Consider the following 216,148-nt stretch of genomic DNA (forward strand, 5'->3'; position numbering starts at 1 on the left):
AAATAATAAATAAAACTACATCTGCTTTAAAAAAAAAAAAAGCATGTTTTAGGAATTACCTGATGTCAGTGAAGTTTTGAATGACCTTTCTTGTGACGAGCACCTGTAAACAGGGAATTTAAATTTCATGGCTCTACTAATAATGCTTGGTGATGCAAATAGCTCATGGCTGCCACCTTCTTCACCATCACAAAAGTAGGATCTTGCTCCTCCTCATCTCACATAACCTGAGTCCCAAAAAAGAATTGGGCTCTAACTACAATAGGAGAGACTGCTGTTAAACAAGAGGAAGAACTTTTTGACAGTATCAATGAGTAACCATAAGGACAAGAGATCATGGAAGGCTGAGAATGTTTAAAAAGAGAAGCAAGCCCAGGTTTGGAGCCAAACAGACCCAGGTTTGAATCCTGGCTTTTCTACCAAACCAGCAGTGTGACAGTGGATGAATTACTTAACCCTCGAAGCTTCAACCTTCTCATGTTAAAAATGGGGATATCGACCTCGCACGAGTGTGTATGAAGTGCCAGGTAGTGTTCTAACTGCTTTGTGTGTAAGTCACTTCATTGTTAAATCCTTTTTCTTTAAACTGTTAAAAACCACACTCTTGATATTCACCTCTAAATGTGCTTCTCCCACAGCCTTCTCCATCTCAGGAAATGGCTACTCCATCCTTCCACTTGCTCAAACCAAAATCTTTGGAGTCATCCTTGACTCCTCTCTCTCATTCCTCACATTCGGTCCATCAACAAACCTTAATCAGTTCTGCCATCAAAATACGGCCAGGATCAGCCCCATCACGACACTTCCACCACAACCACTCTGAACCAAGCCACCATAATCTACTTGGATTATGGCATTAGATTCCCAACTGGCCCCCAACCCCCTACCCCGCCGCCCCTACTTTCACCATCATGCTTAAATTCCAAGTGTGTAGACAGATATTACTTCTCTGCTAAGAACCTTCCAAAGGCTTCCTTCACATGATCATGAGCTGGCCCCCAGTTCCTCTCTGCTCTTGTCTCCTTTCAATTTCTCTCTCCTTTGACTCCATTCTAGCTGCACCAGCCTTCTTGCTGTTATTTAGCCATGCTGAGCATGCTCTCTCTCCGCCTGGAACATTCTTCCCCCAGATATCTGCATGGCTCATTCTCACACTTCCTGTACTCACCAAAGTCGTATTCTTGGAGGACCTTCTCTGACTACCCTTTACAAAGTTGTAACCTCTAACCCACCTTCGTCCCCCTCTTATCCTGATTTTTCTTTTGCATTTTTTGTGTTCTCTCACCACCAGTCCAGAATGTAAGCTCCTTAATGCCAAGGACTTTGGTTTGGTGCTGTATCTCCAAACCCCAACCAACGCCCTCTTCCCAGAGCATATCTGCTGGTTGGATTCATCTAGATTTTCGATTCAGTCCTGCCAGCTCCCATACACCTCCCTATCTAATGGAGACGCCCAGGAGTCTGGAGGCTGAGGGACAGAAGACAAGCACTCACACAGAAGAGGAGGTAGGCAGCCAACAGGCTTCAGGGCTCTTCTCTCAAAGAGGCAGAGGACCCCATGAGCTGGCAATCATCGAAGCCCATAAGGATGTGTATGACAATGGAGCAATGTGCAAATGCAGAATGATTGCTGGTTTTTCCATGTGCAAATCCCCCAACTGCTATGATCTGCTAAACTGAGAAACGCCCATATGCAGAACTCTCCAATGCATCTCTGTGGGCAGGGCTGGCCTCCCTGTCAGTCTGCAGGGCTCACAGACCTACTGTCTGTACCATTTTGTCCCTGAGTGTCCCTTTTCTTCCCACCCCAGACATCTGGTTTCTGAGAGTCAAACTCTGAATTTAGTGTTTTACGTGAACTACTTAAGTTAATCTTCATGACTTTATGAAACAGACGCTTTTATGATTGCCATGTTACAGATGGGGAAACTAAGACAAAGACAAGTCTCCTAATTTCACACAGCTGGTCTGGAGAACTCCTAAATCCAGAACTCCTGCCCATAGTCCTGCTCCTCCTGCTCTGTGATGTCAGTAAACTCAGACAGAAGGACAGGAAAAGGGCCAGCTTCATTGGGAGGAGGCTTCCACAAGAGCAATAAGCAATTCCTGTCCATCTCCACCTTACGCAAAACAAGAAAAAGTCCTTAGCAGTAGCATGAGTGTGAAGTTATGATAGGAAGAAGGACTTCCTGACAGTATCTTTCCAGATAAAAACCTGCTCTCTGGAAAAGATATGAACACAGTTTCTAACCATTAAAATCACAGATGATCAGTGCTGTTAGTGCTTAAAGGCCACGAGTCCACTGCCTTCTTCCATGTGCCAAGCCTTCAATAAGGGAATGAGAGGGGAACAGCCCTCACCTGCAGCCAACCACTCTAGATACCAACTTTGTGGTGTCAGAAGGGACCTGAGGCCAAGAAGTCTAGAGCCAGGTAGAAACAGGCAGACCCCTAATTTAAGGTAACTTCAAAGAACGGAGGGCACAGTAAATTGAGTAGGAGGCACATATGAAAGCAGGAAGTGAGGACAAACTTCCCCAACTTCCTATGGCGAGAAAAACTTTGTTGTTCTCCTAAGGGACTAAGCAGATTATTCCTTTCAAATAAGGAAATATTGTTTCTCTTTTTGCCTTGGCCATCAGGGAACTCAAAGCCCGGTTTTATAATCATCAAGCTAATGCATATACAAACCCATATTGACTTCCTCCATTTTCTTCTTGGTCTTAATTATCTAATTTCTAATGAAATAACATGTTTGCCTTTTCACCCTGGATCTTAGGGAGCTTATTGCCAGATTTTAATATCAATTATCACCTAATTATAAGGTCAATTAGAGCTAATATTTATACATATCTATATTCGCTTCCCGTTTCTTCTTTTATCAGTTGCAATTTTTATTTTGAAATACTTTCATACTAAAATTGCAAGAATGGTGCAGCCACTATGGAAAACAATTTGGTGGTTCCTCAAAAAATTAAAAATGGAATTATCATATGATCCAGCAATTCCATTTCTGAGTATATACCAAAAGAATTGAAAGCAGGGTCTCGAAGATATTTGTACACCCATATTCATAGCAGCATTATTCACAATAGCCAAAAGGTGGAAGCAACCCAAGTGTCCATCAACAGATGAATGGATAAACAAAATGTAGTGTGTGTATATATATATACACAATGGAATATTGTGCAGCCTTAAAAAGGAAGGAAATTCTGATGCATGCTACAACATGGATGATGCTTGAGAACATTATGCTAAGTGAAATGAGACATTTACAAAGACAAATATTGTATAATTCCACTTATATAAGGTATCTAAAGCAGTCAAATTCATAGAGACAGAAAGCAAAATGGTGGTTGCCAGGGGCTGGGAGAGAGGGATATGGGGACTTATTGTTTAATGGGTACAGAGTTTCAGTTTGGCAAGATGCAAAGAGATCTGGAGACAGATGGTGGTGATGGTTGCACAACAATGTGAATGTACTTAATGCCACTGAGCTGTACACTTAAAAATAGTTAAGAGGGTAAATTTTATGTTAGGTGTATTATACAATTAAAAATATTTTTTTAGGGGGCTGGCCTGGTGGCGTAGTGGTTAAGTTCATGCGTTCTGCTTCGGTGGCCCAGGGTTCCCCGGTTTAGATCCTGGGCACAGGCCTACTCACCGCTCATCAAGCCATGCTGAGGTGGCATCTCATATAGAAGAGCTACAAATCTACAACTATGATACACAACTGTGTAGTGGGGCTTTGGGGAGAAAAAAGAGAAAGAGGAAGATTGACAACAGATGTTAGCGCAGGGCCAATCTCCCTGAAAATAAAACAAACTCAATTCTTAAAAAAAAAAAAAATTTTTTTTAAAAGATTGCAAGAATGGTTCAAAGTACTCCTAAGTACCCTTCACCCAGATTAATCAATTGTTACTTTGCTATATCTGTTTTGCCGTTCTAAATAAGAAATATATGCATAATAGGTTTCTAAATCATTTGAAAGTGAGTTGAAGAAATCATCTCCCTTAACCCCCGAGTGATGTGGGGCTGCTGAGTCACGAGTCGAAAAAGAATTTTCAGACACAAGCAACTCGTTCATTTGTACACCTTTATGTTCAGCATAGGGACAGGACCCACAGACAGTAAAGAGCTGCAGTGCAAGTGTCTGTGCGGGGCCATTATATAGGAGTTTAATAGCTATTTTTACTACTCTAAAGAAATGTCAAGGGGCTGGCCCGGTGGCAGGCGCTCTGCTTCAGTGGCCTGAGAGTTCGCAGGTTCGGATCACCAGCGCGCACCGATGCACCGCTTGTCAAGCCATGCTGTGACAGTGTCCCATATAAAGTAGAGGAAGATGGGCACAGATGTTAGCCCAGGGCCAATCTTCCTCAGCCAAAAAAAAAAAAAAAAGAGGAGGATTGGCATTGGATGTTAGCTCAGGGCTGATCTTCCTCTCACACACACACACACACACACACACACACACACACACACACACAAATCAAAAAAAAGAAACGTCAAAGGAAAACGTAATAGGTGATCTGGCTAGTCTCAAAGATTAGGGCATGGGGGTGGATGAATGAGATGTGTCTTTGCATTCCAAGGTACGGTATGCCTCAAGGAACACGTAGGCAGGAGATTAAAGTCATTGATCACCTCCTGAGGTCAATTCCTGCGCTTCCAGCCAGAGGCGATTGAGTAAGTAGGGGCAGGTGAGACTGAGTGGAGTTCTCGTGGAAATTGTAAAATGAGTCATAGCGGCCAGCCGGGTGGCACAAGCGGTTAAGTGAGCGCACTCTGCTGCAGCAGCCCGGGGTTGGCCGGTTCTGATCCCAGGCACGCACCGACACACTGCTTGTAGAGCCATGCTGTGGCGGCGTCCCATATAAAGTAGAGGAAGATGGGCACGGATGTTAGCTCAGGGCCAGTCTTCCTCAGCAAAAAAAAAAAAAAGAGGAGGATTGGCATCAGATCTTAGCTCAGTGCTGATCTTCCTCACAAAAATAAATAAATAAAAAATAAAATGAGTCATAAATAAGATTTCAACCATGTCACAAGTACTGCAGTGTGTATTTCCTAAGAACAAGGAGATTCTCTTACATAACCACAGTACGATTACCAACATCAGGACATTTAATGTGAATACAATACTATTATCTCATCCACAGTTCATTTTCACGCTTCACCAAGGGTCTCAATAATCCATTTTCTTCTTAATTCTAATTTTCTGTTGGGGGTAGGGAGGCTTTGGAAGTAGAAGAGGTGGGGGAAAAACTAAAGAGAGGGTCAGGGATCCTGCGCAACTTTGGGGGTGAGGAAAGGCTTGAAGGACACCTACTGGATCCCTCAAATTTTACAAACAATAGTAGTGAAGCTCCAGAAAGGGAAGGAGCTTGGCTGAAAGTCACGGAGCACTTGTCCCGACCAACCACCTTCCTACTGCCCCCAGCTCTGTCCCAGGGCTAAAGCCCGCAGCCTTCAGCAGCCCTGAAAACTCTTGTTCCAGCTTTGGTGCTGCTTCTCAGCTGCCCAGAAACTACTGCTCCTCGTGGGCTCTGAACCAGTGATTATAAATTCTGCAACTCAGCACCTTTGTGGTTAATTAAGTCCCTTAAATCCCCAAATAGCAGAAAGGCATCAAGGCCTCTGGTGGTACTAAGGGAATTGTGAAGTGACCATCTCACCTCTCAGACTTTCCATAACTGGAAGGTAAGATTTTTCCATGAGTTATATAAAAGGAATAGAGGATTTAAAGAATGCCTTGCTTCTAAACCCAAGAAGGGATCTTAAAACACTTCTATACAAACCTGGCAATATCTTCTGTGTTTATTTTTCAAATGGGTTTTTTCATTTCCCCAAACACTGGAAGCTATTAGTGCTGGGGGCTATATTTTTGGCTCCAGTGTGGCCTGGGTGTGCCTCTCCAAGTATGACTATGCTTATTTACATATGGAAAATCATTCCAGAGGGCGATTATATTCTCTCCAGCACAGTTCCAGGGTTGTGTGTACAGAATTTCTCATGAAAACAGGCGGCTCCTGTGGGATAGATGAGTAATGGTGGTGTAACAGTACACAAGGCTGACTGCCTAGGAGGGCGCTGGGCACAGCGAAAGCACACAGGTTTCCTGGAACCACCACCCGGTAGCTGAGTGAGCTAAGACAAGGCCTTTGCCTCTCTGGGCCTCAGGCTCCTCATCTGTCAAGTGGAGATAATGCCATCTAGTTAGCTGCCAGGAAATATTTTTGGGATAAGTGATAGCCTCTGTGGAGTGCCTCACACAATGCCTGGCACACACCGGACACTCAATACCTGAGCCCGGGGCCTTCTCCCTCGTGGCAGATCACTGTGGGCTTCCTGACCCTTGGATCTGTGCCCAGGCGGGCAGTGAGGACCTCTGTAGCACTGAAAACCGTTTGTTGCTAACACTTGTGCCAAAGGATGTCATATTTGCTCCTTCTGAATGAGTTTCTCTCTCACATAAATCCTAATTTGTCCTCCCCTGTCTGATTCTGACCCCTGCTCCACGTTGCAGAGTGTATGTGACGGTGGGGTGAGCCTTGAGAACCACTGCTCATTCTGAAGCTCACAGCCTGGAAGCTCAGAGGCTGTCTCACACTTCCAAGCAACCACAAGCAGTCCTCACACTGTCCCACTCATTCTGCTTTCAAACAGCGCCCTCACCCACAGTGAACATTAACGCTTTGGTGACCTGCCTCGCTCTCCCTCCAAGGCTGTCCCTTAATGTTGACCTTAACCGTTTCACTTAGTAAAGAGTATGGGGGTTGGGCGAGACTCAGCCAGGACCCTCCCACCCCCAATCTCTCGGGGGTGGCCTTCATCACTGATATTGAAGGCTCAGCCTTCTAAAGCCTCGGTTTCCTAGTCCGTTGAAGGGGAAGAGAGTCTCTGGCTGGCCAAATTGATCTTAGTCAAAAAGCTGTTGATAAATCTAAAACTCGCGCTGAGCACTTACCATGCACCAGGAACTTCACAGGTGTGACCCGAGTATAACTGGGCCTCATGCTGCCCACTCTCTGCTTGGTTACTGAATTCAAAGAAACAGCAGTCCTGCATAAAACTGTAATTAAGAGCTATTCAAATATTTACTTGGTTTCTCAAGAAAATGCCAAAGGAGGAATACATTCTCAATGCACAGAAAAGTTCTTTGAAGACCTCTTTAGACATTTCTCATTCTCAAGTTCTTCTGTCCGTTACATAGTGGCATCAAGAAAAGCTTTGCTCTGTCTCTGCTCCCAAGACTTCCCGAAGCCCAGCTCCCACATTCTCTCTCCCCACATAGCACCCTCACTCCCAGGTTCCTTTTCTAGTCTATTTTCTCACCCACCACTTTTCTAGAAAATATGTTCTGCCTCCTATCCTGGAAGCTTCTTCTCTCACTTCCCAGGAAGCGGAACCCAGGGGTCTTGGTGAATAAAATCTTCCACGTTGCTGTATGTCTACCGCCTCTTTTAATCCTCAACAGCCATTAAGTGGCAGAGCTGGGATCTGAGCCCAAAGGTCATCAGACTCCACAGTCAGATGCTTAGGAAGATGACTGCCATAGAATAAGTGCTCAATAATGAGCCTCTCTCCCTTCCTCTGGTCATGTCACGTCTGCTCAAGAATCTTCAAGGGCTCCCTATTGCCTAGAGCAGGGGTCAGCAAACTATGACCTGCAGGTCAAATCCGGCCTGCCACCTATTTTTGTAAATAAAGTTTTATTGGAACACTAATGCTGCTTTCACCATACAGAGTTGAGCAGTTACAACAGACCATATGGCCCACAAAACCTAAAATATTTATTACCTGGTCCTTTACTTCTAGAAGGAGTTTGCTGACCCCTGGCCTAGAGAATAAGAGGGAACAGAGACTGCCTCTTATCCTCCTTTGGATCTGCTACGGGGCAAGTGCTTAATACATAAATTTCAAATGAATGAACAAGATCCACACCATCTATACCATCATCTTGGAGCCACAGCCCTAAATGCAAAGAGATCCCTAAATACAGTCAGATACCCCAACTTACCTGGTCCCAAAACAGTGCCACCCAGTCCTTGTAGGTCACATACAGGCCTTCCAGGACTGCCACAGACATCTCAGACTCCTTGACCCTCTGCAGCTATCACGGAAGTAAAGATGCTTAAGTCCACGGCTTCCCTACCCTTTTACATCCATGCCTCCTTCTGATAGAAAAATTCCATACTCCTCCTCCTTTGCTGTGCAACATGAAAAGAGTTTTCTTTTAAATTCAACAAACAAAATTATAATGTTGAATATGGTTTTCAAACTGTACTCACCTCTCACTCGTGAAAACCATTGATCTTGTCCAACTTGCTCATTTTGCCACTGGGGAAACTGGGGTGCAGGTAAAGGACTTAGGGTGTTCAAGGGGCTCTGGTGAGACAGAAACAGAGCCAGGCTCTCCAGAGCTCCTGATGCCCAGCTCAGGGCTCAGGTGTTCCTCCGAGCCCACTCTTTGTCAGGGGTGGGGTAGGTGAGCCCCAGACTGGGCCCCTGTGCTGCCATGGCCTCTACCAGGCCCCTTGGCACTCTCAAAGCTAAACTATGGGATTTCTCAAGGGAGAGACGTGATTTGGTGCTGGGTCTGTAGTGCTGAGGCTGGAGGGAGACAGGAACCTGTGTTCTAGGCCCAGTGCTATCAAGGAGAGCTGGGCCAGGTCAATGACAGGCGGCCAGAGATTCAGGACTCCCCAGAGGGACTGAGGAGCCCTCTTTTAAGTCCGACCTACCGCCTCCTTGTCTCTGGCCTGCCTCCTCTCTCTAAGGCCACTCGCTTCTCATCCTTGACCCCGGATGCCTTCTCCTGTCATGCTGCCCATCTGGCTCCTTATACTTCCTGCCACAGTCACGCCTCACTCCAGTCTCTGGCAACGCCCCGTCAGTCTGACAGAGGTGCTTGATAAGCACTGGCAAACCAGCAGCCTGCAGGCCCAACACAGCCCACATATGTGTTTTGTTTGCCTAACACAGTATTTCAAAAACAATTTGGATTAGTTGCTCACATTTTAAAACCAGTAGGAATCATCTAAAATATTGGGTTTCTTGGTTCTCTTGAAAAATCTAAAGACTCCCAGTACTGGGCCTGCATTATTTCCTGACATGGCATCAACTGACTGGAACTAAGGAGCAGCAGCTCCATCTGGATGGAGAATGTGAGCACCAATCCCCACCATTCCCTGTTGCCTCCCCAGTCCTTTGCTATACTCCTTTAGATAACCCCGTCTAGCCTTGGAAGGCACTTGAGTTTGCAACCCCAGTCTTGCTCACTTTGATCTGAGCCCCTCTGTGCCTCCCCTCCATCTCGTCAGAGAAGACTCTCCCACCCTGAGACCATCCCCAGTGATTAACCTATCCACACCCAGCCTTCTGACCAGCCACTCACTCAGCCCTAGAAGTGTCAAGGGAGACAGTGACCCAGCTGTTGACCCCAAACAGCTCTCTGGACCCACAGCTCAACCCCCAGAAGTCCCCACTCCAAGCCTCACAACTCCCATGGCAGTCATTCAGGAAACATGGTGGCCAACCCAACATCCTTTATTGGTTCTAAACAAGGACCCCCGCATTCTTATACTGAGGCATGAGTTCTTGGATTTTGTATCGGGGTGCTGTGATGGCTTGGACAATCCTCAATGGGGGAAAGTATTTCTGGGGTGCCATAAAAATGGGATAATTAGGTTTAGTCTTTTTGTTGAAGCTACACAAATCCAACCTCAGAGACTTGGGGTTGAAGATCCCTTTCTTCTTGGGCCGGATTGGGGTGAATGGTGGATGTTGGCGCGACTCCACCAGCAGCCGCACCAGGTCCTTCCGAAAGATATTCCAGCTGTTCTCCTTGAGGAACTTCTGGCACATATCTTCATCGCTGAAGGTAAGGCACAGATGCTGTGGTTCCCACACCAGCTCCTCCCTGTCCCCCTGACCATCCAGTCTTGCTGTCTGCCACTGTTTCCAATCCCTAATGTGCTCCATCGCACCTCTGTGCCTTTTCCTAGACTCTTCTCTCTGCCTCCTTTACCTTTCCACACTTCCTTCCCCTCAACTTGCATGCTCCATGCAGTGGCCATGAGGCACGTGTGGCTACTGAGTACCTAAAGTGTGGCCAGTCTGAATTAGAGATGTGTTGTGAGTATAAAATACACACCAGATTTCAAAGACTTAGAACAAAAAAAGAATGTAGAGTATCTCATTAATACTTTTTATGTTGATTATATGTTGAAATGAAATATTTTAGATATACTGAATTCGATAAAATATATTATTAAAATTAATTTCACCCATTTCTTTTTACTTCTTATAACGTGGTTACCAAAAATTTTAAATTACATATGTGACCGTTAGCCATCAGGGAAATGTAAAGCAAAGCCACAAGGAGATACCACTGATGCTCACTAGGATGGCTGTAATTAAAAAGACAGATAATAATTAAATGTTGATGAGGATGTGGAGATATTGGAACAAGGGTTCCAATACACTGCTGGTGGGAATGTAAACTGGTGCAGCCACTTTGGGAAACAGTCTGGCAGTTCCTCAAAAGGTTCAACAGAGTTAACTTATGACCCGGCAATGTCACTCCTAGGAATACACCCAAGAGAAATAAAAACATATGTCCACACAAAAACTTGCACAGGAATGTTCACAGCAGCGTTATTCATAATAGCCAAAAAGTGGAAACAACCCAAATGTCCATCAACTGATGAATGGATAAAGTGTGGTATATACATGCAATGGAATGTTCTTTGACAATAAAAATGAATGAAGTGCTGATACATGCTACAACATGGATGAACCTTAAAAACATTATGCTAAGAAGCCAGTCACAAAAGACCACATATTGTATGATACCATTTATATGAAATGTCCAGAACAGGCAAATCTGCAGAGACAGAAAGCACATTGGTAGGTGCCTTGGAGTGGTCTTGGTGCCCTGGCTCTACTCTGCCCCCTTCTCTCATAGCACGTGAGGGTGGGGAATATGGGGGAGGGTGGAATGGGCTCAGTACTTATTGGCTTGTTTCCTCCTGAGACCACAGTAAGGAAAGGGCATGTTCAACTTCCATTAACTCACCTGTACTCTCACCTAAGGAGGCAAGCCTAATAAATCACCAATAAATTAGAACAGACTTCTAGCTAGATTATATTAACCAGGATAGAGTCAACTTTGATCCAGAGAGATCAACTTAATAAAAAACCCAGAGGTCAGAATGGGCCACAAGTTAGTCCTGTTGGTCTCAGTGGTGCGCCAAAACCAGCTCCTACCAGCTCACAAGAGCTAATTATGTACATCTCTTCTCAGTTCCATGTTCAGTGACATAAGGTTGGTAGCTTGAAATTGGCCATGGTGGGAGTATGTGCACCACAGAAATTGGCAAACACTTCAAATCAAGATTACCTCACACCTCCTGGAGAGTTGATTGTTAAACATTCACCAGCACACCACAGAATAGTCTCCATTTAAAAAGTTCCATTAACTTCCAATTTCTTACACAATAAATAACATCATCTAACTCTGACTTAGCACTTACCATGTGCCAAGCACTCAACATTTGTTAACTCATTTAATCCTCACAACCACCCCATTTAACGAACATGGAAATCAGGGCTCAAAATGGCTAAGAGACTCACCAACACCTATGAAAGGGCAAGCATGTGATTACAAATTCTTAAAGGATTTTTTTTCTTTTTTTGGACTCAAGAGTCTAAGCTAAGACAAACAAGATTCCATGTCACCTCCTGATGCTGATGGTCATATTGATTTCTAGTCTACTCTTTCACTAAACGGGGTAGCTCCTCTGAAGGCCTCAGCTTCCTACAGGGGCTCAGTTCTAGTCCCGGCCTCACTTGAACTGAAAATTTCCTCTGTCCCTGCAGGCTATAAAACTTCAGCCCCCGCTGCCCTTAACCCCCACCCCCACCCCACTCCCACCCCACTCCCACCCCACTCCCACCCCACTCCGCTGGGCAATCCCAGCACCAGATCACATTCTGTGCTTTGGTTTTTAGGCTCCTCTTCATTTTGGCCCCTGGAGATTTCCCTTCTTTCTTGTGAACTCAGTATTCATCACATTCTACATGGCACTCCTTGTGTTTGATAGGGAGAGAGGTTTCAGGTTTCTAGCCCATGGCATTCACAGGACACGTGTCTCAGGATGTCACATCCCCTTTCCTGGGCCTCACAGTCCTCAATTAAAACATGGAGGATTTGAGCTAGATAATGGATATGTTTTCTGCCTGTTTTAGCAGTCTAGAAAACCATGAGTTCAACAATTAATGAATAAGCCAGAATTCTATCTGTCAGCATTATAGATGATTGCAGCAAAGTGCTGACTGGGCAGCACAGAGGCTGAGTGCCCAAACAGCTGCCCCCCTCGGGTCTACCCAGACCTTTTCTGAATTTCAATTCAACAGACACTGACTGATACCCATCATGTGCCAGGCGTTATGCAAGGAGCTAAGGCTCCTTAAATCCTTTTTTGAGTAGGTGGTTCTAAATAGCCATTTTCTCTATTGGTAGCACACAGGATTCAGGGAATTGTGGCATCTTTGAACTGCATGGAACTACTAGTGTTTCCCAACTTGTTTTCTCACAAAACTGCCCCAATTTCGGCCATATCTACATATCATTTGTTCTTTAATTTACTAATGAATTTTCTTAAATCCACTTAGTTTCTTTTACTTAAGTATTTACTTTGGCTTTATTCTAAGCAAGAAGATCTGTCAGATCATGGGTTTAGTAAGCTTGTCATGTTGTTTTTTTAATTCACACTAGAATAAATACATAGCTGGTAAAACTAAAAATGTCTATCTATACACCACCTAAAATCACCTTGTAAACCTTCTGTGAATATGTCCCACACTTTGGGAAACACTGATCTAGTCTAAATTCCTTATTTTGCAGATTGGAGTCTGAAGCCTAGAGGAGGGAAAACGATTCGTCCAAGGTCGTACAGATCCACGTCAAATTCTTTCATGTGCTTATTGGTGATGGTAACTCCACAGATCTGCCTGCCTGCACACCCCCTCTTTCTCTACCACTGGAATCACTTGCCTCCTACACCTGCCAGCAAAACCATGTCTGAATCACAGAATCACCACAAGAAAAGAAAAACGGGGGAGGATGCAAAATTGTATAATCAGTATGATCTCCATTATGAAACTTTATGTGCCTGAATGATAAATGCATATTTGGCACATATCCATGCAGTAAAAAAATACTAAAGGGAAATACACAAAATGTTAATTTGGGATTGTTGGAGGAGTTGCAAACAGTTCCAGTTTTTGCCTTTTTAAATGTTTAGCATTTTCCGGTTTTCTGCAATGTGAATACTCCATTCATTCAATCATTCATCATTCATGGAGCACCTACTGTGTGCTGGGTATTGTACAGGTGCTAGAGATGAAAGGGGATAAAGCCCAATCCCTGCCTTCATGAAGCAATTAATCAAGGGGTGGGGAAGGAACTGTACAAACTACACAGCGCCAAACAGCTCTAATACCACGGAGTGTGGTCAATGATAGAGCCGTGCAGAGAGTATTGAGTGTACAGAAAAGTGTATTTATCCCAACCTGGGGTCAGTCAGGGAAGGTTTTCTGGAGACGATGAATCTTAAAGAATAAGCAGGAATTTATCAGAAAAAAAAAAAGAGGGCAGGATTGGGGGGCGGCACTTGAGGCAGAAGGGCCAGCACTGGCAAAGGCAAGTACACGCAGGGTCCAGGAGGCTATCTGCCGGGGTTGCTGGAGTGAGTCAGATGTGGCAGGAGGTGCTGCAGGGGAGTTGAGGAGTCAGACTATGAAGGGCCACTGGCGTGGCGTTCAGTCTGCACTTTATCCTACAGGCAGTGAGATACCACTGAAAGGCTTTAAACAGGAGTTTAACACTGCCAGATTTGGGTTTTAGCCAGAGCACAGTGTGCAGAAAGGATTTGGCAGGCAAGGAGGCTGAGGTTGGGGGACCAGTGGAAAAACTGTTGCAGGAATCTAGGCTAGGGGTCCCAAAGTGGGGGTGGGGGGGCATATCACCCAGGGAGGTGAATAAGATCCACCGAGTGTGTGAAGAAAACAGTAGGACTTCATTTATATTCATCTTTGTCTTATTCTTTCTAAAGATCTATTTTTGTATGTTTATAATGTAATATATCATATGATATATTAGTACAGTAATATATGGATATAACAAATAATATATTAATTAACATGTTATTTATATTACATATATATTCTAGGGGGTATACACTCAACACTTATTAGTAACAGGAGTGTGAGATCAAAACAATTTTGCGACCACTGGTCAAGGCAGTAAATTAATTTTTACATAAAAAATAAAGTTTTTTCTTCACATTATAAAAGTATTCACTCTGGAAAATTTGGAAACTACGGAAAAGTAAAAAGAAATCCTTTTATCGACTCTTTCAAGATAGATACTTATTTTTAAAAATTATAAAAGTAATATATCATCATTACCAAAAATTTGGAGAATAAAGGAAAAAAAACCTACTTGGAATGTCACTACCCTGACAACAACTTTTAAAAAGCATATCTTTTCTCTCTCATTATAAAAGCAATGCGTGCTCATTGCAAAAACAAACATGAGAGGAATATATAACTGGAAAATCCCTTTTAGTCCTACCTTTCAATGAGAATGACTATTACAAATTTGGTAATATCACAGCTATTATCATTTTTGCTTATTTCCGTCCAGATTTTTCTCATCTTTTACAAAGTTATAGTCATAGTATATATACAATTTTGTACCTTGTCCTTTTCATTATGATTATATCACCCATTTTACCCTCCTCCTATAAAGCCATTAAATTTAGGATTTTTTAATAAAACAGTTAAGTTCTATCAAGGGAATGTACCACAATTTTCTAAATCATCCCTTAGTGTGACACATGTGGGTGGCGGTGGTTGTCTTTCTCTCTATTATGGATATGGCTGCTATGAACATCTTAATGCATGTAGCTTTCCCTATAATTTAGTTATATAAAGATAAATTCACAGGTGGATCATTGCTTCAAAGGGTAGGAACACGTTTATGGCCCTTGAAACATAATGCTAAAGTTATTATCAAAAGGATTGAGCCAATTTAGAGTGTACCACCAACTGCCAGTTTCATTCCACCCTTGTCAGCCTTAGGTATTATCATTTTTTTTCTTTTACTAAAATAACAGGTGAAAAATTGTTCATTTGATCTGGTGGGATGTACACACATATCCAGAACTAACCTGGGGTACTTGATATTGAACTTGGACAACTTTTCTACTACCTCGCTGTCAATCAGCTCACAGAAACTTTCCTTCCTCATCCGTATCACCTCAGCTCCCAGGCTCGCGAGGATCAAGGGCCGCATGTCATGTTGCTTCTCAGGGAGGAGGATCTGGTGAAGGCCCTAGAGAAAATAAGTTCCAGAAAGTCCAACCTCAGAGACCATCCACTTTACTAGCAGATTTTCTAGATGGAAAAAAAAATGAGGTTCCAATCAGGAGGTGAATCTATCTGGGCTCATTCAGCAAGTGATGGGGAGAAGTCCAGGGCTCCTTTTGCTACATGACATGGAAGTCTTCCAATTCCTTGAGTTAGAAGAGCCCTTCAGGCACTTCTAACTCCCAGCTCCACGCACCTGGCTCTCCAAGACTCGCACTCACACAGTCGCTCTCCAGGGGACGGCATTTGACAAGTTTTCCCCAATGTCCAATCTCATCTCTTCTTTGTGCCAAGTAAACCATTTTTTCCCCTTACAACTAGGACAAAAATCAAACAGCTAGTCCTCCTCTTCTAGATCTTTTCTTTTGCGGCCACCCACCCTTCCCCATCCTTTTCTGTAGGTCTTTGCTCATAAATACATGTCCCCCCTGCGCCTGTTCTTTCTCCATCCCTCCCAGCCTTTGGGGACCACTGGCCTCCTCTCTGCAGCTCCTGTTGCTCCTCTGGCTCCCTGGCATGGATTCCTATTTGCTTATATCTGGAAGGGAGATGGAGATCAACAGGCATACCTGCTTGTTTTACAGACAGTGTAACCCACTTTTGTTTTTTTCCCCCCAAAGCCCCAGTAGATAGTTGTATGTCATAGTTGCACAGCCTTCTAGTTGCTGTATGTGGGACACGGCCTCAGCATGGCCGGAGAAGCGGTGCGTCCGTGCGCGCCTGGGATCCGAACCCGGGCCGCCAGTAGCGGAGCTCACGCACTTAACCACTAAGCCACAGGGCCAGCCCCGTAACCCGCTTTTTAAGGAGACATTCTGAGATGGGGCAAAGCTGGGACTAGAACTAATGTTGCCTAACTTCCAATCTAGTGCTCACTCTTCAGCCTCTCAGCCGTTAATTAAGACTCAGGCAAGGAGGGCAGGGGAGGTCAGTGGCCCCAGAGCCTACAATGCCCAGCTGTCTTGGGCTTAAGAAGAAAGGGGGCCACAAACCAAGAGGTCTGCTCCATGGAGGCCACGTGGGATGGGGAATAATCCTGGCTTCAGGAGGAAGATCCAAATGTTTACTTATATGACTTTGGCAAGTTGTACCTCTCTGGGCCATTGTTTGCTCACCTGTGAAACGGGGGTGAGAATACCTGCCCCACATGTCTCCAAAGGATTCTGAATTCAACAGGAGATGTGAAGTGGGATTTGGAACAGCGCCCCCCAACGCCATTTGGGTTCCAGACCTTGAAGTATGACCAACTGCAAACTCTTCGGTGCCCTGGGCCCTGGCCTTGTCTCTCCTTGTAAGACTGGAATGGAGATGTGTTATCTTTCTTATGATGCTGTTGAAGGTCCAAACAAGATGGTGTGTGAGAGGACCCTCTCGGAGACTTGAAGCATCTCACACATCAGTCATGCTCAGTGTAGTGGGCATGAAGGCCCTTCTAACCAGTGCCAGGTCTTGCAAAGAAACCAGAATGGCTGCCCTTTAGCCAGCTCCTACTGTATGGCAGAAATATGTATATATATAAATGTGTATATACAAATATGTATATACATATACATATATATATATATAAATTTAACCCCTCGCAATGACCCTAGGATTTAGGGATTATCATCCTCAGATGTGGAAAATGAGGTTTAGAAAAGGAAATTTACTTGTCAAAGGTCATGTATCTTATCATTAAAATAACAATGATAATACTAACAATGATGATGATATGATGATGGTGATGATGGTTCCAGCTAACGTTTACTGAGCATTCACTGAATTCCAGCGCCTCTTGTAGCTTTCGTATATATTAACTCCTGCAACCCTCACAATAACCCCATGAGGTGGGTCCTACTGTTATCCTCATTTTACAGAGGATACTGCTGAGGTTAAGAAACGTGTCCAATATCACACAGCATGGAAGCAATAACGCTGTAAAGGATTTGAACCCAGGGGTCTGTCTTCAGAGTCCATGCTTTTAACTACACAATGAGGAAACTGAGGCACAAAGAGGTTAAGTAACTTGCCCAAGGTAACCAGACAGACAGTGGTGGAGCCAGGATTTGAACCCAGTGATCTGTTCAGGACTTCACGGAGGGCATCGCTGTCAGCAGGCATTCTTATCCACCTCCAGTCCACTCCTCACACACCAGCTGGAGTCCTCTGCCTACACCCTTCAGAAGCTTCCCAAAGCACACAGGATAAAATAAAACTCCTCACTGTGGCCACAAGGCCTGGGCTATCTCCCACTGTCCGGCTCTCCAGCCTGGCCTCATGCCACCCTCTGCCTTGTTCACTCTGTTCCGGCTGTGCTGCCCTCCATTCCAGTCCCCTCAACATGCCAAGCTCCTTCTAGCCTCAGGCTTTGACATTACTGTTCCTCTGTGTGGCATACTCTTCCCCCCATGTTGTCCACAGCTTGTTCTTTTTGTCATTCAGGCCTCAGCTTAAACATCCCCTCCTCAGAGCAGTCCACCTCGACCACCCTGTTTAAGAAGCCTGCCCCCCAACCCAGCTTCCTATTCCATTCCTAAGAGCAATTTGCAACTTTCTAGGTGTTTGCAAATTTATCTGTTTATTGTCTGTCCCCAGACTAGATTGTAAGCCCCATGAGGGCATGAATAATGTCAGTTTACTCCCCTACACTGGCACCTTGTGCCATGCTTGGAACATGGTAGATGCTCAGAAAATATCTGCTGAATGAATGCTCAAATGGAGTCACAGAACATTAGGGTTGGCTGCTCACCCAGGTGAATTTTCTGATGAGAACACAGATTCAGAGAGGTAAAGTGATTTTCCCAAGGCCACACAGCTGGCTAATTAGAAGCAAAAAAATGAGTACAATACCCCTCACACCCCCCATCTGTCATCTTCCTTCTGCCCCGCCCATGGCTCTGGCCTGCCCAGTCTTGACCATCTCTGAGGCTTCAGCCTGCCTGTTCCCTGGAGAAGCTGATTTCCCTATACCTCCTGGCTCAAAACATGGGTCTCTACTCCAGGCCCCAACCTCTGCTGTTTCCAGGGCTGACCTAGCTTCACACTCCTGCTCCCAAGAAATGTGATCTCCTACCTACTGGTGGGTGAATACAGTCACAGCTGTTACCATTCATTCTCCTAATGAAGCCAGGGCCTTGAAAGCAGGGACGACAGAGGATTACCAAAGGCATCATGGAGACATCCACAGGCATTTTCTTCAAAGGGGTCACGTTAACAAATATTTGTGGGAGGCCTTCTATGCGTCGGGCCCTGTGTGGTGCAGGAGGCAGTCTGGTCCTTGCTCTGAGCCCCCACCCAAAGCCTTCCAGGACTTCCTGGAGAATCAAGTCCAAGGCCCCTCTTCCAGCATTGCAGGCCCTCTACAGCACAGACTGTTGTTCTCGTTCCATCTTACACAGCCTCCCACTCCTGTCACCATCTACCGAACTGGCCAATGCCTTTCTGCCCTCTGGTGCCTCCATTCCACCCAGTGTGCCAAGCGACCCCAGCTCTGCTGCCTTGTAATGAGTGAGGCTGCATTCATGGACGGTGCCTGGCCTCAGGCGCCCTGTGTTCAGTTCTGGGCACCTCACTCTGAAACACTGACAAACTGCAGTGAAGTGGACAGTGAGAAGGCTGGAAACCACGTCACATGAAGACTTTCTGAAGGAACAGAGGATGTTTTGCCTGACTAAGAAAATAACTCACGGGGCATTGGCACTGTGCCTGGCTCCATAAATGTTGAATGAAAAACAAAACAGGGCCAGCCGCAGTGTCCTAGTGGTTAAGTTTGGCGCACTCCACTTTGGTGGCCCGGCTTTGGTTCCCAGGCATGGAGCTACACCACTGTTTGTTAGCAGCTATGCTGTGGCAGTGGCTCACATAAAAAAAGGGAAAAAAGAGTAAGACTGGCAACAGATGTTAGCTCAGGGCGAATCTTCCTCAGCAAAACAAAATAAAACCCCAGCATTCTTTACATATCTAAGGGGACATCACCTGGCAAGGAAGCTGATTTCTTCTGTTTTGTTCTTGAGACGTGAGGTAGGGTGAGGGGAAGAGCTCACCCAACAAAGTTGCAGAAGGCAGAGTTTTACTGAACAAAAGGAAGAGCTTCCTACGAACTCAAAAATATTCAATCAGTCGTGACGGAGGGCAGTGCTAAGGGCTGGGGCTTCCAGACAGTACTGGGCTGACCTTCCTGACTCTGAAGACACATGATAAATAAATGAAAAACAATAGGATATAGTGGAGGATATGAGGAAGCATTTGGTTTAAAACTAATTCGGCCTGACCTGGTTTTTCCAAAAGGGCCTGATGTGGCCTGTTGAGCATGCATTGTATATCTGCTTTAGACATTTACAATGTCCCAAAGACAAGAATGATGCCCTTAAAGATAGTGATACCAGCTCAACACAAGGTTGACATAAGGGAAGCCATATTGTAGAAAAGAAACCCTATTGTAACTTTGAATGACCTCTGATTAACTAACCCAGACATGCTCTGTAGATTTTATGGCCCCCCTCAGCTGCTATAAGTTGATAACTTTGTTCTCTTGAGTTCCTTAGGAATGTGATGACTCCGGGTCAGAGAGTCTATGCTGACAGCCATCATCAATGACAACTGAAAGATCAGGGTATAGGGCGTTGCTCTGGTCTCTGAGGCATAGCCAGTAAAACAAAAGACTATCAGGAGCTAAGAACAGATGAATGCCTCCACCCTGAGACTAGATATTTGTCTCCACCCAGGGGTCAGATGGATGCCCCCACTCAGACCAGATGTCTCCGCCACCTGGAGACCGCCCCCTATATAACTGGCCTGTAGTCTTTGTTCTGTAAGATGGTTCTTTTGGACATTAGTCAGCCATATTCCCCCTTGCTAGCAAGCTGTAATAAACTGCCCTTTCTCTGCCACAATCTTGCCTCTTGATGATTGGCTTTTGTCTTACGGCAAGCAGATCATGCCCTGATACACTCCTGTATCAGCATTTCCTTAAGGATAAGCATCTCTTCCTGGAAACTAAGGATTAATTACCGACCTGCTGTGCTTACCTCGTGACCACTGACCTGCTGACCACTGACCTGCTGAGCCAGCTAAGCATCTCATAACAGTAGTAAAAGTGATATTCCTGTTATATGTGATGTATGCTCTTTGTTCCAAGAAGGTATATAACCACTCTGTACACCCCACTTCTTTGGTGCCTCTCCTTCCTTGGGGAAGAAAGGCCCTGGGCTATCGTCCTCAGACCTGGCACATAATGAACTCACTCCAATTTTGATTTGATTTATAGATTGATTATGGATTATTTGCGTCAACACATACAGTCCAGCGGAGCAAGAGCATTAACAGCCCACCACAACATGGGGTGAGAGCGGCATGAAGAGCACGCTGGAGATGCCATAACTGAGGAACAGTGGAAAGGGCATGGTGAGGGAGCAGCTTCCTGGACTATGATGACCACACATGGGACTAGGATGAGCACACACAGGACTAGGATGATCACACACAGGGCTTCAGAAGACAGCTCCTCCCCAGACAGACTGAGGCCCATTGCCACTCACCAGAAAGCCCTCATACCCTCACCCAGCTCCCACAATGATCAACTCATAGCCAAACTTGTTTCACTCATACATCCCCCTCCACTATTGGATAATTATATTTTTTAATAGACTTCATTTTTTAGAACAGTTTTAGACTTACAGAAAGATTGAGAAAATAGTACAGAGTTCCCTTATACCCCTCCATCCAGTTTCCCGTCATAAATATCTTATATTAGTATGATACTTTTGTTACAAATGCCCCACGCTCATCTTGTATATTTCCTGCCATAGTCCTAGAATCAATTATTTTCCAAGCAGCCCTTGTTCCTTTATTGGAGAATGGTATTAGAAACCAAGATCTAGGTGCTAGGTGTGCTAATTGCTACTGGGGTATCATTTCTTTTAGCACCTGTCAGCTGACAAAGCAAAAGATATATACGGGGGCCAGCCCAGTGGCGTAGTGGTTAAGCGCGCACTCTCCGTTTCGGCGGCCTGGGGTTCACCGGTTCAGATCCTGGGCACGCACCAATGCACCGCTTGTCAAGCCATGCTGTGGTGGCATCCCATATAAAGCAGAGGAAGATGGGCATAGATGTTAGCCCAGGTCCAATCTTCCTTAGCAAAAAGAGGAGGATTGGCATCGGATGTTAGCTCAGGGCTAATCTTCCTCACACACAAAAAAGATATATACATGTATATAAATATTTCTATATGTAACCATGTCTATCTATATTAAGCTAAACATAAGTTCGTACTGATGTCTTCAACTCTAATCCATTATCACATGAATCATTCTAGCCTTCTCCCCTTGCTTATCTATAAATTTCCACTCCAATAGTGAGAAATTTCGTTCCTACCATCTGCCATTCACTTAATTGATCCATTTCAGTATATATGTATAGCAGTATCAGAACTGTTAATCCATACACCCATGGGAAACAACTTTATCAACTAGAATACAATGCTCATGTGTAGTTCCTTTTGCTTTTAGTCTTATAGACTCCACTCATCTCCAAAGATACTTAGGTCAGAACCTTTTTCTCCCAACCTCTTCATTGAGGTTGTTTCATACATTGTAATATCATTAGATCCTCTTGTGATAGTCTGCATTCCTTCCTGGGATCCTCCAACTTCCTAAATAATTTTTTTCGTTTTTGCAAACTGCATACATTAAGGTTCACTCTTTGTGCTGTCAAGTTCTATGGGTTTTGACAAATGCTTAATGTTTTGTATCCACCATTACGGTATCATACAAAATAATTTTCCTGCCCTAAAAATCCTCTGTGATTTAGCTATTCAACCCTCTCCCTGAACTCCAAACCTCTGGTGATCACTGACCATTTTACTATCACCATATTTTTGCCTTTTCCTGAATGTCATACAATTGGAATCATACAATTCTTAACCTTTTCAGATTGGCTTCTTTCACTTATAAATATTCATTTAAGGTTCCTCCATGTCTTTTCATGGCTTGCTAACTCATTTCTTTTTATTGCTTAATAATATTTAATTATATGGATTTAACACTGTTTATATTCACCTTTCCGTATAAATTTTAGCATAAGTTTGTCAATAACTACAAAATAACTTGCTAGGATTTTGATTGAGATTGCACAGAATCTATACATCAAGTTGGGAAGAACTGACATGTTAACAATATTGAGTCTTCCAATTCATGAACATAGAATATTTCTCCATTTATTTAAATCTTCTTTGAATTCTTTCATTATGTTACATAGTTTTCTGCATATAGATCTGAACATATTTTGTTATATTTATCCTTCACGAATTTGCGTGTCATCCTTGCGCAGGGGCCATGCTAATCTTCTCTGTATCGTTGCAATTTTAGTATATGTGCTGCCGAAGCGAGCACTATATTTATCCTAAGTATTTCATTTTTTGCTGCCATTGTAAATGGCATCATGTTTTTAATTTCAAATTCCAATTGTTCATTGCCTTGTCCCTCTGACCCTGCTGTAATCATATATTAGATTCAGGAGTTTTTAATTTTATGTTTATTTTTTTAATGAAGGATTCCCCCCCCCCAAGCCCCAGTAGATAGTTGTATGTCATAGCTGCACACCCTTCTAGTTGCTGTATGTGGGACACGGCCTCAGCATGTCCGGAGAAGCAGTGCGTCAGTGCGCGCCCGGGATACGAACCCGGGCCACCAGCAGCGGAGCGTGCGCACTCAACTGCTAAGCCACGGGGCTGGCCCGTGGAGTTTTTATTTTTAAAGATGACAATCATGTCATCTTTAAAGACAGCTTTATTTCTTTCTTTGCAATCTGTATACATTTTATTTCCTTTGCTTGTCTTAGTGCACTAGCTAGGACTTCCAGTACAATGTTGAATAGGAGTGGTGAGAGAGGGCATTCTTGCCTTGTTCCTGAATTATTTTAAAGCAAGTCCCACATGTCATATCATTTATCTGTAAATATTTTGATATGTATCTCCTAAATATAAGGACTCCTAAAAAACATAACCACAATACCATTATCATATCTTAAGAAAACAAGAATATTCCTTACTATCACCAAATACAGAGCGGGATGTTTTTAAAGATTTACTCGCATTACTTAACACTCTCAGCCCACCATGTTACTTATACACTATATCGTGAACAAGGCTCTCTGCACACTTACCACAATTTCTCCTTGCTCCACTGTGTGGATCTTCATGTAGGCCCCCACTGCAGCCTCCTTGGGGAGATCACCATACTTGGTATTGATCATGGAACATTCGATCGAGTGAGGCCACCTGGATCTGAAATTTGACAACTTGTTAAAGAGAACTCATTTGTAACCCAGCCGGTCCATGAGGCCCCCGACAACCAGCCCCCACTCTACTGCATATTGAGATCTCCCCTCCCTCCTCCCAGAAGGTGAGAAAAATGCAAAATCAAGCACTGGGAGAAACTGACTGTTTCAGGAACTGGAGAAGTTTAATAGGGAGGAGACAGAAGAGAAGGAGCTAGGACCGCCTTAAACACCTGAGGCTGTTATGTGGAAGAAGGGGCTGATGATCTCCTGCTACTGAGCTAGGCCTGCGGGGCGAGAAGCCCTGGCTGGCTGACAACATGAGGAAGGAATTTCTAAGTCAGAGCTGTCCGAAAATGGGACAGACTCTCTGACCAAGAGTAAGCTCTGTGCCCCTGGGGACACAGCAGAGGCTGCAGCTCTTCTTGACAGGAGAGCAGAGAAGAGATGCCTTTGTTTGTTTGTTTACAAAGACAGGTTTCCCTGGGCATCCTGTAGACTACTTCGTTCATGCTGGAGTCACTTTTACACGGGCAATCCTGTTGTTCCTTCTTTGGTCTCGGGCTAGGTAGAAGGAAGACATAGGCTATGCTGTCTGGATTACAAGCAGGGAAAAGGTTATTTATCAGCTGAGAATATAGCTGGACTCACCCGACACATAAACCAGGCAGGCTTCCATTCTCACCCCCCGGACATGTACATGAGTGGAACATGCCCACGTGTCCTTTATTTTTCACTTATGAGTCCAACCTGTCCCTTCTCTGTTACTGATTTACAGCAGAGAAACTGTGTCTGTTCCATCTCCACCTTCAGAAAAACTGGAATTGGGATTTCAAGCACTGGATACCTTGGAAAGAATATCCATCAGAGGAAAAAACAACTCAGAAGTCACGGGATGCTCATTATGGAGCCAAGTAGGCTGGAAATGTTAATAGACAAAGGACTTGAGTGAAGTGGCACTTAAGGCAACATGGAGATTGTGACACTGATGCCATTATTAGTATCATTGTGATATTTTTATTTCATATTTAATGGGAGGACAGGGGGTGTTATGCTGCTCTGGGCCCAGCATTGAGCTGCCTCTAGGCTGGTGCCCACTGAGTGTCCTTTTCTCTCTGGGAAAAGCCAAAGTGCATGCATGCACCCTCGTGCATCCACCTTGTTCCTATCGTGAAAATCGTAGCAGATAACTAGACTGAGCACTAACAAGCTGCTCAGGTTTGAATCCTGACTCTGCCACTTCCCACCTGTGTGACCTCAAACAAGTAACTTAATCTCTCTCTGTACCTTGGTTTTCTCACCTGAAAAATGGGAGTGATAATAGTAGTACTTACCTCGTAGGGTTATCGTGAGGATTAAATTAGATAATGCAGTACCAGGCACAGAGTATTCCATAAGTGTGAGCTATAATTATCATTACCTCTCTTAATTACTGCCTGGCAACAACCCCAAGACTTAGATATTATTATCTACAGACAAGGAAAGGAAGTTTTAAAGAGGTCAAGTCCCTTGCCCAGGGAGCTAAAAGAAGTGGGCAAGCCAGGATTTGAACCTGGGTTGAACTGACTCCAAAGTCCAGGCTCTTATCTCCTGCCTCCCTTAAATGGGTAGAATTTTCTGAAGAGGCTCAGAGTCAGAAAGGCTCAATGACACAGAGACAGACTGTCAGAGCCAGAAGATCTGTACTGCCCCTTCTTCCTCAAATAGGTTCCCTGCGAAAGCAAGCAGCTGACCACCTAGAGTGGCCCTGTGAGTGAGGCAGAGAGTGCAGCTCCTGGATACCAAACCGAGGACCTCTTTAGGCTGCCTTCCACACACACCCAACTTTTGGGGTTGAGCTGTGCCTGTTACTGCCACCCCCTCCCTGGCATCCCTGACATTTCGCCCTGTAGGTTATATCCCCCTTTTCAACCAGAATCTGGACTCTTCTATCTGCCAAGAGCTAAGCTTACTTGATCTTTGGGCCCAAGGTCTTTGGGAGACTATTTCCTGAGGTTTTAATCTTCTTACTGAAGCTGGTCTCCTGTTGCTCCCAGGCTTTCTGGAGATGCAGAAGTTTCAGAGAGCTAAAGTCCTGTACAGGGTATGATTTGATCTGGAATTCCTTAAATCTCTCCATAGGAGAAGGTTCTATTAGAGAAAGCATAGGAAAACACATGAATGGGTCTTTGCATATGTGAGGGCTGTGGTGGTGGCGGCTGGAGGTATATCGCAGTCACCTGCCTGACTAGTCTGGTGCATGAGGGAATTAAGAAAAACAGAAAAAACACTGTGGCTTCCATGTATTGTCGCTCTGTGCCAGGCCCTGAGCTAGAGCCTTTAGCTCCATTACATCCAGACAAGTGTCATTGCCCTCATTTAAGAGATAAAATGAGCAGCAGAGAGTTTAAGTCACCCAGGAAAGGGCTGAAGCTTGGATTTGAACTCAAGTCTATCTGATTCAAGGCTCATGTCTTTCCATTAACAGAGCACATTTATCTGGGCTTTCAAATTGGGATTGGGGGCAGGGGCAGCAATAAAAGATAAATGGATGACCAGCCATAGAACCTTGGACGAGTCACATAATCTCTCAGAGCCCAAGTAGGACTAGAGTAAGAATTACAGATAAAGGATGTGCCTAGCACAGGGCCTGGCATATAATAGGCCCTCAATGGAGTTAATAACAAGATCTACAAGAGAATGCTACTCAGAAATAAAAGGAAGTAAACCAACTACTCAAAAACAGTATGCTGAGTGAAAGGAGCCAGACACGAAAGAGGACATACTATATGATTCCATTTATATGAAACCCTAGGAAAGACACATCTAACCAAAGTCCTAGAAAACAGATCAGTGGTTTCCTAGGTTTCCCTAGGTTTCCCAGAGCTACCTAGGGACAGGGGTGAAGGGTAGCTATTGACTGGGAAGAGGCACAGGGAACTTTTTGGGGTGATGGACATGTTCTATAACTTGATTATGGTGGTTATAAAAGATATAAGCTTGTAAAAATTCATTGAACTACACATTTAAAATGTGTGCATTTTATTGTATGAAAATTACACCCCAATAGATCTCCAGTGTTAGAATCAACTAATAAAATTGATGTTAACAGAAATAAATCCAAACTCTACAAGGAGTAGGCCTGGATTAACAGAACACATATAAAAAGCCCCGAGTAAACCTTTTTGGAAGGCTTTTTTGGCAATATCTATCAATATTTTAAAAGTGCATAGCCAGTATGCACCAGATCAACTGCTTGATCTAGTAATTCTAAGAATTTATCCAATATGTTTCCTTGTACAAGTATGCAAAGATATACCAGGAAATTCACCACAGTAAGAGTAATAGTGAAAAACTGGCAATAACCCAAAATATCCGTAAAAGGTCATTGTTTGAATTAATTATGGTATATCCATATAGTAGAATAAAACTCAGCTGTTAAGAAACATAGATCTAGACCATAGAGCTAGACGACTTTGGCTTCCAGCCAAATGGACTAACAGGGACTAGATTTACTCTATCATCTGAAACTACTAAAATACCGGGCTAAATGTACAAAAAAATGGCTTTCAAGATATTGGGCATCAGGCCACGAAGAACAATCATCCCTGCAAGATAGAAAACAAATGGGGTGAGCCCTACTATTGCCCCAGCTTAGTGCCTGGAGATTTTCTGGGCTGTGGTGCAGGAAGGGGGGAGGTGGGCCGTGGTGCTGGTGGAGCCCACCAAACTCCCGGAACTAATGAGACAGAATTGAGAGTCCAGGGAGGACAAGGCAGCTGGTGTGCCCAGAGCAGAGTACCAGAGAGTAGAGAGCTGCACAAAGAAAGGCCTCTGAAGATCAAGACATAATAAATGGAAACACATCCCATGTTCATGGATTGGAACACTTAATATTACTAACATGTCAATACTACCCAAAGCGAGCTACAGATTCAACATAGTTCCTATTAAAATCCCAATGGCTTTTTTGCAGAGATAGAAAACACATCCTAAAATTCATATGGAATCTCAAGGGGCCCCAAATAGCCAAAACAATCTTGAAAAAGAACAAAGCTGGAGGACTCACACTTTCTAATTTCAAAACTTCCTACAAAGCTACAGTAATCAAAGAGTGTAGTATTGGCATAAAGACAGACATATAGGCCAATGGAATAGAATAAACAGCCCAGCATATATGGTCATAGCATATATGGTCAAATGATTTTTCACAAGAGTGCCAAGACCATTCAATGGGGAAAGAACAGTCTTTTCAACAAATGGTGCTGGGAAAACTGGACATCCACAAGCAAAAGAATAAATTTGGACCCTTACCTAATACCATACGCAAAAATTAACTCAAAATCGATCAAAGACGTAAATGTAAGACCTAAAACTATAAAACTGTTAGAAGAAAACATAGGGCAAAAGCTTCACGACATTGGATTTGGCAATGATTTCTTGAATATATACCGAAGGCACAGGCAACAAGAGAAAAAATAGACAAATTGGACTTCATGAAAATTAAAAAAATTTGTGCATCAAAAGACAATATCAACAAAGTAAAAAGGCAACCCACAGACTAGGAAAAAATATTTGCAGATCATATATCTGATATGGGATTAACAACCAGAAAATATAGATAACTCCTAAAACTTAATAAAAAACCAAACAACTAGATTTAAAAATGGGCAAAGGACTTACATAGACTTTTCTCCAAAGATATACCAATGGCCAATAAGCACATAAAAAGATGCTTAACATCACTAATCATTAGGGAAATGCAAATCAAAACTACAATAAGATACCACCTCATATCCATTAGAATGGATACCATTTAAAAAAAAACAAAACAGAAAATAATAAATGTTGCTGAGGATGTGGAGAAATTGCAAGCCCTGTGCACTATTGGTGGGAATGTAAAATGGGATAGCAGCTGTGGAAAGCAGTATGGCAATTCCTCAAAAAATTAAAAATAGAATTACCATATAATCTAGCAATTCTACTTCTGTGTATATGTTCAAAAGAAAACAGGGTCTCAAAGAGATATTTGTACACCCATGTTCAAACCAGCATTATTCACCATAGCTAAAATGTGGAAATAACTCAAGTGTCCATAGGTGGATAAATGGATAAAGAAAATGTGGTATATACAAACAAGGAAATATTATCAGCCTTAAAAAGGAAAGAAATTCTGACATATGCTACAATATAGATGAACCTTGATGACATTATGCTAAGTGAAATAAACCAGACACAAAAAGACAAATACTATATGACTCCGTTTATATGAGGTACTTAGAGTACTTAGAGTACCTCATATAAATACTGTCTGTCATAAAGACAGACAGTAGAATGGTGGTTGCCAGGGGCTGCGGGGAGGGGGAAATGGGGTGTTATTGTTTAATCGATATGGAATTTCAGTTTTACAAGATGAAAAGAGTTACGGAAATGGATGGCTGTGACGGTTGCGCAACATTATGAAGGTATTTAATACCACTGAACTGTATGCTTAAAAATGGTTTAGGTAGCAAATTTTATGCTATGTGTTATTTTGCCACAATAAAAAAATTTGGGCAAAAAATTTGTGGGATGCAGCTTTTTCTCTGGTGGATTGGCAGCGGACAAGAGAGAACAAAGAATTGACCTGAGAAGAGAACTGACACCTACTCAGCACCTACCAGGCCCACTGCATACATGATCTCTTCAGCCTTCCTAGCAAACTGTGTGACAATGACAATGAACATCTACTATCTACTAATGCATCTAGGTAGTGTTCTCAGAGCTTCATATAGTCACTGCTTAATTTCATAACTAGCCTATGAGGTAGGGACCATGATTCACATTTCACAGACTCTGAGGGCGCTGATGTGCAGCGACACAGAATCACTTGCCCAGTATAACACAGCTAGCAAGAGAAGGACCCTGGATTCAGACACAAAGAGTTTGGCTCCCAGGCCTATGCTCTTAACCATGATACAAAGAAACCAGGCCCAGAGGCTTTAAGTAGTCACCAAAGTCACCCAGCTAATCAGTGGGATTCAAACTCAGCTCTGTCTAGCTCCAAGCTCTTTTTCCTGCCCCCTCCCAGAGCTGCAGAGGTGGGCTGGAGCTTAACCTGGCAGGGCCCTGTGGACCAGGTTTCCACACTTGGTAGAAGAAGGGATCAAACCAGACATCCTGCCAGGCCTTTCTAGCTCTAGATTTCTAAGATTCTATGGGCTAGGAACTGGAGACTGGAGGGACCGGGCGCCCCCTGCTGTGCTGCTGGCTGCCAGATGTGGACATCGCTTACTGTTGAGGTGGGTCTCCAGAGGTCTGTCGTCTATCAGCTCCAGATGCTGCCAGATCCACTTGTGGTAGAAAGGCGAGGTCCCGAGGTCTATCAGCCGCAGGACTTCACAGCTGCCCTGGACACGTCCAGGGACACAAACAAAAGGGTTAACCCCTGAGGCTCCAGGCAGGCCAGGCTTTGAAGACAAGCTCTCTGTATTACATCCCACCCCGTCTTGTTTCATTTGCTTAATGCAAGTGGTTTAAGGTCCTTTTTTTTTTTTTTATGAAAAAGTTATCTACTCATAAAAAATTCAAATAGCTAAAGAAGCATGAGAACTAAATACAATGTTGGCACTAGAAAAGGAAATCACCATAGAGGATGCTATCAGGACAAATGATGAAATTTATTATGGACTATAGATTGTATGTTATATCAATGTTCAATTCCCTGGTTTTGATAATTATTTTGTGGTTAATTTCTGATTTTAGAAAGTAATCACTTAAGTATATAGGGTTAAGTTAATATGATAAATGATGTTGAACTCTCAAATGATTCAGGCAGGAAAGAATATATATATGTGTGTGTATATATATATACACACACACACACAGTATATAGATAATATAGATTAAAGCAAATGTGGCAAAATGTTAACAATTGGTGAATCTGGGTTAAGATTATACAGGAGTTCTTTGTACTGTTCTTGCAACTTTCCTATAAATTGAAAATCATTCCAAAATTAAAAAAATATTCAAATCAAGTAGAAGAACATAGAAAAAGTTAAAGCCATGTTAATCTGAACACCCAGAAATAAGAAGTAGTAACATTTTGGTGAATATTATTTCCAACTTTTCTCTTTAAATATATAAGATGTATATATACAATTTTTCATAAATGAGTCCATTTATATAAAAGAGATTCTAGTAACCATTTTTAAAACTCAATAATATATCAAGGACATTGTTTCATGCCAAGCAATATGGTTCTACATTATTGTTTTTAATGATTGCATATTATTCTATGTATGCCATAATTTACGTAAAATTTAAAATAATAAATATTCAGTTGATCTGAAGCAGTCAGACACAAAGAGCACATATTGTATGATTCCATTTACATGAAGTTCAAGAACAGGCAAAAGTAATCTTGGTGACAGAAGTCAGAAGAGTGGTTACCTTTGCAGGGGATTTGTCTGGGAAAGGGCACAAGCAAGCCCTCTGAGGTGCTAGAAAAGTTCTCTGCCTTGATTTAGGTGATGCTTACACAGGGGTATACATACATAAAAATTCATCAAGCTGTAAAGTTTAGATTTGAGTTCTTTATTGCATACATATGGCTATTTATTGCATATATATGTTATGGTTATCCTTCCTCCTTCCCACTGCCTGAAACTCAGATGTGATGGCTGGAGGTAGAATAGCCATATTGTGACCATTAGGATGCTTTTAAAGCCATAAGCTATGGATGATGAGGGGAAAAGCTAGAAGGGGCCTGGGTTCTTGATGACTTCCTAGAACAGCTGTTCTAGCCCTGGACTACTTAATTCTAGACTCTCTACTGCATGAGAAAAATAAATTACTATTGATTAAGCCACTGCAATTGGGTTTCTGTGACCTGAAGTGGACAGCAACTTTAACTGAACATACATCTTAATGCCTATAGTGGTTACTAAGGCAGTTCACAAATACTTATGTTCTCCCCCCAGGCACATGACAGGATTATACTTTTCTACCTTTTGAATTAGGCATGGCCCTCTTACTTGCTTTGGCCAATTTCCTTAGCAAAGTGACTTGTGATACTCTGGGTGGAAACTTTAAAAGCCAGTGCTTGATTCTCAACATTTCCTTTCCTTGTCCTATTGATCATGGAAGCATGGGTCAAGAGAGAGTCTCCAGTGGCCTGGGTCCCTGAGTGACCATAAGGAGCAAGGCCCTGTGCTGACCTGCTATGATCAAGCAGTGGGACGAAGGAATAAATCTTTGTTAGTTAATCCACTGAGATCTGAGGATTGTTTATAACTGCAGTATAATCTAATTTATCCTAATATAATACCCATGTTTGATTATTTCCTTGTGATTAATTCCTAAAGGTATGTATGTTTTAAATTTTGAGACACGTTGCCAAACTGCCCTCCAGAAACGTTAGATCAGTTTACACTCTCTCCAACAGCGCATAACAGAGCCTGTTGTGATACATCTTTGTATCACATTGACAACTGGGTTTTCACAATCCTTTTAATCTTTCCTAATCTGATAGGCAAGAAAGATACGTCATTTTTCTTATTTCATCTTTATAAAATCTTACCCTTTTTTAGTAGGAACTCTAAGAGACACATTATAAGGGTTAAGGTTCAAGGCAGATTACTGTTGAAGAGGAAGGAGAAGAAGGGATCAAACATTTAATAAGCCCTTATTATATGCCAGGAATTGTGCTTGGAGCTTTATTCAACATTCACTCAGCAAACATTTATCAACCAGGAACTGCTAGAGAAACACACGCAAAGAGTTTCCTCTTGGAAAGTCTCTCATGGGTCTTTAATCTGTGTCTGTGGAGAAAAAAACTTCACCATCTGTCCCCAAATGATAAACTGTTCAAAATGAGGTGATTATGGGCGTTAACTATGTTTGCGAGGCCGGCAGGAAATCAGTTCAGCTTTCTTTCAGGTCCCAGGGACGCCCAGCCACCCGCTGCTGATTTCGCCCTCTAGTGGCAATATCAGTAAACTACAGGAGTCGGGATGGCCTGGTCTCCTTAGTAGATGAACGTTCAAGGAGCTGGCCAGACAGGAAATAAAAATGAGAACAAGAGAAGTCCTTTTACAGGGTACAGGTGCTCTTCAACACCAGCCAGAGGGGGCCACACCAGAATACAGCCTGATGTTGCCTGTCATAAGAAGCCAGATATCAGAATTTTTATGTACAATCTTCACATTAACCGTTAAATCAGCTTTTATATAAAACACTGTAAGGGACAAACCAAACTTGTCTGCTGGCCAGGAGGCCCCTACCTCCTCTCATTTTGTGACATCTGTATTATTTTTCTCAGAAAGAGGTCCAAGCTCCGCTGCCTTAGAATCACCTGTGACTGTGACGCTCATGCAAATACAGATTTCCAGAGTTAATGAATCAGAACCTCTGGGGTGAGGCAGCAATCTGCCTTTTTAAGAAGCACCTTACGTGTTCTTCATGCTTACCAAAACTTGAAAACTCTTCCCTTAAAGCAGGGGTCCTCCAACTTTAGTGAGCATTAGAATCACCTGGAAGGCTTGTTAAAACACAGATTACTGAACCCCCTCCTCCCCAGGGTTAGGATTAAAGAGCTCTTGGGTGGGCCCAAGAATTTGCATTTTTGATGAGTTCCCTATTTCCAGAAAGTTTTACAACATGGTCATATCACTTTTACAATTTAAAGATTATAATTTCAAAAAGTGATCTGGCATCATTAAGATTCAAGAGCCTAATGCATAATTTAAATATGTATCTGTATGTAAAGAAACATGTATATGAGCTTAAGGAGGGGGTACCTCCTTGGTCCTCTTTCTAATATAACAGCTGTGTATCTTAAAGTTCACAGCAACCTTCTGAGGGGGTCAGGCCTATTTATAGCTAAGATATGGAAGCTCAGAAAAGGAAGTGAATTGCGCATGTTGCAGAACAGGGCTCACACCCCATCTGTCTGGCCACAGGACATTGTATTAGACACACTCTTCTCAGCTTCACCACCCCTGCACCCAGACCTCTTACCTTGCAGACAAACATGATGGAGGATGATTCCACAAAGTCTTTGGAGATCACCTGACCATAGGAGAATTTCTCCACCTTCCCCAGGGCTACAAGCTTCCAGAGCTTCTCATCGGACCACGACTGAAACAGATCCATCTTCCTGAGGGGAAAAGCCTGTTAGAAGTCATCACCCTCCGTCACAGAGGTTACCCAGCTCTTAGCAATTTCTAGAAAGAGATGTTCTCCTGCTCTTGCAAATGCCTAAGGTGGAAGATTTCACACACCCTGCAATCATCTAGCCTGTAGCCAGTCTCCAATCACATGAGCACCTTTGCTCCCTCCGCCCTCTTCTCAAGGCCCTCCCCTCCAGCTGCTCCCCTCTGCTGCTCCTCAAATACACCTGGGGTAATCAGCCACTGTGCTTCTCTCACTTCTGCTCCTCCCTTTAGGAGCTTCTCTCTGACTCCATCCCTCCCAACCTTGTGGCTTACTAAACTGTTCCCACTCCAAGGAACATCCTGAGAGTTCCTCACTTCAGCTCGCCCGCTATTCTGTCCCCCAGCCCAGCAGTCCTGGCGCTACCTTTGGTCTGGGCGGCTCGTTCCAACCCGTCTCCCTCCAGCCTATTGGCTTCAAATACACAGCCCTGGGCCTGGGGAATGGAGGAAGTCTGGACTCTCCTCTTTTCTCCTGGTTCTCTCCTGTGGTTGAAGGGCCACCCCTTCCCCTGACCTCACACACCACCACCACGTACATGGGCTTGCCTTCCCTCATATGCAGCCCGACAGGGCTGCTACCAATCGTCTTAGATTTTCTCAGCTCCAGCAGATTTTGAGCTCAGAACTTGGGTGACCCAGGCCTCAAGAGGGGCACTGTTCTCCTTCACCAAAGGAGAACGGGGTCAGGGCCACGTGCAGAGGAGGAGCAGGGTCTGGCAACACAGGAAGGAAAGTGGGGCCACCACAGAATGGTTACCTACTATGTGCCAAGCACTGGGCCACACACTTCCATGATCATCTCATTTGATCCTTAGGGTGACCTTGGGAGACAGCAATTATTATCCCCATTTTACAGAGCAGGAGACCAAAGCTCAAAAAAGTGAAGTGACCTATCTAGGGTCACATGGCTGAAAAGGACTGAGATTGGAACCCAGCTCTATTTTTCCACTGTATGAAAAAATGAGCTCCTCTTCCCTTCGGGACTAAGCTCCTCCCTTTTCAGGATCCAGCCCCCACGTGAAGCTCTCTCTCAACTTTAGTCCACGTGGACCAAGCCCCTCTCCCCATCACACTTCTCTATAACCCTGCAATCCTACAACCTTTATTTTAAGAGCCAGTGCAGATACTTCATTTGATTTTCACTCTTTTCCTAAAGGCAAGTAACTAAAGATAACTAGATGAGATTTAGTCTCTATACCCTTATGTGGCCTTTTATGTAAGTGCTCAAACACCTTTTGTGATATATCCATGAGCTCTGCTTTTTGGTTTGTTACATATGGTCCCCATAGTTAAGGTGCTTGCTTTCTGAGCCCCGCGTGGCTGCGATTATTTATATCCTGTTGTCCATTTATTCGTTATTTGCTGAGTACCTGCATGTTGCCGGCACTGTGACAACACGGGGATTACAATGGTGAAAAAGGCAGATCTGGCCTTGCCACCACACTGCTTACTGTCTGATGGGGCAAATAAACTGTAGAGAAAGTATTACGTAATTACAGTTTGGATGGGGCTTCAAGGAAACACAGGGTGCGAGAGAAGCATTGGGGGGCACCCTCTCTATCCTGGGGTGAAGGCAGGTGGGGTTGGTTAGTGAGGTGGGGCAGCGAAGCCCAGGGATTTCTGAATCAGACATTCTGGGCACATCCCCATCTTGGCTTTATTATCCCGAGCCTTGGTTCCCTCCCCTGTAAACTGGGGAGAATAAGAGGAACATCCTCACAGGCCTGAATGTGAGGTGAGATAAGGCAGGTGGAACAAAGGGCTTGGCACCCTGCCTGCCCAGCAGGTGCTCAATATGTGTTAGCTGTTCTTAGTATTACTATCCCACAAGGAAGGATATTTGAGCTGAGACCTGAAGGTATAGGAGTGTGTTAGACAGAGAAGTTTGGTGGGAGGTGGGTACAGAAGACCATTTCAGGCAGAGAGAACAGGACAAAGTCAGGCATCTAATAAGCTCACAGGGGGAAGATGCTGGCTGATGATGGAGTTACCTAAAAAACTCAAACCGATACTGAGCATCCTTTTGCACTTCTCTGTCCAGTTTATAAGCAAAGAAATCCTCTTTGTCGACAACCAAGAACTCTGTTTCTTCCATGCAGACCACAGTGGCCCTCCTGACTGAAGAACTCAGAAGACTCATTTCCTGTTGGGCAAAGGCAAGTGTGAGGCCACCACTGGCTTTCTGCTCACGCCGTGCACACCTCTTTCCTGCTTCCATACCCCGCTGCAAATCTCTCCTCCCCAGACTGCCCACCCTGTGCGCCTGCTCATTCCTCTCTTTGTGGGCCCACTCCCCTCCTCTTAATGTGCCGCCTGTGGAAAAAGAGGCAACAGGCTTGAACAGGCCAGAGAGAGGAAGCTGGAGAGGACTCGCTGAGGAGTTACTGCATCTCTGAGGGGTTATATAGGGAACATACCCCTTAAACATCACAGACAAAGCGGTCGGCCTTGGACGTCACTTGGTCCAACTGAATGGGCGTTTGACAGGTAAGGGCGCTTGGCCCCACGACAGGGCACTGACTTGCACACAGTGTAAGGCAGGACTGGGCCTGGCTGAGAGGTTTGAGCAGGAGTCCTATGACATCCTTAACCCCACCCTAGGAAGGCGGATGCTTCTCCAGTGCTCACCCCAAAACAGCTGCCCTTGTGCAGCAACGTTGGGTGGGGGTCCAGGAAGGCACTGCTGCCATCCTCGTCCTCGGTCATTGCGACCGTGCCCAGGTAGACGAAATAAAAGCTGTTGCTCCTCTGCCCCTTCTTGATAATCACACGCCTGCGACCAAACCTGGAAAAAGACCACGGCCAGTTGATCAGTTGCATCACGGAGCCTGTCCATGCTGGCAGGAGATCTGGGCTGGTTGTGCTCTTAGCTCTGGAGTCTGAAAGCACAGACTGGGACTAGAAGGGACCACAGAACAGCCCAGCCACAGCCCCATCAAGCTTGACCTCCTCACTAAGGCTTATCTAGTTGCCCGCTTCCATTAGACTGAAGCTTCCTGAGAGCGGAGCCTTTGTCGGTCTGCTCAGGCACAGAGTAAATGCATGATGAACAGTCATTGAATAAATGAATGAACAAATGCTGAAAGCAATGGATGCGTAGCTAAATGATTAAGAGCGCTGGCTTTAGAGTCAGAGCAGGATCCAAATCCTGGTTCTACCCCTAGGTGTGTGACACTGGGCAACTCATATCGCCTCTCTGAGCCTGCTCTAGAAGGCAGACATATTCAGCCAGGAAATGCGACTTTGGAGACAAGAGAACACGGCCAGTGATCACTCAAGTGTAGACACCTAGAGCTGGAGCCGGGAGGACCCTCAGAGACCATCTAGCTCATCCTGCATTTTTGGGATGAGGAAAGTGGGGTCTGGGGAGCCCAAGGCTTGCTGAAGGTCACACAATGAGTCACACTTGAGTCAGCACCAGAGCCAGAATCTCCTATAACAGATATCTGTTGCTTTTGCTGCCAAGCACCTGGTTACCTTTTTCCACCAACTGCACCCTGATTTTACTTGGGGGGAAGCACCTTTTTTTGACTCTCAGACAATCAGAGCATCACTGACCCATTGATGATGCAAGCAAAGCCAATCTGGTTCAGAAAGAATGAATCCCAAGGCTGTGACTTGGACTGGGAAGAGAGACTCTCTTTCCCAATGGACTGAAACTGGAAAGATGGAAGTTGGAGCTGCGGCTGCAGCAGCCATCTCGCCACCAGGAGAGGAGAGTCTGGCTGAGAAGGTGGCTTATGCAAATGAAGTGCCAAGAGATGGAGACAGACAGATGCTGGGTCCTGGTGACACTGAGCCCCTGAATCCAGCTGAGCCTGAAGCTGGAGAACCACCCCCGAACTTTTCAGATACGTAAGCCAACAATGAGTGCATTCCCTTGGGCTGGGGTTTCTGTCACTTGCGACTGGAAGCATCCTTTCTCATCTGTTAATTCCCAGTCCCGGAAATAATCAACAACTGGCAGATGGCTTTAACAACCACCACTCCTTGATCTTCACAAAAACCTATAAAATCCATATTATTATCCTGTCTTCACTGATGAGGATACTGAGGCTCAGAAAGATTAAGTGGCTTGCCTGAGGTCACGCTGCAGCAGATGCAGCATTAAATTCCAGAGCTTCTACCTCCATGATTCTTTTTCTTTCTGTGACACCATCCTGCCTGCCTTAGAGTCTTGGAGACGGTAGGGACTCACTCTTCTTCACTGGGCTAGAACAAAGCAGATGCTTCCCTCTGCCTGGAATGTCCTTGTCTACACCTCCACCAGTCAAGTCTACCTGTTCAAATGCCACCCCTTCCGTGAAATTCCTTGGCCAAGCCAGCTGGAGGATTACTTCCTGCCCTTGGCTTATAACAGATCCCGCCCAGGTCACGATGGGCCTTAATCTGTAGCTAGTTGTGATTATGTCCTAGACTGCTACCTCCGAGAAGTAAGATATCAGGGCACAAACCTAGAGGGGCCGGCCCGGTGGCACAAGCAGTTAAGTGCGTGCGCTCTGCTGTGGCGGCCCGGGGTTCGCCAGTTCGGATCCTGGGCATGCACCAACGCACCGCTTGGCAAGCCATGCTGTGGCAGCGTCCCATATAAAGTGCAGGAAGATGGGCATGGATGTTAGCCCAGGCCAGTCTTCCTCAGCAAAAAGAGGAAGATTGGCAGATGTTAGCTCAGGGCTGATCTTCCTCATACACACACACACAAAAAAAGTAAAAACAAACAAACAAAAAACAAACCTAGAGTGACCTTACATCCTAGATTTTCAAGACAGGCCTTACCTCAAATATTCTGCTAGGCTGTCCCCTTAAGCCATCGAAATGTCATGGAAATAGCAATATTTCCACACACACCTCTTAGACTTCTCTAGTACAAGGGACTTACATGGCACTTTTTGTCCCACGGACCCTTGGACAATCTGGTGAAGCCTTCACAGAATAATGTTTTAAATGTATAAAATAAAATATAGCAGAATTACAGTTAATAAATGTTGTTTAAAACCCAAATTTGTGATATAGCAATACATGTGCATCTTTATTAAGGCACTGAATAATAAGAGCTAGCAGTGGATCTAATAACTACCATAATTTTGAAGATGTGATGAATATAAATGAGTTTTTGAGAAATTGGCAACAATATCAATATGTGAACAAATCTGTGATTTCTTTCAGTGAAAAAGTCACAGGAATGGCTAATACTATAATGGTTTGTTACCTATATCCATGACTGAAGGAAATGATAAATTTCAATTAGAGGTTAATAAAATACAGATATAATTTTTCCCTCATCCAACTTCACAGACCCTTGCCCTAGTTCCTATCTGGATGTGGGGCTTGGATTTGAGCCTCAGCTCTGCTGCCTATTATCTGGGTGACATAGGATGAGTCATTTTTCCCCTCTGAGCCTCAGTTTCCTCATCTGAAAAATGAGGGAATTGGACCAGATCCTTTCCGAGGGTCCTACCAGATCCTCTCCAGATTCAATGGCTCCTTAATTCTGAGTGGACTCTCAAAAAATGAATGAGATAAACTGTGCTGCAACCATAGCAGTAAGCACTAAGGTGAACTGACAGACGGCTTTTCACAGCGACACCCCACAGAGGGACCAGCAGACCTGCTGTGGCCTTCTCAGCCAGGCTCTTCCTGCCCAACCCAGGCCCAGCCCAGGGGCCAGGGGTGTGGCCCTCGCTGACCGTTCAAAGCGCATGACTTTGGCCAGAAGCAGCTGCAGAGTCTCTGAGTAGTTCCGGTAGCTATCCAGAAACTGCAGGAGGTTGCAGAGGGCCTGGATCTCGTGCTCCTCCCTCCAAGAAGGCTTCTTCTGTGCAATCTGAATGGCCCTGGGAGGGAAGTGACCCTGGGGAGAGAGGGCCAGAGTGACACAGAGAACCCAGCAGTTTCCCCCAGGAGCCAACAGGCCCATACTCCTGCTTTTACACTTTCCCACTCCCCATACAACAGTGGCTGACATGTAATGAGTGCTTACTGTGTGCCAGGCATTGGGATCAGCATCTTACATGCACCAGCTCACTGCATCACCACCCAGCCCAAGAAGCGAGGCATCGTTATTATTCCCATTTGACAGGTGAAGACACTCAGGCAGGATTATAACAGATCTGCTACATGCCAAGGCCCACATCCCCAACTACTGATCATCCTGCCTCTGCCATTCATTGACTGCTCCCCAGTCAATATGGGGCTCCCTGGGCTCCAGGGCCCCTCCAGGGGCCCCTCAGCACACACACACTGCAGTGAGGGGAGACCTCCCTTGCCTCAGCCTATATACCTGGCCTGCTACAGGAGACTAAGGAACAAAGAGAACCTAGAGTGACTGTTAGCTAACCCTGGTGAACCAGGACTCGTGGCCCTCTACCCATTCTCCCACCACTCCTACCTGCTGGGGAAATGGCACTGTGAGCTATTAACACCCCCACTGGCTGCCCATCGCATTTAACATAAAATCTTAACTCTGTACTGCCGCCTATAGCCCCACGTGGTCTGACTCCCCACCTCCCTACCCCCTCCAACCTCGCCACCTGCCTCTCCCTTTATTCTCTAGTCTCGAGCCTTCTACCCATCTCCTGCATGTGCCAAGCTCGCTTCTGTCTTGCAGTCTTTGCTTGGGTATTTCCTCTGCCTGGAATGTTCTTCCCCTGGATTTTCACATAGATAGGGCTGCCTCTTCCTCCTCATTCTGTTCTCAGCTCACATGCTGCCACATCCTCAGGGAATCCCTACTGGATCATCAGAGCTAAAATAGCAGTCCCCCTTCCCAGCATTCTGTAAGCTCTGAACCATTTTCTTCAAAGCATTTAATACTTTCTGAAGTGATCTTATTTCTTTTTGTTAAGGTGTATATTATCTGTCATTTCCCCACCCTACACACGCACACACACACATGCACACACACACACACACACACACACACACACACACTCTAGAACTGCACTGTCCAATGTGGCAGCCAAGAGCCACATGTGGCTATTTAAGTTTAAATTAAATTAGATAAAAAATAAGTTCCACAGTCACACTAGCCCCAGTGCTCAATAGCTACATGTGTCTGCTGGCTACGGTATTGGACAACGCAGACTATTGAACATTTCCATGATCACAGAAAGTCTACTGAGCAAAGGTGCTCTAGAACATAAGCCCCAATATAAACACGATAGTGGCCTTGTCTACCTTGTTTGCCACTCTAGAATAAAGCCTCACGTGTAGTGGGCACTCAACAAAATAAATATTTATGGAAAGAAGGCACGAATGCCGGTGGTATTACATAACAGCAATTGTCACAGAAGCAAAATGAAAGTGGGACATGGTGAATAATTCTGGACATCAGAACGACAGATCTGAAGCCTTGTACATTCACTCAGAAAGGCAGTGTAGCTCAAGGATTAAAAGCACACAGGCTCTGGTGCCAGGTGCCTGGGTTTGAACCTTGGCCTGCTACTTCCTAGCTGTGTGTCCTGGGACAAGTCGCCTCTCCCTGAGACTCAGTTTCCAGCAGAAACTGTATCTATAAATAGCAGAGTTAATACGAGTAAAGAACTTACTACGTGCCTGGCACACAGCAAGAGCTATGGAAGTGTTGGTCACTTTTATGGTCTGAATCCAATCTTTCTCCTTTCTAACTCTCTCTTGCTATCAATAACCCATTGGGATTTCTATCACAGGGTCTATTTATGACCAAACACAGATGCCCCTGGCTTCTATGAACCACACTGATTCTTTGGGCCCACATGGGGCCTTAATTCCTTCAGCAAATCTTTCTCACCACCCCTTAGAGACTCCCCTCTCTCGATTCCTACAGAACTGATCCTATTTGTTATTTAACTTCCCAGGTAAGTTTCATAACCTTAACTCCAAATTAGCTCCTTAAGGGCAGGTGGGAATGTTACACAACCTAGTATTCCCCACAACCAGACAGAGATCTAGGCCTACCACAGGAGCTCAAAAAAACATCTGGAATGGCAAAAAGGGAATATAATTCAAACAGGGCCTGGGAGACGTGGCCCCCGCCTGCTTTTCAAACACCACTTCTCAGCGTTCTCACCAGCACTCACTTCAGGCCGGTAACCCCCTCGTTGTGTTCCCCTCGCATCCAGGAAGGATAAAGGAAAAAACAGGGACTGCCCATAATCCCACCAGCCAGAATTAGCCATTAACATCTGGCAGACTTGTTTCTTGTCTTTTTCTTATGTATAAATAAAATTTTTGAAAATAACACAAATAATACATGATTATATTTTCCATTAAAAATCAGAACAATATAGATGATTAAAATCCCCTTGTACCATATCACCCCTAATCCAGATCTGCTCTCCACCACTAGAGTTTATCATTTTTATGCATTATTATATATTTATACATGTGACCGCAGAATATATATAGAATTGTTTTGTCTTTTATTTACATAAATGTCAGACTGCAGACATTGTTCACGCAACTTGCTTTTTTCCACTCAATTTTTTAACTATGTTTTTGAAACATTGTTTCCAATGTCTCGTAATTGCTATAATAGATGAGTCTATGATTCTAAGCCTCCATAATTCTAAGGGTTCTTTTTGAAAAGTTTAGTGTTAGTAGAGTCCCGATATGGACTCTACTGAGGTTTAGTTTAGTTTAGTTTTTTGTGTGTGTGTGTGTGTGTGTGTGTGTGAGAAAGATCAGCCCTGAGCTAACATCCATGCCAATCCTCCTCTTTTTGCTGAGGAAGACCGGCCCTAGGCTAACATCCGTGCCCATCTTCCTCCACTTTATGTGGAAAGCCACCACAGCATGGCCAGACAAGCGGTGTGTCTGTGTGCGCCCGGGATCCGAACCCGGGCCGCCAGCAGCAGAGCGCGTGCACTTAACCGCTACGCCATGGGGCCGGCCCCTGAGGTTTAGTTTTTAGTCACAATCTAAGTATTGTTCTAAGGGCAGGTTATATATGTGTAAATTTGTGTGTGTGTGCACGTGTATCAGCTTGATTGAGATATAATTCACATACATATGATTCACCATTTAAAGTGTACAATTCAATGACTTTCAGTATATTCACAGAGTTGTGCAACCATCACCACAATGGATTGTAGAACCTTTTCATCACCCTAAAAATAAACCTGGTACCCATTAGCAGTCACTCAAAGGGCAGGGGTTTTTTTGTGTTTGTGAGGAAGATTGGCTCTGAGCTAACATCCGTGCCCATCTTCCTCTATTTTGTATATGGGACGCTGCCACACACTGCTTGATGAGAGATGCATCGGTCTGCGCCTGGGATTCGAACCTGCAAACCCCGGGCCGCGAAAGCAGAATGTGCAAACTTAACTGCTACGCCATCGGGCTGGCCCCAAAGGGCAGGTTTTTAAATTGAGTCTCTACTCTTCATCTCTGTGATGAGCCAGAATCAGATACTACTCATTTAAGAGGCTGAGTGGGGCCGACCCCGTGGCTTAGCGGTTAAGTGCGTGCGCTCCGCTGCTGGCGGCCCAGGTTCGGATCCCAGGCGCGCACCGAGGCACCACTTCTCCAGCCATGCTGAGGCCGCATCCCACATACAGCAACTAGCAGGATGTGCAGCTATGACATACAACTATCTACTGGGGCTTTGGGGGGGAAAATAAATAAATAAATAAAATTATTTAAAAAATAAAATAAAATAAGAGGCTGAGAGACCTTGCCTATATGATGGATTTTTCCTTCATGCCCTCTTCTCTCCCTCTACTGCCATGCACAGAATTGTCTTCATCTCTAGAGTTCTGTGGCTCTCAGAGAGGTCCTTAGTTTCTCCCGTCTAAAGGGCAAAACTTGAGTAACCTTCAATGCCCAGTGTCAGATGCTGGCTGGTCAGGAAGGTGAATAAACCCAGAATTTGGATGACTTAACTGTGCTTCATACAAAATAGGGCATGAGAAATTAGATCATGCCCAGGAAAGGCAGGCACCAGAGGCCACACCTTGGCTCCGAGAAGGGAAAGGGGTGAAGCAGGGTCGCACAGGTGGTCCTAGTACTGGTTAGAAAGCTCTGTTCTCCCCCTTTCCCTGAGAGAAAAACCCTGGCTATTCCAGGCCAGGGTCAAGTCAGGCCTACACTGATGAGAACTTCAGATCTTCCCTATAAATAGGTAGGCCCCTTTAAATTTTAATTAATATCCAGGATTTGGTGGGGAGAAATCAGGAAGATAACAATGATTCTCAAAATTCAGAGAACAAGTCACACAGTCCAGATATAAAGGCACTCCCTCCTCAGAATGGCCATCAGATACCCAGGTGGGGGACAGGTATGCCCAGCTTCTCTTGGAGAGTTTGGGGCAGAGCCAGAATTCACACATAGGCCAGGGCTTTTCCCACCACCCTGACTATTTCTCCTCTGTCTAGGGCTCTCACATCCTCTGCTTTGCCTTCCGCTGTTTCCCCACGGGTCCAAGTGCAGGAGATCTCTTCCGCTGGTTCTGCTCAGCTATAAAGCAACAATGGGTTCAGGGGGGCTCACACTCGTGGAATGCCAGGACTGGAAGGGATCACTGAGATCAGCTATTTTATAGATAAGGAAACTAAGTGGCTAGCTCAGGGTGACACACTGGGTTGGTGGAAGAACCTGGACTAAATCCGGCTGTCCTGATGCCCAGTCAGGCCATGATGCAGAAACAAAATTCCCAGCAGCAAGATCAGAGCTATGCATACCGACTCTGCAATGAAGTCCATGGTATCAAATGTGACCCGGCCTTGCTTCTTTTTCTGAAAGAAAAGGAGGTGGGGAGAGGAAGGTGAATCAGCAGGACTGCTTCTAGAATTTTGCATTGAAACCCTTCTGTGTACCTGGACCACTGTGGTAGGCAGGAAGCCATGGGAAACCTCCTACCAGCGGGGCCTCTCATGTCCACCTCTACCCAAAAGCCCCAACTCAGCACGAGACTTGGGCCCAGCATTGTGAACGGAGAGAAAGGTGGGGGCGGGGAGAGAAAGGAGGATAAAGAGAGGAAGGATGAGAGAGAAAAGGAAGAGGGAAAAGAAGCAAACAAATGGGAAAGTATAGAGGAAAAAAAGAACAGAAAAGAGAGATAAAAAGGAAGGAACAAATGAAGCCAACCTTCCTTAAGTGCCTTTAAGGAGCCAGGCATGGCACATCTTCCTTATCTTACTTCATTTCGTCATCAGGAGAAACCAGGTATTATTAAGCCTCATTTAGGACTTGTAGAGGGTAAAGGAACTTGCCCAAGGATCACACAATAAGTAAACAAGTAAATGCTCCTGGTCTAGAGGATGACCAGGAGGTGGAGGTGTAAGAGGTCTTAGAGATGAACTAACCCAACCCTATCTCCTAGCAGATGCAGAGAGGATGTGGGAAGAGTAGAGAAAGGGGCTGAGAGAGAGGGAAAAGATATGTGGGAGGAGGTAAGGGAGAAGACAAGGGACAAACAAGGCCCCAACCACCATCCTGGGCCAAACCAGGACCCACATTCCTGTCTCAGAGCCCACTCAGACCCTTGTCCTCTCCACCATTTATAGTTTGTTTATCTGTGTGGTGCTTCTCAGGGAGACCAATGAAGGAAAGAGGTGGTGTTCAGAAAGATCCAGATTCACATACTCCACTGAAAACCAGTCCATGGTTGTCTCCACCCCAGACCCTCAGCTCTCCGCCCAGCAGCCATATGACCCCCATAGGCTGCCCCTGAGAGGCTTCTGCTTTGCTCAAGGCCACCCTGAATAGGCAATGCTGTTAGGTTTAGCCTCACACTCCCCTGATGACAAGCCTGACTCTGGTCTTCAGCTTCCAACTGCCCAGGCATCAGCCCAAGTCTTCTGGTAACCAGACTCCCGGTTTCCACAGCCCTTCGCTTCACCACTGCATGACACCCTGAGTCAGAATGTCCTTCCTGAGAGCTAACCTCAGTCTATCAGGTTACAATTCTTCTACTCCATCCCTTCCGATCTCATGGCCCAACAATAGGGCAGAATCTGGCTACAGACTTGTTTGGTTTGGCTAACACAGTGTCTTCAAAATATATGAATTTGAATGCCTTTAGATGGGCCACACCCATCCTCTCCAGCTGGACCACAGGCCCCTACTCCCTGCTATATCTTAAACTCAACCACACACACATAGTTATATTACCTGCTGGCCCCTTGGAAACCAATCTAAGACCACCTTCCTTTCCCCCATTACTACCCCCCATAACCCTCTCCTTGGCTACTATCCTTCAGAAACCATTTTGGGAAATTTCTTGGACTGAATTGCTAGATGCAGGGAGGAGGCGGGGGCTGGATCTTGACATAACGGGAAAATGGACAGGGTTGGTCCACGAATCGGCTGGGGAAACTTTGGAGCCCCGGATGGTGAAGATACCTTTGGGGAACCAGAACAAGTCAACAGAATGGTGATCAACTTTTCTGATCCAAAAAGGGGTTTATGATCTACAACCGGGATAAAATATTTGAAACTGGGACCTTCTAGAAAATCTAGAAAGCATGGTCACCAGAGTGAACAGGGCCCTGTGAATGTTCTCTTCTTGTTTAAGTGGGGTAACAGGAAAGAAGGCAGAAAAGATGAATAGTTGGTGGGCCTTCAGAAAGCCCCGACTTCATTGTGACTCCTGTATTTCTTCTGGCTCTTTTGATCACTGTTGGAATGGAGATGGCTTTTCTTCCCCACTCCCGATGTTTCTTTCCACACAGAGGGAGTTGTACGAGTAGAACACTACTAGCGCTTCTCCTTTCACATTGAGAAGGAGTGACTTAAACTCCTTGGTGACTTCGGAAGGTGAAACTGGGCATGACCATCCCCTTCTCCTTCCCTCTGAGCCCACACTCTGCCCTGCCTTTCTCTGCTGTGAGTTTAGAGCAGGAGGCCCTGGGACTGCAGTGGAGGCCTGCCTTGCTCCAGCACTGCCTGTGACGGGGTGTGTAAGGCTGTCTAATTCTGGGGTTCAGTACTAGGTAACCCTCTCGCTTGATGATACAAGTCACCTTCTCCAATGTAAGTCTCATCATTAATAAAACTGACAGTTGGGTCTCTCATCTGCTTTCCCTTTGTCTTCTCTCAGTTGGCTCAGTTGGGCTGGGAAGTGGGGTACTATTTATCGGACCCCCTTAAGCCCTCATAATCCTGCTAAGCCCAGCTGCTTACATCCCAGAAGGAGAAGATAGGGTGCCTTCTGTGAGTAGTCTCGATGATCTGATATTCCCGGAATCCCCTGAGGCCTTGGCGGAATATTTTACACACTCGGATCATCACAACAATATCCATGGTGAGCCGGTACAGCCCCTGTGGAAACAAAACACAAGATCAGCGGAAACCCTCTGTTTTCAGCAGTCAACAGCAGGCTGGATAGCGCTGAACAAGGTGAAATGTAACAGGACTAAATGCAGTGGTGTGCTGGGGCGATGGTTACATTTTAAAGAAGTTTTCAAGCCTGTGGAAATCATGTTGGTTGAAATTGGCCATGGGAGGAGTACTTATACCACAGAAACTGGCAACTACTACAAATAGGGGCATCTCCCTCCCCAGGAGCCAGGTGTTAAAGCATTCACCAGCATCACTCTAGTTAAATGTCAAGTCCTTCACTTCAGTCCAGAAAATAAAGGGTACAAGTAATGGCAGGCAGTGAGGGATGATGCATAGAGCCTGCATTTTGGAATCAGATGGATCTGAGGGAAGAATGAACGGTCAGAGAGATGTAACATTGCTGGCTTTAAATACAGAGGAAGGGGGCCATGAGCCAAGGAATGTGGGTGGTCTCTAAAAGCTAGAAAAGTCAAGGAAATAGATTCTTCCAAAGGAAAGCAGCCCAGCTGACACCTTGATTTTAGTCCAGGGAGAGCCGTGCCAGCCCTTGAGTCTACATAAGATAATAAATCTGTGTTGTTTTAAGCCACTAAATTGTGGTAATATGTTACAGAAGCAATAGAAAACTAATGTAACACCTAATCCAAGATGGGCCATCCTATCTTTTCCCTGGGAATTTGGAATTAGAACTGAGAACAAATCAGCTTCTCCATCCCAAAGTGAATTTGGGAGTAAGGGCAGTCACTCTCTACTTGCCAAGTAAATACAGGGGGTAGGGAAACAGTTCAACACCAAAGAGACAAATCCAGAATGTGAAACAATCTACAAGTCAACTAACTCTGTTTCTTCAAAAAGTTAATTTCATGAGAAAAAAAAAAAAGCAAGTGGTGAGGGCTGTTTTAGATTAAGACTCAAGATACATACAAATAAATGCAAAATATGAACCTTGATTGGATCCTGATTCATAATAACAAGCTGGAAAAGATGTTTCAGGGACAAATAAGGAAATTAAATATGACTGGCTATTTGATGATATCAGAGAATTAGTGTTAATTTTCTTAGCATTATAGTGATATTGTGGTTATGTCCTCATTTTTAAGAAAGAAGTGTCATAAAGTATGCAACTTACTTTCAAATGATTCAGCAAACACATGCCCATGCACGCGCACATGCACAAATACATAAAGGCAATATGGCAAAATGGTGATTGTTAGATCTAAGGGGTGATCCTTATATATATTTCAACTTTCGTGTTTGAAAATATCCATAATTAAAAAAACACAAAAACTAAAAACTTTTGTTTATTAACTTCTGTTTATAAGGACATCATAAACAAAATGAAAAGACCAACTACAGACTGGAAGAATATATTTGCCATGCACATCATCGACAAAGGATTACTATCCAGAATTACAAAAGATCACTATTACAAAGGATTACTATCCAGACTTTTTTTTAATTAAAAAATTTCTACAAACCAAAAGAAAAATACAAATAGGCCAATAGAAAAATGAGCAAAGGATATGAACAGGTATTTCAAAGGGAAAACTCAAATCACCACTAAATAATGAAAAGATCCTGAACATCACTAGAAATAATGGAAATGTACATTAAAGTAACAAGATACCATTTTACACTTATCAGAACAGAGAAATGGGAAACATGGCACAACTATGTTGGAGAGCAATTTGGCAACATTTAAAAAAGTTGAGGATGTGTGTACTTTACAATCAAGGAATTATATGCACTTATATATAGACTGTAGAGAAACTCACACATGTGCACAAGAAGAGAGCATGAGGATGACCGTGGTACATTTTTATCAGCGAAAGCTAAAAACAGCTGAAGTGTCTGCCCATCAGCAGAGGAAATGCATCAACACATTACAAATTGAACATAGCACCAGAACTGTGTGTGTCAATGTGGGTAAACCTCACACATAATTTTGAGTGGAAAAAAGATGAAATACGACGCCATTTTTTAAAATGTGCCACATAACTATAGTTGCTTATGGCTACATACATATGTAATAAAATTTAAAAATATAGATAGGAAGGGTACATAGCAACCTCAGAAAAGTGGTTACCAGTGAGGAGAAAGGGAGTGGGATGATGAGGAGCTTCACTGGTAACTGTAATATTTTCTTTAAAAATTATACATCTAGAAGAAATAGAGAATCTGAATAGATCAATCACAAGTAAAGAGATTGAAACAGTAATCAAAGACCTCCCAAAAAATAAAAGTCCACAACCAGATGGCTTCTCTGGAGAATTCTACCAAACATTCAAAGAAGATTTAGTACCTATCCTTCTCAAACTATTCCAAAAAATTGAATAAGATGGAACACTTCCTAACACATCTTACAAGGCCAACATCACTCTGATCCCAAAAGCAGACAAGGACAACACAAAGAAGGAAAATTACAGGCCAATATCACTGATGAACATAGATGCAAAAATCCTCAACAAAATATTGGCAAACCAAATACAGCAATACATCACAAGGATCATACACCATGATCAAGTGGGATTTATACCAGGGACACAGGGATGGTTCAACATCCACAAATCAATCAGTGTGATACACCACATTAACAAAATGAGGAATAAAAACCACATGATCATCTCAATAGATGCTGAGAAAGCATGTGACAAGATCCAACATCCATTTATGATAAAAACTCAACAAAATGGGTATAGAAGGAGAGTACCTCAACAAAATAAAGGCCATATTGACAAACCCACAGCCAACACAAGCTCAATGGAGAAAACTGAAAGCCATCTCTCTGAGAACAGGAACAATACAAGGGTGCCCATTCTTGCCACTCTTACTCAACATAGTACTGGAGGTTTTGGCCAGAGTAATTAGACAAGAAAAAGAAATAAAAGGTATCCAAATTGGCAAGGAAGAAGTGAAACTCTTGCTGTTTTCAGACAACATGATTTTATAAGAAAACTCTAAAGAATCCATCGGCAAACTATTAGAAACGATCAACAACTACAGCAAAGTTGCAGGGTACAAAATCAACTTACAAAAATTAGCTGCATTTCTATACTCTAATAACAAACTAACAGAAAGAGAACTCAAGAATACAATCCCATTTACAATCACAACAAAAAGAATAAAATATCTAGGAATAAATTTAACCAAGGAGGTGAAAAACCTATACAATGAAAACTATAAGACATTATTGAAAGAAATCGATGATGACATAAAGAAATGGAAAGATATTCCATGCACTTGGATTGAAAGAATCAACATAGTTAAAATGTCCATACCACCTAAAGCAATCTACAGATTCAGTGCAATCCCAATCAGAATCTCAATGACATTCTTCATGGAAATAGAACAAAGAATACTAACATTCATATGGGGCAAGAAAAGACTCTGAACAGCTAAAGTAATCCTGAGAAAAAAGAACAAAGCTGTAGGCATCACAATCCCTGACCTCAAAATACACTACAAAGCTATAGTAATCAAAACAGCACGGTACTGGTACAAAAACAGACATATAGATCAATGGAACAGAATTGAAAGGCCAGAAATAAAACCACACGTCTACGGACAGCTAATCTTAGACAAAGGAGCTAAGAACACAAAATGGAGAAAGGAAAGTGTCTTCAATAAATGGTGGTGGGAAAACTGGACAGCCACACGCAAAAGAATGAAAGTAGACCACTATCTTTTGCTATACACAAATATTAACTCAAAATGGATTAAAGCCTTGAAGGTAAGACATCAAACCATAAAACTCCTAGAAGAAAATATAGGCAGTACACTCTTTGACATTGGTCTTAGAAGAATCTTTTCAAATACCATGTCTACTCAGGGAAGGGAAACCAAAGGAAAAATAAACAAATGAGATTTCATCAGACTAAAGAGCTTCTGCAAGGCAAAGGAAACCATGAAAAAAACAACCCACTAACTGGGAGAAAATATTTGCAAATCACATATCTGACAAGGGGTTAATTTCCAAAATATATAAAGAACTCATACAACTCAACAACAAAAAAAACAAACAACCCAATCAAAAAATGGGCAGAGGATATCAACAGACATTTTTCCAAAGAAGATATACAGATGGCCAACAGGCACATGAAAATATGTTCAACATCACTAATCATCAGGGAAATCCAAATCAAAACTACAATGAGATATCACCTTACACCTATTAGAATGGCTATAATCACCAAGACAAAAAACAACAAATGTTGGAGAGGATGTGGAGAAAAGAGAACCCTCATACGCTGCTGGTGGGAATGCAAACTGGTGCAGCCACTATGAAAACAGCATGGAAATTTCTCAAAAAATTAAAAATAGAAATACCATACGACCCAGCTATCCTACTATTGGGTATTTATCCAGAGAACTTGAAATCAACAATTCAAAGAGACTTATGCACCCCTATGTTCATTGCAGCATTATTCACAATAGCCAAGACATGGAAGCAACTCAAGTGCCCATCGACTAATGAATGAATAAAGAAGATGTGGTATATATATACAATGGAATACTACTCAGTCATAAAAAAAGACAAAATCGTCCCATTTGCAACAACATGGATGGACCTTGAGGGTATTACGTTAAGCAAAATAAGCCAGACAGAGAAAGACAAACACTGTATGATTTCACTCATATGTGGAAGATAAACTAACACTGGGACAAAGAGAACAGATTAGTGGTTACCAGAGGGGAAGGGGGTGGGGGGTGGACATAAGGGGTAAAGGAGCACATATATATGGTGACTTACAAATAATAATGTACAACTGAAATTTCACAATGTTATAAACTATTATGACCTCAATTTAAAAAAAGAGCAAAATAAAACATCTATCCAGCCAAAAAAAAATTATATATCTAAAGGAAACATGGGTAAAGGCTTTATTAATAAAATTAATGTTTGTCAAATACAATTTGCCATTGTCAGGCACTATTTAAGCCCTTTATACAAACTGACTCATTTAATCCTCAACAATAAACCTGTGCAGTAGATACTAATATTATCGTCACTCTTTGCAGAGAAAACAGGCACAGCAAATCAAGTAACTTGCCTAATACTAATATAAGTCACATGACTAATAGGTGATAGGGGTTTGAACCCAGGTAGTCTGGCTCCAAAGTCCCTAAGTTTAACCTATTACTAGACCCTGCTGCTTGGCCTTATTCTCTCTGGATCTCCTAATAGCAGGAAGGGCAGGTACAGAGCAGGACTCAGGGGCTCAGAGTGTAGCCTGTGACTTGCCCAGTGTCGAGGGGGTAGTGGGCTACAGGGCAGGGGTCAGAAATCAGTCTTTCTGAAGCCTAATCTGAAACTCTATCCTTTGTGCCCATGCTGTGACTCCAAAAGCTACAGGGTGGCCACCCTCATCCAAGGCCCCCGCCTACACCTGCCTCTCCCTTGCTCAAATCATCTGTCTGTTCAGTCTTCCACTCTTCCCTCCCAGGGCCATTGACACTCCTCACCAGTTCCTTCTTCAGGACCTGCCACGAATGAGACACCAGATATCTCCTCATGGTGCCTGAGTTAGCAAATGGCACAACTAGCCCCTTTGCCTTTCAAGGGTAGGACCACAAATCTTTCCCCAAGAATACAGTTATACTAGAAACAAATAGCTTCCCTTAGTGGCAAGGTAAGAGCTCCTCTCCACTTCTTTACCCTACCAACAGCAGCTGGAAGCCTTGTCCCGAGAAAAATCTCATCCTCAGAATCTCCTTATGTCACAGTGGAGGATTCTGGAAGGAAGAGAGGGCAGTGGAAAGGAACTGGAATCTGGGAATCTAACATTTATGGAGTACTCACTCATAGGCACTATCTTAGTTAATCCTCACAACTACCACAAAGTGAGGGACCTCACACCCACTCCATATATGAGGCGACTGAGGCTCAAAGTGGCTAAATGACCACCAGAGTCATGGAGCCACCTTTAAGAAAGTAGGAGGCATCTGGGCTGGGGGCAAGGGCATCCAACACTCAGCCTGGGGACCACTCTGAGGCTTAGAACTTGGAGACCCTGGAGCATAGGTGCATGGTCCTGTCCTATAAATCTTAAATCAGTAAATCAGGAACATTCAGCAAACCGGAAGTCCTCAACCAAATGGGGTGCCAAGTGTTGAAAGGAACTTGGTGACTGGAACTCAATGACTCTGGGGTCCTTCAAAAGCAGAGAAGAATACAGAGTCTAAAGTACTTTTTTCTACTAAAGATGGCAGTTGATAATCCCAATTTGCTCTTGTACAAGAATCCTCAGTGAAAAACTATGACTTCAAGCATTGTCTGATTTGCCATTCCTATCCAGCTAGGCCTATCTGCCAACCCTCCCCCAAGTGACAGCCAAATGGAAGGTGCTGAAAATAGTGAAGACAGCTGGACAGCTGGGAAGAAAGACCCAGGCTCTGAATTACTAAATTCAAAGGCCGTCTCTCCTGGGGTGAGACACTAACCACTTACAGAGGTGAGCAGAGATAGAACTGTTTTTTTTCTCCCCTTACCAGGAGAAAAGATGCAAAGAACTCAGGGAGACACAGAGGAAGAGAAAATTTCAGAAAAAGAGAGAGAGAAGCACTGTGGAGTTTTTGCCTCCCCTACCACAGACCCGGTGTTGAAGGAAATACAAGGAGATCCCCTACAGAAGTTTAGGGGGGTTCTGAGAGAAACTCCTAGGCATGAGGAAGGCAAGAGAGATGGTGGGAAATGGCTGTGGACGGGGGGTGTCCCATCAGTCCTCTGAGTTGCCTGAGGATCCAGGTGACATGGAGAGGACCCAGACTAATGAGAGGAAGCACAGGATCCCAAGAAGTAGGACCAAGAACCTGATGAGACACCAAAGGTAGATACTCCCAACCTCACCTCTTGCCAGCTTCAGTTGTATAATTTCCCTGCGAACTAGATCAGTGTTGGGGAGGAAGAGGCAAGATGTTTGTAGAGCTCTGAACTGGCCTAAGATGAGTCAATAAGCCTGAAATTACATCCCCTCAAAATTACTGGATTGGATTTCAATCTACCTGAATACATCTAAATTAAGTTGTCTGCTAGAAGGCAGGCTAGGGACTCAGAGTCAGACATTAACATCAGTTCTATAAATTAAGAAAATGCTACTTCTGTCCCAGTTCCTAATCTTATAAGTGAACTGTTACAGAGTAGAACATCAGAAAGAGCACTGGTCCTATTCCTATGTGATTCTGGGTAAATCACTTAACCACGTTGGGCCTCATTTTCCTACTTATAAAATGGAGTTAGAGTCAATTTCACAAATAATTTCTTTTCAAGGTAAGATCCTTATTGTTTTGCTAACTATGAAAGTTATGCAACAAATGTTTATAGAGCTCCAACTACGTACAAAGCATGAAAAGGTGAATAAGACGCGGTCTCTGCTTACGAGGAGTTCACAATATGGTGGGGAGGGAGAACGCTTCTGCAGCCATAAGAGAAAATCTCAGTATAATAAAGCTATCAAGATACATGGAGAAAGCGCAGGGCCTGTTCAGGGAGCATGAGATGTGGCTGGCAGGTGAGATGCCCAGGAGGCATGGCAGGAAGTGAAGTTGAGCTGGCCGAGGCCACAAAGCAGCCACCCATGCACCAAACTGAGCTTGCAGATGGCTTTACTTGACCTGCATGGTGTTTTGGTTAGAATATCATCAAAACTTAACTTACTTATCTTTGTTGGGGGATGGGCCCTCCAATTCACCGAAGTCCTCGCTTCACACAGCTATTACTTGCCAGGCATGATACCTATTGGCAATCCCCAGTATAGGATCTATCTGACCTCCTTCAGCTGTAAAATCCTTTGACTATAATCAGAGGTTGCAAAATGGTGGTCCACAGGCCATGCCTACCCTGCTGGCATGTTTTGACAGAGTTTTTTAAAAATTTGAATTAGGTATCAACACTTAAATACAGGGATTTTATGGAAAACTTTCCAGGAAAACATAATTTATTAATGTGGTCCCAATAGAAACCATCGACATAGAATAATTTTCAGAGAAGAAAAAGAGAAAGTTGTAAAAGAGCTCTCTCACCACCACTACCAAAAAAGAAAAATGCATTAGGTCCTGAAGTTTTCATAGGCAACTTCAGATAATCTTGATGTTTCTCAAACTGTCCCAGAGCATAAAAAGAAGGAAAAATACCCAATTCTTTTTGTGAATTAAGGAGACTACTGATACTAAAACCTGATGAAGAGTGTATAAAAAAAGAAAGCTAGAGATTCATTTCCTTTTCCTTGAATATTGTTTTAAAACTCTTAAATAAAATACAAGAAAAAAGAATTTAATAGCACATTTAAAAATAACCTATCACTCCAGGAATGCAAATATGGTTAATAAAGAATCCATAAATATAATCAGTTATGTTAGCATGGCTAAGGAGAAAAATCACCTGATCTTCATACATTAAAAAAAATTTTTTTGACAGAGGCATGTTCATGAACATGTCACTCTTGTGGGCAACAGGGGTTCCAACGTGCTGGGCCTTAGTGAGACTGCCCAGAGCCTGCCTCAGAGCTGTCTCATTGGTTGACGGCTGCTCCCAGAGGCATTCATCGCCAGCATTTCTGGGCTGAGCAACCCAGAGGCCAGAGAAAGCCCTTGACAAGGGTGCTTAGAGCAGGAAGCCATCATGTCAGCCTATGCGGAAATGGCAAGAGCCAAGAAGACCCAGAGAGTTAAAGCCATAGAGAATTCCTGGGGCTGCAGATCTCAGCAAGAGTTGGCAAAGTTGGGAGTTCTCCAAAAAAGGTGGTGCACTTGAAGGCAGAACCAACAGCACTTTCTATACAACATTGGGATCATGAGGTAAGAGCTGACTCCGGGAGCTCCTCTGCTGCCACCAGCCCCAAGGAGCAGCAGGGCACGGGGGCTGACCAGGGAAACACACTTTTGCAACCTTGTTGCTACCAAGTTCCATCTGCCAGGAAGAGAAAGGGCTAAACCAATTCCCTCACACAAACCCCCTGTCTTAAGGAGCTTCTCTATGAACCCGAGAGACTTCCCGTCAGCCTTCTCCATCCACAGTCCCTTCTCCATCCACAACGCCAATAATAGCTGGTCCAGGAAGAACTCATTTCATATAAAGGGGAGTTATAGGAAAAAGTAAATAGCACCAGACCTATATAAATATATTAGCAAAAAAGTGGGAGAGGGAGGCAGGGAAAGAGAAAAACAAACAGCAGATGAAAGGCATTCACTACAAAAAAACTAACATGTAACAGACGATAATCACCAACAGCAAAGAACTCAAAGGGCTTAATGAATTTTAAAACAAGAGATCAAAGCAAAGATGCACTAGTTCAAAGAAGAGAAGATGAGAAAACCGGAAGAGAAGGCATTGGCAGAGCTCAGGAAAGAAGTGTTTTTTAAAAAAACCATCTCAGAAGTGAAGGTCATTTCAGAAGCATCAAAAAGGAAGCTAGCCTTGCTGAATACAGATAGGATTGCAAAAAGCAAGTAAAGGAGTTGGAAACGAACAATTAAAAAGGAACCAAGAAATAATATAGCTAACAAGCATGGAGATATAGAGGCATGGGAGGTAACATAAGTACATGAGTTTCTTCAACTTTTATAGCTGTAAATCTTTTTCTTCCTGGTTTTATTGCGATACAGTTCACATATAACATTGTATTAGTTTAAGGTGTGCAACATAATGACCTGATATATGTCTAGACTGTGAAATGATTGCCATAATAAGTTTAGTTAACATCCATCACCTCACATAATTACAATTTGTGTGTGTGTGTGATGAAAACTTTTAAGAGTTGTAAATCTTAAGACACCTTTTAAACCTGATAAACCAAGAAACAGATGTATAAGCATATGTATTTAAAGATATAAAGGGAACGAACAATAATAATCAATTAAGACTGGCCAGGAAAAGATGAAAAAAAGTATAACAATGACTCTTTTTTGACTTTTGAATTATAGGTAGAAATATACATATCTAGCACCCATTCAAAATGAATGAATCAGGGGCTGGCCCGGTGGCGTAGTGGTTAAGTTCCTGTGCTCTGCTTCGGTGGTCCTGGATTCATGGGGTTAGATCCTAGGACCTATGCACAGCTTATCAAGCCATGCTGTGGCAGGCATCCCACATATAAAGTGGAGGAAGATGGGCACGGATGTTAGCCCAGGGCCAATCTTCCTCAGCAAAAAGAGGAGGATTGGCAACAGATGGTAGCTCGGGCTAATCTTCCTCACAAAACAAAACAAAAAAACCCCAAAACTGGTGAAATCTGAATAAACTCTGTGGATTGTATTGACATCAGTTTCCTGGTTTTGAGATTGTACTATAGTTATGCAAGATGTTCCCATTGGGGAAAAGTGGGTGAAGTGTGCATGAGACCTCTCTGTACTATTTTGGCAACTTTCAATGAATTTATAATTATTTCCAAATAAAAAGCATTAAAAAAAAAAAAGATATCCAGGCTTCTGTTCCATAACCCCCAACCACATGCCATGAAAAGACACTAGAGTTTCTTTCCGAAAGAATCTCAGAATCATATTAGAGCTCTCCCTTCACAAGGATGGTCTGCAATCCACTGCTCATCCTCTTTCCTTTAAACAACATTTACGGAGGGTCGACTGGGAGTCAGGCCTTGTGCTGGAAGCTAAGTGATATGTGATGAATGATTTATGATCCCTTCACAAGTGAGCTCCCAACCTAGTCCTAATAAAATGGCTTAATATGACAAGAGCATTGGACTAGAGATCAAAAGAATTCTGTCCTCATGGAACAACTTACTAGTTTTTTGATTTTGGACCAATCCTTTATCTCTTGGTGTCTTGATTTCTTAACCTGCAAAATTCAGGAGAATGAAATACATATAAATATATATTTTAAACTTAATCTGGCCCCTCTGGGTGGGTTCAAGGATATCTGGAAATTACCTGAAATTGTATGCAGAAGTACGTAAGTGCATCTCTCTTCTAAGAAGAGGGATTATAACTTTTTTTTTTCAGATTCTGGGGGCTTACTGACCCATAAAGAGTTTAGAAGATCTGAATTGGATTTTTGGATTTAATCTCTAAGGCCCCTTCCATTCTAACATTCCACAATTCTAATATATCTCATAGATCTTTCCTTACATCTCTAACATGTATTCTATGATTCCAATAGGGGTAGAAGAAATGGACTAGAGATCTAACATTCTGTGATTCCAAGTACCACCAGAGTTCATTCTCTTTCCCGAGAGGACAGGATTCAATGTTTCAACATAGAATTCCGGGCTTTTTATGATTTAACCTCCAACTGACCTTCCAACATCAGCTCTCACCCCTTCCCCAGACCCTAACCACTTCTCTCTCTAGCCTGCAATTTCCACAAAGTTTTGCTCCCACTCACTTTGTGTCTTGGTACAGACAGTGCCTTTTACCTGGAATGCCCCTAACTTCACCTTGTTTCTTCTTGAGTCTGTCAACTTAGAAAAAAGAGGCAACTGCAAAAACAAAAACAAAAGGAGAACGTTTATTTGGGGTCTTAGAATTGCAATTTGGGGAGCACAGGTACTGGCAGCAGCCAGAAAAGTGTCCCCCTGAGGAGTAAAAGTCTGGAGTTTTTATTAGCAAAAAAGAGAGGCCAGAACAATTACCTGAGCTGTTTGTTAGGGAGGGTAAATTATGTTACCGTTCATTGGCTTACTCAAAGACGTATTGCTGCTACCAGAAAAAGTATAGTCTTTGGGCCAGCCCAGTGGCCTAGTGGCTAAGTGCGTGCGCTCCGCTTCGGCGGGTCGAGGGTTCGCACTTTCGGATGCTGGGCGCGCACCGATGCACCACTTGTCAACCCATGCTGTGGCGGCGTCCCATATAAAGTAGAGGAAGATGGGCACGGATGTTAGCCCAGGGCCAGTCTTCCTCAGCAAAAAGAGGAGGATTGGCATCAGATGTTAGCTCAGGGCTGATCTTCCTCACACACACAAAAAAAGTATAGTTTTGCATAGTCCTTCAGAAAGTCGTTTCTCAGCAAATAACTCCCTTTTGACAAGTCACAAGGTCAGCAGAGTTTCATATTTTTAACAAGATGGAGTCCAGGGTACAAAATGGAGTCACTGTTATCAACTCATTTCACAAGATTCAGTTTGAAGGTCCTCTCCCCCGTGAAGCCTTCCACCACCCCTCCTCCCTCAAGTAGGGTTGGGCGTGCTCCCTTAGCCCTGGATACTGACTGCCTGTTACACAGGGAATAGGACTGCTGGTTCATCAGGGCAGCAAGCCCAACTGCCAGAGGCCAGACAAAGGAAACAAAGGCTTGAACTAGTAGGTATAACAAACTCTAGGCCCCTTTTTTCCCACCTTCGAAAAGAAAATAGAGAAAAATACCAGCTCTGAGGAAAACAATAACCTGAGAGCATTAGCAAATGCAAACAACATTCTATTTCAGAGGACAATAGGGTGTGGTGGGGACTGAGGCCAAGTGGGACAGAGTATCTTGTCTAAAGGAAGGAGACTCAACTCAGCTCCAGCTAATTGTTGACTGGCAGGAATGTGGGTCGGTCCAGTGTGGCCAGCTCGTCCACTTTTCAAGTAAGGTTGGAAATCCAGATTTGCACGTGAAATTTCCCAATTTTTACATCAGTAACTAAAAAACATTAAAGACTCAGTGCAATGACTTTCAAGGTTTTCGGGTTCTGGAAAGTGTTCTGTGAGAATCCACTTCTATTCATCCAAAAGAGCACATCCTATGTGAGAGGCAAGTTTTTTTTATCAGGGCCACTGGTGTGTTGAGGGTCATTAAACAGGTCCATTCATTCTGCACAGAGCTCAAAGGGACTGCAAAGGCCAAAACCTTTCATATGGGGCCCCTGTCTCTCTCTGGGCCCTAGTTTCCCTATCCGTAAAATGGGGATACAAAATATATTTGAGTCACCTGTTAGAATACATTACTTACTGAAGGGCTATCAGAACCACATGCTCTACCTACATCATCTCACTGAAGTCTCATAACTTCTATGAGGTAAGTTCTATTACATCCATATTTTACAGATAAGAAAACTGCAGCTCATAGATAGCAAACAATTTACCTAATGAAGATAATAGCAAACATTTAAAAAGCCCTTTCTTTCCAAGGTCTTTACTAATTTAATCCTCTCAACAACTCTGGCCTAAGCCAACTAAACTCTGCAATGGGGATTTGGGGATTCAGCCTGACTCCAACACCCCAGCACAGTGCTGTTCAACAGAAATATAATGTAAACCACATATGTAATTAAAATTTTTCTAATAGCCACATTTAAAAAGTGAAATGACACAAGTGAAATTAACTTTAATAATATACTTTATTTGACCCAATATATGCAAAACATTATCATTCCAACATGTAATCAATATAAAAAATTGAGGTATTTTACATTATTTTTTTCATACTAAGTCCCACGTGTATTTTACATTGCAGCACATCTCAATTGCGACTAGTCACATTTCAAGGGCTCGGTAAGCACATGTGGCTAGTGGCCACCATACAGGGCAACAACGCATTTACAGTCTATTTACTAATCCTAAAGTTAAAAGCAGAACCCACAGAGCCACCTGTCCACTGGTTTCAGAGGACACACAAAAAAATAACAATAGCAAAGAGTTCTTGAGGATTTACTTTGTGCCACGGGAAGGGCAGGTTTTACCACGTGTGTGGAGGACCTAACACACGTTATGTTTTGTCATCCTGGAAATAAGGCGAGTGCTACCGCCCTCCTCTTTCGACTAAGGGAGAGACCTCTCCCGACTCGGGCCCTCCCCCAGTGCCCGACCGCCGTCCTGGGGTCCCGCTCCCGCCACCAGCCGGGCGCCAGCCCCCGCGAGCCCGTGGCTCGCCATCATCCTCATCAGGGTCGAGAGGCGCGCACCTCCAGGCCCATGCGATCGTAGTGGATAAGGACCCCTTTCGGCTCCTCCTCCTTCGGCGACGGCGACTCCGACTCCGACTCCGACTCCTCCCTCTCCTCCTCCAACTCCTCCTCCTCGAACTGGTGCACGGAGGCGCCACCATCCCGAGGAGTCCACCATACACTTGGATTGGCCTTCCGCTCCGCGGTCGCAGCCGCCGCCGGACGCGACTCGCGAACGCGAGGGGGCGCCACGTCCGGGAGCCGGGACGCAGCTCTCCGACGCTCGCGCGCCGAGCTCTGCATGGAGAAGCCCTCGGCGACTTCCGCTTCCGGCCGCCCCAGGCGCTGAGCTGGTGCTGGCAGCCTCGGCGCGCTCTCGGTGCGCCCGTGTCCGCCCCCCGCGGGGTTGCGCCTGCTCTGCCCTTTAGCAGGACGTCTCCCTCGTCACCCCGCCCCCGCGCAGACGCAGTGCTGACCCAACAGCTGCGGGACAAAGGGTGACGTCCGGAGCCGGAGTCATGGCAGCGACCGAGCCGAGCTTGGCAGCTTCTGGGAGCCCCGCGCCGCCGCCAGAGAAAGAGGAAGGAGCCAGCCCGAGCTCAGGCCCGGAGTGTAACTCTGCGGGCTCCTCGTCGACCCTTGAGGCCCCACCGCCTGCCCCCGAGCCCTCCTGCCCCAACGCCGCGATCCCCGAAGCGATTCCTACGCCTCCCGCGGCGGCCGCCGCGGCCCTGGAGCTGGCCCTCGGGCCCGCACTCCTGCGCCCCGCGCCGCTTGCCGAAGCCGCTCCGCGCTCCCCTCCAGGCCCCGGCGGCTCCCGGCCCGGCCCGGAGACGTTCCGCCAGCGTTTCCGGCAGTTCCGCTACCAGGACGCGGCAGGCCCGCGGGAGGCATTTCGGCAGCTGCGGGAGCTCTCCCGCCAGTGGCTGCGGCCCGACATTCGCACGAAGGAGCAAATCGTGGAGATGCTGGTGCAGGAGCAGCTGCTCGCCATCCTGCCCGAGGCGGCGCGGGCCCGCCGGCTTCGCCGCCGCACCGATGTGCGCATCACCGGCTGAGCGGCGGAGCTGCGGGCGGCCCGGGCGCTCTGTGGACTGGAGCCACGATCGGGTCCGGGGGCCTGAGCCTGGCTCCCTACTCCGCGTTAACGGAAAACGAGTTTTGGCAGTTCCTGTAGACTGGTGTGTCCCTTCCGTTCGTCCCTTACTGGGTTTATTTTCCCGAGAAAATCAACCTCCTTTCTGGCCGGTGGCGAAACCAAGTTGGGAGCCCATGAGAATAAAGCCTTTGTTTCCTATTCACTTGGCCTTCCTTGGCTTTTGTGGGATCACTACGTGTTGACTAGGCCAAGGCCTCCACATTTGGGAAATTTTTCTCCTGCGCGCTCCCCAGGACCTCACTTGGATTTCCTTTGTTTAGTTAGAGTCTGTGTAATGAGGGTTCCAGCAGCCTGGGTTATGTATTCGCCCCTACCTCTCATTGGCTACAATCTGAGTTTGTTTGCTACCTGAAAAGATAGTGGTACGCCTTATTGGTGCTTGTGGGTTTCGGAATCGTGCAAATAGCTGGGTCTATTAGTGCTTACTTAACTGGTTATCTCTGTACTAATTGTGCTACCAACTTGCTCCACCAGCCTGCCCTTTGGGCACAAGTTTCTCAAAAGGCTCAAGCTGTAGGGCTATTTATAAGTGTTTTAGTGACAGAGATAGGTTAGTTCTTGTGAGTTCTGGTTTAAGATTCCACACTCGCCTCTCCTGCCTAGCCCAATTTTAGACCTCTAGAAGGATTTAAGAAGCAGAACTGGTGTGAACTAATGGATAATTCACATTGCTGGAGTTAATCTCTCTCTAACTGCCTCCTTTCATTTTATTAATAAGCATAATTGTTTAGAAAGGGAAGAAGGAATGTGGGAATAATAGGGAAGCTCTGCTATGAAATCTGCAAGTCTCTTCCTTGAGTCGTCTGTTCACCCAGGAAGGAGCTAATTGGGGTCCATAGGCAGTTTGGGTTGGTCTCTGAAGGGTCCTAATTGCAGCAGGGGCCATCTCTTAATATAAGGAAAGCAAAATCTGTCTTCCCTGCAGTGCTTGCAACAATCACAATCTAACAAGCCTGCAGCTCACACCACAAAGTATGAGCAAGTATGGTGTGGGGGCATTTTACTTTTGAATATTAAAGACACTTAAATGAATTCAACAGTATTTTGCATACGTTCTTGGGATTTAGGATTTTGAGCTTGAATCTGCCTCCCTGCAGAAGATAAATCTTTAGAATGTAAAAGCATGCTTCCTTTAAAAGGTAATGTTTATAAAAAAAATTAATGCTTATTAAAAATAGACAACTTTATAATTCAATAACGTGACTGAAACATAGCAACAAAAATGTTTTATTTTTTCCAAATACAGATACAGAAGTTTGCATGTTTTGCAAATATTGCTTCAAAGCAATATTTCTATATACAGCGCCTTCTGTTCTAATAGCGCGTAAACATAGATATGTATCCACAGTGCAATGTTGGCTCATCAAGGGTCCACCTTGCATACACTCATCACTTAAACAAAATGATTAGTCAAACCAGAACTGTTTTTGTCAAGGCAATTTTTTATAGATGGGTAGTTTTTCTCAAAAGAAAACTTAGGTAGTGTATATATTTCTAAATGGTAACAGTAATATTTGCAAATAACAGTGTCCAGTGCTCCAACTTGGGGTTAATTCAACTTGACCCAGGAATTGGGGTGGAGCCCCTCAACATGGCTTTAAATTAGAGAAGCACACAGAGGTTATCAGAACTTGGAGTCATCTCCGCTTCCCTAAGGATAAAAGTCACAATGAGTGAAATGGGATTATTTCCTTTACAAAATTTAAACAATAAACCCAATAATGGCCACTTGGCAAAATTAGGGTAATTCAGTTTCTGCTTCCATCTTTTAAAAAGACATGAGATTGACTACATTAAAGTTACAGCTTCCCCAGATATGTTCGAATGTTCTTTTCAGAAAAGAAAAATTAGTAATCTAATACAACAGTCATACCACACAGTTGTGGCTATAGAAAATCATCCTGTTTCTTCCTTTTTCAGACAAGCATCAGACAATTCTTATAATGTGGCTGTCTGATAAATTATGCAAAACATAGATGCCATGCACACTCCTTGAGCATTTCTTCTCACACCAGAAACACCAATATTAGCAATGGGAAACAGCCTCTTGTAGAGGAATTGCGTCAGCTTTATTACAGATGTCATAGCCACATGTATTCCCTCTGATGGATAAGCGATAGCAGGTCAACTTGCCCTAAATTCATTTTATATCAAATGGTGAACAAATCACTAGACAGAGTATTCCCTGAAACAGATCTTGGTACAGAGGCCTTCATGACCACAATGACCTGTGCCTTAAAGCTTAACCATTCGAAAGGTTGCTGGAGATACTGTCTTTGCTATTGAGATAATGGCTACTTCACGTTTACATAGTAAATATTTGCAGCATATAACATTACAGATTCATAAACCCATAATTGTGAGTGTTAATGGACAACTGTGCTTTGATTTTTGCCTTTAGTGATAAGAAAACTAAATGGTGAAACGGGTCACTCCTCAAAGCATGGAACATTTTCTTTAACTCGGCCTAGTAAGGAAAAACAAAACAATAGAGCAATTACACGGGGAACCGTAACCTGCAAGAGTAACAAATATTGTCTCAAAAGATACAAACTGTACCTGGACCTTAAGCAGCACAATCACCTTGATCTCACAAAATAATACAAACAGAAAATTTAAAGTGTTAAAGTATATTAAAACAATTCTGAAAATGCCGACTACTGAACACACACCCTTCAGGGAAGCAGAAAGCGGCACATGTAGAATCTGAAGTTTCCTTACAACAATATAAAATAAAGTAATTGCCCAAACCACATTCTTTGTAACAAATCTTTACAGTGAAAGAGTTCAAAATTTTAGGAAACACTTTTTGGACACTGAACAGAACTGGGGGGCTGTCAATATTAAGAAGTGGGTAGAAAATGCTGTCCTTTGGGCTCTAGACCCTGCCTGCTTCAGTGCGGAACTCCTCCTCGGTTCTTGTTACAGTGAGATTCTAGTTCCTCCACAGGCTGTATGGGCTCTGCTACAAAAGACACAACCCGGCCAGCTCTGGGGTGAAAGCATACAAAACTTGTCCCCGGTACCATGAAGTCATGCAAGAGATGTGGTGAGAGAAGTGAAGAAGAGTCCTAATGAGAAGGCAGGGTAGCCAAGGGCTCTGCTCCATCCCAGCTTCCACAGATTGGTGAAGTCACAACATTCCCACAAAGCTGGAAAAATGAAAATGATGCTTGTTGCCTAAATCCATGCCACGCAGCAACCAGAAGGCTTGGCATGCGCCCCAACCTGACAGAAAAGTCAATTAAATAAGCTGCAAGTTGAATTTGCAACTGTTTCCAACTAAACTTTTTTGGCTCTCATTCCATTTATCATCAGTGGCACGATTTCAAGTGAAGTTTGTGCAAAAAGACTCACTCTCCATTCAACGATGTGCACAGAAGGAGGGAATCTCAAGAGTCTATTTGCTACCTTCTTGGTAGGCTCTGAGATCAGAGTGCCCTGCCCTCCAGCAGCCAAAATGGCCTCTTTGTCCAATGTCCATCACACCCCCTGCCCAGATCCCTGAAGTCAATCGGTGTCACGTGCATTCGGCATGCTAGGTTTATTTATTTAAATATGCGAAGCTCCTCCTGCAGGTGCCCCAGGATTGTGCCCCCATTAGTTTTGGGTGCCCAGTTTCATGTTGAGCAGCAGAGTGCAATCTGCTGCACCTTGCCCAGGTCCGTCAGCAGCTGCTTGATGCAATGCTTGAGCTGTGGAAGCCTGGCCAGCGGCTCCGGGGGCTCCAGTTCCCCAGTGTAGTCCAGCCAGCTCTCCAACACTGTAGGCAGAAGAGAGAGAAGACCCAGTGAGTTCTCAACACTTGATTTGCAAGAACATCAGCAAGAATTCCAGCACCCTATCCCATCTGAGCACTCGGGGGGCGGGGAGGGAGGGCCATTTCAGGCAACATTGACTCATCACCCTCTCTACAAAGTATTACTGCTAGGACAAAGCTCAAGTGCTTTACAGCAGTGCAGTTCAATAGAACTTTCTGCGACAATGGAAATGGTCTTCATCTGTGTTTTCTAAAACAGTAGCCACTAGCCATGTGTAGCTACTGAGTATTTAAAACGTGGCTAGTGCAACTGAGGAACTGAATTTAAATTTTATTCAATTTTAACTAAATAGTCATACATAGCTAGTGACTACTGCGTTAGTGCAGCTCTAGCATCGAGAAGGCTTTGAAGGATCCACCTTTCTCAGTGTTACTGCCCAATCTTTATAAGGCTTTCCAATGTTAGAAATCAGAGAGCCTGGTGTTTTAGCCTCCTTTTAAGAAAAATGAGAATCTTAAGGGACTTGAAAAAGTCTATTTTCATTTTTTTTGCTGATGAAGATTCGCCCTGAGCTAACATCTATTGCCAATCTTCCTCTTTTTTTGCTTGAAGAAGATTAGCCCTGAGCTAAGATCTGTGCCAGTCTTCCTCTATTTTGTATGTGGGTCGCTGCCATAGCATGGCTGATGAGTGGTGTAGGTCTGTACCTGGGATCCAAACCCACGAACCCGGCCACCTAAGCGGAGCGCACCAAACTCAACCCCTATGACAGAGGGCCAGACGCCACCCCCACCTTTTTTTTTTTTTTTTTTTTTTTTTTGCTGAGAAAGATTTACCCTGAGCTAACATCTGTTGCCAATCTTCCTCTATTTTTATATGTGGGTTGCCGCAACAGCATGGCTGATGAGCGGTGTAGGTCCATGCTCAGGATCCAAACCTGCAAACCTGGGCCGCTGAAGCGGCGCATGCCGAACTTAACCACTAGGCCTCAGGCCTGGCCCTGAAAAAGTCTCTTTTTATCACCACAAATTCTGATTTGCTTCACATTAATTCCTATCATCAGTAGCACAGAATACTCTGATTTTATTTTCTCTAAGTATTTAATGTAAGATGTCTAGGTACTAACACACTTGATTATAATTAGTTCAATATTTAAAAGGCTGTCTTGCTCCCAAGAACAGGGATTTCTCTATAAGAAAGATGCTTGTTCTTCCCCAAGCCACTCCCTGAAGCTTTGGCATTTGGGAAGAGGCCATCTTGGAACCTTGCATCTTTGACAAGAGCCAGCCCCTCCAGGTAGGCCCTGCGCTTACCCTAGCCTGCCTGTAGATTTTCTAGTTCACGCACCAACCTGCACAGAGCACCTTCTGGACCCTGGAGCCAGAGATGCAGAAAGAGAAAGACCCACCCAGTGCCTGTTCCTCAAGCAGTTTGACGCCTCATACACAATCCTGTCCCCTCCTCAGACCCAGCCCTCCACCTTAAATCTGGTCCCTGTGTTACGGGTGCCATGCTATCACATGCTGTCCTCCTTTGGAGTACCTACCCTGGTTTGTAATTATATATAATGGGATGATTTCATTAATATCTGTTTCTACCACAAGACCAAGCTCCATGAGGGCAGAGGCCGAGTCTGCCTTGCTAACCATTACATCCCTAATACTCAATTGTGCCTGGAACACAGTAGGCGCTCAACAAAGGCACTGAGAGAATGTGGAAATGGCCTAGCAAAATGCCCCACTGACGGCTTGGGCTCTGCAGAGCTTACCTTTCCCCCTCAATCAGATTTCTTGTTCGTATTTACAGGTTCCAAGGAGGAAGAACCTTCCCTCTTCCTGATCCCAACAAGTACAAGGGCTTGAAAACAAGAAAAATAAGACTGCCTTCTCAGACCTGAACTTGAAAACCAAGAGTAAAGGATCAAAGTCACATAGGAGTGACTAGTGACCTCCTGAGAAATAAAAACTCTATAGTGACCAGTTTCAATACATTAGTAAGTCTTAAAAACAAAACAAAAACTAGAAGGAGATAGGGGACTGCTCAGCAAAAGGGCACAAGAATAAATGGAGAAAAGACCTGAAGCCAATGCTGGACGAGCTCATCTGAGTGAGTCTGAAGAAGAGGCAGTCAGGGCTGGCTGGGTCAGTTCCAGCAGAAAGAGATGTCAGTGAGTCCATCCTTGGCAAGATGATCCTACAATTGCTGAAAGGTGCCCTCTTAAGGTCACTGTAACTACCTCAGATCTGGTTCTAGGCTCACAAAGACACCCCTCGACATTGTGGTGACCCAGGAGGCTTGCACAGGGAGAAAGAGCACCAGTGCGCAGACCAGAAGAGTCCAGGCCACTCAACAGTCTCTGAGCTCAGTTAAGAGGAATGTTTGGAGCCCCTAAAGTGGAAGCCTTCTCTCTAGATCTGCAGGGCTGAAGACCAGACCCAGAACTGTGGGAGCCAACAGCATCTTCTCTGGACCCCAGCATCTAGCAGGCCAGCCTTCTCTCCGTACCATGTGCTGGGCCATCACCCCAAGTTTCTCTTTTAAGGAAGCTCAACAGCTTCTCAGCAGTAAAATGATTGTAAGCAAGGCAGAAGGTTATAAAGGTAAAGTTCCATTTCAAATACACTCTCCCAGACCTTCTGGATAGAGGCCAGTGCTAAGGTAACTGTTTGTCTTTTTTTTTGTGAGGAAGATCAGCCCTGAGCTAATATCTGATGCCAATCCTCCTCTTTTTTGCTGAGGAAGATTGGCCCTGGGCCAATCGGATATTAATCCGTGCCCATCTTCCCCTACTTTATATGGGATGCCGCCACAGCATGGCTTGACAAGCAGTGCGTCGGTGCGCGCCCGGGATCCAAACCCGCGAACCCCGGACCACTGTAGCAGAGTGCGCACACTTAACCACTGCGCCACTGGGCCGACACCAATAACTTTTCTTGTTAAAATAATATTCCTATTGCTAAAAGATCCAATATTTTCGTGGTCATTAAACATCTTTTGTCTTTTATGATATTGTTCACACAGCTAAATAAATTCTTAAATAATGGTTAATATTAAAACGACATTTTAAAAAGTATATATATTTGTCAATATAATAGCTTACTAGCCTTTTTTAAAAAGGAATATTGTATTCAAATTCCTGTAAAAGCTGAGCTTAGCTTGATGGTATTCAGATGAAATGAAGAGACTTCACTCCCTACTATAGTAGAAATAAAATGGGATTCTGACTAATCTTAATTAAATACAATGCAAAAGTCTCTTTACCTGAATAAAATCTTTAAACTTTATAATTGATTTTCATGCTTCCTTGGTAACCTCTCAGGGCCTGGAGTATTAGAACACGAACAGAGTATGTGGTCCCAAATCAGTGGGACACATAAGAAGTCCTCTGGAAGGTCAGAGAAGGGAGCACAAGTTTATCATCCTCACCACACTGCCCACTCAGTGAGCCCAGGGCTGGAGCAGCCCAAGCTGGGTGATTGGCGGGGGCGGGGTGCCAGGGGCACAAAGCAGTGAGTTAGAAGTAGGTAGGCTCTGACTTCTGCCCTAAGGACAGGTTCTTTTGGCAACAACAGAACATTCACCCTGTTTCCATGGTGCTAAGCCTCAGGGACCCAGGGCCACTCCTACTGCCATTCTCTCAAAAATCTACAATTTTCAGTCTGGCATTGAACCTCTCTCAGCTCGATAATAGTAGAGTTTTCACAGACAGTGGCATCAGTTACAATTCTAAGGAGCCCAAGGAAACCTTTCAGGAGTAAAAGAGCGACAGAAACACTCCCCCTTCCAGAAATGCCCTCACAATGGACCCTGAATTAGCCTCCCATTCCCAGTTCCTCAGGTTTGCCTCAGGGGCAGGACGTAAACTTGAGGGCCTATAGGTCTCTCTTTCTCACTGTCCTCCAACAGGGCAATCCCTTTCCAGTGGAGCCAGTCATCTTATCATCTACCCCGAGTCACCCCCTCTCCAGCAGAAAATGTCACTCTCTTCAAGGCTCCACTTCAGTCCCAGGAGTCCCAGGAAGCCTTCATGTTATTGCTTCCCCTGGCATGGCCTCAGCCATACAAACTTCCTGACCACACCTCATGACCCTAGCTTGTGTAACACATGGCATTTTTCTGAATTATTTCATCTAAGTATGTTTTATAGCCCCAATTACAGTAATAATAGCCTGACTGTACTCACAATCCTCACACATCAAACAAAACATTTATTTCTTAATTGGGCTCCATGTTAAAGATGAAAACAGGGGCCGGCCCAGTGGTGTAGTGGTTAAGATCAGTGTGCTCCACTTTGGCGGCCCGGGGTTCACGGGTTCAGATCCCAGGTGTGGACCCACACCACTCATCAAGACGTGCTGTGGCGGGCCGGCCCCGTGGCTTGGCGGTTAAGTGCGCGCGCTCCGATGCTGGCGGCCCGGGTTCGGATCCCGGGCGCGCACCGACGCACCGCTTCTCCGGCCATGCTGAGGCCGCGTCCCATATACAGCAACTAGAAGGATGTGCAGCTGTGACATACAACTATCTACTGGGGCTTTGGGGGAGGGAAAAAAATAAATCTTAAAAAAAAAAAAAAGACGTGCTGTGGCGGAGACTCACCACGAAATAGAGGAAGATGGGCACAGATGTTAGCTCAGGGCCAACCTTCCTCACCAAAAAAAAAAAAAAAAAAAAAAGATGAAAACAAATAATTAGGAAATAAGTGAACAATCAAGAAGGAATTTTGTCTTCAAAAACCAAACTGGCAACTTCCTGGGGATCAAAAAACACTGAACTTTATCATGTTCATCATCACAAGTTCAGTCCTCCAGGCCCATGTGTTAGCACTAACATCTGGGAGAAATACTCAGGGGCTACACAAATGACTCAGTCAAGTTCTTAAATCTCTGCTGATAAAGAGGAGAAGCCTTCATTTTAGATTTTACCAAAGGCTAAGATAAAAGTTTTTTCAGATGAATCCTCAGACATCCTAAAAACTCAAGTAAGTCAAAGTTTCAATTCCCCACAGAACTTGGTTAGTTGAGATTTGCTCAGATCACACACTGCCTGCAAGCAGAGTCCAGTTGCTTTCCTGCACATTCTCCTTGCAGAAGGGACTGGGCAAGAGAGGCAGGACCCCTGACATCACACAGGCCTTAGAAGTGTCCGATAAATACTAAAAGTGAGGCTTGCCCATCTAGAGGGGAGAATGGAGGTGAGTAAGACTGAAAAGAAGAGGAGGCAAAAATATAGCTATCCCTGCAGAGCTAGATTGGGGGTTCAGAAAGCAGCTCATCCGGGCAGGCTCACAGTGCCTGCCAACAGGCAGGGAGCCAAGGAAGGAGCCCTACCATCAAGCTCCTTTTCAATGGAGTCCATCCTGTGGGTGACTTCATCCTGAAGAGATTCCACGTGGGTCAGCAGGTTGAACTGCCACTGATGCTGGGTGCTCAGCAGCCCCTCTCCGCCTCTGTCCAGCAGCTTCCGAGCAGGGGCTTCCTCTGGTAGGACCTTTTTGGAGACATATTCCCTCACCTGGAGGTGCAACAACATTTAAGTTACTGAGTGGAGACAGCTCCCAGCCCCTTCTCCAACCAGCCACCTGAAAAATCAGTTGCAGTTTGAACATTCCAAATCTCCATCTCCCTCTCCTCCTTCTCTCTTGGGCACTGAGCAGAAGAATGCCTGCTGTAGCCATCATGACCGCCTCAGGGCAGCACAGACCTCTGGCTCAGAGGGCCTCACAGCTGCCTCCCAGTGGAGTGACTCGCCCAATGCCCTAGGCCTGAAGTAGGCCTCAGAGAATGGCTTCCAGAGCCCTGAGATCAGAGTATAGCAGGGTGAGTGTAGACAATGGTTAGCATGTGGGAGTCAGACAAGCTAGTTTGAAGTCCTAGGTCCGTGTCTTGCTGAACATGTGAACTTGGATGAGTTACTTCACCTCTCTGAGCCTCTGTTCCCACATGGGAAAGATGGAAGTAGTAAAACCTACTTTAAAGGTTCATGAGGATGAAATAGGATACGGTCTATAAAACACAGTACCAGCCTACGGTCAGCCTGCCATCAATGAAAGAGATTTATAATCCTGGCTGCCTTGTTTAGGCCCAATATTTCCTGATTTTTTTATTATGTGACAGATGCCTCTAGGAAATCTGCCTAGTCTGCAGGATCACAAACCTTTTCTGGAGTTTGTGATCTCAACCTTTCATTCATTCATTTGAAATGAAATAGATCCTAGCTAGTATTTATTTAGAGGTTACTATGTGCAAAGCCATGTGCTGAGAGCTTTTCACAGATATGTTGCACAATAACTGAGAGGGCACTGTCACTCACCCATTCTACAGGTGGGGGAGGAGACACGTCTGAGGAAGTGAAGGGACCCACTCAGAATCGGATAACAAGTCGCTGAGCCTAGACTTGAAACTGGATCTGTCTCCAAAGACTGTGTCTTTACCAGCCTTGCCCAGCACTGTTTAGACACTGGGAAGGGCACAGATGAATGAGGTACAATGCCCACCTTGAGGGACTTATAATCTAGAACACTCCCTCTTGGCAATATGCAGCAACGTATTTAATGCTGGTGATCCCAACCTATAGGGTGAAGTCTGTGAAAGTAAGGATGACAAGAGTGGAGAAGCTCTCAAATCACACCAAGCCTCACTGACAACTGAGGACAGGGCAGAAGGAGACCAGGAACAGTTAAAGATGACAATATTGGCAAGAGGATGACACAAGGGGCTCCAGAAGAGAATGACTTGAATAACAAAAAATTGAGAGTAGCTCTTGTGAAAACTGATGAAACCAGCAAATATTTTGACAAAACGAACTGTTCTTATGTCAGGGCTGCGAAGTTAAAAGCCAAAGTAAAGCTATCATAGAATTGTGTTGAAAAACTTATGCCCAACAAAACACTTGACTCATTCTTTGCTCATGCTAAGAATTAGCACCTAAATGCAATTATAATGTAAATTGCATTAAAGAAAAAAACTCATTTTCCTAACTTAGTTTCATTTATTGTCAAGTTCCAATCAAACCTTTCCTCCTTGCTACTTCCCACCTCTCCACCCCCACACCCATTGACTATGCCACTTCATGGGCATTTCCCAGAACCGATGGTCTTTGGCTTAAGTGGGCTCTCCTGACTGCACCCATTTTAACAGATCAAAACACATCTATGATAAGCAAATTTAAATACAATTTTACAATAAATACAATTTTATAATAAACATATCCCACTGAACATTTAACCCGAGGAGGAGAACTTACAAGCACTCAAACAGTGAATTAAGAACAAGTACGAGCGAGCCACATACCTTTGGGGAGCTAGGTTTGGGGTCACCGTCCCCCCTGCTCCTGTCTTGGTCTAGAGGCCAGCCTAGGCGTGGAGAGAGGGAATCGTCACCATTCTCATGAATTGGGTTGACTGCTTCGTCGAGGGCAGAGCCCCGAGTCTCCACCACCAGCTTCTGCTCCACAGCAGGGTAATAGGCGCGGGGCTTCTGGTAGCAGTGCTCGCTGGTGATATACGACTCCTCCACAGACCGGGGCAAGGGCAGGGACGGGGGCTTCTCCACAAGCCCGTTCAAAGTTCTATAGCTTGGGGCTTCCTCCTTGCTCTTGGCTTCAGTGACATGGATGTGTTTGGAATGAGATCTCCCCTCCCCTGAGTGCTGTTTCCAAGGCTGACACCACAGCTGCAGATCAGGATGCTCCCTGCTTCTGTTGGGAGGGCAAACATGGAAAGGGCTTTGTAGTAACTGGGATCACTGCAGGGGCTTCTCAGTTCCCAAACACTCTCCCAAAAGGGAGAAGAGCTCCCACCTGGGCCATCTGGCTACAAACCACCATTTGCCAAGCAAGAGGGAATGTTAAATCCGCAGCCATCTCTGAGACCACTTCCAGGCAAGCTCCTACTGTGTATACCAGCAGTAAGTGGGACTGGACTTGCAGTCTTTCAACTCAGCTGCTGATCAGCAGTGCAACTGGGATGAGTCACCCAACCAGCCTCATTCCCACTTCCTCCTCTGCAAAACTGGGCTAATCATCTGTCTGCCACGACCACTGAGTGTGATAAAGATTTAGTGAATTTTTTTTTTTGAGGAAGATCAGCCCTGAGCTAACATCTGTGCTAATCCTCCTCTTTTTGCTGAGGAAGACCGGCTCTGAGCTAACGTCTATTGCCAATCCTGCTCTTTTTTTTTTCCCCAAAGCCCCAGTAGATAGTTGTATGTCACAGTTGCACATCCTACTAGTTGCTGTATGTGGGACGCGGCCTCAGCATGGCCGGACAAGTGGTGTGTCGGTGTGCGCCCGGGATCCAAGCCCGGGCCGCCAGTATTGGAGCACGCGCACTTAACTGCTAAGCCACAGGGCCGGCCCAAGATTTAGTGAATTAATCTGAATGGAAGTACTTTGTTGGTGGTAAAGTGGTCTTCAATCAAATGTGACTTAGTAAAAATAACCTTAACTTATTAATAAACAGTCATGATAATCCTGGCATGCAATGGCACTCAATTATAAAAACACAATGATGACCCAGGGGGGAAAAAATCAAAAGTCATCTATGTATAGGCCATTAATAATAAAATTTTTAAAAATTCTTCTAAAATCTATTCTCACCATTCAAAGAGAAATGTTTATTAAAGAACAAGGATTCTGATCCTTTTTTGGGCCACAGACTCCTCTGAAAATCTGCTGAAAGCTCTGCCTACATGTATGTGCACATAAAACTCTGCATATGACTTTAGAGTTTCCCAAAATCATTCACTGTTTGAGTTTTGACCCAATAGAGGGTCATTAACTTAACCTATTGGATCATATCCAATTGTAAAAAAGGAAAAATAGAATAAAAACTATCAGAGTGCACCATTCTAAGTAAGAGTAGGTGTTTTGTGAAATTTTAGTTTCAGTTTTATATGTGTGAGTGATATAAAATGTATTTATTACTGTGGGATATATATATTTTTAGGTTTGAAAGCCACTACTCTAGATAAATTTCATCTTTTATCTCTTCTTTACCACCTAGAACTTCCATTATAACCTCTGATCATTAAACGAAAGGAAGGAAGAAAGGAAAGAAGGGAGGGAGGGAGGAAGAAAAATAGTGGACTTCTGCAGTAAGGTCCGTGGGCTCCCAGCACTTCCTAGCTGGGAGGGCAGTGCCCTCCAGGGGGTGTTTGGAAACAAGTGGGAGGAGAGACAGGAGCTACTCACACGCGGTTCACAGATGTGTAGAAATGTGTGGGGGCCTTTCTGATTGTCACAATGATGAGGAGTACTACTGGCACTTAGTTCATAGAATCCAGGGATGCTAAACATCCTATAATGCTCAGGACAATCCCACACAAAGAAGAATTATCCCACAGTATAATTGTCAACAATAACTTCCCAGCCCCTAATTGAGAAACTCCAAAACCAGATCAGCAGGAAAGCACAAGCTTAACCTAACCAGTAACTCTCATGTATGGGTACCCTCCACACTCAACTGAAGCATTCTTGCAGAAATAGAATAGGCCATAAATATGAAGGCATGGAGTGATCTTACGGAACCTAAAATTCTGTTCCCAAGGAGCTGCAATTATCCCTTGTCAGCTCTCCCACTCCAACAATCCCCAAACCACTCCTATCCGCTGGAGGAGGAGAAGAAACAACCAGCATCAAGGCAGCCTGGGTCCTGGGCCATCTCCAGCAGGGTATCACAGCCTGTCCGGGAATCCAAGACCCCAGTCACACCTCTGAAATCATAATTGCATCGGGAAAATGGGAGTCACTGTTAACTTTCAAGTCTACTGTAGTCTGAAATCTCTTAACATAAGGCACAGTATGGATCTCCTCTTGCATGAAAATCACGAAAGGAGCCAGCCCAGTGGCGTAGTGGTTAAGTTCACGCACTCCGCTTCGGCGGCCCGGGGTTTGAGGGTTTGGATCCCGGGCGCGGACCAACGCACCGCTTGTCAAGCCATACTGTGGCAGCATCCCATATAAAATAGAGGAAAATGGGCACGGATGTTAGCCCAGGGCCAAGCGTCGAGGAGGGCGGGGAGAGGGGGAGAGGGAGAGAGGGGGAGAGGTGGAGAGAGGGAGAGGGAGGGAGAGAGAGAGAGAGAGAGAAAGAAAATCATGAAAGTCTTTACATTTTCCCTCTTATAATTTCTGCCCTCCCAGCTAGGATCTGAAACCCCAGCTACTACTCCACACAAAGATGACTCTGGCCTTTCCTTGTAAGCCCTGTCAATCATGAAAAAAGTATGTACAAGATATGTATGCTACTTTTTAAATGACAACAGATGCTCTGAAGTTATTTACTCCCAGTTTTATTGTTCAGTTTTGAAAAGAAATCCACCAGGCCACTTAGGAACAATATTTCTGAGAATGAAGACCCAGAGCCTGTGACAGCAGAGGCTACCCATGTGTACAGAGACATACTGGGACCACCTCCCCCCTCCCAGGATCTTTTCTCCATGGATAATGACTAACAAGATCTCTCTGTACCTTCTTCTGAATTGTTAGAAAGTCAGATTTAATTCCAGTACAAAGTCACTGCTATAAAGACAAAGGATCTAAAACAGAGATTCAGAAGGGACAGGGTTCCAGAATATGGGACAGGGCCAGGAGCACTGGCATTTCAGTAAGAAGAAAGAGAACACCATCTGATGGAATCCTCAAATGAAAGGAACCATAGCAAAGTTTACAATCAGGAGCACCACCTGAGGTTTCCAGGCCCTCACATGGACCATCTTCTACCCACTTCGATTTCTGGAATCTCGTTAAGAAGAAATTCATTTGGTATATATGGTGTAAAGCTTTCTGATTTTATGAAATGTGAGGGAATAGCTTGTCTCTGACATCCTATCCAGGGCTGTCACTTGATTCAGTTAACGTCAACAGATACTGTCACAGTGACAGCTGATGTCCCCCAGCAACTATCCTCCCTGTCTCCTGTACCCACCTCCATCCTCACTCCTGAGCTTGAGCAGGTCACACAGCTAGCCTCCCCTGAAGTTAGGTGTGTCCATGAAACTGCTTGTTCTTCCCTTTTTCTCTTTTTCCCCACCTGGGGGCTGGGACAGAGCTGAGCTACAGGTGAGACTGCTCTGACCATGCAGATGAGGGTACCTCAATGGAATGCCAGAGGAATAAGACAGAAGGAACCCAAGTCCCTAAGTCCACAAACGGAATCCCGCAGAAAGGCCACCTACCTGGCCTGGACCCCCGCCTAGCCCTGGACCATTCATTATGTGATAAAGAAAATTCTGTTTTGGTTTAGCCTCTATTTTTGGGGTCTTTGTTATAGCAGCTTAGGTTTTACTCAAACCAATATATACCCTTGCTGAATACGCCTTGCTCAGCCACTCCTTGTCATGCCAGTACTTGAAGCCAGGCCTCCGTGCACCAGAATGCAAGAGAAAGCAGACTCCAATTCTGCCATCCCAGGACTGACATTCTGCCCGATGCCAAGAGGCCTCCAGGACTAATCAGCACAAATGAAAGGAACTTTCTCGGGGAGTGGCCTGTCATGCCTAACTCACTTGTAGCACTGGCTTCTCATTGTTGATGACAACTAAAATGGCATCCTATGGGCAGGCTCATGGGAGAACTTAAGGAGAGATTTTTACAGAAGAGAAGCTGTCCCTGCCATAGACTGTGCTAACACCAAAAGAAAATTCAAGGAACCACCAAGGAGAGGCAGTTAGAAAGGTTACAAGAAGTACTTGATGGGAGCCAGGACTGGAGTTCTAGACCTGGCTCCACCCCTGGAAACCATGGGACAGTAGCTGCCCCACTCAAGGCCTCAGTTGCCCTACTTGGTAAAATGGGCATAGGTTATAAAAGCCACAGAACCCAGTAAGAGGCAAAGTCTTTCTAAGCTTACATGAACTTAGGTCATCTGACACACAGAATGCAACCACAGAAGGAAATTCACACTCAATCTCACTCCTCAAACTTCTGCCCATTAGAAGGCCAAAGTCCAGCTCCCAAAGGCCTAAAACTTTTCTGTATGAGAGCAAACCATCAAGAGACATACTTCATGAGCAACCACTATGCTGGACAGCAGGCCTGCCAACAGTATCTCTTCCAGCAGCTTTCAATTTTACTTTTTTTACCAATCAAGGATGTTTAGGATGAATGGATAAACAAAACGTGGTATTACATAAAACAAAATATTATTCAGCCTTAAAAAGGAAGAAATTCTGGGGCCGGCCCAGTGGCGCAAGCAGTTGAGTGCGCACGCTCCACCGTGGCGGCCCGGGGTTTGCCGGTTCAGATCCCGGGCGCACACCGACGCACTGCTTGGCAAGCCATGCTGTGGCGGCGTCCCATATAAAGTAGAGGAAGACAGGCACAGATGTTAGCCCAGGGCCTGTCTTCCTCAGCAAAAAAAGAGGAGGATTGGCAGATGTTAGCACAGGGCTGATCTCCTCAACCAAAAAAAAAAAAGGGAGAAATTCTGACACATTTAATACAGATGAACCTTGAGGACATTATGCTAAGAGAAATAAGCCAGTCACAAAAATACAAATACTGTAGGATCTCATTTATATGAGGTACCCAGAGTAGTCAAATTCATGGAGAAAAAGTAGAATGGTGGTTGCCAGGGACTGGGGGGAGGGGAAACGGAGAGGAGTTGTTTAATGGGTAGAGTTTCAGTTCTGCAAGATGAAAAGAGTTCTAGAGATTGGTTGCACAGCAAGGTGAATGTACTTAACATTACTGAACTGTACACCTAAAAATGGTTAAGATAGTAAATTTTATATTACGTATATTTTACCACAATTTTTTTAAAAACCTCAGAACTGTACACCATAACAAAAAACAAACTAAACTATGAATACATATACCATATCTTGATTATGGTGGTGGCTGCAAGGGTGTAGACATTTGTCAAAACTCAACAGACACTTGAAATGGGTGAACTTAATTATGTATAAATTATACCCAAATAAAGTTGATTTTTTAAAAAAGAATATTTATCATCTGAGAATTTTTAGTAAAGGTCTCAAACTCATCTGTTTTATCATTGATTTTATGGTTTTCTAATTTCTCAAATTTATCCTGCCCCCACACCATGCCAAATCAGACTTCTCCCCAAAGCTGCAGGTGCCACACTTACTGCAAGATGCTCATCTTGAGCTGCAGGCCATGTAGAACCTCGATCACTCTCTGTACATCACCGAGAAGCTGGTGGGTGGCTACAATCTTCTTGGCATTCTGGTGGGAGTAGTTCTCTTCTAAAAATGCCAGACCATGCATATGTCCCCTGCTCAACCACTCCTTGTCATACCAGTACTTGAAGCCAGGCCTCTGACCTAAAGCAATGACAATGAGAGAGTTAATACTTGGCCTGAAGGAAACCCAGACCATTTCATCTTTGCATAATTATCACACAAACTATTGGAAGGATGGATTGGTATGTTCAATGTGTTCATTTATTCATCCAATATACATTTACTTGGCACCTACTATATTCTGGACTCTTTATTAGGTGTTGGGGCATGTAAATTTCCTAATTTTCTGGAATGGCCAGAGGTGGAGTGGGAACCTGGATATCTCTTTTTTTTTTCTTTTGTGAGGAAGATCAGCCCTGAGCTAACATCCATGCTAATCGTCCTCTTTCTGCTGAGGAAGACCAGCTCTGAGCTAACATCTATCGCCAATCCTCCTCCTTTTTCTCCCCAAAGCCCCAGTAGATAGTTGTATGTCATAGCTGCGCATCCTTCTTAGTTGCTGTATGTGGGACGCGGCCTCAGCATGGCTGGAGAAGCGGTGCATAGGTGCGCGCCTGGGATCCGAACCCGGGCTGCCGGTAGCGGAGCGCGCGTACTTAACCACTAAGCCACGGGCCGGCCCCTGGATATCTCTTTAAATTTAAATCACACCATTCCCTCTCCTACTCACATCCTTCAATGACTTCCTATTGTGCACAGAAGAAAACCCAAAGCCCTAACTCTGGCCTAATGAGGCCTGTAGGACCTGGCTCCTTCCTGCCCTTCTCATCCCACTCTTACAGCGGCCTCCTTTCAGTTTCCGGAACACATCCACTTCTTTCTGGTCTCAAGATCTCTGCTTCAGCACTTTCTCTGTCTGGAGCACTATTCCCCAAGACCTCTGCAGGACTGGCTCCTTAAGATCTCCGCAGAGAAGCCTTTTGTTACCTCCCAAAGTAAGAGAGCCTCTTCAGGGCCTCCTAGTCATTTCCTATGCAGTTGCTTTTTCCCCTCAAAGCACTCATCCCTATCTAATGTGTTTATTTGACTTACTTTGACATCGGTTTCTGGCCCCAACCCCACTAAGAGCCAGAAGAATAGGAACCATCTTGTTCATGGCTATATCTCCAGTGTCTTGCAAAAGGCATCTTGAATGGATTTATCAAATGGAAAGAAGCCCCAAGTCCCCTTCCAACTGTCACCTATCACCTAACTAAATAGATGGTCAGGTCCTCTCCCTTCTCTAGACCTCCATTTCCTGTCTGTTATAATGACAGATGAACTGGATGGCTTCAGTGGTCTTGTTCATTACAGGGATCTTTAGGAAGGAGTGAAAAAACAACTCCATGTGACTTGGCAGCATTTCTTGCTCCAAAAGCCCAGGGGACAGCTTTCAATCAGACTGTTGTCCACCTCCCCATATCTATAACAACCCTGAAATAACCCACATAATCCCTATCAAGGTCCTTGGGCTCTTTCTGGCTTTACTAAGACACATGGTGGCAAATTTGTTAGGTTAAACTTCTGGCCCAAGACACTGCAGAGTCAAAACAGTCTATAAATGTGACAGACACAGAGTGCTCAATTCAAGGAGGAGGCTATTTACAGTCTTGGCAATTAAGAGTTGGAAAAGTTCAGACAGTGCACAGGAATTGATGAAGACGGTGTGTATGATTTGTGAAAAGTGAAGGGAAAGAGTGAGAGACAATAAAGTAGACAAAAGAGATTTTTAAACGCTGCCCTAAGGAGCCCTCAGGAGTATGTGTGGCATCTCAGAGGCAGCTGCTGCAGGAGTGGCCAGAGCAGCACCAACTTGTTTTAACACTTTTTTTTTTTTTAATTTTATTTATTTTTTCCCCCAAAGCCCCAGTAGATAGTTGTATGTCATAGCTGCACATCCTTCTAGTTGCTCTATGTGGGACTCGGCCTCAGCATGGTCGGAGAAGCGGTGCATCGGTGCGCACCCGGGATCCGAACCCAGGCCGCCAGCAGTGGAGCGCGTGCTAAGCCACGGGCCGGCCCAACACCAACTTGTTTTACAAGACAAAGGTCAGAGGCACTGGTTCTCATCTCCTGTCTGGCACTCACTGGCTAAGTGATCTTAGCCCAGTCATGTCCCTTCTGGGCCTGTATTTATTTGCTCACTTATCAAATGTCAGGGCTGAACCTAAGTGGTCTCTGAGATCCTGTCCATCAATAATATTCTAGAACTCATAGACTAATCTCCTGACCATATTCTTTCCTTGGGATAAAGGGACAAACCAAGGCAGATTCCTCTCCATCTGTGGACTAATCTAGCACAAGGAGACACAGTGTCACAACAGAGGTCATCAGGGCCCCAAGGGGATCTACCTGCAGGAAAACGAACTGTGGTGGCCAGCCTCTCCCTACACAAACAACAAAATCAACAGATTTGGCCGCACAAGCCAGTTCTAATTCCAATTTGCTTTATGAGATTAGGAAAGTCATTCTTATCTCTGGGGATCAATCTCCCCAGGAGATTGGGAATAGGAGCTCCTACCAGGCCCACCTCATAAGACTAAAATGAATAACAGAAACAAAGGCTCTCAAGCATTATCTATCTGTTAGAGGATCATGGGACTGGAACCAAGGGGAGAGACCGTAAATGTAGTGAAGGGAGATGTCACCATTCCACTGACAGCAAGATAAGAACCACAGATTTATAATCCACCCCTGAGACTTCTAGAAAGGGGCACCCAAGAGCCACAGGCCAACCCTGTGGCCATGGAACAATGAAACAAACTAAGAAATTAACTCGCTGCTCTGGGTGGCAGACAGGCTCTTCACAACCACACTTTCCCCTTCCCCTCAAGGGCGTATTTCCCTTCCAGGCAGCAACGGTGCAATGGAGGATGGATGCCACCAGAGGGAGCAGAGGCAGGTTTCTAACCCTCCAACAGCCCAGAGAAGCCAAGGACAGAGCCTACATCCTCATGAACTCTCGAGAAAAGAAAAAAGTGCTCACTCTGGCAGCACATATTCTAGAACTGGAACGATATTGAGAAGATTATCATGGCCCCTATGCAAGGATGACACACAAATTTGTAAAGTGTTGCACAGTTTTTATAGAGTTTCTGTCATGCAAGATGAAGAAGTTCTAGAGGTCTGCTGTACAACATTATGTTTATAGCTTATACACAATACTGTACTGTACACTTAAGAATTTAAGAGGGCAGATCTCACACTATATGATTTTTACCACAATAAAAAAAAATTCTAGCTCAAAGCCAGGCCTTCCACTAGGTGAACCTCTATGCTCTCTTACTGCTAAGTTCAGGATAGCTGGCCACCAAGTGAGCGAGCAACAAAGGCGAGGAGGAGTCAGAGTCTAGCTGATGCCGAAGAAATGAGTCTCAAGACCACTTAGGCTGTTTGACAGCCAGCTGTGCTAAGGAAAAAGCTACATACTGTTAATACCCCTGACTCCAGAATCTCTACCTGGAGGGTCTTGGCAAACATAACAGGTGTATTTCTCAGGCACATTTTCTTCCAGTAATCCCATGCAGACCCCATGCTGCCAGCACTGGCACTCTTCACACTGTTAGAATTAAAGAAGCAATAAAAATTAAACTCAGAAGGTATCCTCCATCCAAAAATAAGACCCACCTGTCTGGCGGGGAGGGGGGGACCGTGGGGGGAGGGGTGGAGGGAGGGGGCGGGAGAGCACTCCCAGCTCACTTACACAGAAGCTGAGCTGCAACCACTCACCTAGAACTGCACCAGCCAATATGGCCACCACTAGCTACCTGTGGCTCTTTACATTTAAATTAACAAATTCAGTTAAAAATTCAGTTCCTTAGTCCCACTAGCCACATCTTAAGCGCTCAATAGCCACATGAGGCTAGTGGCTACTGTACTGGACAGCACAGATGAAGAACATTTAGATCTATTAAACAGTGCTGATCTCAGAAAAATCACTCCCATTTTTAGAAGCTTTCACTTTTCTGACCACTTTATGAGGACAGAGGAAAGTTCTTAGAGGAAGGTTAACTTGGAATGACAAAAACCTGAGTTTGAATTCTGGCTCAGACGTTCATTAACTGTGTGACCTTGCACAGGTCACTTCTCCACCCTGGGCTTCAGTTTCCCCATCTGCAAAATGGGATACTATTCCTACCGACCACGTGGGTCTGTTTGTGAATCAATGGGTCATGTACAAAAGCTCCTAACACAGAGCCCAGCACATAGCTTTTATGTATTAAGAGCCTATTACTACTGGGCAAGCTAATTCACTTTGATACCGTTGGCAGTAACCAGGTGCTGGCACTTTGCATTTATTCTCTCTAAACCTTACCAAAGGTCACACAGCTGAAGAGGGGCAAAGGTGGATCAGAACACAAGCCTGGCTAATTGCATAGCTATAGTTCTTTTACCCCTTAGGCTCCACTCCCTTCCCTGGGTAAGGAAGAAGGGAGAAGGAGGGGCAGGAGACAGAGAGGGAAAGAAAAAAAGCAGATATCGAGGGCAGCACTGGGAGATACGTGGATGGCCTGAGGACAGTAAGCCTGAGGGCTAAGGGTCCAGAAGAGAGAATGGAGAGGAAAAGCATATGCCCAAGGAGATACTACTAGGAGTCTTCAAGCAATTCGGCCCTAACCTTTAACTACTCAACCAAATGGAGAGCTCTAGAAGATATGGGTAAGCTTCCTGACGTGGTCTTGAGGGTGGGCCACCAGCCTGGCCACAAGGGACTAAAAGTCCAAAGCTCAGACAGTCCTCAGCCACTTGGAGTCAGAGAGGCCCCAGCATCAAGAGGGCTTTCATGAGCAGATATAAATCCTCTAAGAAGTTAATCATATCGCAATCAATAGGGGCAGAGCTGGAAGACAGACTTCAGATAAGATCTGATCCAGATTCTTCAATTTCCAAAGAGGAAACTAAGGCTCAGAGGGAAAGTAAAGGGCACACAACAACAAAGGCACTGAGTAGCAGAAAACAGACTAATAATTAAGAATGAAAATCTCTCTCGCCAATGACTTTATGTATTGAGAACTAGGATTCACCAAAATTGAATCAAATACAGCTAAGTTGAAAATTTCAAAATAACTTTTTTTACATGGGTCTGCCTAAAATACATTATTCATTTTTAAAAAGTTTAAATTTAGTTTTTCGGTTTTTGTTTTTTTTTTTTTTATAGAAGACCCTCATCAGTGGAGAGGGCTTCTTTTTTTTGTGAGGAAGATCAGCCCTGAGCTAACATCCGTGCTAATCCTCCTCTTTTTGCTGAGGAAGACCGGCTCTGAGCTAACATCTATTGCCAATCCTCCTCCTTTTTTTTCCCCCAAAGCCCCAGTAGATAGTTGAATGTCATAGTTGCACATCCTTCTAGTTGCTGTATGTGGAACGAGGCCTCAGCATGGCCAGAGAAGCGGTGCGTCGGTGCGCGCCCGGGATCCGAACCCGGGCCGCCAGTAGCGGAGCACGCGCACTTAACCGCAAAGCCATGGGACCGGCCCCCGAAAAAAAGTTTAAATTTAGAAATGAACAAGAAAAGAAAAAAAAATAGAAATGAACAAGAATAGAAAAAATAAAATATCTAAGAATAAATCTAAAACTAAGAATAAAGTACCAGATAAAATATCTAGAATATCTTAGAATAAAACATGCAAGATCTCCATGAAGAAAATTTTAAAATACTATTTGAAGGACACAAAGACTTCAGTCAGTGGTAAGGTGTATCTTACTCCCGGAGAGCAAGAGTCACTATCATAAGGATGTCATGTCTGTTTGGGTTAACTTATAAAAATAAGGTACTGCCAATAAAATAATAAATAAATAGCTTTGGAACTAGATAGAAGCTGATTCTAAAATTAACAGCCAGGAAATTTGTAAAAAAAGAACAAAAGGGGGTACTAACCATATCAGATTTTTCTTTTTTTTTGTGTGAGGAAGATCAGCCCTGAGCTAACATCCGTGCTAATCCCCCCTTTTTGCTGAGGAAGACAGGCTCGGAGCTAACATCTATTGCCAATCCTCCTCCGTTTTTTTCCCCAAAGCCCCAGTAGATAGTTGTATGTCATAGTTGCACAGCCTTCTAGTTGCTGTATGTGGGACGCGGCCTCAGCATGGCCGGAGAAGCGGTGTGTCGGTGCGTGCCCGGGATCTGAACCCAGGCCGCCAGTAGTGCAGCGCGCGCACTTAACCGCTAAGCCACGGGGCCGGCCCTATCAGATATTTTAAAAATATTATAAAAGTACAATAATTGGGGCCGGCCCTGTGGCTTGGTGGTTAAGTGCGCGCGCTGCGATGCTGGTGGCCCGGGTTCAGATCCCGGGTGCGCATCGAGGCACCACTTCTCCGTCCATCCTGGGGCTGAGTCCCACATACAGCAACTAGAAGGATGTGCAGCTATGACATACAACTATCTAGTGGGGCTTTGGGGGGAAAAAATAAAATAAATAAAATCTTTAAAAAAAAAAAAAGTACAATAATTAAAATAGAATAGTACAAGCAACTATTTAGACAGATGGATCAATGGAAAAGAGAATCCAGAAAAAGATCCAAATACAAACAGAAATAGAGTAAATAAAGGTGGCATTTCAATAGATGGGGCATGGTGTTGGGACAACTGGGTAGCCAAAGCCCTCATCTTATACCAGGATACATTCCATGTGGATCAAATATTTATATGGTTTTTAAAAAATAAATGAAACTTCAAAAGTACCAGAAGAAACCATGAGAGAATTCTTTTATAAACTTGTATGAAATTCCAATGAGGAAGCAACTGTTACTCAAATCTGAGAAGCAATTAAAGACAAGTTTGATATATTTGACCTCATAAAAACAAAAAGTCTGTAAGAAAAGTCAAAAGACAGATGACAAAGTGGGTATAAATATATGAAACTGTTCTCATATCTGATACAAAAGCGTTATCTACGAAGTCTTGTTGGGGCCTAGAACAGGCCACTCCAAAATATCCCACAATAGCATATTGATTATTTTGAATTAAAGTTATTGGAAAAGCAGCCAATGCAAAAAAAGGCATTTTGACCCTCTTCTCTGTTCCACTTGAAAGCAGGAAATAACTCGCCTATGTGAAAGGTGCTCTCCCTGCACCCTTATCACCAGAGCTAAGGAATTCAGGGCTGAGAAGCCTGCATAAACAAACCTTGCTAATTTACTACCACAAGCCTAAACTCTGCTTAAATTCCTCACTGATTATGTACTCAAACCTAAATTTCTTTGTCCTGTCATTCTTCACAAATTTATTGGTTCTTTGTGTAAAAGATACATATATTGCCTGCTCTGATCACTCTCCAAGCATCATTTCTCTATGATCTCCAATACATACATATTAAACTGGGTTTTTCTCCTGTTAATCTGCTCTAGTGTCAGTTTTATTATTAGTCCAGCCATAAGAATACAAGAAGGGTAGAAGGGGGGAATGTCCCCCTCCCCGACAGCCTATACAAATGAGTAGCAAAATGACCAACATCCAACAGAAAAATAGATAAAGGACATGAACATACAGGTCAAAGGAAAAAGAACTAATTTTTTTGTGTGTGTGTGAGGAAGATCAACCCTGAGCTAACATCCATGCGAATCCTCCTCTTTTTCCTGAGGAAGACCGGCCCTGAGCTAACATCTATTGCCAGTCCTCCTCCTTTTTCTCCCCAAAGCCCCAGTAGATAGGTGTATGTCATAGTTGCACATCCTTCTAGTTGCCGTATGTGGGAGCCACCTCAGCATGGCCAGACGAGCGGTGCATCAGTGTGCGCCCGGGATCCGAACCTGGGCCGCCAGTAGCAGAGCGCGCGCACTTAACTGCTAAGCCATGGGGTCAGCCCAAAAAAAACTAATTCTTAAATAAAAAGATGTTCAAATCACCCATTAAAATAATAAATTAATGTAAAGTAACTTGAATTAATATAAATTAATGTGAAATAAAACCAGACTAATAATATGCATACACATTAGTATTTCTAGGTTTTGGGATTACACGTAAATCTCAATTCTTTATATCCTTACGTATTGCCTGAGGTTTTTATAATAAACATTTACTGCGTTCATCATAAAAGTGTTATTCTCATGAAAAAATCTTTATAGAGCATAATTTTCATTTATATATGCATGTGTGTGTATTTCAAAATATTGTTATCCCCAGGTAAAAATACTCTGAGTAATTCTTATTGTCTTCTTTGTGATTTTCTGCATTTTCCAAATGCTACAATTATGAAATTTTAAAGAAGTTTATTAAAAAATAAATTACAAAATGGCTATACTAATAGACTATTTTTTCATTTATCTGAAGAGCAAAGATAAAGAAGTTTGATAGTATCTGTCAAGGGTGCTGATGAGACTGTTCTTTGGTACAGCCTCCAGGGAGGGTTTATATAATATTGCTCTGATAAATAGCAGTACTTGTCAAAATTATAAATGCACATACCCTTTGACCCAAGAATTCTACTTCTAAAACTTGGTTCCAACAGGTATAGTTACACAAAAGTATTCATTATATCACTGTTAAGATTAGAAACAATCTAAATGTCCATCAACAGGGGAAGGGTTAAATAAATGACGATCCGTCCATTATGCAGCCATAAAAAAGAATGGGGAAGCCTTTTTATGTCTGAAAATGGAATAGTCTTCAACATATATACTGTTAAATGATAAAAAGATACTAAAAATACTACACATAGGGGCCGGCCCCAGGGCTTAGTGGTTAAGTGCGTGCGCTCGGCTGCTGGCGGCCCGGGTTCGGAGCCTGGGCACACAACGACGTACCGCTCATGAAGCCATGCTGTGGTGGCGTCCCACATAAAGTGGAGGAAGATGGGCACGGATGTTAGCCCAGGACCAGTCTTCCTCAGAGAAAGAGGAGGATTGGCAACAGATGTTAGCTCAGGGCTGATCTTCCTCACAAAAAAAAAAAAAAAAATACTACATATAAAATGATAACATTTGTGTTAAAAAAAAATATGGTTGCACAGCAATGTAAATGTACTCAATGCCAACTCACTCAACGCCACATACACTTAAATATGGTAAATTTTTAGTTATGTATATCTTTACACCAAAAAAAGGGTAAAAAAAAAGAATGAGGAGAATATATTTGTTATGGCTTGTTTAGCCACAGAATGTTTCTGGAATGATACACAAGAAGCTGATAAGGGTTGCCTCCAGGGAAGGGCAATTGAGGGATTGAGGTAGAGGTAAGATTCTTCTCCGTACACTTATGAATCTTTTGGACTCTGAACTATGTGAATGCATTAGCTAGCAACAAATAAACAATATAAATTTTAAAACAAAAGTTTTAAAATGGGCTTCTTGTTAAAACCGCTATACAGTTTTCACTGGGTTTGGCACCTGATATATATTTGCTGCTCTGGGGCAAAGGGCAGCAAACTGTAGCCCAAGGGCCAAATCCTGCTCGGATCCTGTTTTTCTAAGTAAAGTATTATATGAACACAGCTATGCTCATTCATTTTACAAATTGCCTATGGCTGCTTGGGGCAGAGTTGGGTAGGTGCAACAGAGACCATATGGTCCTCAAAGCCTAAAATATTTATTACCTGGTCCTTTAAGAAAAAGTTCACCCAAATCTGCCCTAGAGCAATTAAAATAATTTAAATATCAACTGGGTTTCCTAATGTTCATTTTTTACGTGGTACCCAGATTTCTCAAACACTTATGATTATTAAGTAGCATTTTAACCTCTCAGTGATTTAAATTAGCACTGGTAAATAAAATCAAATAATAATATACTTGAGTAATGTTGATACCAATCAAATAACAAAAATGATCAAATTATTTCTCTAAAGTAATATATGCATCTTTTAGAAAACAAACTCGAAATAGATTCCAGCGTTGTGCGAATTATCAAGTTAAAATTTTAAGAAAAAATTATTTGAAACTTCCTAGATGATAACTAGATGATAAATACATTTGAAAGTTTAAATTGTATTTGTTCCAGTTAGCTCTCTCTAAATTTATACCCTTTGTTAAAGTTACTGAGTGGAAAGGTGCATTGTTCATAATGACAGGGAAAGTCAGAAACTGTCCCTCTGTAACACAAAGCCAGCTGGACACTTTTATCTCAATTTACACTTTTTTACTTTTCTTACTTCTTTTTTTGTTTTTTTTGTGAGGAAGATCAGCCCTGAGCTAACATCCATGCCAATCCCCCTCCTTTTGCAGAGGAAGACTGACCCTGGGCTAACATCTGTGCCCATCTTCCTCCACTTTATATGGGATGCCGCCACAGCATGGCCTGACAAGCGGTGCATCGGCGTGCGCCCGGGATCCGAACTCGGGCTGCCAACAGCGGAGCGCGCGCACTTAACCACTACGCCACAGGGTTGGCCCCGTAGACATTTTTATCTCAAGAAAAAAGTATCTACAACAAAACCCATGGTGTTCTGAAGCGAGCTCATCATCACCACAGAGCCAGGCAGGAAGGCACAAGTTGAGCTGCGCTGAGCTGGGTGGAAGGCCAAGTGCAGCCTGGGAAGCAGGAGATGGAAGTCGGCTCCTGACTCTGCCATGTAACAGCTGGTGTGGCCCCAGCAGCTCTAAACCTAGTTTCTTCATAATGGCACCTCAAGCTCTACCCCCCGAACACCCCATAATCCTTGCTACTTACAGAAAAGCCAATGGAGAGAGTACAAAGGTGGATCAGAACTGGGTCTTTTATACTGATTAGCCAGAATAGCCTTGCCAGGAGAGGCCTTCATTACTCACCCATTGAGGATTTCTATGAAAAAGTGAGGATCAAATCAGGCTTCCAAGGCCCAGAACTGAGCACATGCCCAGAGAGACAGGATAAAAACTAACGATCTTCAACATCTTTTTAAAAGCCAAACCTAAGAAAAAATTCAGGCCGGCCCCATGGCTTGGCAGTTACGTGCACGCGCTCCGCTGGCGCCCGGGTTCGGATCCCGGTCGCGCACCAACGCACCGCTTCTCGGGCCATGCTGAGGCCGCGTCCCACATACAGCAACTAGAAGGACGTGCAACTATGACGTACAACTATCTACTGGGGCTTTGGGGAAAAAAAAGAAAGAAAAATTTTTTTTAAAAAAAGAAAAAACTCAAAAAAAAAAAAACTCTACTGAAAAATAATAGTTTACATGTTATATAACAGTTTTCCAATTGTATTCCACAGAACTTAAGAGGTTCTACAAATGGGTATGTTTTTTAATTGGCACTATTTTTAAAAATCAAACAAAACAAAAAATGCACACTCAAACATGTTCCAAACTTAATGTTAAGACAACAGAGCCCACCAGTACACACAATTCTATACTGCTAGGCCAGCTCACGTTTATGTTGCCCTTGGAACAAAGCTCTTCTTCCCAGCTCTGATTAATCAAAGTGACTACATAGCAGCCTATTTAGAAGAAGTCACCCCTACAACGAACGGCCATGCGCATTAGGCTTGTCTCACAAAAAGAAAAACGACTGAGCCACTGAAGTAGTCCAAGTTGGCAACTGTCACTCACAACCTGACAGCATATCAGACTTCATGGGAATGGGCCCGCGATTTACATCTTTGAACTTAAAAGTGAAAATTATCCGGCCGGCCCTGTGGCTTAGTGGTTAAGCGCGTGCGCTCCGCTGCTGGCGGCCCGGGTTCGGACCCCGGGCGCGCACGGACGCACCGTTTCTCCGGCCATGCTGAGGCCGCGTCACACATACAGCAACTAGGAGGATGTACAACTATCTACTGGGGCTTTGGGGGAAAAAATTAATTAATTAATTTTTAAAAAAAGTGAAAATTATCCATTTTGACCTTTCAAAATTACCGCTTTTACATGTTATACATTTTGGGGTTCTGTGAAAGAGTCCAGAACCCCAAACCCTTAGGAAAAGTGGTTCTGAAAAAGTTTGCTGGAAAAGTTTGAAAACCACTGACCTAGGCAAATTAAAGTTCATAAATATCTGGTACTATCTGAGTACCACTCATGTACCTTGAATTTCTGGAAGTTACGACGAAGGCCTATTCAAAAAGAAAAAAAACTCCCTCAACCTAATGTGTGTGCACGCACGCATGATGCATACTGGTAAAGGTGGGGAGTGGTTGGTCAGCCAGCCTAGATAATACCATTATGTTTCAAAAACCAATTTTTTGGTTTCACTTCTCAGTTGTAAATGTGAATCCCCATAGTGAAGGCAGTATAGGAAAAGGGTACTTGACTGGGTGCTCTAGGTTCAAATCATAACTTGATAACTTATTTAATAGCTCTGCAAACACGAGTAAATCATTAATAGCTCTGTAATTTTGTTTTATCATCTATAAAGTGGGAGAAATAAATGACTTGAGACAGCCTTGTTGGAGGTGAAATGGTATTTATGAAAATACTCCAGAAACTTGAAATCACTACTCAACTGTACACAGTTGCTATTATTAATAAAAAGAGCACTACTGTAGTACCACCCATACTATAGGACACTACTCAGCAATAAAAAGGAATGAACCATCGAAACACAGAACAACTTGGATGAATCTCAAGGAAATTACACCGAGTGAAAAACTACTCTCAAAAAGATACATAGCACGTAATTCCATTAACCAATAATCATGAAATTATATAATTATAGAGATAGAAAATACATTAGTGGTTTCCAGGGTTTAGGGATGGGGAGGAAGAGATAGGTGTGTGTCTTGACATGAGTACAGCCATGTTTGGCCGCTCCATTGACCTACAGCCACCAACACAAAAAAAAATATAAAAGCTGCTTTCTGCGTGGTGGGAACTGGCCCTTCTCCCACGGAGGGAGTTACAAGTTGTAACATTTCAAGGCTCTTGGAGCGTCATAGCACGGGATGGACTGGCCATCTGTGCTGGGCTAAGACAATAACCAAAGAAAACAACGCACGTACACAACTGCTGGGCTGGGACGTTAACCAAGGGGCTCAATGCACGTACGCCACTGATAACCATTTGTGCATGGGAACACTAATGCTTGCTCTGCAAACTCTGTAATTGCTTACTCTGAAAATTACTGATGATATAAAAACTGCTGAAAACTGAGCCCTAGTGAGAGTTCCACCTGTGGAAGGGACTCCTTGCCCAGGACGTATGATCCTTGCCCAGCCACGTCGATTGACAGGGCTCCCCCGGCAGTGGGGCATGAATGTTATGAATAATTGATTTGATATAAAGTAACTGATTTGATGTAAAGTAATTAATTTGATGTGTTCTCTTTTCGGTCAACCTGGTGTTTCTCTTTCCGGATTGATTTGTGTCATTTCTCTTCAGCCGATGTGGGTGTTTTCCCTTTCCAGTCGGGCTGATGTTTTTTCCCTTTTAATACTTGACCTATTTGGATCTGTTTGCAGACTATCGCCTTTACTATCCTCTATATAATAAAATATACCTTCAGTCCATTTGTTTGGAGTGGAAAGTGTCTTTTACGTCTCCGATCGAATCCCCAAACCTCTCATAACATAATTGGCGCTGTGAGCAGGATTCAATTAAGGAGATGCCTTTTCTATTCAAACGAAAGGTAACTGAAGCCAAGATGGAAGAAATTCCAGGATGGGAGGACCCTCCCTTTTGCACTCTGGCTGGGGAGTGAACTCGCAGGTCAAAGTTATATGAAGCTTGGGATGCTCGTCTGCGACGATTTGAACCATTGGATGTGACCAAAGCTTTACAGACGGTGAAAAGGAAAGCAAAAGATGATGTTTCTTTTTTGGCACGGCGAGGTTGATGTTTGTTGACTGCTTATCGTCGGGCTATAGAAGATAGGGATAAGATACAAAAAGAGAAGGCACTCTCGGAAAAAAAAAATTTTAATTTACAGTCTTGCTTGGCTATGATTCAATGTCAATATCTTGCACTGGGAGATCAGGCTCATAACTACCAAGCTATAGCAGAAAAGGCTGCTATAAAAATTGCCAAATATAAATATAGAAAGAGGAGAGGAAAAATAAATGAATGAAAAGTTCATATGGCCATAACATCGGCCGGTCCTAAATGGGACCCGGACACATGGGATGATAATATCTGGGATGATGATTCTAAAACTGATTATGAGGAAGAGGAAAAACCACCCAAACACACAGAGGCACGTCCTCTTCGCCGTCGGCGGATAGAAATGAATGGTAATCATTCTGTAAGGAAAGATGTAATTGAGAATTTTAACCAACAAGAAATTTCTGATATTTTAGCCCGGGCTACACGAAAGCCTGAAGAAGCCATTATAACCTGGCTTGTTCGCCTATATGATATGGGCGCTACAGGAATTAATCTGGATGCAGGAGATGCTTTTAAATTTGTAATTTTGTCCAATGATCCAGTAATACGGGGAGCTTTCAAAGATTGGAACATGAAGGCTCACCCCCCAAATGATCGTGGACAAGACACTAATGGTACAACTTTATTGGCTCTTGCAGTAAAAGGAGCTCAAGATAAATACCCCACGGATGATATGTGGCCAAACACTAATAGACCATGGTATACTTTAAAAGATTGTGTCCAAAAGATGAAAAAAGAAACCATGAAACGGGCTGTGTTTCTGGGGTATGATAAAGCTTTAAATGAAATGACTTTAAGTGTCCAGGTGCGAAACAAGTTGATAAAAACTGCACCTCCGACATACAAATAATTACAACCCTTCTCATGAATGAAACTAAAAGCCCTATATCAACACTTGCAGATAAGATTATACAGCTAGCACACTTGGGAGACTGACAGACAACTGAAAACTCTCCAAGAAGGGAAAAAAGAAAAACATTCTTTAAAAAGGATAAAATGACTCGAGATGATATGTTTTTGGCCCTACTCCAGGCAGGAGTACCTAAAGACCAAACTGATGGAGTTGACACTAGAGAATTATGGAAACTATATAAAGAAAAAGGGCTGAATATAAAACAAATGAATAGAAGGGACAATATAGAGAATGCTTCCAACCCAGTGCCTACTGCACCTAGTGCACCACCTCCTCCCTCGGATCCTCTTCTTGCTGACTTATGTGATTGAGGGGAAGGCCAAACCTCTGTATCGATTAGTGCCACTATAAAAAAAGATATTAGACCACATGTACCAATAAAAATATTTTGGAAGAATGGATCTACAACTAGTGTGCAGGCACTTATAGATACAGGGGCGGAGGCCACCCTTATCTATGGGAATCCAACTAAGTTTCAAGGTACATCAATTTTGATAACTGGATTGGGAGGAAAAGAAATCCAGGCAGTTACCACTAATCTTTCTATGCAAATTGGGCAACTACCCCGATGCACATATCTAGTTATGATTGTGCCAATACCAGAATATATAATTGAGATTGATATTCTAAAAGGATTGACATTAAATTTGGCTGATGGACAATACCAATTTGCTATTAGAGCTTTGTCTTTTCATATTAATGCTGTAATTGTGGGATGTTTACATCATAAAGTAGAAATTCCACCTACCACACAAGTGGTCAATCAAAGACAATATCGCATCCCTGGAGGACAACAAGAAATATCTGAGACCATAGAAGATTATTTGGCTATAAAAGTCCTTCGCAGAGTAACTACAGCCTGGAATAATCCTATCTGGCCTGTTAAAAAAGGTGATGGGACATAAAAAATGACTGTAGATTACAGAGAGTTAAACAAAGTGACTCTGGCTATTCAAGCAGCCATCCCTGATTTGATTACTCTTATAGAAAAAGTGCAATGTTATCCAGGCACTTGGTATGCAGTCATAGACTTGGCTAATGCCTTTTTCACCATACCTATACCTAAAAGTGTCCAAAAACAGTTTGCTTTCACGTGGCTGGGACAACAATATACCTTTACTAGACTTCCTCAGGGATATATGCATAATCCCACTATCTGCCATCGACAGGTTGCTGAAACCTTGGCAAAGGTACCTACTTCTGATGATGTCCAAATAGTACATTATATAGATGATATTATAATCCAAGGAAATAAAAAAGAAAGAATACAACAACAGTTAAAAAAAGTAATGGACACACTTGAGGAGGATGAATGAAAAACTAATCCAGCTAAAATTCAGGGCCCACGTTCAAGCGTTAAATTTTTGGGAATACTTTGGAATAATAGAAAACAAGAAATTTTACCTAAAGCTAGACAAAAGATATTAAATTTTACAGCACCCTGCAACAAAAAAGAAGCACAAAAATTTATTGGATTATTTGGATTTTGGAGGGCACATATTCCACATTTAAGTCGGTTCCTTGCACCTTTCTATAAAGTTACCAGAAAAAATATAAATTTAAATGGGAAATAAAACAAAAAGAAGCTTTTGAAGCAACCAAGCATGCTATTCAGACTGCTTTAGATCTATGGCCAATTAAACCGGGACCCATTGAGTTACAGATAGATATCATTGATCAATATGCCAGCTGGAGTCTATGGCAAAAACAAGGTGCCCGACGTTATCCTCTGGGATTTTGGAGTCACAAGCTTCCCTGTTCCAGTGAAAGATACAGTCCTTTTGAAAAACAGTTGTTAGCCTGCTATTGGGCTCTAATAGACTCAGAAGGCCTTACCTTGGGACATGAGGTAATTATGCGACCCCAAATACCCATCATGCAATGGATTCATAGCACGCCTGTTACTCATAAAATTGGACATGCACAAGAATTTAATATCATCAAATGGAAATCATATATTCAAGACCGGGCCAAACCTGGCCCAAAGCGGTTGTCTCTATTGCATGAACAAGTGTCTCAATATAGCAGTGAGCCAACTGTGTCACCTAAGACTGATATAACAGAATCTCCTATTAAATGGGGTGTCTCATATGATCAGTTGACTAAAAAACAACAAAAACATACCTGGTTTACGGATGATTCTGCCAAAATGATATCGGGCTCACAAAAATGGAAAGCAGTTGCCTATAACCCATCCACCCAACAAACAATTGTCACCACCAGAGATAATATAAATAGCCAATATGCTAAACTTTATGCGGTGTATCAAGCACTTCAACAAGAACAGGGGCAACAATATCATATATATACTGATTCGTGGACAGTGGCACAAGGTTTGACAATGTGGATGCCACAATGGAAAAAACATGATTGGAAAATTAATGATAAAAAAATATGGGAAAAAAAATTATGGAACGACATATGATTATGATGTCAAAACACGATTGTTACTGTATTTCATGTTGATACTCACAGTTCTTTAACTTCTGCAGAACGAAAACATAATTCTCATGCTAATCAGCTGATGCAGATTCATGCAATGCACAACCCAAGCGTAGCACAATGGGTCCACGAAAAGAGTGGACACTTGGGAAAACAAGCTTCATACAGGTGGGCACAACAAAGGGGAATCCTTGTCACCCATGATGATATTGCCACTACAGTACAACAATGTCAGTTATGCCAACAATTAAATAAACGGGGAGTTCCACACCCCTACCAAGGTCATACCCAAAAGGGATTATTTCCCACCCATACCTGGCAAATAGATTTTATTGGACCATTGCCAAATTCTTGTGGCTATACTTATGCCTGCACTGCTGTTGATACATATTCTGGTTATTTATTGGCTATGCCAACTAAAGTGGCCACCCAACAGAGTGCCATAAAATTATTAGATATAATCAAGTTATATTATGAAACACCAAGGCAAATTCAGAGTGACAACGGTTCCCACTTTACAAGTAAGTTGATTCAAACCTATACCAAGGAAAATTATATAAAATGGATTTATCATATACCTTATTACCCCCAAGCTGCAGGCCTCATAGAACGAATGAATGGATTGCTTAAACAACAATTGAGGAAACTTGATCATGGCTCATTAAAGGGGTGACACAACCATCTAAGTACTGCTCTAAATGTGTTAAATAACAGGCCACTAGGCCCTAATGAGACTCCTCTGTCAAGGTTGTTACCAACAAAGATTACAGAAGTGGCAGTCGCCACTCATGAGCTTATGACCTTAACCTATTGGCCCCTGACTCAGTCTGCTAAACCGCCTTTTCGTGCCTCGGCCGAAGCGGCTGCATTGGATTTATCTACTGTTCATTCTATTCAATTGCCCCCTAAGAAGCAGTCTATAGTCCCTACTGGGATAGGGGTACAATTTCCCAAAAATACCTTTGGTTTGTTAAAAGGACGCTCTGGACTGGCAGCAAAAGGTATTGATATACTGGGAGGAGTCATTGATCCAGATTACCAAGGAGAAATAAAATTTATATTATATAATGGTAGTGACACAGTACTAACTGCAGAGTCTGGGGAACAAATGGGACAATTATTGGTGCTTCCCCTCTTGACTCAAATGTGTCACAAGGACAACCTCCAAGTAAATTAACTAAAAGAGGAATACAAGGATTTGGGTCTACAGATGGATGAAAACCTGGAACAAAAATGTGGATGACACATCCACCCAATGCGGCCCCCCATGCCACAGAAATAATAGCCCAAGGGCCCACTGCAACACTCATAGTTATGTTCCAGGAAATAAACAATTATATCATGTTCCTAAAAATTCTGTTTCTTTGCGTGAATAGATATTCCTGCTATGTTCGCTATACCGTGCTACACCTCCATGTCTGCTGCAGACCTATACACCAACTAATGCCTCTGTAGGACAACCTTTGACCCTGCACTGTTAGACCAACTGCTCTACACCAGTGGGACCTATAACCTGGACTATAAATGGCCGAAAAATTTGGTCTCAGAAACAACAAACACCTTCGCAATATCAGATAATTTCTCTATTACCCTGCCTTCTGCTACCCTCCGTGATGGGGCCTGATCTGGACTTCTACAAGCTAGTTTGTTAGGCCTAAATGTTACCTTATCTAATGTTATCTTTGATCCTGTACATGATTTACAAGATCAAGTTAATAACATTTCATATTCTAAGGGGTTATTTGATTGGTTACCTTGGGGTTTGGGTCCTTTATTGTGAGACAGTTTTATAATTATTGTAGTCATTGGATTTTGGATTCTTGGATGTGCCTTATGTACTTGTGTACAAAGTTCATTGTCTATGCATATGGTGTCTTATGGTTAATGGAGACGGCCACGGCCAAATATGTCTTGACATGAGTACAGCCATGTTTGGCCGCTCCATTGACCTACAGCCACCAACACAAAAAAAAATATAAAAGCTGCTTTCTGCGTGGTGGGAACTGGCCCTTCTCCCACGGAGGGAGTTACAAGTTGTAACATTTCAAGGCTCTTGGAGCGTCATAGCACGGGATGGACTGACCATCTGTGCCGGGCTAAGACAATAACCAAAGAAAACAATGCACGTACACAACTGCTGGGCTGGGACGTTAACCAAGGGGCTCAATGCACGTACGCCACTGATAACCATTTGTGCATGGAAACACTGAATGCTTGCTCTGCAAACTCTGTAATTGCTTACTCTGAAAATTACTGATGATATAAAAACTGCCGAAACTGAGCCCTAGTGAGAGTTCCACCTGTGGAAGGGACTCCTTGCCCAGGACATATGATCCTTGCCCAGCCACGTCGATTGACAGGGCTCCCCCGGCAGTGGGGCATGAATGTTATGAATAATTGATTTGATATAAAGTAACTGATTTGATGTAAAGTAATTAATTTGATGTGTTCTCTTTTCGGTCAACCTGGTGTTTCTCTTTCCGGATTGATTTGTGTCATTTCTCTTCAGCCGATGTGGGTGTTTTCCCTTTCCAGTCGGGCTGATGTTTTTTCCCTTTTAATACTTGACCTATTTGGATCTGTTTGCAGACTATCGCCTTTACTATCCTCTATATAATAAAATATACCTTCAGTCCATTTGTTTGGAGTGGAAAGTGTCTTTTACGTCTCTGATCGAATCCCCAAACCTCTCATAACAGTGTGGTATAAAGGGGGTAAGATGATTGGAGTCTTGTGACGATAGTACACTTGAGTATCTGGATTGTGGTGGTGGTTACATAAGGCTATATTTGTGACAAAACTGCACAGAGCTACATGTATACACAGACGAATGCATGTATAACTGGTGAAATCTAAATAAACTCTATGGACTGTGCCAATATCAATTTCTTGGTTTTGATATTGTGTTGTGGTTGTGTGGGCTGTTGGCATCGGGAGAGGGGTTCACGGGACTTCCCTGTACATTTCTTTGCAACCACCTGTGAATCTATAATTATTTCAAAGTAAAAGGTTTTTCCCCCCCAAAAAGAAAGCACTGGGAAATAAAAAATGAAAGCAAGCAGGCCTACTCACTCTCTGGTCCTTCTGAAAGTTTAAACTATGGCAAAGCCCCAATGTTTCCAGAAATCAAAGGAAAAGAGATTGTAGAGTACAAAGAAGACAAATTCAAAGAAAAGAGGCAGAAATCCAACTGTATATTAAGTCAAGATCCAAAAGTGAATTTCAAAAATCGAGGCCATGCTGACCTATAGCACTTATAAAGACAGACAAACAAAATTCTAACACGGAAAGCAGGCTAAGAGGTCTGGGCCTTTTTCACAGAATCTCAACAGACTCCGAGGACTTGTACCGGGTGGTAGACAGCCACCCCCTTTTCTGGGGCAACTCCTACTCCCACCCCATCCACATGATAATTGAGGGAGGTCCCAGGCAGCCTTTTTTTTTTTTTTTTGGTGAGGAAGATCAGCCCTGAGCTAACATCCATGCTAATCCTCCTCTTTTATTTGCTGAGGAAGACCGGCTCTGAGCTAATATCTATTGCCAATCCTCCTCCTTTTTTTTCCCCAGAGCCCCAGTAGATAGTTGTATGTCATAGTTGCACATCCTTCTAGTTGCTGTATGTGGGACGCGGCCTCAGCATGGCCGGAGAAGCGGTGCGTCGGTGTGCGCCCGGGATCCGAACCCGGGCCGCCAGCAGCGGAGCGCGCGCACTTAACCGCTAAGCCACGGGGCCAGCCCCCAGGCAGCCATTTTGTACAACGTGTCCTTGTCCACAACTCCCAACCTCCACCACCACCAGACCAGATGACTAGATCAAGGGTGGGCATTTGACCATGAACCTTGTCTCCTCCTGGCCACAACTGACTGTTCCAAAGGCTAATATCTGATCTAAACCAGACTGGAATTCCTTGCCTAGGAACTTAGAATTGAGACTGAGATTCTAACCTCAGCCTAGCTAGTCTCTTGAATACAAAAACATAAAATTAGGGGGATGGGGAGCGGCTGTGGGTGACCACTTTGCATTTTCCAAGAAAACAAGCCAGTAACAAAAAGAAAAAGAACCAAGTGGACTCCGGGGAGAAGCAGGAAAAGGGGTAGACCAAGCCCCTGAAGATGGAATTCTGGGCTCCAGAGCCTGGCTGCATCCCTGCCCCTGGATTCCAGGACCCATCCTGTTTTGCCAACAATATTTATATTTACCCCCAAAAGAACCCTAACCAGTATAACCATGACTTACTTAAACAACTCAGGTTCCCTGGCCAGCCAAGACACACAGGGTATTTATGACAAACTGTGGAGTCAGCCAGACAGCAGTCACCTCCACCAGAACTGTGATTAAGAGTAAGAGAAGGGCCAGAGGCAAGCAGGTGCTGGCCAGTGATATCTCCCCAAGCAGGTAGGGAGACCCACCCACAGGCACATCCCAGAGATGGAGATGACAGATACAAATGCCAGAAAATGAAGAACAAGAAACAGACAAGTTATAAAACTGGCCTCCATTTCTTCGGGCCATAAAGAAAATTTACCTCAAAGAGAAGGTATGGGTCCACATGATGATTAAACTGCCATCCAGAGATTTGGGTCCCTGCTGTTCAACTCCTCACTGTGTGACCACAGGCAAGGCGCTTCCCATTTGTGGGTCCCAGCTGCCCCAAGCAGAGCATGAGAGGTTTAGACTCAATGATCCTTCAAGTCCTCTCTTATTTTGTTAATAGGCTACTTACACCAGCCTGAGATTCAGAGCTGAACCAAAAAGCAAAGCTCAATCTGCTGCTGCTAATACTGCCTATCTGGGACTTGTGATGTGACTCCTTGTTTTTACTGGCCTCAAACTACTGTCCCTCAAAATCCCCTCCAAGGACCAGTTTGTGCTTCTCTAGACCTGTCTCCTGGAAGCTCTACCTACCTGAATCATGAAGTCATTTTCCTCCTGGACCTCACAGATGCAGCGGACCACTTCAAAATCATAGCGTTCATCCCCATCGAGTTCCTCATCTGGGTTGGTGGTCACATCGATGTCTTGGCCATACTCTTCATCACTCCAAAGAAAGCTCTCAGAAGAGGACTCACTCAGATTATCCTCCTCTGAGAGAAAAGAAAAAACAACAGTTACTATTTTAAATTACAGTTATAAAATTTTAAAAACCCTAGATTGTCAAGAGTGGAAATGACCTTACAGACCCACTCTACAAACTTTCACAGAGCTGGTAAATGGGGACTCCAATTTCCTGGGGCCTGTCATCTAGTAACAGCCCAAATGATATATGCTGCCTGGCAGTGACCTGAACTCCATTTCCTCATTTTACTGAGCGTAAAGCCCAAGGTAAGCGGCTGCTCAGGGTCGCAGAGGAGCTACATTGGCAGAGGAGCTACAGTTCCCCATGAACCATACAGATCATCATCCCCAATGACTCAAATATGTTCCTCAATCTCATCCCATCCAGCCAGAACCTGGCTTACAGTCAAGTCTGTATCCACAGCCACCTTTAAAACTCTGTAGACAGTGGGGAATGAGGAAGAGGCAGATTCTAGGAATAATCAGAACTAGAATTACTAGGTCTTGGTGCCTGATTAGTTATAACTGCAGCTAATCTTTACTGATCACTTATTCTGTACCAGACACTGTTCTAAGTACTTTCCATATACTCATTAACTCCTTTTAAATTCACAACCACCCTATAAGTTGCTGGAAAAGGGGAAGCTTCAAGGTTGACTCAGATTTCCCCCTGAGCAACCAGGTTAGATGCAGAGGCCATCAACAAGGAATGGGAGGGGCAGGTGTGCAGGGAGATGGAGGATAATGGATCTGGTTATAGACATAGTGGCTTGGAGGTACCTAAGAGACATTCAACCAAGATCAAAGTTGGAAAGAAGGGGAGTTCAGGGAAGACACAGCTAATGGCCTTTGTTTTATTTGATGTACTTCTTATTTTTAAAATACAATAGATTATACTTGCAGACAGCCTGGGGAGTAGATTACAATATCAACATAAGTCCAGCCTTCTCAGACCATAGTGCTGCACAAACCATCAAGCGAGCAGAGAGCCTCCTTACCGGATACTTTCATTTTCCCTTTGTGGTTTCCAGATTCTGGGCCATGGAGCTGCGGGCTCATATGGACCCCAGGCTTCTGTGAGGACCCACACCTGGTGACAGCAAATGCCTTGGGTGGGGAAGGTTCCTGGGAGGTGTCACTGATCTCCTCACTGCAGGGACATTCTGGAAGAACAGGATCAGGAAGGAATTAGCAACCCCAGACACCATCAGGGCATTCAATAACCAATCCCATCCAACCAACAGCTCTGCTGTTCAAACAGCCCAAAGGCTCAGGTGCAGTTCAACTATAAAGGGGTGTGGAGGACAAATGTAGGAATTAATACTTCAGCTACCTCAGAGAACCTCAAAACCAAAAGCTTCCTCCTCACCATTACCCCTCTCCCCTTTTTCTGACAAGACTGTTTTTCTAAGCCAGAATATACATTGAGAGTAAAACATGGCATCCCTTTAGCTCCCAAGGTTGGAACACCAATTTTCTTAAAAACCAACATTTTTGTGGGGGCTAGACACACACTTTTCAAGAATTGAATCCTTTCTTGAAAGGGTTCAGAGACGTGTGTTTACAAGTTGTGTATGCAAACAAATACAGGCGTTCATCGGCATATCCTCTCCTATCATGATGCTTTCATATGCTCTGCCCTGTGACAGGGGACACTGGCCAAAGCAGCAAGAGGGGGAGTTTTATAAATGCCAAACAGGCCTTGTAACACCCGGGCTGAGTGGGCTCCTCCCCTGCCAGGGCCCATACTAGGCTGAAGCCACAAGTTTCAGTAAAGGCCTGCTGGCCCTTCCAGGCTCAGAGGCCAGGGCTGGGGAGAAAGCAACCCCTCCCCACCGATGGTAAGGAAACCCAAGTGTAACAACTCAGGGGAAAAATTACCAAGTTTGGTTTTCTTTTTCTTTTTCTTTTTCTTCTTTGGCTTCACTCTCACAAACTCTTTGAATTTCTTTTCTTTATTCTTTTCCTTATCTTTTGCAGCTAGAATTAAACACAAGTTTAAGTCTTGGCATTTTAACATTTTGTGTTCAACACTGAGATGTTTATTCTTAAGTAATTAAGCATGTCCAATGAGAAGAACTAAAATGGGCAATAGAACAGAGTTTCAGGTCTGGTTCTGCCTGGGAGGTCAATTTCCATGCCCTTTAGGGGTCTGGAACCATTCCTCCATCACCTAGCCTTTAGACCAGGAGCAGGCAAACTCTGGCCCACTGCCTATTATTGTAAATAAGTTTTACTGAAACACACCATGCTCATTTGTTACATGTTGACTATGGCGGCCTTCACCTTTCAATGGTAAAGTTGAGTAGTGAAGACAGAACCCTACGGCCCTCAAAGCTTAAAGTATTTATTGTCTGGCTCTTCACAGAAAAAGTCTGCCAACCCTACTTAGATCACTGCTTCTCAGTACTGGCTACATACTGCAATCACCAGAGGAGATTTTTAAAAAGTGAATGCCGAGGTCCCACCCACAGACATTCTGATTTAATTGGCTTGAGGTGTGACCTGGGTGACAGGATTTTGTTTGATACTTCTCTTTTTTTTTTTGTAACTGAGGTACAACTCACATAACATAAAATCAACCATTTAAAAATGAGCAGTGGGCCGGCCTGGTAGCCTGGTGGCTAAGTTCGAATCCTGGGCACAGACCTACACACTGCTCATCAAGCCATGTTGTGGTGGCATCACATGTACAAAATGGAGGAAGATGGGCACAGATGTTAGCTCACGGCTAACCTTCCTCAGCAAAAAGAAGAAGATTGGCAAAGGATATTAGCTCAGGGCCAATCTTCCTCACCAAAAAAAAAAAAAAAAGGAGCAATTCACACTTTCCAAATACCACAACTTTACTGTCTGCTTCTTTTCACAGCAAAACTCCTTAAGTTATCAATACTCCTCATCCAAAATTCTCACTTCAGGGGCCGGCCCCGTGGCTTAGCGGTTAAGCGCGCACACTCCGCTACTGGTGGCCCAGATTCGGATGCCAGGCACGCACCGACGCACGGCTTGTCGGGCCATGCTGAGGTGGCATCCCACATACAGCAACTAGAAGGATGTGCAACTATGACATACAGCTATCTACTGGGGCTTTGGGGAGAAAAAGGGAAAAAAAAAAAAAAAGGAGGAGGATTGGCAGTAGACACTAGCTCAGGGCCGGTCTTCCTCAGCAAAAAGAGGAGGATTGGCACGGATGTTAGCTCAGGGCTGACCTTCCTCAAAAAAAAAAAAAAAAAAAGAAAAAGAAAAAAAGAACAAAATTCTCACTTCACAGATTTTCCTAATTCCATTCTTAAAAGCTTCCCACCTACCACTTTATTGAGATCACAGTCTTCACAGTTAACTGTAGCCTCACCATTGCAAAAATCCAGTTGTTTTTTCTATCTTATCAAATATATTTGTAGCATTTCAAATAACTGATCAGGCCTTTTTAGATGTTAAGAAGTGCTTAAGCATACATGTTTCCTGTGACCTAGCCATTCCACTCCTGGATATTCACTCAAGGAGAACATATGTCCACATGGAGACTCACACATGAGCGCCCACAGCAGTTTTTGTTGTGATCACCCAAACTGAAAAGTGCCCAAACGTCCATCAACGGGTGAAAGAACAAATAATTTGTGGTGTATCTATATAATGGAATATTTTTCAGCAATAAAAGTATGCACTATTAATATATGCAGCAACATAAGTGAATCTCAAAATAAGTATGCCTAAAAGAGCTAGATAAAAACTCGTGCAGGGGGCCGGCCCGGTGGCGCAAGCGGTTAAGTGCGCGCGCTCCGCTGCGGCGGCCCGGGGTTCGCTGGTTCGGATCCCGGGCGCACACCGAAGTACTGCTTGGTAAGCCATGCTGTGGCGGCGTCCCATATAAAGTGGAGGAAGATGGCCACCGATGTTAGCCCAGGGCCGTCTTCCTCAGCAAAAAAAAAAAAAAGAGGAGGATTGGCGGATGTTAGCTCAGGGCTGATCTCCTCACAAAAAAAAAAAAAAAAAAAAAAAAACTCGTGCATACAGCATGATTCCATTTATATAAAATTCTAGAAAATGAAAACTAATCTATAGTAACATAAAGCAGAATAGTAGTTGCCTGGGGTTGAGGGATAGGGGAGGGGTGGGAAGGAGGAATTAAAAAGGGGCATGAGGTGGGCCAGCCCTGTGGCTTAGTGGTTAAGTGCACGCACTCCGCTAGTGGCAGCCTGGGTTCAGATCCCGGGCGCACACCAACACACCACTTCTCCGGCCATGCTGAGGCCGCGTCCCACATACAGCAACTAGAAGGATGTGCAACCATGACATAAAAACTATCTACTGGGGCTTTGGGGCGGGGGGGGGGGGGGGGGGGGGGAGGAGGAGGATTGGCAATATATGTTAGCTCAGAGCCGGTCTTCCTCAGCAAAAAGAGGAGGATTAGCACGGATGTTAGCCCAGGGCTGATCTTCCTCACAAAAAAAAAAAAAACGGGGCATGAGGGAAGTTTGGGAGGTAACAGATATGTTTATTATCTTGATTGTGGTAATAGTGGGTACATACATACGTCAAATCTCATCCAATTATACAATTTAAATATGTGCAGTTTACTGCACAACAATTAAGCTTCAATAAAGCTGTAAAAAAAGAATAATCCAGTGGCATGTAGTACATTCACAAGGTTGTGCAACCAGCTCTACCTAGTTCCAAAGCACTCCCATCATTCCAAAGTAAAACCCCTTACCATTAAGCAGTTTCTCCCCAGTCCCAGCCCCCTGCCCTTCAACGCCTGGCAACCACCAATCTGCATCTGTCTCTACGGATTTATCTACTCTGGACATTTCATATACATGTAATCATACAATATGTGACTTTTTGTGTCTGGCTTCTTTCACTTAGCATAATGTTTTTGAGGGCATCAGGATTTTTTAAAAACATTCTCCAAGTGATTCTGATGTGGAATCCAGATTATTACAGAGCAGGTGTGGGTGGGGTAAGCATTCAGAGTCAACTGATTTTAAGTAACCACTTGTGTGCAAAGAAACCACAACATCTCATTTAATCCTAACAACGACCGGTGTGTCTCATTCCCATTTTACAGATGCAGAAACTGAAGCTCGGTGAGGTAAAGGCACCTCCTTGACATCACACAGATATTTAAAAGTAGGTTCATCTGGCTCTCCAGCACCATGTCAGAACTGCCAGCCAAGCCCCTCTCCTGAATGGGCATCAGGGTGGATACAGTTAGAGAGGACAGTGGGCTGCACCTATCAGCTGGCAAGCATGGGCTCTTTATAGACAGAAGTTAATCTACTGGTGAAAGAACATAGGACTTAAGGGTCTCTAAGCTCCCTTCCTGTTAAAAATACCCTGCACTGGGAAACAAAGTTCAATGAACAAGAACTCTAGAAAAGACCTTAGTCTAATTTACAAAAATACTCATTTTACGATTAAGAAACCAAGGCCCAAAGAAATGAGTTGACTTAGCCAAGGTCATACAGCTGATTAGCAAAATATGGTCAAATGCCTCCTGAATTTTATAAAAGCCACCAATAATATTTACTTTCCTCTGATCCTGGGAACAGAGTCTTCCTCAAATATAAAAATAGAACTCATTTTTGCACATTCTCTTGGCTACAACCATGTTATTAGTCACGGTTTAACTTCATTTATCAACAAATATTTGAGCATCTACTATGTTTCAGGCACCATTCTGGGGAGAATGGATACGGCAACAAACAAACAAAAAAGACAAAAAACCCCACCCTCACAGAGTAACATTCTAGTAGGTGGGGTGGAAAACAGGTTAAGTTATATAGTATTTAGGAGGTGATTAGTGCTGTGGAAAAAATAAAGCAGGAAAGGGGGACAGTAAGGATGAGAGGAGATTTGCAATTTTAATAATCTGTGGTCAGAGAATGCCTCACTGAGAAAAGGACATTTGAACAAAGACCTGAAAGAAGTGAGAGCACGAAACCTGCAAAGATCTGGAAGAGTGTCCCAGGCAGGGGTCAGCAAGTGCAAAGACTCAAAGAGCAGGCCTTCAGTGGTTGAGAAATAGGCACAGAGAACACTTCCTAACTCATCCTACAAGACCAGCACTACTCTAATACCAAAATTAGATAAAGACATTACAAGAAAGGAAAACTGCAGACCAATATCTCTCATGAACACAAATGCAAAAATATTAGCAAACTGAAATCCAACAATATATAACAAGAATTATTATACCATGACCAAGTGGGATTTATTCCAGGTATACAAGGCTGGTTCAATATTCAAAAAATCAATTAATGTGATATACCATATGAACAGGCTAAAGAAGAAAAATCATATATCAACTGAAGCAGAAAAAGCATTTGACAAAATCCAACACTCATTCATGATAAAAATTCTCAGAAAATTAGGAATAGAGGGGAACTGCCTCAACTTGATACAAGACATCTACAAAAAACCTACAACTAACTTCACAGTTAATGGTGAGAATTGGATGCTTTCTCCTTAAGTTCAGGAACAAGGCAAGGATGCCCCCTCTCAACACTCGTATTCTACATCATACTAGACATCCTAGCTAGTACAATAAGACAAAAAAATGAAATAAAATACAGATTGGAAAGGAAGAAATAAAACTGTCTTTGTTTGCAAAGACATGATTGTCTATGTAGAAAATCCCAAAGAACTGACAAAAAACCAAAAACTGGAACTAACAGTGATTATAGCAAGCTTGCAAGATATGAAGTTAATATACAAAAGTCCATTGCTTTCCCATATATTACCAATGAACAATTGGAATTTGAAATCAATAAATAGCAAGGAGGCCTATATGCCTCCATTGAAATTCAAATTAGAATTAGATTGAGGGAGAGAAGACGATGTGCGCTAGAAGCAGATCATGTAGGGCCTTGTAAGGAAGCTGGCCTTTACTATGAGTGACTTAGGGAGCCACTACAAGGATTTGAGCAAAGGAGTGATACGATTTGATGTGCTTTCACTCACACACCTACAGAAACTGCTGCCCAATCCAGCTTTTGATTTGTAAACTCAGGTTTTAATGACCTCCAAACTAAAGTAACTGTGCCCATTAGTTTAGTGAAATGCTGACAGCAGTAACCCAATTGGTAACAGAACCAGCTGAAGAAGAGATATCACGTAGGTCCTAGATCCTCGAGACAGAGAGGTCAAGATGTAAGGTATAAACTGCCAAATGCCAGGGCATACTCAGTCATTACCTAAGTATGGGAGTTCCTTCGGGCTTCTCTAAGAACAATCTTTTCTGCATTTCACATTTTATAAAACACATCATATCCTTTACAGAACCTGATAGGCAGTAAGAGAAGGATGGGGCAATTCATTCCATACAAGGGATTCCTGAAGACTCCACATTATTCAAATTCACAAAATTCATGATTAATATTCCCATAAAATGAAGGCATAATGAACACAATCTTATCGGCCTACCACCTTTGAAATCATGTGATTGATGAATTTTCTCAATTTCTTGGGATTTGCACTAATTCAAATTTTGTACATAAAATAAGACTTGTTATATCACACAACTTGAAACTGGCGAACTTCAATTCTGCATAAAATACAGCTATACCTTAACATTATTCCCACTTTACAGAGGAGGAAGTGAAATTCAGAGAAGCTGCAGGATCACATAAATTGGTGTAGCAAAGGTGAACTCAGACCTATTAGAGGTCTTGGGCCTCCAAGTCTTAGGCCCTGTGCACTGTCCCTGAAATAGGAAACAAATACAGGACATGGATCTGCTGTATAGTTCAACACCATCACCACCTCTTCCCTGGCTATGCAGGTTTCTCCTTTCACTTTGTGCTTGCTGGGTGTGGTAGACATCGTGGGTATCTCCTAGAATCTCTTCAACCCCTCCTTCATTGTGCAGCATCTAAGGGGTTTGGACAGGACTGACTCCACATTCAGGTAAACCAGTAAGAGTAAACCCCATGCCCCTTGTTAAAAGTGACAGGCTTAGACAATCTGAGCCTGGGCCAATTGGTTCATAAGGCAGGGACAGGAATGGACTAATCCAACCCCAACTTAAAACCCTGGTCCAATGTTTATAATAAGGGTATGCTCTTACTCTCTTGTTAGACATGAATGAAGCAGCACGGAGCCTTAAATGATAGCCTGGCTACCATCCTATGACCACAAGGGTATCCAACCTGAAAACAATACTGAGAAGTGAGACGGTAAGACACTGGGTCCTCAACCAACAGTCCTGGAGCAGTACCTCCCCTGGACTTCCCTATTAAACGAGCCAACACATCCCTTTCCTTGTGGAGTCAATTTGAACTGGGTTTCCTGTTACTCGTAACTAAAAGCATCCTAAGTGTTGCAGCTGGTCAGAAATGTGGTCACATCAGGCTTTAAAGAGTCCTATCCTGAGGCTTCAATTAGAGGAGTAGAGAATGAAGATAAAAAGGAGATATTCTAGGAAGTTGTTCTATAGAAGCCTGTGTTCTCTGAACACAGAGGGAAGAGAGAAAGCCTTCAGAGGCTCCCCCTAGCTTCTGGCTACAGAACATGAAGTCGTACGTGGGCTTAGGTGGCAGAGCTCACAGGGAGAACTGCCCAGCAGGGACTGAGCTAACCCAGGTGAGTCCCTGAGGAACAGCAGCAGACGAGGTATCAACAGGCAGAGTTTAGTCAGACTACCCAACAGCACAGGAAGTCTCCTGCAGGGAGGCACTCCTATTCCCCACTGCGGGGTCCAGGGGCAGGGCTTCCTTCCTGGAATCCTAAGACAGCAGAGCCTAGAGGTGCGCGTATGGGCTCTGCAACTAGATTCAAATCATGACGCCACCACCTGCTAGATGTGTAGATAGTGATTCAAGTTAATTCATCACATCTGCACCTCGGTTTCTAACCTATAAAGTGGACACAATAGTACCCGCTTCATCGGGTTTGTTTTGAGAGTTAAAAGAAACAATACAAGTATAGAACTTGGAACAGTGCCCAGCACATGGCAAGTACTCAAATGTGAGCTGTTATTATCTTGCTTGCAATACTCTGTCTCTGGAAAGTAGTGCTGGTCTGCTGTCAGCTCTCTCTTTGAACAGCTTGACCAACTGTTCCATGACCCACAAAACATGTACCTGGCTGCAGAGCTTCTTCCCAAACGCCCAGGCTTGGCTGGACAAAGAGCAACTTCCTGCCAGGGCTCTAGATCAGAGAGCAGCTTGTCACCTGAGGAGGGCGAGGCTTTTCCAGGATGGGCACTTGTTCTCTCCTCAGGCTGCAGGTAGCCATCAGGAGAAACACCAGAACCCTTCTTGCTCCCTCTGTACAGCCTACTCCCTATTTCTCCATCAGATCATCACCGAGTTATGAGAGCAGAAGGACAACTATCATCAGACTGCTGCTTCCAGAAGGGAAGAAGAAAGAATATCACCCTCACCTATGGCAGAACTGCTTGTACACCACAGAGTACGGCCACACAGCCGGGACGAGCAGTGACCACAGTATGTTCTGACTTGCACGAGGGGATGGCAGCTGACGGAGAGAGCAGAAGTGGCTATGATCTTAGAGGGATACTCACTGCCTATCAGAGGAAGTGGTGCTCCCAGCCTAACACCATCATTTCACCATGTCTACCTTCCCAGCTTCATCACCCATCAGTCCCCCACCACGGATCCCACCCAGACATCAGCGTAAAAGGGCCTTCCAACAAACCCCCCTGCCAAGCACTACATTTTTCTGCCTTGCTCATATGGCAGAGACCGCTATGTGTTCTCCAATACCCATTTCTCCACTTCCTCCATAGAAAAGAGTACATTTTCCACCTTCCCCTGAGTGAGATGTGGCCAGATACATCTGTCTGGCCTATGAGGTATGAACAGAAGTGATGTGTGGCACTTCTTGGTTGTGCCCTTAAAAGAAAGAGGCATGCCCTACCCTTCCCTACTCAGCAGTTGAAAGATAGGCTAAGTGGTGAGCTATTTTGGACCATGAAGAGGAGAGTAACACCTTAGGACCAGTAGAACAGTGAGGAGAAGGCTGGCCCTGGACAACTTCATAAAGCCACAGCAGAGCCACTGGAGGAAGCTTGCAGTTTTACCTGAGAGGGAAATAAACCTCTGTCTTGTTTAAGCCAGCTTCTTTGGTTCTCTCTTTAAGGCACCATAATCTATATAGTAATTAAGCTCAGATAGCTCTTTTCCCTTTAAGGGGAGAAAGGGCACATCTCTGTGAGAAGGCCAGTCTACTACCACAAGAAAAGGTACAACAGCAACAAAGGTGCCCCAAGGCTCATTCTGGCCTAAAGCCAAGGTTTACCCACAGCAAGAATATGAAACAAACAGATGTGACAATACGTAATAAGCACAGGTGAGCTTCCCTTTGATCCTGGAATATTCTTTCTGGGCCAAACCTCTACTCAAGGCTAAACTCACCTATGCAGAAATAAACCCAAATACCAAGGAAGCCTGAACTTGCTCCTGGAAGAGAATTTATTAAATGGATTCTGGTACTCTGAGAAACCTCATCTGGAAAAGGAAATCTAAATCGACCTTCCAGGGCCGGTGCCGTGGCTTAGCGGTTAAGTGTGCGCGCTCCACTGCTGGCGGCCCGGGTTCGGATCCCGGTCGCGCACCGAGGCACCACTTCTCCGGCCATGCTGAGGCCACATCCCATATACAGCAACTAGAAGGATGTGCACCTATGACGTTCAACTATCTACTGGGGCTTTGGGGGAAAAAATAAATAAATAAAATTTTAAAAAATAAAAATAAATAAATCGACCTTCCAAATTCACTTACGTGACTAAAGGCCTGGCTGACAGAGGAGGAAGCATCTGAAGGCCAGAGTTAAAAGGGGCACCTTAGGGACAGATGATCATGACAGTCTGTTCCTGGCATGGGGATGCCTTTCCTATTTCCCTGCCTTCTGGTCCCAGCCTCACCCTTTATAGCCTAACTCAAACGTCACCTTCTCCCCTCCACATTCCAGCCCCTGCTGTACAGGTAAAACCCGAACCTGTGCTCCCACAGCACTTTCTACATTCCTAACATAGGACTTAGCCCTTTCACTGGATCTCTTTATGTGCTTTCCTCCCCACTTGAAGGGGGCTTCTCTCATTCACACCCAGCCCTACAACATCACTTTAGAAATGAGGAAAGCAGATCAGTGAAGAGATCAGATCACAAGAGAATAGTGGAGGATTACTACTGAGATTCAGTCTATGGACTCACAGACCAGAACTGCTTCTCCTGCTCAACCTTACTGGCAGGAAAATTAAGGGGACATAAAAAAAAAAATCTCTGCAGAGCGTTTTCTGGTCCAAGTGGACCAGAAGCCCCAGGTAGCTCCATCAGAGAAATCCATTAGAACCCAAGTTCCCATTTGCCATAATCAGAGTACTCAGCATAAACGGGATACATTTTACATTAATTACCCAAGCAGCACAAATAGCACAATACTCTGTTTTTCACTTAAGCATAATGTCAAGTTCACACTGCCTGTGAACCAGGACACAGGCTGCCTGGTGTCAGAGTCTCACCTTGAAACATCTCCCCAACTGAACTCTCCCCATCTGTCTGAAATTCCACACTCAAAGATAAGGGCTTTCTTAGAAGTCTGAGGTGAAACCCAGATATGCTGAGAGAACCAGTGAGCTTTAAGCTGGTTCTATTCTTTCAAATCTTAAGAATGTCTGGAACAGGAGCTGCCTTCTGGAGGGTTAGGGTCTGTGGAATCTTCCAAATACCTGCTATGTTCACTTGCATTGATAGCCAGTGGTGTGATGAAGGCTGAACATGTCTACTGACTCCAGTTCACAGATGATGATACTGAGGTTTCTCCTGGTTAGTGACAGAGGCAGGACTAGTGGTCAAGGTTTTATTTTCCCATCTAGAACACAGCAAGATGAACAGTCTGGTTTCTTCCTTCCTGGTAACTGCTGGCCATCTCGGCAATCAGGCATGGGACAGTAGGGAAATCATCTGTGAGGTCTGTGTCCACCTGATATGAGGGCAGAGGTGTGTTCTTTCTGGCTGCACAAACCTGCCTTCCACCTGAGCGGATACAGGAAAGACCAGGCTGTACTCCAGACATGGGTGAGTGACCTGCGTGGCACTCACAGGCTCACATTCTGTCACCAAACTGACCAGTTTTACAAAGGACCAGCAGGAGGGTAACAAGTTAAAACATACGGATTCAAAAGACCCTTCTGTTCCCTCTAAAGTATTTTGTGGCCATCCATCCCCGCCAGCCTGGTGAGTATATGCACAGCAGATCTTGTTATTAAAGAAAATGACAGGCAAAAATCCCCAATTCGCCAAGAGGTTACAAAACCCCAGTGAAAGGGATCCTTCTGTATTAAGAGACAGAATAAAATCCCAGGTCAGTATATCGGTATCAGACCCAAGGCTGGTATACAAAAGCAGAAAACAAATCGCTCAGGTTTCTTGATTATACCAAAATGGCAACTCCTTGTCTATTGGTTTTGCAGCTCATCAGCAGTCAGCTGAGTGTAGAACTCAGATCTCTGACTGCCTGGGTTAATGTTTTCACTGAGATAAAGAGCTAGTAGTTACTAAGAGTTTACTATAGGCCAGATATCACACTAAGTAGTTTACATTAGGTCATTTAATGCAAGAAAGCTCTGAGGTAGGTAGTACTATTATCTCTATTCCATAGATGGGGAAAATGAAACAGCAAGGTTCTTTGTCCAAGGTCATGGAGCAAGCAAGTGGTAGAGGCTGGATCAAACTCACGTGGGCTGACTCCGAGCCTCTACATATTACTCCACACAAATCTGAGAAATGCATTGTTAGGTGATTTCAACATTGTGCAAACATCAGAGTGTACCTACACAAACCTAGACAGTATAGCCTACTGCACACTTAAGCTATATGGTACTGATTTTACGGGACCACCATCATATGTGTGGTCCGCTGTTGACCAAAACATCGTTAAGCAGTGTATGACTGTATCTATCGTTAAAATATTTACATCTGCAACAGGGTGGGAGTGCCAAAGAAAACACAATGCAATACTATCCACCAGCTAAAGAATCAATGAGATCTACCTATAGGTTTCAACCTGGATGAAGCTCAAAGATAATGCTGAACAAAAGCAGCAACTTCCAAAAGAGTATGTATGATATATTATTCATGCCTATTTTATTTTATTTTATTTTGTGAGGAAGATGAGCCCTGAGCTAACATCCATGCCAATCCTCCTCTTTTTGATGAGGAAGACTGGCCCTGAGCTAACATCTGTGCCCATCTTCCCCCACTTTATGTGGGATGCCACCACAGCACAGCCTGACAAGCGGTGCATCGGTGCGCACCCGGGATCCAAACCCGGGCCGCCAGCCCCGGAGTGCGTGCACTTAACCACTACGCCACGGGGCCAGCCCCCACGCATATTTTAAAAACACACAAAATGCTCTATTATTTATCAATATAAATGCTAATATAACACTCAAAATACTACATATTATTTCTCAACATATATGCACATATTTGGGAAAGTATAAGGGACAAGAAAGGAAAGACAATTTAGGGGGTTTCTACTTCATCCTAATGTTTTGTTTTCCTTAAAAAAAATCTGAAGAAAATATGGCAAAATGTTAACATTTGTTAAGTCTGGGGGGATGGATTCATGCATGTTTACTACATAATATTGTATACTTTTCTGTATGTTTAAAATATTCCAGAATTTTTTAAATAAAATACTAAAATCACTGAAATATGTTTTGCCTATGAGACCGGCAATCATTTAAAACGCGATAATATTGACAAGAATGTAAAGAAACTGATACGCATAACCAGTTGGAAGGAGATCACAAACTGGGACAAACTTTTTGATGGGTGATTTGGCATCATCCATCAGAAGTTTAAATCTGCATTTCCTTTGCCCAAGCAAATCCAGCCTCCAGGAGTTTATCCCATGAATTCACGTACAGGGCAAATTAATCTTTGGGGAGGTTTACTTTGCTTTAGCACTTGATAAGAGTGAAAAAAAATCAGTAAAATATAAGTTTTTTGTAGGAAGAATGTTTAAAGCACAGTACAGGGGCCGGCCGGGTGGCGCAAGCAGTTAAATGCGCGCGCTCCGCTTTGGTTGCCCGAGGTTCACAGGTTCGGATCCCGGGAGCACACTGACGCACCACTTGTCAAGCCATGCTGTGGCGGCGTCTCATACAAAGTAGAGGAAGATGGGCACAGATATTAGCTCAGGGCCAACCTTCCTCAGCAAAAAAAGAGGATTGGGGGCCGGCCTGTGGCTTAGCAGTTAAGTGCGCGCATTCCGCTACTGGCGGCCCAGGTTCGGATCCCAGGCGCCTACCGACACACCGCTTCTCCGGCCATGCTGAGGCCGCGTCCCACATACAGCAACTAGAAGGATGTGCAGCTATGACATACAACTATCTACTGGGGCTTTGGGGGAAAAATAAAGAAAAAAATTATTTAAAAAATAATAATAATAATAAAGTACAGTATACCCTACAATAAGATAATGACAACTGTCAGAATGAGGCAGAGCCATATATCTATACTGACATGGAAAGATATCTTTAATGAAAAAAGCAAGTTGCATATGATAACAACTGTGTAAAATATATTTTCTATTTAGACATATATGTGTTTGGATATGCACAGAAAATATCTGAAAAGTTATAAAAGCATTTGTTAAAAAATAGCTACATCTACAAGGGGGGTGGAGGTGCCAAGCGGAGGGAGACCTTTTCCCCTTAGTATTCTTTTGTATTGATTTTACAGCAATCATATGTCACTTTTATATATGCGGAAGTGGGGAGTACAAAAATTACAGATTCTAAACTCAGAGGCACTGAATTGGAATGTCTGGAAAGCAGGGCCCAGTATATCTGGATTTTTAACAAGTCACCCAGTGACACCCAGGCAGCTGGGTTAGTCTAGGTGAGATCTAGCTGCTCCGGGTGAGATCTAGGCCAGGTCATGGGGGAAGGGGAGGATCTCAGTGACAGGTCCCTCAAGTTTTAGGAAATAAGCTTGCTCCCAGAATTAACCATGTATTCAACGGCAGAGAGATATAAACTCACCTAAAACACAGGATGGCCACCAAAGCCAGTAGGACTGGCCAGTAATAGACATTGACATCCCTAAGGATCAGCACTTGGCCCTAAATGAAACAAGCATTGCCCAGGTGAGAGAATGCTCTCATCTGAGAACTGGGCCAGTCCTTTCTTCTCTGTGCCAGGAATATCCACAACCAAGAGCATCAGGCAGAAGGGGACTTGGGGCTCTTTTATAGTGCCCGGAACAGAACCTGGCACATAACAGGTGTTCAATAAATAGCTGTTAAATGAACAAGTCAATCTATTTTAGCTTGAGGCATTTCTAACTCCAGAGCTCTGAGATTCAGTGCTCAATAAGCAACTTTCTCTTCCCACACAAGGTCTGACCTAGACAGAGGAAAGGAAGAGTTTTGATAGCTGTGGACTTCATTTTAAATACGTAATTGGCAACTGGCCTTGAGCCATCAGTCTACTACTATCCAGTCCATATCAGCCTGCTCTGAGAGACATACATCCACTGGTGGGTACCTGAGCAGGACTCTGGTGAAGTCATTAAGGTGGTAAGCGCTGCCATGCCCTGCAGCCCACAGGGAGTCTTCTCCTTGGTGATTACTGGCCAGCTGCCCTTCCTTGGGCAGCAATTTTTAGCTCAATGCTTGGGCTCACCAAGTGCACAGCTAGACTGCCTACAGCTGAGGGTAACAGAGCTGCGGGGTCCAATACAGTGACCCTAGCCATATGCAGCTACTGAACATCTCAAATGTGGCTGGTCTAAATTGAAATGTTCAGTAAGTGTAAAATACATACTGGATTTTAAAGGCTTAGTACAAGACAAAGAATATAAAATAGCTCACTAGAAATTTTTATACTGATTACATGCTGAAATGCTAGTATTTTTGGATATATTGAGTTAATAAAATATATTATTTAAAGTAATTTCACCTGTTTCTTTTTACATTTTAAAATGTGGCTACTAGAAAAAGTTACATGTGGCTCACGTTGTATTTCTAAAGGATAATGCAGCACATATGACTATGACAAACTCCACGTGGACATTGACACATTACGTCTTCACAGCACAGCTGAGGACTGATCTCTCATAGGGTCAGAGATCACCTTAGTCTGCATAGTCCTGCCCCAATGTCCTGAAACCTGACTTTATATTTCCTTAGGAATACTGTCAGATGCCTCATAAGTTCCATATACCATCTAATACCAATTTATTTTAAGGGAAAAGCTATAAGCCAAAAAATACATAGTGATGTTACTATTTCAGGTAAAGAAAAAAAAAAAGCTGGGAAGCTTGTAGAATTTATCAAAAACTCATTAATTCTTCTGAAATTCTCCAGAAACAAGTAATTTTTCAGCTTCTGTAAGTTTTAGAAGAAATCTCCAAAAAGGTTCTCTGTCTATACTAGAACATGAACGTGAGATTTTATGATAATCCTTACTACCGCCATTGTAGTTTCTATGCAAAATAAACAGTGCTGTTAGGAATATCTTCAGTGGTAATTATGATGAAATCAGCCTCAAATTTGAACCTCACAGGAAAATCACATCTTACCTTTTAGTTGTTTTGTTCTTTTGTCCTGCTAGCGGGGATGGGGCATAGGTTTGGAGGATGGGATGACTTCACCATGCTGTTCTGAGCATGTGTTCTGCTGGCTTCTGAAGGAGCTCCCTTTTCCTTGACTGTCCTCACTTCATACTAGGAGCACCAAGGCCCTCAAAGGCTAAGTAACTTTCTCAAGGTAACTTGAGCAGCAAGAGGCCGAGGTAAGAATGATAGGTATTTCTACTTCCTCTAGGAGGGCCATAGCTCCATGATGCAACTCCTGAGGATCACTTATCATTTTCAATCTTTTAGGATTCAACTGGACGAGACCAACCTAACAGCTGTTCTCTGTGTCAGAAACGTAAGCACTGTGACCTGAGCAGTAGAGACCTCCAGGATACAGATACAACACAGAACTAAAATACTTACTTGGGGAACTGGCAGAGACTCGCTTCCTGGTCAGGCTCTCCTGGCTGGCCTTGTCTGAAGCTGAAGAGCCCCTCGTCTGGACATGTCTCTTTCCTGGGCTCTCCTCTGGCTCTGGTGACTTCTCCATTCCGTGGAAATACTTCATGTGATAGTGCAACAGTTTGGCTTTGCGGAAAAATTTTAAACAATCCAGAACCTTGCACCTAAATTTGTGGTCTAGGTCGACAGTTGGTGCTTTAGATGTCACAAAGTCATCTGTTTTCTTAAAAGTATTTGTTACTGAAAAAACAAAAACAAAGATCCCTTGTGACTATCCTAGTTATTATAGTACATGCATTAATACAAGTCAATAGAAAGTGAAAGAGTAGCACGCATATGCAGCTGCAGACATCAATCAGACTGCCATTACCTCCCAAGATTACTATCTGGAGAGAATGATACAACTTCAGGGTAAATAACAGAGACTCAACTATCATTCATCTTTTGAAAGACTAGATCAGCATGTTTTTTTGTTGTTGCTGTTGCTGCTGTTGTTTTTAAAAGCAGCCATATCATATAAGTTCTCAGGGTTTCAGACTTTGGGGGAAGAACAGGGGAAAATCCTTAAAAAGTCAGGGATTCCAACCCAGCACTTATCATTCATGAGTTGGACCAGATTCAGACTTACCACCATCCTTATACCTGTCTGTGAGGATAAGTAGGGAGTATCCTGGTGGGATCTCTTTATGAAACCTAAGGGATCTTACAACAGCTTTTGCACAAGCAGAGGGTAACTGTTACAAAGGTTTTAGCATTGAGTTTTTGAGATTTCACACCATGTACTTTCATCAAAAGAACTCAGAGACTGTAAGGAAAAAAAAACTGAATGGAGCTGGAAGGCATGAGAACTCAGAAGACTGATCAAATTCAAAGGAACAAAAAAAGTTTGAGCCCAAAACCAAATAAACAGAAGGCAATGGTCTGTCATGCATTAATGACAAAAAGGAAAGCTGTCACAAGGACTTCACCTATGTTAGAAACTGAGTTTATTGAAGACTCCCTTCACAATGCCCTCACCCCAGTGAGAGTAATCACCTTAAACTCAAGTCACTCCTACTCTACACATTAGGTCACCCAAGATTATCCTTTCTTTACTGAACCAAATTTTTCCTAAATGAGATGATACAATTCTGATGCAATTTCCATCAGAAGCAGATAGCATGCTGAACTTTTGGTAAATATTATGGATACTTTTTCAAGTACCATTCCATAATCAAAAGGAATAAAAAAAATTCTTAAACTCAACCTAAATCATACTCTACATTTCAAAATCAGCACCAGGGTATGATTGTGAAACTGGTAGGCTTGATGATCTGATGGATGCTGTTATACAGGCAATGTAAACAAGTAAAAAATTACACATATACACACTCCAAAGCAGAACGCCTTAAAATCACTTTCTAGGGGCCGGCCCAGTGGTGCAAGCGGTTAAATGCACGCGCTCCGCTGCGGCGGCCCGGGGTTTCCCGGTTCGGATCCCGGGCCCGCACCGATGCACCACTTGTCAAGCCATGCTGTGGCAGCATCCCATATAAAGTAGAGGAAGGTGGGCACTGATGTTAGCCCAGGGCCAATCTTCCTCAGCAAAAAAAAGAGGAGGATTGGCATCAGATGTTAGCTCAGGGCTGATCTTCCTCACCAAAAAAAAACAAAAAAATAAAATCACTTTCTATCCATGACAAGAGATATAAGAAAGAGGCTCAAATCAGTTAAGAGAGCAGTTAAGAGAAAAAAAGTAACATGAAGTAAAATGGAATACATACTTCTTAGATAAGGAGTTGTACAAGAAAAGCATGTCAGTGGAGAAATTCAAAACTCAAACTTTCAATATATCCCACAATTCTTTCTTAAAACAAAATACAAATGGTTTCCCTGGAATTTTTGAACCATATAAATTGGCCATTTTTGTAGGTTAAGAAAGGTTAAATACTGGTCATTTCATATGGTTCGATCTAATAATTCCTTTTCCATATGACAGACAGTCTTTCAAAAGTCATTGCAGACAACTCCACCTACCACTGTGTGAACAAAGCTAAGTTGCGAGGTCAGGGAACATCAACACTGACTGCCACCACTTAAGGACTGCAGCAGTCAAGTTCAGCTACAGTAAACTCCGTCATCCTTTGGTTGGTGTTTAAAGCCCTGGTTTGTGATAAACTTATTTATAAGGGAAAAGAAGAATCTAAAATACAAGCATCCTTGAATAAAAAGAAAAAATTTAAGAGTTGAAAATAATGAGAACTTTGAACCAATTCCATGAAGAATTACCATTCTCTCTATTCAAAAACTTTGCACTCTTGTGTACACACACACAAGGCATAAGCAAAGACAGGGTAGTGGTTAAAAATGTGGGCTCTTCAGGGCCGGCCCCGTGGCTTAGCGGTTAAGTGCACACGCTCCGCTGCTGGCGGCCCGGGTTTGGATCCCTGGTGCGCACCGACGCACCGATTGTCCGGCCATGCTGAGGCCGCGTCCCACGTGCAGCAACTAGAGGGATGTGCAGCTATGATATACAACTACATACTGGGACTTTGGTGGAAAAATAAATAAATAAATAAAATTATTAAAAAAAAAAAATTGTGAGCTCTTCAGCTGAACAGCCTGATTCAAATCCTGGCTCCTCTACTTATTCCTCCCGTCTCAGATTCCTTATGCGCAGGGTAGAGATAATAATGGCAACAACTTCATTGAGTTGCGAGAATTATATAAATTATATGCAAAGAGCCTAGAAAGTGTCTCTGGCATGTAACAAGCGCTCAATAAATACTGGCTCTTACTACAGTATCATTTTGGACTTATGAACAAATGAGACTTATGAACAGCCTTTCAGGCATTAACCTGCTTATAAGCAGAAGAGCAGAAGTCCCCACCACCCCCAGCCTCACTGCACGCTCATGCCAGAGGCAGTATGGCATAATGGCAACAGCCCAACTTTATTTTATTTTACTTTATTTTGTGAGGAAGATCAGCCCTGAGCTAACATCCATGCCAATCCTCCTCCCTTTTTGCTGAGGAAGACCGGCTCTGAGCTAACATCTATTGCCAATCCTCCTCCTTTTTTTTCCCCTAAAGCCCCAGTAGATAGTTGTATGTCATAGCTGCACATCTTTCTAGTTGCTGTTTGTGGGACGCGGCCTCAGAATGGCCGGAGAAGCAGTGTGTCGGTGCGTGCCTGGGATCCGAACCCTGGCCACCAGTAGTGGAGCGGCTGCACTTAACCGCTAAGCCATGGGGCCGGCCCCAAGAAACAGCCCAACTTTAAATCCCAGCTGTACCCTTCATTACCTGTATAAATAAGCTATGCATGTCTTTTAACTATTCTGATTATCCAGTTTCTCATCTATAAAAGGGAATAATATCACCTATTTCAAAGAGTTGGAGAGAGGGCTATAGCTAATATATGTGTCTGGCAAAAAGCAGGCCATTTCAGATACAAAATACATCTTGGTAAACAGGCTTATTCATTTATGGCACATGCCTGGGAACAGCTATTATAATTATCAACCAAGGTGAACCACTCTTCGGACCAGCCCTCATCAGCTCTGGCTGGGAGAAACATCACTCTATATAAGCACTTAGTTTTGTCTACATCCTTCCAAAAATGTGAAATCCAAAACCAACCACAAGATTGTTAGTATGGCTATTCAGTGGGGATTTTACCCCCACCTTTCAGGATATTTTACTTTTACTAATGTAGCCAAAGATTTTTTTTTTTTAATAATCACATTATATGGTGCTGGATAGCACCAATCTTCGTCCACCCAAATTCTAAACTTGGCGTTGTCCATCTTTTTAAAATATGAATTAAAGTACGTTTTTGTTTTCCCCAAATAGTTTTGTCAAACTATATGTTAGAAGTTACATTTATACCTAATAAACTCCATCTATTTTAGTCCAAGAATTTCATAATTCTTGATTCTGTAATCCTATACATTCTTAGGTTTTTATCCAAGTTATTGAAAAGATATCCGGTAGGACAGCCTTTGGAATAGCCTTCAGGCTGACACCAATCAATTAGTCTACACTTTCTGGGTAGAGTTGCCTTAGCCAATTCAATTTCATCTATGCAGACTACCAAGGAGCTCATACATCTATCTCCTTGTTGTCCATAGATAGATTTCAGGAGAGATATGGTCAAACTATCTATTGAAATAAAGAAATGTCTGGTCTCATGGTGCTATAGACTGAATGTCTGTGCCCCCCAAAATTCATATGTTGAAATCTAATCCCCAATGTAATGGTATTTGGAGGTAAGTCTTTTGGGAAGTGATTGGGTCATGAAGGCAGAGCCCTCATGAATGGGACTAGTGCCCTTACAAAAGAGACCTCAGAGGGGCCGGCCCGGTGGCGCAAGCGGTTGGGTGCGCGCGCTCCGCTGCGGCGGCCCGGGGTTCGCTGGTTCGGATCCCGGGCGCGCACCGACGCACTGCTTGGTAAGCCATGCTGTGGCGGCGTCCCATATAAAGTGGAGGAAGATGGGCACTGATGTTAGCCCAGGGCCGTCTTCCTCAGCAAAAAAAAGAGGAGGATTGGCGGATGTTAGCTCAGGGCTGATCTCCTCACAAAAAAAAAATAAATAAAAAAAAAATAAAAAAAAAAAAGAGACCTCAGAGAGCTCCCTTGCCCCTTCCACTCTGTGAGGTTACAGTGAGAAGATGGTCATCTATAAACTAGAAGGTGGGTCCTCACCAACACTGAATCTGTTGGAGCCTTGATCTTGGACTTCTCAGCCTCCAGAATTGTGAGAAATAAACTTCTGTTGTTTATAAGCTACCCAGTCTATGGTATCCTGTTATAGCAGCCCGAACAGACTAAGACAGTCTACCAATGCAGTAAGCCTCTCAAAAGGATATAAGTGTAGTTTGGCAGGATTAAATCTCCTCTTGCCAAAAACAAAATCCTTGATTCCTCACAGCTAAGCAGAAGGTGGGAGCAGCTGGACCTCCAAAGGTGAGCAAGTTTGGCACTCAGGTGGGCCACCTGCCTCTGAGAGGCAGTACTAGGATCACAGAGGCTCAGGTGAGCAGAGGAACTCCTGAGGAGAGAAGACACTGCCAGGGGTCACTGTCACAAAGCCTCTGGCCAAACCAAGAGCTTTTTTCCAGTTGGCAATATTAATAAGACAAAATAAGTTGCTGGATTTTGTCTGAAAAAGTAAACATCAAAAGAAGAAGAGATTTGTGCATTATGAATCTTCAACCATGGAAGTTCCTGAAGTAAGATTCCCCCATAAACTCAACTCAGTGAAGTATAAATCACTGATATACAAACAAAGCCCTTCTGATCAGAAGCCTGTCGGTAATCTACCTCACACTGTCTGGAAAAAACAATCAACACAAGTATCAGGGTGAGGGAAGCAGCAAATAGGGTATAAATCAGTTATGGATAATAGCCTGTGACAAAATCTGATAAATTACACAATTAACTATAATTTGAGACACACAAAACAAAAAGTAGATTAAAAATATTACATAGTAATAAAGTAATGTTTGTGCTTTTTAATGATGAGAAAATATTTAGGGTATGTTAAATTAAAATAAAACAACAGCAAAAAAGATATTTAAACACCCAAAATGTAAGTAACTCTTCCTTTTCTTACAAACTGCACTACTTTATTTTTGAACCCAACAAATTTTTAAAGATATGAAAAATTTTCCAGACTTCACAATTTTATCCTAATCTTCCCATATGAAAGCGAAAACAAGGCCTCTGTGTGCACAATGAAGGCTACAGCTCAGCCAGTGTAGGCCATGTGGTTCCCTCCGCTTGGCACACCTCTCCTACATGCAAACCAAACCCTACTCATCCTTCAAATGCCACCTCCTTGCACAATGCTTTCTTCTTGGTCTCTCAGTAGAAAAGATTCTGTCCTGTCTTCTCTGAATTCCCATAAGTACGTCACGGAAAATAAATCTTGTATTATCTGTCCCTTTCTAATGTATTTTATATATACGTATATAAAATATACGTATTATAATGGTTCTGTTCATTCCTTATTCTAAAATACCGAAATAAGGAATGTGCTCCATTCTCTACTTCTCTTACATTACCTATCTTAGTGTGCTACTACATCAAACACAAGAATGAGCCTCTCCAAGACTGTCTCCTAATCATCAATGTGAATAAAATACCTATTTCACAAGGCTCCTACATGTTTCCATGAGGTAATAGAAGAGAAAACCCATTATTAACTGCAACCGGTTACTTGAACATTAGTTGTCTTCACGGTTCTCAATGACCTGATAGTTATTTGCTTAAAACAAAGTAATGCATAATCCCAACCAGGGGTCCATGTATCAGTGGCACAACCTGCAAAATTTTAACATCTAATTGCCCCACTTTATTAATCAAACACTAAAGTATTAATAGTAGTTAATAAAAGCACAATAGGAAAAATAAAATGATGCAACCAGCAAAAATGTTTTACATTTTAAAAGGAAAATTAAAAACCGATAAGCACAGCATAACTATACTCAAGAGAACCCACAGAAGAAATCTTATGAGCAAAACATAAAATTATCTATAAGAATAATATATCAAATATATTATTTTTCAAAATTCTAAGAATGTAAACAATGGCAATCTTTTGGTTATGAGATTTCAAGTAAAAAGTCAGTTTTTCCTACTTTTCCATATTTTCTAATATGTTATAATAGCCATATTATTTTCACAGTAGAAAGAACAACACAACTCTTTAATATTTTTACATTATACTCCTCCCCAGAACAGAAACATGGTGATGGAAGCACGGTCAAGAAACTAGGAGAGCCGCTGGTTGCCAAAAGGGCCTGCTGGGCCACAGTCTACGTAAATCTCAAGTCTCACACACAGGTATGTATTTGCCAATGAAAGGACAGTCCATTTGGAACATATAAGATTGATGGTACCAGCTTAGTGACATCATCCACTCTTGGTCCTTGACAACATGGGAGCAATTACTAGGAGACAGAGGGCAGAAAATACGTAAATTAAATCCTTGAGGGAACCTGGTTCAAAAGCTAAGGGTAACTGAATTACCCTAGGGGCAGACGGTAAACTACTGATACCAATTTATTCCCATTTTAGAAAGTAGTATGGAAATCAATATTTGCAAGTACAGTCATGCATCACTTAACAATGGGGTTACATTTAGAGAAATGAGACATTAGGTGATTTCATTGTATGAACACCATAGAGTGTACTTACACAAACCTAGATGGTATAGCCTACTACACACCTAGGCTATATGGTACTAATCTTATGGGACCACCGTTGTATATGTGGTCCATCAATGACAGAAACATCATTATGCAGCGCATGACTGTAGTCACTAGAATTACAATTTAAGTGCCCTGTGCTCTTTCTCATGTTTAACAGATTTTTGTTTGTAGGAATCAAGACAAAGCATAGCACTCTTTCCTGGGCTCCCAAGCCCAAAATCCCAAGAGTCACCCTTTGCTATTGTCTCTCCCAAATTACTACTACGCATTGGTATATGCAGAGAAAAATAGTCCACAGAATTTGAATTTGCTTCTAATAACCATAACTCTACTAAAGAATATTTTCTTTACTTTTTTGGGGGGCCAGGGGGATAGACTATCAGATTCTGCTAATAATCCCTGCCTCCTGGTCTTCACACCCATGTGTAATCTCCTCCCCTCCAGTGTGGTCAGGACCTGTAACTTGCTTCTAACAGAATATGGCAAAAGTGACAATAAGTCACTTTCATGATTATGTTACATAAGATTGTAATGTCCGTCTTACTAGTAGTCGCTCTCCCTTGCTGGCTTAATGAAAGAAGCTGCTATGCTGTGAGCTACTCTATGGAAAGGCCCATGTGGCAAGGAACTGAGAATGCCAGCAAAACACTGTGGCCCTCAGTCTGATAGGCTGGAAGCAGATCCTTCCCCAGTAGAGTTTTCAGATGAGAATGCAGCCCTGGCCAACCCCTTGATTGCAGCCTTGCAGAGGACCCAGTTAAGTTGTGCCTGGACTCCTCACCCACAGAAACTGTGAGAAAATAAATGTGTTGTTTTAAGCCACTATGCTCGTGGCAATATTGTTACACAGCAATAGATAATGTAGAGTAGGATCAGCAGTGCCCTCATCTCCTGTATACTTGGGTAAGGCTTTACACTCTCCCTTTCACAATAAGCATACGTTACTTTTATACTAAAAAAAGTTTTTAAACTATGTTTTCTGAAATGTGGCTTAGAAATAAATGCCCTGTTTAACCCATTTTTTGTATACCCATTGCCAGTATCTCAAACCTCACACGACTCTGATAGTTGTATTCAGTCTGGTTGGCAATATGCAGTCCGGCATTCTAAGCCCATTCAATCTAAGTACCATCTTGCTTTCCAAACTCATCTCCTAGTAATCCACAATGACGTCTCAGCAGCTGCCCCAGCCAAATGCTGGCCCCAGCAACTGCTTCACACTCTCATAGCTCACACCTCTGCTCATGCTGTGCTCTCTCCCTGCCATCACTCCCTGGCTCAGCCAAGTCTTCACTTCCGTCCAGACCCAGCTCACTCCATGTGCAGGAAGGCATCCAGATGGCCCTGACTCTCAGGGACCACATGCTATCAATTCCTGGCACAAATGACTATCTGCTGCACCTCATCTTTAGCACCTCGGATCTGCTCCTGGACCCTGTTATTTGTCACTTCTCCAGCCAGAATATAAGGGCCACTTCTCACTGTCTTGCGTTCGCTCAGCAGCAACCCCAATACAGCCGGAATTCTTGTCAGCAATGACACCACATGACTCCAATAGTTTAATACTTTTTTGACATGTACTTCAAATACTATAATATATAAAACATTTTTCACATCTGTGAAGGAATAATTTTCTCAGCTTTGAAGCAACAAAAACCAATCAAAGAGAGACATGAAGAGATTTAAATATTCATAACAAGTCCAGTCAAATGCTTAGAATAAAAAAATAAATAACCAAATGTCCATAAATAGAGGAACAGTTAAATAAATTATGGGAAGTCTGTTTTATGTAATTCTAATCAGCCATTTAAAAGAATGAAGTAGCTCTGTATTTACTCATATGGATAATCTCCAGATATACTGTTAAGTGAAAACAGTTAGTTGTCCAGTACACACTGTATGACCCATGCATGGTTATAGCTGGGAAAAAAGACATTTATTACAAAAATGCATAGAAAGGAAACTAGAAGATAGAAATCAAACTTTTTTTGAAGAAGATTGTCCCGGAGCTAACATTTGTTGCCAATCTTCCTCCTTTTCTTTTTTTTTTCTTTTTTTCTCCCCAAAGCCCCAGTACATAGTTGTATATCCTAGTTGTAGGTCCTTCTGGTTCTTCTATGGGGGATGCTGCCTCATCATGGCTTGATGAGCAGTGAGTAGGTCTGCGCCCAGGATCCAAACTGGCTGGGCCACCGATGTGGAATGTGTAAACTTAACCACCACACCACCGGGCCAACCCTAAAATCAAACTATTGATAGTGGTTACCTCCGCAGAGGGGCTTGGGCTAGGAAGGCAGGTGGTAAAGAAGAACTTCCAAATTTTCTCTGTATACCCGAGGACCAAAGAGCACATCCAGCACTCAGGTCTTAGTTTCTAAATATAATTCTCCACTTAAAAGAAATCAGGGCCTTTTGGAGAAATAGCTGAATCCAGAGTTGGGTAAGTACAAGATGAGCTTGGAATATCTTGTTATGCCAGAAAGTAAAGAAGTGCTCAAAGAATGATGAAGACACAGAAACCAGTTTGAAGGGCTCCCACTGGCCAAATCTGGGACAATATGGGTATTAAAATAAATAGTGATAGAAACAGATTATAACCCATAGAACAAAATAAGAATCCATGAGTCCATGTGGATATAAATAAATAAAATAACAAAGAAGGGAAAGCTCTTTCTTACAACAGAATACAAACTAATAGATGTAGGAGGAATGATGAAAGTTAGAAATCATTTGGCAGTCATCAGAGTAAAAATTGTTTCAGGCAAGAAATAACAATGACAGGAAGATGGGAGCAGATGTTAGCCCAGGGCCAATCTTCCTCAGCGGGGAAAAAAAAAAAAAAAAGAGGAAGATTGGCAACATATGTTAGCTCAGGGCTAATCTTTCTTACCAAAAAAAAAAAAGAAAGAAATATCAATGGATGTTAAAATAGTAAATGAATGTTTAATGAAGAAAGAAGATATTTACATAGTTTCAAAGTATCCTCACAAGAAACTTATTAATTATAAAGAGAAAAACAATAGCTATACAGTGGAGAAAGCTGGCAGATAACACCTTAGCCAAGTGATCAAAGTTAACATCACCAACAAATGGGACAAACAGATATCATGTGCCTCCTAATAGAATGCACTTGAAAAGGACACATCACTTACGTGGTATTTCTGCTAAAAGTGAGTAACCTAAATCTAATCATGGGGATACATCGGAAAACCCCAACTGAGGGACACTATATTCTTCAGAAATGTCAAGGTCATGAAAGACAAAAGACTGAAGAATTGTTTCAGATGAAACAGACTAAAGAAACATGACAATTAAATCCAATGTGTCATCCTGGATTTGATCGTGACCAGAAAAAAAGTGTTTTTCCCACTTTTGCTATAAAGGACATTATTAAAGGAACTGATGAAGTATGAATAAGGTCCTGATTTTGATAATTATATTGTGGTAATGTAGGAGAACATCCTTGTTTTAAAGAAATATGCACTGAAGTATCTATGGGTAAAAGTCCGCAACTTATTTTCAAACAATTCAGAAAAAATACTTTAAAAAAATAGAGTAAAGTCAACATGGTGAACTGCTAACAACTGGGGAATCTGGTTGAAGGTATAAAGAAATTCTCTGTACTATTTCTGCAACTTTTTTATAAGTCTGAAATTATTTCAAAATAAAAACTTCTTAAAAATATACACAGGGAGGGGCTGGCCCAGTGGTGCAAGCGGTTAAATGCGCTCGCTCCGCTTTGGTGGCCCAGGGTTCACAGGTTCGGTTCCCAGGTGCGCACCAATGCACTGCTTGTCAAGCCATGCTATGGTGGCATCCCATATAAAGTAAAGGAAGATGGGCACGGATGTTAGCTCAGGGCCAATCTTCCTCAGCAAAAAAAGAGGAGGACTGGCATCGGATGTTAGCTCAGGGCTGATCTTCCTCACAAAAAAAATATATATATATGCAGGGAAAAATATATATATATATGCAGGGAAAAAAAATATATATGCAGGAAAAATACTTTGAGGCCACAGAATAGCCAAGTGGAAGGAGAGCAATTCTGCCAAGGCTATCCCCTAGTGTGCATCTCCACGCTTAGTCCTCACAGAAATCACTGAGCATTTATTCCACAAGATGGCAGAGCTGCCCCAAATGCCAGAGCTGTGTTTTGAGCAGCAAAGCCTGTCTTCTGCGCTGGAATGGATATGTTGCCTTCCCCAGCTCCTCCTCCTGCTGCCCAAGAGCCTCCTTCAAACTGATGTCTCAGATAGTGATTCCATCCCAGGTTAGAAATTTCAGGACTGGCACCAGCTCAGGACAGTAATCACTAAACAGTGACTAATGCAGCAGCATCCTGGCCTCCACGGGCTTTGCTGGATGTTTCTGATGATACTGTCCTCCTTTCTGCTTACTCACATAACACATTCCCGGTGAATAAGTTCTCAACAACTCTCCTGTCTCCCAGCAATCTTTCTGAATCGTCCTGTACTCACCACTAAGCCCATGTTCCAAAAGAAACACCAGGAACATCATTCAGTTTTCAGATCAACACATCTTCTCCCTTCAAATTAAAGAATCCCAAAGGCACCACTATGTCTGGAGTACTGACATCACTTGTACCACACACTGCTCTTGGCCACCCTACTAAGCCTCTTACTTGGAGCATACACACTGCTTTAATGAGTGCCCTCAAGGGCAGTGAGGGTTTTGCATCACATACTATGCAATTTCCCTAAAGGCAGGGACTGTGTTCACTTCACTTCACTTATATAGCACCCAGCATCTCATCAGATGGCGTTAGGCATTCAGTCGGACTATGGGAGTCACAGACTCTGTATCACCAGATCTTAGGAAGTGTGCAACTCTGGCTAAGGCACTCCGTCTTGCCAAGTACTAGGCTTTTTGCCTATAAAACAGGAAGAATTAACAGTGAAAAATTAGAACTAACTTAATGTCTTTCAGCAGGGTATAGTTACATAAGTTATGGAATATCCATACAATGAAATAAAGTGTACGTAATTGTGAAAGGAGATATGAACTGACATGGAAAAATACCATAAATGAAAATGGCAAGCCATTGAATAATATATAAGAATATGATTCCATTATTGTGGTTTTTAAAAGCTGTATATATATATGTACTTGTTTGTATATGCACAGAACCATGTCTGGAAGGATGAAAGGCCACATGCCAAATTGTATCGTGGTTCCTTCAGGAGTGAGAAGGCAATAGTAAGGGAGGACTTCTCACTTTTTTATTTTTTTTTTACTTGGTTTTAATTTTTCCTAGCGTGTACTGGTTTTGAAATTTATTTAAAAAAAAAAAAGCACCAAAATGACTCTTTATAATTTTTTAAATAAGGGTCCCAGCTGCCTTAATACTAAATAATAAAAAAAGAGTAGTTGTGAAAATTCATCAAGAACTAGTAGTTATAGAGAATTAGTATTCCTTAGTGTTCTGGCTGTGAAAAATCAAATTTCATTTAAAAATCAACATTAAACAGGGGCTGGCCCGGGGGCATAGTGGTTAAGTTCACACACTCCGCTACAGCGGCCTGGGATTCACGAGTTCGGATCCTCGGTGTGGACCTAAGCACCGCTCATCAAGCCATGCTGTGGCGGCATCCCACATACAAAACAGAGGAAGACTGGCACAGATGTTAGCTCAGGGACAATCTTCCTCAAGCAAAAAGAGGAAGATTGGCAACAGATCCTAGCTCAGAGCCAAGTCTCCTCACCAAAAAAATAAAATAAAATAAAAAAATCAACATTAAACAAAACTTTTCATTGCTATCTCCCTATGACTCAAAAATGATGACCATACTAAGTCTAAACAGTCTGGAATGATCTTAAGTTCCTACCATATTATGTTTTTCAATAAAGAAAATTAATGAGTAACTGATGTGATTTAACTTTTAATACCTTAGAAAACATATTAAAATACCTTTTCACATTAAGTTTCAAAACAGATTCTTTATTTAATCATATATGTTGATTTTTTTAAATCCCCAAATCCAATAGGAACCTTGGAAAAGGAATCACCGCATCAAAAAATACGACTTACTTGAAATTTTGTTTGGAAAAAGAGTTGTCAACGTTATGGTAGATCTAGAAATATTTAAGCTGGGCCATGAACAATCAATAATGCTATTTACTTGAAGTATCCAGGACAATCCATTCTTATAACTAAGTGTCCTCCTGAGGTCCAGGAGATAAATTATTCATCTTTGTGTGTTTTCCTAACCCCCTCCAGCTTTCCTCTCTCTTCCTCAAAGTTTTGGCACATAAGAAATGTGCAAGTCATTGTTGAATGAATGACCCAATGAATTAAATATTACCCACTACTTAACTGATGAAGTAACTTTTCCAATGGATCTATTTGCTCTGGCTGGGAATAAAAGGTATTCAATAGTGTGCTGAACGAAAGCCCAGAGGTGAGAGTGTACCTGCTATGCTTACAGGATAGCAAGGAGGCCACGTGGCTGGAGCAGAGTCAGTAGGAAGGACAGAGAGTGAGGAAAGATGAGGTTGGAGAGGTAACAGGTGGCCAGAAGAAGCAGGGCCACTAAAGGACAGTGTAAGGACCTGAAGCACTCACGACCAAAAGCCAACAGCGTTGGCATTTCTGAGCGGTGGGAGACATGAATGCTAGTTTTATTATTCTTATACTTTTCTGGATTTCTTTTCAAATTTATGAATATAAAAAAGCAAGTTGCCAAAAAGAATATACTGAATGAAGACAAGATCACTTCCATAAATGAGGTAAAATGTACCAATGAAACACCTGGCAAAGTTTGAATAAGGCCCTGATTTTGATAATTACATCATGGTGATGTAAGAGAACGTCCTTGTTTTTAGGATGTTATTTAGGTGTATTTACCTAAATAAACCCCGAAGTATTTAGGGGTAAAACTTATTTTCAAACAATTCAGAAAAAAAGAATTTAAAATACCTTAAGGCCACAGAATAGCTAAGTAGGAGGAAAGCAACCTTACCAACAGAGATTCAGGTGAACATTTCAGGGCTATCCCCTATCCTGCGAAGGAACCATTCTTGGTAGCTCCATAAACTCCTCAAAGCAGCTGACCTCAGTCTGGCACCAACTTCCCTGCTCAGCCTTCACTCACTTCAGGAAGCCTGCAATTAAGTCAGAAAGCACACCTGACAGTCTCAGAAAAGACCCTATGATCATGCTATTGATACTGCTCTGTCTCTATCTCCAAATGCCTAAGGGCTACTCATCCTTCAAGGCCCTGTGCAAGTACCACCTTCTTCCTCCCCTGCCTCCAAACCACCAACCCAAATATCACCTCCCAGGGCTGGCCCGGTGGCGTAGTGGTTAAGTTCGCACGCTCCGCTTCCGTGGCCCGGGGTTCATGAGTTCGGATCCCAGGTGCAGACCTGCACACCGCTTATCAAACCATGCTGTGGCGGCGTCCCATACAAAGTAGAGGAAGATGGGCACAGATGTTACCCCAGGGCCAATCTTCCTCAGTAAAAAAGAGGAGGATTGGCAACAGATGTTAGCTCAGGGCTAGTCTTTCTCACAAAAAATAAAAATAAGTAAATGAATACCCCCTCTCTCCCAGAGTCAGATCCAAATAGCATTTAATGAACACTAAGACCAGGAGCACCCCATTCATCATTGTAACTCAACAGCTAGCAGAGCTCCTGGGCATACAGTAAGGGCTCAACAAGTGAATCCTGAGTTCAACTTCCATGTGACAGACACACATTATCACTGTCAGTCTTCTCTCCTATAGTTTTATTTTAAGTATTTTTCAAGACACCACCTTACTTTCTCTCTTGTACTACAGGTACCTGCAGTCTTATCCATTCCTCTAACAGAAAGAACTAGAAGGACACTGACCAGATGTCTCATTCATCTCTTTAACCCCTAGAACAATGAATTCTCAACCAATTTTCCACCATAGTACATGCCTGATGGCAGAGCACGGACACCTACAACTTCCCAAACTACAATGGCTGCAACCCTACGACTCTCCTACTCAAGAAAGCATAGAGAACACAAGTGTATGAAATCTAAACTATTATAGGCATTGCACTAAATTGGACCTGGTTAATTTAAAATAAATCATTTGCAAAAACTATTATAGGCATTACCCTGAAACTAACCTGGTTAATTTATAAGTAAATCATTCGTAAACTTTTAATACTTTAGTGACAAATAACTTCCTATTCATTTTATAACCAACACCACATCAATACTCCTTCAGTTAGAATCACTGATCTAGAGCACATGGCAGTGTCCCATTTCTAACAGGTACTTAGTAAAAAAAAAAAAAAAAGAAAATTAGCTGAATAAGCCTGTACTACTTCTTTTTTTTTTTTGTGAGGAAGATCAGCCCTGAGCTAACATCCATGCCAATCCTCCTCTTTTTGCTGAGGAAGACTAGCTCTGAGCTAACATCCATGCCCATCTTCCTCCACTTTATGTGGCACACGGCCACAGCATGGCCTGACAAGCAGTGTGTCGGTGCACGCCCGGGATCCGAACCCAGGCCACCAGCAGCGGAGCCCAAGCACTTAACCGCTACGCCACAGGGCCGGCCCCAAGCCTGTAGAAAACAAGAGGTTTTCTCTCTTGTTTATTCTGTGGTTTATGTAGAATATTCACAAATGCAACAGCTTAGAAGAGTCCGGCACTTAGTAGGCACTTACTAAATATTTGTTGACTAAAATGTATAAATGGATTGCAGCCCATTTTCAAATAGCCCTGGTTATCTGCGAATGGCCAAATAGGCTGGGCCCAGATTTAGAGAATAATCTGAGATTTCTCAACTTCTAAGGGCATCTACTCTAATTTCTGTGTTACAGCATAAACAAATACCTACCCAAATAGAACAACTTCAACTGCATTCTTCTCTGGCTTTAAAGTCATCAAAGCAAATAGCTCAGAGCCTATTTCAAAGAAGGACAGTAATGGGTTCCATGACGCATTTATTCCTCCTAGCTCAAGCTCAAGGTAATCTCACCTCTACCATTACTATGAACTCTCTGAGAAATGGGCAAGTGCTTCATTTATTTGCAGTGGTTTCAAAATTACTGCCCAGAAAATCCTCTGTGCAACCTAAAGAGGCAAAAGAAGACATGAAATTTTATCATCATACTTTCCCAAGACTCACCTGTCCCATCCTCACTTAACCTTATTTCCATTCCTCCACAAACCAGAGACACAACTAAATTAAGTGACACATGACAGAAACTGTATGTGTGTGTGTTTTGAAAGACAGTCCGAGACCCCACAAAATATGTAAACTTTAAACAGCCACTGGATTTAGCCTCTAACCTAGTCTCCTCACTCATCTCATCTGCACAGCATATTTCCTAGTGGTGTAGAAACAATTCATTGCCAATTTGAAGTGACGTCTACCATAACACCACCCTTAAGAAAACATAATTAAGAGCTTAGTCTGCTGAGGTACAAGGGACATGGCTTTCATCTAAAGCTCTCCATGCCAAAACAGACAACTAAGTTCTGAGATAAAATTTCCACTTCATTTGTACATCAAGTCTAATCATTTTCCCTGTATGACAGAAACGTAGGCTGGGAGGACAGGAGCCCTGCCACTGAGAGGAGGCTCAGTAAGAAAAGGGAGATCCCTCGTACCCACAAGCCTGCAAGGCTGAGGCACAATACTCTGGACTCAGTGGGACAAAAGATCAACCCAAAAGCACCACGGATGAGCCAGGAGTGAATATTTGAGTACTTTCAGTTTACTATTTTCAAAGAGCTGCTCTGCTACAGCATTTATGTTAACTACATAGCATCTGGTCAAGACCAAAAAAAAAAACAAGAAAAAAATCCACCCCCCCCCCAAATTTAAATTATCCAAATAAAAGCATACAATTCTGTAGACACACAGTCATTGTGGTATAAAAGTCCTATAAATGGTCATATTAAAACAAAACTATTTGGGGCCGGCCCGGTGGCGCAAGCGGTTAAGCACGCACACTCCACTGCAGGGGCCCGGGGTTCACGGGTTTGGATCCCAGGCTCACACTTGTCAAGCCATGCTGTGGCGGTGTCCCATATACAATGGAGGAAGATGGGCACGGATGTTAGCCCAGGGCCAGTCTTCCTCAGCAAAAAGAGGAGGATTGGCAGATGTTAGCTCAGGGCCAATCTTCCCCACAAAAAAAAAAAAAAACTATTTAAGTGTCATTAACCTTTTAACAATGTAAAATTTTCTATTTATAATTTAAATTACTCTTAATATTTGGAATTTGCCTTTCCATAAGAAAGGCAAAGAATTTCAAATCTTATATTCATTGTTAATAAATTAGATTTATATTTAGTATAACACAAATGAGGATATAAATATATCAATTTCATGACAGCTAATATTAAATAAAACCACAAGTACGTAATATGAAAATATAAATCACTAAATATTCAACTGACTACCTTCTCTCCACTTGAAAGAGCCTAATAGGAGATATGCTACACTTTTGCTCATATTATTCACCCTGCAGGAATACCTGGCCCATCTGTTACTCATGAGACAGTGCTCTGCATCCATCAAGATTCAGCTTAGGGCCGGCCCCGTGGCTTAGCGGTTAAGTGCGCGGGCTCCGCTACTGGCGGCCCGAGTTCGGAACCCCAGGCGCACACCGACGCACTGCTTCTCCGGCCATGCTGAGGCCGAGTCCTACATACAGCAACTAGAAGGACATGCAACTATGACGTACAACTATCTACTGGGGCTTTGGGGGAAAAAAAAAGGAGGAGGATTGGCAATAGATGTTAGCTCAGAGCTGGTCTTCCTCAGCAAAAAAAGGAGGATTAGCATGGATGTTAGCTCAGGGCTGATCTTCCTCACCAAAAAAAAAAAGATTCAGCTTAAACGTCATGTCTCCCAAATTAAGATGGTCTTCAGGTAGACACTAAGTCTGACCGATCTCGTATCAATGATGCTTATTAGCACAGTGCCTACTACTTAGGAGGCTCACAAGACGCTCTCACTGAACTGAGCAAAAAAAAAAGATGTGCAACCAGAGCCTCCACATCCATGTTTATAGCGTCTCTTCTCACCTTTTATGCTCTAATTGCAGGAAGACAATTTCATTTAACCTTTACTATTTCCCTGAGTCTCTCCCTAAAAGAACTTGTCAGCACAGTCTTCTCCAGGGAACAATGGGCAACCCACAAATCTCCACAAGCTTATTCATTTTTCCTCTAGGCTCATACACACCCAAGAAGGTCTGCTTTGGGAACTACAGAGCCCGTACTCGCCACACACTGGGAAGGAAGAAGGTTATAGATCACTTGTGTTTACCAAAGGAACACATCCCAGATCCAGAACCACGTCATCAATAGAATTTCATGAGATTTGATTCCACAGTTCATTTCTCGCTAAATTCTCCAACAAGGCCATCACTTCCCCTAGATAAGTCTACCTTAGTCCAGAATTCAGTTGAGTCCAGAAGAGGGCTACCTTATAAGCCCTTAGGTCTTCACAGATATTTAGGAAATGTCAGAACATACCTACACTGATTCCCTTCTCCCCTACTCTACCCCTTTCAATTCTTGATAAATCAAATTTTATAAAATATACTTTTTAAAGATGAATGTTCATCAACAATCTTGGGGCATCAGCTATATGGGTAGGAGACATATTTTCATTTCATCAAAATGTTTAAAGAATGCAAGCTGGCCCGGTGGCATAGTGGTTAAGTTCACACGCTCCACTTTGGCGGCCTGGGATTCGCAGGTTCAGATCCCAGGTGCAGACCTACACACCACTCATTAAGCCATGCTGTGGTGGCATCCCACATACAAAATAGAGGAAGATTGGCACACATGTTAGCTCAGTGACAATCTTCCTCAAGCAAAAAGAGGAAGACTGGCAACAGATGTTAGCTCAGGGCCAATCTTCCTCACCAAAAAAAAAAAAAAATTAAAGGGTGGCTTATACTATAATTAAAATTATTTTTTAAAATATAAGGTTTATAATATAGAGAAATGTATATGTAATAATCTTGATTGTACACATATTATGGTCATAACGATATTTTTTAAATACTGAGGAAAAAAGAAGTAGATTTAATTTTTTTTGTTTTTTTGTTTTTTGGTGAAGAAGATTAGCCCTGAGCTAACATCCATTGCAAATCCTCCTCTTTTTTGCTGAGGAAGATGGGCACTGGTCTAACATCCATGCCCATCTTCCTCTAATTTATATGTGGGATGCCTGCCACAGCATGGCTTGATCAGTGGTGTGTAGGTCCGTGCCCAGGATCCGAACCCATGAACCCCGGGCCACCGAAGTGGAACACACAAACTTAACCAGTATGCCACTAGGCTAGCCCAAGATTTAAAAACTGTAATTTCAGTATTGTGAAATACAATAAATAAAAGTAAAGACAAGTAAATAAAAGTAAAGACCAAGAGAAAATATAGTAAAATGTATATTAAAAAAAGGATCAATATCAATAATATACAAAGAAAACCTCACAAATCAATAATAAAAACAAACAACCCAACAGGAAATAGGCAAAGAATATGAAAAGACAATTCACAGAAAAATAGATTAAAATATTCAATAAACACACAAAAACTGTTCAACCTCATTAAGAAAAAACACAACAAAAAATGAAATCTTGTTTCCAATGTTAACATAAATTAGAGAAAATTTAAAAAACGAATAATATCCAAAGATGGAAAGGCTATAAGGGGAAAAGTACTCTACAATACTCTTGGTCAAAATACAAAGTGGAGTGGTCTTTTTGGCAGGTGATTTGTCAATGCACTCCCTTGAGTCCAGCAATTATACTCATAGAAACTTATCCCATAGGGCTATGCACCAAGTGTTCAAAAATATATGTTCAAATAATACAACTGCAGCATTTTTTGAAATATTGATTGCTCAGAAATAATCTAAATGCCCATCAAAAGGGAAATGGTTAAATATATAATGGAACTTCTTACTAGACACTAATATTCAACCATTAAAAAGAATGAGGAAAATGTATTGACATGGATAGATCTCAAGAAATACTGTAAAAATAAATCGAGGAACAATAAACCTAGAATTAACACAATTACATTTAAAAATAAAATCTTAATTTCTTTCCTACCTAATTAAATGTATAGAAAAGGATCTGGAAAAAATCACAAACTAATAAGAGAAGTGTACCCAAGGGGAAAGAAGCAAGATACGGGAGGCTTTTCACTTTTACTCCTAATACCTCTATATTGTTTGGCTTTTTTATGATCAGTATATATTATTTTTATACTGCTTTATAAAAAACAAAATAAAAAATGAATACACATAAACACAAAAAGGTGGCTTAGATGTTCCTCACCTTAAAAGACAACGATCAAGATTTATTCATGGTCTGTACCATCTTAGACTCTGATCATTTACCATAAACATAACTTTATCAGAACTAGAAGTTTGGGGCCGGCGCCATGGCTTAGCGGTTAAGTGCGTGCACTCTGCTGCTGGCGGCCCGGGTTCGGATCCTGGGCGTGCACCGACGCACTTCTTCTCCCGCCATGCTGAGGCCACGTCCCACATACAGCAACTAGAAGGATGTGCAGCTATGACATACAACTATCTACTGGGGCTTTGGGGGAAAAAATAAATAAATAAATAAAATTATAAAAAAAAAAAAAGAAGAACTAGAAGTTTGCATTACCAATTATACCCAAATAGCTATTAATGCAACAAATAATCACTACTTGAGAGACAAAAATTCCTCTGTTTGGTCATGAATGTGTACAACTTCCTAAGCTGTCTCTTAACATAAGATAGAGTTTTCTTTTTCAGTAATGGTAGAATAGCTCATATTGAAACAACCCTATTGCACACAACCATTATAAGCGTTGGAAAAAATATTTTAAAAAACCAAATATCTAAAGACACTGAAGAGCAACAAAAAGCAGGCAGAAACAGAGTCAGACATTTGGAATAAGAGAAGGGCACTAGATGAGTCTCCCATTTTTTTCAGGCTTTCAGGCTTTCAGCCTAAAGCAGGCTCCAGTCAGTAGCACTGGGTAGCTAAAACTCAGGTAGAAACCTTTAGTCTTACTGGTTGAAGAACTAGAAGAAAAAGTTCAGTGCAACTACAAAGCTGGAAAGGAAGGGGGAAAATCCGAGAAAGAAGAGAGCCACAAAAGAGTGGCTCCAATTTCTGCATATAAACTCTGCCTAAATCTCTGGCTGCTCTCTGAATATATACAGAGTCCAAGCAGCCCAACTAAGGCTAAGAACTGAACAGAGGTTTCAGCTGTTGCCCACTGCAGGAAAAGAATCTGGAGTTTGAGTTCAGTCAAATTAACTGCCCTTTAAAACAAAGAAATCAGTATTCTTCAGAGAAACAACATAATCTAAACTCTACAACACATCAGTCACATTGCCCAGGATACAATCCAAAACATCAGACATATGAAGAAAAGGGAAAATGTGGCCTGTAGTCAAGAGAAAAGTCAATCAACGGAGATTAATCTCAAGATAACCTAGATGCTGTACTTAGTAGGCAGGAACTTTAAAGCAGCAATTAAAACTATGCTCATAATGAATAAACAGATTGAAAATCTCACCAGAGAATCTAGGGGAAAAAAACCAAATGGGAATTCTAGAACTAAAAGTATCAGAAATAAAAAAATTCACTGGATGGGCTTAACAGCAGATTGGAGTTGAGAGGAGAAAGAATTTGAAAACAAATCAAAAGAAAGTATTCAATCTGAAAAAGAGGGAAAAGATTAACAAAACAAAAAGTCAACAGAGTCCCAGTGACCCATGGGACAATATCAAAAGGTCTAACATAAGTATAATGTGATCCCTAAAGTAGAAGACAGAGAGAATGGGACAGAAAAAAATATTCACACAAATAATGGCTGAAATTTGATAAAAACATCAATTTTCATATGCAAGCTCAGAGAATCTCAAGCAGGTTAAATACCAATATAAAACAAACTTAAACACATCATAATCAAACTGCTAAAAACCAAAGATAAAGAGAAAAATCTTGAAAGCAGCTAGAAAGAAAATAACACATTACAAAAAGAGAAATAAAGACATGAATGATCACTAACTGCCCTTCAGAAACAACTGAGGTCAGAAGACCATGAATAACATCTTTAAAATACTTAAAGAAAAAAAACCTGTAAACCTACAATTCTATATCCAGTGAAAACATCCTTCAAGAATGAAAGTTAAATAAAGTCATGTTCCGATAAACAAAAACCAAGAGAATCTGTCACCAGGAAACCTGCACTACAAAAACACTACAGGAAAAATTTCAGGCTGAAAGGAAATCTTTAGGAAGAAATAAAGAACACTGGAAATGGTAAATGTGTGTGTAAATCAGACTATCTCTTTTTTTTTTTTTTTGTCGAGGAAGATGGGCTCTGAGCTAACATCTGCCAATCTTCCTCTTTTTGCTGAGGAAGACTGGCCATGGGCTAACATCCATGCCCATCTTCCTCCACTTTATATGGGACGCCGCCACAGCATGGCTTGCCAAGCGGTGCGTCGGTGCGCGCCCAGGATCTGAACCCGTGAACCCCGGGCCGCCTCAGCAGAGCGCGCGCACTTAACCGCTTGTGACACCGGGCCGGCCCCCTAGATTATCTCTTTTATCTTCTTTAAAATACATAATTATTTAGAGTAAAAATTATAATACTGTATTGTGGATTTTATAGCATATGTAGATATAATTCATGTGACAACTAGAGCATAAAAAGACTACACAATGTTTTACATTAGGTGGTTCAATATTAACTCTAAGTAAACTATGAAAGTTAAGGATATATATCATAATCTCTAGAGTAACCTCTATAACAAATGCTAAGAAGTATAGCTAAAAGCTAATAGATGAATTAAAATGGAATTTGAAAAAAAAATATTCTATGGGCTGGCCCCGTGGCTTAGCAGTTAAGTGCGCGCGCTCCGCTGCTGGCAGCCCAGGTTCAGATCCCAGGCACGCACCGACACACCGCTTGTCCAGCCATGCTGAGGCGGCGTCCCACATACAGCAACTAGAAGGATGTGCAACTATGACACACAACTATCTACTGGGGCTTTGGGGGAAAAAAATAAAATAAATAAAAAAAAAGAAAAAAAATATTCTATTAACCTTAAAAAACAGGAAAAGAGAAAGAGAATAATACACACATAGGATAGGGCCGGCCTGGTGGCTTAGCAGTTAAGTGCGCGCACTCCGCTACTGGCGGCCCGGGGTTCGGATCCCGGGCGCGCACCGACGCACCGCTTCTCCGGCCATGCTGAGGCCACGTCCCACATACAGCAACTAGAAGGATGTGCAACTATGACGTAAAACTATGTACTGGGGCTTTTGGGGGTAAGGAAAAAAAGGAGCAGGATTGGCAACAGATGTTAGCTCAGAGGCGGTCTTCCTCAGTAAAATGAGGAGGATTAGCACGGATGTTAGCTCAGGGCTGATCTTCCTCAAAAAAAAAAAAAAAAACAAATACATAGGATAAACAGAAAACAAAAAGCAAAATGGTAGACCCAAAAGCAACCATATCAATAATTATATTTAATATAATCAGACTAAACATGGCAGTTAAAATCAAAACTCAACAATACGCTATCTACAAAAGGCACACTTTGAATTTAAAGACACAGTTATGTTGAAAGAAAAATGACAGAAATAGATATGCCATGCACATGGTATATGATACAGAAAGCAAAAAAAAAAAAAAAAGCTGGAGTTCCTGCACTAATATCAGATAAAGTAGACTTCAAGTCAAAAACTATTATCAAAGATAGAGTGATATATCATATTACAAAGGGGGAAATTCATCAGGAGGACACAATTATAAGTGTATAGACCTAATAACAAGACTTCAAAATACATGAAGCAGGGCCGGCCCCATGGCTTAGTGGTTAAGTGCGTGCGCTCCACTACTGGCGGCCCGGGTTCAGATCCCGGGCATGCACCGATGCACCACTTCTCCGGCCATGCTGAGGCCGCGTCCCACATACAGCAACTAGAAGGATGTGCAACTATGACATACAACTATCTATTGGGGCTTTGGGGGGAAAAAAAAGGAGGAGGGTTGGCAATAGATGTTAGCTCAGGGCCGGTCTTCCTCATCAAAAAGAGGAGGATTAGCACGGATGTTAGCTCAGGGCTGATCTTCCTCACTAAATAAATAAATAAATAAACAAACAAACAAACAAACAAAATACATGAAGCAAAATTGACAGAATTAAAGGGAGAAACAGACAAACCACAATCATGGTTAGAGATTTTTAACACCCCTCTCTTGGTAATTGATAGAACTAGACAAAAAAAAAAATCAGGGGCCGGCCCCATGGCATAGCAGTTAAGCGCCCACGCTCCGCAGCTGGCAGCCTGGGTTCAGATCCCAGGCATGCACTGATGTACCGCTGTCAGGCCATGCTGTGGCAGCATCCCATATAAAAAAAAAACAGTAGAGGAAGATGGGCATAGATGTTAGCCCAGGGCCAGTCTTCCTCAGCAAAAAGAGGACGATTGGCGTGGATGTTAGCTCAGGGCTGACCTTCTTCACAAAAAAAAAAAAAAAAAAAAAAAACTCAATGGAGACTTTATCAGAAAAACACCATCAACCACCTTGACTTAATTAACACACACAGAACAGATATACAACAATGGCAGAATATACATTTTTTTAAGTGTGTATGGAACATTCACCAAGACGGATCATATGCTGGGCTACAAAATAAGTCTCAACAAATTTAAAAAGACTGAAATCCTACAAAGTATGTTCTCTGACCACAATGGAATTAAATTAGAAATCAATAATAATAAGGCATCTATAAAAACCCCAATACTTGGAAATGAAACAACACAATTCTAAGTAACTCACAGGCGACAAGTGAAATCACAAGATATTTTGAATTGAATGCAAATGAAAATACAACATATCAAAATTTGTAGGACGCAGCTACAGCAGTGTTTAGTGGGAAATTTATAACTTTAAATGCTCATATTAGAAAAGAAGAAAGATCTAAAATCAATAACCCATGGGGCCGGCCCCATGGCGTAGTGATTAAGTGCACGCGCTCCGCTGCTGGCGGCCCGGGTTCATATCCTGGGCGCGCATCGACGCACCACTTGTCAGGCCATGCTGTGGCAACATCCCACGTAAAGTGCAGGAAGATTGGCATGGATGTTAGCTCAGGGCCAGTCTTCCTCAGCAAAAAAAAAAAGAGGAGAATTGGCATGGATGTTAGTTCAGGGCTGATATTCCTCACAAAAAAATAAATAAATAAATAAATAAAATCAATGACCCAAGTTTCTAGAAAAATTTAATGGAGGAAAACAATTAAGATCAAAACAGAAATCAATGACATTTTAAAAAGACAAATAGAGAAAGTTAAAGTAAAAGGTTGATTCTTTGAAACTATCAACAAAATTGATAAATCCCTAGCCATATTAATCAAGAAAAGAGAGGGAACACAAATTAGCAATATCAGAAATGAAAAGGGTATAGCATTAAAATGATAAGGAATATTATTAATAAAAGGTAAAAAAAAAACATGAGAAAAGTCCATTTTTTTAGTTTACAATCAAAGCAGAAGCAAAAGTATATATTAGAAGAGGATTATGTTAACTTTAAATATGAACCTGCCACAGTAGAAATCTCTTGTAACTCAGCCAGGGGAGGAGCCGGTTCCGTTTTCATAGTGTTTTCTCCCATTGACTTGCAGCTCAACTCCAAGCCTGCAGCCCCCAATCCATTCCCAGTGGAATGGCAAGATAGTGCAGAGGAGACCTGGCCAGCTTCCAAAGGAGATTTCAACTGACCTAGAAGAAAAAAGAAAGATTGGGGAACATATACATGCATAAAATCTGAGAACCAAAAGCCCCACAACGGACTAAGAAAGCCAGGGACTTTTTAGAGGAAGTCATTCATCTCACAGCATACAAGAATACATTCACAGGTTCTAGCACACACAGCCAGGGCTGTGAGCATATCAAAGAAAGAGGCTAAGTGAAGGGAGGATTAGCTGGAAGTGTTAACAAAAAGGCAGAGGCACTGGAGTGAGAAGGTACCAGAAAGACAGAGAGAAGGACAGGGCTCTTCAAGCACTGTACCTTCAACCCAAAATTCAGACATACATAGCAAAACCAATCACAAATGCAAACAGAAAGTTTGTCTATTGAATCATCAGTGAAGAATAATATATTATAAGAAACACTACAGCCCATTCAATAACTTGATTTCAAGACCATCTAAAACTTGTGGAAGGCAGTACACAATGATTTTAGATTGGTTCTCACTAGATAGGCATCAGGTTGGCAAGACAATTCCAAAACAGACTCTGACTCACCTTCTTCAGATTCCTTGGTACTGGATGATGTGTTTTGCAAAGAATCAGTATTAACCGTATCAACCAAATCTGATCCAACCAAGTCAGGATCTAGGATCTCATGTGTCCCATTAGTGGACAGCCTGGAGGACCGTCTCCTCGATAAGTCTTTGTCAGTGTTTTCTGAGTAGTTTTTTGACTTTTCCTGGGCTATAAACCATTAAGAGAGTTATAGTCAAGAGACCAGGAGAAACAACTCTGCTATTAGAGATTTCTGGATTGGTTGCCTCTATATGGGCTTTACAGAAAGACTTCTGGAATATTAGACCAGTGATAAAAGGAAATATCCTTTCCTAGTTTATAGTTTTAAGTAAAGGCACAGCCTCTCTGCCAGGATAGAATTTTCTTTATTTAAGGATTCACAGTCTGAAAATATGTGCAAAGATCATGTCCCAATCTTGACAACAAAGTTCTATTTTGGGGCTTCCCAACATAAAAGTCTATGTACCAACTTCCAAAGTCAATAAGGTTTACAGAGCTTAGAGCCATCACAAATCTTTTTTGGAGCCACCAGGGTATTTTTTTTAAAAATCAATAAACAATATTTTTAAAGTTTCACTCAGCATATGAAATCTATCCCTTCCTAAGCCATTACATTTCCAGTGGAATCCAAATCAAATGTAGTTTATGGGTTTGGAGATGACACCACTGAACCCAACATTAATAACATTTGTGCTTTGGGATTTGTTTTTCATCTAGCAAAACTCCTTCTGATCTAACCACATCCCACTCATATTAGCTCCTGTGATCAAGGACAAGCATTAGAGCCTATAGGGAATAGGAGACAACATCGTTATAGTGGAGGCTAACTCAATCGATGTCAAGTTCTAGCCACACATACACAAACTGGAGACTCACATGAATTTTTGTCAAGCCGAGGACGTTTTAGTGGGACTTCACTTCCTTTTGATATTTTCCGTCTTCTCAATTCCAAAGTTATTGGTTGCAAAGTTTGAGAGTTTGAATCTACAGCTACAATGTATATAAAACCACACACAAAAAAAAGGTATGTAATTTCTTAGTATCCAATCCTCATTATTATATATAAATAAAACACATTCATATACATATACACACACACACACCCTTGCAAGATAAACAGACCCTCAAAGGGCATTCTTACTTAAGCGAAAAGAAAAAAAAGTGAAATGAGTGTGATAAATTACTTCCTTATGGGAGATGCTGAGACCTTGCAGACTGACCTCCTAAATCTCTTTTTTTGGTCTCTCCTATGACCCAGCTTTGGTCATACACGTCTGTCCTGAAACTTTCTCTTTAAAACACTATACCCCAACACGCCTACTTTAAAATATGAAGATAAACCGGCAACAGAAAAGTCATTTTTATCACCATCAAATCTTCTCTTCAAAACTTGGCTTAACCAACACTCAGGAAATCCACCATGCAGGCTAATTCCTAAAACCCGTATCCTGGGACTATGACTTTATTATTATTTTCAATCTCTACTTGCTAAATTAGTTAGCTTGGCACTGGTCCTTGTTCTGAGCAACCAAAAAGAGAATATCAACATTTATAACCTCTTAAAAACAATTCCAGAAAAATCTCAGGAGACTATCCTATTTGATAGCGTTTCAGGCAAGGCGGCTGATCACTAGCAAATCCAGCTCTAACATAATTTAGTAGTGCAGACGCTAAACCCTTGGATAGTACTCACTCTTTATTTTTAAACCTAACACTTAAGAAGCTTTCCCTCAATCAGGAAAGATGAGAATCCGAAAGGCAGGCAGAAAAAAACGAAAGAAAAGAAATTGGGAAGCTTGGGGGGAAGACAGGGCTAAGGAGTCTGATGAAGGCTAAAAGGAGAGAGAGAGAAGAGGAAAGGGAAAAGTGGGGTAGGGAGAAAGGGAAGGAAATGGAAAGGAAAGAGGAAGGAGGAGAGAGAAGACTCATCTAAGACCAGTAGCTTCAGATCTGCCATGTCAAACGGCCAAACAAGAGACAGTGCTGAGCTGAGAAGGCAAACGTGATGAGAGTGCTGAACTCCTTGGCTCTTCCTGTGTTCCATCTTCCTGATGTGCCAACATTAATTTGTTCCAAGTGGTGGGAACTTGGAGATCACACACATTTCAAACTAAACACAAACACAACATCCCGCCCTAAATAGCTCAGATCCTCTTCCAATCAGGTCTGTACAATCTAGAGAGCTCAAGGCTCCACTGAGTCAATGAACTTATTCCAAGCAATTTTCAAAGGGGATTTGAAACATATATGTGATACTGGCAAACCTTCTTCACTTTGATAGCATATACAAACCAAGGCTGACTATACAGAACTGGAGTGTTTCCCAAACTCTTCTTACAGTAAGAATCATCTGGAAGGATGTAAACAATTCACATTCCCAGACCCTGCTCCAGAGATTCTGACTGAGGAGGAATGCGTCAGGCAAGTGTTAACAGTCAACTCGGAAAACACCATTTCTCTATTAAATTGATTCTATCTAGCGTGCAATCCTAAACCTACAAAATAAAAGCAACAATCTGAATGCCCTTTTTTATCTGAGTGAAGGTATGTGGCTTCATAGGAGCAGTCTGCAAACTGGAGAGCTAGTACCCCAGCACACACTTCCCAGAGGGTATACAAGCCAGAGCATGAATAGCCAAAGGGGAGTCTGTTTCAGAAAATTCAATTCCCACATAGACTGCTTCCTAAACTGAGATGAAGACACATCAGATGTCTACCAGTTTACATTTTCCACCTCTCCTTGCATAAGTGCCCTTCTCTCACTTACATAAAAAGGCCTGCCTCTCACTCATCCCACATCTTAATATGGTACACTGCCCAGGGGTTTAAAACCTCCAGACTTTCTCAAATGGAGTTCCTCATTTGAACACAGAACACAGAGGTTATTTTCTCAATTCTCTCAAGGGTGGTTTATAACTAGTACCATTCTCAATGCACAGAAGAGAAGTCGATTCTTTACAGATCATTGATGCCTTGGGCATTAGAGTTTAATTTTCTCCTGGAACCCTGTTGAGAAAACTAGTGAATTTAGGCCAGTGCTGTCCAATAGAAATATAATGAGAGCCACAAATACAAGCCACATACGTAATTTTATATTTTCTAGTCGTCACGTTAACAAGTTTAAAAAAAAGTGAAACTAATTTTAAGAATATATTTTATTTAACCCAATACATCCAAAAACATCATTTCAACACTTAGTCAATATAAAAATTATTAACATTTTACATTCCTGGGTTTTTTTGTACTAAGTATTTGAAATCTGGTGTGTTAATTTTACACTTACAGCACATCTCAATTCAGACTAGTCACATTTCAAGCGCTCAATAGGCACATGTGGCTAGTGGCTACCATATTGGACAGTGCAGGTCTAGGCTCTATTTAGGCCTGGGACAATTCCAGCATGCTCAGCTCTTGAGGCCGAAACCTAGTTATAACCACTAGAGGGGGAGGTGCCTTATTTCACCTGGGAAGAAATCTCCTCTTATCTAATTTCCTATCTTAAAATTAGAACTCAGATGTGAGAAGGCTGTCTACTGTGAAAGAGTACTAATACATTTATTTGGAGTAAATTAAAGTAGACTTTTTTCCACAGAAATTAAGTCTGATGTAGCTGTCCGGACTGATAGAGAGGACTGGCTTTGCATTCCACATCATAAGACAACAATGAATGAGCTAACACTGTAGTTCCACAGTTTTGATGAAAACATATTTTATGTCATATTTTATATTTTAAATATATCTTTTGCAGCTATTTAAACTTGTGAGAAAAAATAGATATCACTTTGAAATGTGCTAGGCGATTCACAATTTTTCAATATTCATATACAGACTATGGAAGCAAGAATGTCTGAAGACCACTGCCAGATAATCACAGGCAGCAGTCAGTCTAGAGATCCTGGGGGCTCCTCACGCCCCTGAATCAATCTAGAGAAGGAATGTTTGGATTAGGAAGAAATTCAGGATTTGTTTCATTCTTGGTTATTCTAGAATTCCAAATTTCAACTTTTTTTAATAATTGTGTATTCCTCCCTAAATCTGTACCCTCCAACCTTGACTCTTACCAATTGGCCATCTCAGCTTTTTATTTAGACTCTGAAAATTTCCAATAAATAATCACTCTCCAGAGAGCTCAATTTCAAAATGCCGTCCTAGGTCCAGTATTCTGTGGTCCCACCTCCTTCAGATGCCCACATCTATTTACTCCTCCTCCCTTCTTCTTTCATGTCTCTCATGAAAACTGTACTTCCTGATCCCAGGTTCTATTAAGCTTACTTAAACGGAGATCATTTGAATAGGCACAAGCAAAAGGCCTTAGCTTCTTAGGTTTCATCATATAAGCTGAAGTGTCTAACGAACAGTTATCTACCACCCCAGAAGCTCAGTCACAGACATGTTTCCCAACTTATGTTCATCTGCATACATGCCTCCCTTAAACTTCAGCTCCACAGACAAGATTTGTTTTCAAATCACAGGACGATTCGAAGTCAGTTACAAAAACTAAAGGACTGAAGTACAGAAATCATAAAGAACCACAAAGGGCCACAGAAGAACACTCTGACATTGCCCATTGCAGGGCCCACTGGGAAACTCACCAGCAGGAGCTATGGAAGGGGGTCTGCCTCGTTTTCTCTTTGGCTCCCTCAAGTTTTCTTGTGGACTCTTCACAATGTCATTTTCAGGTTTCTTATCCACTTGAGCCTCTCCATTGTACTCTCTGTCATTTTCGGAAATGTTCTCCTTATCTTCCTTCTCGTTCTTGGGAAGGCTTTTCTCTGACACCTTCCCCTTTTCAGAAGAGATTAGATTTCCTTCTTTATCAGACTGCTTGGGTCGCTTTTCTGTCTTTAAGGCTTTGTCCTCTTTGTCTTTCTTCACATTGACCGTGGCTTTTCTCTGCTCTTTAAACTTTTCTCGTTTATCAGGAGATGATGAAAGACTTTTGTGATCTGTCTCTTTAGGCCTAGCATTACCCACAATATTCTAAAATGAGCAAAATAGCGATGAAACAGACTTTGTGATTACTTGCAAATATAAAATCATATGGTTTTTTGCAAACTTATGAAAACAAACAGACAAATTATAAGAGGACATATGCCAGGTCACTTAATGGAAAGCACCACTGAAAATATCCACCCATACAGAGGCTTTGAGAACCAATCCTAAGTTTAAAGAAAACAATAGTCATGTTCAATTCCTTCTGAGACAGAGCTATCTCCCTTATGATTAATAAGTCACTAGAAAATAATTAAAGGGACACATGTACAAGAAATCCAGGGACCTCTTCTGGTAAGCAATCTTTCTGACAGAGATGTTCAAAGAAAATACTTTCACACCCTGCCATTCTCATCCCAAGCATGAGAGGCCTTTCAGAGGCCTGGCTCAGTTTGCCAGTGGATGCTGATGCCCTGTATAGAGAAGAATCCAAACTGATAACTGGAGGCTGAACAAGAAAGCTGTAAAAATTTTCCAACTCAGAAACAGGGTCTTTGCTTCCTCTACTGGGTACAGGCTGTGCTCAGTCCAACAAGCCACCTACTGTGTTACTAGCTACTGAGTTTTTGTCCATCAGGACGACATACTGCTTCTTGGTTACTTGCCTCCCAGACTACTTTCTTTAAAACTCATCCTAAAAATCTTGTGTCCTAGTATGACTGTCACATAATAAAGCCAGCTCTGAAAGGTCTGGAGTTTCTGAAGTTTACAACTAAGTTTATTTGTGTATGTATCTCTCTTTCAAGACCTCAAGAGAAGAGCAGGGACCACCATATCATGTTCTTATAGGATCCCCAGCACCTAGCACACACTTGGTGTACAGATCTTGGCCAGAAGCAGAAAGGAGTGCATAAATACTCACTGAGTGAAAGTTTAATTTGTCCCATAGGGGAAAATAATAAACAAGGAGAATCCCTGTAGTTAGAGCCTAGAAAGAAATATTTTTTCAAGTCCCCAAAATTTTCTGAAAGTAATCAGGTTTGAGAACAAGCACTCCTCAGTAACTGATGGCAGAAATACAAATTGCAACCTTCTAGGAAGACAGGAGGGAAAGGGGTATGCTGGCAATTTGGGTCAAAAGACTTAAAAGTTTATACTTTTGAATGAGAATGAATTCCTAGAAATGAGATCTGCTAACAGAATAGTAAGACTCGTACACTCAGATTTACAAATATCCTTAAATGACCATTAGGGAATTGGTTACACAAAGTAGGGTTACATACATACCATAGAATACTGCATAGTCATTAAAAGCCATATTCTCATACAGTATTAGGAACTTAGGAAAATATTTTGTTAAAAGAAAAGAGCAAGTTATAGAATAGTAATATACTACATGACTCCAATTTTGAAAATATATATAAATATTTAACAAAAAACACACAAGGATATACATCAAAATGTTAAGAGCAATTGTATTTAGGTTATAGAATTATATAGTTTTCACTTTTTTTGTCCTTTTCTGTACTTTCCAAATTTTCTACAGCAAACATATTATTTTTGTAACTTCAAAAAAAGATAAATGTTCCTAAAATATAGATTACCAAAACATTTAGGGCAGTGGGGTCCTACAGAAAAAAAAACTCAATCTATTCTAATACTATATGAAAAAGGCTTTAAAAATTGTCTGACATATATTTTTAAGAAGTCTTACTTTGTAAGTGGCTACTACAGAACCCTAGACTATTAGGGTTGAAGAGAGCTGAGAAGTCATTTATCTAAAAACCAATATGCTCTCTTGGAAAAGAAAAACAAGCAAACAAAAGCCATGGGCCTGTGCCTGACCACCTGCAGAAACATGAGATGAGGTGAGACACAGAGGCAGCGGGGAATTGAGAACCAAAGCATCCACAAATCCACACTGGGTAAGGTGCCCACCTCCACGCCAAAGCACCACGAGTGCTATCAATCCGTTTACTGAGCACAGCAGAGTAAACAGTTGAACGTTTGTTATCTAGAGCCCTGGACATCCGTTTGGGGAGGTTCTGCATATAATCTGACAGTTCTGGACAAGTTCTTAATATGGTCCTCTACTCATTCCACAAACTCACACAAAAATTGTTGGGGGTCGGCCCGGTGGCATAGTGGTTAAGTTTGCACGCTCTGCTTCAGCAGCCCGGGGTTCGCAGGTTCGGATCCCGGGTGCAGACCTATGCACTGCTCATCAAGTCATGCCATGGTGGTGTTCCATACACAAAAATAGGGGAAGATGGGCACAGATGTTAGCTCAGGGATAATGTTCCTCAGCAAAAAGAGGAAGATTGGCAGTGGATGTTAGCTGAGGGTCAATCTTCCTCACCAAAAAAAAAAAAAAAATCAAGGCAAAAAAAATTTTTTGCCAAATTTAAGGCCAAAATAATGTTTGAGTACTATGCAGCTCCTTAGATGCCCGAGGGGCAAATGATCAAACAGAAAACATCTTCAGGGCTAAATCTTTTTAATTTTGTCACTTTTCTGAAAAGGAAAACCAGCAAAAGACAAAAACGTTCGTGAGGCTACCTTTAAAGATATCATATACCATGATCCTTTGAAATTGCTAAATATATGGACAGAAGAAGAATTCACCAAAATCTGTGATAAGGAGAAGCATTTGATCGTCATAAGAAAAGACACAACAGGTTCCAACATCACCAAATACTGTCACATCAACAACCACCTAAAGACGTGAGTAACAATTAGTAACAATCAGAATTTTTAAAAAAATCAATATCCAAAATTTCATCTCTCTTTCTCCTCAACTATTTCATTAAGACATAAACATGAGAGCCGGCCCCGTGGCTTAGCGGTTAAGTGCGTGCGCTCTGCTACTGGCGGCCCGGGTTCGGATCCCAGGTGCGCACCGACGCACCGCTTCTCCAGCCATGCTGAGGCCACGTCCCATATACAGCAACTAGAAGGATGTGCAACTATGATATACAACTATCTACTCGGGCTTTGGGGAAAAAAGGAGGAGGGTTGGCAATAGATGTTAGCTCAGAGCCGGTTTTCCTCAGCAAAAAGAGGAGGATTAACATGAATGTTAGCTCAGGGCTGATCTTCCTCACAAAAAAAAAAAAAAAAAAGACAAACATGAAAAAGACTACAGGGGAAAAAAGTCACGAAGAAAGTAGGCAACACTTGTAGATGATCCTATCTATGTGCACCATATTTCTAGTATCAAAACTCAGGTCCTGTGCTCAGGCAAATACATGCATGGTGATTGGGACAAAATGACAAAAGGAAACAAAATTTTCAACCGAGGCACATCTAGCGCAAGTGATTGCCAAATCCATAACAAACTGTAGCTCTGTAACCATCAAGTCATGGTCCTGAGCTGAAGGACAAAGTTAGGGCAAGAGAAAACACACTCTAGATCTCCTCAAGCATTTCAGCAAGTTCCCTGTGATGGGTAACAGCTCTGGGGGCAGGACACAGGGAGAGAGAAAAAAGAATAATAACCAGACACTTTTGAGAAAAGATGAGCAAAACGGCTAACAGGTAATAGTATCCAAGTACTTGGTGCTTTTGAAAAGAAGAATCTGTGTTAAAAGGAAATGGCAGAGAGAGACAAACATTTATAATATCTGAAAATTTCTGTATTGCTTTCTGGTGAAATCAGGTCGGATGGAGGAAATAAAGACTTTGCCATGATAAACAAATGTAACATCTTTATTTGAGAAACAAAACTACAATGTTAGCATTATTCATACCACGAAGCACAAAACCACATTTCTCACCTGATCTTTGGAAAAAGCTTTGACATGAATATGTTTGACAGTCTGAACTACTCCATCATAAAATTTCACAGTGTAAGTACCTAAAATTCAAGAAGATATCATGATTTTAACTTACAGTTTCATGAAACCAACAAAACTTTTCAAACCATAAACACAAGGAAGTTCCAACCACAATAATAAACTTATGGGGAATTAAAAAATTATTTAAGAATCACATTCAGTCTAACTTATATCCAAGATAATAGTATGCTTGCCTTTCTTTTTATCTATATAGATCTTTTTATCTATACAAATCAAAATCCATCAAAAAAATAACTCATTTTTATGATCTTTCATTAAAATAAAAAAACTTGCACTGAATTTAGACCAAGAACAAAGAACAGTAAAACAATTAAGAATGTGAGGAAAACGAAGACATTTATTTCTTGGTGAATTATTAATTTTCATCATTTAATCTTTATTTTCTGGGCTTAGGGGTAGTAATATCTTTTAACCTTAGAAGAAACACGACTGTTAAAGGTATCATGTTTCTAGAGGTCACATTAATCTCAAAATCCATACCTTCATGTTACAATATTTAAAAATAGAGACTTGGCAAAAACACTAAATGTTGCCTGCTACATTGTCAGTTTCATTCCACTAGAAAAAAATGTTCAACAAAAATCACTCTCTGCTAAAAAACTGAAGCTGGAAATCCAAATAATCTTATCTTCCCAAATAAGGCATCCAACTACAAAAGTTCTCATTAGTTGCATCCAAATCAACACCTTCAAACTTTAGCATCTTAGAACGCACGCATGTCCCTTTTTTTTTTTGTCCCAGGGATTAAAAAAACAATGACAGATAATCTTGTCAAGATTACCGGTGAACCACTGGTAATCATGTAATGGTTTACCACTGGGAAACACGGGTCAGTTTCCAGGACCAAGTTCCCACCCAACATGGAAGGAAAAAAAATCCCAAGGGCTGGGAACAGAAGAATGCAACAAGAAAGTTAAGACTTTATGGCTGGTTACCTCCTTCTTATACATTCTTTCCCCATCCCTCCCCACCGCTCCTCCAGTCCTAAGTAGGATCCTGTCAATGGCTAGCCACCTCTATTGAAAGCCTCCCTCTCTGGTGTTCAAAGTCCAATGCAATCTGAGCCCAATTATTTTCCAAACCTCATTTTTCATTACCAGAATACAATATCCACCAACTCAGAGTGACTAGCCACTTGCCACCCACTGCAACTGCTTTGTGACACTTCCACCTCCACATCTTTATCAAAGTGTTTTCCTGCCTGGAATGTGCCACTCATTGATCCTTAAGCACCCAGCTCAAATGACCACAATAATTCTATAAGAGCTTCCTGACTTCCTACCTACAGGAGATTTCTCCTTGCTCTGACCTTCTCAAAGACTCATTTGGCACCTGGCCTGCAAAGCCTCACACTTAGGTCTACCTTCACACAGAAGGCAGATCCCAAATAGAAGGAAGGCTCTCCAAGGCCAGAGTTTCTCTCTCACACAGCACCTGGCTCACCATAAACCAGTGCTCCTCAAAGCGTCCCTAGATCAGCAGCATCAGCAATTCCTGGAAACTTGTTAGAAAAGCAAGTTATGAACCCCACTCCCAATTTACTGAATCAAAAACTCTGTGTTAAAATAATGAAAGACACTTTTTAACAAGTCTTTTGGGTGATTGTAGTGCATGCTAAAGTCTAAGAACCACTGCCATAGACAATTAGTAATCACCTACTGATCTTTACTCCTGGTAATTACAAAATAAAGGTGATTATTTGTCACAAGTGTCACCAATACATAAAGAAAGTGGCTAGCAAACAGGATATAGAGTTATACTTGGTTGGTTAAAACAAGCAATTAGATGACAGGCCATGATAAAGGATTCTACATGAGGCTGCTCAGCAATGACTGATGAGTACTTAAAACAAAGGTCTGGGTTCCTGTCTTCCTGCCTCTATTTTGAGGGTGTTGGCAAGCAAAGGATCAATGATAAGCAATGTTATGGAACTCTAAACATGGCCCAGCTCTGGCCAGCCTGGGGATGGGAGTGGGAGATGGGGGTTTTAAGAACCCAATTCTCAAGAAATCTTAAATATTAAGTGTGCCAACAAGCCATACTTTCAACTATTTTATCAACAAAGAAAGTTCAGCATCAGTTATATCAAAATGAAAACTGTCCATTTTTACAGACATTTCAAACATCCAAAAGGACAACATTAACTAACATTATCCAACAGTCCAACATTTTCAGTTATTTGAGGTCCGTTCTGAAGCTTACTCCTGACGGCAGGCTCAAAAAGGAGGCCTTAGATAACGGGGTATGCCCCGAGTTCCACGGTAAGTCTAAAACAGAGCTAGGATTAGAACCCAAGCCTCTCTGCTGAACTCTGACCAACTCTTCTCCCACCACTCCACACTGCCTATTCCTCAAGTACCTCAGCCTAACGTCCAAACCACAGACCCAGAGCACCACTGGCAACTCTGAAATGACCCAAACTATGGCCAAAGATGCTCAGGGACCACTGTCCTTAGATAGCAATATCCCAGCCCTGACCCTTTTTACTTCCAAAGGACTACAAAGGATCACCTTGAAACTTTCTCCCTTGATCACGCACACTGCCTAACTTGGGCTTCAATATGTCAGAGGGAATAAAACAACACATCCCACGGATAACAGTGGCCTAGACCCACTTCTGGAAGGAAGCCCCAAATCTACTTTAATGCTTTCATGTGTAACTAAAAGAATGTCTTCTCATGGAATCCTCCCATGGGTGGCTGACAATAAAGCTCTCCCATGGCCACAAATAACACGTAAATGACAGAATTCAAAATAAGCGCAACCTTGACACAAAGGCCACCTACCTCAGGCTCCCCTAAGAAGCCCCTGTCCTTATACTGCCAGGTGAAAGAAGCTTCCTGGCCTTGCCCCTCTGGGGGTTAAGAACTCAGCATATCAGACAACCTTACAGCAGTCAGTAATGGCAGAAAGGATGTAAGAACCAAACTGGAGTTGCACAGCAAGCTCCTCTTCTCTAGGACCGAAGAAACAGGGATACACAGGTGACTCTGCAGAGGACAGATTCCTGTTGCTCTTGAAATTGACCATAACTGTGACTCCAGGGCCCTTTCTCTCTCCCACTCATTCTCCAGGAGTCAGAGAATTCCAGAATGCCATGGATAGGACACTCAAAGTTCTCAAACATGGTTTGAAAGTCTTGAGGTTTCCACAAATGTGCCTCAGGGGTTAGACAGAGGGATATGCACATGTTTGCAGGCACACCTTCCCTTCCCCCAAAGTCTTTTTCTTCTTGGCAATTTTACATAATGGGCTTAGGTTCTGTGCCCAACAATTTCCAAAAATGCTCATCTATTCCAATTCCTTTTCCAATTTCTAACTGCTCAAATGAATCCAGAACAAGGGCAGTGAATTGCCTATAATCACCAAATAGGGACTGGCACCAGAGCCTGTCTCCCAATCAGAGCTCTCAAGACACTACCAGGCTCCAGAAAGTACAGACCATCTACATTCACCCTACCATCACATCAGGCATGCATACACATATACACACATATGCACACACACACACTCACTCACCCAGTGAACACCTGGCTCTGACAACTCCTGTCGTTTTGGGAAAACCCTGCTCCAGAGAGGCAGCCTGGAACTGTGGGAACTGCAGTTCAGGAACTTTGGAGCCCCACAGACCTCCATTCAGATCTCAGTTCTACCATTTAATGCATGTGCTCTGTAACCTCAAGCAGTTCCTTCTGTGAGTTTAGTTCCTCGTCTGTAAAATGAGGCTGGGGTTGATGGCAACAATCTTTCCATGTCTGTGTGAAGACTATATGAGATCAAATATGGAAACTGCTTAGCAAAGGGACTGTCACAGAGCAAGGGACTGACAAGAGGTTCTAATTATTATCATCCACCAAGTAACTTTAAAAAGGAAGCACCAACCCCTTTCCCCACCCCTCACAGAAGATAAGAGCCAAGCTAGCACCTGCATGTGTGGGCCTAAATCGTCCTTTTATCTCTGTGCAAAGTTGTTCACATAGTCCCAACATCCCCACATTTCAAATGTAGGATCAGTTACAGTGTGAAGAAAACAAAAAATAGTAACTGCTTAAACCAGAGATTCTAGAAACAAGATCATTTCCACAGAATCTCCTGTTACAAATGCAGACTTCAGGCACTGGACCAAAGAGATTGAACTGGTGGAAAGGGAGCACATGACCTCTGAATATGCGTAATTTTAAGGAAGAAGGATCTGATTCACCTGCTCACTCAACTTAAAGAACCACAGATCAATAGAAAGGAACAATTCCTCACTTTGTTGTAAACGTGAACCTACTTTCAGTTTCCCCCAGAGAGAATGCCTTGCAAGAGCTGAGTGGTCCACGATTGGGGGCAGAAAGTCCTGACAGACAAGTGGCTCTGTCATTCCCAATGTAAAAAAGGGGAGCTGAGCAGCCCCAGCAAAGAGCTGAGGTCAACCCACCAGAGATGGCTGCTGAACAAAGATTCCCAGGAAGCAAAATCCCGTCTTTTAGTCCAACACACACAGAGGGTCTAACAAGGCTACCAGATGTGTCTGCCTTCATGCTCAATGATGTTTAATTGCCACTGCTAAAGAACAATTCCAGGTGAAAAGGGCTAAATAACATGGCATTGCCCTCTCCAGTTTCCAAGTGCTAAATAACTCCCTTAAGAAACTCTCAAGTTGCTATTTAGTTGTGATTCAATCATGCCAGACTCCCACTGCCAGGAGCCACTGCTTTCCACTCTGGCCAGAGCCCCCACCCACCAGCCTGCTCAGTCAATGCTCAGCCTCAGGAAAACCACCACGGAGGTTAAGAGTGGTAAGAAGATCAGACCAAGCCTTCCAAAGATGAATTTACAGGGTGTGACTTCACTGTATCCCTGGCCTCCTCCTAGCAGCACCAACAAGACAGAATGACTTTTACAGGAAATTAAGGGGCCCCTTGCCAGCAGAGCTTCTCCTCACAGCACCATTAAGCTGTGGTGGCCCTTGCTACAGATGATACTGCAGCAGGGCAGAAAATACCAGGGAAAGAGAGTCCAGCATTGTCCCTCCCAATCCTGCAATTACTAGAATGAATCATGATGAACTAGAAACTGTCCGCCAGCTCCCATGGATAAAATCCAACCCAAAGGCAGCACCTGAGAGTCATTATCTCACCTCAAAATCAGGACAGATCTGAGCTCCCACTAAAGTTAGCTTTCCTTCACAATCCATGATGTGGCAATAATACCACCCAGCCATTCCACTAACTTTCAGGATTTCGCCTCCCCCATGTCCATTCTCTCCTCCCTCTTCCAATCAGTCTCAAGAACCAATAAGGGTGGCAGCATAATACAGAACTTCAGACCCAAAAACTCTGCGGAAAACAGGTTCTGGCAGAAATCTCCACTCATTTTCAATGTCCTTCAGTTAACTAAAATTCACGGGACAGAATTTGGAACTTATACAACCAACATATTTGAGCGGCAAAAGACCATTTTAGGAAAACCATTACCTCAAGACTCTTCCCTCCTATAATTTTAGCTTATAGAGGAAATAAACCAAAAAGATTTTTTAAAACAACTTGCAAAACTCTGGTTGTCCCAGTTTAAAAGACATTTAAAAACCTTAATTAACTACGGCCAATAAAGTAGCCAATGACTTTTAGTCCTTAAATGATTATTTCAAAAGATTTCAGATTCACCTACACAAAAAACCAAGTCCCTTCCCCATCCCCTTATGATTTATCTGCACCATCGTGCTCCTGCCTTGCCTCCTCCTGCTGGCTCTATCTTAACACCTACTTCACTCTGCCTTGAACTAAGTGGGGTTGTTTGTTTGTTTTAAATCCATGATGCCAAGCTCTGGGCTCTGCAGATATCAGATGCAAACACAGTAGGTTCCTAAGCCTTTAACGCCTTCATCAAGACACACACCCCCACCCCTCTCTAAGACTTCTCCCACCCCCAACCCCTCTATGAGACAGCTCCCAGGGCTCCCCAAACCCCTCTCCCTCAATCTGCCCCTGCTTTGCCACTCCCTCATCCAATGCCCACTGCCCCATTTCTGTCCTCCATGTGACTTTGGGACATCACTGGAATAAAAGAGAAATGTTGCTTCCTTTCTGCTACCTCCTTTATCTACAGAGTTACCTGCATTACTACCCATAACTGTCATTTCATCTAAAGGGCACCATTTCCCCAAGAGAGCACACCTCCAATGGGTGTTTTTCAGGGGGAAAATGTGATTGGATCACCATAAATCAATCTAACAGACTTTCGGGAACACATCTATGTACATGAAGAATACCTGTATTTCATATAATATGATTAAAACCAATAAAAGCAGAAAAATTATTAATCTTGAAAATACGACTCTGAAAAAGTAAACTATGTATTTTACTAAAAGGACGAGGCAGTTGAATAACATGTAAGCTCTCCTTTAAAATAAGTGATTAGGTTAATGTGAGATGTATAAAAAGTAGTAAAGGGATTTTATTTTAAACACAAGCTTATAAAAGTAATTTAGGGGAATAAGGAACTATCCAAAATGACTTAACCATGAACTGGAGGATTACTAACTGCTTAGACAACTTAGAAGATACAACCTTGCTCTGAAGGCCTGAGGCACGAGAACTGTGCTTTAAGGATAACCTGCATCTGGTACGTGACTTAACTTACGTGTGTTAACTCACACTGGTCTAATAGCTGATGGTGTGGGGGTGGGGTGAATTTAGCTATAGAGACACTAAAATTTCTGCTACATGCAAATGTATGTTCATTTTTTAGCATTTCAACTCATTCTCAGACAAAACTTCTTGGTTAGCCCAAGGTCCAGCATCTGGCAGAATGCTGAATAAATACTTGAATAACTTCATTGAATGAAAAGTCAATCTGTCCTTACAGTCACCCCTAACAGTAGTACAAAGAGGCTTGATTGCCCTAAACATTCACTGCAGAGATCATGGACATACCACAAACATCCTGGTAGAAAATGCTAAAAAAAGGGTATCATTTCGATCCAGAGTCTGTTCTCTGAGTGTCAGAACGCTGCCCATACATATTATCTTCATAACCCTCCTCTTGCCTTCATACTAGCAAAATGAGCCTCTGTGGGTCATGTTCTTGTCCTGACTCCTCACATGTTCTAAACTCTGGCAAAGGCATCCCACTCAGTGCTCTAAATCCCAGTGCCCCAGTTCCAACTAGCAACTCTGATATTACAGACCACCCTCAATCACTCTGTATCCACAAAGCACATTTTTCACAAATGTTTGCTAGTGTTCACTTCATTTCTAGGCTATTCACAAAAAGTAAAAGGAATACTAACAGCTTATTTCATCAATTATATTAGGAACTCCTAGACAGCAAGAACCTGCACACTTCCTAGCAGAGTGACAGACGAACCATGACTGTTTTAGAAAACAACAACAAATTTAGAAGGCAAAGAATCAAACTCCCCTTCTTAACCCAGCTTTCTCTCCATTCAAAATTTCTTCCTACCTCCTGACATAGTGATTAACTTGAAGAGACAGGATTCCTAGGTGATAAATACATACTGAAAATATACTATCAAACTCTAATATCACAAACTCCCCCCTAAGACATGAGTAAAAACAATTACAACTCAAATGCCTTACCATCCTTGTTAACAGCAGTGACTTTGGCTGGGTAAAAACGACAATCAGACCAGCAAGCAAGGACCTGCTCATTTATTTGAAATTCCTAAAAAACATTTAAAAACAAAAAAGATCCTGTTACCAATCCAATTTCATTAGACACACATGGTACCAGAATTCATAAAAGTGGCTAGAACTGACAAGAGTAGGAAGGGGAGATGGCTGCTGGGATGGAGGAGGATGTTTCTGCTGTTCAGCACTGGGAGTCAAAACAAAAGGGCTGGACACACAACTTTTCCCATCCTCGGAGCTGTGGGCAGGCCCAGCACAGCACTGATGATAACACTACCCTGTCCCTGAAAGTAAGTCTAAGAGCCCGGGAACACACCCAGTATACAAGCTGGAAGGAAGGAGGCTACTTCATCTTGAGGGAAGCAGTATCCACGCCACCTAATGCCACCCACACTTTTAAAGGGTCTTTTGCCAAAGGAAGCATCCATTCACCTTTAATATTTCATACTGTTTTCCTAGCACACAGTTTGCATTGATACATTTCATAGAATGAATACTGAGCAATCAAATTGGACAAGAGTGACCAATTCTAAATTGGGGGAAAAAAAAAAACAGGCTAGTGAGTGTTCAAATTCCCTGGTCAGGGTTAAAATAGAAAACAGAATCCAGGGCTGAGTCAGATCCAAAGGCAGCAGGATCTCTACAGATGTCTCAACGCCTGTTCAAAAAACTCAAAACTAATACTTCATCCTTCATTCTCAAGTCAGTAAAAGCTCTAGGCATAGTGATGAAATGCAGAAAAAAGGAATACAGTCCAATCAATTCCAAGTTTTTCAAGTGCTTATAAAAGTCCTCGATATGAGGCTAGCACAGTGCTCCACATGAAATGATTGCTTAATAAATAATCAGACAGCAGATCAACTTAATAATTGATCTAAAGGGATACAGTGGTGTAAAAGAGAGATAAGGTCCCTGATCATCATCAATGCAGTCTCAACCAAGTTAGTTTATGAGCTGTCACATCAATTACATCATACAAACAGATGACAAGTGGGATTCTTCAAGAGCCCCACGTGCCATGGAGATCTCAGGGTTGCAACCACAGGCCCTAAATAAGGATTGGTCCCCAGCTACTAGTGACTTTCACACTCAACATCAAAAGCTGGAACATAAAGTACCCAATGGCTGACCCAGCTCATTATAGAACTTTCCAGATTTGTTACTCACAGAAGATCCTTCCTCTTCATGTAAGCCCTCTTTCCTCAGCTGTATTTTCTCTAAAGGACGTAAATAAGGACTGTCCCAGCAGAACCACTCATCGTAACGATGGTTCCAACGCTTGAAATGGATGAGTACTTTTCCTTCTTCGAAGTCAATGTCTTCTATGTGAGCTGGATACCTGAGTCAGAAAAAAAAATTGAAGTGCCTTTAATATCCACCCAAAATATCCAAAATGGTACCCTTCCAAACCTCTTCCCAAAGGAGCAGGTTACCAAAGTACTCAATAAAGCCTACCATTTAGAGGCTCTGTGTAATTGTGTCAAATCACAAATTATGGAGGCTAACAAACTTGAGGTTCAAATATCAACCTGGCTATTCCTTAGTTTAAGAACTATTAATCTTTCAGAGCCTGAGTTCCCTCATGTAAACTGGAGGAAGGATACCCAACACACTGGGTTGTAGTGCAACTTAAACAAGATGACATATACACAAGACCTAAGCACAAAGGAGGCAGGAAACAAACATTTAACAACTAGATTAGATTTTACATGTGCCAATAAATTAGAATGACCATACAACCCAGATTGTATTAGACAGGCTCAATCTTAAGAATTGTGTAATCCATATAGTGGAACACTATGCAGTTGTTAAAAAGAACAAGATGGTTGGGGCCGGCCCGGCGGCGCAGCAGTTAAGTGCACGCGCTCCACTGTGGTGGCCTGGGGTTCGCAGGTTCGGATCCTAGGCACACACCGATGCAGCGCTTGTCAAGCCATGCTGTGGCGGCATCCCATATAAAGTAGAGGAAGGGGCCAGCCTGGTGGCGCGGGCGGTTGGGTGCGCGCATTCCCCTGCGGCAGCCTGGGGTTTGCTGGTTCGGATCCCAGGCGCGCACCGACGCACGGCTTGGCAGGCCAAGCTGTGGCAGTGTCCCATATAAAGTAGAGGAAGATGGGGCCGGCCCCGTGGCTTAGTGGTTAAGTGCGCGTGCTCCGCTGCTGGTGGCCCGGGTTCAGATCCTGGGCGCGCACCAACGCAGCACTTCTCCGGCCATGCTGAGGCCGCGTCCCACATACAGCAACTAGAAGGATGTGCAACTATGACATACAACTATCTACTGGGGCTTTGGGGGAAAAATAAATAAATAAATAAAATTATAAAGTAGAGGAAGATGGGCACGGATGTTAGCCCAGGGCTAGTCTTCCTCGGCAAAAGAGAGGAGGACTGGCATTGGATGTTAGCTCAGGGCTGGTCTTCCTCACAAAAAAAAATAAAATAAAATAAAATAAAAATAAAGTAGAGGAAGACGGGCACAGATGTTAGCCCAGGGCCAATCTTCCTCAGCAAAAAGAGGAGGATTGGCATCAGATGTTAGCTCAGAGCCAGTCTTCCTCACACACACAAAAAAAGAACAAGATGGTTCTATGCCATGATATTGAAACCTCTCCCAAAATGAACTATTAAATGAAAAGAGCAAGGTGCAGAACACTGTGTATGGTAAGCTATTGTTTATTTTTTTAAAAAGATGAAAAAGTATACATATTCATATATGCTTAAATATGCATAAAATATCTGGAAAGACACACAGGAAACTAACAATGGTTACTTGTTGAAGTATGGTGAGTTCAGTAGACAGGCTCTTTCAATCTCCATTCCACCCTCCTTCTAGACTGACAGTTGGGAAAACCAACAACTACATTTCCCTGGTTCCCATACAAGAGGCAATCAAGGTGATGGAGACCTGTGGGTTTGGAGGCAACTGCAGTAGCCAGACCCAGTGCTCCAGTGCAGGGCCTCTCAAACTTGCATATAACACAAATCATCAGGGGATCTTTTTGTTTTGTGTGTGTGTGTGTGTGTGTGTGTGTGTGTGTGAGGAAGATTGGCCCTGAGCTAACATCCATGCCAATCCTCCTCTTTTTGCTGAGAAAGACTGACCCTGGGCTAACATCCATGCCCATCTTCCTCTACTTTATATGGGACGCCGCCACAGCATGGCCTGACAAGAGGTGCCTGGCGGGACCCGAATCTGGGCCGCCAGCTGCGGAGCACCCGCACTTAACTTCTGCACCATGGGGCCAGCCCCAGGGGATCTTGTTAAAATGCAGATTCTGATTCAATAAATGCAGCTAGGGCCTAAGAGCTTTAAATAAGCCCCCAGGTGATACTGAAGTGCTGGTCTGCAGGAGCAAGGGTCTAATGGCTTCCTGAATGTCAAGCAGCAGGAGTGAGGGTGGCAGTGGCAGTAATGACTTCCTGACCTCCAGTTCACAGCTCCAGTGGTGAGTGCTTCAAATTGATACTCTTAAGAGCACCCCCCTTGAGTCCCACTCCTCCAACCCTTCCAACAATTTTATAAGTACCCAATTCCTTGTGTTAAATCCTTTTGTGGTTGGAATCCTTTTGTGGAAACAAATCCTTTTGTTTCCAGCGTTTAAACTTGATTGATACAAGAGGGGAACTGGGCTGGGGGCAAAAGTGGGAGGGAGACTTTTTGCAGTATATTTTTTATTTTTCAACCACATAAATGTATTATTCATTTCAAAAATAGATAGATGGTTAAAAATAAAGAAAAATAAATACTGTACGCAATTGTTCTCTTAAATCCACTTCTATTAATGAGATTGCTATTTTAGATTAAGCAAGTTTAGATTCTACCTGTATTTTCTCCCTACAACTTAGATTTGTACCATTTCCTTCCTTTCTTGTATCCAGCACTTAGTACCCTGACGTCCTAATAAATATGTGCTACCTAAATAAACAGGCCTGCTTCCTCGTGTCTGTATACTGTGTCCTCTTCAACCCTACACTAGTGTCCTCTAAGGCAGTTTGCTTGGCATTAATCTATCACAGTAGGTTGCAGATACTGGGCATTCAATAAATGTTCAGAAATGAATTCCACTCCCCCTGTTCTTCCACTCCCAAAGGTCACCTGTCCTATCAATTCTTCAATCCCAAGACTCTCAGACTCCAGCTACCCATGCCAGTTTCAGTCACTCTCCAACTTCAGGCCACCATCACTTCATATAGGTATTTCCCACACAGGACTGAGAGGGTATGCTCTTCAAAATTCCTAATGGTACTATGCATACATTAATTGCTCATAAAATATTAACAGAAGGAATAAACAGCCCTGAAACTAGTCTCCCTACTCCAATCCAACTGACATATAGCTGCTATAAATACAAGACATCCTGGCAGCAGACAGGCTAATTGTACGATCTGATGAACTGAGTAGTACAATTGTAGGAGACACAAAGAGGATTCTCTAAATCTGTTCCTATCTGTAAAATGGGGAGAAGGACATGAATATCTCAATTATATTCCTCTTGCCCTCTCATTCATTCAACCTACCAGAGACTAGTTAGCCTTCATAAAGTATGCAATCTGCCCAAACACAGCCCTATTGAAAGCCCTTTCTTTAATAGTTTACCATCTACAGCAATAGTTTTCAAACACACGTCTTTGGATCAACGCACGGAATTAATTTTTCACAGTACTAAATTTATTTAATGTATATAACTTTTCTTTATACAAAAATAACATTCTTTCTAACTTTTTGGTATTTAAATATACTTTTTATTTATTTATTTTTTTTGTGAGGAAGATCAGCCCTGAGCTAACATCCATGCTAATCCTCCTTTTTTTTGCTGAGGAAGACCAGCTCTGAGCTAATGTCTATTGCCAATCCTCCTCCTTTTTTTCCCCAAAGCCCCAGTAGATAGTTGTATGTCATAGTTGCACATCCTTCTAGTTGCTGTATGTGGGACGTGGCCTCAGCATGGCCGGAGAAGCAATGCATTGGTGCGCGCGCGGGATCCGAACCCGGGCCGCCAGTGGCGGAGCACGCGCACTTAACCGCTAAGCCACAGGGCCGGCCCTAAATATACTTTTTAAATTAAAACAATGTTAACTCTTTGTTTTTAATACCCTTACTAATATTATGCAGTCATTAAAAAGAATGAGGCAGCTCTCTATATACTGAATTTACAAGATTTCTAAGAAAAGTAGGGGAAAAAAAACCTCAAGACGTAAGACAGTATCGAATGTGCTACCATTTATTTGGGGGAGGGGAGAGAGCCAATACATTCATACCTGTTTTTAAATGCGTGGGCTATCTCTGGAAGGATGATCAAGCAACTCGGTTTGCCTCTTGGGAGGGGAACTGGATAGTTAAGGAACTGGAGAGGAAGTATGAGACTTATTTTATTTAATGTATATCCTTTTGTATGTTTTGAATGTTGTACCATGAGCACGTATTAACTATAAAAAGTATATAATTAGATATTTATTTTAAATATACTTATTTGGCAAAACAAAAAGTTGGCAACCTCAGGACAAATCCTAAACTCTTTTGAATTTGCACTGGTCAGTGCCTTCTAAAAGTCTGGTAAGTCTGGATCCACAGAATCAACTCCAAATTCCTAGGCTAGCAACTCCACTGCACACACTCGGAATCTGTGAGACCTCTGGGCCCTCTGCTAGCATAAAGCTTCTTTCTTGCTCAAAAAACTTCACAGGGCACAGACATCCCACTGTCTGCAGACTACATAAACCTCTACAGGAGAATCACTAGTAACAAAGGGGTCAGCAAGGTTTCCTAAGGAGGAGGTGGTTCTCCCTACTTCTCTAAAGTATGATAAGGATGCAAGTCACTCATGGAGGATGGGGAAACCCAACTACATTTCAGAGAAAAGGGAGACAGTTGAGATCTTACTTAGAGATCAATCCAGTAAGACTGGTGGATCACAACTGCTAGTTGCCTTAAGGACAGCTCAGCTTCATCAGTCAACAGAACTTCATTGAGTGACTTTGATCTGGCCAGTCAATTCTAGGTCTGGGAAGGGAGTAGGAGACATACGTGTTCTGGCCCCTACCCTTGAGGAGAACCAGGCACTTGAACCAAGTAAGCTTTAAAACTATTACGTGGAATCACATGAAACTGCTTTTTACCTACAAAAATACTAACTTTATCTGGTTCAATCTAATATTTGGACAACCATAAGGGGAGCCGGAGAAGATGCAGCAAGGTTAACAAAAGACGAGATGTGAATGGAATCTGTATAGACAGAAAAGGGGAGAGAAAATTTTCAGCTTCAACATGTTAACAGCCACGGATGAAACTCTAGTTTCCAAACTAACATTGCAGCTAGGAGTCACATTTTTAATGGAAATATTAGCCAGAAAGGAGCAGATATTGAACACCAAACTGATAACAAAAGTTAGCTCTGGGGAGGGGAGAGGGACTGGGAATAGCCAAGAGACTTTTGCTTGAAGTTTAAATTTTTACAAGGATTTAGTCACATAATACTTGTGAAAGTGAAAATAAATACTTTTAAATTGAAATTCTGAAAAGTATTTAATGGGAAGATATCAACTAATAGCTTCATGGTTATTGGGTTTATATCCTGTTTTGCACATTCACAAAATAGAATATTATGCAACTGTAAGAAAAAAAATGAGAACACACTCTATGAATTGATACAGAAAGATTTCCAAGACATATTAAGTTTAAAAAAGGCAAACCACATAATAGTGCATATCTTACAATACCTTCTGTGTTACAAAAGAGGAAAATAAGAATATATGTTTGTTGTTGCTTGTAGAGAAATAAAGAAACACTGGTAGGATGGACAGAAACTAATAAAACTGGTTACCTATGGGGGTAGAGTGGGTATAGGATAGATAAAGAAGTAGAAGGAATCATTCTCATTGAATGCCTTGTTACACTTTTGATTTTTTGAAACTATTCAAACTCTATCCAATGGATTACCAATTAACTCCCTTGCATTGCCCTGGCAGATTATCATATCATATTCAAATTATGATTATACTGTCTCACTTTCAATACTGATACCTGCCATTTATTTTTCTTGTGTTATCACAATGATTCGTGCTTCCAAGATGACACTGAAAATTAGCAGAGATAGTCAGCATCCTTCTCTTTAATGAAAATGTCTCCAGTGTTTCATTGTTAAGTATGAAGTCTGTTACAGTTTCTAATTAATGCCTTTATTCAAGTTAATAAGTTTTTCTCTATACCTACCTTATCGAGGATTCATTGAGAATAAATTTTGAGAATTTTCAGCCTTTGTCAAGATTATACAGCTTTTCTCTTTTACTCTATGAATACAATGAAATAATAGATTTCCTAAGTTTAACTTATCATTACCCCACTAACGTTAAGTCATATTTGGTTGCGTGTGTCATTCACTTAGTAAGTGTCTGTTTGGTGTTCTAGTATTTTACTGACAAGTTTTGTGTCTCTTTTATAAGTAGGATTTGTTGAAGTTTCCTTGTATTAAGCCCTTTCTGCCCAGTTTCAGTATTAGGCTATGCTAACATTATAGACTGGACTAGAAAGCTTTATTTCATTTTCTATGAAACTGCCTACTCTGGGGCCTTTTCATAAGATAGTTCTTTATCTACCTTTTCCATTACTTCTATGGTTACTAGTCTGGTCAAGTTTTCTACCTCTTCTTGAGTTAATTTTGCCTAAACTAATAACAAAGTTTGAAATGATCATCAGATACAATTTAAGTGTTCAAAATCAATAGTTTTCCTTTAAAGAAATGAGCTCAAGACTCCATAAAAATATTTCAAACTCAAGTCACAAACAGGATTTGTGTGTGTGTGTGTAAGATCAGCCCTGAGCTAACATCCATGCCAATCCTCCTCTTTTTGCTGAGGAAGACTGGCCCTGGGCTAACACCTGTGCCCATCTTCCTCCACTTTATATGGGACACCGCTATACTATCTCAAATAGCCTCCATCCCCTTCCAGTCTGTGTCAGTTTCCCGCTTGCTTCCTTCATAGCATTTACCCCAAACGGTAATTATTTCATTTGTTTTTCTGTTTACTTGTTTATATTTATGGTCTGCTTTCCTAGGAGACTATAGACACCCCTACAGGGATCTGTCTCTTATTCACTGCAGTATCTTCAGAGGGAATAAAGGTGTGCCTACACAATAAAAGTGTGCCTACACACACAAATAATTGTAATAAAGTATCTCAAGTGCAACAACAGAAGACTACTTAAAGTATAGTAGGGCACAGAGGAGCAAAAGGCTAGTTCTAGGGTAGATGAGGGTAGACAGGGGTGAGGAAGGAGGGGCCAAGACAACTCTAGTGAAAAGGAGATATTTGATCTCAATTATGAAAGATGAATAGGCATTTTCCAGGTGATCAAAGAGGCAATGAGGCTGGAGAAGTGTTTCTGAGAGATGGTACAATATTAGCAAATCGGCATAGGTACAGAGGAAGGAAAGTATAAAAGAGGGCAAGGAAGTGTAAGAAACTGAAGGTGAGAAAGGAAACAACAACTCTGTGTAGAAAGCAATGCAGGAATCTTATGGATTCCATCCCTATTGTACAGATGGGCAGCTGGGCCCTAAAAGAGTGTTTCCGAATAGCAGTCTGTGGACCACTTGGTGTTAGTGAACACAGAGTTGGTGGTCCACAAGGTATCCATAAGGAATGTTTTATTGTGCTTATCCATAATCTGGACCACCTTATCAGAGCCTCCCAGCTGAGGTGCCACAAATGGATTATAAGTGAACAATGACATGAAAAAGGCTGAGATACACTGATCAAGATGACCACCATAAAACCAAGCACTACTAAAGAATTTTAGTGTGTGTTTGCAACTAACATGACATTATATGATCACTCTCAAAAGGTAGTTACAGTGGCTTTAAAATATGTCTGCAAATTTGACACTTCTTCCTTCAAAGGGAGGAGCTTAATTATCCTCCCCTTGAATGTGGCCTCATTTCTAAGAAATAGAATTTGGTGGAAGTGATGGTGTGGGACTTCAAGGATGGGTTATAAAAAGCACTGCTGCAATTCTACTTCTGCGTAAACACCCAAAAGAACTGAAAGCAGGGACTCAAACAGATATCTCTACACCAATATTCATAGCAGCATTATCCACAACAGCCAAAAAGTCAAAGCAATCCAAGTGTCCATTGACCCATGAATGGATAAACAAAATGTGGTATATCCATACAATGGAATATTACTCAGCATTAAAAAGGAATGAAATTCCTTTTTTTTTTTTGTGAGGAAGATCAGCCCTGAGCTAACATCTATTGCCAATCCTCCTCCTTTTTTTTTTTCCCCAAAGCCCCAGTAGATAGTTGTATGTCATAGTTGCACATCCTTCTAGTTGCTGTATGTGGTATGCAGCCTCAGCATGGCCGGAGAAGCGGTGCATCGGTGTGCGTCCGGGATCTGAACCCGGGCCACCAGTAGCGGAGCGCACGTACTTAACCGCTAAGCCACAGGGCCGGCCCAGGAATGAAATTCTGATACATGCTATAACATAGATGAACCTTGAAAACATTATACTAAGTGAAATAAGTCAGTCACAAAAGGACAAATGCTGTGTGATTCCAGTCACATGAGATACCCAGAGTAGTCAAATTCAGAGACAGAAAGTAGGACAGTGGTAGTTTACTAGGGGCTAGGGGGAAGGGAGAATGGGGAGTTACTGTTTAATGGGTACAGAGTTTCAGTTTGGGAAGGTGAAAAAGTTCTACAGATGGATGGTGGTCATGGTTGCACAAAACTATGAATATACCTCATGTCACTGAACTATATACTTAAAAATGGTTAAAATGGTAAACTTGATGTTATGTATATTTTAACACACATTCACACTCACTCACTCACACACACACAGCACTGCTGCTTCGTGGATTCCCGTTCTGGGGGAAGCTAGGTACTATGTCGTGAGAACATTCTAGGTGCCCTATGGAAAGGTCCACATGGCAAGGAACTGAGGTCTCCTGCCAGCAACCAGTACCAACTTGCCAGTAGCATGCGGGAGCCACCTTGGGCTATAACCCCATGAGACCTCGAGCCAGAATCCTCCAGTTACGCTGCTCCTGAATTCCTGAGCCACAGACACTGAATAATAAAAGTTTAGTGCTGTTTTAGGCCACTAAATTTTGAGAAAATTTGTTACACAGCAATAAATAACATAGTAGCATTTTGCTCCAATGCTACTAAAAGTGGGATCCATAGATAATATAGAGGTTGAAGGCGCCAGTCATCATCTTTTTGCGTTTGAGAAACATTGCTCTAAGCTACCAGATAAGCCATCCTACCCTAGGGCTCCACCAAGGACAGAACTGTGGGAGAGTAAAGCTCACACCAAATGAGAGTGAATAACTCCACGTGCATGTCCAGAAAGACAGATAACACTCAGGTCTAACACTGGGATACAATTTTGGCTTGTCCATAGTATATCACCTCAAGTCCCAGGATGGCTTGCTGCTCAGTCTTGGTTGCTTCTGAGCAAAATTAAACTGCCCAATACCGCACACTGTACACATGCTTAAATTAGAGCAGCCAGACAATGCTTGGCAGGAACCTGTTTGGTCCCCCCATACACACACCAGAAATACAAACTGAGGAAACGTTACAGAAAAAAAAAAAAAAAAAAAAAAAGAGGAACCAGAAAGGATAACAATTTCCCTCTGACTTCCCACTCCAATCGGTCAGCGTTTGCTCACATGGCTATTAAGACCCAATATGTGAGGGGCCACCCCAGCGGTGTAGTGGTTAAGTTCGCGCACTCCTCTTCGGCAGCCCAGAGTTCGCAGGTTCGAATCCCAGGAACAGATCTATGCATCACCCATCAACCCATCCTGTGGCGGCATCCCACATACAAAATAAAGGAAGATGAGCACAGATGTTAGCTAGAGCCAATCTTCCTCACCCAAAAATAAATAAATAAATAAATAACCAATGTGTGTAGCTCACTCTAGGTGTTATAAACTGCCTTGACATAAGGTATCTCATTGGATCTCTACCACAATCCCATGAGGACGTGAAGATTTGTTATTATCACTGTACCCGTTTTACATTCATGGAAATGCAAGCTCAAAGAGAGTGACTAGAGAGGTGTAACCAAGGTCAGCATCCAAATCTTCTGAGTCTAAGCCCAGTGAAGAACCTTCTACTCTTAATTTGACTTCACATGTAAATATCCTCATACTGATTCACATCCACAGAGGTGTCTCTTGTGTTAGCCATCTAATAGTCTACGTGGTGGCTAGCCCAGAATTTGCCTAAACTTTCTCCCAGGGGTTGGGCATTCACGCTGCTTCCAGATTCTTCCCTATTATATAAATAGCCTTTCTGCAAACATACAGCACTCATTTACTTCAAGAATCACACAGCGTGCCTCTATTCCTGGCTCAGGGCACACACCCGAAGCAAAAGACGTCTATGCACAAAAGTAACATTCTAAGCCATCCCCAGCCTTTGCTGGAGAGAAGAGAGGGATGCAAGTTGTATTTAGTGAAAAACAAAGGGCAGACTATTAAGCTGCAGAAAAACTGCTGTTTTGGATGCCTTAACTCTTTCCCTACCCATTTAGCACTTCCATTAACCAACACGTGACAGTCTAACTCAGGAAATGTCTTGAATTCATCTCTCTCCTCAATCCCGATCTTTTCTCACCAGCAACAATTAAACAGTCAGTACGTCCAGATGACTCCTATACCCCTCTATCAGTACCTGCAAAGGTAGTGATACAGAGACACTCTGTAAATATTTGGTGACTGAATGAACACCACTACTTTTTTGTTCCTAAGAGGGATCTGACCATGTCTCTCTCCTACCTAAAATCTCCCTTTTTAGCCCCATCTCCCACCACTCCTGATCTGTTCCCTCTCCAGATTCTCAGAACACACCATGCTCTCTGAGCTCTCAATACTTTTGTCACGCTGTTCCTTCTGCCTGCTCTCACCCTCACTCTCATCCTGGAGATCTTATCCTTTAATCACACTGCCTTGCATATACTCTCAACTCCCTGGCCCTCTCTGCCTTCATCATACCTGCCTGGATAAACTCCAACCCTAAGTAAATCCGATTGTCCACATTCTCCTCTCCTGCACCATGGCAGCTGAATATGGATGAAGAATACACTCAACATGCTGATGGGTCTTCACTTTAAATGCATGACCACAAATAGTGGTTTCCTTAGGGGTAGAGGGGGCTGTGTGACTGCGTGAAGGAAAAAAGGCCTTCTGAGGTGCCTAAAATGTCTATATCTTGACCTGCGTGGTGATTACACAGGTGTATACATGCATAAAAGTTCATAAGCTACACACTTAAGATCTGTGCACTCTAATGTAAATTACACCTCAATAAAAAGGGTTTTTTAAATAAAATTTTAAGAAGAGTAGCACCTTTGCTCTCTTCTTAATTCAATGTCTTACAACTGTAAACTGCCATGAAAATTAATACCAAAAAAGTTGTTAAAAAAATCCAGGGCCTACCATTGGTAGGAGGACTGAGTGGTAGGTCTAGTCTGAGGAGAAGGCCCAGTCCAGATGGATGCAGGAGACCAGTTAGGTGGCTACTGCCGGGGTCCAGAAGACTCATGATGGGGGCTTAGGCCAGGGCAGTAGGGTGGAGGTGGCAACTAGGTCAGAGTCAGAATAGATTCAGCAGGTGGATCTGACAGGATTAGCTGACAAACTAGATGATGGGGTGGAAGGGAGAAGCCAAGGAGGCTCCAAAGGTGCTCTAAAGGATCTGGCCTGCTGAGTTCTGTGATATCTGAATTTTCATTTTTTTAAAACAAATACATATCACAACTGTAATGAGAAAAAACAATATAGATATTATCTTTTACTCAAAAAATAATAATAATAGGGGCCAGCCCCATGGCATAGTGGTTAAGTTCGGCGTGCTCTGCTTTGGTGGCCCGGGCTCGTGGGTGTGGGTCCCGGGTGTGGATCTATACACACTCTTCAACGGCCATGCTGTGGTGGCATCCCATATACAAAATAGAGGAAGACTGGCACAGATGTTAGGTCAGGGTGAATCTTCCTCAAGCAAAAAGAGGAAGATTGGCAACAGATCTTAGCTCAGGGCCAATCCCCCTCAACAATAACAAAAAATAATAATAATAATAATCCAGAGCCTAGAAGCAATGACCCCTTAGCAGCAAGGAACACACCTAGCATCCAGATCTTGATGTCTAATACCATTTGCCAAAAAAAAAAGGAACCAAGGCTCCTTGGAGAAATGGCTGACTCTAAAACTGGGGCAGAAAATATACAAGATGAACCTGGAATATTTTGTAGTGCCAGAAATAAGCAAATGTTAAACACACACACACACACACACACACACACACACACACACAATGATGATGACAGTTTGTCAAAAGGACAGAAGAGCCAACTGAAAGAGTTCCCAATGGAACAACAGGAGCAATAAAATAAAGTAGTATTGGGATTATAACCCAAAGTCTAAAATAATTATCTGAGTCCATATTGATATAAATAAAAGATCATCAAAAACAAGGAAAATCTAGAAATTGACACAGCCAAAAGTAGCCTAAAGAGACATGACTACTAAATGTAATGTTGTATCCTGGAAAAGAAAAAGGACATAAGGGGAAAATTAAGGAAATATGAATAAAGCATGGACTTTAGTTAATAATAATATATCATTATTGGTTCATTAATTTTAACAAATGTACCTTAGATTTCTATCTTACTAATGTACAATGTTAACAGTAGAAGACACTGAGTGCGTCATACATGGGAACTCTCTACATTACCTTTGGAATTTTTCTGTAAATCTAAAACTATTCTACGGGGCCTGCTCTGTGGCATAGTGGTTAAGTTCAGCGGCCCGGGATTCACAGGTTCGGCTCGTGGACACGGACCTACACATCACTTATCAAGCCATGCTGTGGCAGGCATCCCACATATAAAAAGTAGAGGCAAGGGGCCGCCCCGTGGCTTAGCAGTTAAGTGCGCATGCTCTGCTACTGGTGGCCCGGGTTCCGATCCCGGGCGCACACCGAAGCACTGCTTGTCAGGCCATGTCGAGGCGGCGTCCCACATACGCAACTAGCAAGATGTGCAACTACGACATACAACTATCTACTGGGGCTGTGGGGAGAAAAAGGGAAAAAAAGGAGGCGGGTTGGCAATAGATGTTAGCTCAGAGCCGGTCTTCCTCAGCAAAAAAAAAAAAGAGGAGGATTGGCATGGATGTTAGCTCAGGGCTGATCTTCCTCACCAAAAAAAAAAAAAAAAAGTAGAGGAAGATGGGCACACATGTTAGCCCAGGGCCAATCTTCCTCAGCAAAAAGAGGAGGACTGGCAACAGATGTTAGCTCAGGGCTAATCTTCCTCATCAAAAAAAATAAAACTATTCTAAAATAAAAAGTTTATTGAAAAAATTCTATGACCACCAACCTCCAGTGAGACCTCAGTGGCACCTGATAGCACCAGCAATCCTACCATACTTCTCACATCCAATCCTTCTTCATTCTCCTGAGTAATATTTCATACCTTATCTTCATATCTTAGCTTAAATCCAAGCCCCCCTCCTCCTGATCCTCAGTCTCAGCTAAGGATTTTACTTTTTATTTCACTTAAAAAATAAAATCAGGGGCCAGCCCCGTGTAGTAGCGGTTAAGTACGCGCGCTCCACTGCTAGCGGCCCGGGTTCGGATCCCAGGCGCACACTGAGGCACTGCTTGTCAGGCCATGCTGTGGCGGCGTCCCACATAAAGAGGAGGAAGATCGGCACGGATGTTAGCTCAGCGCCACTCTTCCTCAGCAAAAAGAGAAGGATTGGCATGGATGTTAGCTCAGGGCCAATCTTCCTCACAAAAAAAAAAAAAACAATCTAAAAAAGAATTCCCATTACTGGCAGGAAAGTAAAATGGTGCAGCTGCTGTGGAAAACAATTTGGCAGTTCCTCAAAAGGTTAAACACGTTAATTACCATATGACCCAGCAATTCCACTCTTAGGTACATACCCAAGCAATAGGAAAACATATGTCTACACACAAACTTGTATACAATGTTCATAGCAGCATCATTCATGATAGCCAAAAAGTGAAAACAATATACATACTCATCTACTGATGAATGCATAACAAAATATGGTATAAGGGAATATCACTCATCCATAAAAAAGAATGCTGATGCTGATATATGCTATAACACAGATAAGTCTTGACAACATTTCATTAAGATGAAAAAGCTAGTCACAAAGGAACAACTATTGTATGATTCTGTTTATACAAAATGTCCAGAACAGGCAAATCTACAGAGACAAAGTAGATTAATGGTTGCCTAGGGCTGAGGAGGGCTGAGGGGAAAAGGAGAGTGACTGCTAATGTACATGGGGTTTCTTTTGGAGATGATGAAAATGTTCTGGAATTAGACAGTGGTGATGGTTGTACAACTTTGTGAATATACTAAAACCCACTTTTCTGTATGCTTTAAAAGAGTGAATTTTACGGTATGTAAATTATATCTCCATTAAAAAAACAATAACAAAAAACGAAGGAAAAAAAAGAATCCAACCAAGTGCTGGCAAAAGTACAGAACAACTGGAACTCTCATTCATTGCTAGTGGAAATGCAAAATGGAATAGCCACACTGGAAAATAGTTTGGCAGTTTCTCATACACTTAACATATGACCCAGCAATCACACTTCTTAGTATTTACCCAAAAGAAGTGAAAACCTTTGTTCTCACAAAACCTGTATGCAAATATTTATTCATATTTACCAAAAACTGGAAACAATTCATGTCTTTGTTTTTGTTTTTTTCAAGTGTTTGCCATTGGGTTTTCGTTTGGCTGGTTGTGTGTATAATTCATGTCTTTGAACAGGTAAACGGATAAAGTGTGGTACATCCATACAATGGACTTCTACTCAGCAATATACTACTGATTCATGCAAAAACATGGATGAATCTTAAAATGCATTATGATAAGTGAAAGAAGCCAAACTCAAATGTCTATATACTGTATGATTTATATTTATATGTCATTTATATGACATTCTGGAAAATGTAAAACTATATGGACAGAGGACAGATCACTAGGTGACAAGGGCTGGAGGTGGCAAGAGGGGTTGACTACAAAGGGACACAAGGAAATTTTGTGGGGTGATCAAAGTGCTCTATATTTTTATTGCAGTGGTGCTTACGTGATTGTATGAGTTAGGCATGCCTCACAGAACTGTACTCTGAAAACAGCAAATTTTATACCTCAATTAAAAAAAAAAAAACAGAAAACACATGCTCCCATCACCAACTCTACCAGTTGACCTTCATCTGTACCTCTATACACTGTCTCCCCCTTCCCCTTATAATAAATGAACTATCTGCTCCTTTCAACGGTCAGTCCCTCTACTTGTACACCACATCACAGTCTCTCCTCTCTCATTTTCCTTGAACACATGACAATCAGGCTTTTGTCTCCACCACTCCAATAAAACAACTCGTCAAAGTCATCTATAATCCTGATGTGACCAAATCAACCGTCACTCAATCCTCATCTTACTTGACCCACCAGCATCACTAGATTGAGGTTATTACTCCCTCCTCCTTGAAACACTTTTTGCACTTGGCCTCTGGACACCCTCCTCATGGATTTCCTCCTGCCTCAACAGTCACTTCTTCTCAGTCTCTTACTAGCTCCCCTTCACCTGCTAACATCTAGGCACCTGAAGGCTCCAACAGCTTAGTCCTCCCTCTTTATTTATACTGACTCCCTAGATCAGCACTGTCCAATAGAACCTTCTTGATGGAAACTTTCTATATCTCTGCTCTCCAATATGGTAGCCACTAGCCATACGTGGCTACTGTGACTGAGGTACTGAATTTTTTATTTTATTTAAATAGCCACATGTGGCTAGTGGCTACTTTTTTGCACAGTGCAGCCCTAAATGAACTCATCCAGTCTCCTAGCCTTAAATCCTATATACTTCAAAAGACATCTGATAAAGAACTGTTATCCGAAATATATAAGAACTCTTAAAACTCAACAATACGAAAATGAACAACCAATTAAAAAAATGGGCAAAAGACCTTAACAGACACCTCACCAAAGAAAATATACAGATGGTAAATAAGCATATCAAAAGATGTTCAATATCATATTTCACTAGGGAATTACAAATTAAAACAACAATGAGATACCACTACACACCTATTAGAATAGCCAAAATCCAAAACACTGACAATGCCAAATGCTGGTGAGGATGTGGAGCAACAGGAACTCTCATTTATTGCTGATGGGAATGCAAAATGGTACAGCCATCTTGGAAGACAGACTGGTGGTTTCTTACAGAGCTAACGTCCTCTTATCATACAATCCAGTGATCAACAGCACTCTTTAGTGTTTACCAAAATGAGCTGAAAATTTATGTCCACACAAAAAACCCGCACACAATGTTTATAGCAGTTTTATTCATAACTGCCAAAACTTGGAAGCAACCAAGATGTCCCCCAGTAGGTGAATGGATAAATAAAGTGTGGTACATCCAGACAATGGAATATTACTTAGCATTTAAAAAGGAAAGAGCTATCAGGGGCCGGCCCAGTGGCGCAAGTGGTTAAGTGCACACGCTCCACTTACACGGCCCAGGGTTCGCGGGTTCAGATCCCAGGCGCACACTGACGCACCGCTTGTCACGCCATGCTGTAGTGGCATCCTATACAAAGCAGAGGAAGATGGGCATGGATGTCAGCCCAGGGCCAGTCTTCCTCGGCAAAAAAAAGAGGAGGATCAGCATCAGATGTTAGCTCAGGGCTGATCTTCCTCAAAAAAAATAATAAAATAACAAAATAAATTAAAAAATAAAAAGAAAAGAGCTATCAAGCCATTAAAAGACATGAAGGAACTTGAAATGAATGCATATTACTAAATGAAAGAAGCCACTCTGAAAAGGCTACATACTGTGTCTATGTCCAACTACAAGACATTATGGAAAAGGCCATACTATGGAAACAGTAAAAAGATCAGTGGTTGCCAGGAGTTAGAGAAGAGGGAGGGATGAATAGGCAAAGCACAGAGGATTTTTAGGACAGTGAAACTACTCTGTATATTATAATAGTGGATATATATCATTATACATTTGCCAAAACCCATAAAATGTACAAGACCAAAAGTAATCCCTAATGTAAACAATGGAGTGATAATGATGTGTCAATGTAAGTTCACCGATTATAACAAATGTACCACCCCGGTGCAGGATACTGATAGTGGAGGAGCCTATGCGCACGTGTAGGGGCAGGGTGTATATGGTAACTCTGCACTTTCTGCTCAATTTTGTAGTGAACCTAAAACTGCTAGTCTTTTTTTTTTTTAATCCCATATATTCCCTGCCAACTCCCAAATTTCTATCTCTAACCCAGAGCTCACGCCTGAACACTTGACTCAGTTATTCAACAATCTACTCAACATCTACCCTTCATCATCTCAAAGGAATCCCATATTTAACATGTTCAAAACCAAATTGTTGATCTTCCCCATTTCAGCAAACAGTAATTCTACTAGTACTTAGACCAAAAGCCTGTGGAGCCATCCTTCATTCTTCTGTCTCTCACAACATCATCAGCAAATCTGTCAGCTGTACCTTCGAAAAATACCCAGAATCTGATCGCTTCTCATCATCTCTACCACAGCTTTTTAGTTCAAGCAACTATCACTTTTAATCTGGACTACTACAAAAGACTCCTTACTGTTCTCCCTGTTTCTGCCCATGCCTGCCTACAGCATATTCTGCACACAATAACCACAGCCACTTCTAATAACTGAAATCAGATAATGTCACTTCCCTGTTTAAAACATTTAGAAGAAAGTCCAAACCCCCGATTATGGCCAATCTGGCTCCTGCTGACGTATCTGGACTCATCTCCTACTTCTGGCCCCTCACTCTTTACTCTCCTTCTATTGCTTCAACATGTCGCATGCCTCTACTTCAGGGCTTGTGCCTTGGCTGTCTCTGCCTGGAACCCTCTTCCCCTGGATAGCCACCTGGCTCACTTACTTCAGATCTCTACTCAAACAACTCCTTGTCAGACAGACTTTCCCTGAGTACCCTATATAAAAAAGCACCCCTCATACACACACAGTGTCACTCTCTGTCCACTTACTGACACTTCTTCCTCTTCCTAGCATTTATCACTACCTAACATTACATGTATTGGTCTATTTGTCTAAGTCTATCTACCTCCACTGGAGTGTCAGCTCCGAAAGACTGGGAAGTACGTCTGTCCTAATCATCACAATACCGCCAGCATCTGGCACAGAATAAATGACTTGGCATCAAGGCATCTTTGTGAAGCCTTCTGAAATTCCCATATGAAATCAACTGTTCTCTCCCAGGGGTTTGTACATGAACTGTGTACAGAGGAAATATCACCTCACAATATACAGTAGTCCTCCCTTACCCGTGTTTTCACTTTCCATGGTTTCAGTTACCAGCGGTCAATCGTGATCCGGAAGCAGATGATCCTCCTTCTGACATATTGTCAGAAGGTCAATAGTAACCTAATGCTAAGTCACAATGCCTATGTCATTCACCTCACTTCGTCTCATCATGTAGGCATTTTATCATTTCACATCATCACAACAAAAAGAGTGAATACAGTACAATAAGATATTTTGAGAGAGAGAGAGCTCATTCACATAAGTTTTATTACAGTATATTGTTTTAATTGTTCTATTTTATTATTAGTTATTGTTGTTAATCTGTTACTGTGCCTAATTTATAAATTAAACTTTATCATGATGTATGATATGTATCATACATCCATACATGTATGAATGTATAGGAAAAAACATAGCATATATAGAGTTCAGTACTATCTGCAGTTTCAGGCATCCACTGGGAGTCTTGGAACATATCCCCCACGAATAAGGGGGGACTACTGTAAATAATTTCAGGGACTTGACTCTCTAACCTAGGTACAGGTCACAGCATGGGATCAAAACCATATCTTGTCATGCTCAAAAGCCAGACTACCTGGATGCAAATCCCAAATCCACCACTTACTAGTTGTGCAACTTTGGGCAACTTAGTTAACTGCTCTGTGCTTGTTTCCTCATGTGTAAAATGGGAATAATAAAAGTAGCCACCTCATAGTGTTGTGAGGATTAAACAGGGTATAATATGTAAAGCCTTTAGACTTGTGCCTGACACAGAGTAAATCACTCAGTAAATGTGAGCTATTAGCAAAGACATAAGCATGAGACTATATGATTAACAATCGTTGGCCAGCAATGCTAAAAGCCACAGCCGCATACACCACTGGCCTCTGAACTTCTTGAGGAACCTATGTGATTTTTCTTCATTCTATAGTGCCCAGCATAATTCCTGACTCACAGCAGACATTTAATACATGTATGTGGAAAACTCAAAAATGAAAGATTACTTTAAAAAAAGGTGGTACAAGAAGTGAACAGGCATGAACCAGGAACTCAGACTTGATCAGTAAAAATAATCCCAATGAAAAAGAAATAGAAAAGAAAGAGAGCTAAGGACATCATGAAACTCAGATTTTAAAAACTTTTGTACAGGGCTGGCCTGGTGGCATAGTAGTTAAGTTCATGTGCTCCACTTCGGTGGCCCGGGGTTCACAGGTTTAGATCCCAGGCTCAGACCCACGCACCACTCATCAAGCCATGCTGTGGCGGCATCCCATATACAAAATAGAGGAAGATGGGCACAGATGCTAGCTCAGAGCTAATCTTTCTCAGCAAAAAGAGGAGGACTGACAATGGATGTTAGCTCAGAGACAGTCTTCCTCACAAAAAAATAAATAAATCAAAAATAAAAATAAAAACCTTTGTACAAGAAATGGAAGGAGACCATGATTAACTTAAATGGAAACAAAGTAGTGGAAACATGCCAAAGAGAAGCATCAGGCAGAAGAAGCTTTTTTCACTGTGTTCAGAGCAAGAACAGGGAAGGCTAGGCCTACTGTTTAGGGCAGATGGTGCGCTATCGACAGATGACAGGAAGAAGGCGGCAGAACAAGCAGCTTCCATTCTATCCAGCAAGCATCATTACTAGTAAACTGAAGCCTCTCATATGTTAGATAGTCAGTTCATCTACACAACCCTGGAGGTAAAAAGGGTAGATAGGATTACTCCATCCATAGAGTAGGAAATGGATATGTGGCAAGTTCACCCCAAAGTGGTAGGTCCAAACTTAGAACATAGATTCTTATCAGTATTCCATAGTCTGCCTGGTGTAATAAACTGCTTTGAGATCTAACAATCTCCATGGAATATCTAAATCTGTATTTTACAAACTCCCCTCTCTAAAAAAATTAAAATCCTTATTCCATGATTTCTTTGGGATCAAGTAATTTAAGAAAAGCTGGCTTGGGGCCGGCCCCGTGGCTTAGTGGTTAAGTGCGCACACTCCGCTACTGGCGGCCCGGGTTCGGATCCCTGGCGCGCACCGACGCACCGCTTCTCGGGCCATGCTGAGGCCGCGTCCCACATACAGCAACTAGAAGGATGTGCAACTATGACATACAACTATCTACTGGGGCTTTGGGGGAAAAAAAGGAGGATTGGCAATAGATGTTAGCTCAGAGCTGGTCTTCCTCAGCAAAAAGAGGAGGATTAGCACAGATGTTAGCTCAGGGCTGATTTCCTCACAAAAAAAAAGAAGCTGGCTTGGATAATTTACAAATCAATTCTGGTAAGGTATACAGAACTCTGTCGTCAAACAGAACTGAGTAAGTCTCAGACTCATCAGTGATTAATTTGTGACTTTCGGGAAGTCATTTTACCTCTGAGCTTCAGTTGCAAATGAGCTTGCTATGGGGATTAAATGAGATAGCTCATGTAAAGCAATTAGCATCGTTCCTGACACAGCAAATCTCTGATAAATCTTAAGCTGTGACTGCTATTATTGTTAGTTTACCAGAAGTATAACATATGCAGTATACAAAGATGAGAGAAAAGCCAGACTTCTGTATAAACAACACAGACAAAATAAATCAAAGATATAGACCTATTATAAATATGAAAGCACCAATCCAGAAAGACCCTAGTCACCCACTCTGGGTCACATTTGTGTCTCCATACACTTCTACTGCCACATGGGTTTTGAAAAATACTTTAACCCTTTTCATGCCTTTTTTTTTTTTTTTTTTTGCAACCAGCAGCAAATCCAGAAAATACGGAAGAGCACCCAGAAAAATATCAGCAGAGAAAGAAATCACCTGGGAGGCAGGGCCAGCCTTTGGAGTCAGGTCAACAAAGGTTCAAATCCCAGCTCTACCACTCACCAGCTCTGAAACTTGGGACAAAGGACTTTCACCTCTGTGAGCCTCAGTTTCTTCCCTCATTTATAAAACTGAAACAATAAACAACCTCATAGCTTGTTAAGAAGATTTAACAGAGAAGCTGCATATGGAGAGCCTAGCACAGAGTCAGTCCTTTACATAACTGCTATCTAATTCTGCAATATAAAAAAACATTTTCTCTCAGACTTAAGATGTAAGCAATCAAAACCATCTAGGAAAATGTTTTCCTACAATCATTTGGAACTCAGTCCACAAATATTTTGAGTAACTATTATATGCCAGGTATAATTTTGAGGTACTGGAGATTTATCAGTGAACAAAATAGATAGCCCACCTATGGCTGCCTTGAAATTGCACCTATCACATCCTTATCAAGTGGCTAGCAAGTGACCCCAGCTGCAGCTGCAGCGGCTTTAAACCCATCACAACCTCTGTGACCCGCCCCACACTCCTCTAGGGCTGCTCCCAGCCAATGACTGAGTGAGCAGGGATACTAAGACAAGACTCTTCCTGGGAGACAAGACTCTTTTGACAGCAGCTTTGGCTTGAGGACTCCCCATCTCCTTTGCCAAAACTTTCTGAGAACCGCACTGCAGTCCAAGACTCCCTATCTTCCTTCTCTCCTCTACAAGGGTCAGACTTGCAAGGCAGTCTGATAGCAATCCCAGCCTCTTCGCCTCACTACTCATTTCCCCACTTCCCATTTCTAACACCCTAGCCCTCACTGAGCTTGCATTCCAATGAGGGAGACAGATAAACAAGTAAACAAAATAATCAAATCAAATAATTACAGACTGGCAAAGGTGTAGCATGAGAGAATTCTTTGAGATGTTCTATATCCTTTTAGTGGTGATACTTACAAGAATCTATACATGTGTTAAATTTTACTGCATGTATATTAAAAAATAATTTAAAATGTAGAAATAAAATCATACCGTAAGAGTATTAAAGAACTCACATTATTTAAATTTGGAGTCTTATTTAATTTATAACTTTCTTTTTTGGTGAGGAAGATTAGCCCTGGGCTAACATCTGTGCCCATCTTCCTCTACTTTATATGGGACACCGCCACAAGCATGGCTTGGCAAGCAGCACACCAGTCAGCACCTGGGATCCGAACCTGCGAACCCCAGGCCACCAAAGTGGAGCGCGTGCACTTAACTGCTCTACCACCCAGCTGGCCCCCATACAACATATTTTATTTATTTATTTATTTTATTTATTTTTTGTGTGTGAGGAAGATCAGCCCTGAGCTAACACCCATGCTAATCCTCCTCTTTTTGCTGAGGAAAACCGGCTCTGAGCTAACATCTGTTGCCAATCCTCCTCCTTTTTTCCCCCCCCCCAAAGCCCCAGTAGATAGTTGTGTGTCATAGCTGCACATCCTTCTAGTTGCTGTATGTGGGACGCGGCCTCAGCATGGCCGGAGAAGCGGTGCGTCGGTGCGCGCCAGGGATCCAAACCCGGGCCGCCAGTAGCGGAGCGCGCACACTTAACCGCTAAGCCACTGGGCCGGCCCATACAACATATTTTAAATGTCAAAATAATCTTAAACTTCACTCAGTAGATCTGTTAGTAATAATACCGGTATTGTCACTTTGAAACTATTTTGTATATGATGTAGAATAAGGCAAATAGGTTAATATACTAGCTCGATTAGGAACAAAGATTTTCAATATAAAAGAAAAGGCAAAAACAAAAATACAAATTACAAAATGTTAAATTTAAATTAAAAATTCCAAAATGAACTCATAATTTTTCAAAAAATTTATTTCTTAGCTCCATCCACTGATAAAGCCTAAAAGCAATGACATTCTAGCAGCAATAAACACACCCTGTGCCCAGGGCTTAATTTCTAAATACCACTTCCAACTAAAAGGAACCAGCCCTCCTTGGAGAAATGGCAGACTCCGGGATCTGGAGCAGGACATGTGCAAGATAAATCTGGGGCTTCTGATAGTGCCAGAAAACAAGAAAATGCTCAAAGACTAATAGGAGTGTGTCAAAAGAACAAAGGAGCCAGTTTAAAGGGCCTCCCACTGGCCAAATTTGGAATAATTTTAGCACCAAAGAGAATAATGAATGCGACTACAACACCACACTGAAAACTTTGAGACCTTAGTGATTCGTAAAAAGGAAAAAAGACCAAACAAAAGCTCTTCTTACAGAAGAACATCAGCCTAATAAAAAACAGACGGGGGGCCAGCCCCATGGCTTAGTAGTTAAGTGCACGTGCTCCACTACTGGCGGCCCGGGGTTCGGATCCCGGGTGCGCACCGAGGCACCGCTTCTCCGGCCATGCTGAGGCCGCGTCCCACATACAGCAACTAGAACGATGTGCAACTGTGACATACAACTATCTGCTGGGGCTTTGGGGAAAAAAGGAGGCAGATTGGCAACAGATGTTAGCTCAGAGCCGGTCTTCCTCAGCAAAAAGAGGGGGATTAGCATGAATGTTAGCTCAGGGCTGATCGTCCTCACAAAAAAAAAAAAAAAAAAAAAAAAAACACGGAAGGACAGAGGTAGAAAATCACTATTCTTCCACTTCCAGTGTAATAACTGATTCAGGCAGGATTATCAATGGATGCTGAAATTATATAGGTAAATGGTATGGGGGGGTAACATGATATTGATACATACCAAAGTATCCCCACAAATTATTTAGTACTTTCACAGGGAAAAATATCCCTTTAAAACATTGAGAGACGGCAGTCATTATCTTACCCAAGTGATACATGGAACAGTGGGATGATCTAGCGTTATGTATCTCCATGTGATGCAATATTAAACACACAGCATTACCACTGAAACATTCTGCAAAAAAAATGTTTCATATGAAGTCTAGCCCTAACTTCCAGTTTACAGGAAATATAAGAGAATGCAAGAATCAAGTTAAACTCACCCATGAACCATTAGAAAACAATGTGACCAAGCCAGAACATGGAAACAACTGCTCAGAACTCTTAAAAATAAATAAATAATGCCATGAAGGGGGAAAGAGTGGGGAGAGAAGGATTATTGTAGAATAAAAGCAACTAAAGAGACATAAAAACAAAAACGTAATGTGTGAACCTTGATTGAATCTTGGCTTCGCCAAAAGACATTCTTGAGACAACAGGAAAATCTGAATATGGTCTAGATATTAGATATTATGGAATTGTTAATTACAATAAGCATACAAATTATATTACAATAAGTATATAAAGCAGATTGGGTAAATACATTAATTAGTGATATAGGTGGAAGGTATAGTGCTCATCACACTATTCTCTCAACTTTTCATTATGTTTGAAAATTTTCATAATAAAAAGCTGAAACTCATTTACTTTAGGATCCCAAAAATAAGAACAAATAATCCAAGGATTCAGAGGTGAAAAGTCAAAAGGGTCAGGACCAGCCCCACGGCCTAGTGGTCAAGTTCGGCACACTCCGCTTCACCGGCCTGGGTTTGCAGGTTCAGATCCCAGGTGTGGACTTACACCACTGGTCAGCCATGCTGTGGCAGCAACCCACATATAAAGTAGAGGAAGACTAGCACAGATGTTAGCTCAGGGTTAATCTTCCTCAAGCAAAAAAAGAGGAGGATTGGCAATAGACGTTAGCTATCTTCTTCAACCAAAAAAAAAAAAAAGTCAAAAGGAAATAAGCGATGAAAACCTGGACCCTAACCCCCACAATCACATCTTACCTCAATGGACTGAAAACATACACACAATATGTGGTTCCACATTGCAGAAGTACTACTTATTGTAATGTATTACTTACTGTAATGTAACGTATTACTTACTGTAATCACTTATCAGGGAGAAAACACAACCACTTTCAATCTAAAGATAATGAAACAAATCCTCCACTATTTTTGTCAAAAGCATTCAAAGTCAAAGATCTAACCAAACAATTAAATGTCCAGTCCTCTACGTGAGGAATTCAGGCAAACATTATCAGAATACGTTTTTCAGTGTCTTTTTAAATTTAGGAGTCAGAAACATTAAACACTCTGGAGAATTCCGGCTATTTGAGAGGCTATGAACTCAATCTATCTGGGTTCAAACCCAGGTCCTACCTCTGTGTGACCCTGGGCAAATGACTTCATCTCTCTGGGCCTCCTTTTTCTTACCGGTAAAATGAGGAGAATAACAGCAGTCATACCTCATGGGACTATTAATTGGTTATTAAACAAGATGATTCATGAAGTACATGACAACCAGCATGGATAACCAACAAATGTCAGTTATTATTAATTTTCTGGCCCAAGGATTCTCTTTTAAATGTTAATTTTAGACTTTTGGTCCCAAAATTCTTACAAGCTGGCCATAATGTTTTCATTTTTACAGTAGACATGATTAAGAAGAAAATTAACAGCTGTATTTTCCTAGTAACATGGCATACAAAATGCTTCCGAAAGAATGATCTTATCTAGATAATCTACATAATCCAGTTATAATTTCCCATTTTGCCTACACGGAAACTGAGGCTGGGAGAGGTAAGGTAACTTGACCAAGTAAACTCAGCTAGTAATTAGAGCAGAGACTCTAACCCAGAACTCTTCACTCTATAAGCATTTGTCAGTATACCAGATAATGGTTTAAAAACATTTGTGGAAGGGCCAGCTCAGTGGCGCAAGCAGTTAAGCACGCGCGCTCCACTGCGGCAGCCCGGGGTTCGCTGGTTCGGATCCCGGGCGCACACCGACACACCGCTGGTCAAGCCATGCTGTGGTGGCGTCCCATATAAAGTGGAGGAAGATGGGCATGGATATTAGCCCTGGGCCAGTCTTCCACAGCAAAAAAAGAGGAAGATTGGCAGATGTTAGCACAGGGCTGATCTTCCTCACAAAAAAAAAAAATTTGTGGAAATGCTTACAACCTGAAGTTCACAGGCTGGGCTGTTGATTTGCTATATTTCCATTTGGAAAGGCATTCAAGGCAGCAAACTTATCTGAAGGTGACTCAAGGACACTGGATTTCTCTGTGTAGTCACCTGCACCCAAAGGGACCTAGCCATCCAACTTTTAGAAATGATCCTATGGCACTGACACCTCCCCCTAAAAAAAACTCTGCTCGTGCCCAAAGGTTCACTGCAGCTTTAATCACGGCTCCAGCCTCACCTATGAAAAGCCTTTCCTTATCCCCAGGCACAGCAGGGCTCATCCGTCCCTGGGCTGCTCCCTTAGCCCCATACACATTCCTCTAGGATCAGACCACTCCAGCCACCAACTGGTCCCTCTGTCCCTGGGACAAGAAAAAAAGTCAAAAAGCTGGCAGGGCAGCATTGTGTTCACTGCCTGACATAAAATTTGCTAAACTAACACATTAGTAAATGAGTAAATAAATACAGAAAATTGGAAGCAAAAAGTTCTACAAGGTAGAATAACGATCTGAAATATAGTAGTTTATCCACTTAACAGAATAGATAGATGGTATAACTACACTATGCTATCACAGTAACTGAGAAAACTAAAAGTATATAAAAATCTTATGTATACCCTGATCATAACTATCTTATATATAAACAATTACACAAAAGACTACCTTGTTAGGTTAGTGGAATTACAAATTAACTTTTTCCTATTTTATTTATTATTTACTATATAAAAAATGTTATATTGCTAGGATACTTGAAAAAATATAATAAGCATAAACAAAATCAAGATAATTGACTCAAGAAAGAAAATATTAGCAGAACAATAATTATTAAAATATCTGACTTGGGAGTCTAAAATTTGTTTTTACAAAAAGGAGTATAGGCAAGCTTTAGCAAAGCTTCAAGAAACTTTCAGAGAATAAACTACTTCATTTTCTAAGACTAGTATAACAATAGACTGAAACTAGACAAGGATATTACCAGAGATCAAAACCAAAAATATTAGTGAACATGGATATCAAAATTGCAAGCAAATAATTGGCAAACTGAATCCCGTAATTTATTTATTATATACATGACCTAATAGGTTTTATCCAGGAATGCAAGCAAGAATTGTTCAACATTAGAAAATCTACTAATGTCGGGGCCGGCCCGGTGGTGCAAGCGGTTAACTGCGTGTGCTCCACTGCGGCGGCCCGGGGTTCGTCAGTTCGGACCCGGGCACGCACCGACGCACCGCTTGGCAAGCCATGCTGTGGCGGCGTCCCATATAAAGTAGAGGAAGATGGGCACGGGTGTTAGCCCAGGGCCAGTCTTCCTCAACAAAAGAAAGAGGAGGATCGGCAGATGGTAGCACAGGGCTGATCTCCTCACAAAAAAAAAAAAAAAGAAAAGAAAAGAAAAGAAAATCTACTAATGTCACATACCACACTAAGAGATTAAAAGAAAAAAAATACACATGATTGATTAATTAGATGCCCAGAAAGCATTAGATAACATTCAACATTCATTCAGGCTTAAAAAAAAAAAACTTTCAGACAAGGCATAGGACAGGAACTTCCTTAATCTCATTAAACAATCTACCACGCTCCTACACTAAACACTGTACAGTACTTAATGGTGAAACTTCACATGTGTTCCTGTTAAAATCAAACAACAAGACATGGAAGGCCACTATCACCACTACCAGTGTTAACATCATGCTAGTGTGGTCCTGGTCACTGAAAATAGGAGAGAAAGGGAGAAAAGGAAAGAAAAAGGGAGGAAGGAAGGAAAAGAAATGAGAGGCATAAGGATTGGAAAGGAAGAGGCAAAACACTCCTTTGCAGACTTTTGACAGTCTATGTAGAAAATCCAAAAGAACCATTAGAACAAATAGGAAAACGCAGCAAAGTTTCTGGATACAAGATCAGCATACAAAATTCAACAGCGATAAACCCTCACGTAGTCACCACTCATGGCCACTTTTGCTTCCTCCATCCTCTTACCCATTTCTCCCTTCATATTATCTTTGAAGTAAATCCCAAACAACATATCATTTTATTTATAAATATGTCAATATATAATCTCTAAAAAATAAGGACTCTTTAAAACATAACTACAATACCGTTTCCACACCTAAAAAAGTTAACAATGATTCTTTAATATCATTAACCAATGTTCAAATTTCCAACAATTTCATAAACGTTGTAATTTTTTTGGGGGGTGAGGAAGATTGGCCCTAAGCTAACATCTGTTGACAATCTTCCTCTTTTTGTTGAGAAAGATTAGCCCTGAGCTAATGTCTGTGCCCATCTTACTCTATTTTTTTTTGTATATAGGACACCGCCACAGCATGGCTTGATGACCAGTGTACAGGTGTGCGCCTGGGATCCAAACCCATGAACCCTGGGCGGCCGAAGCAGAGCGTGCGACTTAACCACTACGCCACCAGGCCAACCCCCATAAATTTTTTTTTAGCAATTTGTTTTTGAACTATGATCTCAATAAAGTCCACACATTGAACTTGGTTAACAAAAAAAAAACTCAACAGCATTCCCATACACCACCAATAACCAAAGAAAAAACGTAATATGAAAAGATCCATTCAGGGGCTGGCCCTGTGGCCTAGTGAATAAGTTTGGCATGCTCTGCTTCAGCAGCCTTGGGTTCAGTTCCCAGGCACAGAACCACACCACTTGTCTGTCAGTAGCCATGCTGTCGCAGCAGCTCACATAGAAGAACTAGAAGGACTTACAACTAGAATATACAACTATGTACTGGGGCTTTGGGTAGGAAAAAGAAAAAAGACAAGCTACAGACTAGTAGAAGATTTCCTTTTTTTTTTAGTGAGGAAGATTGTCCCTAAGCTAACATCTGTGCCGATCTTCCTCTATTTTGCATGTGGGACACCACTACACCATGGCCTGATGTGCAGTGAGTAGGTCCGTGCCCAGGACGTGAACCCCAGGCCGCTGAAGCAGAGAGCACAAACTTAACCACTACGCCACCAGGCCAGCCCCTAGTAGAAGATTTCTATAACACAAACTAACAAAGAATTGGAATCCATAATATATTATTAAAACATTTATAAATCACTAAGACAAGACAAATAATCCAATAGGAAAATAGTCAAGAGCAAGTCACAGAACACACATATTAAAAGATACTCAACCTCAGCAGAAATAAGTGCAACACAGAATAAAACAATAATGTTTCATAACCAATAGATTGGCAAAACCAGAAAGTCTGTCAAAGGCAAGGGTTGGTAAGGATGTAGAAAAACAGGAAATTTTATGTACTACTCATGGGAGTGTAATTTAGTAGAACCATTTTGGAGAGCGACTTGGCAATTTCTAGTAAAACTGAAAACATGTATATCAGTTTACTCAATAAATTCACTGGAGTAGGGCTTGGCAAACTACAGTTCATGACCCATCAGTAGATTATAAAATCAAATTAATGCTTCTTGATCAGTATTTTTGTATATTAAGGAAACACACATAACACAGAAGAAAACATGAGAGTGTAATGCATGTATTAAGGTTAAGGACTGTTCCATAAAATTTTTGCTTCAGTTAAATTTACATGTGTATTTGGTCAGTACCACACTAGATTTAAAATATATTTCTTACTGTAGGTTGTGGTCAAAACAGTTTGAAAGCCACGGCCCAAGAAATATTCTTGCACATGTGCAGGAAGAAACATTTACAGAGATGTTCACAGTAGCACTATGTATAAAGTGAAAAACTGGAATCTAAATGTCCTTCAGTAGGGACTGGATAAACAAAATATGGTATATTCATAGAATGGAACTCTATACAGAAGTTAGGATGAATATCTTATATAGCAATACGGGTAAATCACAAAAACATGAGATACCGAAAAGAAACAAGCAATATGATACTACTTATATAAATTTTTTAAAACACCCAAAATGATTCTAACTACTATTTATGGATACATATATACAGTAAAAATGTAAAAACATGGACAGAAAGGATACAACCAATTTCAGGATGCTGGTTGCCTCTATGGAAGAGGGAGGGGAATTGAATTGGGAAGGGTATAAAATATACTTCCATTATATCAGAAATGTTTTATGTCTTTTATTTTGAAAAATATAAATAAAACAAACATGCTAATATTATTAATTCTGAGTGATAAGTACACAGATTATTTTATGGTTAGCTGTACTTTTTTACTTTTTCTGCATTTTAATTTTTTTCCCAAATTTAAAAAGAATTCCTAGCCTTCATTAAGCTGCCTTAAAAAAAACTGAGAGGGGCCGGCTCCGTGGCGTAGCAGTTAAATGCACGCGCTCCGCTACGGTTCGGATCCCGGCACGCACCGATACACCGCTTGTCAGGCCATGCTGTGGTGGTGTCCCATATAAAGTAGAGGAAGATAAGCACAGATGTTACCCCAGGCTCAGTCCTCCTCAGCAAAAAGAGGAGGATTGGCATGGACGTTAGCTCAGGGCTGATCTTTCTCAGCAAAAAAAAAAAAAAAAAAAAAACTGAGAGAAACCAAAAAAGGAAATAATTACAGATAACACAAACAGCCTAAAAACTACTAGGTGTTCAAAGCTAATTCTAACATCAAACCTTCCAACCCCAAAAGGCAGCAGAGATATTTTCTGCCCCAGCCATTTCCCTGCTTCTCTTCCCCTATCTTTTCATCCTATATCCCAGGAACTGGTCAGCCTGTCTATTTTGAGACAACCCCCCAAAAGGGCTACACTCTTCCTTGTAAAAGCTCAGAAAGATTTCAGTTCTGAAGCCCCCACCTTCACCTTGAGCATTAACAAATAACCAAATTCTGGGATGACCTCAAGAACAATCTCCATTTTACAGTTTATAAGGCCTTGTCCTGTATATTCTATTATTTGGTTCTCAGAAAAACTCTCTGAGGTCAATATTACTAGTATCCACATTTACAGATGAAGCTGATGCTCAAAGTGGCTAATTAACAGCCAGAGGTTACAAGTCAACAACTAAGTTGGGAGTACAACCCCTCAGCTTCTGAATTTAATGATGACTAAATTTCAACCACACAACAACACACCCAGAGAACAGGAGGGATTGTTCACAACTCATGAGCTGTTCCGATCTAACTCTTTTTCTTCCTTCTTCCATCCCTGATGTTTCCCTCCTCTCTTCTTCCAGAGAGGCAGCCAAGAGCAAGAGAGCTGCCACTATTAACTCTTCCCTTCCCTGCAGCCACTCGTGCTTCTTTCTCCCATAACTCCTTCAGATGAACAGGCAGAAAGAGAAGACAATTACGAACAAGGGGCCACAGGATGGTCCCCCTGACATGGGGATCCCTGCGCCAAAGAGAAAAGACATTCCCATGGCTCTAGACTTAAGTCTCCTTCCAAGAGTCAGGGAGCAGGAAAACATTACAGAAAAGCCCAGGCTACCCCTCTTTATCAGTTCTGGCAAAAGTCCTTTGCTGAAGGGATTTAATTAACAGAAAAATGTACAAGTACCAGTTTTTTAATCGGTCCCGGGCTTCCAACTGGGCTCCCACTTCAAAGCTGATTCCTCGTCTGTTAGGTGGATGCTTTGTCATTTTCAGTCATCAACGGGGCTGCCTTTATTCTCCTGAAAAAGCCAATTAAATATTTATGAAACTTAGGCAAAGTCTGCCCAGAGTGTAGCATCACTCACTACACATAAAAGACAAACAGGAATTATTCAAAACACAAAGCCCCAGGAAACCCTATCAGCACCCTCTTTCACTCCTGCCCTCATCCTAACACAGGTGTGCCCTCCACTGCTTCCTCCTTCTCTATGACACAGCGTCCTGTAGTCTGAAACTACGAGGTGAAGTTCCCTCAACACTGCTTACCATGGACTCATCTATGAGGGGCACCCCTCAGAAATCCAAAACAATTGCTCTCAGGGTTAAATTCAATCACTTGTTGATGCATTCAATAAATATCTGCTGAGAGACTATTCAGGAAAAGAGTCAAGACCAAAAGAGACAGAGTTCCTGCCCTCATGAAGCCTTTAGTCCACTGGGGGAAGACAAAAATATAGCCAGTAAACAGATAAATGAAATAACTGCAAGCTGTAACTGCTATGAACTTAAGTGCTACAAAGGAGGCAAACAAAAGCTAAGACACTGATCTCTGGCCCTACTTTTGGAAGGCTGGACAAGAAAGATTTATACTTTCTTTGATGTATTTATATTTTCTACCTCTTCTTGAGTCCATTCTGACAATTCATATTTTCCTAAGAAATTCTTTATTAAGCCTTTGGGTAGTGGGATTGGTGGTCATTTTTTTTTTTTTTGTGAGGAGATCAGCCCTGTGCTAACATCCGCCAATCCTCCTCTTTTTTTGCTGAGGAAGACGGCCCTGGGCTAACATCTGTGCCCATCTTCCTCCACTTTATATGGGACGCCGCCACAGCATGGCTTGCCAAGCAGTGCGTCGGTGCGCGCCCGGGATCCGAACCAGCAAACCCCGGGCCACCGCAGCGGAGCGCGCGCACTTAACCGCTTGCGCCACCGGGCCGGCCCCTGGTGGTCATTTTTTATACGAGTAAAATTTATCTTTAGGGGCTAGTGGTGGTTCTGGTGGAGATGTAGCCTCTCGGGGCACTTGAGCAGGCCACCTCCACACAGCAGGCTACCCCTGACTAAATTCTCTCCCACTAAACTTTGATCTCAACAGCCCACACTGTCTAAGCAAAGCCAGAGCACTGCCAGGGTAATGTCTGCCTCATACCAGGAGCACAATCTCTGCAATGCATGAACGCGGAAGCATCACAGAAGTGGGTCCTCATATCTGGTGTGTAATACCATTACATCTTAGGAAGAATTTGCTTGCAATATATTACATGAAAAGGCAGAATGCAAAATTACACCACTTTGAGCTCACATTAAAACTCATGTGGGGTCGGTCCCGTGGCTTAGCGGTTAAGTGAGCGCGCTCCGCTGCTGGCGGCCCGGGGTTCGGATCCCGGGCGCGCACTGACACACCACTCCTCCAGCCATGCTGAGGCTGCATCCCACATACAGCAACTAGAAGGATGTGCAGCTATGACATACAACTATCTACTGGGGCTTTGGGGGGGGGGAAATAAATAAATAAAATCTTAAAAAAAAAAAAAAAACTCGTGCATTAAAAAAAAAAAGCCTGGAAGATAAAAAACCGGTTGTAAGTGATTGTTCTTTTCCTCTTAAACAGTTTCCTAAATATAAAAGTTTTTCACAACATAAATCTTCCACAAAGAAAAATTTTGTACTGTGAAGGATGAGCTGTCCATTAAACAACCCATTCCCTGGGACCTGCCCTGTGATGTAGTGGTTAGGTTCATGGTCTCTGCTGCGGTGGCCTGGGGTTCGCTGGTTCAGATCCCAGGTGCAGACCTACACACAGCTCATCAAGCCATGTTATGGTGGCATCCCACACACAAAATACAGGAAGACTGGCACAGATGTTAGCTCAGGGACAATCTTCCTCACAAAAAAAAGGGCGGGGGGGCGGCCCAGTTGCATAGTGGTTAAGTTCCCGTGCTCTGCTTCAGCAGCCAGGTGTCCGCAGGTTTGGATCCCGGGCGTAGACCTACCCGCCACTTATCAAGCCATGCTGTGGCAGGCATTGCACATATAAAAAAAGTAGAGCAAAATGGGCACGGATGTTAGCCCAGGGCCAATCTTCCTCAGCAAAAAGAGGAGGACTGACAACAGGTGTTAGCTCAGGGCTAATCTTCCTCACAAAAAACAAAGAAACAAAACATTCTGAAAGGCTGATATTGGGGAACACACAAAGCAAATCAAACTAAGGCAGGAATGGTTGACAGTAGTAAGGAAGCTGAAACCTAATAAATGGAAAAGCTATGTTAGCAGGAGCACTTCAACTATATGGACCCTAGGAAAAGGTCAGAGGTTTGACTGGCTTTACCTAACACTCTCCAGGAAAATGAGATATCAAATCTGATATATGTAAATCCAATCAGTACGGGGCCGGCCCCGTGGCTTAGCAGTTAAGTGCCCCGCTGTTGGTGGCCCGGGTTCGGATCCCGGGCGCGCACCTACGCACTGCTTCTCCCACCACGCTGAGGCCGCGTCCCACATACAGCAACTAGAAGGATGTGCAACTGTGACATACAACTATGTACTGGGGTTTTGGGGGAAAAATAAATAAATAAAAATTTTTTAAAAATAAAATAAATAAATAAATAAATAAATCCAATCAGTAGAAAAGTCTTCATTTTGGCTTGTCTGAAATACCGGGTCAAATTATTTATCTTTTATCTCCGACTTCATGCATACCAGATACCATTCAGGTTAATAGTTTCGCCTCCCAGATTATATGAAAAGGTGATGCCAAACAAGAAGAAAGGCAGAGTGGCCTTGAACACTCAGTGAACTGCTATTATTTGTCAGACTTTATGCAGGGAGACAGCTCTCTTTTATACAGGTCATGTAATGTAATGGGGTTAAATGCTTGGCCTTGAATCCTGAGCTCCACTCCTTATTAGCTGAATGAATGTGAGTAAATTACTTAACCCTTCTGAATTTGTTTCCTCTCCATAAAATGGGGATGGTGATGATAGTACAGTCATGTGTCGCATAATGATAGGGACACGTTCTGAGGATTTCATCATCGTATAAACAACATAGAGTGTACTTACACAAACCTAGATGGTACAGCCTACTAAACACCTAGGCTCTATGGTACTAATCTTATGGAACCACCTTTGTATATTTGGTCTGTCATCTGTCCTTGATCCAAAAGTTGAAAAGTCATTATGCAGTGCATGACTGTACCTATCTCCAGGCAGTGGGTGTAAGGATTAAATGAGATAATCCATTTAAGGAGCAGAGGCCTGGTACAAAGTAAGGACTACATAGTTAGTGGCTATTAATAAATCTATTATCACAAATGAGGAAATTAGGCTTAAAGTAATTTCGCTAAGGTTCAAGTGCTAAGTGACAGGCCCCAGAGCAAAAGCCCAGGTCTGCTTGATTTCTGAATGAATTCTTTTACCACTCAATCTTCCCACAGGTACCCCAAGAGGCCTTCCAAGAAAATATAGGAGTTTGGGGCTGGCCCAGTGGCACAAGCGGTTAAGTGTGAGCGCTCCGCTGCGGCAGCCCGGCGTTCGCCGGTTCGGATCCCGGGCGCACACCAACGCACTGCTTGGCAGGCCATGCTGTGGCGGCATCCCATATAAAGTGGAGGAAGATGGGCACGGATGTTAGCGCAGGGCCAGTCTTCCTCAGCAAAAAAAAAAAAAAAAAAGAGGAGGATTGGCAGATGTTAGCACAGGGCTGATCTTCCTCACAAAAAAAAAAAATATAGGAGTTTGGGAGCAAAGCAGTGAATGAATGAAGATGAGCAAATTATTCCCAATGGCTCAAGAAAACTAATTCCTCTTGAGGTGGAATTGTCAGAAGGTCTTCTTTATCAGGAACTAAAATCTGTTTTTATTATAACTCTGACCCACTTGTTTGAAGTTTCACTCTCTGGTATCACACAGAACAAGATTGAAGACTAAGCTGGCTTTCATGTCCCATCCCCAATCTTCCCTCCACTCCTCTGGGGGGGAAGAGTATGTTTTAAATTTCACATTAATTCATTCAACAAACCACTAGTGATGGGGCTGGCCCCATGGCATAGCAGTTAAGTGTGTGCACTCCGCTGCTGGCAGCCCGCGTTCGGACCCCGGGCGTGCACGGATGCACCGCTTGTAGGGCCATGCTGTGGCGGCGTCCCACATAAAGTGGAGGAAGACAGGCACAGATGTCAGCCCAGGGCCAGTCCTCCTCAGCAAAAGAAGAGGACTGTCATGGATGATAGCTCAGGGCTGATCTTCTTCACACAAAACAAAAAAAAAAAAAAAACCACTAGTGAGTACTATCAGTAAGGCATCGTGCTGGAAATTAGGAATAAGAAATCCAGGGCCGGCCCCGTGGCTTAGCGGTTAGGTGCGCGCGCTCCGCTGCTGGCAGCCCAGGTTCGGATCCCGGGCACGCACCGACGTGCAGCTTCTCCGGCCATGCTGAGGCCGCGTCCCACATACAGCAACTATAAGGATGTGCAAGTATGACAGACAACTATCTACTGGGGCTTTGGGGGAAAAATAAAAATAAATAAAATCTTTAAAAAAAAAAAAAAAAAGAAATCCAGGGCCCTGGGCCGGCCCGGTGGCTTGCGGTTAAGTGCGCGCGCTCCGCTACTGGCAGCCCCGGTTCGGATCCCGGGCGTGCACCAACACACTGCTTCTCCAGCCATGCTGAGGCCGCGTCCCACATACAGCAACTAGAAGGATGTGCAACTATGACATACAACTATCTACTGGGGCTTTGGGGAAGAAAAAAAAAGAGGAGGATTGACAACAGCTGTTAGCTCAGGGCTAATATTCCTCACCAAAAAAAAAAAAAAAAAGAGAGAGAGAGAGAAATCCAACTCAGTCCCCACTCCAGACAAACACAAACACTGAGAAAAGATGAACAGACTCTAACAATGAGCAAGGCGAGGGACACCTGGAAAATCATCTGAAAGTCTGAATTTGACATCTACTAACAAATAAAAAAGAGTTCAAGACAGAAGCAGGAATCAAAAACAAAAAAAAAGATTACGTAAGAAGTACATTTTTACTTCTCACATTTAGTTTTAAACACAAATTTTTCTAAAGATGCAAGATTCTGTAGCTTTTAACTTATCCATTCGTCAAGGCCTGAGCTTTTTCTTCCCAAAATCTCCAGCTTCCAGAACAAGAGGAAAAGGGAATCCGTTCAATAAGGACACCGAGGAAAACTAAGAGAATAAAATCTGATGCAATCTGTATTTATATAGGATTCTATTTTAAAGCCCTTGGCAGGACTTCAAATTACTCCTTTACATTCAAATTTCCCTACAATGGAGCTCACTGCTACACAGGAGACAGAAAGCCTAGTTTATTTCCTTAAACACAGTATTTGCAGACAATGCCCCCATAAGCAATGATAACGAAAGCTTTAAACGCACGCTGTGTAATGCAGCTTAAAGGGCACTTTCACAAACTGGGAGAAAATAACTGCAACACATACAACAAAGAGCTCACTTCCTTTATTAACAAAGAGTGCATGCAAACCGAGAACAAAAAGTCACACAAGTCACTTAAAAACGGGCCAAGTGTAAGAACAGGCAGATTACTGCGGGGGAGGGGGCGGTGATGATTCAAGGGTCTAATAAGCATGTGATATTATAACCTCACGCTAAATTAAAGGAAATGCAAATGCAAGCAACACTTTTTCACTTCTCAGATAGGCAAAAAATTTAAAGGTAGAATACCCAATGTTTGCAGGGATGAGGAAAAAAGAGCATGCTTATACAATTGGTAGAAGCATAAATTGGAAAAGCTTTTATAGAGGCAACTTGGCACTATTTACAAAAATGCACATACCTGCAACCCAGCAGTCCCACTACCAGTAACTTATCCTACAGATACATCCCCCAAAGTCTGCCAAATTACCTGTAAGGACGATCAATATAGTTTTGCAATTTCTGCAGCTACAATGTCCATTAAAAGAGGGCTAATTAAATGAACTATGGTTCATCTATACAATAAAATGTTGTACAGCTATTCAAAGGAATAATAGCAATCTGTAGATGCTGATATAGAGCCATCTGCAAGATACACTGTCAAGTAAAAAAGGCAGGGTGTAACCAATGTGACCTCAATAAAATAATAAATAAAGGCATGGCATAGAGGCATGTGTATGGTATTATTCTTTTAATATAAACAAACAAACAGACATAAACATAAACATATCTATTATAGCACATGCATAAAATTTCTTGGAAGGAACTAAGAAACTGTTTAAGTAGTTCCTTTAATGAGAGGAATAGAGCATGAAAATTTAACTTTTCATTTTCACCTTTCAGTATTGTTATAATTTTCTAACCTTAAGAATGTACTTTTTCTTTTTTGTGCTTGCTTCGGCAGCACATATACTAAAATTGGAACGATACAGAGAAGATTAGCATGGCCCCTGAGCAAGGATGACACGCAAATTTGTGAAGCGTTCCATATTTTTGAATACTACTCAGCCATAAGAAACGATGAAATCCAGCCATTTGCGACAACATGGATGGACATTGAGGGTATTATGCAAAGTGAAATAAGTCAGAGGGAGAAGGTCAAATACTGTATGATCTCACTCATTAAGTAGTAGATAATAACAACAATAAACAAACACATAGAGACAGAGATTGGATTGGTGGTTACCAGAGGGGAAAGGGGTAGGGAGGAGGGTGAAAGGGATAATTTGGCACATGTGTGTGGTGATGGGTTGGAATTAGTATTTGGGTGGTGAACATGATGTAATCTATGCAGAAATAGAAGTATAATGATTTACACCTGAAATTTATACAATGTTATAAACCAATGTTACAAACCAATGTTACTGCAATAAACAAAAAATTTTTTTAAAAAAAGAATGTACTTTTGGTTTTAATTGTCAGCAGGGATTATCTAGTTTTTAAGATTTTAATTTCAGATTACTTCTTTATATTGCTGCTGCTTTTTTTTTTTCTTTTCGTGAGGAAGATCAGCCCTGAGCTAACATCTGTTGCCAATCCTCCCCTTTTCTGCCAAGGAAGATTGGCCCTGGACTAACATCCGTGCCCATCTTCCTCTACTTTATATGGGATGCCATCACAGCATGGCTTGACAAGTGGTGCATCGGTGCGTGCCCGGGATCCGAACCTGCAAACCTCCGCTGCCAAAGCGGAACTCACGCCCCTAACCACACCACCGGGCCAGCCCCTATATTTATTCATATTTTTTTTTAAATGTTATTTAAATATACAAAAGTCCTTTCATTCTTATACTATCTTAGCAGATCTTCACAACTGCCAAATAATGCAGTTAGGACTAAATGTGATGTTCCCATGGTACAGAGAGGAAACTGAGGTGCAGAGGGACCAGTAGCTTTCAAGATCCTCAAAGACAGGAGACATCCCTCTTATCATCCCAGAGGCAGACAAACCACTTCTCAAAGTTCCTTCCTCTTTCCCCTACCAAAGTCGTTGCTATGTTTATATTCATGCCTTTAGATATAAACATAATTTGAATACAGAAAGATTAAGCAATTGGATGCTTTTCAAATGTTGTGTCAGAATTATCACACCATTATATAAGAAGCAGAAATATTTAATTTTTCAGAAAGGACAAAACCTAAGACTGGCCCAGCTGTGGGGAAACTGGAACACTTGAACCACTGCCTGAGGCCCTGACCATGGTCATCTTTTTATATCTCAATCTGGAAGCAAGCAACAAGCCATAAAACTGCTTATACATTTGGACTTGGTAATTTCAATCTGAAGAATACAGCCTAGGATAAAAATAAATCGCTTGTGAAAACAAGAAAAAAACAATAGCTCTTTATGTACGATTTTGAGGAAACTAGATATAGTTGACATGTTTAAGTATAAGAGAGTATTTAAACAAAACCTAATGGGCTGGCCCCGTGGCTTAGTGGTTAAGTGCGTGCGCTCCGCTGCTGGCGGCCCGGGGTTCGGATCCCGGGCGCACACCAACGCACAGCTTCTCCAGCCATGCTGAGGCCACGTCCCACATACAGCAACTAGAAGGATGTGCAGCTATGACATACAACTATCTACTGGGGCTTTGGGGGAAAAAAATAAATAAAATAAAATAAATTTAAACAAAACCTAATGTAGTAGGACTATAGCCTAGTTCATTAGGGAAAGGAATGACTGACACTCAACAGATGCCTAATGAATTAAATAAACAATGCTACTAAGCTACTAAAATGATGAGGATGTGAACTAACCTTACTAAAGGAGAGTAGATATAAAATACTCTTATGCAGACTAACAAGACCTACATAAAAAACATTTATAATGATAATAATAGCTAACTCTACATATAGTAAGTCATGTAATACTTACAACAACCAGAGAGGTACGTGTTATTATGTATACTCATTATAAAGATGAGAAAACAGAGGAACAAAGAAAAGTTAAGGACACCCTAGGTCACGCATATAGTAAGGGGCTAAGGCAGGATTTGAATCTAGGACCTGTGGCTCCAGATTCTCAACCACTTACCACATGTTTGTTTATGAGCTACATCTGAGTTCTGGTTAACTCATCAAATGAGGAATAACGGCCCCTATCTTGGTTGCTATAAAAATTAGATGAGAAAAGATGTGCAAAGCCCCTATTTGTCTAGCACGAAGTAGGTACTCAAAAAATGGCAGCAGAATTTTCTGAATTCATAATACACTTACAGTTAATGTTGTACTGACAAGGACCTTGGGTTTTATTTTGGGAGAGGTGAAAGAGTACTGTAGCCAGAGTAACTGAAGGTCCTGCCCTCAGCAACCCCACTGTGCTCTGGGAGAACAGACTGAAGCTCAAAGTAATAAAGAATTAAAGTGATAGATGGGTATGGAACAAGACCTTTCAACGAATCAGCTCTGAGACAGGCTTAGGGGAAAATAAACTCTGGATACTCAAGGAAAGAATTCAATCACCAGAAGACTACAGAACAGGCTTTGGGGATGGCCAAATAGTGCTTACTACCAGGCTTACATTCAACCTCCATTAAAAGCTGACGGTGCCTTTTAAACTTAATGCAACTCCCTTTTAATTGAGGGTCACTTCAAGTGAAAGACCAGCTTAATCTTTATGCCTCCTTCATTCAATAAGTATTTATTGAGTGCCTGCTATGTGCCAGGTGCTGGGGATAGATACTAGGAGGAAAAGACACCCCAGGCCCTGTTCTCTACTGGGGAAGGCAGTCAATAAACAAAATAAACACATACACAAAGAAGATAACTTCTGGCAGGATAAGTACTGTGGGGAAAAACCCAGCAAAGTAATGTGAACCAGTCAGATGGAGGACCACTTTAGAAAAGGCTATTAGAAAGGACTCTGAGGAGCTCAGGTCTGAGCAAAGATATAAATGATAAGGAGACAACCCTGGGAAGATCTACAGGAAGAGAATTCTAGGCAGAGGGAAAGCCCTAGAGGCAAGGTGCCTCAGTTGGGAATGAGCTCTCCTCTCCCCCATTGCTCTGAGCCTAAGAGGTGGAGACTGTCCCCGCAGCCCAGCTGCTGTCCCAGAAAAGCATAAACAATATCAGCAGGTGCAGTGACACCTAGGTCTCACAGGAGGAAGCTTCCAAGGGGACTCTGCCAAAGTTCTGTCTTGGAGGAAGGCCAAGGAGTACTTAGGGATGAGAGCACAGACAGGTTTTAGACTTAGATTCTGGTCAATCCTGGCTCCACTCATTGTTGGCTGAGTGAAGATGAAAAAAATCACTGAGCCTCTCTCTGTTTGCCCATCTATAAAATGGGATTAAAAAGCCCTAGCTCCTGGGGTTGTTGTGAGGAATAAATGAGCTAATGAATGTCAAGTGCTTAGCACAGTAATCACTAAATATTCAGCATTGGTGATAAAATGGTTGTGTAATAGTAGTAGTACTAGCAAAAAGGCCATCAAATAGTATCCAATATACTAAAGAACATAAAGAGCACATATTTAGTCCTAGTGAAGTGACAAGTTGGTTCAAGTAGGGGCAAGGGCCCCTCCACCACCATCCTCAAGTTTCCTCAAGGACACAGAAGAAAGACTGGGTCTAAAGCAAAGACCATTTCCATTCCTTCAGGCCCTTTCCCAGGTCATACTAAAAGAGCTGAATTAGCCTCTTTTACTTGAGGGGGTAAGGAAGGAAGCAAGGTTAGGGGGAAGGAGGAATGAGGAAGGGAGGAAAGAAATAAGCCAAAAAAATTCCCTTACCCTCTTCTCAGATACTTGAAATGCTTTCTCCAAGAGCCAAGCTTTTTCTTCCATGATTAAAATTCAGACAGAAACAAACTTGAGTTTACTCATTCCAAATTACTGAGGATGAGTTGGTTAAATCAGTGGATCTTCCCAGAAGCAGTGGGAAGGGCCTAGTGCCCAGGCTTGGCTCCACAATATATTTGCTGAATGACCTTTGGCCCATTACTCAACCTCACTGAGCTAATCATCTTACCCTCACAAGTTCTTTCTCCTTTTCTCCCCATCACAGTTTAAGGCCCCAAGACTGGCCAATGTGCCAAGCTAGAAACACGGGCACCACCCTTGCCTCCCACTCTCAGTCCCCATTTTGTAACACCTAACTTCTAGGTCTTTCTCATTGCCGAGTGGTTGCCCAGTTCAAGCCCCTATCAGTTCTAATCCGATTACTGCAACAGCTCTTTGAACATTAGAACTGAGAGCTCAAAACCTCCAGCCACACCATTCCCAGATACAAATCAACCTTGTCTTATAAACTGACATCTTCTGAGTGCCTATTTTATGACACACACTATTCTAAGTGCTTTATATATACATCATCTCATTTAGTGTCTATCTCATAGGTTTGTAATGAGGATTATTATTATTCCCATTTTATAGATGAGAAAACTATGGTTCAGAAAGTAAGCTGCCCAAACGACAAAGCTAGCAAGTACTGGGACAAGGAAATGAACCCAGGTAGTCTGACTCTAGTCAACCACTACACTGTTGCTAATCTTCCTCACTGCTACTACAATAATATTTCTAAAATACAAATATGATCATAAGACTCCACTGTTTAAAACAGTTCAGACTATATGTCAATTATATCTCAAGTAAAAAAAAAAAAAAGAACAAACAGGTAGTTCCCCTAAAGAACAGAGTTCAAGCTACTTAGTGCAGCACCAAGGCCTTCAGTGGGTTAACCATTATGACCAAACCAAACTGGAAATCTCTAAAGATGGAAGCTTAAAAGCAAGGAAGCAGGGGCTGGCCCCGTGGCTTAGCGGTTAAGCGCGCGCGCTCCGCTGCTGGCGGCCCGGGTTCGGATCCCGGGCGCGCACCAACGCACCGCGTCTCTGGCCATGCTGAGGCGGCGTCCCACATACAGCAACTAGAAGGATGTGCAGCTGTGACATACAACTATCTACTGGGGCTTTGGGGGAAAAATAAATAAATAAAATTATAAAAAAGAAAAAAAAAAAGCAAGGAAGCAGCTGGGGGTCGGCCCAGTGGCGCAAGCGGTTAAGCGCGCACGCTCTGCTGTGGCGGCCCAGGGTTCGCCAGTTCGGATCCCGGGCGCACACCGACACACCACTCGGCAAGCCATGCTGTGGCAGCGTCCCATATAAAGTGGAGGAAGATGGGCACGGATGTTAGCCCAGGGCCAGTCTTCCTCAGCAAAAAAAGGAGGATTGGCAGATGTTAGCACAGATCTCCTCATAAAAAAAAAAAAAGCAAGGAAACAGACAAGCTTAGCAGAGGGGCAGTGGCACACAGCGGTTATGAGCCCAGAACTCCGGAGTGAGACTGCCTGGGTTTGGATGCCAGCTCCACCACTTTCCAGAAAACCTTACCCAAGTTATTTCCTCTCTGAGCCTCAGGCTCCTCTTCTGTAAAATGGGGATAGTACCAGTATCTACTTCAAACCTTCATATAGGTGTTGTGAAGATAAAAAAAAAAATTACCTAGCAGAGAGCCTGGCACACAATAAGCTCTCATGGTTATTACTGCTCTTGCAGCCAACACACCCAGACTCCTTGCAATTCTAACCTCCAGACCTCTGCTCAAACAAGCTGCTTCCTCTGTCTGGTCCTTCAGGACTGGGCTCAGCCATCAGGACCTCCCCGAAAGGCTTGCTGGGCCAGCAGCCCACTCCAATATTCTCCCACGGCAGCCTGGCCTGCCCTCTGGACCACAGCACTCAGCACTCTACAATGAAATTGCCTATTTCTGAGCCCATCTCTCCAAAGGCATTGAACTCCTCATAGGCACCTCATCATCTAATAAGCAGCGCCCTTACATGACTGTCAGATGCTTGTTAAATGAGATAACCTCAGCTTCTTCACTGGCAAAATGGGAATAAAAACAGGAAAGAGACCAATATCACCCCCCACAAGGGATGTAAGGATTCAAGGAGACAATCATGTGGAGGCTCTTTGAAAAGTGCTATCCACAGGTAAATGTAGGAACTGTTATACTCCTTAGTGGCAGAGGAAGGACGGCAAACCACAGGGAATGAGGCACCTGAAGACAGACCCCAATTTCAGCCCTGGAGTCTAAGAAAAGCTGTATTCGTTTTTCAGTCAAGGAGAGGCTCCAGTCTATAAATGTTGGTAGCTCTGGAGTGGGTTTGTGTGGGATCCTTTTAGGGGAAGGGAATCTTTTAAATATACCTGACTAAGCTGTTCTTACAGGATTCCTTAATTGAGGTATCACTATATCATAAAGGAAAACAATTTGGAGGTAGACTCATTACTCCATGGGGCCTCCAAAGACACTGGAGCTTTAAAGATATATAAATCTTTTAACAGACAATTAATCAATTACCTTAGTCTTTAAATATTAACCTTTCTTCCTGGCCTTTATTATTAATACCACAAACGGCTAACATTTACTGAGTCTTCACCATAGGCTAAACCTTTGACAAATATCTCATTGCCAGCAATGCAGACAAGTTGGCAGTATTATCCCATTTTACAGAGGAGGAAAAGGAGGCTTAGAGCAAATAACTTGCCATGGTCACCCAGCTAGGAAGAGCTGGGATTTGAGAAGCAAGACCTCCTCTAAAACCCACTACCATACTTACACTGCTTTTAAAAATAAGGCCTTTGGAGGGCCGGCCCTGTGACACAGTGGTTAAGTTTGCACACTCCGCTTCAGTGGCCCAGAGTTCATGGGTTCGGATCCCAGGTGCAGACCTACGCACCACTCATCAAGCCATGCTGTGGCGGCATCCCATATACAAAATAGAGGAAGACTGGCACAGATGTTAGCTCAGGGACAATCTTTCTCAAGCAAAAAGAGGAAGATTGGCAACAGATGTTAGCTCAGGGCCACTCTTTCTCAAGCAAAAAGAGGAAGATTGGCAACAGATGTTATCTCAGGGCCACTCTTCCTCACCAATAAATAAGTAAGTAAGTAAGTAAGTAAGGGCTTTGGGATATCCGAACACTAATACTACTAAGGGATTACTGTTAAATTGTTATCTGTGAAAATGAGAAAAGAAATTTAAGTGTCTTTTTCTCACAGATACTACTGATGCAGTTACAGATGAAATACAAACTAACAAATAAGGTTCATGAGGGGATTTTACAAACATTTTGTTAGAGGAATAAAACAAAGTAATAGCAACATCTACTCAATTCATCACAGTTCACCAAGTTTCGATAACCTTATAAATTAGGTTTTCTTATTCCCATTTTACAGATTAGGAAATGGAGGGAAAGCTAACATTTACTGATGCTTTCAATGATCAGTGTGAGGCAGTTATGACAATACTTGAGTGAGGAAACAGGTCCAGATAGGTTAAGTACCTTGCCATGCTGGAAATCTGCCTCCAGTGTCCGTGCCACAGTTAGAGGCCCAAGAGGTTTAAGCCACATGCCCAAGTTACATACAGTCCCAAGAGAGTGGCAGATGCTGGAACTCAAATTTGGCCATTCTGCCTCCAAAATCCTCATCCTTACCACCACTTACCATGCAGCCTGGACATGAAAGGTGGCCTCTTTAACTATCTTGCCTTTCTGAATTGCAGATACATAATTCTCATACAGGTGATTACCTGACTGATTTCCTACTCACCAAAGCACACTGGACAGCATTCACCACTCCAGGGGACCAAGGGCCAGTCAAGCAGCCCAAACCAGTCATGTCCAGGAGCCTCAAGAAAGGGAGCAAGGCAGCCTGAGCGAGAAGAGCTGGGCTTCTACAATTAAGAGATGTTTGCATGGTCAGGAACTGAATCTGGGGTGAGGTGGCAAGGCCACCTCCAGGGGGAAAAGTAAGGCAGCTGTAGAGAGGAGGATGTGAGAGCCCTGCAGGCAAAGAAACCTGGACTTCATTAGCCAAATGATCTTGGACAAGTTACTTAATCTCAATTTCCTCATCCATTAGATGAGGATAACAGATAAACTGTAAAGATTCAATAAGATCCAATACAGTGCTCAAAAAAATGCTAGCTATAGTTATTTTTACTGTAAAATGCCCACATTTCCAGACCAGGTTTCCACAACCTAGAAATTCCAACACCTGTGCACCTGCAGAAGCAAGGAAGGCATGTCAATCCACCTAGCCATGGATCTTTTCCATGTGAGAAAGAAAACTCTTGAAAATCAGGTCTCTACTAGGACAAAGAGAGCCCAAATAAGCATCTAAGATGTCTGGGAAACAGCCTTCAAAAATCTTAGGATTGTGTTCTTGACATGGGATAAGGTCTCATTGAATAAAATCATGTTTTTTTTTTTTAATTTTTATTTATTTATTTTTCCCCCAAAACCCCAGTACATAGTTGTATGTCATAGCTGCACATCCTTCTAGTTGCTGTATGTGGGACGCAGCCTCAGCATGGCGGGAGAAGCAGTGCATAGGTGCGCGCCCGGGATCCGAACCCGGGCCACCAGCAGCGGAGCGTACGCACTTAACCGCTAAGCCACGGGGCCAGCCCAAAATCATGGTTTTAAATCCTTCCCCTGGCCCCTCCTCTCCTTCCTTCCCCAAAGTCCACTGATTCAGGCACCACCTCCCTTTCATACAACGGCTCTATGTATGCTTGGTGACGCATACCAGGCTTCTAAAATTTTACAGGATTTCTGCAATCTCATTACTTCCATTATTTGGCCAAAGAAAGCAAAGGACAGCTGGATACCTAGCCCAAGATCTAGCAAAGTTGTCACAGCATCATTACAAATCGAGGTTTCAATTTTCAACAGGTTACCCCAAGATCAGTCAGTCAACAACCTGTAAGGGGCAGTTGCTGAGAGAGACAAATAAGATAGAGACAGCATCCTCCCTTTCTCCAAGCTTACAATCTAACCAAGGAGGCTCTGAGTAAGCACATATTTTGGTTTAAAGAATGCTTATCAAGGGGGCCGGCCCTGTGGTGTAGCGGTTAACTGCGTGCGCTCCACTGCTGGCAGCCCAGGTTTGGATCCCGGGCGCACACTGAGGCACGGCTTGTCAGGCCATGCTGTGGCGGGCGTCCCACATAAAGTGGAGGAAGATCGGCACGGATGTTAGCCCAGGGCCCCTCTTCCTCAGCAAAGAGGATTGGCATGGATGTTAGCTCAGGCCTGATCTTCCTCATTAAAAAAAAAAAAATGCTTATCAAGAAAAATGAAAACTTCCCCCCATTATTTCCTAGAAAGATATAAAAGGGAGGTTAGGAGGTTATATACATCTTTGAGCCCTGATTTCCAGGCAACTTGGCAACTGTTTTTGAGAATAATCAGGTGTTCTCAAAGAAATGTTAGTTTTACTCATTGATGAAGTTACTTGAAATCTAGATTTATTATTGTCCTTAGCAATTTCTTGCCTGGGGTTTTGTGAATGAGCATGTTCCTAGGAGGAAGAGCACTTGGAAGTAATTTTAAAATGGTGTTTGACTTAGGATACCTTTTCAAATTTCAGATAGGGAGTTTAAGCACCTTTAAAATCCAGGAAGAAGTACCAGATAGCTGACTCCCCACAGATACAGGAGACCTTGGGAGAAGAGGGCTAAAAGCATCACATCTCACCTTCCCCAAACTCCAGCTCAAAGTAAACTACCTGCTTCACTTTTAAATTTCATTGTACCCACCCTGCTAATTCAAGGCAAAAAAGAAAGCTGTGGTTGGGGGGAGGGGAAAACATTTTTTAAATATACATCAGGGCCGGCCCCGTGGCTTAGCGGTTAAGTGCGCGAGTTCTGCTGCTGGCGGCCCGGGTTCGGATTCCGGGCGCGCACTGACGCACCACTTCTCCGGCCATGCTGAGGCCACATCCCACATACAGCAACTAGAAGGATGTGCAGCTATGACATACAACTATCTACTGGGGCTTTGGGGGGAAAAAAATAAATAAATAAAATCTTTAAATATACATCAGATAGGAGAACTTACAAATAAACATAGGTATATGTAAACTATAGACTCCTTCTTAGTGATTCAGGCAAGTAGCTGACACTGAATGGAGAATTCAAGGAAGATTTCTTTGAGATGTATAGCCAGTTTTGAATGAAATAAAGCATAGAACTGGCAGAGGACATGGAGGCAGAAGAATGCTGAAGTTGGGTGTGAGGACAAACTGGCTGCCTCGGCTAGAAAAGAAGCAGTAGCAGAAGTGACTCGGACAAGGGAATGATTGGCAGCCCGCCCAACATAGCACATGAAAGAAATCAGATCTGCTACAACAAACTCCCACAGACACTGGGTTTCTAAGCAAGGTACTGACAAAGACTCAGAGCAGGGGAGACCTTGGAGATAATCAGCCCCTCATTTTACAAATGGGGAGAATGAGGCCCAGTAACATTAAGTGACTTGCCTGAGGTCTCACAGTGAGTGGAAGGGCTGGGACTAGAGCCAAATCCAGATTAAATCCGTTACTGAAGAGGTTCTGACATTCATGTGAGGGATGGGATGGGGCTGCGGCGGCGGGGGGGGGGGGGGGGGAGGGGGGCCACAACTGGAACGAAATAGTCTAATCATTCAGTTTTGTCCTGATTAGGGCCCAGAATAGGATCATGCTGGAAAAAGGCCATAACAGGTGACAGCCAGGGAAATAGGTACAGATGACCTAAGACATTTAGAAAGGAAAAACCCACTAAGACTCAGAAATAGATCAGAGATGTAGGTACAAAAAGAGAGAGAGCATCATAAGCCATGATCCCCATCAAAGAATGTCATCTTCCCACCAGCACTAGCCTTTGGGAAGCTCCCATACAGAAATAAGCCTGCAGTTTCCATTCAAGGTCCAGGCATCTCCCTTTCCCAGGTCCATTTCTAGAACCTAAAAAACCAAGAAGGACTCCTTGGAAATTCCAATACCTGTGACGCTGCTGACTTTGGGTATCTCAGACTCCATACCTATAGTAGAATGACAGGTGAGGAACCAGAGAGGCAGATTGACTGATTACTATATGGGCTATGCACTATTTACTAGAGGGATTCTACATCAATAATTATGTTCACCTTTAACCAAGAAATATTTAAGCATTTAAATTTGACAAAATACACAGAAATCAAACTCTTGGAGAAGTTTTAGCCATGGTTTTAAAAGCTAAATGCTAGAGTAACTGTAATTGAGTATAAATAATAGTCCTCAAAAGTGGACCATGACCTTATACAAACTCTAAGAGATGTGCACCTGGATAAAGAGAAATGACACCCCAGCATAAGGCTAACCACCACCTTCCTATTTTCACAGAGAAATCTTTGGCTTTGTGTATAGAACCTCCCTACTCAAAGTGTAGTTCAATAACATTAGCATCACCTGGGAATTAGAAATGCAAATACTCAGGCCTCCCCTAAACCTACTGGATCAGAATCAGCATTTTAGCAAGACCACCCCCAGCGACTTAGATATACATTCAAGCTTGAGATGCACTGGTGTAGAACACTTTAAGTGTGCATCGTATATAACAGTACAAGATAAAATACCAAACAGGCAAATAAAGAGACAAAGTACCTCTTCACCTTCTGTATACCATATTTTATTAGGTACTGCTCATACAGACCTCCAATGTTTTTTAATGAATTTGGTACTTACTAATGACCATATGATCTACATGTGGGATCTATTTCACTTCCTGAAAAACACAACTTAGCTCTAGGGCTTTCATGTACATGAAATATAAAATAGCTTAGTTGTTTGAAAATACTACAATAATGGTTAATTTTATTCAAGTTCCAACACTGAGTTCAGAGCACTTCTCCACAAGCCCCATTAATTCCCACAGGTTCCTTCGAGTATCATTAAATCCCCTGTATCTCTAAGAAGCAGGTGCTTGGCAAACATCCAATCTCCAAATGAGATTCAGAAGGACATGGTCCTGAAAATGCAGTATTTTCCTGACTTGTCCTGCCCGTGTAGCTTCTCAAGGCTACTCTCTTCCCCAATGAGGCCTCATACAGCTGCACACTCAAGTACTTCCCAAAAGGGAGAAAGTTCAGAGTTGTCATTATCCCATAAGCACTTGGGATTCTAGCTGTGGAGAAATTAATCTGGTTAGGGGTTCAGGCTGAGAAGCCCTGAGTAAGATCTGGAAAGGGGAGGGGAATACAAAAGAAAGAACCTACTGAGAGGCTATTAAGAGACAAGAGGTCTGAGGTGGTTGTAGATTTTAAGATGGGGCTTGGGGGTTGGGGGCCGGCCCCATGGCTTAGAGATTAATTGCGCGCGCTCCACTGCTGGCGGCCCGGGGTTCAGACCCCGGGCGCGCACCGACGCACTGCTTCTCCGGCCATGCTGAGGCCGAGTCCCACATACAGCAACTAGAAGGATGTGCAACTATGACATACAACAATCTACTGGAGTTTTGGGGGGGAAAATAAATAAATAACGTTTAAAAAAAAAATAAGATGGGGGTTGGGAGCAAGGTTTGGCCCATATGTGAGAGGATGACGGGGAGAGAAAAGTATTTATCCCCCACTTGCACCCCAGGGACAAGGACAAAAAGAGTGACCAAGAGATTTCTCCAAATGACCTCTTTTCTTGATAAAAGGAAGGAAGAAAGCCAATGCAGGGAGGAAGCTTATGAGCTGGAAGCAAGATTAGAAGAATCTCTTGACGTTTTTTTCCCAATACAGGGAAAAAAAGCAAAGGAGAAAACAGTATCCATCTAACAAGAATCTTGTAGGAAGCAAACCACCAGGAGGATTAATAGTCCTATGAATAACCAAAGAAATGCGAGTGGATTCCTTCCCAGTTTAAATCCAGCTCTGGGGGAGTCAGGCAGTCCTAGACTTGAGGCCACCTCCAGCTCTGGGGGAAGAAAGGGGAAAATCTCCACAGCCACTCAGTAAGCAGAGCAGTGTCCAAAGGGAGTGAGAAACCCGAAAAACGCCTGGGAATAGGGCAAGCCAAGAGAGAAGAGTTCCTGTTAGCAGAAAGCAGAAAGATAAAAGATAAAGTAAACATATGAAAGACAACATGCAGGCCTCCTTTTGTGGGGGCAGGGGGGATCCTCCCCTTGGGGGAGGAGAATTCAGGAGGTGTGACTATAGGAAGTTTGTTCAAAAAAAAAAAGGCCACAGAAGCAGAGAAAGTGCTGTGCTAAAGAAAGATACATATTCACCAGAGGAAGGAAGAGGAAATGGGTGCACTGACCAGACAGGGAGAGCACCTAAAGGAAAATGGGGTTCCAAAGAGGGAAGGAGGGCCGGTCCGGTGGCTTAGCGGTTAAGTGCACACGCTCCGCCACTGGCGGCCCAGGTTCGCATCCCAGGTGCGCACTGACGCACCGCTTCTCTGGCCATGCTGAGGCCGCGTCCCACATACAGCAACTAGAAGGATGTGCAACTATGACATACAACTATCTACTGGGGCTTTGGGGAAAAAAAGGAGGAGGATTGGCAACAGATGTTAGCTCAGGTCTTCCTCAGCAAAAAGAGGAGGATTAGCATGGATGTTAGCTCAGGGCTGATCTCACAAAAAAAAAAAAAAGAGGGAAGTAAACTGAAGAGAGAAAATGTCTTAGATGGGAGAAAGGCTAAAAAGGGTAGGAGCTATGCTTAAGAACCACAGACCGCCACTTGGGAATGAAAGGACTCAGAAAAAAGGTGTGCCCTCCCCGATTTAAGAAGCATCAGGGGGCCAGCCCCGTGGCTTAGTGGTTAAGCGCGAGAGCTCCACTACTGAAAGCCCGGGTTCAGATCCCGGGCGCACACGACGCACCACTTCTCTGGCCATGCTGAGGCCGCATCCCACATACGGCAACTAGAAGCATGTGCAACTATGACGTACAACTATCTACTAGGGCTTTGGGGGAAAAAAAAAAGAGGAGGAGGACTGGCAATAGATGTTAGCTCAGAGCAGGTCTTCCTCAGCAAAAAAAAAAAAAAAAAAAAGAGAGGAAGATTAGCATGGATGTTAGCTCAGGGCTGATCTTCCTCATTAAAAAAAAAAAGAAACAAGAAGCATCAGGAAGGTGGCTGCACCCCAAGAATTGTGTAACCAAAAGGCGTGTGTTTCGTACATCCTAGGGACATAGGACACAAATACACTCTCAGATATAAAAATGAGTCTCCCCCAGAAAATAAGATAGTTTGATTTGCAAAACTCATGAAAAACGGTGCAACCCAAAGAATAGAGTGACTGGAAAAGGCAGGGAATTCCCTTATTTGTGTAACTGCAAATATGTACCCCTAAACTTCAGGAATTGGATCTCATTTTCGGTAGACTCGAAATGAAGTGCATCCCCAGATTTGAACAGTTGGGGAAAGGAAGTAGCCCCTAAATTTAAGAAATTCTGGAAAGCATGTGGTCAGATTTGGGCCCTGGCAAAGGGGCTTCTTCCTTGGATTTGTGGGAATATAAGTATCCCAAAACTTTGGTCACTGGACCCCAGATTTGAGAAACTCGTTAACCAGGCAAACCCCAAATTTGAAAGGGAGTGCTTACTCAGATTGGAAGCTCGAACAAGGGAGTATCCTCTCAGTTTGGGGGGCTTGGGAAACGGGATACGTCCTCAGTTCCCGGGCCTTTGGAAACTGAGATAAAATCTCAAGGCTAGAGCTTAAAAAGGTGGTGCACCACTCACATTTTCAAAACTAGAGAAAGGGGACACTCCCATAGCCGGGGGCTTGCGAAACGGGTGTGCTCCCCAGAATAGGAAGGCTAAGACTAAATAAAAGAAAATGCACTCCCAAAGCACAAGGCACCACAGTGCGTGGTGGTGGAGCTCTTGGGGGCCACACAGCCCAGGCTCTGACCCTAGCGCTTACCCCCCACCCCCAACACGGCCCACTCCGCGCCCGGGGCCCGCACCCCGCGGCCCAGCCCCCTCGTGCGGCGCTGATTGGCCGCGGCCGCCGTCACTCTCGCAGACAGCCCTGGGGATTGGGCGCCGCTCGCATGCCCGCCACGCTCTCAACAGCGGTCCCCGGGCCTCCCTCCGGGCTGGGCGAGCGGGGCCAGGCGGGGAGCGGGGCTAGGCAGGGGACCGAAGCAGCGGTGGCGTCCGTCACCGTCCCCGCCCGCACGGCGCGCGCATGGCGCGGGCCCAGCCCGACGCGGCCCCAGCCAGCCGGCTTCGCCTCGCCGCGAGCTCACCTCACAGCCCCGCTCCGGCTGCGCCGCTCCAGGACCAACCGACAGAAGGACTCTGCGTGCTGCGCACCACGTGACCCCCGGGACGCGCCCAGCGTATTCCCCGCCCCCACACACACACGCACCATCGCCACCACCGAGTGACGCAGCGCCCCAGCTGCCCCTCCCTCGGCCCCGCCCGGACCGATCACCGTGGCGACGGCTCCGGCGGGTCACGCCCACTGCCCTGACGCGCGGGAACCAGGCCGGCGCCCTGATCCGGAGCACGAAGTCCCCACTCACCAGTAACCACTGTGATCACACGAAGCCCAGGACTGGACACTATCCATAACCTATTAATTTTGCCTCCTAAATGCATCTCGAAGCCTCCCACTTCTCTCCATCCCACGGCCAACACTCTAGTCTAGGCCACCATCACCTCTCTCCTAGATGATGGTGATCCCCTCCACTCCATTAGTCTTTCCCCTTCCAATCCATTCTTCACACACAAACAGTGGGAGCTTTTCAAAATGCAAATATAATCAGCTATCCCCTGCTCAAAGCCTGTTTCCCACTGTTCTTAGGGTTAAGATCTAAATCTTCACTGTAGTATATCTACCAGGCTCTTCAAAGTCTGGACCTAACCTGCCTCTCTCATGTTCTCACGCATCCAACTTCCCCACTTTCTCAGCCTCTTTCAAATCCTCAAACGAGCCAGGTTCCTTCCTTCGTCAGGATCTTGGTACTAATCCCTCCTCCACTTTGCCTCATTAACTCCTAGGAAAGGATACCAATTGCTGGTGTGGAAAGGAGCTGTATTTTGTCTCCGGAGACCAAGATCAGAGTTGCACCTACCCAAGAAGGGTATGAGATGTTTTCCCAATGGGA

At 42.7% G+C, this 216,148-nt stretch overlaps 3 protein-coding genes and 3 non-coding genes across 8 annotated transcripts; 3 read left to right on the forward strand and 3 right to left on the reverse strand.

Moving 5' to 3' along the window:
- Positions 1–9,555: 9,555 nt before the first annotated feature.
- Positions 9,556–52,638, reverse strand: CNBD2 (cyclic nucleotide binding domain containing 2). The gene is made up of 12 exons (XM_058562128.1): positions 52,588–52,638; positions 46,966–47,103; positions 44,523–44,576; positions 39,552–39,715; positions 36,493–36,649; positions 35,856–36,007; positions 33,668–33,806; positions 29,943–30,057; positions 25,642–25,819; positions 23,576–23,696; positions 15,237–15,400; positions 9,556–9,874 (listed from the first exon to the last, which is right to left on the reverse strand). Exons 1-12 carry the CDS (start codon positions 52,636–52,638, stop codon positions 9,556–9,558), a joined length of 1,752 nt encoding a protein of 583 aa, XP_058418111.1.
- On the reverse strand, positions 22,697–22,803 carry LOC131418793 (U6 spliceosomal RNA). Its single transcript, XR_009223032.1, has one exon. It is a non-coding gene; the product is annotated as a U6 spliceosomal RNA (small nuclear RNA).
- Positions 52,639–61,360: 8,722 nt separating the features above from the next.
- On the forward strand, positions 61,361–62,239 carry SCAND1 (SCAN domain containing 1). The gene has a single exon (XM_058562790.1). It carries the CDS (start codon positions 61,457–61,459, stop codon positions 61,994–61,996), a length of 540 nt encoding a protein of 179 aa, XP_058418773.1. The 5' UTR covers positions 61,361–61,456; the 3' UTR covers positions 61,997–62,239.
- Positions 62,240–63,308: 1,069 nt separating this feature from the next.
- On the reverse strand, positions 63,309–215,351 carry PHF20 (PHD finger protein 20). 3 transcript variants are annotated; one of them, XM_058562786.1, is made up of 18 exons: positions 215,285–215,351; positions 193,735–193,849; positions 162,301–162,472; positions 161,083–161,167; positions 153,416–153,495; positions 149,300–149,687; positions 145,584–145,697; positions 144,687–144,875; positions 143,980–144,159; positions 118,151–118,429; positions 103,056–103,154; positions 102,173–102,337; positions 101,025–101,203; positions 82,499–82,598; positions 78,946–79,141; positions 73,148–73,553; positions 71,186–71,369; positions 63,309–65,860 (listed from the first exon to the last, which is right to left on the reverse strand). In XM_058562786.1, exons 2-18 carry the CDS (start codon positions 193,815–193,817, stop codon positions 65,718–65,720), a joined length of 3,042 nt encoding a protein of 1,013 aa, XP_058418769.1. In that variant the 5' UTR covers positions 193,818–193,849; positions 215,285–215,351; the 3' UTR covers positions 63,309–65,717. The 3 variants fall into 3 exon arrangements, with proteins under 3 accessions (XP_058418769.1, XP_058418771.1, XP_058418772.1); XM_058562788.1 differs by lacking the exon at positions 144,687–144,875; XM_058562789.1 differs by lacking the exons at positions 149,300–149,687; positions 153,416–153,495.
- Positions 82,018–82,124, forward strand: LOC131418796 (U6 spliceosomal RNA). Its single transcript, XR_009223036.1, has one exon. It is a non-coding gene; the product is annotated as a U6 spliceosomal RNA (small nuclear RNA).
- Positions 200,176–200,282, forward strand: LOC131418823 (U6 spliceosomal RNA). Its single transcript, XR_009223061.1, has one exon. It is a non-coding gene; the product is annotated as a U6 spliceosomal RNA (small nuclear RNA).
- Positions 215,352–216,148: the final 797 nt, after the last annotated feature.

This window comes from Diceros bicornis, chromosome 19 (genome assembly GCF_020826845.1).
Source record: "Diceros bicornis minor isolate mBicDic1 chromosome 19, mDicBic1.mat.cur, whole genome shotgun sequence".
Taxonomy (NCBI): Eukaryota; Metazoa; Chordata; class Mammalia; order Perissodactyla; family Rhinocerotidae; genus Diceros; species Diceros bicornis.

Coding starts and splice junctions, on each gene's coding strand:
- CNBD2 (XM_058562128.1), bottom strand. CDS start 52,638: ATGAGGAGATATCTGGTGTCTCATTCGTGGCAGGTCCTGAAGAAGGAA. Junction 33,807..35,855: donor TATCGGTTTGAGTTTTTTAG/GTAACTCCATCA, acceptor TTTTCCCCTCAG/GAAGATGGATCTGTTTCAGT. Junction 25,820..29,942: donor TCTGGAGACCCACCTCAACA/GTAAGCGATGTC, acceptor TTTCTCTAATAG/AACCTTCTCCTATGGAGAGA.
- SCAND1 (XM_058562790.1), top strand. CDS start 61,457: ATGGCAGCGACCGAGCCGAGCTTGGCAGCTTCTGGGAGCCCCGCGCCG.
- PHF20 (XM_058562786.1), bottom strand. CDS start 193,817: ATGACAAAGCATCCACCTAACAGACGAGGAATCAGCTTTGAAGTGGGA. Junction 162,473..193,734: donor CGGGACCGATTAAAAAACTG/GTACTTGTACAT, acceptor TTTCTGACTCAG/GTATCCAGCTCACATAGAAG. Junction 161,168..162,300: donor ATGAAGAGGAAGGATCTTCT/GTGAGTAACAAA, acceptor AATGTTTTTTAG/GAATTTCAAATAAATGAGCA.